Below are 278193 nucleotides of genomic sequence, written 5' to 3'. Positions count from 1 at the left end.
CCTAATGATTATTCAAAAGCAGATTATTTAATTTTCATTTATTTGCATGGTTTTGAAGGTTACTTTTGGAGTTGATATCGTTTTATTCCACTGTGGTCTGAGAGAGAGATTGATATAATTTCAATTTTCTTAAATTTATTGAGGCTTTTTTTTTGGCCTGTCATATGGTCTATCTTGGAGAAAGTTCAATGCACTGTTGAATAGAATGTATGTTGTTGGATGGAATGTTCTGAATATATCTGTTAAGTCCATTTGTTCCAGGGTACAGTTTAAATCCATTGTTTCTTTGACTTTCTGTCTTGATGACCTGTATAGTGCTGTCAGTGGAATATTAAAATCCCCCACTATTATTATGTTGCTGTCTATGTCATTTCTTAGGTCTATTAGTAATTGTTTTATGCATTTAAGAGCTGCAGTGTTAGGTGCATATATGTTTAGGATTATGATAGTTTTCTGTTAGAGAAGGCCTTTTACCTTTATAAAATGTCCCTCTTCATCTTTTTAAAGTGCTGTTGCTTTCAAGTTTTTTTGTATGATATATGAATAGCTACTCCAGCTTGCATTTGCTGTCCATTTGAATGAAATGTCACCCCTTTACCTTAATTTTATGTGAGTATTTGTGTGTTAGGTGAGTCTCTTGAAGGCAGCAGATGGTTGGTGAGTTCTTCATTCTGCAGTTCTGTATCCTTTAAGTAGAGCATTTAGGTCAATTAGATTCAATATTAGTATTGAGATGTGGGGAACCTTTCCATTCATTGTGCTGTTTGTTGCCTACATACTTTTATTTAAATTGTATTTTTTATAGATCATGTGAGATTTATGCTTTAAAGAGGTTCTGTGTTGATGTTTTTCCAGGATTTGTTTCAAGATTTAGAGTTCCTTTTAGCAGATCTTATTTTGGTGGCTTGGTTGTGGCAAATTCTCTCAGCATTTATTTGTCTGAAAAATACTGTATCTTTCCTTCATACATAAAGCTTAGTTTCACTGCATACAAAATTCTTGGATGATAATTTTTTGTTTGAGGAGGCTGAAGATAGGGTCCCAATCCCTTCTAGTTTGTAGGGTTTCTGCTGAGAAATCTGCTGTTAATCTGATAAGTTTTCCTTTATAGGTTACCTGGTGCTTTTGTCTCACAACTCTTAAGATTCTTTTCTTTGTTTTAACTTTATATAACCTGAAGAAAACATGCCTAGGCAATGATCTTTTTGAGGTGAATTTCCCAGATGTTCTTTGTGCTTTTGTATTTGGATGTGTAGGCCCCTAGCAAGGCCTGAAAAGTTTTCCTCAATTATTCCCCCAAATATGTTTTCTGAACTTTTAGATTTCTCTTCTTCCTCAAGAATGTCAATTATTCTTAGGTTTGGTTGTTTAACATAATCCCCACCTCCTTGGAGACTTTGTTTATGTTTTCTAATTTTTTTTTTTTTGTCCTTTTTGGATTGGATTAATTCAAAGACCGTGACTTCAAGCTCTGAATTTCTTTCTTTTACTTGTTCAATTCTACTGCTGAGACTTCCTAGAACATTTTGCATTTCTATAAGTGTGTTCATTGTTTCTTGAAGTTTTTATTATTTTTTATTTGTGCTATTGATTTCATTGGCTATTTATTTCTTCACTTCTTATATCATTTCTTTTTTCCTTATAAGAGCTTGAACTTTCTCTGGATTCATTGCTGGTGAACTAGTGTGATTTTGGGGGCTTGTTACAGAATCTTGTTTTGTAATATTACCAGAGTTGTTTTCTGGTTCCTTCTCATTTAGATAGGCTCTGTCACAGGGAAAGTCTAGGGCTGGAGGCTGGTGTTTAGACTCTTTTGTCCCATGAGGTGTTCCCCTGATGTAGTATTCTCCCTTGATTGTGGCTTCCTGAGAGCCAGGCTGTAGTGATTGTTATCTCTCTTCTAGATCTAGCCACCCAGAAAGCCTACCAGGCTCCAGGCTGGTACTGGGGGTTGTCTGCACAGAGTCCTGTGATGTTCACTGTCTGTGGGTCTCTCAGCCATGGATACCAGCACCTATGCTGGTGGAGATGGCAGGGGGGTGAAATGGACTCTCAGCATTTTACCTTTGGTGGTTCAATGCACTAGATTTGTTTTTTGCTGTTTTTGTTGTTGTTGTTGTTGTTGTTTGTTTGTTTGTTTGTTTTGCTGATTGGCCTCCTGCCAGGAGGTGTTGCTTTCCAGAGAGCATCAGCTGTGGTAGTATGGGGAGAAACAGATGGTGAGTGGGGCCCAAAACTCTCCCAAAAGTATATGCCCTTTGCCTTCAAGTACCAGGGTTTGTAGGAAAGGACCATTGTTTGGGGGCAGGACTAGGCATGTTTTCACTCAGACTCTCCTTGCACAGATCTTGCTGTGGCTGCTGTGGGGGATGGGGATGAGGTTCCCAGGTCAATGAAGTTATGTTCCTAGGAGGATTATGGCTGTCTCTTTTGTGTCATACAGGTTGTCAGGGAAGTGGGGGAAAGCTGGCGATCACAGGCCTCACCCAGCTCCCTCACAATTCAAAGGGTTGTTCTCACTCCCACCAGGCCCCTCTATAACAGTACTGAGTCTGGGGTTTGTGTTTCAGGCAGTGGGTGAGCAGGGCTGAGAACTTGCCCCACGATACCCTCCTCCCGGGTGTGAAAGCAAGTATGGCTTTCTTTTTTTTCCCACCTGTGGAGTCTGCGCACTGATTCGCACCCTCCCCCAAGTTCTGGCCAGGAGACGTCTCAATGAGTCTAAATTGTTACGAAGTCCAGCTGGAGATATCCTTCTCCCTGTGGCCTTCTCCCAGTGCCTCTGGCCGCCCTCCTGAAGAACCCCTGTGAGGCCAGACAGAGATGGTTTGCTAGGGAACCCAGGGAGCTCACAGGACTTTCTCTGCTGCTTCCTCAAAATACAGCTGAGCTGTATTTTGCTCAGCTCTCTAAATTGAGTCAACTCCAGATAAGATTGGAATCTTCCATAATCTAGATCTTCAGTTTCCCCAGTGGGGGTTTGTGTTTGGAAACAGACAATTTCCCTTTCCCACTTTGAATTTGGGCACTCACAGTATTTGCATTGTCTCTCAGGTCCTGCAGGAGCAATCTGATTCTTTTGGAGGGTCTATGGGTCCTCTTGGGCTTCCTGATTTATTCCTATAGTCATCCTGGAGCAAAATTTATGATGTGAGCCTCCACACGCTGCTCTGTCCATTAGAGTCGGCAATGCAATCTAGTCCTGCCTCCTGTCTGCCATGATCTTTTAAAGACATTTTTTAGTTAGGTTCTGTTTTTAGTTATTTGAGGAATAACCATACTGTCTTCCACAATGGCTAAACTAATGTACACTTCCACTCACAGTGTATAAGCATTCCATTTCCTCCACAACCTTGCCAGCATCTGTTATTTTTTAACATTTTGGTAATAGACATTCTTACTGGTTTGAGATGCTATCTCATTGTGTTTTTCATATGCATTTCTCTAATGACCAGTGATGTTGAACATTTTTTGATATAATTGTTGGTTGCATGTATGTCTTGTTTTGAAAAGTGACTGCTCATGTCTTTTGCACATGTTTTAATGGGGTTGTTTTTATTCTTAACAAGCCACTCAGCCATTCTGATTTTTAAAAATCATACCCTTTGACAAAGAGTGACTTACAGGCTCCCTTTTAAAAGAGATATAACTTAAAAATTAGAGACCAGCTAATTCTGCTAAAAAATTAAATGACATATGACAAGTTTCTTCTCCTCTCTGCACTTCGCTTTCCCTGTCTATAAAATGGCATGCTTATTCTCAATCAAGGTGATTATCTTGAAAATAAATAAATAATTTAAAATATACAATGAAATACATGTAGTATTTGATACTTAAATTTTCTTCCAATGTTGACATTCTCTATTTTGCCTTCTGCAAAGCCAATTCTATTTTTCTTTATTAAGTTTAAATTTTATTTATTAATTTTTTAACATATTTTAGGTTCAAGGGTACATGTGCAGGTTTCTTATTCAGGTGAATTACATGTCACAGGGGTTGGTATACAGATTATTTCATCATCCAGGTGATACGTATAGTACCTGATAGGTAGTGTTTAGATCCTCACCCTCCTCCTTTCCTCCACCCTCAACTAGGCCGTCGTGTCTGTTGTTTTCCTCTTTGTGTCCATATGTACTCAATGTTTAGCTCCTACTTATAAGTGAGAACATTTGGTATTTGGGTTTTTGTTCCTGCTAAGGGTAATGGCCTCCATGTCCATTCATGTTGCTGCAAAGCACATGATTTCATTCTATTTCATGGCTGCATAGTAGTCCATGGTGTATATGTACCACACTTCCTTTATTCTTGTCTACTGCTGATGGGCATTTAGGTTGATTCCATGTCTTTGTGATTGTGAAGAGTGCTGCAGTGAACATATATGTGTATGTGTCTTTATGGTAGAATAATTTATATTTCTTTGGATATATACCCAGTAATGGGATTTCTGGGTCAACTGATATTTGTGCTTTGACTTCTTCGAGAAAACACCAAACTGCTTTCCACAATGGTTGAACTAATTTACATTTCCACCAGCACTGTGTTTCCTTTTCCTTTCAATCTCACTAGCATCTGTTTTTTACTTTTTAATAATAACCATTCTGACTAGTGTGACATGGTATCGCATTATGGTTTTGATTTGTATTTCTCTAATGATTAGTGATGTTGAGAATTTTTTTATATGCTTGTTGGCCATATATATTCTTCCTTTGAAAAGTGTCTGTTCATGTCCTTTGCCCACATTTTAATGGGGTTGTTTGCTTTTTCCTTGTTGATTTGTTCAGGTTTTTTATAGATTCTGGATATTAGACCTTTGTTGGTTGTATAGTTTGCAAATACTTTCTCCCATTCTGTAGGTTGTCTGTTTACTCTGTTGATAGTTTCTTTTTCTGTATAGAATCTCTTTAGTTTACTTAGATTCCATTTGTCAATTTTTGTTTTTATTAAAATTGCTTTTGGTGTTTTCATCATGAAATCTTTGCCAGGTCCTATTTCCACAATGGTATTTCATCATTATCTTTCAGGGTTTTTATAGTTGTAGGTTTTACATTTAAGTCTTTAATCCTTTTTGAGTTAATTTTTGTATATGGTGTAAGGAAGGGGTCCAGTTTTAATCTTTTGCATATGACTAGCCAGGTATCTTTGCACCATTTACTGAAGAGGGAATCTTTTCTCTGTTGCTTGTTGTTGTCAACTTTGTCAAAACTCAGATGATTATAGGTGTGTGGTGTTATTTACAGGCTCTCTATGGTGTTCCATTGGTATATGTGTTTGTTTTTGTACTAGTATCATGCATTTTGGTAACCATAGCCTTTTAGTGTAGTTTGAAGTCCAATAATTTGATACCTTTGTTCTTTTTGCTTAAGATTGCCTTGGTTACTCTGGCTCTTTTTCGATTCCATGTGAAACTTTAAAAAGTTTCTTCTGTTTCTGTAAAGAATGTCATTGGTAGTTTGATAGGAATAGCATTGAATCTGTAAATTGCTTTGGGCAGTATGCTGAAAAGTCAATTCTTAAAATTCTTTTTCCATACAGGAATCTTACCAACACATGCAGAGATTCAAAGAAATATGAGTAACATGTAACAGGAATATCTGAGCCTTTGGTGGGATTTAAGCCTTGGCCTGGCTCTCTGTTTTCTACTGTTTGTTTGTTGTTTTAGCATTGGTATCAGTGGTATTTTTCTCCTTTTATTTTTCTGCTCTGCGCCTGATTTTCCAGGTCAGTACACTGTTAGCTATAATTACAATGTAGGGAGTTAAAATTGGATTAGATGATACAAATTGCAACCTAGAATCGTACTCACTCTTGAAAGCCTGTGCATCTTCTCACCTAGCACATAATGCAAATTAAAGGGTCTCTGGGTTGAAAAGCGGCATCAGCTAATTTGAAATGGGTAGAAACAATTGAATGGCTACTTTGCCCATGCCTACTCTAAGGAAAAACACTGAAACAAAGTATCGTATTATTAGCAGTAATTTAAATGCAGTAATGAATTTTAAATGGTATTGTAGGGCATTCCAGGATAAAAACTACTGTATAGTTTTGTTCAGTGTCTCATCAGGCAAATAGCCTTATTCTCAATGCCACAGAATATAAATTAGAATAGTACAATTGCCTTTGTGCCTTGTTTTTACTCTCATAGAAAGCACTTATGCATACATGTGCCAATATTAGCTAACAAGCATTCGGTTTATTCATCCTGTCAATTTAATTATTTAAGGATCTATTAAAGCAAAAATAACTAATGACTAATCATAACACTTTAAATTTGATATTTTATAATTTACAAAACAATTTCATATATGTTCTCTCATTTAATTCTCCAAAAATCTTGAGGATTGCCAATCCTCATTTAGAGACAATATTTGTGTAATTCTCTTTCCTTAAGTGACTTGTCCATGGTTAAATATCTAAAAGGCATCACACCCACGGCAGGAACTCTAGTCTTGTGACTCTAAATCCAGTCTTCTTTATACATGCCCAGAGATTTATGAAATAATTTAGTTTTAAAATACTGGTCAAGCCCTTGCTATTTACCAGGCATGTTGCTAGGTGCTAGAACAGACACAAGAAAAAATAAGAGATCTTGAACTTCTCCATAGTTATAGAGGTCATGGATAGCATGGTTTTTTGAAAATTAAAGGATTAATGTTAGACAGCATGGAAACCTTACCATAGATACTAACAGCAGAATTGACAAATTTGAGTTTAACTCTGTTGCTTCCCACATTTTGCTGAAGGCACAAAGCCAAATAAAGAAAAAAAAATGAGAAATTTCTCCTGAAATAATTAAGATGACTATAAACTTCATTTTATATTTGGAGCTGTTAATTTAACATGATCCCTAAAAATCATTGAAAACAGCAAACCATTTGCATGCACTAATAGGAATACTTCATATTTATCGATACAGTGCCTTTGCAATACACTTTTATATAGGTTATCTAATTTGACATTGTGGAGTAATTAGGCCCACAATTATTATTCCTGTTTTACAGGTGAGAAAATCTGACTTAAGTTCCTAATTTTAAGTCACATCATAAGGAGTAGAGTTGAGACAAGACAAAAGATAATTAATATTAAACCCTATTTTCCGTGCAATATGCTTTATCTCCTTTAAGCCTTCCAACAACCCTAGGAGGTGGGATCTATTGTTATTTCCATTTTACAGATAAGAGAACAGACCTAGTGAGATTAAGTGACTTGATAATCGCATACAAGCTATAAGTCAGAAGCAGAAAATGGAAACTAAACTCGATCACGTCGATATGACTTTCTAGAACCCAGGTCCTCAAATTCGTGCAGATTATATTCTTCTACTTATATCACACCTTATGTTTGTACTAGATGGTATCTCACATGCAATACTAGATTTAGCATATGAACCCAAAATTGTACTATATAGCTGAGAATGGGAAGTCTGATATGATTGATTTTCTATTAATACTTAGTCCTCTGATGAACACTTTGGCGCTCTCTTTTTGCACCAAGCTTCCAGAATCCCTTAATTGAAGTTGACATTGGTGATGCTTAAGCCACTGCACTGTAACTTTAAATTTCTTATGAACAATAATCTCCTAACTAAAATGATAGCCAGTGTTTTGAACAAATGCTGCTGTTTCACATTTCTTCCAAATGATTATTTGTATCACCTTGTGTGTGTATACTTTACCTTAGTTCTTAGATATCAAAATGTCTATTCAATATATTTTCTTCTGTGTTGTTGTTGTGCTTTTTATTATTATTATTATTATTTCATTCCTTTTGGGAAACAGGTGGTGTTTTGTTACATGGATAAATTCTTTAGGTGTGATTTCTGAGATTTGGTGCACCCATCACCCTAGCAGTGTTGACTGCATCCAGTGTGTAGTCTTGTATCCCTCAGCCTCCTCCCATCCTTCCCCCGCAAGTCCATTATGTCATTCGTATGCCTTTGTATACTCATAGCTCAGCTCCAAATGGTAAGTTAGAATATATAATGTTTGAATTTCCATTCCTGAGTTACTTCACTTAGAATAATGGTCTCCAATTCCATCTAGGTTGCTGTGAATGCCATTAATTTATTCCTTTTTATGGCTTAGAAGTATTCCATGATATATATGTACATTCTCTTTATCCACTCTTTGGTTGATGGGCATTTAGGCTGGTTTCATATTTTCACAATTGTAAATTGTGCTGCTATAAACATGCCTGTGCAAGTGTCTTCTTCATATAATAACTTCCTTTGCTCTGGATTGATATCCAGAAGTGGGATTCCTGGATCAAATGGTGGATCTACTTTTAGTTATTTAGGGAATCTCTATACTGTTTTCCATAGTGATTATACTAGTTTACATTCCCAACAGCAGTATAAAAGTGTTTCCTTTTCGCCACATCCATGCCATCATGTATTATTTTTTTATTTTTAATTATGGCCATTCTTGCAGGAGTAAGGTGGTATCACATTGTGGTTCTGATTTTCATTTTTCTGATTATTAGCGATGTTGAGCATTTTTTCTTGTTTGCTGGCCATTTGTATATCTTCTTTTGAGAATTGTGTATTCATGTCCTTAGCCCTCTTTTTGATGAGATTTTTCATTTTATTCATGCTGATCAGTTTGAGTTCCTTGTAGATTCTGGATAGTAGTACTTTGTTGGATGCATAGGTTGCAAAAATTTTCTCCCACTCTGTGGGTTGTCTGTAAACCCTGCTGCTGCTGATGATGATTATTATTAGTGCTGTGAAGAAGGTTTTACTTTAATTAAGTCCCCTCTATTTATCTTTATTTTTGTTGCATTTGCTTTTAGGTTCTTGGTCATGAAGTCTTTGCCTAGATCAATGTTTAGAAGAGTTTTTCCGATGTTACCTTCTAGAATTTTTATGGTGTCAAGTCTTAGATTTTGGTTTTTGATCCACCTTGGGTTGATTTTTAGGTTAGAGATGAAAATCCAGTTTCATGCTTCTACTTTTGAATTGTCAATTATCCCAGCACCATTTTTTGAATAGGGTGTCCTTTCCCCACTTTAGTTTTTGTTTGCTTTGTTAAATATGAGTTGACTGTGAGCATTTGGCTTTATTTTTGGGTTCTCTATTCTGCTGCGTTGGTATATGTGCCTATTTATAAACCAGTGCCACGTTGTTTTGGCAACTACAGCCTTTCAGTGTACTTTGAAGTCAGGTAATGTGATGCCTTCCAATTTGTTCTTTTTGCTTAGTCTTGCTTTGTCTATGTGGGCTCTTTTTTTTTGTTCCATATGAATTTTAGAATTGCTTCTAGCTCTGTGAAGAATGATGATAGCATTTTGATGGGAATTGCATTGAATTTATAGCTTGCTTTTGGCAGTATTCTACCCATCCATGAGTATGGGATGTGTTTCCATTTGTTTGTATCATCTATAGTTTCTTTCATCAGTGCTTTGTAGTTCTTCTTGTCGACATATTTTACCTCTTTGGTTATGTGTATTCCTAAGAATTGTGTTTATATTTTTGTTTTTTTGCAGCTGTTGTAAAAGGGGTTGAGTTGCTGACTTGATTCTCAGCTTGAGTGCTGCTGGTGTATAGCAGTGCTACTTATTTGGGTACATTAATTTTGTATCCTGAAAGATTACTGAATTCAGTTATTGAATCTCTGCGCTTTTCAGATGAGTCTTCAGGGTTTTCAGGTATATGATCATGTCATCGGCAAACAGGAACAGTTTGATTTTCTCATTACCAATGTGGATGCCCTTTGTTTCTTCACTTGTCTGATTCCTCTGGCTAGGACTTCTGGTACTATGTTTAATAGAAGTGGTGAAAGTAGACATCTTTGTCTTGTTTCAATTCTCAGGGGAAATGCTTTAACTTTTCCCCATTCAATATAATGTTGTTTGTGGATTTGTCATAGGTAGCTTCTATTATTTTAAGGTATGTCCCTTTTATGCCAGTTTTGCTGATAATTTTAATCATAAAGGGATGCTACATTTTGTCAAATTATTTTCTGCATCTATTGAGCTGATCATACGATTTTTGCTTTTACTTATGTTTATGTAGTGTATCTCATTTATTGACTTGCATATGTTAAACTAACCCTGCATCCTGGGTATGAAACCCACTTAATCATGGTGTATTATCTTTTTGCTATGCTGTTGAATTCATTTAGCTAGTATTTTGTCAAAAATGTTTACAGCTATGTTCATCAGGGACATTGGTCTGTAGTGTTATTTTTGTCGTTATGTCCTTTCCTGGTTTAGATATTAAGGTGATAATGGCTTCATAAAATGATTTAGGGAGGATTCCCTCTTTCTCTATCCTTTGGAATAGTTATAATAGGATTGATACCAATGCTTCTTTGAAGGCCTGCTAGAATTCAGCTGTGAATGCATCTGGTACTGGACGTTTTTGTTGTTGGAAATTTTTTGTTACTGTTTCAATGTTTAACCTAGGGGGGTTGTATATTTTAAGAAATTTATTCCTCTTCTCTACATTTCTTAATTTTTACACATAAAGTAATTCATAGCAACGTTGAATGGTCCTTTGTATTTCTGTGCTATTGGTTGTAATATCTCCCATTTTGTTTCTAATTGAGCTTATTAGGATCTTTTTCCTTCTTTTCTGGTTAATCTTGCTAATGATCTATCGATTTTGTTTATCTTTAAAAAGAATCATTTTTCTGTTTCATTTATCTTTTGTATTTGTTTCAGTATCACTTAGTTCTGCTCTGATCTTTGTTACTTCTTTTCTTCTGCTGGGTTTGGATTTAACTTGTTCTTGTTTCTCTAGTTCATTGATGTGTGAGCTTAGTTGTCTGCTTGTGTTCTTTTAGACTTTTTAATGTAGGCATTTAATACTATGAACTTTTCTGTTAGCACTGCTTTTGCTATATCCCAGAGGTTTTGACTGCCTATGCCACTATTATTGTCTAGTTCAATTTTTTTTTAATTTACATCTTGATTTCATTGTTGATCCAAGGATTATCCAGAATATTATTTAATTTTTATGTATTTGTGTAATTTTGAGGGTTCCTATTGAAGTTGATTTCTAATTTTATTCCACTGTGGCCTGCAAGAATATTTGATATAATTTTGATTTTCTTAAATTTCTTGAGTCACTTTCTGTGGCCTATCACATAGTGTATCTTGGAGAATGTTCCATGTACTGATGAAAAGAATGTATATTCTGTAGTTGTTGGGTAGAATGTTCTGTATATATCTGTTAAGTCCATTTCTTCTAAAGGTATAGTTTAAGTCAATTGTTTCTTTGTTGGCTTTCTGTCTTCAAGACCTATATAGTGCTGTCAGTGGAGTATTCAAATTTCCCACTATTATGGTCTTGCTATTTGTCACATTTCTTAAGTCTGGTAGTAATTGTTTTATAAATTTGGGAGCTCCAGTGTTGGGTGCATATATATTTAGGATTGTGATATTTTTCCTGTTGGACTAATTCTTTTGTCATAATATAATATCACTCTTTACCTGTTTAGATACTTGGTTGGTGGATTTTTTATCCATTCTGCATCTTTTATATAGAATATTTAGGCCATTTATATTCAACATTAGTATTGAAATGTGAGGTACTATTCTATTCATCATTCTAGTTGTTACCTGAATAGCTTGCTTTTCTTATTGTGTTATTGTTTTATAGGTCCCATGAGATTTATGCTTTAAGGAGATTCTGTTTTGGTGTATTTAAAGGTTCCATTTCAAGATCTAGGATTCCTTTTAGCATTTCTTTTAGTGCTGGCTTGGTGGTGGCAGATTCTCTCAGCATTTGTATGTCTGAGAAGGACTTTATCTCTCCTTCATTTATGAAACTTAGTTTCACTGGATACAAAATTCTTGACTGACAATTTGTTTAAGGAGGTTATTGATAAGACCTAAATCCATTCTGGCTTGCAAAGTTTCTGCTGAGAAATCAGCTGTTATTCTTATAGGTTTTTCTTTATAAATTAGCTGATGCTTTTGACTCATAGTCTTAAGATTCTTTTCTTTGTCTTGACTTTAGATAACCTGATGACTACGTTCCTAGGTGATGATCTTTTTGCAATGAATTTCCTGGGTGTTCTTTGAGTTTCTTGTATTTGGATGTCTATATCTCTAGCAACACCAGGGAAGTTTTTCTCAATTATTCCCTCAAGTAAGTTTTCTAAAGTTTAGGTTTGTCTTTTCCTCAGGAGCAACAACTATTCTTATGTTTGGTCATCTAACATAATCTCAAATTTCTTGGAGGCTTTGTTCATTTATTTATTTATTTTTATTTGCCTTTGTTGGATTGGGTTAATTCAAACACCTTTTTTTCAAGCATGCAAGTTATTTCTTCTACTTGTTTTATTTTATTGTTAAATGTTTCAAGTGTATTTTGCATTTCTCTAAGTGTGTCTTTCATTTCCAGAAGCTGTGATTGTCTTTTCTTTATGATATCTATTACTCTAGAGACTTTTTTGTCCATATTTTGTTATTATTATTATTTTTTAATTTCTTTAAGTTGGTTCTCACCTTTCTCTGGCATCTCCTTGAGTAGATTAATAATCAACCTTCTGGATTCGTTATCTGAAATTCAGAGAGTTCTTTTTGGTTTGGATCCACTACTGGAGAGCTAGTATGATCTTTTGGGGATTTTATAGATCTTTATTTCATCATATTACCAGAATTACTTTTCTGGTTTCTTCTTATTTAGGTAGACTGTTTCAGTGGAAAGTTCTGGAACTCAAGAGCTGCTGTTCAGATTATTTTGTCCCATGGGGTGATTCCTTGATGTGGTGCTCTCCCTCTTCATCTAGGGTTAGGGCTTCCTAAGAGCCTGACTGCACTGATTGTTATTGCCTTCCTTCATCTAGCCACCCAGTTGGGCTACTGGGATTTAGGCTGGTGCTGGGGAATGTCTGCAAAGAGTTTTGGGATGTGATTAGTCTTCAGGTCTCCCAACCATGGATACTAGCACTTGCTCCAGTGGAGGTGGTAGGGGGTGAAGTGGACTCTATGGGAGTCTTTGGTTGTAGTTTTGTTTAGTGCATTGGTTTTCTCAAAGCTGGTTATGCTAGCAGTGAAGTTTTCATGTGGACAGACTCAGGATCTCTGGCTAGCCAGGGTGCTGCAAGTGATAAAATTAGTTGTTGTTTTCTCTTTCTTTGGAGCAGAGTTGTTCTGTTACGAGTTGATGCAATGACTTGAGTTAGTTGGCATCCTGTCACCAGGTGATGCTTTCAAGAGAGCACTAGCTGCAGTAGTAGAAGGCAGATGTAATCTTGTCCTATGTTGGCCAGGATGAGCACTAGGTTGGTTTTTTTTTTTTTTTTTTTTTTTTGGTTATGGGTGGGGCCATAGATCTCCCAATAGCTTATGTCTTTTGTCTTAGGCTACCAAGGAGGGTAGAGAAAAACCAACAAGTAGGGGCAAGGCAAGGCAGGTCTGAGATCAGACTATCCTTGTGTGGGGTTTGCTATGGCCACTTTTTAGTATTGAGGGGGTTCTGAGGTCAATGGAGTTATATTCCCAGGCCAATTATGGTTGCCTTTCCTGTGTCAGACAGGTCACCAGGAAAGTGTGAGGAAAGCCGGGAGTGATAGACCTCACCTAGCTCTCATGAAGCCAGCAAGGCCAGCAAGGCTTGTCTCACTCCCACTGTGCCCCACAAATAGCAGAGTTTATATCCAGGCAGCTGGAGAGCAGAGCTGTGATCTTGTCCCAGGCCACAAGCCTCCCTGCTGAGAAAGCAAGCAGGGATTTCAGGCTTCACCTCCCATCTGCCAGCAACTTCAGCTTTGGCTTCTGCACTCATATCTGCACTTCCTTTTTACCTCTCCCTGATCCTGGATTCTTCTCAGTTAAGTTTGTGCTCAGTCAAAATTATTACAGAATTTCAGCTAGGAGCTTCCTTTACCCTGTGTCCCCTCCCCAGTTCTGCTGGCTGCCTTCCCTTCCCCCGGGACATCTTCGAAATAAGACCAGGAATGGCTTCCCTGAGGTTCAAGCTGAGGACTGGGAGTACATACAAGGCTATACCCACTGATTTTTCTACTTTTATATTTCACTGAGCTCTCTAAATCTGTTTCAGCTCTAGGTAAGGTTAAATCCTTCTATCCTTCTCCCACTATCTGGATTTTCAGGTTCCCCAGTGGGGATGGGTGTTCAGAAGCTGAATTTTTCTCACTCACACTTTGGGAATTCAGTTTTTCAGCTGTCTCACAGTGTTTGTAGTAGCAAGCTACTTCTTCCAAAAGGTCTATGAATTATTTCAGTTTTCCTGATATGATCCTGTGATGGTTCTTGGGACAAGAGTTGGGTATATTTTTAAATGTATATCTCATTTTCTTTCCTATTTACTCTCTTGGCTTTCAAAACTTTAATGCCTGATCCTGTTATTCTGTTTATTTGCTTATTTACAGCTTTATTGAGGCATAATGGAAAAATAAAATTATATATACTCAAAGTGCACATGATGATTTGACATACATATCCAATATGACATGATTACCACAATAAAGCTTATTAATATATTCATCACTGCATATAGTTACCATTTTGTGTAGGTGTGACAAGAACACTTAAGATCTACTTACTTCACAAATTTCAAGTCTACGGTACAGTATTCTTAACTATAGTGAACCACAGGGTACATTAGACCCTCAGAATGTATTCCTTTCTGAACTTAAAGTTTGCACCCTTTGACCAACATGTCTCCAATCCACCTTCTTATGCAGCCTCTGGCAACCAACATTCTATTCTCAGCTTCTATGAGTTTTACTTTTTTGGATTCCACAAATAAGTGATATAATACAGTATTTTTTTTCTGTGTCTGGCTTATTTCATTTAGCATAATATTCTCCAGATTAATCCATTTTTCACAAATGGCAGGGTTTCAAAATTTTAAAAACATTTTTCAAATACATATTGCCAACTTTTTGAAGTTAGTTTACTTGTAAGTACAAAGCCTTTCCTGTAGATCCTAAACAATCCCTGGCAAGATATGTTGGGCAAGACAGGCAGCTCTTGTATAGAAGGGTATACCGGGTGTAAAAATATATTTAAAAAAAAGAGAAACTGTAAAATTTATACATTACAAACTGAGGTTTATGGTTCCTGGCTTATTGCTACTTCTTCCTGCCTACAGACCTTAATTATCAACAAAAGCTATATTTCACCCTGCAAGGAAGTTTTATATCCTGATGGATATGAAAAAAGAAGAAGAAGAAGAAGAAAAAGCAGTATTTCAAAACCAAAGAGAAAGAGAACATAATTTTGCTGAACCCTGCTATAGGCATAATAGTGCAAAGAGTAAGGCAAGAAAGGAATGAAATAGACCATTTGATGATGCTGGTGTGGGGAAGTGGTGGAAGGCAAAATCTAAAGGAAGGGAAATATCATGAATACTGTACAACACTCATCCTCCATGAAGAACTCAGGCTCTCTTGTCTGTAGCTTTCTGGAATGTTACCTGCCAAGGTGCAACTAATTCCTTTCCCCAGAATCGTCCTAGGCTGAGGGATCTGCCCTATTCAACATTATGCAGCCTTTTCTTCAGGTGCAGACTACATCCATTGATATGTCCATGTGAAAATACAAAGACCTGGAGTCCTTGCCTCAATTTGAAACATTTCTGAAGTGCTGTCTCAACCTCAGAACTCCTCATGAAGTTGGATTAGTCCTCTGTTGCAACTTTTCTCTTTTCTTAGTCCTGCTTCTTTTAGTCAGTTTCAGATATTGTTCTCAAGAGAACTCCCCAATAAACTACCTGCACAAACGTGTCTACCACCGAGTCTGTTTCCAGAGGTAACCAGCTTGTAACAGAAAAAGAAATCCAAATGACCCCGCTATCAATGTGTCTGTGTAAACTTGTTGCTTTAAACTGTTTAAAGAAAAAAATCAAAATAAAGTCAGCAATACTGAAGTAGATTAAACTCCTACTTTGCAAATTGCAATATTAAACCTACTTATTAGGGACTTTGATTGAAAAGATTAATTAAATTAGTATTGACTTTGGTTTGTTAAAATGAATTTAGAAGACTGAACTTACATATACCTGCTTGCAAAAGTCTTAACACATATCCCTTGATTATTGCTGAGATGAAATTATTTATATAAGTATAGGAACTATGTATTATATTCCATTTGGCTTCTGTTACAGTATTTCTGCTGATTTTAGGCTTTCTCTTCAGTTGGGGTACCCTACAAGAAAGAATTCAATGTCTCCTATTTGAAACAGAATCAGACTAGGAGGCAAGAAGAAGGATTTGAATTTCTTCTACTTGCTACGTGCAGAAACTTCGTCAAGTTTCTTCTCCCGCCCTGGGCCTCAGGTTCTTCATTCACTGAATGTGGAAAAAGGCCTCCAGGGTTCCACGTAGATCTCATATTTTATTAACTTGTTAAGATATTTGTACAATTGCACGTTTGTGGAAGACTCTTGAGTGGGATACTGAATTTCTGAACAAAGTAATACCTGGGGTGAACTTTGACTTTGGCGCCAGGCCCACAACACATATATTCTTTTTTTAAAATATATATATATACTTTAAAAATTATATATAATTTTATATAAAAATTATATAAAAATATATAATTATATAAATTTATAAAATATATAAATTTATAAAATATATAAATTATATAAAAAATTATATATATAATTATATATATACTTAAAAAATTATATATATATATAATTGCATTTTAGGTTCTGGGGTACATGTGAAGAAAATGCAGGATTGTTTCATAGGTACATACATGGCAATATGATTTAGTGCCTTCATCCCCATCACCTATATCTGGAATTTCTCTCCATGTTAACCCTTTCCAACTCCCTACCCACCGTTGTCCCTCCCCTAGTTCCCCCCCAACAGGCCTCAGTGTGTGATGCTTCCCTTCCTGTATCTATGTGTTCTCATTGTTCAACACTCTCCTATGAGTGAGAACATGCAGTATTTGATTTTCGGTTCTTGGGTCTGCTGAGAATGATGGTTTCCAGGTTCATCCATGTTCCTACAAAGGACACAAACTCATTGTTTTTTATGGCTACATAGTATTCCGTGGTGTAAATGTGCCATGTTTTCCCTGTCCAGTCTATCATCAATGGGCATTTGGGTTGGTTCCAAGTCTTTGCTATTGTTAACAGTGCTGCAATGAACATTCGTGTGCATGTGTCCTTATAATAAAACAATTTATAATCCTTTGGATACATACTGAGTAATAGGATTGCTGTGTCAAATGGAATTTCTATTTCTAGGTCCTTGAGGAAGCACCGTACTGTATTCCACAATGGCTGAAGTAATTTACACTCCTACCAACAATGTAAAAGTGTTCCTATTTCTCCAAATCCTCTTCAGCATCTGTTGTCTCCAGATTTTTTAATGATCGCCATTCTAACTGGTAGGAGATGGTATCACAATGTGGTTTTGATTTGCATATCTCTAATTATCAGTGATGATGAACATTTTTTCATGTGTTTGTTGACCTCATATATGTCTTCTTTTGAAAAGTGTCTGCTCATATCATTCACCCATTTTTTAATGAGTTCATTTGTTTTTTTTTTCTTGTAAATCTGTTTTACTTCTTTGTAGATTCTGGATATAAGTCTTTTGTCACATGGGTAGATTGCAAAAATTTTTTCCCATTCTGTTGGTTGCTAGTTCACTCTAATGATTGTTTCCTTTGCTGTGCAGAAGCTCTGGAGTTGAATTAGATCCCATTTGTCTATTTTGGCTTTTGTTGCCAATGCTTTTGGTGTTTTCTTTATGAAATCCTTGCCTATGCCTATGTCTTGAATGGTTTTGCTAAGGTTTTCTTCTAGGGTTTTTATGGTGTCAGGTCTTCTGGTTAGGTCTTTAATCCATCTGGAGTTAATTTTAGAGTAAGGTGTTAGGAAGGGGTCCATTTTCTGCTTTCAGCACATAGCCAGCCAGTTTTCCCAACGCCATTTATTAAACAGGAAATTCTTTCTGCATTGGTTGTTTTGTCAGGTTTGTCATAGGTCAGATGGTTGTAGATGTGTGGTGTTGCCTCCAAAGCCTGTTCTATTCCATTGGTCTGTATTTCTGTTCTGGTACAAGTACTATGCTGTTTTGATTACAGTAGACTTGTAGTATAGTTTGAAGCCAGGTAGCATGATGCCTCCAGCTTTGTTCTTTTTACTTAGGAATGTCTTGGCTATGTGGGCTCTCTTTTGGTTCCATATGAAGTTTAAGGTAGTTTATTCCAGTTCTGTGAAGAAGGTTCTTGGTAGCTTGATGGGGATAGCATTGAATCTATAAATTACTGTGGACACTAGGGCCATTTTCATGATATTGATTCTTTCAAACTATGACCATGGAATGTTTCTCCATCTGTTTGTTTTCTCTGTTATTTCATTGAGCAGTGATTTGTAGTTCTCTTTGAAGAGGTCCTTTACATACTTTGTTAGTTTTATTCCTAGGTATTTTATTCTCTTTGTAGCAATTGTGAATGGCAGTTCATTCTTGATTTGGCTCTCTGTTAGTCTGTTACTGGTGTATAGGAATGCTTGTGATTTTTGCACATTGATTTTGTATCCCGAGACTTTGCTGCAGTTGCTTATCAGTTTCAGGATATTTGGGGCTGAGACGATGGGGTCTTCTAGATATACTCTCATGTCGTCTGCTAATACAGACAATACGACTTCCTTCTTTCCTATTTGAATACCCTTTATTTCTTTTTCCTGCCTGATTGCTCTGGCTAGAACTTCCAATATCATATGAATATGAGTGATCAGAGAGGGCATCCTTGTCTAGTGCCAGATTTCAAAGGGAATGCTTCCAGTTTTTGCCCATTCAGTATGATATTGGCTGTGGGTTTGTCATAAATAACTTTTATTATTTTGAGATACATTACTTCACTACCTAGTTTATTGAGAGTTTTTAGCATAAAGTGCTCTTGAATTTTGTCAAAGGCCTTCTCTGCATCAATTGAGATAATCATATGGTTTCTGTCTTTGGTTCTGTTTATGTGGTGAATTACGTTTATAGACTTGCATATGTTGAACCAGCCTTGCATCTCCATGATGAAGCCTACTTGTTGGTGATGGGTAAGCTTTTTGATGTGCTGTTGCAATCGTCTTGCCAGTATTTTATTGAAGATTTTTGCATCTATGTTCATCATGGATATTGGCCTGAAGTTTTCTTTTCTTGTTGAGTCTCTGCCAGGTTTTAGTAATCAGGATGATGTTGGTCTCATAAAATGATTTGGTAAGGATTCCCTCTTTTTGTGTTGTTTGGAATAGTTTCAGAAGGAGTGGTACCAGCTCCTCTTTGTATGTCTGATAGAATTCAGCTGTGAACCCATCTGGACTTGGAATTTTTTTGTTGGTAGGCTATTAATTGCTGCCTCAACTTCATCCCATGTTATTGGTATATTCAGGGTTTCAACTTCTTCCTGGTTAATTTTGTAGGGTGCAATTGTCCATGAATTTATTTATTTATTAAAGGTTTACTGGTTTATGTGCATAGAGTTGTTTGTAGTAATCTCTGATGGTAGTTTGTAATTCTGTGGAATCTGTGGTGATATCCCATTTATTGTTTTTTATTGCATCTATTTGTTTATTCTCTATTCTTTTTTATTAATCTGGCTAGTGGTCTATTTTATTCATGTTCACAAAAAAAACCAGTTCCTGGATTTATTGATTTTTTGAAGTGTTTTTTGCATCTCTATCTCCTTCATTTCTGTTCTGATTTTAGTTATTTCTTGTCTTCTGCTAGGTTTTGAGTTTTTTTAATCTTGCTCCTCTAGCTCTTTCAATTTAGATGACAGGATGTCTATTTTAGGGCTTTCTTTGCTTCTCATATGGGCATTTATTGCTATAAATTTCCCTCTATACACTGCTTTAAATGTGTCCCAGATATTCTGGTATGTTGTGTCTTCATTCTCGTTGGTTTCGAAGAAATCTTTATTTCTGCCTTCATTTCATTGTTTATCCAGTCAACATTCAAGAGCCAGTTGTTAGTTTCCATGAAGTTGTGCAGTTCTGAGTTAGTTTCTTAATCCTGAGTTCTTAATGTGATTACACTGTGGTCTGAGAGACTGTTTTTTATGCTTTCCTTTCTTTTGCATTTGCTAAGGAGTGATTTACTTCCAATTATGTGGTCAGTTTTAGAGTAGGGGCGATGTGGTGCTGTGAAGAATGTATATTCTGTGGATTTCAGGTATAGAGTTCTGTAAATATCTATTAAGTTTGCTTGGTCCAGGTCTGAGTTCAAGTCCTGGATATCCTTGTTAATTTTTTTGTCTTGTTGATCTGTCTAATATTGACAGTGTAGTGTTAAAATCTCCCATTATTATTGTGTGGGAGTTTAAGTCTTTTTGTAGATCATTAAGAACTTGCTTTATGTATCTGGGTGCTCTTGTATTGAGCGTGTATATATTTAGGATCATTAACTCTTCTTGTTGCATTGATTCTTTTATCATTATGTAATGCCCTTGTCTCTTTTGATCTTTTTTGGTTTAAAGTCTATTTTATCAGAGACTAGGATTGCAACTCTTGCTTTTTCCTTTTTTTTCTCTCCATTTGCTTGGTAGATCTTCCTTCCTCCCTTTATTTTGAGCCTTTTTCTATCCTTCCATGTGAGATGGGTTTCCTGGATACAGCATACTGATCAGTTTTGACTTTTTATCCAATCTGCCAGTCTGTGTCTTTTGATTGGCATTTAGCCCATATACATTTAAGGTTAATATTATTATGTGTGAATTTGATCCTGCCATTTTGATGCTAGCTCTTTTTTTTGTTTTTTTTTTTTTTGTTTGTTTGTTTGTTTTGCCTGTTAATTGATGCAGTTTCTTCATTGTGACGATGCTTTGTACCATTTGGTACATTTTTGGAGTGGCTACTACTGGTTGTTCCTTTCTATGTTTAGTGCTTCTTTAAAGAGCTCTTGTGAAGCAGACCTGATGATGATGAAATCTCTGAGCAATTGCTAGTTTGTAAAGGATTTTCTTTCTCCTTTGCTTATGAAGCTTAGTTTGGCTGGATATAAAATTCTAGGTTGAAAATTATTTTCTTTAAGGATGTTGAATATTGGCCCCCACTCTCTTCTGGCTTATAGGGTTTCTGCTGAGAGATCTGCTGTGAGTGTGATGGGCTTCCCTTTGTAAGCAACCCAACTTTCTCTCTGGCTGACCTTAGCATTTTGTCCTTCATTTCATCCCTGGTGAATCTGACAATTATGTGCCTTGGGGTTACTTTTCTTGAAGAATGCCTTTGTGGTGTATTTCCTGGACTTGAATATTGGCCTTCTTTGCTAGATTGGGGAAGTTCTCCTGGATAATATCCTGAAGAGTGTTGTCTAGCTTCAAATCATTCTCCTCGTCACATTCAGGTACACCTATCAAATGTGGATTATGTATTTTCACATAATCCCATACTTCTTGGAGGTTTTGCTCATTTCTTTTTACTCTTTTTTCTCTAATCTTGCCTTCTCATTTTATTTCATTGACTTTATCATCAGTCTCTGATATTGTTTCTTCTACTTGGTCAAATAAGCTATTGACACTTGTGTATGCTTCATGAAGTTCTTGTATTGTGTTTTTCAGCTCCATCAATTCATTTGTATTCCTCTCTAAGCTGTTTTTTTCTTGTTAGCATTTCTTCAAACCTTTCTTCAAGGTTCTTAGTTTCTTTGCATTGGGTTAGAAGATGTTCTTTTAGCTCAGATAAGTTTGATATTACCCACCTTTTGAAGCTTGTTCCTGTCAATTCATCAGACTCATTCTCCAACCTGCCTTGTTCCTTTGCTGGTGAGGAGTTGTGATCCTTTGGAGAAGGAGAGGCATTCTGGTTTTGGATATTTGCACCCTTTTTTTGCTGATTTCTTCCCATCTTTGTGGATTTATCTACCTGTGGTCTTTGTAGTTGGTGACTTTCGGATGGGATCTCTGAGTGGACGTCCTGTTTGTTGATGATGAAGTGATTTCTTTCTGTTTCTTAGTTTTCCTTCTAACAGTCAGGCCCCTCTGCTGTAGGACTGCTGGAGTCCACTCCAGACCCTGCTTGCCTGAGAATCACCTGAAGTGATTGCAGAACAGTAAGGGTTGCTGACAGTATCTTCTTCTGCTATCTTTGTCCCAGAAGGATACACACCAGATGTCAGCTGGAACTCTCCTTTATGAGGTGACTCTTTGGATATTGGGGGTGGTGGAGCTGCTTGAGGAGACAATCTGTCCCTTATAGGAGCTCAAGTGCTAAGCTGTGAGCTCCATTGTTCCATTCAAAGCTGCTGGGCAGGTAAGTTTAGGTCTGCTGAAATGGAACTCATAACTGCCTTTTTTTTTTTCCCCAGGTACTATGTCCCAGGAAGGTGGGGTTTTATTTATAAGTACCTGTTGTGCTACTGCCTTTTTTCAGTAATGCCCTGCCCATTGAGAAGGTAGCCTAGTCACAGTCTGACAGCAGAGGCATTGCTGAGCTGCTGTGAGCTCTACCCAGCTGCTGTGTGAACTTCCTTTCAGTTTTGTTTATAGAGGTATAGTTAGAACTGCTTCAGTAATGGTGATTTGCCTCAGTAATGGTGGACTGTCTCTGTGATGGTGAACTGCCTCAGTATTGGTGCACTGCCTAGGTAATGGTGGACTGCCTCTGTAATGGCAGACTGCCTTAGTAGTGGTGGACTGCCTCAGTAGTGGTGGACTCCCTTCCCCCAACAGAACTGGGCCGTCCCTGGTCCAGCTGTGCTTGCTGAGAAACTATCAATCCAGAGCGTTTCAGATTGCTCATCTTTGTAGGGGTGGGACTGGCTGAGCCAGATCACCTGGCTCCCTGTTTCAGTCCCCTTTTTTTCAGTTGAACGGGCAACACTGTCTCCCAGGTGTTCCAGTCACCAGTTGAAACGGTGCCCAGATTTGTGTGAGTATTTTTGTGGAGGCTCACTACTTCAGGTGAAACAGCTGTACTGGAGACTTGTGGTACTTTTCCACTCAGGAATCTCCTGGTGTGTGTGCAGTAAAAATTTGTTTGTAAATATGGTGAATAATCACCCTCTGCGTTTTTGCTGGGAACTGCAATCCAGAGCTTTTCTTATTCAGCCATCTTCTATAGTATCCCACAACACGTATATTCTAAACACTACCCCTACTACCCTCATCCTTTTTCCTTTAATCTCATGCATATTGACACACAAAGTCATGTAACTAAACAGTTGGTAGTATGTGGAGGGGATTGGAAATCGCCAGTTTCTTTATATCTGTTTAGTAGGACCCAATGCCCATGGTCTTTGAGAAGCATTGCCATGGCCCAAATCAAGTGATTTACATGTCAAATACCTAAAGACTTGACTGGATGATGGAGTGTAAAAGGCAATACTGGGCACTGAGGTACACCTGAGCTCATATACATGCCCAAAGTTTGTTTGTGCCCAATTTGCAATGAGAATAAAGAGATGGTAAACCTTCTGTTTCTATTCCCTATTCTCTTATACCAGAAGTGCCTTTATGCTCCTTCTCTCCATTGAAACTGGTTGGTTCATTCATTCATTCAACAAGTATTTATTGAGAACCAACTTTGTGTGAGACACTGTTCTCAGATGTTGCCTAGTGAACAAAAGAGAAATTTATCCTGGCCCTCATGGAGGTTACAGTCAATTGTCAGGGACACAGACAATATACAAAATAAATAAAACATGCATTATATTAAATGATGGCAATCAGGGAAAAGGAATAGAGAGTGATGGCAGAGAGAGGACATTAATTTTAAATGTGGTGGTCAGAAAAGACCCCACTGAAAAGATGCCATAAGAACAAAGACCTGAAAGAGATAAGAATGAAATCTCAGGGGAAAGTATTCCTGGCACAGGGAATAACATGTTCAAAGGTTCTGAGATAAATGTAAGGTTAATATGTTAATGAGTAGAGTGACTAGGATGGAGCTGAGTGATTGAGGAAAAACAGTAATAGCAGATGAGATTATAGAGTAAACTGGGTATGGAGTGTGAAGACTTTCAGGACATTGTGAGAATACAACTTTCTGTGAGATGAGAAGACATTAAATGTTTTTAATCAGAGGAGTAATGATATGGTTTAGGTTTTAACAGAATCACTCTAGCATGTTGGAAGATAGAAAGGGAGACACATCTTGAAGGTAGGCACAAGTGAACAATAGTTAAGAAGCTATTACAATAATCCACAAGAGAGATAATAGTTTCTTGAGCTGGCTGCAGGGGGTGAGAAGTGGTCAGATCTTGATATACTTTAAAGGTAAATCTTTTCAATTTTGCTGGCAGATTGCATTGAGATAAGGAGGGGGAAAAATTAAAGAACAATACCAAGGTTTCTGTTAAAAGCAACAGGAAGATAAAAATTTCTATATACCATAAAAAAGAAAAACTTTCTATTTACTGAGATAGAGAGGACTATGGATAAAGCAGGTTTTAGGGTGAGGTATAGATCAAGAGTTCAATGTAGACATGTTAAATTTGAGATGCCTATTAGATATCTGAGTGGAGATGTTAACTAGGAAGGCACATACAGTATTTGACTCAAGTTTAGGAGGATCAGTCCTTGGAGAACATGTAAATTTGAGGGGAATCAGTGTATAGTTGGTATTTAAATGCATGAGACTGAATGGAATCAAGAGAGTGGATATACAGGAAACAAAAGATTCAAAGAGCTCTGAGGGATTGACTTCTGGAATAATAGCATGAGTAGCTCTGCTAATCCACTTTCCAGAAAAACTGGTCAAAATTATTTAAAAAACAAAACACTTAAAACCTCCAGAAATGGACCTAAGGACAAAGGGCAAGTGAAGAAACATCTGCTCAAATCTGTGGCATATGAATCAAGGCTGCTATCTCTTCCCTTCTCCCAGATCAGCAAGGTAGAGACTTCACTTCAGGCTACAACAGCCAAGAATATAGGATTCCCAATTCCCAACTGGAAGCATTATTCCCAGGAGGAGCAAAACTGCATTTCTCATTCTACCCCAAGCTGCTGGTTGCTGAGGCTAAGTCCTCGGTAATTGTGGTCAAGAGGTAGGAGCTCCCTTCTTATGCCCATTCCCGAATTAGGGTGTGTGTGGGGGGGGGTGTGGTTTTTGGTTTTGTTTTTGTACAGATGGAGTGTATGCTAACCAAGCTGGCTTCAAACTCCTGACCTCAAGCAATCCTTCTACATCAGCCCTCCAAATTGCTGGGATTATAGGCATGAGTCACTACACATGGCCTCAACTAGTGAAATGAAGGCTCTAACTTTAGCATGGCATGCTGAGAATACTTGGGACCCAATAGCCCTTTCCCTGATTTGTGAAGCAGTGGTTCCACATTAGGAGAAGTAAGCTGAGAAAATCTTAAATTACTCCCACCCCTCCTGAGTGTTCTGATCCTAGAGTGAAAGTGTTATTCAGAAGCTTGCCATTGTTCTCACCTCCAGCTACAGAACCTTGCATAGAGATTTTGCCTGAGTGTGGAGAGTGACAGAAAGAAGTAGGCTATAAAACAGTTAGTTCTCAGTCTCTTCACCAAGGAGCTTAATTCATGTGCAACAGAGTATAGAGCCATTTAAACCTAAGAGCCCTCTTGAAAACAGTGAAAGTTGTCTGGAAAAGGAATCGAGAGGATATTCATGTATCTAATGAAAATACAGCCTGGAATATAGGCCAGCAAGTATGCAGGAGAGAACTAGGGAATAAACTGGTGGGAGGAGTCTGTGTGGGTTCAGAATAAGAACTACTTCAGAAACTATTCTAAGAGCCACAACTTGATTAGATTAGTTCATAATTGAATTTGTGCTCCAAGACATTATAAAGAAAGGAGTTAAATGGCTGGATGTGATCAGGGAAAAAGTGGAAGAGAACTATACCAATAGTCATTTGAAGGTAACCTTGGAATACTCAAAACCGTGCCCTCCTAAGGAGCAACATCAGAGACCTAACGCTGTGAGGGATAAGGAGGAGAGAAGGCAGATAGAAGTCACTGAAGTAATTTATTCTACAAAAATGAAGAAGCAAATATAATAACAAGTCAGTACCAAAGATTGCTACAATATGTTCTCAAATGTCCATTTTCCAGTAAAAAAAAAAAAAAAATTTGAGGCATGCAAAAAACAGAAGAGCATGACATATACACTGGGGGAAAAAAAACAGGCAACAGAAGCTGCCTGTGAGAGTGATTAGATATTGAATTTAACAGAAAAAGATTGCAAATTATCCATTATAATATATTCACAGAACAAAAATAAAGCTTGATTAGAGACATAAAGGAGGTATAATGACAGTGTCATATCAAATACAGAATTTCAATAAAGATAATTTTTTTCAAACAACCAAATGAAAATTCTGGGGTTGAAAAGTACAATAACTGTCATGCAAAAAAAGAATCACTATAGGACCTCAACAGTAGATTTGGATTTGCAGAAAAAAAAGAAATAATGGCCTTGGGGAACTGTTGATAGAGATCATGCATGGAGAGAGAAAAAAGAATAAAGAAAAATAGGAGGGAAAGCAAGATGCCTGAATAGAAGCCTCCACTGATCTTTCTCTCCACAAGAACACCAAATTTAACGATACACACACACACGCAAATAACTTCATGAGAACCAGAAATCAAATGACTGAACACAGTACCTTGTTTTAACTTAATATAGCTTAACGTGGTACTGAAAAGGGTAGGAAATATAATCTTGAATTGCTGACTATAGTATTGCTGACCACCCCTCTTCCACCCCCTATCAATGACCACATGGTACAGAGAGAGAATCTGTACATTTGGGAGTGGGAAACTGCAGTGATTGTGGGACTTCATTAAAACTTACTACTGCCCTGTCAGTAGAAAGCAACATGGGGCAGAACTCAGCTGACACTCACAGAGGGAGCATTTACAGACATTCTAGCCAGTGGAGAATCACCCATCTCAGCAGTAAGAATTTGAGTTTCAGCAAGCTTCACCACAGTGGGCTAAAGTGCTCTGGGGTTCTAAATAAACATGAAAAGTAGCCAAGGTCACAAGGACTGCAAGTCTAGGCAAATTCTAGTGAAATGCTGGGCTTGAAGCCAGTAGACTTGGGGGCACATGACTTGACACCAGCCAGGGAAGCTTCAAAAGTGCCTGTGCCACTCCACCCCCAGCAACAGACAGTCTCATGTGAAGCCACAAAGAAGACTACTTCCTTCTGCTTGAGGAGAGGAGAGGGAAGAGCAAAGTGGATTTTGCCTTGCAACTTGGCCCCTAGCTCAGCCACAGCAGGATAGGGCAGCAGACAGAGTCATGAGGAACGAATTCCAAGCCCTAGCTCCTGTGTAACTTTTTGAGACACACCTTGACCCAGAAAGAAGCCCATTTCCTTGAAGGGAAGGACCTGGTCCTGAAAAGATTCATTGCCTGTTGACTAAATAGCCGTTGAACCCCAAATAATCACCAGCAATAGCCAGATAGTACTTGACTTGGACCTTGGGCAAGACTCCAAAAACGTGGCATTTCAGATGTGACCCAGAACATTCCTACATGTGGTAGCTGTGGGGAGAGACTTCTGTTTGAGAATAGCAGAGGAAAGGGTAAAGAGGATTTTTGTCTTGTAGGTTAGGTACCAGCTCAGCTACAGTGGGAAACAACACCAAGTGGGCTCTTACAGTCACTGATTGCAGGCCTTGGCTCTTAGATGGCATTTCTGGACCTGCATTGGGCCAGAGGTAAGCTCACTGCACCAAATGGTGAATTTCAGACCAGGCAGGATTCATCACAAGCTGACTAAAGAGATCTTGGGACTTAAGTGAATATCAGTGGTAGCCTGGCAGTGTTCCCCATGGGCCTATGGGGTGGTGGCCGTGGGAAGAGAATCCTCTGCCTATGGAAATGGGAGAAAAGAGAAGAAAGGAATTTGTCTTGTGGTTAGGGTTCCAGCTTCGGTGCAGTAGGGTAGAGCGTCTGGCAGATTTCTAGGCTTTCTGACTCCAGGTCCTGGCTCCTGGATGTCATCTCTGGGCATACCCGGGGCCCAGGGGAATTTGCCACCTAAAAGGAAAGAACACAAGCCTGGCTGGATTTGTCACCTGCTGATTGTAGAGCCCTAGGGCCTTGAGAATATGTAGGCAGTAGCTAGGTAGTGGTTTCAGTGGGTCTTGGATGAAACTCAATGCTATGCTGACTTCAGTTCTCATCCAGTACAGTTCTAGTGTGATGACCACAGCAGTACTTGTGTCACTCCTCCCCTAGCTCCAGGCAGCTTAGCACAGGAAGACAGAAATCATTTGTTTGGGAGAAAGTAAGGGAAAAAAATAAAAGTCTCTGCCTGGTAAACCAGAAAATTCTTGCAGATCTTGTCCAATACAACAAAGGCAATACTTCTATGTGTCTGCAAGAACCACAGCATTGCTGGACTTGGAGTGCCCTCTGATGCAGATATAGAAGCAGTGACCAAAAACTTAGATCACAACAATTAAGTACCTACAAATACTTGAAAAGCCCTCTCAATAAGGATGGGTACAAACAAGCCCAGATTGCAAAACTACAATAAATACCTAACCACTCAGTGCTCAGAAACTGATGAACATCCACAAGCATCAAGACTATCCAGGAAAACATGACCTCGCCAAATGAATTAAATAAGGTACCAGGCATCAATCCCAGAGAAACATATATATGTGATCTTTCAGAAACAGAATTCAAAATAGCTTTTTTGAAGAAACTCAAAGAAATTCAAGATAATGCGGAGAAAAGAATCAGAATCCTAGCTAACAAATTTAACAAACAGATGGAAATAATTAAAAAGAATCAAGCAGAAATAGTGGTGTTGCAAAAACCAATTGACATTTACTGAAGAATGCATCAGAAGTGATCGATCAGAAGGAAGAATTAGTGAGCTTAAAGGCAGGCTATAGGAAAACACAGGGAAGAGACTCTCTCCCCCAAAAAAGAAAAACAATGAACCATGCCTACGAGATCTAGAAAATAGCCTCAATAGGGCAAATATAAAAGTTATTGTTATTAAACAGGAAGTAGAGAAACAGAAGGGGGTAGAAAGTTTATTCAAAGGGATGATAAGAGAGAACTTTCCAAACCTAGAGAAAGATAACATTTATGTACAAGAAAGTTATAGAACACCAAGCAAATTTCACCCAAAGAATACTACCTTAAGGCATTTAATAGTCAAACTCCCAAAGTCAACAATAAAGAAAGAATTCTAAAAGCTGGAAAATAAAAGAAAGAAACAAACAAAAACCAGACAATGCAGTTCTAATATATCTGTCAGCAGGTTTTCTAGTGGAAACCTTACAAGCCAGGAGAGAGTGGCATAACATGTTTAAAGTGCTGAAAGAAGAAAAATATTTACAGTATACTTTCCCAGACAAATAAAAACTGAAGCATTTCATCAACTCCAGACCTGTGTTATAAGAAATATTATAAGGAATTATTTAATCATAAACAAAACTATGTTAATGAGCAACAAGAAATTATCTGAAGGTACAAAACACTGATAATAGTAAGTGTGGAGAAAAACACATAATATTATAACATTTTATTTTTATTATACAAACTATATCTTAAGTAGAAGGACTAAAAGTTTAACAGATCAAAAAAACAACAAAAACCTTTTAAGATAGATAGTACAATAAGATATAAATAGAAAAAACAAACAAACAAAAAGCAGGGGGATGAAGTTAACATGTAGAATTTATATTAGGTTTTTTCATGGCTTCTTGGTTAATTTTTTATGCAATCAGAATAAATTTGTAATAAGTTCAAAATGATAGGTTATACAATAGTATTTGCAAGCCTCGTGGCACTCTCATATCAAAAAAATGTACAATCAATAGAAAAACATAATAAGCAAGAAATTAAACACACCACCAAAGAAAATCAACTCCACTAAAAGGATCACAGGAAGGAAGGAAAAAAGGAAGAGAAGATCACAAAACAACCAGAAAACAATAAATAAATGGCAAAAGTAAGTCCTTATTTATCAATAATAACATTAAATGTAAATGGACTAAATTCCTCAATCAAAAGATAAAGAATGGATGAATAGATTTAAAAAGCATGAGGCAGTGATATGTTGACTACAAGGGACATATTTCACCTATAAAGACACATGTAGACTGAAAATAAAAGGATGGAAAATGATATTTTATACTAATATAAACCAAAAAATGTACAGGTGTTGTTATATTTTAAAAAAAATAGATTTCAAACAAAAGTTATAAGAAGAGACAAAGAAGGTCACTGTATAATGATAAAGAGATCATTTCAGCAAGAGTATATAACATGGTAAATATATATGCACTCAACACTGGAGCACCCACATATATAAAGCACATATTGTTAGAGCTAAAAAGAGACTCCAAAACTGTGATTGCTAGAGACTTCAACACTCCACTTTCAGCTTTGAACGGATTATCCAGACTGAAAGTTAACAAAGAAATATCAGACTTGATAGTCACCATAGAACAAATGGACCTAATTCATATTTACAGAACATTTCATCCAATGACTGCAGAATACACATTATTTATGTCATATGATAGTACAAATTAAGTGTGGTTTTTCTGTTATTTTTTTAATCTGGAAAATCTGTCTAGTGCTGAAAGTGGGGTGTTGAATTTTCAAGCCATTATTGTACTGGGGTCTGTGTTTTTCTTTAACTCTAATAATAATAGCTTTATATAACTGGGTGCTCCAGTGTTAGGTGCATATATTTACAATTCTTATGTCCTCTTGCTGAATTGGCCCCCATCTGTCTTACATTTTAGTAGGACATACCCTTGTTCATTAAAATACTGTGTCATTGGAAAGAGGAAGAATGCATTGAATTCCAGTGGTATCATTGTTTAATCTTCATGTTTATCTCTCTGTTACTGAAACTACAAAAAAGAACTTTGTTGTCTACATCTAAGAATGATACCATCAAGATCTTTGCATATGTGGAACTAACTTCTGTTTTCACATTTAGCCTAATACAGTATTGAATAATTCACATCTCTTTACCTTCTTATATTTCATACTGCAGAAACTTAAATGCACATGCTGTATCTGTGGCATAAAACCTTGCCTTTCAATTACTTTGTCTTTCAAAGATCCTATGGGCTACTTATTGATCATGAATTAAATTGAACTTTATTCACAGGCAAATGAAATGAGCAGTTAGGCAGAAAATTCAATTAGAAGGCATAAGGCCTATCAAAAACTTGAAGGCCGACCAGAGATCCCAAGATGGCCAAATAAGAGGCAGCTCTGGAAAGTAGCTCCCAGCGAGAGAGATGCAGAAGCTGAGTGGTCTCCACAATTCCAAAAGAGGTACAAGGTTCATTTTGTGGGTCTGGTTGGACAGTGGGTATAAACAAAATAGGGCAAGTTGAGGCAAGGCAGAGCACTGCCCCAGCCAGGAAGAGTACACAACTGACCAGAGGACTAGGGGACTCCCCCTCTGGAACTTCAGTTCAGATACAGTGCTCCACCCAAGCCCTCTACAACCCACAGAACAGGAGATCTTTGCCAAGCAGAAAAGTCTCAGCAATTTGTCTGAACAGGGCAGAACAGCAACTTCGGCTGGTGCCAGGGCTATCAGCATAGATCTACGCAGAAGCACTGGATGACTTGAAAGCCAGAAAGCTGACTGGATGAGGCTACCCACACCCCAGAAAGAAGGGGAACTGAAAGCAGGGAAACAGGCCATATGGCAGGATGGGACCCCACACCTCACAAAACCCAGCAGGCTAAAAAACTCTCACTCCAGAGTTACGCATCCAGAACATCAGTTAGTGACCAGGAACGATTGAGCTCAGCAGGGGGAAGGGCAGCTGCCATTGCAGAAGCTGACCTAATTTTCCTGAGTAAATAAAAGATGCAGCAGCTCCACTGAATCTGTGGAGCCCGACAGCACCTCTTCAGGCAGACAAAGCAAAGGCCGCCTCCCCAAGCAGCTATCTGATATATCAAAGCTATATAAATTCAACAAAATGAGAAGCAAACAGTGCAAGAAGAATGAAACCATCAAAAACCAGAACACCTCTGCCCCACCACGAGACCATAACTCCTCATCAGCAAGAAAACAAAGCTGGATGGAGAGTGAATTTGATGAATTGACAAAAGCAGGCTTCAGGTGGGTAATAAAAAACTTCTCTGAGTTAAAGGAACATGTTCTACCCCAATGCAAAGAAACTAAAAACCTTGAAAAAAGGTTAGATGATATGCTAACTAGAATAATCAGCTTAGAGAAGAACATAAATGACTTGATGGAGCTGAAAACACAGCACAAAAACGTCATGAAGCTTACACAAGTTTCAATAACAGAATAGATCAAACAGAAGAAAGGATATCAAAGATGGAAGATCAGCTTAATGAAATAAAATGAGAAGTCAAGAAAAGAGAACAAAGGGTGAAAAAAATGAACAAAGCCTTCAAGAAATATGGGATTATGGGAAAAGACCTAATCTACACTTGATCAGTGTACTGAAAGATGATAGGGAGAATGAATCCAAGCTGGAAAACACTCTTCAGGATATTCTCCAAGAGAACTTCCCTAACGTAGCAAGGCAGGCCAACATTCAAATACAGGAAATACAGAGAACACCACAACGATACTACTCTAGAAGAGCAACCTTTAGGCACATAATCATCAGCTTCACCAGGGTTGAAATGAAGGAAAAAATGTTAAGGGCAGCCAGAGAGAAAGGTTGGGTCACACTCAAAGGAAAACACATCAGAAGCAGCAGATCTCTCAGCAGAAACTCTACAAGCCAGAAGAGAGTGGGCACCAATATTCAACATGCTAAAAGAAAAGAACTTACAACCCAGAATTTCATATCCAGCAAAACTAAGCTACATAAGTGATGGAGAAATAAAATCCTTTAGGGACAAACAATTGCTGAGAGATTTTGTCACTACCAGACCTTCACTACAAGAGCTCGTGAAGGAAGCACTAAACACAGAAAGGAAAAAAGAGTACCAGCCACTGGAAAAAAGAACCGAATGTTAAAGACCAAAGACACAAGGAAAAAATTATGCCAACCAAATGGCACCATCCAGTAACAAAACGGCAGGATCAAATTCACACATAATTAATAGTTAATTTTTGTATAAGGTGTAAAGAAGGGATCCAGTTTCAGTTTTCTGCATATGGCTAGCCAGTTTTCCCAGGACCAATTATTTAAGAGGGAATCCTTTCCCCATTGTTTGTTTTTGTCAGATTTGTTGAAGATCATTTGGTTGTAGATGTGTGGTCTTATTTCTGAGGTCTCTATTCTGTTCCAATGGTCTATATATGACTGTTTTGATACCAGTGCCATGCTGTTTTGGCTACTGTAGCCTTGTAACATAGTTTGAAGTCAAGTAGTGTGATGGCTTCAGATTTGTTCTTTTTGCTTAGGATTGTCCTGGCTCTATTTGGGCTCTTTATTCGGTTCCATATGAATTTTATAGTAGTTTTTTTTTTTTTCTAATTCTGTAAAGAATGTCAATGGTAGTTTAATGAGAGTATCACTGAAAATATAAATTACTTTGGGCAGTGTGACCATTTTCATAATATTGATTCTACCTATCCATGAGCATGAATGTTTCTCCATTTGTTTGTGCCCTTTCTTTTTTTTTTTTTTTTTTTTTTTTTTTTTTTTGAGACGGAGTTTCGCTCTTGTTACCCAGGCTGGAGTGCAGTGGCGCGATCTCGGCTCACCGCAACCTCCGCCTCCTGGGTTCAGGCAATTCTCCTGCCTCAGCCTCCTGAGTGGCTGGGATTACAGGCACACGCCACCATGCCCAGCTAATTTTTAGTATTTTTTAGTAGAGACGGGGTTTCACCATGTTGACCAGGATGGTCTCGATCTCTTGACCTTGTGATCCACCCGCCTCGGCCTCCCAAAGTGCTGGGATTACAGGCTTGAGCCACCGCGCCCGGCCTGTGCCCTTTCTTATATACTTAAGGAGTGGTTTGTAGTTCTCCTTGAGAAGGTACTTCCCATTCCTTGCTAGCTGTATTCCTTGGTACTTTATTATCTTTGTAGCAACTTTGAATGGGAGTTCATTCATGATTTAGCTGCTGACTTATCTATTTTTGGCATATAGGAATGCTTGTAATTTTTGCAGATCAATTTTGTGTCCTGAGACTTTGCTGAAGTTGCTTATCAGCTTATGGAGTTTTGGGGCTGAGACAATGGGGTTTTCTAGATGTAGAATCATGTCTTCTGCTACAGAGACTATTTGACTTTGACTTCCCCTGTTCCTACTTGAATAACTTTTATTTATTTCTATTCTTTGATTGCCTTGACCAGAACTTCCAATACTATATTGAATAGGAGTGGTGAGAGAGGGCATCCTTGTCTTGTGACAGATTTCAAAGGAAATGCTTGCAGCTTTTGCCAATTCAGTAAGATATTGGATGTGGGTTTGTCAGAGATAACTCTTATTATTTGGAGATGTTTCATTAATACCTAGTTTACTGAGAGTTTTTAACATGAAGGGATGTTAAATTTTATTAAAGGCATTTTCTGCATCTATAGAGATAATCATGTGATTGTCATTGGTTCTATTTATATAATGATTACATTTATTTATTTGCATATGTTGAGCCAGCCTTGCATCTCAGGAATGAAGCTGACTTGATCATGATGGATAAGCTTTTTAATGTCCTGCTGTATTCAGTTTGTCATTATTTTATTGAGGATTTTCACACTGATGTTCACCAGGGATATTTGGCCTGAAGCTTTCTTTTTTGTGTGTGTGTGTCTCTGCCAGGTTTTGGTGTCAGTATAATACTGGCCTCATAAAATTGAGTTAGGGAGGAGTTCCATCTTTTCAATCATTTGGAATAGTTTCAGAAGGAATGGTACCAGCTCCTCTTTGTACCTCTGATAGGATTTGGCTGTAAATCCGTCTGGTCTTGGGCTTTTTTTGTTTGGCAGGTTATTAATTACTGCCTCAATTTCAGAATTTGTTATTGATCTATTTAGGGATTCAGCTTCTTCATGGTTTAATCTTGGGAGGGTGTATGCGTCCAGGAATGTATCCATTTCTTCTAGATTTTCTAGTTGATTTGCACAGAAGTGTGTACAGTATCCTCTGCTGGTTGTATTTCTGCAGAGTCAGTGGTGATATCCCCTTTATCATTTTATATTATGTCAATTTGATTCTTCCCTCTTTTCTTCTCTATTAGTCTAGGTAGCAGTCTATCCATTTTATTATTTTGTTTGTTTGTTTGTTTGTTTGTTTTTCAAAAAACAGCTCCTGGATTCATTAAATTTTTTTAAGGATTTTTTTCATGTTTCGATCTCTTTCAGTTCCACTCTGATCTTAGTTATTTCTTATTTTCTGCTGGCTATTAGATTAGTTTGCTCTTGCCTCTCTAGTTCTTTTAATCTTGATGTCAGGGCATTGATTTGAGTTCTTTCTAGCTTTCTGATGTGGGCATTTAGTGTTATAAATATCCCTCTTAACACTACTTTAGGGGCATCCCAGAGATTCTGGTATGTTGTCTCTTTGTTCTCAGTGGTTTCAAAGAACTTTTTGATTTCTGCCTTGATTTCATTACTTACCCAGGAGTCATTCAGGAGCAAGTTGATCAATTTCCATGTAGTTGTGTGGTTTTGAGTGAGTTTCTTAATCCTGAGCTCTACTCTTATTGCACTGGAGTCTGAGAAATTGTGATGATTGCAGTTCTTTTGCATTTGCCAAGGAATGTTTTACTTCCAATTATGTGGTCAATTTTAGAGTAAGTGCCATGTGACACTAAAAAGAATGAATATTTTGTTTTGGGGGAGTTAGAGAGTTCTGTGGATATCTATTAGGTCCACTTGATCCAGAGCTGAGTTTAAGTCCTGAATATGCTTGTTAATTTTCTATCTCATTGAACTGTCTACTATTGAGAGGGGAGTGTTAAAATCTCCCCCTATTACTGTGTGAGAGTGTAAGTCTATTTGTAAGTCTCTAAGAACTTGTTTCATGAATCTAGGTGCTCCTTTATTGGGTGCATATATATTTAGGATAGTTAGTTAGCTCTTCTTGTTGAATTGATCCCTTTACCATTCTTAATGTCCTTCTTTTTTATCTTGTTGGTTTAAACTGTTTTGTCAGAGACTAGAATTGCAACTTCTGCTTTTCTCTGCTTTCCCTTAGCTTACTAAATTTTCCTCCATTTCTTTATTTTGAGCCTATATGTGTCTTTGTATGTGCAACAGTTCTCTTGAATACAGCAGAGCAATGGGTCTTGACTCTATCCAATTTGCCAGTCTGTCTTTTACTTGGGGCATTTATCCCATTTACATTTAAGGTTTATATGGTTATGTGTGAATTTGATCCTGTCATCATGATGCTAATTGGTTATTTTGCATACTAGTTGATGATGTTTCTTCATAGTGTCATTGGTCTTTATAAGTTTTTGTGTTTTACAGTGGCTGGTACCAGTTTTTCCTTTCATATTAAGTGCTTCCTTCAGGAGCTCTAGCAAAGTAAGCCTAGTGGTGATGAATTCCCTCAGCATTTCCTGGTCTGAAAGGATTTCATTTCTTTTTTCACTTATAAAACTTAGTTTGACTGGATATGAAATTCTGGGTTAAAAATTCTTTCCTTTAAGGATGTTGAATATTGGCCCACACTCTCTTCTGGCTTGTAGGGTTTCTGCTGAGAGATCTTTTATTTGTCTCATGAGTTTCCCTTTGTAGGTAACCTACCCTTTCCCTCTGGGTGCACTTAATATTTTTTCCTTCATTTTAACCTTGGAGAATCTGATTATTATGTGTCTTGGGGTTGGTCTTTTCATGGAGTATTTTAGTGGTGTTCTCTGTGTTTCCTGAATTTGAATGTTGGCGTGTCTTGCTAGGTTTGGAAAGTTCTCCTGAATAAAATCCTGAAGTGTGTTTTCTAACTTGGTTGTATTCTCCACATCTCTTTCAAGTACTCCAATCAGTCATAGGTTTGGTCTTTTTACATAATCCCATATTTCTCTGAGGTTTTCTTTGTTCCTTTTCATTATTTGTTTGCCAGTCTTGTCTGCCTGCCTTATTTCAACAAGATAGTCTTCCATCTCTGATATTCTTTCTTCCACTTGTTCAATTTGGCTATTGATATTTATATGCTTCATGAAGTTCTCTTGCTGCATTTTTCCGTTCAATCAGGTCATGAATGTTCCTTTCTAAACTAGTTATTCTAGTTAGCAGCTCCTCTAACCTTTTATGAAGGTTCTTAGTTTCTTTGCATTGGATTAGAATGTGTGCCTTTACCTCAGTGGAGCTTGCTGTTACCCACATTCCAAGGCCTACTTTTGTCAATTCATCTATCTCATCCTCTCTCCAGTTCTGAGCCCTTACTGGAGAGGTGTTGCAATCATTTGGAGGAGAAGAAGCACTCTGGCCTTTTGGGTTTTCATTTTTTTCGTTGATTCCTTCTCATCTTCATGAGTTTGTCTAGCTTTGATCTTTGAGCCTGCTGACCCTTGGATGAGGTTCCTGTGGGGACTTATTTTGTTGTTGCTTTTGTTGCTTTCTGTTAGTTTGTTTTTCTTTCAATGGTCATGTCCCTATTCTATAGGGCTGCCACAGATTTCTGGGAGTTTGCGTCAGGCCCTATTTATTTGGTTCTCTCCCATGCCTAGAGATGTCACTCGAGAAAGTTGAAGAACAGCAAAGATGGGTGCCTGCTCCTTCCTCTGAGATCTCTGACCTCAAGGGGCACTGACCTGATTCCAATAGGAATGCTTCTATAAAGAATGTCTGACAATTTATGTTAGCAGTGTCTCATTCAGTTGAGTGGCACAGGAAACAGGACCCATTCAACAAGGCACTTTGACTGTCCCTTGGTAGAGTGGGTGTGCTGTGCCGGACGGAAACTCACTCATCTGGGCTGCCCAGATTCCTCAGAGCTAGCAGGAGGAAACATTAAGTCTGCTGGTCTGTGGAGACTGCAGGCTCTCCTCCTCCTAGGGGCTCAGGCCTAGAGAGATCAGAGTTCTGTCCCTAAGCCTTGGCTAAAGTTGGAGCTCCTCAGGGAAGCCCTGCAGCCACAGCGTTTTCTGCCACCCCTCCCCAAAGTGTTACAGGTGCATGCTACCATGTCTGGCTAATTTTCGTATTTTTAGTAGAGTGGGGGTTTCACCATGTTGGCCAGGCTGGTCTCAAACTCCTGGCCTCATGTGATCTGACTGCATCTGCCTCCCAAGTTCTGGGATTACAGGTGTAAGTCACCATGCCCAGCCAAAATTTCAGAAGTTCTCTGTTATTATCCCTTTGAATAAACTTTCTACCCCTATCTCTTTAAGGCCAATAACAGACTTGCCTTTTCAAAAAAAATTTGCCTTTTTGAAGTTATTTTCTAGATCTTGTAGACATGATTTATTCTTTTTTATTCTTTGTTTGTCTCCTCTGAATTTATTTTTCAAGTATTCTGTCTTCAAGCTGAGTAATTTTTTGCTTGATCAATTCTGCTACTAAGGAACCCTGATGCATCCTTCCATATATCAATTGCATTTTTCAACTCCAAAATTTCTTCAAGATTCTTTTTAAGTATTTCAATCTTTTTGAAATTTATCTACTATAATTCTGAATTCCTTCTCTGTGTTTTCTTGAATTTAAGTTTCTTCAAAATAGCTTTTTTATTTTTTTTATTTTTTTATTTTTTTATTGCATTTTAGGTTTTGGGGTACATGTGATGAACATGCAAGATTGTTGCATAGGTACACACATAGCAGTGTGGTTTGCTGCCTTCCGTCCTCTCACCTGTATCTGTCATTTCTCCCCATGCTATCTCTTCCCACCTCCCCACCCCTCCGCCCCTACCCCATTTCCCCCCAACGGACCCCAGTGTGTAGTGCTCCCCTCCATGTGTCCATATGTGCTCATTGTTCAACACTCGCCTATGAGTGAGAATATACGGTGTTTGATTTTCTGCTCTTGTGTCAGTTTGCTGAGAATGATGGTTTCCAGGTTCATCCATGTCCCTACAAAGGATGTGAACTCATCCTTTTTGATGGCTGCGTAATATTCAATGGTGTATATGTACCACATTTTCCCTATCCAGTCTATCATCGTTGGGCATTTGGGTTGGTTCCAGGTCTTTGCTATTGTAAACAGTGCTGCAATGAACATTCGTGTGCATGTGTCCTTGTAGTAGAATGATTTATAATCCTTTGAATATATACCCAGTAATGGGATTGCTGGGTCAAATGGGATTTCTATTTTTAGGTCCTTGAGGAATCGCCACACTGTCTTCCACAATGGTTGAATTAATTTACATTCCCACCAACAGTGTAAAAGTGTTCCTATTTCTCCACATCCTCTCTAGCATCTGTTGTTTCCCGATTTTTTAATGATCGCCATTCTAACTGGTGTGAGATGGTATCTCAATGTGGTTTTGATTTGCATTTCTCTGATGACCAGTGATGATGAGCATTTTTTCATATGTTTGTTGGCCTCCTGTATGTCTTCTTTTGTAAAGTATCTGTTCATATCCTTTGCCCATTTTTGAATGGGCTTGTTTGTTTTTTTCTTGTAGATCTGCCTTAGTTCTTTGTAAATTCTGGATATCAGCCCCTTGTCAGATAGGTAGGCTGCAAAAATTTTTTCCTATTCTGTTGGTTGCCAATTCACTCTACTGACTGTTTCCTTTGCCGTGCAGAAGCTGTGGAGTTTGATTAGGTCCCATTTGTCTATTTTGGCTTTTGTTGCCATTGCTTTTGGCGTTTTGGTCATGAAGTCCTTGCCTACACCTATGTCCTGAATGGTTTTTCCTAGATTTTCTTCTAAGGTTTTTATGGTATTAGGTCTGATGTTTAAGTCTTTAATCCATCTGGAGTTAATTTTGGTGTAAGGTGTCAGGAAGGGGTCCTGTTTCTGCTTTCTGCACATGGCTAGCCAGTTTTCCCAACACCATTTATTAAACAGGGAGTCCTTTCCTCATTGCTTGTTTTTGTCAGGTTTGTCGAAGATCAGCTGGTTGTAGGTATGTTGTATTTCCTCTGAGGCCTCTGTTCTGTTCCATTGGTCTATATCTCTGTTTTGGTACCAGTACCATGCTGTTTTGATTACTGTAGCCTTGTAGTACAGTTTGAAGTCCGGTAGTGTGATGCCTCCTGCTTTGTTCTTTTTGCTTAGAATTGACTTGGCTATGCAGGCTCTCTTTTGGTTCCATATGAAGTTTGAGGTGTTTTTTTCCAGTTCTGTGAAGAAGATCATTGGTAGCTTGATGGGAATAGCGCTGAATCTGTAAATTACTTTGGGCAATATGGCCATTTTCACGATGTTGATTCTTCCTAACCATGAACATGGAATGTTTCTCCATCTGTTTGTATCCTCTCTTATTTCGTTGAGCAATGTCTTGTAGTTCTCCTTGAAGAGGTCCTTTACGTTCCTTGATAGTTGTATTCCTAGGTACTTTATTCTCTTTGTAGCAATTGTGAATGGCAGTTCCCCCTTATTTTGGCTCTCTCGAAGTCTATTACTGGTGTATAGGAATGCTTGTGATTTTTGCACGTTGATTTTGTATCCTGAGACTTTGCTGAAGTTGTTTATCAGTTTCAGGAGATTTTGGGCTGAAATGATGGGGTCTTCCAGATATTCAATCATGTCATCTGCAAATAGAGACAATTTGATTTCCTCCTTTCCAATTTGGATACCCTTTATTTCTTTTTCTTGCCTGATTGCTCTGGCTAGAACTTCCAGTTCTATATTGAATAGGAGTGGTGAGAGAGGGCATCCTTGTCTAGTGCCAGATTTCAAAGGGAATGCTTCCAGTTTTTGCCCATTCAGTATGATATTGGCTGTTGGTTTGTCGTAAATAGCTTTTATTGTTTTCAGATACGTTCCATCAATACCTAGTTCACTGAGGGTTTTTAGCATAAAGGGTTGTTGAATTTTGTCAAAAGCCTTCTCTGCATCAATCGAGATAATCATGTGGTTTTTGTCTTTGGTTCTGTTTATGTGGTGAATTACGTTTATGGACTTGCATACGTTGAACCAGCCTTGCATCCCCGCGACGAATCCTACTTGATCATGGTGGATGAGCTTTTTGATATGCTGTTGCAATCGGTTTGCCAGTATTTTACTGAAGATTTTTGCATCTATGTTCATCATGGATATTGGCCTGAAATTTTCTTTTCTTGTTGAGTCTCTGCCGGGTTTTGGTATCAGGATGATGTTTGTCTCATAAAATGATTTGTGAAGGATTCCCTCTTTTTGGATTGTCTGGAATAGTTTCAGAAGGAATGGTATCAGCTCCTCTTTGTATGTCTGGTAGAATTCAGCTGTGAACCCATCTGGACCTGGGCTTTTTTTGGGTGGTAGGCTCTTTATTGCTGCCTCGACTTCAGACCATGTTATTGGTCTATTCAGGGTTTCGGCTTCTTCCAGGTTTAGTCTTGGGAGGATGCAGGTGTCCAGGAATTTATCCATTTCTTCCAGGTTTACTAGTTTATGTGCATAGAGTTGTTTGTAATAATCTCTGATGATGGTTTGGATTTCTGTGGAATCTCTGGTGATATCCCCGTTATCGTTTTTTATTGCATCAATTTGGTTATTCTCTCTTTTCTTTTTTATTAATCTGGCTAGTGGTCTGTCTATTTTGTTGATCTTTTCAAAAAACCAGCTCCTGGATTTATTGATTTTTTGAAGAGTTTTTTGTGTCACTATTTCCTTCAGTTCTGCTCTGATCTTAGTTATTTCCTGTCTTCTGCTAAGTTTTGAGTTTTTTTGATCTTGTTCCTCTAGCTCCTTCAATTTTGATGATAGGGTGTCAATTAGATCTCTCCTTTCTTCTCATGTGGGAACTCATTGCTATATATTTTCTCTAGAGACTGCTTTAAATGTGTCCCAGAGATTCTGGTATGTTGTGTCTTCATTCTCATTGGTTTCAAAGAACATCTTTATTTCTGCCTTCATTTCATTGTTTATCCAGTCAACATTCAAGAGCAAGTTGTTCACTTTCCATGAAGCTGTGTGGTTCTGAGTTAGTTTCTGCATTCTGAGTTCTAACTCGATTGCACTGTGGTCTGAGAGACTGTTTGTTATGATTTCCGTTCTTTTGCATTTGCTGAGGAGTGATTTATTGCCAATTATGTGGTCAATTTTAGAGTAGCTGTGATGTGGTGCTGAGAAGAATGTATATTCTGTGGATTTGGGGTGGAGAGTTCTGTAAATGTCTATTAGGTTTGCTTGTTCCAGGTCTGTATTCAGGTCCTGGATATCCTTGTTGAATTTCTGTCTGGTTGATCTGTCTAATATTGACAATGGGGTGTTAAAGTCTCCCACTATTATTGTGTGGGAGTCTAAGTCTCTTTGTAAGTCATTAAGAACTTGCCTTATGTATCTGGGTGCTCCTGTATTGGGTGTGTATATATTTAGGATCGTTAGCTCTTCTTGTTGCAGTGATCCTTTTACCATGATGTAATGTCCTTCTTTGTCTCTTTTGATCTTTGTTCCTTTAAAGTCTATTTTATCAGAGATGAGAATTGCAACTCCTGCCTTTTTTTGCTCTCCATTTGCTTGGTAGATCTTCCTCCATCCCTTTATTTTGAGCCTTTGTGTATCCTTGCATGTAAGATGGGTTTGCTGGATACAGCACACTGATGGGTTTTGTCTTTTTATCCAATTTTCCAGTCTGTGTCTTTTGATTGGGGCATTTAGTCCATTGACATTTAGGGATACTATTGTTATGTGTGAATTTGATGCTGTCATTTTGATGCTACCTGGCTGTTTTGTTGGTTAGTTGATGCAGCTTCTTGATTGTGTTGATGCTCTTTTACCATTTGGTGTGTTTTTGAAGTGGCTGATACTGGTTGTTCCTTTATATGTGTAGAGCCTCTTTCAGGAGTTCTTGTAGGGCAGGTTTGGTGGTGATGAAATCTCTGAGTGCTTGCTTGTTCACAAAGGATTTTATTTTTCCTTCACTTACGAAGCTTAGTTTGGCTGGATAGGAGATTCTGGGTTGAAAGTTCTTTTCCTTAAGGGTGTTGAATATTGGCTCCCAATCTCTTCTGGCTTGTAGGGTTTCTGCTGAGAGATCTGCTGTGAGTCTAATGGGCTTCCCTTTGTGGGTAACCCGACCTTTCTCTCTGGCTGCCCTTAGCATTTTCTCTTTCATTTCAACCCTAGTGAATCTGACGATTATGTGCCTTGGGGTTGCTCTTCTTGAGGAATATCTTTGTGGTGTTCTCTGTATTTCCTGGATTTGAATATTGGTCTGCCTTGCTAGGTTGGGGGAGTTTTCCTGGATAATATCCTGAAGAGTATTTTCCAGCTTCGATTCATTCTCTTCATCACATTCAGGTACACCTATCCGATGTAGATTAGGTCTTTTCACATAGTCCCACATTTCTTGAAGATTTTGTTCATTCCTTTTTGCGCTTTTTTCTCTGTTCTTGCCTTCTCTTTTTATTTCATTGAGTTGATCTTCGACCTCTGATATCCTTTCTTCTGCTTGGTCAATTCGGCTGTTGAAGCTTGTGCATGCTTCACGAAGTTCTCGTGTTGCGTTTTTCAGCTCCATCAATTCACTTATACTCCTCTCTATGCTGTCCATTCTCGTCAGCAGTTCGTCCAATCTTTTTTCAAGGTTCCTCTTTTCTTTGCGTTCAGTTAGAACATGTTCTTTTAGCTCACTGTAGTTTCTTACTACCCACCTTCTGAAGTCTGATTCTGTCATTTCATCACCCTCCTTCTCCATCCAGTCTGGTTCCCTTGCTGGTGAGGAGTTGTGATCCCTTTTAGGAGGAGAGGTGTTCTGGTTTCGGGAGTTTTCATCCTTTTTGCGCTGGTTTCTTCCCATTTTTGTGGGTTTATCCACCTGTTGTCTGTCTCTGTCCCAGGGAGTTGGAGCTTTATGAGTTTCCGTTGCACTACTGCCTTTTTTGATTTTTCTTTCAGGTCTGACCCTCCCAGCTAGCAGCACGCCTAGCCACTGCCTGCCCGCAGGGGCTTTGCTGCGCTGCTGTGGGCTCCACCCAGCTGCCCTGAGCTCTTCCCTGTAGTCCTTTTTATATGGGCATAGTTAGAACTGTCTCTGCAATGGTGGCCCCGCCTCTGTTATGGTGGACTCTCTCTGTTGTGGCAGGTTGCCTTGGCAACGGAGGGTTGCCTCGGCAACGGCAGCTTGCCTCCGTTTTGGTGGAGAGTCTCAGTAATGGCAGAAGCCCCTCCCCCGCTGAGCTGGACTGTCCCGGTTCAGCTGTGCTTGGTTTGAAGGGCTCAACCTAGAGGGTTTCCAATTACTGTTTTTGTTTTTGTTGTTGTTGGGGGTGGAGGGGTGGGACCAACCGAACCTGATCACCTGGCTCCCTGACTCAGAGTCTTTTCTTTTAAGTTGAATGACCCCGCTTTCTGGTCGCTTGTTGAAAAGGCACCGGGATCTCCTGTGCTGCGACTCACGGAGTCGGCTCGAACTGCGGCGAGGCTCCTGGCGGATTTTTTGCCTAGGAATCTCCTGGCCTGACTCGCTATTTCAGATGAGTGGGAAACTCTGCCGTCTCAGGGCTCTGCTCGCCAGCTAAGAGGGCTCCCAGACCAGTGGCTTTTGTACGGAGAACCGCAGCATCAGGGAGTGGTCACAGCAGCCGCGCGGGCGGAATCAGCCCCGTGGGGGCCAAAACAGCAGCACCAGCTGGGACTGCGAAGCTGGCGACCCCTCTGCCTGGGTATCTCCTGGTCTGTGGGCAATAAGAGTTCGTCTGGAAATGCGGCGTCCACTCACCCTCTGCACTTTCACTGGGAGCTGAAGTCCTGCGCTGTTCTTAGGCGGCCATCTTCCCAGCATTCTCCCAAAATAGCTTTTTTGAATTCTGTCTGAAATGTCACATATCTCCGTTCCTCCAAAATTGGTCCCGGGTGCATTATCTAGTTTCTTTGGGGAGGCCATATTTTTCTCAGTGGTCTTGATGCTTGTAGATGTTCATCAGTGTCTAGGCATTGAAGAGATAGGCATCTATTTTAGTCTCTGCAATATGTGTTTGTTTTTAACCTGTCCTTATTTGGAAGACTTTCCAGGTATTTGAAAGGACTTGTGTGTTGCAATCTATGCCATATATGCATGAGGGCACCCAACGCCCAGTAATGCTGTGGTTCTTGCAGACTTGCAGAGGTATCACCTTGGTAGTCTTGGATAAGATGTGGATGAATTATCTGGATTACCAACCAGAGACCCTTGTTATCTCTCTTTCCTTTCTCCCAAACAGAGTCTCTGTCTCTCTGTGATGAGCTACCCGGATCTGGCAGAGGAGGTGACACAAGCATCCTGGTGACCACCACCATTGACACTGTGCTCTATCAGACCTAAAGCCAGCATAGCACTGAGTTTCATCCAAGACCTCCTGTAACCACTACCTATCTACTGCCTAGGTTTGCTCAAAGCCCTAAAGCTCTACAGTCAGTGGGTAGCAAAGCAAGCTAGATTGTATCCTTTCCTTCAGTATGGTGAGGTCTCTGAGGACCCAGAAATGCCTTCCAGGAGCCAGCAACTGGATTCAAAACCCTAGAAGTCTACCTGGCATTCCATTGTAATGTGGCTGAGCTGGCACTTAAACAATACAACACAGTCCTTCCAACTCTTCTCTCCCATTTCCACAGGCAGAAAAGTCTCACTCTCTGGTCATCACCACCACAGGTCCATGGGGAGTACTGCCAGGCTACTGCTGATGTTCACTTAAGGCCCAAAGGCTCTTCAGTCAGCTTGAGGTAAATGCTGCCTGGCAAGGGCTCACCATTCAGGGAAGCAGGCTCCACTCTGGCCCAGGGCACATCCAGAAATGCTGTCCAAGAGCCAAGGCTTAGAACTGGGGACTCCAAGAGCCCAATTGGTACTCTACTCTCTTGTAACTGAGCTGGTACCTGCAGTGCAAGACAAAGTCCTCTTTATTTTCCCTCTGTTTTTCTCAACCAAAAGGATTCTTTCTCTGTAGTTACCACAAATGGGAATGTACTGAGTCTCCCCTGCAGCAAGCAAGTTTCAGAGTCTCACCCAAGGCCCACAGTGTACTACTTGAGTATTGCTGCTGGTTATTCAGTGACTAAGGGTTCCTTAGTCAATAGGTGATGAGTCCTGCCAGGACTGGGTCTTTCCCGTCAAAGCAATGTCTTCCCTCCTGTCCCAGAATATATCTTGATATATTTAGGAGCTAAGGCCTCGAACGGGAACCTCATGACTGACTGGTGGCTTATCCTACTTGGATATCTAAGATGCGAGGAGAAGTAATCTTTACTCTTCCTTCGCTCTCAAGTGTAAGATAGTGCTTACAGCAGCCCTCTGCAAACCCTAGGCTGTACAGCTTTTGAAGCCATAAGCTGTACAGCCTGGGGTTTGCAGAGGGCTGGTGTAAGCACTATCTTAGCCCCCTTGGCTTGTGTATTATTAAGTGGCATGCCCTGCATGTCCTTTGGCTATAAGCCTAGTTGAGTACTAGGACTTGCCTAGGAGTTGCAGCCCTTGTGGCATAGACAGCCTTTCAAGTTTATTTAGAGCCCCAAAGCACTTTAGCCCATGGTGGTGAGGTTTGCTGTAACTCAAGTTCTAATCATTGGGATATGTGATTCCCCTCAAGGCAGGGCTGGTCTATATGCTTCCTCTGTGGAAGCTGAGTTCAGCCCTCTTTTTCTTTCTGCTATGATAGGGCAGTACTGGGTTAAAAACAATTTCACAATCACTGCACTCTCCTTCTCCCAAATGCAGAGATTCTCTCTTCATGCCACACAGCTGCTGCTGAGGGGTGGGGTTGGGTGGCACTGGTGATTCGAGACTGTCTTTCCTACACTCTTCAGTTCCTATTTTGGTGATATAAACTTAAAACCAGGTATTGTGTGCTCACCTATCTCTATGTTCTTCATTTTTTCCTTTTTTTAGACAGAGTTTCGCTCTTGTTACCTAGGCTGGAGTGCAATGGCGCGATCTCGGCTCACTGCAACCTCTGCCTCCTGGGTTCAGGCAATTCTCCTGCCTCAGCCTCCTGAGTAGCTGGGATTACAGGCACGTGCCACCATGCCCAGCTAATTTTTTGTGTTTTTAGTAGAGACGGGGTTTCACCATGTTGACCGGGATGGTTTTGATCTCTTGACCTCGGCATCCACCCACCTCGGCCACCCAAAGTGCTGGGATTACAGGCTTGAACCACCGCGCCCAGCCTTATATTCTGCATTTTATCATTTCTTCAGGTTTATCTTCTTGTGCATCATTTTTCTCTATCAAAACTGCTATAAGTTCTAATAAAATTTTAAATATTTCTATTATACAAAAATTTAGTTGTATACAAAGTAAGCAAAATAGTAAAATTGATGCCCGTAAACCTATCACCCAGCTACAGCAACTTTAATACTTCTGTCATTCTTGGTTTATCTATACTGACACCTGCCCCACCCTCCAATTTGATTATTATTTTCGTAGGTATTTTAAAGTAAAACTTATCTGCACTGAATTGCACTAATCTTAATTATATACTTTTGGCAAATGGATATACCATGCAAGTTATACCCCTAGCAAGTTATTTGACATTTTCATATCCTCAGAAATCTACATTATACTACTTTCCAGTCTCTCACAGGCAGCTCTAGAACTCCATATAAAATGGTATAATGCAGTATATCTAGCTTGTTTTACTCAGTACAATGTTTAGGAGATGTACTCATATTGTTTAAATATCAGTAATTCAGTCCCTTCCATAGCTGGGTAGTATTTTATTTTATTTTACCACAATTTTTTATGCAGTTTATGCATTCTCCTGTTAATGAACATTTGATGTGTTTCCAATTTGGAGATATGAATGAAGCTACTGTAAGCAGTCTTCTAAAACTTTTAATGGACATATTTTTTATAGGAATGCACTTGCTGGATCAAAGCAGGTTTATGTACGTCTTTATAAGAAACTGCCAAAATTCATTTCAAAGTTCTTGAACCATCTAACATTCAAATCAGAAATGTGTGAAGGTTTTTTGGTGGCTCCCCCTCCTATCCAGTACTTGGTATTTTTAGTCTTTTCAATTTTAGCCAGTCTAGTGTATATTAATTCATAGCACATTATGGTTTTTCTTTCTTTTTCTCTGAAGACTAATGATTTTGATCACTTTTCCATGTGCTTATTGGGCTTTTGTAAAGTGTCTGTTAAGTTTCTGGTCCATTTATTATTGGAGGGTATTTCCTATTTATTATCTAGTTTTAAGGAATTTTTATATATCCTGGATACAAGTCTTATGTCAGAAACATGTTTTGGATGCTCACTGTATAATGGCCCACTGAATTTTTTACTTTAATTTTAATTATTGCAGTTTTATTTCTAGAAGTTTTTCGGTTTAATTTTGGAAACATCTTGAACATGTTTTGTAGTCCCTAGTTCTTTATTAATATATCAATTGTTTTATTTTTTAAACATGGCAAATATTATCATTTCAAATTCTGTGTTTGATAATTCTAATATCCAAAGTTTTCATGAATCTCAATATGTTGCCTGTATTGTCTGTTTTTATTCATGTTGTCTTGTGCACTTAAATGCTTTGTAACTTTTCATTGTGAATTCATAATTCTTGAAGCTTAATCTGTGTTGATTCTTTAAATCATAGGATAAGTTTGCTACTGCTAACCAAAATTCTCCATTTCCAGTACTTTAAATGATTAAGCATTATAAATTTGGAGGTGGGGCCAGGCGCGGTGGCTCAAGCCTGTAATCCCAGCACTTTGGGAGGCCAAGGCGGGTGGATCATGAGGTCGAGAGATCGAGACCATCCTGGTCAACACGGTGAAACCCCGTCTCTACTAAAAATCTAAAAAATTAGCTGGGCATGGTGGCACGTGCCTGTAATCCCAGCTACTCAGGAAGCTGAGGCAGGAGAAATGCCTGAACCCAGGAGGCGGAGGTTGCGGTGAGCCGAGATCGCGCCATGGCACTCCAGCCTGGGTAACAAGAGCGAAACTCCATCTCAAAAATAAATAAATAAATAAATAAATTTGTAGGTGGTTACTAGCTTCTGCTTAAGAAGTCTTAAAGGAGATTTTTTCTTTGTCACCTTGTGCCAATATTTCAGATAATTTCCTCTGCTCAGTGAGTGGGGAAGGAGGGAGGTGTATTTCTAATTCAGTTCTTGAGGGTATGGACAGTAGAATCTCAAACCTACAATGAGTCACTTCACTTTTTCTCTCATCCCCTCACATCACAACAGATTGCAAAAAAAATGAAGCCTGATTTACTAGAGACACCAAATTCCCTCATTGTAAAAGCTAGATTCAGTATTTTACTTTCCTCTCTTAGTTTCATTCATCACTTTTTATTATTGTTTTATTTTTCTTGAGACAGCATCACTTTGTCACTCAGGCTGGAGTGCAGCAGCATGATCTCGGCTTAAACCTCCACCTCCCAGGTTCAAGCAAGTCTTGTGCCTCAGCCTCCTGAGCAGCTGGGATTACAAACACATGCCACTATGCCAGCTAATTGTGTATTTTTAGTAGAGACACGGTTTTGCCATGTTGGCCAGGCTGGTCTTGAACTCCTGGCCTCAAGTAATCCACCTACCTCGGCCTTCCAAAGTGCTGGGATTACAGGTATAAGCCACTAGGTTGGCCTTTTATTATTATTATTTCTTAATATATTTTAAACTCATTGATGCATCTATCCATTATTATTAGTTTTCAACAGAAAAGTTTGTCAAGATATCTAATCAGCCTTAAACCACTGTATTGCTAGAAACAGGGATGTAACACTTGAGCTTTTCACCAGTAATTTGTCTCAGACTTCTCATTTGTAATCCTCAGTTAATTAAATTTACTCATCATCAAAACATGTATTAAAAACCTATTAAAAACTCAATTACCTGGGTGTGATAGCATGTGCCTGTAGTCCCAGGTACTCAGGAGGCTGAGGCGGGAGAATCCTTGAGCCCAGGAGAGTTCAAATCTGCAGTGAGCTGTGATTGCACCACTGCTCTCCGGCCTGGACAACAGAGTGGGATTCTGTCTCTTTTTTTTTTTTTTTTTTTTTAAAGGTTTTTAATAAAAAATTTCAAAAACTCGTGATCATGGATTAGAAGTATTAACATTGTTAAGCTGGTAATATTCCACAGATTGATCTACAGACTTAATACAGTTATTATCAAAATTCTAACTACCTTTTTTTTTTAATATGGAAAAGCTGATCCTAAAATATACATGGAATTGCAAGTGGCACAGAATAGCCAAAACAATCTTGAAAAAGAACAAAGTTGAAGGACTCGTGCATCCTAATTTTGTTTTTGAATTAGTTTCCATGACTCCAAGGTTAATTTTAAAACTTGATAAAGATGGCCAACTAGACTCTGTCAGGAGGAATATCTACCACCAAGGAACCAGGACATTAGGAAGACTGGTGCACTCCTAGCAGATCTTCAGAGGGAAGGCATTGAAAGTGGGTGGAGGGAAGACACAGATACTGGGCTGAAAGAGAGGAAGCTGAGAACCCTGCACGGGGCTACTGCACAACAGGACTCATTCCTGTTCCCCAGTGACTCCTGGGGAAGGGGTGAGTTGAGCACCATGCCTCCCTGCCATTGATGCTATTGCCATCAGAGTGTCCAAGAGCATGAAAACTCCTAGCCCCCTACCCACCAGCTCCCCACCCCCATATTGACACTGCTGCTTTCTCTCACCATAGTCCTCTGGAATCCTGGCAGCAGGAAACCCCATGACCTTCATGGACACTTGAGCTGGAAGTGAGGGCTGCTTAGAGAAGTGGCAGGGGCAGAACTCTGGCTGGTACAGAGCTTCTGAGGCTTTGGTGAGAGAGCGTCTGTGAGGATCACAGCTAGGGATGCCTGTCCCCCAAACCTTACATTGCTCCCCTGAAAGAATTTAGCCCTAGGGAAACTGTTGAACCTGAACAGTGCCAGATAGTCTTGCCCATGAAATGGTGCCAGCTCAACCTGAGAACCCCTCAGTCTGCTGGCCTCTTCTGGGGCCCCAGCCTGGCCATACCTGTTTGCAATAGGTCCTTAGATATTCAGGTGGAATGACTCTTAGGGGCCCACATCATAGCTCCTGCACTGGCAATGCACATTATCACTGTTGGTGGTGTTAGTATGGGGTTGGCATGCTGGTAGGTATGGGACTGTGAGTGCTCTCTGTGCATGTGTTTACACAGGTGACAGTGCCTACTCAGAGTACGGATGGGTCTGCTGGTCTCCATGCATAGTTTCTCAACAGCAAAAGTGTTTGTGTAGAGCCAAGGTGCTGGCAGGTGCATGACCAGAGGCCTTGAGTACATTCATGCAGGCAGCACTAGCTGCACAGTGCACAGGTGGGGCCACTGGCCTCTGTGCCTAGTTTTGTGCAGGCAGCAGAATCAATATGGGGGTGGGAGGCTGGTGGGTATAGGGCTGGCACTTTTCATGCCATTGGACACTCTGATGGCAATAGCAGCATGGCAGGGGGGCATGATGCACTCATACTGGCAGCAGGGGCATGGCAGGGTGCATGTGTACATGCATGCTGGTGGTGAAGAAGGGGGCAGGTTTCACCCCCCACACACACACAAACCATCTAAGCAATGTAGGAGATGGCAATGGCAAGTGTCTGTAGGCAAAGTATCATGGGGGAGGCTGTGTTGGGGTGATGGCATGGGTGGGCTGGTATGTGCCCATAGGAGCCACTCTGCTGGAGCTTTTAGCCAGTCAGTATTGATTCTGCTGCCTGCACAAAACTAGGCACAGAGGCCAGTGGCCCCTCTGTGCACTGTGCAGCTACTGCTGCCTGCATGAATGTACACAAGGCCTCTGGTCATGCACCTGCCAGCACCTTGGCCCTACACAAACACTTTTGCTGTTGAGAAACTATGCATGGAGACCAGCAGACCCATCCGTACTCTGAGTAGGCACTGTCACCTGTGTAAACACATGCACAGAGAGCACTCACAGTCCCATACCTACCAGCATGCCAACCCCATACTAACACCACCACCAGTGATAATGTGCATACAGACTCCAGTGGGGCCTCCTGACCTCCTACAAAGTGCTGTGACTACCACTCCTGCAAACACCAGCAGGGAGGCCGGCACCACTGAACCCATCAAGACTCTTGCCACAGCTGAGGAACACACACCCTGCTGTGCTGCCTCTGTTGTTGGCATGTGTAAATGATGACAGATCCAGGTGCCACCATTCTACAAAGCCCTTTGGCTGTTGTTGTCACCAGAATTCTGGGAACACTTTGGCCCCTCTAGTTTAGCAGGTTCTAAACTCCAAGGGACCAGAGAAAAAAGCCAGGGGCACAATACATGCTCCCAAGAGTTAAAGCATGCAATTCAAGAGTCCTGAGCTGAGCCTTGGTACCTGAAAAATCTTTCAGAAATGAAGCCATTTGACAGAACACACCTTACACCACAACCAAACTCAAAAAGACATCAAATGGGATAAAAAAAAGACACAACCCAACCAAAGAACATCACAAAGGTAGGAAAGAACCAGGACAAAATCTCTGGCAACTCAAAAAGCCAGAATGTCTTCTTACTTCCAAATGACCATACTACTTTCCCAGAAATAGCTCTTAACGAGGTGGAGATGGTTGAAATTACAAAATAGAATTCAAAGTATGGATAGTAACAAAGATCATTAACATACAGCAGAAAGTCAAAACCCAATCCAAGGAATCTAAGGATTATAATAAAATTATAAAGAAGCTGAAACATTAAATGGCAATTATAAGAAATAACCTAACAGATATGATACAGCTGAAAAACACACTACAAGAATTTCATCATGCAATTGTAATTATTAACAAAAGAATTGACCAAGCTGAGAAAACAATCTCAAGGTTTGAAGACCGGCTTTCTAAAATAACTGAGTCACAGAAAATAAAGAAAAAACAGAGTGGAATGCTGGGAAGATGGCCGCCTAAGAACAGCTCAGGACTTCAGCTCCCAGTGAAAGTGCAGAGAGTGAGTGGATGCCGCATTTCCAGACGAATTTTCATTGCCCACAGACCAGGAGATACCCAGGCAGAGAGGTAGCCAGCGCCGCAGTACTGGCCGGTGCGGCTCTTTTGGCCCCCGCGGGGCTGATTTGGCCTGCCCAGCTGCTTTGACCATGCCCTGTTGCAGCGGTTCTCCGTACAAAAGCCACTGGTCTGGGAGCCCTCTTAGCTGGCGATCGGAGCGCTGAGATGGCAGAGTTGCCCATTCATCTGAAATAGCGAGCCAGACCAGGAGATTCCTAGGCAAAAAATCAACCAGGAGCTGGCCCGCTGTTTGAGCCGACTCAGTGAGTCGCAGCAAGGGAGATCCTGGTGCCTTTTCAACAAGCGACTGGAATGCAGGGTCCTTCAACTTAAAAGAAAAGACTCCGAGTCAGGAAGCCAGGTGATAAGGCTCGGTTGGTCCCACCCCTCCACCTCCAACAACAACGAAAACAAAAACAGTAATTGGAAACCCTCTGGGTTGAGCCCTTCAAACCAAGCACAGCTGAACCTGGACGGTCCGGCTCAGTTGGGGAGGGGCTTCCGCCATTACTGAGACTCTCTACCACTACGGAAGGAGGCCGTCATTCCCGAGGCAACCCGCCATTGCCAAGGCAACCTGCCACAACAGAGAGAGTCCGCCATAACAGAGGTAGGGCCACCGTTGCAGAGATAGTTCTAACTATGCCCTTATAAACAGGACTGCAGGGAAGAGCACAGAAGCAGCAGGGCGGAGCCCACAGCAGCTCAGCAAAGCCTCTGTGGGCAGGCAGTGGCTAGGCAAGCTGTTAGCTGGGCGGGTCAGACCTGAAAGAAAAATCAAAACAGGAAGTAGTTCAACGGAAACTCATAAAGCTCCAACTCCCTGGGACAGAGCACCTGGGAACAAAAAGGGCTTTATGAGTTCAGCTGCAGCAGAGCTAAACTTACCGGCCCAGCAGCTCTGAATGAACAACGGAGCTCACAACTCAGAATTTAAGCCCCAATAAAAGACTGTCTCCTCAAGTAGTTCCCTGACCCCCATAGATCCAAGGACTCACCTCATAAAGGAGAGAACGGACTGACAGTAGACGAGCATCCTTCTGGGACAAAGATAGTGGAAGAGGAAACTGGTAGCAACCCTTACTGTTCTGCAGCTGCTGCAAGTGATCCCCAGGCAAGCAGGACCCGGAGAGGACCTCAGCAGTCCTACAGCACAGGGGCCAGACTGTTAGAAGGAAAGCTTAAAAAAAAAAAAAAAAAAAAAAAAAAAAAAAAAAAAAAAGAAGAAGAAGAAGAAGGAACTTCAGCATCCATGAACTAGAAGCTCACTCAGAGACCCAATCTGAAAGACAGTAATTACAAAGACAACAGGTGGATAAACCCACAAAAATGGAAAGAAACCAGCACAAAAAGGATGAAAATTCCCGAAACCAGAACACCTCTCCTCCTAAAAGGGATCACAACTGGTCACTAGCAAGGGAACCAGACCGGATGGCGAAAGAGGGTGATGAAATGAGAGAATCAGACTTCAGAAGGTGGGTAATAAGAAACTACAGTGAGCTAAAAGAACATGTTCTAATCCAACGCAAAGAAAATATGAACCTTGAAAAAAGATTGGACGAAATGCTAACAAGAATGGACAGCATAGAGAGGCATATAAGTGAATTGATGGAGCTGAAAAACACAACACGAGAACTTTGTGAAGCATGCACAAGTTTCAACAGCCGAATTGACCAAGCAGAAGAAAGGATATCAGAGGTCGAAGATCAACTCAATGAAATAAAAAGAGAAGGCAAGAACAGAGAAAAAAGCACAAAAAGGAATGAACAAAATCTTCAAGAAATGTGGGACTATGTGAAAAGACCCAATCTACGTCTGATAGGTGTACCTGAATGTGATGAAGAGAATGAATCGAAGCTGGAAAATACTCTTCAGGATATTATCCAGGAAAACTTCCCCAACCTAGCAAGGCAGACCAATATTCAAATCCAGGAAATACAGAGAACACCACAAAGATATTCCTCAAGAAGAGCAACCCCAAGGCACATAATTATCAGATTCACCAGGGTTGAAATGAAAGAGAAAATGCTAAGGGCAGGCAGAGAGAAAGGTCGGGTTACCCACAAAGGCAAGCCCATTAGACTCACAGCAGATCTCTCAGCAGAAACCCTACATGCCAGAAGAGATTGGGGGCCAATATTCAACATCCTCAAAGAAAAGAACTTTCAACCCAGAATCTCCTATCCAGCCAAACTAAGCTTCATAAGTGAAGGAAAAATAAAATCCTTTGTGAACAAGCAAGCACTCAGAGATTTCAACACAACTAAACCTGCTCTACAAGAATTCCTGAAAGAGGCTCTACACATATAAAGGAACAACCAGTACCAGCCACTCCAAAAACACACCAAATGGTAAAAGAGCATCAACACAGTCAAGAATCTGCATCAACTAATCAAGAAAACAGCCAGGTAGCATCAAAATGACAGTATCGAATTCAAACATAACAAGACTATCCCTAAATGTCAATGGACTAAATGCCCCAATCAAAAGACACAGACTGGAAAATTGGATAAAAAGACAAAACCCATCAGTGTGCTGTATCCAGGAAACCCATCTTACATGCAGGGATACACAAAGGCTCAATATAAAGGGATGGAGGAAGATCTACCAAGCAAATGGAGAGCAAAAAAAAGCAGGAGTTGCAATTCTCATCTCTGATAAAATAGACGTTAAAGCAACAAAGATCAAAAGAGACAAAGAAGGACATTACATAATGGTAAAAGGATCACTGCAACAAGAAGAGCTAGTGATCCTAAATATATATGCACCCAATACAGGAGCACCCAGATACATAAGGCAAGTTCTTAATGACTTACAAAGAGACTTAGACTCCCACACAATAATAGTGGGAGACTTTAAAACCCCATTGTCAATAATAGACAGACCAACTAGAGAGAAAATCAATAAGGATATCCAGGACCTGAACTCAGACCTGGAGCAAGCAAACCTAATAGACATTCACAGAACTCTCCACCCCAAATCCACAGAATATACATTATTCTCAGCACCACATCACACCTACTCTAAAATCGACCACATGATTGGCAATAAATCACTGCTCAGCAAATGCAAAAGAATGGACATCATAACAAACAGTCTCTCAGACCACAGTGCAATCGAGTTAGAAGTCAGAATGCAGAAGCTAACTCAGAACCGCACAGCTTCATGGAAACTGAATAACTTGCTCTTGAATGTTGACTGGATAAACAATGAAATGAAGGCAGAAATAAAGATGTTCTTCATAACCAACGAGAATGAAGACACAACATACCAGCATCTCTGGGACACATTTAAAGCCGTCTCTAGAGAAAAATATATAGCAATGAGTGTCCACATGAGAAGAAAGGAGAGATCTAAAATTGACACCCTATCATCAAAATTGAAAGAGCTAGAGGAGCAAGATCAAAAAAACTCAAAACCTAGCAGAAGACAGGAAATAGCTAAGATCAGAGCAGAACTGAAGGAAATAGAGACACAAAAAACACTTCAAAAAATCAATGAATCCAGGAGCTGGTTTTTCGAAAAGATCAACAAAATAGACAGACCACTAGCCAGATTAATAAAAAAGAAAAGTGAGAATAACCAAATTGATGCAATAAAAAATGATAAAGGTGATATCACCACAGATTCCACAGAAATCCAAACCATCATCAGAGATTATTACAAACAACTCTATGCACATAAACTAGTAAACCTGGAAGAAATGGATAAATTCCTGGACACCTGCATCCCTCCAAGCCTAAACCCGGAAGAAGCCGAAACCCTGAACAGACCAATAACAAAGTCTGAAGTCGAGGCAGCAATAAAGAACCTACTAGCCAAAAAAAGCCCAGGTCCAGATGGGTTCACAGCCACATTCTACCAGACATACAAAGAGGAGCTGATACCATTCCTTCTGAAACTATTCCAGACAATCCAAAAAGAGGGAATCCTTCACAAATCATTTTATGAGACAAACATCATCCTGATACCAAAACCCGGCAGAGACTCAACAAGAAAAGAAAATTTCAGGCCAATATCCATGATGAACATAGATGCAAAAATCTTCAATAAAATACTGGCAAACCAATTGCAGCAGCATATCAAAAAGCTCATCCACCATGATCAAGTAGGATTCATCCCGGGGATGTAAGGCTGGTTCAACATACGCAAGTCCATAAACGTAATGCACCACATAAACAGAACCAAAGACAAAAACCACATGATTATCTCAATTGATGCAGAGAAGGCTTTTGACAAAATTCAACAGCCCTTTATGCTAAAAACCCTCAACAAACTAGGTATTGACGGAACGTATCTGAAAACAATAAAAGCTATTTACGACAAACCAACAGCTAATATCATACTGAATGGGCAAAAACTGGAAGCATTCCCTTTGAAATCTGGCACTAGACAAGGATGCCCTCTCTCACCACTCCTATTCAATATAGTACTGGAAGTTCTAGCCAGAGCAATCAGGCAAGAAAAAGAAATAAAGGGTATCCAAATTGGAAAGGAGAAAATCAAATTGTCTCTATTTGCAGATGACATGATTGTATATCTAGAAGACCCCATCATCTCAGCCCAAAATCTCCTGAAACTGATAAACAACTTCAGCAAAATCTCAGGATACAAAATCAACGTGCAAAAATCACAAGCATTCCTATACACTAGTAACAGACTTCAAGAGAGCCAAATCAAGAACGAACTGCCATTCACAATTGCTACAAAGAGAATAAAATACCTAGGAATACAACTAACAAGGAACATAAAGGACCTCTTCAAGGAGAACTACAAACCATTGCTCAACGAAATAAGAGAGGACACAAACAGATGGAGAAACATTTCATGTTCATGGTTAGGAAGAATCAACATTGTGAAAATGGCCATACAGCCCAAAGTAATTTACAGATTCAACGCTATTCCCATCAAGCTACCAATGACCTTCTTCACAGAACTGGAAAAAAACACCTTAAACTTCATATGGAACAAAGAGAGAGCCCGCATAGTCAAGTCAATTCTAAGCAAAACGAACAAAGCAGGAGGCATCACACTACCGGACTTCAACCTAGACTACAAGGCTACAGTAATCAAAACATCATGGTACTGGTACCAAAACAGAGATATAGACCAATGGAACAGAACAGAGGCCTCAGAGGAAATACAGCATACCCACAACCATCTGATCTTTGACAAACCTGACAAAAACAAACAATGGGGAAAGGACTCCCTGTTTAATAAATGGTGTTGGGAAAACTGGCTAGCCATGTGCAGAAAGCAGGAACAGGACCCCTTCCTGACACCTTACACCAAAATTAACTCCAGATGGATTAAAGACTTAAACATCAGACCTAACACCATAAAAACCCTAGAAGAAAATCTAGGCAAAACCATTCAGGACATAGACGTAGGCAAGGACCTCATGACCAAAACGCCAAAAGCAAAGGCAACAAAAGCCAAAATAGACAAATGGGACCTAATCAAACTCCACAGCTTCTGCACGGCAAAAGAAACAGTCATTAGAGGGAATCGCCCACCAACAGAATGGGAAATCATTTTTGCAGTCTACCCATCTGACAAGGCGCTGATATCCAGAATTTACAAAGAACTAAAACAGATCTACAAGAAAAAAACAAACAAGCCCATTCAAAAATGGGTGAAGGATATGAACAGATACTTTACAAAAGAAGACATACAGGAGGCCAACAAACATATGAAAAAATGCTCATCATCACTGGTCATCAGAGAAATGCAAATCAAAACCACATTGAGATACCATCTCACACCAGTTAAAATGACGGTCATTAAAAAATCTGGAAACAACAGATGCTGGAGAGGATGTGGACAAATAGGAACACTTTTACACTGTTGGTGGGAATGTAAATTAATTCAACCATTGTGGAAGACAGTGTGGCAATTCCTCAAGGACCTAAAAATAGAAATCTCATTTGACCCAGCAATCCCATTACTGGGTATATATCCAAAGGATTGTAAATCATTCTACTATTAGAACACGTGCACACGAATGTTCATTGCAGCACTGTTTACAATAGCAAAGACCTGGAACCAACCCAAATGCCCAACGATGATAGACTGGATAGGGAAAATGTGGTACATATACACCATGGAATATTACGCAGCCATCAAAAACGATGAGTTCACGTCCTTTGTAGGGACATGGATGAACCTGGAAACCATCATTCTCAGCAAACTGACACAAGAGCAGAAAATCAAACACCGTATATTCTCACTCATAGGTGGGTGTTGAACAACGAGAACCCATGGACACAAGGAGGGAAGCACTTCACACTGGGGTCCGTTGGGGGGAAATGGGGGACGGACTGGGGGGTGGGGAGGTGGGAAGAGATAGCATGGGGAGAAATGACAGATACAGGTGAGGGGACAGAATGCAGCAAACCACACTGCCATGTGTGTACCTATGCAACAATCTTGCATGTTCTTCACTTGTACCCCAAAACCTAAAATGCAATAAAAAAAAGAAAAAAGAAAAGAAAAAGCAATAACAAAGAGTGAACAAAACTTCCAAGTATAATAAAATAATGTAAAGAGGCTGGGCGTAGTTGTGTACGCCTGTAATCCCAGCACTTTGAGAGGCCAAGGCAGGTGGATCACAAGGTCAGGAGTTTGAGACCAGCCTCGTCATCATGGTGAATCCCAGTCTCTACTAAAGATACAAAAAATTAGCCAGGTGTGGTGGCAGGTACCTGTAATCCCAGCTCCTCAGGAGGCCAAGGCAGGAGAATTTCCTGAACCTAGGAGGCAGAGGTTGCAGTGAGCCAAGATCATGCCACTGCAATCCAGCCTCGGCAACAGAGTGAGACGCTGTCTCAAATAATAATAATAATAATATAAAGAGACCCAATCTATGACTCACTGGTATAACTGAAAGAGAGGGAGAGAAACAAAGCAACTTGGAAAGCATATTTCAGAATATCATCCAGCAACCCTACTAGAGAGGGAAAATTCAAATTCAGGAAATGCAGAGAACTGCAAAATACTACACAAGAAGATTATCCTCAAGACATATAGTCATCAGATTCTCAAAGGCCAAAATGAATGAAAAAATGTTAAAAGCAGCTAGAGAAAATGGGCTGGTAACCTACAAAGGGAAGCCCATCAGGCTAACAGCAGACCTGTCAGCAGAGACCCTACAGAGCCAGAAGAGATTGGTGACCTATATTCAGCATTCTTAAAGAAAAGATTTTTGACAAAAAATTCATATCTTGTCAAACTAAGCTTCATAAGTGAAAGAAAAATAAGATTATTTTCAGACAAGCAAAAACTAAGGGAATTTATTACAACCAGTCCTGCCTTAAAAGAGGTCATGAAGGAGTGCTAAATATGGAAACAAAAGGCCATTACCAACAACTACAATAACATACTTAAATACATAGACAAGGAAAAATATAAAGCAACCACACAAACAAGTCTGTATAATAACCAGCTAACAATTTGATGACAGAATCAAATCCACACATATCAATATTAATACTAACCTTGAATGTAAATGTGCTGAATGCACCAACTAAGAGGCACCGAGTGGTAAGTTGAATAATGAAGCAAAACTCAATGGGATGGTGTATTCAAGAGACCCATCTCACATGCAATGATGCCCATACGCTCAAAGTAAAGGGATGAAGAAAAATCTACCAAACAAGAAGAAAGCAGGGGTTTCTATTCTAATTTCAGAGAAAACATATTTTAAACTAATGAAGAACAAAAAAGACAAAGAAATTACATAATGGTTAAGAGTTCGATTCAACAAAATATTTAACTATCCTAAATATATACACACCCAACACAGGGAACACAGATTCATAAAGCGAGTTCTTAGAGACCTACAGGGAGATGTAGATAGTGACACAATAATAGTGGGAGACTTTAGCACCCCATTGATGATGTAAGACATATTATCAAGGCAGAAAACTAACAAAAACATTCAGGACATTAACTCAACACTTGGACAAATAGACCTAACAGACATGTACAGAATTCTCTACTCAAAAACAACAGAATACACATTGTTTTCATCTGCACATGCCACATACTGTAATTGGGAATAAAACAATCCTCAGCAAATTCATTTAAAAAAAACATGAAATCATATCAACCACACTCTTGGACCATAGTGCAATAAAAATATAAATCAGTGCTAAGAAAATCAGTCAACACCAGAAAATTACATGGAAATTAAGCAACCTGTTCCTGAATGACCACTGGGTAAATAACAAAAGTAAGGCAAAAATCAAGAAGTTCTTTGACACTGATGAGAAAATACAACATACCAGAATTTCTGGGTCACAAACAAAGCAGTGTTAAGAAGGAAGGTTATAGCACTAAAAGCCCACTTCAAAAAATCAGAAAGATGTCAAATTAACAACCTAACATCACAACTAGAGGACCTAGAAAAACAAGAGCAAACCAACTTTAAAGCTAGCAGAAAACAAGAAATAGCCAAAATCATATCTAAACTGAAGGAAATTGAGGTGTTTAAAACCATACAAAATATCAATGAATCCAGGAGCTGGTTATTTGAAAGAATTAATACAACAGATAGACTTCTAGCTAGACTAATAATGAAAGGGTGATGGTCCAAGTAAACGCAGTCAGAAATGAGAAAGAGAACATTATCTGACCCCACAGATATACCAAAAATAAACAACAACAGAGAGAGACTATTATGAACACTGCTATGCACAGAAGTAGAAAACCTAAAAGAAATAGATACATTCTTAAACACATAAGCCTCCTAAGATTTAACCAGGAAGTAATTAAAACCCTGAACTGACCAATAATGAGTTTTGGTATTGAATCAATAATAAAAACCCTACAAACCAGAAACAGCTCAAGACCAGGAGAATTCACAGGTAAATTCTACTAGATGTATAAAGAAGAACTGGTACAATTCCAACTGAAACTATTCCAAATAATTGAGGAAGAGGGACTTCTCCTCAACTCATTCTATGAAGCCAGCATCCTTCTCATACCAAAATTTGGCAGAGACACACCAAATTAAAAAAAAAAATTAGACCAATATACTTGATGAACGTAGATGAAAAACATTCTCAAAGAATTACTAGCAAACCGAATCTAGCAGCACATCAAAAAGCTAATCCACCATGATCAGGTAGGCTTTATCTCCATCAGGGTTGGTTCAACATATGCAAATCAATAAATGGGATTCATCACATAAACAGAAGTAAAAACAAACAAAACAAAACATGATCATTTCAATAGATGCAGAAAAGGTTTTTTGATAAAATTCAAAGTACCTTCATGTTAGAAACCCTCAATAAACTAGACATTGAAGGAATATACTTCAAAATAACAAGAGCCATCTGTGACTAACCCATAGCCAGTGCCATACTGAATGAGCGAGCAAATACTGGAAACATTCCCTCTGAAAACCAGAACAAGACAAGAACGCCCTCTCTCATCATTCCTATTCAACTTAGTTCTAGAAGTCCTACCCAGAGCAATCAGGCAAGAGAAAAAAATAAAAGGCATTCAAATAGGAAAAGAGGAAATCAAACTATCCCTGTTTGCAGGTGATATCTTACTATATCTAGAAAAGCTCATAATACCGCCCCCAAAAGCTCCTTGATCTGATATACAACTTCGGCAAAGTTTCATGACACAAAATAAATGTACAAGAAATCAGTAGCATTCCTATACACCAACATCCAATCTGAGAGCCAAATCAAGAATGTAATTCTATTCTCAATAGCCACAAAAAGTATAAAATACCTCAGAATACAGCTAACCAAGGAGGTGAAAGGCCTCTACAACAAGAATTACAAATTACTCCTCAAGGAAATAAGAGAGGGCACACAAAAAAAAAATGAAAAAGCATTCAATGTTCACCGATAGAAAGAATCAAAATTGTCAAGATGGCCAGACTGCCCAAAGTAATTAATAGATTCAAAGCTATTTCTAGCAAACTACCAATGACATTATTTACAGAATCAGAAAGAAACTATTTTTAAATTAATATAGAAACACAAAAGAGCCTTAATAGCCAAGTCAATCCTAAGCAAAAATAACAAAACTGGAAGCATCACATTACCCAACTTCAAACTATTCTGCAAGGTACAGTAACCAACACAGCACGGTACTGGTAATAAAACAGACACATAGACCAATGGAGCAGAATAGAAAGCCTAGAAATAATGCTGTACACCTATAGCAATCTAATCTTTAACAAAATCAACAAAAACAAGCAATGGGAAAAGGAGTCCCTATTCAATAAATGCTGCTAAGATAACTGGCTAGCATATGCAGAAGATTAAAACAGAACCCCTTTCTTAAACCATATACAAAAAAAGATGGATTGAAGTCATAAATGTAAAATGCAAAACTATAAAATCCCTGGAAGACAATCTAGGCAATACCATTCAGGATATAGGCACAAGCTAAGATTTCATAATAAAGACACCAGAAGTAATTGTGTGAAAAGCAAAAATTAACAAATGGAATAGAAGTAAACTAAAGAGCTTCTGCACGGCAGAGGGAAATATCAGCAGAGTAAGCAGACAATCTACAGATGGGATAAAATATTTGCAAACTAAATCCAACAAAGGTCTAATATTTTATTTTATTTTATTATTATTATTATTTTTTTTACAGAGTTTCACTCTTGTTACCCAGGCTGGAGTGCAATGGCGTGATCTCGGCTCACCGCAACCTCCGCCTCCTGGGTTCAGGCAATTCTCCTGCCTCAGCCTCCTCAGTAGCTGGGATTATAGGCACGCGCCACCATGCCCAGCTAATTTTTTTTTTTTTTTTGTATTTTTAGTAGAGACGGGGTTTCACCATGTTGACCAGGTTGGTCTCGATCTCTCAACCTTGTGATCCACCCACCTCGGCCTCCCAAAGTGCTGGGATTACAGGTTTGAGACACCGCGCCCAGCCAAATATTTTAAATCTATAATAAATTCAAACAAATCAACAAGAAAAAAGAGGGAAGATGGCAGACAGTACTAGTTTGCAGCTCCAGCTCAGATGGACAAAGCAGAATGTGGAGATTCATATCATGAACTTTTGCTCCAGAACTACTTCAGGAATATATCAGGAAAGAAGAGAGAATTCACAGATCCTCTGAAAGAAGCAGATTGCTCTTGAAGGATCTGGGAGAAGACCCAAATACTGTGAAGGCCCAAGTTGTGACAGTGGGAAATAGGGATCATCCACCTTCAATACACACCTTCACTAGGGAACCTGAAGCTCTGTATCACAGGAGAATGATTTGAGCTTACCTGGAGCTGAGTCAGTTTAGAGAGCTGATCAAAACACAGGGGTAGAGGTAGCAGTGGGAAAATCCCCATGGGCTCTCTGGGTCCCCAGAAAAGCCATTTCTGACTTGTCTCACAGAGGTTCTTGGGGAGGGCTGCCAGAGGAACTAGGAAAAGACCACAAAGAGAAGGAAACCTTCAGCCAAATTTTGTAACAATTCCAACTGAATGTGAAGTCTCCTGGCCAGAACTCAGGGAAGGGCATGAATATGGTATGCAGACTCAACAGGTGGGGAGGCATGAAATCTCTGTTTGCTTTCTCAGCTGGGAGTCTGGTAGCCTGGGCAAGTTCTCGGCCCTGCTCACCCACTGCCTGGAAACAAACTTGGTGCTGTTGGTGAAAGCATGGTGGGAGTCAGACCAGCCTTTTGGGTCATGTGGGAGCTGAGTGAGGCCTATAACTGTTGGCTTTCCCCCACTTCCTTGATACCCTGGATGATGCAGGGGAGACAGTCATAATTCTCCTGGGAACATAACTCCATTGATTTGGGAACCACACCCCTATCCCCCACAGAAGCCACAACAAGCCCCACCCAAAGAGAGTCTGAGCTCAGTTATGCCTAACCCTAGCCCCTGCCTAATGATCTTTCCCTACCCACCCTGGTAGCTGAAGACAAAGGGCATATTCTCTAGCAAGTTCTAGAGCTCCACTGATCACCTGATCCTCCCTATATTACCATAGCTGATGTTCTCTTGAAAGCCTGCCATGTCCTGGCAGAAGGCCCACCAGCATAAAAATAGTGCATTAAACAACTAAAACTAAGGACCCTCACAGAGTCCATTTCACTCCCCTGTCACCTTCACCAAAGCAGGTGCTGGTATCCATGACTGAGAGACCTGAAGACAGTTCACACCACAGGACTCTGTACAGACAACTTCCAGTACCAACCTGGAGCCTGGGAGCCCTGCTGGGTGGCTAGAGCCAGAAGAAAAATGACAATCACTACAGTTCTCTCAAGAAGCCACATCCCTAGGAAAATGGGAAGAGTACTACATTAAGAGAACTCCCCATGGGACAAAAGAATCTGAAAAACAGCCTTGAGACACAGATCTTCCCTGTGACATAGCCTACCCAAATGAGAAGAAACCAGAAAAACAATTCTGGTAACATAAAAAAAACAAGGTTCTTTAATACCCCAAAATCACACTAGCTCACCAGCAATAGATTCAAACCAAAAGGAAATCCCGGATTTACCTGAAAAAGAATGCAGAAGGTCAACTATCAAGCTAATGAAGGAGGCACTAGAGAAAGGTAAAGTTCAATTTAAGAAAGCAAAAAAATGACACAAGATATGAGGGGAGAAATCTTCAGTGAAATAGATAGCATAAAAGAAAAACAATCACAACTATAGGAAATAAAGGACACATTTAGCAAAATGCAAAATGTACTGGAAAGTCTCAGCAATACAATCAAACAAGCAGAAGAAAGAACTTCAGAGCTCGAAGACAAGGCTTTTAATTTAACCAAATCCAACAAAGACAAAGAGAAAAGAATTTGAAAAAAAATGATCAAAGCCTCCAAGAAGTTTGGGATTATGTTAAACAACCAAATCCAAGAATAATTGGTGTTCCTGAGGAAGCAGAGAAATCTTAAAGTCTGGAAAACATATTTGGGGGAATAATAGAGGAAAACTTCCCTGGCCTTGCTAGAGACCTAGACATTCAAATATGAAAAGCTCAAAGTAGACCTAGGAAATTTATCAGAAAAAATCATTGCCTAGGCATATCATCATCAGGTTATCTAAAGTGAAGACAAAGGAAAGAATCTTAAAAGTTGTAAGGCAAAAGCACCAGGGAACCTATAAAGGAAAACTTATAAGATTAACAGCTGGTTTCTTAGCAGAAACCCTACAAATGAGAAGAGATTGGGTTCCTATTGTTAACCTCCTTAAGCAAATTATCAGCCAAGAATTTTGTATGCAGCAAAACTAAGCATCATAAATGAAGGAGAGATTTTTTTCTTCTTCTTCAGACAAACAAATACTGAAAGAATTTGCCACTACAAAGGCAGCACTAAAAGAAATACTAAAAGGAATCCTATATCTTGATACACAACCTTGAAATACACCAAAAGAGAACTTCCTTAAAGCATAAATCTCACAGGACCTATAAAACAAGGTATTCAGGTAACAACTAGCATAATGAATGAAATAGTACCTCACATATCAATACTAACATTGAATGCAAATAGCCTCAATGTTCTATTTAAAAGATATAGAATTGCAGAATGGATTAAGAATTCACAAACCAAGTACTGCTGTCTTCAAGAGACTCATCCAACACATAAGGACTCACATAAACTGAAAATAAAGGGGTGGAAAAAGATATTCCATGAAAATGGACACCAAAAGCAAGCTGGAGTAGCTATCCTTATATGAGACAAAAAGGACTTTGAAGCAACAGCAGTGAAAAAAGACAGGCTGGGTGCAGTGGCTCATGCCTGTCATCCCAGCACTTTGGGAAGCTGAGGAGGGTGGATCACCTGAGGTCAGGAGTTTGAGACAGGCGTGGCCAACATAACGAAACCCCATCCTGACTAAAATGCAAAAATTAGCTAGGTGTAGTGGCATGCAATTGTAGTCCCAGCTACTCTAGAGACTGAGGCAGGAGAATTACCTGAACCCAGGAGGCAGAGGTTGCAGTGAGATGAGATCACACCACTGTGCCCCAGCCTGAGTGACAGAGTGAGACTCCATCTCAAAGAAAAAAAAAAGGACAAAGAGCAACATTATATAAAAATAAAAGCCCTTGTCCAACAGGAAAATACCACAATCCTAAATATATACACCTAACACTGGAGCTCCCAAATTTATAAAACAATTACTACTAGACCTAAGAAATGAGATAGCAACACAATAATAGTGGGAGACTTCAATACTCCACTGACAGCATTAGACAGGTCATCAAGACAGAAAGTCAACAAAGAAACAATGGATTTAAATTATACCCTGGAACAAATGGACTTAACAGATATTTATAGAACATTTACCAACAATCACAGAATATACAGTCGATTTATCAGCACATGGAACTTTCTCCAAAGTAGAACATATGATAGGCCACAAAACAACTCTTAATAAATTTATAAAAATCATAATTACATCAGGTACTCTCAGCCACAGTGGAATAAAATTGGAAATCAACTCCAAAAGGAACCTTCAAAACTGTGCAAATATATGGAAATTAAATAGCCTGCTCCTGAATGATCATTGAGCCAGCAATGAAATCAAGAAGGAAATTAAAATTTTCCTCGAACTGAATGATAACAGTGACATAGCCTATCAAAACCTCTGGGATACAGCAAAGGTGGTGCTAAGAGAAAAGTTCATAGCCTTAAATGCCTTCATGAAAAAGTCTGAAAGGGCACAAATAAACAATCTAAGGTCACACCTCAAGGAACTAGAGAAACAAGAACAAACCAAACCCAAACCCAGCAGAAGAAAGGAAATAACCAAGATCAGAGAAGAACTAAATAAAATTGAAACAATAATACAACACAAAAATAAATGAAACAAAAAGCTAGTTCATTGAAAAGATAAATAAAATTGATAGATCATTAACAAGATTAGTGAAGAGAAGAAGAGAGAAGATTCAAATAAGCTCAATTAGAAACAAAACAGGAGATATTACAACTGACACCACAGAAATGCAGAAGATCATTGAGACCTGCTATAAACACCCTTATGTACATAAACTAAAAACAAAGCCTAAAAGAGATAGATAAATTCCTGGAAATATGCAACACTCCTAGATTAAACTATGAAGAAATATAAACTTTGAACAGACTAATAACAAGTAGCAAGATTGAAACCATAATTTTAAAAAACTGACAACCAAGAAAAAGTCCAGGGCCAGATGGATTCACAGCTAAATTCTGCCAGACATTCAAACAATTAGTACCAATCCTATTGACACGATTCCACAAGGTTGAGAAAGAGAAAATCCTCCCTAATCATTCTATAAAGCCAGTATCACGCTAATACCAAAAGCAGGACAGGACATAACAACAACAACAAAACTACAGACTAATATCCCTGATGAACATAGATGCAAACATTCTTAACAGAATACTGACTAACTGAACCCAACAGCATATCAAAAAGATAATACACCATGATCAAATGGGTTTCATACCAAGGATGCAGTGGTGGTTCAACATTTGCAAGTCAATAAATGTGACACACCACATAAACAGAATTAAAAACAAAAATCACATGATCATCTCAACAGATGCAGAAAAAGCATTTGACAAAATCCAGCGTCCTTTTATGAATAAAACTCTCAGCAATATTGACATACAAGGAACATATCTCAATGTAATAAAAGACATCAATGACAAACCCACAGCCAACATAATACAGAACAGGAAAAAGTCGAAAGCATTCCCTCTGAGAACTGTAACAAGACAAGGATGCCCACTCTCACCACTTCTATTCAACACAGTAATGGAAGTCCTATCCAGAGCAATAATACAAGAGAAAGAAATAATGGACATCCAAATCAGTAAAAGGAAGTCAAACTGTTGCTTTTTGCTGATCATGTGATTGTATACCTAGAAGACCCTAAAGACTTCTCCAAGAAACTCCTAGAGCTGATAAAAGAATTCAACAAAGTTTCAGTATACAAAAGTAATGTACACAAATCAGTAGCTCTACTATACACTAACAGGAACCAATCTGAAAATCACATCAAGAACTCAATCCCTTTTACAATTGCTGCAAAAAAAAAAAAAAAAGAAAGAAAGAAAGAAAGAAAAGAAAGAAAGAAAGAAAGAAAGAAAAAGAAAATTCTTAGGCATATACCTAACCAAGGAGGCAAAAGACCTCTACCAAAAAAACTACAAAACACTGCTGAAAGAAATCATAGACAACACAAACCGATGGAAACACATCTCACTCTCATGGATGGGTAGAATCAATATTGTGAAAATGACCATACTGCCAAAAGCAATTTACAAATTCATTGCAATTCCCATCAAAATACCACCAGCATTCTTCATAGAAATAGAAGAAACAATCCTAAAATTCATATAAAACCAAAAGAGAGAGCCCACATAGCCAAAGCAAGACTAAGCAAAAAGAACAAACTGGAGTCATCATATTATTTCAAACAATACTATAAGGTTGTAGTCATCAAAACAGCATGGTACTGGTATAAAAATAGGCAAATAGACCAATAGAACAGAAGAGAGAACCCAGAAATAAACTATAATACTTAGAGCCAACTGATCTTCGACAAAGTAAATGAAAACATGAAATGGGGAAGGGACACCCTCTTCAACAAATGATGCTGAGATAATTGGCATGCCACATGTAGAAGAACATCTCTCACCTTATACAAAAAATCAACTCAAGATGGATCAAGACTTTAAATGTAAAACCTGAAACTATAAAAATGCTAGAAGATAACATCAGAAAAACCCTTCTAGACATTGTCTTAGGCAAAGATTTCATGATGAAGAACTCAAAAACAAATGAAACAAAACAAGAATAAATAGAAGGGACTTAATTAAACTGAAGAGTTTTGCATGGTAAAACGAACAGTCAGCAGAATAAACAGACAACCCAGAGAGTTCGAGAAAATCTTCACAATCTATACATCCGACAAGGACTAATATCTAGAATCTGCAAGGAACTGAATCAAATTAACGAGAAAAAACAATCCCATCAAAAAGCGACCTATGGACATAAACAGACAATTCTGAAAAAAGATATACAAATCATTAACAAACATATGAAAAAATGCTCAACATCACTAATGATCAGGGAAATGGAAATCAAAACCACAATACAATAACACCTTACTCCCACAAGAATGGCCATAATTTAAAAATCAAAAAATAATAGATGTTGGTGAGACTACAGTGGAAAGAGAACACTTCTACTGCTGGTGGGAATGTCAACTAATGGGAAACAGTGTGGAGATTCCTTAAAGAACTAAAAGTAGAACTCCCATTTGATCCAGCTATCTTACTCCTGGGTATCTACCCAGAGGAAAAGAAGTCATTATCTGAAAAAGAGACTTGTACATGCATGTTTACAGCAAAATTTACAATTGCAAAAATATGGATCCCATCCAGATGGCCATCAGTCAGAGAGGATAAAGAAACTGTGGTATATATACACCATGGAATACTACTTAGCCATAAAATGGAGTGAATTAATGGCATTTGCAGCAACCCGGATGGTATTGGAGACTATTATTCTAAGTGAAGTAACTCAGGAATAAAAAAACAAACATCATATGTTGTCACTTATAAGCGGGAGCTAAGCTATATGGATGCAAAGGCATAAGAATGATACAATGGACTTTGGGGACTCAGGGAAAAAGGGTGGGAAGGGGGTGAGGGATAAAAGGCCATAAACTAGGCTCAGTGTATACTTCTGGGGCAATGGGTGCACCAAAGTCTTACAAGTCACCACTAAATAACTTACTCATGTAACCAAATACCACCTGTTCCCCAAAAACCTGTGGAAATTTAAAAAATGATAGAAAAGGGCAAAATTTTAAAAATTATCCCCTCCAAAAAGAAAACAAAACATTTAGTGACATTAATCAAAATTATTTTGGGTCCAAAGAGAGTTGGGGTGCTCCATCATTTCAGAACCCTATTTTAAAAACAAATTAAATATTCATTTTGTTTGTAAAACAAGTATTTGATACAAGTTTAATGGGGTGAATAAATCTCAAACATGTACAAATAAGTGGGGAAAGAACAGGGATGAACAGGTCAATGTAGGTGTCAATTTACTACAAGTACTTCTCATTCTCGAAGTAAATCTGAAACTCATTTTAGAAATAGTGCAATGGGGAAGAAACAGAACAGAGACAAACTTAAAACTATATTATGCAGCATACCTAATGAATCAAAAGATTTGTCTTATTTTCTCATCAGCCCATGATACTTACTAATTATTTCATTTATTTCAGAAACAAGCTAAAAAACAAACCAGGAAGCAATGCCTGTAAGCTGATGGAGCTCACAGCTTTTAATTGAAGAGGGCAGTGGGAGGGCAACCTCTCACTGTATTTAATACATAAAACAGAAATCCAAAACTCTTACCAATTGGTACTTGCTTGGGCTGGCTAAGGGAAACAAATGCTGATTTGTCATCAATCCAGGATATCTGAATGTTACCTGCAATCACAAATTAAAAGTAAAGTGAACAATTTGAAAAAAAAAAAAAAAAAAAGCAAAAAACAAAACAAAACCAAAAAAAACCCTATTATAATGTGTAAAAAGAACATGAACAGACACTTTTCAAAAGAAAATATACATGTGGCCAACAAGCATATGAAAAAATGTTCAACATCACAATCATTAGAGAAATGCAAATCAAAATCACAATGACATATCACACCACACCAATCAGAATGGCTATTGCTAAAAATTCAAAAAATAACAGATGCTGGAGAGGTTGTGATGAAAAAGGAATGCTTATGCACTTGCTGTTAGGAATGTAAATTAGTTCAGCCATTGTGGAAAGCAGTTTAGTGATTTCTCAAGGATCTTAAAACAGAGTTACCATTTGACTCAGCTATCCCATCACTGGGTATATACCCAATGGAATATAATTTTTTCTATCATAAAGACACATGCACACATATTTTCATCACAACACTATTCCCAGTAGCAAAGAGGTGCAATCAACTTAAATGCCCATCAATGATAGACTGGAGAAAGAAACTATGGCACATGTACACCATGGAATACCATGAGGCCATAAAAAAGAGTGAGATTATGTCATTTGCTGCAACATGGATGCAGCTGGAGGCCATTATCCTAAGCAAACTGATGCAAGAACAGAAAATGAAATACCATATGATCTCACTTATAAGTAGGTGCTAAATTATGAGAACACATGGACACAAAGAAAAGAACAGACACTTTGGCCTACTTGAGGGTGAAGGGTGGGAAGAGGGTGAGGAGCAAAATACTACTGATCAGGTACTATGCTTATTAGTTGGGTGATGAAATAATCTGTATACCAAACCCCTTCAACGTGCAATTTACCTGTATAAGAAACTTGCACGTGTACCCCAAACATAAAAGTTAGAAAAAATAAAAAATGAAAAATTTGAAACACTTAATTGATGGCTACAGTAATCTAGACAGGAAAGTACTGGCATAAAGATGGACATAAATAAAATAGAGTTGAGGGATCTGAAATAAGTACATTTGTGGTTTTTGATGAGGGTGCCAAAGTCATTCAATGGGGGAAAAATTAGCTTTTCAACAAATTATGCTGGAAAACCACATATCCAGATAAAAATGAACTAATTTGTATTCCCACCTCATACCATGCACAAAAATACACTCAAAATTTATGAGGGATCTAAACCTGAGAGCTAACGCTATAGAATTCTTGAAAAGAAATATGGGTGAAAATCTTTGTGACCTTAGATTAGGCAACAATTTTCTAGATATGGCACCAAAAGAACAGGTTATCACAGAGGAAAAACAGATAAATTGGACTTCATCAAAATTAAAAACTTTTTTGTTTCAAATGACACTATGGAGTAAATGAAAAGACAACCAATAGAATGGGGAAAAATATGTGGAAACCATGTATCTGATAAGGCTCTACTATTCAGAATATATTAAGAACTCCTACAGCTCAACAATAAAATGACAAATAACCCTATTAAAAATAATGAACAAATTTGAATAGACATTTCTCCAAAGAAGACATAAGAGTAAATAACAAGCATATGAAAAGATGCTCAACATCACTAGTCATGAGGGAAATGCAAATCAAAATCACAATGGGATACCAATTCACACCCACTAATATGGCTATAAAAAAAATAATGGCTGTAATCCCAGTACTTTGGGAGGCCGAGGCAGGTGGATCACTTGAAGTCAAGAGATTGAGACCATCCAGGCCAACATGGTGAAACCCCATCTCTACTAAAAATACAAAAATTGGCCAGGCATGGTGGTGGGTATCTGTAATCCCAGCTACTTGGGAGGCTGAGGCAGGAGAATCACTTGAACCCAGGAGGCGGAGGTTGCAATGAGCCGAGATCGCACCACTGCACTCCAGCCTGGTGACAGAACAAGACTCCATCTCAAAAAAAGAAGGACAATAACAAGTGTTGCATAGGATGTAAAGAAATTAGAACCCTCATATATTACTGGTCAAATATAAAATGTTTCAGCCACTGTGAAAAACAGTTCCTAAAAGAAATGAACATAGAATTACCATATGAACAAGCAATTTGACTCATAGGTACATACCCAAAGAAATAAAAAGATGTGTCCATGCAAAAACTTATACATAAATGTTTATATCAATATTATTTGTATTAGTGGGAAAATAGAAACAACTCAAATTCCTATTAGCTGATGAAGATACTGCAAAATTGAATGAAGTACTGTTAAATGCTACAAATAGCTGGACCTTGAAAACCTTGGAAACTTCCTCAAATAACATTTTGCAATCACAATGACTGTTTAAAGGAGAAAAGGCTCTAGGAGAACCCATGGAAATATTAAAATTCAAAATAATCATCAATATCACTGACAACATTTGAAGAGCTTTATTAGTAAGTAGAAATTGTACTGTGGATTATGTGACACTGAAATCAATTGGATGCAACTTGCAGCTGATAAATATTGGACCCTATAGATAGTTGCAGTCATGATATAAGCCAGACACAAATGGCCAAATATTGCATTATTCCATTTGTATAAATTGTCAAGGTTAGGTGAATCCATGGACACAGAAAGTAGATTACTGATTGCCAGGGTGTGTGGGGAACAGGCTGTTGGGACTAACTCCTAACAGGTATGGAGTTTCTTTTTAAGATGATGAAAACATTCTGGAATTAGTTGATGGTGATGGTTGCACAACACAGTGAATATACAAAAAAAAGAAAAGAAAAAAAAAAAAGAAGTGTATATCTTAAAATAGTGAATTCTATGTTACGAGAAGAAAAAATGCTATAAGTAAAAATAAAAAAAAATGCTATAAGAAAAGAAAAACCTAGTGTTCTTCTCCTAGAAAAGCCTCTAGGAGCCCCCATGGAAATATTCAAATTCAAACTCATCATCATCAATATCACTGCCAACATTTGAGGAGCTATATTAGTAAATAGAAATTGTATTGTGGATTATTCCACACTGAAATCACTTGGATGCAACTTGCAGCTGACGAATGTTAGGCCCTTTAGATAGCGACAATCAGGGCATAGTAGCCTTTTATGTTTTAAAACACCAAGTAAAATGAATTAGCATATTGTTACCTTGACTTAAATGGAGAGGTTTTTGTGATGGAAATTTTGCAATCTCATGTATTTTGGCTAAACAACTTTTTAAAATAGTTACTTTACTCCAGATGCCAATTTCTATCTGCCTTTTCTACCAGAACCTCAGTTGCAACATGTTCCATATTCACTACCTCCTTCCATCCTCCTCTTCACCATATATCACAAGATATATCTTTCCCTCCCCTGTTTAAATGCACCACCATTTTCACAATTATCATAATTAGAAATCCCTTCATACCTCCCATTTAAGTAATCAACAAATTCTGTATAATCTACCCCCACAAGGTTAAATCTATCCCCTTTTTATTTCCTCTGCAACCACTTTCTTTCAGTCCCTCATCTCTCACCTGAACTGTTGCCATAGCCTATCAACTACTTTCCTTGTATGTAGTCTCTCTCCCTTCCAATTTATCCTTCCCACTGTTGCCAGTTAGCTTCCTAACACAAGTTGAATAATATTCACTCCTTTCCTCAAATGGCCTTCCAATGCTTACAAAATAAACTCCCAAATCCTTAAGTCTAGAGCCTAATGGTTAAGAGTACAGGCTTGTGAATGAAGTTGGTTTGGATTTGAATCTTTGATGGACCATTTCCTTGTTGTTAAATCTGAGCCTATTTGCCGAGGCTTTCTGAATTTCAATTTCCTTATTCATGAAGTGAGACTAGAAAGAGTACTTACCCCATAGAGATGATGTGTTGGCTAATGAGATCATACTATATGCTTAGTATAACATAAGAGCTCAGGAAATGTTATCTATTATTAATATTATTATTAGACCTCAATAATCTTATCTGCCTTAATTCTACAGCCTCACCTGTCACTGTATTCCAATTACTAAATTTACAAAATTACTATATACTCTCACCCTTCTTGGTTCATTAACCTGGAATGCTCTCTCTCTTCTCTCTCTTGATTTTTCTTCCTACTAGACTCTCTATTCTTCAAAACTTAGTTCACATGCTTTTTATTATGTAACACGTTTTTCTGATCTATTCCCCTTCCCCTAAGTCAAAATTATTTTTCCCCTTTCTCACCAGTACTGTTTTCTTATTCTTGTATTTGGTATTTCTTTTATTCTGTTTACATTAGTTATTTATTTATGTTTCTATGTCCTTTGCTAGACCATGTGTTCTTTAAAGGACAAAGTTGTTATTGTGGCATTCCATTTTTTCACCTATTACAGTGTTTTTATGTCATGATGCCTTGTTACATAAATTTGTTAAGTGAAATAAAGAACACATAACCTACATGAAGGAAAGAGTGAATACTTTGGAGTTCCCTGTTCTTTTCCTGTTTAAACTTGTATACTGTCTCTTGTAATATCAAAATGTTTAGAAATCCATACTTCAATGACACCATCAGCCAGCCTCCAAATGGAATGAGTTGCATATTTCTAGACATCCAAGTCACACAAAAAAAGAGTCAGGTATGAAAGATCAAAAGGAAAAAATAATGAATAACAAGGCAAGCTTCATTGCTGTATTAGCAAATAGGGAAAAAGTGGGGGGCAATATCTAAAATACAGAGAAGGGAGTCTAAAGATAATCACATTAATTTTAACTATCATACATCATGAGTACAAATATATATATATATATATATATATATATATATATATATATATATATGAAGCTTATGCTGGACAAACTGATTGCAAGACTAAACTAGTGTACCAATCACACAATTTTGCTCAGGGCCGTTCCTTTTTTTTAAAAAAAATTTTTAAATTATTATACTTTAAGTTCTGAGATGCAGGTGCAGAATGTGCATGTCCACGACATCGGTAAACACATGCAATTGTGGTCTGCTGCACCCATCAACCTGTCATCTGCATTATATATTTCTCCTAATGCTATCCCTCCCCTAACTCCCTACCCGCCAGTAGGCCCCAGTGTGTGATGTTCCCCTCCCTGTGTACATGTGTTCTAATTGTTCAACTCCCACTTATGAGTGAGAATGTGCAGTGTTTGGTTTTCTGTTCTTGTGTTACTTTGCTGAGAATGATGGTTTCCAGCTTCATCCATGCACCTGCAAAGGACATGAACTCATCCTTTTTTATGGCTGCAGAGCATTCCATGGTGTGTATATGCCACATTTTCTTTATCCAGTCTATCATTGATGGGCATTTGGGTTGGTTTCAAGTCTTTGCTGTTGTGAACAGTGCTGCAATAAACATACGTGTGTATGTCTCTTTACAGTAGAATGATTCACAATTCTTTGGGTATATACCCAGTAATGGGATTGCTGGGTTAAATGGTATTTCTGGTTCTAGATCCTTGAGGAATTGCCACAGTGCCTTTTACAATGGTTGGACTAATTTACATTCCCACCAATAATGTAAAAATGTTCCTATTTCTCCACATCCTCTCCAGCATCTGTTGCTTCCTGACTTTTTAATTGCCATTTGAACTGGCATAAGATGATATCTCATTGTGGTTTTGATTTGCATTTCTCTAACGACCAGTGATGATGAGCTTTCTTTCATATGTTTGTGGGCCACATAAATGTCTTCTTTTGAGAAGTGTCTGTTCATATCTTTTGTCTACTTTTTGACAGGATTGTTCATTTTTTTCTTGTAAATTTTTTCTTGTAAATTAGCCCTTTGTCAGGTGAATAGATTGCAAAAATTTTTTCCCATTCTGTAGGATGCCTGTTGACCCTGATGATAGTTTCTTTTGCTGTGCAGAAGCTCTTTAGTTTAATTAGGTCTCATTTGTCAATTTTGGCTTTTGTTGCCATTGCTTTTAGTGTTTCAGTCATAAAGTCTTTGTCCATGCCTATGTCCTGAATGGTATTGCCTAGATTTTCTTCTAGCATTTTTATGGTTTTAGGTGTTTCTGGTTTTATAGTATTATAAGTCCCATGTCCTAGAAAACTGCTAGATTTTTTCAAACCAGGAGGAATTGTCACCTTAGAACCTCTCTGGCTTTAATATAATTGTTACTGTCAACATGAGTGCTTTGTTGATTTATTAGATTTATGTAGCTCCTTATGACAATAAGAATTAGACAGATCCTCTTTCTAAGCTTATGAAAATAAAATATTGCATAGCAATGTTTGGGAACTATTTTTGAAGTTATAAAATTAAATGCATATGCAAAGTAAAATATAGCATTTAAAAACCATACAAAAATCAATTCACCATATCATTCAATGACTTAGTTAAATATTGCTTGAACCTCTGTTATGGGTCTAATATGATACTTACTTAAAGATAATAAAGAGACATATATGATCCAGGGCCATGAATCATTTGAAAAGCAATTCTGAAGTCATACAATTCATGCTTTACATACAACTTTAGGAGATCCAGTGTGGGGAAAGATTTTTGTAATTCATATAACCAACAGGAAACTTATATCAGAAAATATAAATATGCTTGCAAATAAAAAAGAACATGAAAATGAGCAGGAGGCCTGAACAAGCATTTCACAAAAGAGGATACCCCAATTACTGATACAATTTTTTTACAGTGCTAAATTTCATAGGCAAAGTGCAAATTACAAAAAGAAAATACAAACTGAAAGTGTAGAGATACCATTGCACATAGGCAGAATGCCTAAATGGAAAAGAATGTACAATATCAAGTATTGTTGAAGATACATGACTCGGAGAGTCTACTTCTAAGTCTATTTACAAAAGAAAAGCATGCACATGTACACCCAAGAGACGTATATAAGAATATTTATAGCAACATTATTAATAATTACCCCAATCTGGAAACAACCCAAATGTCCATCAAGAGGCAAGTGGATAAATACATGTAGCATATTCCTGCAATGGAATACTACATGGTAAGAAAAATAAATTATACAGCTATGTGTCACAACACGGATCACACAAACAGAAAGTTGAATAAAAACACCAGATGTAGAAAATAAGTATATGATTCCATTAAATAAAATTTTTAAAAAGGTAAGTCTAACCAAAGTAAGGATGTCTTCAGTTTTCTTTTGTGGGGAAAGGACAGTTTGTTACTGGAGGCACCTGGGAATTTGTTAATGCTCTATTTCTTCACCTGGATGGTAGTTTCTTGGATATGCTCAGATTTTAAATAATTATAGAATTGTTTATTTACCTTTTATACATTTTGATTTAAATTATTCACAAAATGGTAAAAAAAAAAAAAAAGAAAAAGAAAAAGTAATTGAAAAGAAGACCATTTGGTGAGTAGAGGATCTGGTCAGATTAATTTGAATGGTCTTAAGGGATGGGGCCACAAGCTATTATATAGTCTCATGAACCCACCTTCATTATGGAGTTAGCCCCATGGAGGAGGCCATCATACTTTGTCGGACTTTCTCGTCTTCAGAAAGTATTAGAGACAACATGCTCAACACTATCCTTACTGAGTGGAAACTGACATTTTTATTTTTATCTGTTATTACAATATTATTCTTCTCAAATGCAATTTCTTTTCAGAATAGGTTGGTAATTGGTAAATAGGGAGAAGACAGGGGAATTGTTTAAAATATGGAAAGAGGGTTGAAAGACAGGGTTTAAAAATCATGTTAATTTTAATTATCATATACCATGAGTATGAAAGAGGAATAAAATGATAAGAAGCCCCTTATGGACAAAATTATTGTAAGACTAAACTGGAATGACCAACCATTCCATTTTGTCCTAAAATATTAGGGTTTTATTATTGACAGTCCTTCATATTTAAATCCTAAACTTAAAATGTCTTTTATTGGTTACGTGCCAGGTTAATGATTTTTCACCCTGATCTTACTAATAATCTGAATGACCCAGAGAATGAATTATATTTCAGGAATGTTCAATTTTATGTTAAATTTATCATTTAGGCCAGGAGTGGTGGCTCACACCTGTAATCCTAGCATTTTAGGAGGCTGAGGCAGGAGGATCACTTGAGCTCAGGAGTTCGAGTCCACCCTGGGCAACATAGTGATTCTTCATCTCTATTTAAAAAAGAAAAGAAAAAAAATGTATTACCTTAAAAAAAAAACAGAAAACAATATTACAAAATCACTAAATTTTTAAAAATTGACCAATTATCTGTTTTAGCCTTCAATTTTTCCACATATGAATATGCTTTACCTAATACTTTTTGTTAATTTAGCCTTTCCCTGTAGTATTATATTGCAAGCATTTAAACATGTCATTGACATGCCTAAAAATCTTTTCCTGTGTGATTTCATCTGCTGCTTCAAACATTAGAGAATTGTAATCCCTGTGGATTCTTCTTAGTTTCAATTAAATAAAATGTCTCTTCCAGTCCCCAATCTCTTATCCTTTACTTGACCTTTGCTTTAAACATTGCTTGTTATACATAGACCTCAAAGGCAGATCTTACTTTTAATTCTGAAGCACTAATTTATCTCTTACATATAAAAGGATCAGATGAAGGGCAAAGATATTTCTATTTACGAGGGTTTATAAGTAAAGGTTAAACAAATTGGGCTTGTGTAGCTTTGAAACTGGATTAGCTTTTTAAAGTGGGAGAGAATTTAGGAATTTTAAAGAAAATACTTGAAGAAGATGAAAGGATAGGTAGGATTGAGCAACTGTTTTCCATTTCTGTTGAGAATGAAAGGAAATGGACATACTAGGGGAAGAAGGATTTAGTCTTGGAAATATAGAAATGATACCCAGCTATTGTAATTAACATACTGGGAGACAAGAGAGCCAAAAAAAAAAAAAAAAAAGGATTAAGTTAATCTTGCCTTGATTGCAAAGTTATATACTACATAATAACAATTTTAAAAATTTGTACAGCATTTTGAAGTTTACAAAACAATTTCTCTTGATTATTTCATTTGAACCTCACAGCAACCTTGTGAAGGAAATATATTCACTTAAGGATAGTATTATATCTACTTAAATCCACTTACAGATGAGAAAACTGAGTTTGAATTGTCAAACATCAAAGAAGTTGGCAAGTAATACAACTTGACTTTTTAAAAACAGTTTTATTAGATATAATTCATATGCCATATAATTCACCCATAAAGTGTATGATTCAACAGTTTTTAGTGTATTCATAGAGTTTTGCAACCATCACCATGATCAACTTTAGAACATATTTGTATTGCTTCAAAAAGAAACCTCATATACATTAGTAGGTATTCCAATTCCCCAGCCCTAGGCAATCATTAATCTAACATTCTATCTTTATAGATTTGCTTATTCTGGCCATTTCATGTAAGTGGAATCACACAATATATGGTATTTTTTATTTTCTTCACTTAGCATAATGTTTTCAAGGTCCATCCATGTTGGAGCATGTATCAATACTTCATTCCTTTGTATGGAATAATATTTCTGTCTTAGTCTGTTTGTTATGTTATTACAGAGTTTCTAAGACCTGGTAATTTGTAAAGAAAAGAGATTTATTTTTTACAGTTCTGGAGGCTGGGAAGTTCAAAGTTGAGGGCTCTGCATCTGACAAGGGCCTTCTTTCTGCATCACCCTACGGTGGAAGGCAGAAGGTGAAAGGATAAGAAAGCATGCATGTGCATGTGAGAGATCAAATTCACAACTTCAAGGCACTTATTTATTTATGTATTTAGAGATGAAGTCTCGCTCTGTCACCCAGGATGGAGTGCAGTGGGGCAATCTTAGCTCACTGCAACCTCTGGCTCCTGAGTTCCAGAGATTCTCCTGCCTCAGCCTCTTGTGGATCAGGGATTACAAGTATGTGCCACCACGCCCTGCTAATTTTTGTATTTTTAGTAGAGATGGGTTTTCACTACGTTGGCCAGGCTAGTCTCGAAGACCTCAAGTGATATGACGACCTACACCTCCCAAAGTGCTGGGATTACAGGAGTGAACCACTGCACCCAGCCCTCAAGCTCTTTAATAATCAACATTAGTTCATTCATGAGAGTGTAGCCCTCATGACCTAAATATCAACCATCAGGCCTCACCTAATATGAATTAGGCTGCAATGGGATTAAGTTTCCAATACATGCCTTTTAGGGGGCATATTTAAACCATAGTGATTTTATTGTATGGATATACCACACTTTGTTCATCCAGTCACCAGTTGATGAACATTTATGTTGTTTCTACTTTTTGGCTATTCTAAATAATGCTGCTATAAACATTCATATGCAGGTTTTTGTATAGACTTATTTTCATTTAAAACTTGATATTCAACCCAATTTTTTTGTCATAGGCAGAATTCTAAGATAGCCACTATCATTTCCACCCTCTAGTATATATACCCCATACAATCTCCTCCACTTGAGTGTGGGCAGTACTTGTGAATATGATGAGCTATCACTCCCCTGATGTGATTATGTTACATGGCAAAGATGAGGGAATTTGTAGATGTAATTAAGGTACCGAATCAGTTGACTCTAAGTTAATCAAAAAAGAAATTATCTTGGGTGGGTCTTACCTAATCAGGTAAGCCCTTTAAAAGAGGGTTCTGTCCTTTCTCGAAAGAAAGATTCAAAACCAAAGAGATTCTCTTTTAGTCCTTGGAGAAGCAACCAATCATGCTGTTAATTACCTATAAAAGGTGGCAAAGATCTGAGGCAGCCTCTACAGAGAAGTCCTCAGCCAATAGCCAGCAAAATAAACAAGGATTTCAGTCCTATAATTGTAAGGAAGTGAGTTTTTCAGGCAATCAGTGACTTTGAGAGAGGTATCCCAAGTCTCAGATGAGACTGCAGCCCTGGATGACACCTTGATTTTTATCTCAGTAAAACCTTGAGCAAAGAATGTAACTCATCTGTATCTAGATTTCTGACCCAGAGAAATAGTGAGATAATAAATGCATGTTGTTTTTAGCCAGAAAGTTTGTAGTAATTTGTTATGCGGCAACGTGAAATCAGTACAATATCATGCTGATGCTTTTGCATCATACCATTCAGTATTGTCTCCATGTACCTGAGTTTCCTTCCTTCTCTGTAATTATTAATATTGCCATAATTATTGCAGTTACCTGGGTAACAATAGATCTTTTTTTTTTTTTTTTTTTTTTTTTTTTTTTTTTTTTTTTTTTAGACGGAGTTTCGCTCTTGTTAACCCAGGCTGGAGTGCAATGGCACGATCTCGGCTCACCGCAAACTCCGCCTCCTGGGTTCAGGCAATTCTCCTGCCTCAGCCTCCTGAGTAGCTGGGATTACAGGCACACGCCACCATGCCCAGCTAATTTTTTGTATTTTTAGTAGAGACGGGGTTTCACCATGTTGACCAGGCTGGTCTCGATCTCTTGACCTCGTGATCCACCCGCCTCGGCCTCCCAAAGTGCTGGGATTACAGGCTTGAGCCACCGCGCCCAGCCACAATAGATCTTTTAAAAAATCTGATTCTGCCAGAAAGGCTCCCTCAAACATAAAGTAAATAATGATTCAGGTTAGTAAGACATCACATAATTATGAGTTTTTATAGCCAGAGGGATCTTAGTGATACTGCATTAATAGTGAGACATGAACCCTCATCAGGCTTAGCCTATTAAAAAGTGGTATCACACTCAAGCCTATCAACCCATTTGTAACCCACCTCATTAAAATAATTTTCCAGATAACTGTCTAATTTTTATCATTCTCATTCTTTCACCCCACTTCAATGTCTTTTAGGTCATCTGAAATTGCGACTGGAACAGTTTAAGATGAAAACTTTGAAGTGAGCTATGAGAACTTAAAAACATCACACTGAGTTATTAATCTTAAGCTTTATCATGGGTCTACATGCCACAGAAATAAAAAGACATGTTTTCACAGTTCACTGGATCCTTCACACTACAGTAAAAACATGGAGCTTTAAAACAGCGGGCAAGATAGGTCTTCAAGAGACTTGAAATTAGAGTATACCTAGAAATATTTCTAAGGGATACACTTGATGGCTTTTGGAGCAAGGGTATACATAGTCTTCAAAATGAGATGATTCTTATTGTGCCATCTACATGGGGTCCTGCACTCCAACAAAGTTCCCAGAAGATTATTCTTTATTGAAATAAAGCTGGCTCACTGATTTATAATACATAGGATTGCCCACACTATTAGACAGTGAAACAGATTTGGCATGCCCCCTAAATTCTACAGGTGACATTGACACATATAAGAAAAAGCAGAATAGGTTGGCAGCATAGACTGTCGTGTCAGGTTTAGGTTTGAGTTTTGACTCCATTGTTTACTAGGTAAGCAATCTTGGGAAAGTTCTTTAATGTCTGTAAGTCTCAGGTTACATCAGCAGGAAAAAAAAGGCAATTATAATATTACCTACCTCATACAATATTTGAGAGGATTATATAATCAGGTATGTAAAGCAGTAGTAACTACCTGTTACAGATAAAGCACTCAACAATTAATATGTTATTATTATTTATAAGGTTTAATATATTATTTTGCATTATATGCAAATAAACCAGCTTACTTACAATTTTGTAAAAGATTTTTTTCCCTAGAGGTTAAGCATTAAAATTAACTAAAATCTCTAAATACTTATTAAGTTACAAAATAACTAAAACTGTACATTAATTTTTTAAATTTAATTTTTATAAAAACAACTATTATTAAAACCCTCTATGGCATGGTGATAAGGAGCATGGGCTCTAGAATCAGACCTTCTGGATTTTTATATCATCTCTACCATTTCCAAACTACTTGGGCAAGCCCTGAGCTTCCTCTTCCTCATTAGTAAGGTGGGGATTGTAACAGAACCCACTCTTTACATGTGTTGAGTGGATTGAATTCGATGAGACAACCTAAAGCATACAATGCAGTGCAGTGCAGTGCTTAAAATAGAATAAATGCCCAATAAACAGTGCCTGCAAAAAAGGGGAAAAAGTGATAAATATTTTATATATATACACATATATATATGTGTATATATATATGTATATATATATGTGTATATATATGTATATATATGTGTATATATATGTATATATATGTGTATATATGTATATATGTGTATATATATGTATATATATGTGTATATATATGTGTATATATATATGTATATATGTGTATATATATATATGTATATATATATGTGTATATATATATGTATATATATATATGTGTATATATATATGTATATATATATGTGTATATATATATGTATATATATATGTGTATATATATATATAATTGCGTCTTAGGTTTGGGGGTACATGTGAAGAACAAGCAAGATTGTTGCATAGGTACATACATGGCAGATAAATATAACTTTAAATCAACTACTTATTTTATGGAATGTTCTAAAATCTCAATAGTAATAAATATGTATGTGTGTGTGTTTACATATACATATGCATAAATGTATATATATTTGTTTCTGCTTTATTCAACATTATTTCATATATACTTTCACATATACAGTATCAATGCAAATCCATACATATACTTTTCATGTAATGGCTGTTGAGGTATTTCATTGAACTGCTTTTAAAATATTTGGAATTATTTCAAAAGTTCCACTGGTCATGGTGGCTCATGCCGGTAAATCTCAGCTATTAGGGAGGCTGAGGCCAGAGGATCACTTGAGGCTTGGAGTTTGAGACCAGCCTGGGAAACATAGCGAAACCCTATCTTAAATTTTTTTTTTTTTTTTATATGTCAGGCATGGTGGTAGTACCTTAGTCCTAGCTACTTGGGAGGTGGAAGCAGGAGGATTCCTTGAGTCCAGGAGTTTGAGGCTGCAGTAAGCTGTGATTGCAACACTGGACTCCAGCCTGAGTGACAAGAGCGAGACTCTGTCTTTAAAAAATAAATAAACAAAACAACAGAAAAAGTTGCTATTGTGAATAACACTGATAGAAACATGTTTATGAAATTCATCTTATTTTGGGGGAAGGATAATTTTGGGCTGCATTTTTTTAAAGTGTAAATACCAGGTTAAGAGGTATGCAATAGAGACAAGAGGGTTAACTGATAAGATGTAAGAGACACTACCCTACAGACTCTAAACACAGACAAGTTGGATAAAAATAGCAACAAAAAGCCCCATGGTTTCTAAAAAATGCATAGTTGAGCTTGAAAGCAAACAAAGGAAATGTCTAGAGGTTAGTAACAAAGGGGAAAATCACAGCCAGAACAGAGTTGAAGACCAATGACCCATAGATAAATCAGATGTAAGACAAAGTCTGGGGTACTTTTTTTTTCTTTTATAAATTAAGGTAATAAAGTAAAATCACTATTTTAGTATACAGTTCTGCAAGTTTTAAAAATGCATACAGTTGTTTAACAACCATCACAATGAAGATAAAGAACAGTTAAATCATTCTCCCATGCTCCTATGTAGTCAAATCCTTTTTCACTCTCGTGTGGCTTGAGTTTTCATGCCCTACTGAAATGGGTAGTAGGCCACAGATCCAATTTGTAGATAGTGAGCTGGATTTGGGAGTCCTGCAAAAAGAAGTACTAGAAAAACTCTGATCCTTAGCCTGGGAATGTGGTCCTGAAAGCAATAAATCTGTTCTCAGTTGCCGATCCTCCATGAAAAGTCCGCACTGTGCATGGGTGCAGGGTCCACACACATACTACATATATGGCATGGAAAACCAAATCTCAAAAAAATAAAGAGTAAAAACTGGTCTCAAACTGGTAAATTCTGTACGAACACTGTAGAAGCAAACACAAAACTGTCTTGTAGTGGCATTTCTATAACCCAATGTATGTGCAGAATTCTTAGGAAAGAAATTATAACAAAAAACCTCTTAAAGAAGAAATGTATAACAAAAAATTACAAAGTGTACAAGGACTCTGACCACCAAAAGAAACAAAAAGAAGAACAGATTATGTAATGACAGGAAAATGTATTATTTATTTCCATGGAAATTTAATTCAGTAATCTATCACCCTAAAGCTTGATACTCAGCTGAACTATTATGCAAAATGAGGATGAAATAAAGATATCTTTAGGAACTTCAAGATTCCAAGTTACTATGTACAGAACTTCAGTAAAAGAATCACTAAAGGATGCATTCTGTCAAGACAAATTAAAACCAGAAATAAGAGGTATATTGTCATTAAACATGTTGAGCCTACTATTCTAAAAAAGTTTTTCATTTATGCTAATAACCAAGATTGACCTATAATTTTCGTGTATGGTCCTTGTTCATGTATGGTATTAAGTTTATATGAGCCTCATAAAATATGTAGGACATCCAGATAATCACAGTGGATTAATGAAATCTATTTATTACCTTTTCTTTACAGGTTCCACCATAACAGCATAAAATAATGAAACAGAAATAAATCCACAAAGATAAAGAGACTAGGATTAAATAAGGGAAATGCAGGGATCTTCAACTAAGTTATTTTTAAGAGCTAAGGCAAGCCGGGCATGGTGGCTCATGCTTGTAATCCCAGCACTTTGGGAGGTCAAGGTGGGTGGATCACGAGGTCATGAGATTGAGACCATCCTGGCTAACAAGGTGAAGCCCTATCTCTATTAAAAATACAAAACAACTAGTTAGGTGCAGTGGCATACGCCTGTAGTCCCAGCTACTCGGCAGGCTGAGGCAGGAGAATTTCTTGAACCCAAGAGTTGGAGGTTGCAGTGAGCCAAGATCATGCCACTGCACTCTAGCCTGGGTGACAGAGCAAGACTCTGTCTCAAAAAAAAAAAAAAAAAAAAAGGAAAAAGAAAAAAGATCAAAGGCAAATATAGTAAAATATTAAGCTATGACTAAGTTGGGTTATAGGTACATGGTGATTATATTTTTCTTTGTGATTTTCAGTTACGACTAAATATATCCAAATATTAAAAGCACGTGAAAAACAAAGAAGTTAGTTTCAGAAAGTGATAGGTGCTCTAGAAGTGCCTCTGAAACTTGAACATGCATATGAACAACCCGAGGCATTCTAATTAAAATTCAGATTTTGAATCTTTAGATCTGGCATTGGGCCTGAGATTCTGCATTTCTTTTTTTATTGCTGTGTAATAATTGTACATATTGTTGAAGTACATGTGATATTTTGATACATGCATATTATATCATAAACAATATATACAACAAAGTAATAAAGAAACATTTAGCTTTTCTTTATGTTGGGAATGTTCTCTTTCTTCCAAATGTGGTACATATACACAATAAAATATTGTTCAGCCATAAAATAATGACATCCTGTCATTTGCAGCAACATTGATGGAACTGGAGGTCATCATGCTAAGTGAAATAAGCCAAGTGCAAAAAGACAAATACCACACGTTCTCACTCATACATGGGAGCTAAAAAAGTGGATCTCATGGAGGTAGAAGGTAGAATAGTGGTTATCAGAAGGTGAAGGGCAGTAGGGAGGGGGCAAAGAAAAGAGGTTGGTTAATTGGTACAAAAATATAGTCAGAAGGAATAAGATCTAGTGTCCTATAGTACAGTAGGGTAGGTGACTATAGTTAGCAATAATTTATTGTATAGTTCAAAATAGCTAGAAAAGATTTTGCATTTCTAACAACCTCTTAAGTAATGCCAATGCTAGTGGTCCATGGATCACATTCGAATAGCAAGATTTTAAGGGAAATAACATAAGGCAATGTGATACAGAGTGGCAGGGACGGGGGTGGCCTCTTTAGATAAGGTTCTCTTGGAAAACTTCTCTAAGCAGGTGACATTTGTTTTGAGACCTGAATGGCAAACGTCATTTAAAAATCTACAGGAAAGATATTCCAGGTAGAAGGGAAAAGCAAGTGGAAAGGTCCTAAGTTGAGAATAAGTTCTGGCATTTTTTAGAAACAGAAGACCACTGAGGCCTTCTTAAATAGCTCAAGTGTTTCTTCCACATTTCAGGTGTTATTAAGTGAAAAGAGCACTGTGTTTGGAGTCATAAAACTTAGGTTTGGTCTTCATCCCATTAGCTCTGTGGCCTCTGACCTAGTCACAACCTTTCTTAGCTGTGGTTTCCTCATAAATATGGGAATATTAAAAAATAATATCTATCTTCCATGGCTGATGTGCAGACTAAATGAAGTAGGTATGACAAAGCAAATTGTAAATTACAAAATACCATACACATTTAAGTATAATTATTGCCTACATAAAGTGCTATCATGTGATCTGCGGTTGTAGCAGTTTTTTTATAGCAGCTTTTATTGTGTATACCTCTGTCTCTTTAATTTATTTCAGACAGTTATGTGTCAAGTTCTTACAGGCTGAGTTGGCCTTTTTGTTGCTACTCTTCCCCAGCAGTGTGCAACTCTTACTATGCTTCACGTTCTATCTCTGGGTGCCCGGGAAATTTTCTTTGGCTTATTTTGCAAATAAATATTTGCCTCACTCTAGCTCACTGTAGAGTAACTATTTGGGTATTCCAATGTTATTCACATTTTTTGATCAAAAGAGATGGCTTACGATGAGCACTACTTTTGGAAAAAAAAAAAAAAAACTTCGGCTCCATTCAAAGACTTCACAACTGGGTAGTAAGTTTCAGTGGCAATATTCAGGCCTAAAATAAATCTTAGTAGTAGAGTCTAGAGTTTCTCTAATGTATACTGTAGCTAACATAGAATAGATGCTGAATAAATATCTATTTGACAATATAGTCATTAATAAGAGACCATTACTGATCTACTGTCAAAATACAATAATAAGCTAGAAACATCCCATTAGTCACTAAATCTTACCAATTCCATCTCCTAATAGCCCTGTAATCTATCTACTGCCACTGCTACTGCCAGGTTCAGGCCTTTATTTTATGACTGAACTATTGCATTAACTTCATGACTTCAATACGAACTTTGTCCAGTCCAACCTTCTCACTTAAGCCAGAGTGGCTCAATGGATATATAAATCTGATCATGTTACTCTTTTTATTAAAACTCTTCACTGGCTATAGGATAAAGTATTAACTTCTCAGAATGAAATAGAAGGCCCTTTACCATCAGGTCTCTGTTCACTCAGGTTAATCTCCTACTACTTTCCCAAACTCCATAGACTCTTGAACCTGAAAATGTTTTCTTATGCCTTCTTGCTTGTCACATGTCCTCTTCTTTACATGTAATTCCAGTCAACCTCTTCAACTTCAATTCTATTTTTCTTTAAATAACTAGCTCAAGTATCCCCTTTCCTGGACATCTGGGAGTGTAATATGAATCCCAGGCGCTAACTGCATGGGCTATTTATTTCTAGTTTTCTTTATCAGACTTACTTGTCCAAAGTACCTCTTCCTAAGAAGTTCATAATTGTCTCTTTTGTGTGAAAAGTTGAAAGATGCAGTAATGAATATAAAATTCCAACTGCATTATTGTCTCTGGGGTTTCAGGTAACATTTACAACTGGAAATGTAGTTTCCTAGATGGCTGTAAACATATTTTGACATTTTGTTTGATGATAGTGGTGGCAAAATAACATAAACCTGTCTTTAAACATGGACTTCTCTCCATACATTTCACTTTACCACCCTTCAGCCAACCTAGCGATTTTTCAATAATTAGGGACGCTGCAAAAACCAAAGCAAAGGGCTAGAAAGGGTGACAAAATTAGTAAAGATGTCTGTAGTGTGTGTGTGTGTGTGTGTGTGTGTGTCTGTGACTGTTCCAAGAGAAACAGATCAAAGCAAAACCGCCCCAAGGTTTGTGCAACAGAGAACAATCAGCAAAGTAAAAGTGCTTACAGGACGGAAAGAGTAAATTTCACATTGAAACCTCCTCCCAGGGGAAATTAACGTCTGTAGTTTAATCTTTCCTTAATTCAGAGGAGAGTGGAGATAAGAATATGCATAGGGAAAATGGAGAGACGGAAGCGTGGCATTGAGTTGGAGGGGGTAAGAGAATGACAGACAAAGATGAGGTTGACAGATTTAGTAGATACAATATGTGGGGCACACGTAACGAAGAAATGATTCGTTGTTTATGTGAAACTGAAACTTAACTAGGTAGGCATCCTGTATTTCATCTGGCAACTTCCAGGAAAAGAGAAAAAGAGAGTGTTACTCCAATATTCCCGGTTGTGTAAGGAAAACAATCAAAGCTCAGCCTGGGGGTGGGGGGTGAGAGGGAAGAGGCTGCGCGAATACCTACGAATCGTCAAACAGAATCCATTTCCGGTCTGGGGCCCTGGGAAAACGAGAAGAGAGACAATTAAGATAGTCGAATTCAGTCCGCCAGTGTCCCATAATCCTCTTCTCTCGGTTCCTCTTTCCTCGCTCAAGATGGCGCTGCTCGCGATGCATTCTTGGCGTTGGGCGGCCGCGGCGGCTGCTTTCGAAAAGCGCCGACACTCCGCGATTCTGATACGGCCTTTAGTTTCTGTTAGCGGCCCAGGTCTGCAATGGAGGTTACAACTCGGCGCCTTGGTGACTGCTCGAGCCTACCAGGTGAGATGCCATTGACACTGAAAAATAGGGTGAAGGACAAGGGGACCTATAGAGAAAAAGTTGCCCTCGTGACCTCGGGGCAGAGAGAGCACCAAGCAGAAAGTCATGGCTAACACGGAGCAGCAATAAGTGAATGAAATTAACGTCAGTAATTTGAAGAAACGATGAAGAAGAAAACCTTTGGGTTCAGCAAAGGGAAACGGGGCAGGAGGTTCTGGGCAGAGAACACCTGGAGCGCTGGACCCTCTCGTAGTAGTCACGGTTTTTCCCCCACATTAAGAGATGGGGTAGACACCATTCCCAGCCTGCTTATCTTTCTAAATACGAGGAAGACTGGGTTATTTTCACCAATTGGTAATAGAATTTGGGACCCGTTTATCTGTGGTTCAGATTTCACTCAGTTGGAATTAGCAGTTCGGAGAGCACTGTAATGAGAGCAAGCTATCTATAAACAAGTGGTGTCAGTAACTCCCTTGCTGACAGGCGTGCTCCCTGATAGGCCAGAACCATAACTATCTTTCCAAAACATAGACTGCCTTAAATTCGTATATAAATATGATTGTCCTAGATCTGAAAAATACAGTGATGTTCTCTGTGCATAGGTCATTTTGGAAGCCATAGGGATCCTTAACTTATGAATACAGCTATGGTTGTAGTGCCTCTTAATATTTGAGTTCATTATTACCTCTCAGGAACGGTTTTTAAAAAAATTATTGGTACTTAACTGTACTAAAGTATATCTTTTTATTTTCTATGTATTGACAAGAGGTTTGTCATCACTTATTTATCAGTAGCACTTTAAAATATTGTCAGCTTTGTATGAGAAACTACTGCTTACATTTTGATTCTTCATCTACAAATATTTGACGTCTACCTTGTACATAGCCCTGTGCTAGATAATAGGATACTAAGAAAGACATACAGTTGTGCCATCAAGGATTGTACAGTTTAGTTAAGGAGACTGCATCTATGCATTACAAAAATAACTGAAAAACACAATGGTGGGTTAATGAGCAAATGAATAGTATGTGCAGTAAAGGATATAGGCATCCAGAGGAAATAGTGATAATTAAGGACCAGATTATGAGAGTATTTCATGCTGGTGATACAACTGGGAAGACTATTCTGAACAGGGAGAATAGAGAATGACACTAAGCATGTGGAAGCCTGATGGAATGAGATTTATAATTCATTCGGTAGTTATTGAATACCTCTACAGGAACAAACAAAACAAAATATAAGCCCCATCTTTAAAGAACTTAAAATCTAGTCAGAAATATATAAATTAATAGGCAATTAAAATATAGTGGAAATGTCTAATAATGGGGAAGGTACAAGGTATGGGAGAGTACATATGAGGGGCACTAAGTCTAATCTTAAGGTAGGGAAGATTGCCTTGAATAACTGATATCTAAGGCAAGAACTGAAAAATTAGAAGTTTGTCAGTTAAAAAAGGAATAGCATGTGCAAAGGCCCACAGGTCAGAGAGAGCATGGAACTTTTGTAGAACTGCACATAGTTTACACTGTAGTGAGGCATTCAAGATAGGAAATAGCAGAAGATTAGGCTAGAGAAGCAAATCCAGATGATTTTATTAATGTTTTTAAAGTATTTTTGGTTGAAAGTTTGTAACATGTGATCTCTTGGGAATGGTTTTTGTTCTATAGTTCTCCAATAAAGCAGATGAAGTTAAGATAAAATTTGTAGGACTTTCTTAAGCTGGAAGAATGGGGGAAGAGGGAAAAGGAAAAGTTATTAGGAATTTCAGTGGTGGCAATAGCAATACATATTTAGCTTTCTCTCTTTCCAAGAGCATTATGTCCACGACTTCCTTCTTCCACTCTGTCCTTTACATCTTAACCATTTCCTTTGGTTACCATTTCCTCAGTGTGAAAAACAAGGGAAAGATGTTACTTTTGTTTTCTGTTTCTTAAAGGCATGGAACTCTTGCCATCCTTTTTTAAAACGTGAATTTAACAGGGTGAGGAAGGAATGATTATAAAGTTTTCAAAGTAGAAGCTGAGCTAACCTGAGGTACTTGGAAATTCATGACTTGTGATTAAGATTACGAAATAATTATTAAATGTATACTTTAAGGATAATCATTAGTATATAGCATAATAGTAGAGCTGAAAGGAACCTCAGAGCAGTGTTATGAAATAATATTGGTTGGATTAGCACTTTTTAGATGAAATTCAGTAGAATATAAAGAAAATAGCAGTGCTTTTTACATCTTAAGTGTTGTTTTATGCACATTTATGTGTGTGTACACACAAACACATACACACATATATATAATCCCACATGTATGTGATTACTGGAATTCATTGTAAAATGTATTTCTCCCTTGGTATATGCTGGGCTGTGGAATATGGTAGTTCTTTTGGATAGGTACTGTTTTGTTTTCATTTGTTGGTTCTGACCTCATGGACAAAGAATGGGAGCTTTAATTTCTTCCAGTAGCAAATTCCATCTTCCCACTCTTCCACCATTGGCTGCTAATAGTTAAGCAAGTAGATAAAAGTTAAAATACTTTACTCCTGGCTTTCATATTAACTGAAGTAGGAATATAATAATAACACTAGACAAATAATCCTCCTACTCTACTTTTTAGAGGTTCTAGTTTATATTTAAATTTCACAATATAAGATGCATATGAAGAAACTATGGTGATTACTCAACACAATCAAAATGTACTGTAAGAATAAAAAACAGAACTTAGAGGAGAAATAAGGATGTCTTTAAGTGGATTATATCATGGAACTGAAAAGGGTGAGAGGTGATTTAGTGACACTTAAAATACCTTAAGGGGCCTGGCATAGTTGCTCACACCTGTAATCGCAGCACTTTGGGAGGCCGAGGTGGGTAGATCACCTGAGGTCAAGAGTTCGAGACCTGACCAATATCACTATATGTACAAAGTACTGCTATTTTTTTTTTTTTTACACTTAAGATGTAAAAAGCTCTGCTATTTTCTTTTATATTCTACTGAATTTCATCTAAAAAGTGCTAATCCAACCCACTAATATTGTTTCATAACACTGCTTTTAGGTTCCTTTCAGCTTTAATATTACACTATATACTAATGATTATCCTAAGGTGTAAATTCAATAATTATTTTGTAATACCATACTGTCTCCACTAAACATACAAAAAGTAGCTGGGCATGGTGATGTGCACCTGTAATTCCAGCTACTCAGCAGGCTGAGACAGGAGAATTGCTTGAAACCAGGAGGCAGAGGTTGCAGTGAGCTGAGATCATGCCACTGCACTCCAGCCTGGGTAACAAAGTGAGACTCTGTCTCAAAAAATAAAAGTAACTGAAGGGGTTATTTGTAGTTCAGTGATACCTAAACTTACTTGGAACTTTCAGTTATTATATAAAGATGTGGACTTCATTTGCAGGAAGAGGGATTTAATGTGCATATGAGAAATAATTTCTTAAACTAATAGTCTATCTTAGTCTGTTTGGGCTGGTATAACAAAATACCAGAAGCTACATGACTTATAAACAAGAGCAGTTTATTTCTCACAGATTAAGGTGCTGACACATTTAGTGTCTGGTGAGGTCTTGCTCACCAGACAAGCCCTCACTAGACACTTGGTTCATAGGCAGTGGTTTTTAGCTGTGTCCTCACATGGTAGAATAGGCAAGGCAGCTCTTTGGCCTCTCTTATAAGGGGACTGATTCTTTTTATGAGAGCTCAACTCTCCTATCCTAATCACCTCCCAATGGCCACACTTTTTAATACCATCACATTGGTAATTAAATTTCAGTATAGGAATTTTGGGGGGACACAAACCTTAAAAGCATAGTCCTTTTATTAGGAGACCAAGAAAGACTTTTAAAATTTTTAAACCATAATTTACTGTCATTAGAAAAATATTAGCTATTAGGAAGCAGCCAACTTGGTTTTGAGAAGAAAGAGCAAGACATACCAAACCAATTCTTCATGTGAGTGAGTGACAGTCTATCTTGATTTCAATAAGGCTTTTAATTGTCCCCTACATTGTTCTCACCCAGCAAGCTTGGAAGGAATGATATTGAATACTATTAAGAGGGCTTGAGGTAGTAGTAAGCCTTACTGTAAAGAAAATACAGATGACTTAAAGGATTTTTATTTCTAAATGTTAAAAATAATGAATTAACTGTTATACAAAGGGCATAACATGGTATTGTGGAGTGAACACTGGACCAGGACACTTCATCACCTGAGCTCTGTTTGTACTGTTAATTATCTTGGGCAGATAACTTGTTCCTTTGGACATCGTGTTCTGTAAACTAGTAATATTTCACTAGCAGATCTCTAAGGTTTCTTGCAACTCTCTTGTTTCCTCACTGAAATCCTTTAGGACCAACCCTTTGTATATAGTACCTCTACTTTGTGATAGTATTTAGGAGCAACATAGAGTAAGTTTAAGTTCACATGAATTTTTGATGGGACAAATTTGTATTGTTCTTGTCATATTTGTATATCTAAGAGTAGGATTAGAAAAAATGAATTTAATGATGAGTTTAGTATTTGCTAGTGTTGGGAAAATGGAAGTAGTGTGGTAGAAAAAGTAAGATAGGTTCTGAATTCATTTAAGAAGGTAGAAATGGATTCTAAGGGGTGGTGAAGAACAGCAGCAATGCTATAAAAGTTGTAAATAAAGATACACCTTACCTGGGCTGTATATGATAAGGAATGGAAATATAAAGGTCTTTGTCAAAAATGGCACTGGGGCTTGAGAAGAGGAATTCAGGGGATTCCTTATTCAGGGATAGTTGAATAAATAACATTCTCTAAGTCCTTGACACATTGGTTTTAACTAGTTGTTAAGATGATTAGGAAGAGGAGAAAATTTTGTATGTGTTCTAAACTTTCTTTTAGAACGTGAGGCCCTTTGAGAATCTGATAAAAGCCATAGCTTTTCTTCCTAGGAAAATACACATACATATATGCTTCATTTTGCATGCAATTTCAGGGGAATCAGAAACCTATCCCCTCTTGCAGTGAAGAATCCCTGATAAATACAATATTGCTGGCTGGTGGGTTTCGAATGGGGTTTGTGAGTAGCCAGTGGCAAGATAAAGAGCACTTGTCACTGGGCAGGGTGGTAGAAATAGAATGGAAACTTACATCAAAATTTCAGTAAAATGATAAATACAGAATTTAATTATTGTTATACATTTAATATCATTTATTGTTATATTGTTATTGTCAGTGTTATCTTAAAGATTTTGCTTTATCAAAGTATGTTCTTTCCCATATTGTAAAATAAGGTATATAATGAGATAAAATTGCCCATTCTGCATATGATTCTTATGCTTTATATTTTCCCCATTTTAATTATACAAAACCATATCTAATAAAACGTTAAGACAGGTATCTACAGTCTCACATGTTAAATGATTTTTTCTTTTTCCTTTGAATCTCTGTTCTTAAATGTACATAAGTTTTGCATTATTGGGATAATTTTAAATTCTATTTCTTTTTACTTGTGAGCATTTTTTCATTGGTGCTCAATCTTGACCAAAATTAGGTCTTTTAATACTTAGGATTTTAGTAATTTTAACAGGTATACATAGTTACCTGCAAAAGGTGATATTTTTGTTGTTTTGATTTTTTCCTTCCTTTCCTAAAATACATCTCCCTGAAGTCTTCATCTGTGCTCTCTTGACTCCCTTGTAGGATTTGCCACTACTGAATAAAGATACTTTTCAAGTCTTTATTTAATGTCATTTGGTCTTCACAGTAATCCTGTGAGGAAGGTGAACATTTCTTTGTGGTAGCAATGGCCTCTTCTGTCTTTTTCAGTCCCTTAACTTCTGCCCTAGTTTTAGGCCCTTATTACTGTATGCATGGCTTTTCTCTTGGCTTTCAGGTACTTGCCCTTTCATTTCATCCTATACAGCACATCTAGATTATTCTTCCTAAGGCATAACTTTTATCCCATCACTTTCCTGCATAAACTTCAGTGGGCTTTACATCTTAGCCTTAAAAATTTCCACCTAACTACGTTGTTAGCCATATTGTAAACTATTTCTCTACAAATACCTTGTCCCTCCAATTATCCTGTATTGCTCCCTGTTCCTTGGACCATGCGTTTTTTTGTGTCTGTTTTTTCATTTATGCCACATCCTATGCCTGAAATGCCCTCTCTCTAACTCCTGCCTGTTTTTCAAATGTTAGATCAAAGGTCAGTTCATTCCCTTAAACCATTCTTGATAAGCTCATAAGACTTTGTTTTCTCCCTTCTCTGAACTCTTACAACACTATTTCCTACAAGTAGTTATGTATCTTGTGGAGGAGATAAGATTTTATGAGCCTAAAAGGCTAATATATTCTAGACATCTTTTTGTTTTTATCTTCCACAGAGCTAGGCATGATATGTTAAATGTGTAGGCAATCAGAATCTTCTGATTGTGAAATGAATGATTAAACCCTATAACCAAAACAAAAGTGTAACATAATATTTGCTTCACTGCTATACATTTGGAATTGAAAGCTAACTTTCTTCAAGGCAGCCTCATAAGTTTGTCCGTCACATTTCTGTCATTAGGCGTATGGTACCATGATGGAGTAGCATCACTGATTGTTGTCAGTTGTAGTTGAATAACTAAAGTACACCTACTTTTGATCCTAAAATTTTCAAGTTACTTTATTTGTGAGCATCATTTGCTAAGATAAAGTGACTTACAGGATAAAACTCTTTGAGGAATAAGATATAAAAGTTTATTCCTTGTAGAAATTTTAACTGCACACTGTATTTTGACATGTTCATTATTCCTCTGATTAAGTTTTCTTTACAACATCCAGAGAAGAAAGGATATTAGAGTAGGAAAAAACTGCATCCTAAGGGTGTAGTTTCTTAGGTGCTGATGTTTTGGGAGAGCAGCTTTTAAACTTATGCTTTTCAAAGCATATAGAAAAAGAGAAGGTGAGGCTTCAATTTTGGTTTACTTATCAAATTGTTTTTACTGATCTTGAGTAACTTATACTATAAGATCATTGTAATAATATATTCATATTTTTTAGTACATGAATATTTGCTAAGTATGAATTCTTCCTTCAACTACTTTGACTATAGTGACTTAAAAACTCTGCATGTGCACTTGTGCTTGTCTGCTACAGTTGCCATAACACCACAGGTTGGGTGGCTTATACAACAGAAATGTATTTTCTCACAATTCTGGAACCCATGGAGTCCAAAATGAAGATGTTGTTAGAGTTATTTCTTCTGAGGTCTCTCTCCTTATCTTATAGATGGCCATCTTCTACCTCTGTCTTCACATGGTCTTTTCCCCTGTGTGTGTCTGCGTCCTGATATCTTCTTCTTAGAAGTATACTGGTCATATTGGACTAAGGCCCACCCTAATGACCTTGTTGAATTTTAATTACCTCTTTTAAAGGCCCTGTCTCCAAATATAGTCACATTCTGAAGTACTGGAGGTTAGGACTTCAACATATGAATTTGTGGGGGCGGGGAGTACACAATTCAATTTTGCTTAGGATTTCCTTGGCTATTGGGATTCTGTTTTGGTTCCATATGAATTTTAAAATAGTTGTTTCTAGCTCTGTGAACAATGTCAGTGGGAATTTAACAGGAATAGCATTGAATCTATAAATTGCTTTGGGCAGTATGGCCGTTTTGACTATCCTATCCATGACTCTTCTATCCATGAGCATGAAATGTTTTTCCATTTGTTTGTGTTGTCTCTGATTTCTTTGAGCAGTTGTTTGCAATTCTTGCAGAGATCTTTCACCTCCCTAATTAGCTGTATTCCTAGGTATTTTATTTTTTCTGTGGCAATTGTAAATGGGAGTTTGTTCCTGATTGGTGTTTGGCTTGACCATTTTTGGTGTATAGCAATGCTAGTGATTTTTATTTTTATTATTATTTTTTTTGTCTTTTGTTTTGTTTTGTTAGAGCCAGGCTTGCCTCAATGCTAGTGATTTTTGCACACTGATTTTGTGTCCTGAGACTTTGCTGAAGTTGTTTATCAGCTTAAAAAGCTTTTGGGCTGAGACTATGGAGTTTTCTATACAGGATCATGTCATCTGCAAACAGGGATATTTTGACTTCCTCTCCTCCTATTTCAATGCCCTTTATTTCTTTCTCTTGCCTGATTGCCCTGGCCACAACTTCCAATGCTGTGTTGAATAGGATTGGTGAGAGAGGATATCCTTGTCTTGTGCTTGTTGTCAGGGGAATGCTTCCAGCTTTTGCTCATTCAGTATGATGTTGGCTGTGGGTTTGTCACATATGGCTCTTATTATTTTGAGGTATGTTTATTCAATATCTAGTTTATTGAGAGTTTTTAACATGAATAGATGTTGAATTTTATCAAAAGCCTTTTCTGTATCTATTAACATAATCATGTGGTTTTTGTCTTCTGTTTATGTGATGAATCACATTTATTGATTTGTGTATGTTGAACCAACCTTGCGTCCCTGGGATAAAGCCTACTTGATTGTGGTGGATAAGCTTTTTAATATGCTGATGGATTTGGTTTGCCAGTATTTTGTTGAGGACTTTTGCATCATTGTCCATCAAGGATATTGGCCTGAAGGTTTTTTTGGTGTTGTATCTCTGCTAAGTTTTGGTCTGAGGATGATGCTGACCTCATAGAATGAGTTAGGGATGAGTCCCTCCTCCTCAGTTCTTTGGAATAGTTTCAGTAGAAATGGTATTAGCTCTTTGTACATTTGGTAGAATTCAGTGTGAATCTGTCTGGTCATGGGCTTTTTGTGGTTGGTAGGTTATTTATTACTGCCTCAAGTAAAGAACTCATTATTTGTCTGTTCAGGAATTCAATTTCTTTGTAGTTCATGGAGATCCTCCCAAAACCTGAGCAATCACTCCTGCTTGTGAGACATAGAGAGGTAACTGAGATCTGAGATGAACAGCACCCCACCCCAGAGTAAAAAAGTCTTTAATGCATTTATAAAGCTTTCCTGGAAGTATTTCCTGCTTTTTAATGTAACCAGTTTTTAGTTGTTACCTCATTGCAGAATTGGGAGATTCTTTGGACATTGAGTCCCAGTGTTTCCTATTCATTTCAGTGGTTTCTACTCTTTCTATGTAACACACATATTCTGCATATTTGATTCTGCCTATTAAAGAGCTACTTATACTTAGGTTTGTTTTTTCAAAATCAAGTTTTTATATTTAAAAACATTATGATAATAATACAGACTCACTACTGAAAGATTAGAAAATACAGAAAAGCCAAAAAAAGCAGCTATGCTAATAGGTCAGTATAGCCTGTACTTTTAATAATATCAGCTAATATTTTTACAGTGTTTTAGTTTACAAAATGCTTTAAAATTTTACTTTTTCTTAGTTCTACTTATTTATTTAATGGTTTTCACCAGGATCAGAAAAATGATGCCCTGTTGATTAGAGCTCTAATGCCAAATACAGTAGATACTAGCCATATGTAGCTATTTAAATTTCAACTAAAGTCAAATTAAAGATTTAGTAACTTAGTCATACTAGACGTAATTTAAGTGCTCAATAGCCACATGTGGCTAAGTAGCTATTATATTTCACCACACAGAATATTTTTGTCATCACAGAAAGTTCTCTTGGACATAGCCATTCTAGAAAGTAAGTTAAAGTAGGGAGTGACATTATCAAATTTGTTTTAGGACTGTGGTTCTGGGTGCAGTTTGAAGGATAGATTAGAAATAGGCAAGGCTTGGATATAGGGACATCAACTAAGAGAATATTAAAGTAATCTAGGAGAGAAGTGATAAGTGCCTGCACTGCCTGTCATGAGGTAGCGTTGACAAGATTTGTCACCAAGTAGTCTTGTATCATGGAAAGAAGACAGGGTATTGAAGCAGGAGAGTATTACCTTATCTTAGTTATTTTATCTCAGTCTCAGTGCTTTTAGACTATAAAATTGGGTATTTGAATAAAATTTTTCTTACCCATCTGATACGATTTGGCTATGTCCCCACCCAAATCTCATCTTGAATTATAACTTCCACAATTCTCACCTGTTGTGGGAGGTGATTGAATTATGGGGGCAGGTCTTTCTTGTGCTGTTCTCATGATAGTGAATAAGTCTTATGAGATCTGATGGCTTTATAAAGGGGAGTATCCCTGCACAAGCTATCTCTGCCTGCCATCATAAATGTAAGACATGACTTGCTCCTTCTTGTCTTCTGTCATGATTGTGAAGCCTCCTCAGCTATATGGAACTGTAAGTCCATTAAACCTCTTTCTTTTTCCAGTCTCGGGTATGTCTTTATCAGCAGCATTAAAATGGACTAATATGGTCACTTGGAAGTGACTTTGGAACTGGGTACCAGGCAGAGGTTGGAACAGTTTGGAGGGCTCAGAAGAAGACAGGAAAATGTGTGAAAATTTGGAACTCTCTGGAGACTTGTTGAATAACTTTGACCAAAATGCTGATAATGATAATGGACAACGAAATGCAGGTTGAGGTGGTCTCAGATGGAAATGAGGAACTTGTTGGGGACTGGAGCAGAGGCGACACTTCGTATGTTTTAGCAAAGGGACTGGTGGCATTTTGCCCCTGCCCTAGAAACTTGTGGAACTTTGAACTTGAGAGAGATGATTTAGGGTATCTAGTGGAAGAAATTTCTAAGCAGCAAAGCATTCCAGAGGTGACTTGGGTGATATTAAAAGCATTAAGTTTTAATAGGGAAACGGGGTCCTTTGTGCATCTATAATCTTTTGCTTTGATAAATAGCTAGAGTAAATCTGCTTAAACCTATTGTAAAACTCTTTGAAACAAATTCCTAAATGTTACTAGCTTAGAATATTGACATATATGTAAAAACAGTAAAATAAAACTATATTCTGTTTCTAGAGTTTATCACCACCTAATACTCTATATTTACAAAAGGAACATGCTACCAGTCTTTTAACAAACACTTATTGGGCACCTGCCATTTGGCAGACATTCTACTAGGTACTGGGGCTATAGTCATGAATGAGACATAGCCTGACCTCCAGGAAATCACAGTTTAGAGGAGAAAACTGATAGGCAAACCAATAATTTAAGGTGTGGTAAATGCTTTTGTAGAGCGTTGTGCAAGATTTTATGTGAGCCCTGAGGTGAGGAACCACCTTCAGTCCAGGGAGGTGAAGAAAGACTTTGCAGATGAAGAATTTATAGATGAGTATTGAAATCTTGTGGTAGTTGTTGAACGGGTGTACGAATGGGGAAAGGCTAATTTAAAAACACCTTGGGGGGAGATTCTTTGAAAGTATGCAAACATCATAGTTCTTTCTAAATTTTCAGCAGCTAATTTTAGCATGCATCAGTGGATCTTGTCTACAATTATTAGGTGTTTGCCTAATGACAGGTGGCCCTCCATATCCTCCACATCCTTGGATTCAATCAACTGCAGATTAAATTATTTGGAGAAAAAATGATTGTGGCATCTACTAAGTATTTACAGATGTTTATTCCCTTATTCTAAAACAATACAGTCTAACAACTATTTACTTAGCATTTACATTGTATTAGGTACTACAGGTAATCTAGAGATGATTTAAGGTATACAGGAGGATGTTCATAGGTTATATGTAAATACTATGCCATTTTATACAAGGGACTTGAGTATCTGGATTTTGGTATCTACAGGGGTTCCTGGATCCAGTCTCTCACAGATACTGTGGGACAACTGTCTGTTTTTCTGTTTCTCTCATTCTTTCTACATTTGTTAATTTGAATTTTTATGTAGGGAAGAGATATCCCTCCTCTATCATTTAATTGTTTATTTATATAAGGATGGACTCACAGATGTTAGTTATATTCTGTGAGTTAAAATCCAATACATTAATTATGTATTTTGTTGCTCTATTGTTCCATGTTTGGGCCATTGGGAGCTTAGGTTGGACATGCCCTCATCTTTTTTCCAAGCATTTCTTTACTTTTTGACACCACACAATGCTCCAGGTTCATCCTATATTTTCACTGCACTGGTCCTGAAATCAGCCCCTTCTCCAAGAACCCCCCAATAAAAGATACAGATTTTTATTGGAAAATAATATTTAGAAACCAAGATCTGGTTAATAGAGAACTAAATATTTTAAAATATAATGAGTTCTTAAGTTCTGTAAACTACCAATATCCAGTTAAGTGCAATTACTGGCCTTGCGAATGAACTTTGATAAGCTTTACAGTTAACAGTGTTTCACGTAAGACCTATGAGACTGTAATCTAAAAGGAAATGAGAGCATTACCTTTTAAAGTAGTTTTTCATGGAAAAAAATTGGGATTGCTTTATTTGATAAACTCTGTATTTTCAGAAATGTGTGTCTAACTTTTCGTTTGTTACTTCTGATTAAATGACATTGATATAATTTTGTCTGTCATAGATTACTTTTTAAAAATAATTAAGAAATTTACACAATGTAAAATTAACCATTTAAAAATGAACAGCTCAGTGACATTTAGTAAATTCGCAACCTACTGCACCACTACCTCTTATCTAGTTCCAAAATGTTTTCATCATTCCAAAGTAAAACTCCTTATGTGTTGAGCAGATACAAAAGTGACCTTTTCTATCTGGCTTCTTTCACTTAACAGAATGTTTCATAGGTTTATTCACGTTGTAGCATGTATTGATACTTCATTCCTTTTTCTGACTGAATAACACATATATATATATATACCACAGGTTTTTTTTTTTTTTTTTTTTTTTTTTTTTTTTGAGGCGGAGTCATGCTCTGTCACCCAGGCTGGAGTGCACTGGCATGATCTCGGCTCACTGCAACCTCTGCCTCCTGGGTTCAAGCAGTCCTCCCGCCTCAGCCTCCCAAGTAGCTGGGATTACAAGGATGCACTACCACACCTGGCTAATTGTTGTGTTTTCAGTAGAGATGGGGGTTTCACCATGTTGGCCAGGCTGGTCTCGAACTCCTGACTTAAAGCAGTCTGCCCGCCTTGGCCTCCCAAAGTGCTAGGATTACAGGTATGAGCCAGGGTTTCACTATGTTAGCCAGGCTGGTCTCGAACTTCTGGCCTGAAGTGATCTACCTGCCTTGGCCTCCCTAAGTGTTGTGATTACAGGTGTGAGTCACCACATTCAGCCTATACCACAGTTTTTTAACCCGTTCATCTAGTGTGGACACTTGGGCTGTTTTAAACCTTTTGGCTATTTTGGATAGTGCTATTATAAACAAGCATGTTCATGTAGTTTTTTTGAGTGCTTGCTTTTTAATTCTCTTGAGTATATACCTGGGAGCGGAATTGCAGGGTTATATGGTAATTCTTTTTTTCTCTCTTTTCATATTTAGTCCTGCAGGTACATGATGATTCTGTATTTAACTTATTGAGGAGCTGCCAAGTGTTTTCCACAGCAGCTGAACCATTTTGTATCCCTACCAACAATGTATGATGCTTCCAATTTCTCCACATCCCTGACAACACTTTTTTATTTTTTTGAGATGGAGTCTCACTCTGTCACCCATACTGGAGTCCAGTGGCGCAATCTTGGCTCACTGCAAACTCTGCTTACCAGGTTCAAGTGCTTCTCCTGCCTCGGCCTCCTGGGAAGCTGGGATTACAGGCACTCATCACCACGCCCAGCTAATTTAAAAAAAAATTTTTTTTAGTAGAGGTGGGGTTACGCCATGTTGGCCAGGCTGGTCTGAACTCCTGACCTCATGATCTGCCTGCCTCAGCCTCCCAACATGCTGGGATTACAGTCATGGGCCACCACACCCAGTCGTAACACTTCTTATTTTCTGTTTTTTTTTGTTTGTTTGTCATTAGTTTTTAGTATAGCCATCCTAGTGGATGTGAAGTGGTACCTTCTTGTGGTTTTCATTTGCATTTTCCTAATGACAATGATGTTGATAATCGTTTTATATGTTTGGCATTATTAAATTTGAGGTCATGAGGGTTTCCCTCTATGTTTTCATCTGAGAGCTTTATGGTTTTAACTCTATTTAGGTCATTTACCTATTTTGAGTTAATTTTTTAATATGATTTCAGATAGGAGCCCAACTTCATTCTTTTGCACATGGATATCCAGTTGCCCCAGCACCATTTGTTGAAGAGCTTGTGTTTCCTCAGTAGAACGGTCTTGATACCCCTCTAAAAGAATCAATCGACAAGCATATTTCTGGATTCTTCAATTCTATTCTCTTGGTCTAAATATCTGTTGTTGGCTGGATGTGGTGGCTCACGCCTGTAATCCCAGCACTTTGGGAGGCCAAGGCAGGTGGATCACCTGAGGTTGGAAGTTTGAGACCAGCCTGACCAACACAGAGAACTCCTATCTCTACTAAAAATACAAAATTAGCCAGGTGTGGTGGTGCATGCCTGTAATCCCAGCTACTTGGGAGGCTGAGGCAGGATAATCACTTGAACCTGGGAGGCGAAAGTTGCAGTGAGCTGAGATTGTGCCACTGCACTCCAGCCTGGACAACAAGAGTGAGACTCTGTCTCAAAAAATAATAAATAAATAAATATCTGTTGTTATTCAGTAATACACCATTTCAATTATTGTAGCTTTGTGGTAGGCTTTGAAATTGGGAAATGTGAGTCTTCCAATTTTTTTTGCTTTTTCCTCTTTTTTTTCCCCCAAGATCTGCCTCAGAATCTACTTTTTCCTCTTCTTCTTGAATAATTGCTCTGACTGGAACTTCTTTTACAGTACTGAATAGCAGTAATGAAAGCAGTTGTCCATGTCTTCTTCTTGATCTTAAAAGAAACACTTAAGTCTTTCATTATTATGATGTTAGCTGTTGTTTTTACATAAATGCCTTTTATTATTCTAAGGATGTTCTTTAATATTTGTAGTTTCCTAGGGCAAGCATATTTTTGTAAAGGAAAAAGAGGGGAAAAAAGAAAAAAAAATATATATATATATTAGTTTCCTGAGTGTTTTTTGGCACAAAGTGTGTTATGTTTGTCAGGTGCTTTTGCTACATAAATTGAGATAATCATGTATTATTTTTTTCTATCTATTAATGTGAATAATGTGAAATATTATACTGGTTGATTTTCTTATATTAAACCACTCTTGCTTCCTAGAACGAATCCCACTTGGTCATGGTATATAATCCTTTTAATATTACTTCTGGCTTCAGTTTGTTGGCATTTTGTGGAGGATTTTTGCATCTGTATAAGGGATATTGATTTATAGTTTTCTTCTAATGTCTTTATCTGGCTTTGGTATCTGGGTAATGCTAGCCTGATAGACTGAAATGGTAAGTATTCCCTTATTTTCTATTTTTTTGGAAGAGTTCGAGAAGGATTTAATTCATTTCTTCCAATGTTTAGTAGTGAAGCCATCTGTGTTTAGGACTTTTCTTTGGGAATATTTTTTTTTATAGATTCAGTCTCTTGTTCAGATTTTCGATTTCTTCTTGAATTACCATGTAACCCTGCAATTCCACTCCCAAGTATACACCCAATGACTTATATTTTGTAATTTATATTCTAGGAATTCATCCATTTTATCTAGGTTATCTAATTTTGTTGCCATATGGTTATTTATCCTTGTTATTTCCTTTATGGTTGGTAGCAGTGTCCCTACTTTCACTTCTGATTTTAATTATTTGCGTCTTCACTCTTTTTGTCAGTTTCACTGAAGATTTGTCAATTTTGTTGATAGAACAAAAGAACAAACTTTTGGCTTCTTAGATTCTCTCTGTTTTGTTATTCTCTATTTCATTTATCTCACTTGAATCTTAATTATTTTCTTCCCTTTTCCAGTTTGTTGAGATTTTGGGGGTTGGTATTTCTGTTGTTCATTGTATTGTGGTTAAATTTACATAACATGAAATTTACCTCTTTAACTATTTTTAAGTGTACAACTCAGAGACATTAAGTACATTCACATTATTGTGAAACCATCTCCCCAGTCTATGTTCAGAACTTTTCATCTTCCCAAACTGATACTTTGCATTGATTAACTGCTAGCTCCTTATTGTCCCTTTGTCCCAGCCCTTAGCAAACAGAATTCTGCTTTCTGTGTTAATGAATTTTACTATTCCATGTACCTCATATAAGTGGAATATAAATGGTTGGCCTTTTTTGACCAGTGTATTTCACTTAGGTTCCTCCATGTTGTAGCATGTGTCAGAATTTCTTTCCTTTAATAAGGTATGCATTTATACATTTTGTTTATTTATACGTCTGTGAACACTTAGGCTGCCTCCATATTTTGACTTGTGAATAATGCTGCTGTTAACATGGGCATACAAATGTCTGTTGAGTCCTGCTTTCAGTTCTTTTGAATGTATACCCAGAAGTGCAGTGGCTAGATTATATGATAATCTTATCTTTAATTATTCCAGCAACTACCATAGTGTTTTCCACAATCACTGCACCATTTTATATTCTTATAAGCCATACATAGGGGTTCCAATTTTTTCATATCCTTGTTAACTATTGTTATTGTTATTTTCTGGGTTTTTTTTTTTTTTTTTTTTTTTTTGATAATAGCCTTCTTAATGGGCACAAAGTGGTATCTGATTGGGTTTTGGCATAGATTTCTCTAATGGCTTTGAGCATCTATTCATATGCTTATTAACCATTTATATATATTTGGAGATATGTCTATTCAAATCCTTGACCCATTTTTAAATTGAGAAATTTTTTATGTATTTTGCTGTAGGAGTTCTTGATATATTCTGGATATTAATTCATTATCACATATATGATTTTTAAATATTTTCTTCTCTTCCATGGATTATCTTTCTACTTTTTTGACTGTTTCCTTTGATGTGTAGAATATTTTAAGATGGATGTAGTCCCGTTTGTTTACTTTTACCTTTGTTGCCTGTGATTTTGGTATCATATCCAAGAAGTCATTGCCAAATTTAATGTCATGTAGTTTTTCCATATGTTTTCTTCTATAAGTTTTATAGTTTTAGGTCTTACTGTTAGTCTTTCATTCACTTTGAGTTAATTTTTGTATGTAAGGTGAGAGAAGAGTCCATCTTCATTCTTTTGCATGTGGATATCCATTTTTTTCCAGTACAATTAGTTGAAGAGACTTTTCTTTCTCCATTGAGTGATCTAGGCACTCTTGTCAAGATTACTTCAATATATGCACATGGGTTTGTTTCTGGACTCTCTTTTCTGTACCAGTGTTTTGTGTATTTTTCTGCCAGTATCACATCGTTTTGATGATTGTAGCTTTGTTATATTTTGAAATCAGGAAGTGGGAGGCTTTCAACTTTGTTCTTTTTTAAGATTATTGTATTAGTCTGTTTTCACATTGCTATAAATAAATACCTGAGACTGGGTAATTTATAAAGAAAAGATGTTTAATTTGCTTACAATTTAATGGGCTGTATAGAAAGCATGATGTTGGCATGAGCTTGGCTTCTGGAGAGGCCTGAGGAAACTTACAATTATGGTGGAAGGTGAAGGGGGAGCACACATTTCATATGGCTGGAGTAGGCATGAGAGAATGAGGACAGTGGTGCTGCATACATTTGAAGAACCAGATCTTGCAAGAATTCACTCACTATCATGAGAACATCACCAAAAAGATGGTGCTAAACCATTCATGAGAAATTCAACCCCATGATCCAACCACCTTCCACCAGGCCCCACCTCCAACATTAGGGACTACAATTTAACATGAGATTTAGTGGGGATACAGATTCAAACCATATCAATTATTTTGGTTATTTGAGATACCCTGAGATTCCATATGAAATTTAGGATTTTTTTTGTTCTATTTCTACAGAAAGCTTTTGGGATTTTGATAGGGATGACTATGCGTTATATGGATGGTTCAACAATATAAAATGAACACGGGATGTCTTTCTGTTTATTTGTGTCTTCTTCAGTTTCTTTCAGCAGTGTTTTATAGTTTTCACTGTACAAGTTTTTCTCCTCTTTGGTTAAGTTTATTTCTAAGTATTTTTTATGCTATTGTAAATGGGGTTGTTTTCTTTATTTTATAATATTCATTGTTAGTGTATACAAATACAATTGATTTTTGAGCATTGATTTTATATTGTGCAACATTACTGAATTCATTTGTTCTCATAGTTTCTTTGAGGAATCTTTAGGGTTTTCTACATATAGGAATGTGTTACCTGTAGACAGAGATAATTTTACTTCTTTCTGTCCAATTTGAATGTCTTTTATTTTTTTCTTGCCTAATTGCTCTGGCTAGGACAGCCAATACTATATTGAATAGAAGTGGCAAGAGTGGATGTCCCTACCTTATTTCTAATCTTACAGGAAAAGCTTTCAGTCTTTCACTGTTGTATATGATGTTAGCTGTGGGCTTTTCATATATAGCCTTTATTATGTTAAGGTAGTTTCCTTTGCAGTTTTTTGAGCATTTTTATCATGAAAGGTTGTTGAAATTTGTCAGATGCTTTTTTTTTTTTTTTTACAGCAATTGAGATGATCATTTCATTTTTGTCCTTCATTCTGTAAATGTGATTTATTACATTGATTGACTTTTATTTGCTGAACCATCCTTGCTTTCCAGGAATAAGTGTAAGCTTGACTATATGACCCAATGTAATTATTTTGTTTACTCTTCTAAGAACCTATTTAGTTTATTTATAATATTTAAACTCACCTGTATCAGAGCCATCGCTATATCATGGTGTTTTGAATCCTTAACTTTTGTACTTTAATAATTTATGTTATTATGTATGATAGAAAAACTCTGAATAACAAATAGAGCTAATAGTTTTTAGGTTGTTACAGTACTTACTATTATAATATATTTAAATTAATTACAAGGGCTGAAAAGGTGTACAATTATGTAATGTAGTTGTCTTTTAATGTGTTTACTTTCAATTTTGATTTTCTAAAGTTTGAAATTGCATAGGGACTTAATGTAAGAATTTTACTTAAAAAATAGAATTTTAGTGAATAAAATACAAATTTCAGTGATAGTCATATAAGAAGGCCAAATACTGCATTCTCTCCAAATTTCATTTAAATAAACTTACTTTGGATGACGTTTCAAATGGCTTATTAACTAATATTTTACTTGCCAGCAAAAGCAGTTGCTTTTTTTAAGTACATACAGCGATTACACAAGTCATAGATTTACTAGATTTCACTTTAGAAAATAGGGGTATTCAATTCCATTTTACTAATTTTACAATTGAGAAACTGGAAGATCACACGACTTGTAGCAAAACGAGGCAATGAATAAGCCATGTTAGAACCGAGAACTCCTAACTTCTAGAGGAATGTTTGTCCCAGTATATCATTTTAAGATTTTTAAATTTAGTTTACTTCAGCAGACTTTCATTATTTATACTAACCTTTGCTCAACTCTTCCTGGGATTCTGACCTGACGACTACTGAGAAATGGAAATCCAGAGAGAAATTCAGGAATAGGTGAAGCTGTCATTCTCTTTTTTCCTGGGGTTCTCTGTCATTGGGACTTTTGAAACACTGAAAAATTGAGCCAATTTTGAAAAAATTGCCAGTAACAGAAATATCAAGTTACTCAGATTTACTGTTCTTTTAACTGTTTATTGGACAAATACACATGGAAATACTATACTGTGAGTTAGGAAGTAAGGTAGGTTATGGGATCACAGGGGAAATGGACTTGATCCTTCCCTTCTTGGACCAAATGGATGGGGAGATGGGGATTCAGACATTAAATGTGACAAAAAATTAAAATACAGAGTTGTCAAGATGACAAATACTTTACTGAGAGATGTGTGCTTCCATGAGACTTGCTAATATGGAAATTTGACTTTATCAAGAAATTTAGGAAAGGCTTCCCTGAGATAGTCATGCCTGAGCTGAGATCTGAAGGATAAGTAGGAGTTAACTAGGTAAAGAAGAAAAGAGAGTTCCAGGCAGAGGATAACGTATATAAAAGCATGTATAAAAGCTTGTGGTGACTGGGAGTATAGGAGTGCATGTACTGTAAGAGAAGGCCAGAGAGGTAGGTGGAGGCCTAACTATATAGGGCCTTCTGGGTCAAGTTAGGAAGCCAATAATCTTAGTAACCATAGCAACTCATTCTTGGGTTCTTGGTATTGACTACTTCAAAGTGTTTCAGGAAGTAATGTTGCCTAGGGGTAGGAGTTGTGGAAGAATGTATTCTTTAAAATCTCCTCAGTTGATTCACCTAGATGTTATCTAGGCAGATTTCTATATATAAGCTTTTAATCTGTAAGTGTATACTCATACAGGCTAGTACAAAAGTTCTACATATTTTAATACATTGTGAAGATGACTTTAGTTTATAGAAAATATAATATGGGTTAGACTCTCAGAGTATCAACTGTACATGCACATATTAGCAGTAAATTTACATAGAATGTTTAAGACACATATGACCAAAGCTACAAAACTGTACCAAAGTACATAAATGAAAATTTAAATAAATGGACAAAAATACTAGATTATATAATATGCTGATATTGATGCTCCCCAAATTAATAGATTTAATGAAATCCACACTTGATCTTAGCCAAAAGGCCAAGAAGCATATAAATTGCTACAGGATTTTTAAAGGAGATCTTGACAAAACTATTTTAATCTTCTCTGGAGCAATAAACTGGTGAGGCAAGCCAATAAAATTTTGGAGACGAGGAGTAATGTAAGTGTGTTGGGAAGGAAGAACTTATTCTATCAGATATTACATTGTATTGTAAAATAAATGGAGCGTGAAGCTGAGTGTGGTGGTACATGCCTGTAGTTCAACTGCTGAGGATTCTAAGGCAGGAGGATACTTTGAGTTCAGGGGTTTGAGTCCATCCTGGGGACCATAAGCAAAACCCTGTATCTAATAAAGGAAACAGTGTGGTACTAACATACGGATAGGGAAATTAATGAGACCAAATATCGAATATTGAAACAAACCCAAATATAACGTTAATGTTTGACAAATTCTTCAAACTAAAATCAGTAGGGGAAAAAAGAGATCTTTACTTAATACCATATACTAAAATAAGCCATTAATGGGTTAATGATTAAATATGATAAAACTAGACATTAAAACAATGAAAGAAGTGATTTGACAATTTATCTACTCCCAGTATAAGAATGGATTTTCTGAACATAAGAAAAAAGGAATAAAATGAGTAAATTTGATGATGTAAAAGTACATGACTTTGTCAAAGATAACATAAAAAAGATAAACATTCATAACATATGAGGCTAATAAAGAGTTGATATTCTTAATATATGAGGAACATGTACAAATGAATTTTATTAAAATACCAAAAACAATGTTGAAAGATAGACATGAACAGGCCATTAATAGAAAAAGAAGTATTGGATAAATATTCTATAAGTATATGAAAAGATGCTCAACTTCATTTTAAAAATCAAAGAAATGTGAGTTGAAAGCAATGAAATCTTTTTTTCAATCCATTTAATTGATGATAATAAAAATATTAATACACACACTCGGTGTTACTGTAGTGAAATGATTCTTATGCACTGCTACTGAGAATGTAAGTTGGCACAGCTTTTCTGGAGGGCAGTTTGTCAGAATGAATGAAAAACCTTAAAAATATTTCACTCTCTTTGACCCAACAGTTCTACTTCTAAGAAGTTGTCTTAAGGAAACAATCAGAAAAGTGCACAAATAAGTTAATATAAGTTTATAAGTTAATATAAGATACTGTTTACTGTGTTATTTGTAGTGGTCAAAGTTGAAAGCAACTTTTGTATCTGACACTGGGCTTGGTTAAATAAATGTTTAAACTGATGTTGGAACTGATGTTTTTCAAAAATATTTAATGATGGGGAAAATGCATGTGATCTAATATTCAGTGTAAAAAGTGGTCTACAAAATTCAGTAGGCCAAATAATTGCTTGTTTTTTTTTTTTTTTTTGAAGAAAACATATGCAAGAAACAATGACTAAAAAAAAAAAGCACACCCAAATATAAAAACATTGTTTATCTCTGGGTGGTAGGATAATGGGTGACTCTTATGTTCTGTCATCTTCTTATCTTCTCTGTATTTTCCAAATTTTCTGCAATGAACCCAACTTTCATTTTTGTGATGTTGAAATATGTTACAGTAAATATGTAGTTTGAGCCTAGTTATTGTCTCTTCTTTGCTGTGGTCTTTAGGTTTCTCAGCAAAGCAGCTGCCAGAACCTGGGCTGCTTTCTGTCTCTGAGGCTTGGTTTAGAATTAAAAGATGCTGAATTGATATATTTCTCAGAGAAAAATGTAATTTAAAAATGCCAACATGTTGGCAAGAAGTGACATTAGTTCCTCTCTACGTGCTTCACTCTCATCCTGAAAACATGAGAGTTAAGGGTTTTGGTTTTGTTTTTAACCTTGTGAGACTATGTCCTGGTGATAGAACTTCTACTTCATTCCTCAACTCTCATGGGTAAAGTTAAGAAGAATAGGGAGATTTGGTGATAGAAAAGGATGAGATAAATATTTTGGTCTTGGTTTCTATTCTCTTTTAATTTTATTTTTGACTCTGAGTGTCTTTTGATGTCCTTTCCACATCTTGCCTTTAAATTAAAGAAGGCATCAGAACAAGATCAGAAAGTGAAGGTGGGAGGAAACTTTCACTCCCAATCCTGTCCTAGCCTTTTATCCTAGTTATCTATAGAAACAAGAACAGAGACCTTCTAGATGGAAAGGAATTAAATTAAGTCAATGTTCATATGAGCATTTACTCTGAGAAGCATTATGAAGTTTGGCATGGCAGATATAAAGAATGAAAAGACATGCTACCTACCCTTACTGAGTATATAGACTAATTCAATAAAATGTAATATGAGTTTAAACCTAAATAAAGAAGACTTCAAGAGCAGTTCAGAACCATGTAAGAGATTCCAGGATTGACCAGTGAGTTTTGTAAACAGGTACTAGTCTCAGATGAGAGTTACTTCAGGCTTGGAGAAGAGAGTGATGTGGAAAGGATTTAGGAGGGAGGTAAATTTGGAGTGACATCTTGAGAGATGAATTTAGAGAAAGAGGAAGGGAGAAGACATTCTAGGCAAGAGAACTGATGTCAGGAAATGTACAAAGTATGTTTGAAGGTTAGTGAATACATCAGTTTAAATAAAGTGTTCATGAAATAGAGTTGGGAGAAATATGACTGAAAAGGTCAATTGGTGTCAGATCAACAAAGAACTTAAATAACATTCCAAGAGTATTGGAGTTCGTAGGGAATTATTAGAGAATTTTGAGCAGGGGGACTAAGAGTTTGAAGTGTTTTAGGAAGATTAATCTTCAGTAGTGTATAGCAGTGGTTCACGAATGTGAACCTGGGATTAGATGCTGAGCTAACTTTATCAGAATTACCTTAAAGTCTTTAAAAATAGTTTCTGATCCCTGTATCACATCCCTGAAGATTATTCTTCAGCAAGTCTGGGATAATGTTCAATAATCTATATTTTTAAATGTTTCTGGAGGATTCTGGTGTGTACTCAGGCTTGGGAACTACTATTATAAAAGATGTATGAAAAAGGAATACCAGTTAAAAATGAGAATATGTGTCCAGTTACTTGTTAAAAGGTATGAAGTGATATAAAAGGTATTTCTTCATTCCCTCCAGTATTAGTATCTGGTTTGGGAAAATCTTTATGAAGAGCTTTCATTGAGAGTTAATTAAAAAGAAAAAAAAATTAAAGCAGCCCAAACTAAGACAAAACCTGTTAAATATGGATTGAACAATACAGTTGCCAGGCTTGATTTTTTATATGTCTGTATATATTTGTGTGTGTGTACATATGTATATGTATAACTATGCATGTGTGTATACACACATACATGCTTGTGTATCTAATAACTTCAGAATCCTTTTTTTCTTCTGTTGGAACGTGTGTGTGTGTGTGTGTGTGTGTGTGTGTGTGTGTGTATGTCTGAGGGTTGCAGTTTCTCCACATCCTTGTCAACACTTGTTGACATCTATCTTTTTAAATTTTAGTAATACTCGTGGACATGAAGTGATGTTTTATTGTGGTTTTGATTTTCATTCTCCTAATGACTAATGGTTTTGAGCATTCCTTTGTGTAAGCAAACATTTAGAAGATGTTTTTGTGTTTTTCTTTCCAACTTTTAGGTTCAAGGTTTGTTACATAGATAAATTGAATGTCATAGGGGATTATTTTCTGTCACCCAGGTAATCAGCATAATACCTGATATGTAGTTCCATTCTCTCCCTCCTCCCATTTTCCACCCTCAAATAAGCTCTGGTGTCTGTTGTTCTCTTCTGAGTGTCTACGTATACTCCACGTTTAGCTCTCACTTAGCAATGAGAATGTGCAATGTTTGGTTTTCTCTTTCTATGCCAGTTTGCTTAGGATAATGGCCTCTAGCTCCATGCTGCTGCAAAGGCCATGATCTATCTCTCTTTTTTTTTTTTAAATGGCTGTGTGGTATTCCATAGTGTGTATGTACCACATTTTCTTTATTCAGTCCACCGTTGGTGAACATCTAGGTTGATTACATATCTTTGCTATTGTGAATAGTGTTGCCACAAACCTATATAGGCATGTGTCTTTATGGTAGAGGGATTTATATTCCTTTGGGTATATATCTAGTAATGGGATTACTGGGTTGAATGGTAATTCTATTTTAAGTTCTTTCAGAAATCTCCAGAATGCTTTCCGCAATGGCTGAGCTAATTTACATTCCCACCAGTTGTATATAAGTAGTCTTTTTTTCTCCAAAACCTTGCTAACATCTGTTATTCTTTGACTTTTTAATAATAGCCATTCTGACAGGTGTGAGATGGTATCTCATTGTGGTTTTGATTTGCATTTCCCTAATGATTCGTGATATTCAGTATTTTTTAATATGCTTGTTAGCCATGTGTTTGTTTTCATTTGAGAAGTGTCTGTTCATGTCATTTGCCCATTTTTAAATGGGGTTGGTTTTTTTATGCTTGTTGTTTTATGTTCCTTATATATTCTGGATATTAGACCTTTGTCAGACACATAGTTTGCAAGTATCACCCCCTATTCTGTAGGTTGTCTGTTTACACTGTTGATTGTTTCTTTTGCTGTGCGGAAGCTTTTTGGTTTAATTAGGTCCCATTTGTCAATTTTTGTTTTTGTTAAAATTGCTTTTGGTGCCTTCCTCATGAAGTCTTTGTCAGGTCCTTTGTATTTCCTATACTGTCTTCCAGAGTTTTTATAGTTTCTTTTAATTGATGTTGAATTTATTTGTCAATGGTGAAAGATAGGGGCCCATTTTCATCTTCTGCATATGGTTAGCCAGTTATCCCAGCAGCATTTACTGAATAGAAAATCCTTTCCCCGCTGCTTGTTACTGTGGGCTTTATTGAACATCGGAAGACTGTTGCTATGCAGCTTTATTTCTGGGTTCTCTAACCTGTTCCAGTGGTCTGTGTGTCTGTTTTTATACCAGTACCATGCTGCTTTTGTTACTCTAGCCTTGTAATGTAGTTTGAAGTCAGATATTGTGATGCCTCTATGCCTCCCGCTTTGTTTTTTTTGTTGTTGTTGTTTTTTGGTTTTGCTTAAAATTGCTTTGGCTATTTGAGTTCTTTTTGGTTCTGAATGAATTTTAGAATGTCTTTTTTGATTGAATAGCATTGGATCTGTAAATTGTTTTGGGCAGTATGGCCATTTTAACAGTTTTCATTCTTCATATCTGTGAGCATAGTATATTTTTCTGTTTGTTTGTGCCATCTCTGATTTCTTTTAGCAATGTTGTAATCCTCATTGTAGAGACTTTTCACTTCCCTGGTTAGCTGTATTCTTAGGCATTATATTCTTTTTGTTGCTATTGTGAATAGGGTTGTATTCTTGATTTGACCCTCGGCTTGACATCATTGGTGTATATAAATGCTACTGATTTTTGAGCATTGATTTCGTATCCTGAAACTTTGCTGATGTTGTTTATCAGATATAGGACTCTTTGGACAAGGACTATGGAGTTTTCTAGGTGATACCTAGATGATATGATAGCATTATATCATCTGTGAAGAGAGAGAACTTGATTTCCTCTCTTCCTATTTGGATGCCTTTTATTTTTTTGTCTTGCCTGATTGCTCTGGCTAGAACTTCTAGTATTGTGTTGAATAGGACTGGTGAGAATGACATCTTGTTCTAGTTCTCAAGGGGAATGTTCTCAGCTTTCGCCAACTCAGTATGCCGTTGCCTGTGGGTTTGTCTTAGATGGCTCTCATTACTTGCAGGTATTTTCCTTCAATGCCTAGTTAGTTTATGATCTTTTAACATGAAGGGATGTTGAACTCTGTCAAAATTCTTTTGTGTGTTTATTGAGATGTTCATTTGTTCTTTCTTTTTAGTTCTGTTTCTGTTGCTGAATCACATTTATTAATTTTCATATGTTGAACCAAACTTGCATCTCAGGAATAAAGCCTGCTTGGTCATGGTGGATTAGCTTTTTGTTTTGCTACTGAATTTGGTTTGCTAGTATTTCATTGATGATTTTTAAATCTATGTTGGTCGGATATATTGGCCTGAAGTTTTCTTTTTTATTGTTCTCGTATCTCTGCCAGGTTTGGTATCAGAATGATGTTGGCCTTATAGAATGTGTTAGACTGTTTTTTGAATTGTTTGAATGGAATTGGTAACAGCTTTTCCATATACATCTGGTGGAATTTGACTGTGAATCTGTCTCTTCCAGGGCTTTTCCTGGTTGGTAGGCTTTTATTACTGATTCAGTTTTTGAACTCATTTATCTGTTTAGGGCTTCACTTACTGGTTCAGTCTTGAGAGGTTGTATGTTTCTAGGAATTTATCTATTTCTTCTGGGTTTTCTAGTTTGTGTGCATAGAGGTGTCTGTAATAGTCTCTAAATTTATTTTTTATTTTTTTATTTTTTTATTTTTTAATATCTACAGGGTCAATAGTAATGCCCCCTTTGTCATTTCTGATTGTGTTTATTTGGATCTTCTTCCTTTTTTAAAAAATTAGTCTAGATAGTGGTCCATCAGTCTCATTTGTTCTTTTGAAGAACCATCTTTTGTTTTTGTTGATCTTTGGTATGAGTTTTCTTATCTCCATTTTATTCAGTTTACTTATCTTCTCCTAGCTTTAATGTTGGTTTGCTCTTGTTTTTCTGGTTCCTTTAGATATGATGTTAGGTTGTTAACTTGAGATATTTCTAACTTTTTGATGTGGGCATCTAGCACTCTAAGCTTTCCTGATAACACTGCTTTAGTTGTGTCTCAGAGATTCTGGTATGTTCTATCTTTGTTTTCATTAGTTTAGAAGAATTTCTTGATTTCTGCCTTAATTTCATTATTTACCCAGAAGTCATTGAGGGGCAGATTGTTTAATTTTCATGTACTTTTATAGTATTGAGTGATTTTCTTAGCATTGATTTTTATTTTTATTGCTCTGTGGTCTGAGAGTGTGGTTAGTATGATTCCACTTTTTTTTTTTTTAATTTGTTGAGAATTGCTTTATGGTAAAGCATATGGTTAATTTTAGAGTATGTGCCATGTGCAGATGAGAAGAATGTATATTCTATTTTTCTTGTGTGGAGCATTCTGTAGATGGCTGTTTGGCCTATTTGGTCAAGTGCAAAGTAAAGTTCCGAATATCTTTGTTAGTATTCTGCCTCTATAATCTGTCTAATACTGTCTGTCAGTGGGGTGTTGAAGCATCCCACTATTATTGTGTGGTTATCTATGTCTCTGTAAGTCTCTAGAAACCTTTTGTTAATCTTGATGCTCTAGTGTCAGGGGCATATATATCTAGGATGGTTATATCTTGTTGAATTGAACCCTTTATCATTTGGTAATACCCTTCTTTGTCCTTTTTGATTGTTGTTGGTTTAAAGTCAGTTTTGTCTGAAATAAGAATAAACAGGTGCAGTGGCTCACACCTGTAATCCCAGCACTTTGGGAGGCCAAGACTGGTGGATCATGAGGTCAGGAGATCGAGACCATGCTGGCCAACATGGTGAAACTCCAGCTCTACTAAAATATAAAAAACTAGCCAGGCATGGTGGCACTCACTTGTAGTCCCAGCTGCTTGTGAGGCTGAGGCAGGGGAATTGCTTAAACATGGGAGGAGGAGGTTGCAGTGAGCCGAGACTGAGCCATTGCACTCCAGCCTGTCAACAGAACGAAACTCTGTCTAAGAAAAAAAATAAAGTAACAAGCCCTGCCCTTTTTGTTTTCTGCTTGCTTGATCTTTCTCCATGTCTTTACTTTGAGGCTGTGGGTATCCTTGCATGTGACATGGGTCTACTGAAGGTAGCATACAGTTTGGTCTTGCTTTTTTATGCAACTTGCCACTCTATGCCTTTTAAGTGTAGCATTTAACTTACTTATATTTAAGGTGAATATTAATTAAGGTGCAGATTTGATCCTGTCATGTTGTTAGCTGATTTTTATGTAGGCTTGATTGTGTATTTGCTTTATAGTGTCGATGGTCTATGTATTTGAGTGTATTTTGTGGTTTTTGGTAATGGTCTTTTATTTCCATGTTTAGCACTCCCTTAAGGTCCTCTTTTTAAGGCAGGCCTGGTGATAATGAATTCCTTAACATTTGTTTGTCTGAAAAGGATTTTGTTTCTCCTTTGCTTACGAAGTTTAGTTTGGCTGGATATTAAATTCTTGGCTAAAATTTCTTTTCTTTAAAGATGCTGAATATAGTCTCTTCTGGCTTTTAGGGTTTCTGCTGAAAGGTCCATTGTTAGCCTAATTTAGTTTCTTCCCTTTGTGAGTGACCTACCCCTTCTCTCTAGCTGCTTTAATATTTTTTCTTTCATTTCGACCTTGGAGGATCTGATGACTATGTGCCTTGAGGATGGTTATTTTGTACCGTATCTCATACTGACAGGAATTCTTGCAGAATTTCCTGAATTTGTATGTCAACCACTTGAGTGAGGTTGGGGAAATTTTTGTGGACAGTATCCTCAATATATTTTCTAAGTTGCTTTCTGTCCCTGTCTTTCAGGGATGTCAATTAGTAATAGATTTGATCTCCTTACTTAATACCATATTTCTCCCGTATTTTGTTCATTTTTTAAAATTATTTCTTACTTTTGTGTAACAGTTAATTTGAAGAACCTGTTTTTGAGCTCTGAGATTCTTTCCTTCACATGATTCATTCTGCTGTTTACACTCCCCCTTGTGTTATGATATTTTTGTAGAGAATTTTTCAGTTATTTAGCTCATTTTAATTCTTTCTTAACATGGCCATTTCATCTTTCATTCCTTAAATCATTTTATTGTATACCTAGGATTCCTTGGAATGGGTTTCAGTGTTATCTTGAATCTGGATGATCTTCATCATGGTCCAAATTCTGAATTCTACATCTGGAATTTCAGCCATTTTCTTCTGGTTAAGAACCATTGCTACAGAGCTAGTGTGGTAGTTAGGAAGTAAGGAGATCCTCTGGCTTTTACAGTTGCTAGAGTTCTTGTGCTGGTTCTTTCTCACCTGTGTGGGCTGATGTTCCTTTAACTGTGGTATAATTTGAGTATAATCTGTGACTTTGTTTCTGGACATTTTCAAAGGGCGGAGGATTGGTGCAAGGTCTTTATTTGTGGCTGAATTCTTGTTCTTGGTTTCATAGCAGAGTATTTTAGCAAAGTATTTTTGATGTTGAAGTTTGGGCTGTGATCCAGATGATACTTAAAGTGTAATGGCCAGTAGGAAGGCTCTTGCTCAGCCATGCGGCTCCTCTGAATTTCCTTGCATTTACAGCCATGCTCCCTCTCACTGCTTTAAGAGTGTGAACTCCTCTCCCACTCAAGTGCTGGCTGTAGATCTTGATTTGGCACTCCTAAGCTGTGCTCCACAGGTCTGGGGTGAGCTCAGGCTTTGTTCCCTCTTGAGCTGGAGTCAACAGGGTTGGCAACCTTGGCAGTGACAATGGCAGAGAGCCTTTCACTTGTTCCTTGGGGCTCTGCCCCAGACAAACACAGAGCTTCTGTCAGTTAGAATAATCAGCTTAATGTGGGGTGGCTGTGTTTCGGGTCCAAGCCAGAGTGCCCTGCCTGGTGCTGGGCAGGGGAGGTCGGGGGATTACAGGGAAGTCATACTGGCCTCTTCTTCATAGGAGAGCTGTGGCATGCTGGAGGTGTGAGTGAAGCACTCAGGATCTTTCTTTGTTCCTTCCCCAGTCTGAGGACAGCAAGGCTAGTAGCAGGGCAGTGGAAGTGGCCGAGGCTGAGGGACCATCAGTGGCCACTGATAAGCTCCACCCCAGAGAAACACAGAGCCATTGACAATGTGAATGTTCAGCCAAGTTTGGGGAAGCTGTACTGCAGGCCCAAGTTTGGGACCCTGCCTAGTGAAGAGGAGGGATGGGATCCACAGGGAAGAGAAACTGGGGTACTCTCTGTGTGGTGGTTGCAGTGTCATGGAGGTATCAGTGAAGTGACCAGGCTCTTTTTTCCTTCCCTAGGTCAAAGGCAGTAAGGATGGTACTGCTGTAGCTGTAATGGCCGAAGGGATATGGGTTGACTCTGAGATTTCCTCCTCAGATGCAGAGCTGCCCAGGTTGTGTCAGGGTGGTTGTGCTGTGGGCTCAGGTCAGAGGGCCCTACCCAGTGAGGGGTAGTAGGGACAGGGACCTCTGTGGAGATCAGACTAGTTACTTTTACATAAGGCAGCTATGCTGTACTGGAGGCTCCTAAGTCCTTAAGCTCTTTGCTCTCTCCTGACCTTGAGGGCATTGGGGTGGGAGCTGTAACAGCAGCAAAAATGGTGGTTTGTATGTAGTCTCTGGGAGCTCTGTCCCAGAGAAAGGCAGACCTGCTACTGGCTTGAGAGCTCAGATGGCAGTGGTGGAGTTGCTGTACTGGGATCCCAGGCCAGTGGGCTTTGCCTGGCAAAGTGTTGCAGAGGTGAGGCCTGCAGTCTGTCCAGTCTTCAGTACTGTAAATGTGGCCCCTATCATGTTGGTGTGCAGAGAGCCTCGTTTCTCTTTTTGTTAGAGATGGCACTGGGGTGCTCACGGATCTAAGGCCCTTAGAACTCCACGTGTGTCTGAGGGACAGCTCTTTCCAAAGTCTACACAGCTCTCTGTGTCAGTCTGGAGGCCTTACAGGGAGAGGTTCAGGGACATTTCCTGTGCTCAGGGTTGCAAAGGTCTATGGCAGAATTGTGGGTCAGCAGGGGTTCTTGCTCACTCACCATTTTCCTGTGTGGAGAGCCTTGGCTCTGCACCAATCCTAAGTGGGCAGCTGTCCTATCTTGCTCTCTTCCATTCTCCCTGGGTCATGTTACTTCCTTGATGAGTCCCAGTGTATCCTCCTAGACAGCCCAGTTGAAGAGCTAGTGTTTACTGGCCACTCTGTCTCCTCTCCACAAGAATGGTGCACATTAGCTTCTAGTCAGCTATCTTGGCACTCTATCCCCAAGCTTCTTTTCATGGTCTTTTTTTTTTTTTTTTTTTTTTTTGAGACGGAGTTTCGCTCTTGTTACCCAGGCTGGAGTGCAATGGCGCGATCTCGGCTCACCGCAACCTCCGCCTCCTGGGTTCAGGCAATTCTCCTGCCTCAGTCTCCTGAGTAGCTGGGATTACAGGCATGCGCCACCATGCCCAGCTAATTTTTTGTATTTTTAGTAGAGACGGGGTTTCACTATGTTGACCAGGATGGTCTCGATCTCTTGACCTCATGATCCACCCGCCTCGGCCTCCCAAAGTGCTGGGATTACAGGCTTGAGCCACGGCGCCTGGCCCTTTTCATGGTCTTATATGGAGAAGTGTTTATTGGATTTTTTTCTCATTGTTTAATTGGGTTGTGCTTTTATTGTTGTGTTGTAAGTGTTCTTTTTTTTTTTTCTTTTTTTTTATTGCATTTTAGGTTTTGGGGTACATGTGATGAACATGCAAGATTGTTGCATAGGTACACACATGGCAGTGTGCTTTGCTGCTTTCCGTCCCCTCACCTGTATCTGTCATTTCTCCCCATGCTATCTCTTCCCACCTACCCACCCCCCCGCCCCTCCCCTATTTCCCTCCAACGGACCCCAGTGTGTAGCGCTCCCCTCCCTGTGTCCATGTGTTCTCATTGTTCAACACCCACCTATGAGTGAGAATATACAGTGTTTGATTTTCTGCTCTTGTGTCAGTTTGCTGAGAATGATGGTTTCCAGGTTCATCCATGTCCCTACAAAGGACGTGAACTCATCGTTTTTGATGGCTGCATAATATTCCATGGTGTATATGTACCACATTTTCCCTATCCAGTCTATCATCGTTGGGCATTTGGGTTGGTTCCAGGTCTTTGCTATTGTAAACAGTGCTGCAATGAACATTCGTGTGCACGTGTCCTTGTAGTAGAATGATTTATAATCCTTTGGATATATACCCAGTAATGGGATTGCTGGGTCAAATGGGATTTCTATTTTTAGGTCCTTGAGGAATCGCCACACTGTCTTCCACAATGGTTGAATTAATTTACATTCCCACCAACAGTGTAAAAGTGTTCCTATTTCTCCACATCCTCTGCAGCATCTGTTGTTTCCCGATTTTTTAATGATCGCCATTCTAACTGGTGTGAGATGGTATCTCAATGTGGTTTTGATTTGCATTTCTCTGATGACCAGTGATGATGAGCATTTTTTCATATGTTTGTTGGCCTCCTGTATGTCTTCTTTTGTAAAGTATCTGTTCATATTCTTTGCCCATTTTTGAATGGGCTTGTTTGTTTTTTTCTTGTAGATGTGTTTTAGTTCTTTGTAAATTCTGGATATCAGCCCCTTGTCAGATGGGTAGACTGCAAAAATTTTTTCCCATTCTGTTGGTTGCCGATTCACTCTACTGACTGTTTCTTTTGCCGTGCAGAAGCTGTGGAGTTTGATTAGGTCCCATTTGTCTATTTTGGCTTTTGTTGCCATTGCTTTTGGCGTTTTGGTCATGAAATCCTTGCCTACACCTATGTCCTGAATGGTTTTGCCTAGATTTTTTTCTAAGGTTTTTATGGTATTAGGTCTGATGTTTAAGTCTTTAATCCATCTGGAGTTAATTTTGGTGTAAGGTGTCAGGAAGGGGTCCTGTTTCTGCTTTCTGCACATGGCTAGTCAGTTTTCCCAACACCATTTATTAAACAGGGAGTCCTTTCCCCATTGCTTGTTTTTGTCAGGTTTGTCAAAGATCAGATGGTTGTGGGTATGTTGTATTTCCTCTGAGGCCTCTGTTCTGTTCCATTGGTCTATATCTCTGTTTTGGTACCAGTACCATGCTGTTTTGATTACGGTAGCCTTGTAGTATAGTTTGAAGTCCGGTAGTGTAATGCCTCCTGCTTTGTTCTTTTTGCTTAAAATTGACTTGGCTATGCGGGCTCTCTTTTGGTTCCATATGAAGTTTAAGGTGTTTTTTTCCAGTTCTGTGAAGAAGGTCATTGGTAGCTTGATGGGAATAGCGTTGAATCTGTAAATTACTTTGGGCAGTATGGCCATTTTCACGATGTTGATTCTTCCTAACCATGAACATGGAATGTTTCTCCATCTGTTTGTATCCTCTCTTATTTCGTTGAGCAATGGCTTGTAGTTCTCCTTGAAGAGGTCCTTTACATTCCTTGTTAGTTGTATTCCTAGGTACTTTATTCTCTTTGTAGCAATTGTGAATGGCAGTTCCTTCTTGATTTGGCTCTCTTGAAGTCTATTACTGGTGTATAGGAATGCTTGTGATTTTTGCACGTTGATTTTGTATCCTAAGACTTTGCTGTAGTTGTTTATCAGTTTCAGGAGATTTTGGGCTGAGATGATGGGGTCTTCCAGATATACAATCATGTCATCTGCAAATAGAGACAATTTGATTTCCTCCTTTCCAATTTGGATACCCTTTATTTCTTTTTCTTGCCTGATTGCTCTGGCTAGAACTTCCAGTACTATATTGAATAGGAGTGGTGAGAGAGGGCATCCTTGTCTAGTGCCAGATTTCAAAGGGAATGCTTCCAGTTTTTGCCCATTCAGTATGATATTGGCTGTTGGTTTGTCGTAAATAGCTTTTATTGTTTTGAGATACGTTCCGTCAATACCTAGTTTATTGAGGGTTTTTAGCATAAAGGGTTGTTGAATTTTGTCAAAAGCCTTCTCTGCATCAATCGAGATAATCATGTGGTTTTTGTCTTTGGTTCTGTTTATGTGGTGAATTACGTTTATGGACTTGCGTATGTTGAACCAGCCTTGCATCCCCGGGATGAATCCTACTTGATCATAGTGGATGAGCTTTTTGATATGCTGTTGCAATCGGTTTGCCAGTATTTTATTGAAGATTTTTGCATCTATGTTCATCATGGATATTGGCCTGAAATTTTCTTTTCTTGTTGAGTCTCTGCCGGGTTTTGGTATCAGGATGATGTTTGTCTCGTAAAATGATTTGGGAAGGATTCCCTCTTTTTGGATTGTCTGGAATAGTTTCAGAAGGAATGGTATCAGCTCCTCCTTGTATGTCTGGTAGAATTCAGCTGTGAACCCATCTGGACCTGGGCTTTTTTTGGGTGGTAGGCTCTTTATTGCTGCCTCGACTTCAGACCATGTTATTGGTCTATTCAGGGTTTCGGCTTCTTCCAGGTTTAGGCTTGGGAGGATGCAGGTGTCCAGGAATTTATCCATTTCTCCCAGGTTTATTAGTTTATGTGCATAGAGTTGTTTGTAATAATCTCTGATGATGGTTTGGATTTCTGTGGAATCTGTACTGATATCCCCTTTATCGTTTTTTATTGCATCAATTTGGTTATTCTCTCTTTTCTTTTTTATTAATCTGGCTAGTGGTCTGTCTATTTTGTTGATCTTTTCAAAAAACCAGCTCCTGGATTTATTGTTTTTTTGAAGAGTTTTTTGTGTCTCTATTTCCTTCAGTTCTGCTCTGATCATAGTAATTTCCTGTCTTCTGCTAGGTTTTGAGTTTTTTTGATCTTGCTCTTCTAGCTCTTTCAATTTTGATGATAGGGTGTCAATTTTAGATCTCTCCTTTCTTCTCATGTGGGCACTCATTGCTATATATTTTCCTCTAGAGACTGCTTTAAATGTGTCCCGGAGATTGTGGTATGTTGTGTCTTCGTTCTCATTGGTTTCGAAGAACATCTTTATTTCTGCCTTCATTTCATTGTTTATCCAGTCAACATTCAAGAGCAAGTTGTTCAGTTTCCATGAAGCTGTGCGGTTCTGAGTTAGTTTCTGCATTCTGAGTTCTAACTCGATTGCACTGTGGTCTGAGAGACTGTTTGTTATGATTTCTGTTCTTTTGCATTTGCTGAGGAGTGATTTATTGCCAATTATGTGGTCAATTTTAGAGTAGGTGTGATGTGGTGCTGAGAAGAATTTATATTCTGTGGATTTGGGGTGGAGAGTTCTGTAAATGTCTATTAGGTTTGCTTGTTCCAGGTCTGAGTTCAGGTCCTGGATATCCTTGTTGATTTTCTGTCTGGTTGATCTGTCTAATATTGACAATGGGGTGTTAAAGTCTCCCACTATTATTGTGTGGGAGTCTAAGTCTCTTTGTAAGTCATTAAGAACTTGCCTTATGTATCTGGGTGCTCCTGTATTGGGTGCGTATATATTTAGGATCGTTAGCTCTTCTTGTTGCAGTGATCCTTTTACCATGATGTAATGTCCTTCTTTGTCTCTTTTGATCTTTGTTGCTTTAAAGTCTATTTTATCAGAGATGAGAATTGCAACTCCTGCCTTTTTTTGCTCTCCATTTGCTTGGTAGATCTTCCTCCATCCCTTTATTTTGAGCCTTTGTGTATCCTTGCATGTAAGATGGGTTTCCTGGATACAGCACACTGATGGGTTTTGGCTTTTTATCCAATTTTCCAGTCTGTGTCTTTTGATTGGGGCATTTAGTCCATTGACATTTAGGGATAGTATTGTTATGTGTGAATTTGATGCTCTCATTTTGATGCTACCTGGCTGTTTTGTTGGTTAGTTGATGCAGATTCTTGATTGTGTTGATGCTCTTTTACCATTTGGTGTGTTTTTGGAGTGGCTGGTACTGGTTGTTGCTTTATATGTGTAGAGCCTCTTTCAGGAGTTCTTGTAGGGCAGGTTTGGTGCTGATGAAATCTCTGAGTGCTTGCTTGTTCACAAAGGATTTTATTTTTCCTTCACTTATGAAGCTTAGTTTGGCTGGATAGGAGATTCTGGGTTGAAAGTTCTTTTCTTTGAGGATGTTGAATATTGGCCCCCAGTCTCTTCTGGCTTGTAGGGTTTCTGCTGAGAGATCTGCTGTGCGTCTAATGGGCTTCCCTTTGTGGGTAACCCGACCTTTCTCTCTGGCTGCCCTTAGCATTTTCTCTTTCATTTCAACCCTGGTGAATCTGACGATTATGTGCCTTGGGGTTGCTCTTCTTGAGGAATATCTTTGTGGTGTTCTCTGTATTTCCTGGATTTGAATATTGGTCTGCCTTGCTAGGTTGGGGAAGTTTTCCTGGATAATATCCTGAAGAGTATTTTCCAGCTTGGATTCATTCTCTTCATCACATTCAGGTACACCTATCAGACGTAGATTGGGTCTTTTCACATAGTCCCACATTTCTTGAAGATTTTGTTCATTCCTTTTTGTGCTTTTTTCTCTGTTCTTGCCTTCTCTTTTTATTTCATTGAGTTGATCTTCGACCTCTGATAGCCTTTCTTCTGCTTGGTCAATTCGGCTGTTGAAGCTTGTGCATGCTTCACGAAGTTCTCGTGTTGCGTTTTTCAGCTCCATCAATTCACTTATACTCCTCTCTATGCTGTCCATTCTCGTCAGCAGTTCGTCCAATCTTTTTTCAAGGTTCCTCTTTTCTTTGCGTTCAGTTAGAACATGTTCTTTTAGCTCATTGTAGTTTCTTACTACCCACCTTCTGAAGTCTGATTCTGTCATTTCATCACCCTCCTTCTCCATCCAGTCTGGTTCCCTTGCTGGTGAGGAGTTGTGATCCCTTTTAGGAGGAGAGGTGTTCTGGTTTCGGGAGTTTTCATCCTTTTTGCGCTGGTTTCTTCCCATTTTTGTGGGTTTATCCACCTGTTGTCTGTCTCTGTCCCAGGGAGTTGGAGCTTTATGAGTTTCCGTTGCACTACTGCGTTTTTTGATTTTTCTTTCAGGTCTGACCCTCCCAGCTAGCAGCACGCCTAGCCTCTGCCTGCCTGCAGGGGCTTTGCTGAGCTGCTGTGGGCTCTGCCCAGCTGCCCTGAGTTCTTCCCTGTAGTCCTTTTTATATGGGGGTAGTTAGAACTGTCTCTGCAATGGTGGCCCCGCCTGTGTTATGGTGGACTCTCTCTGTTGTGGCAGGTTGCCTCGGCAATGGTGGGTTGCCTCGGCAACGGCAGCCTGCCTCCATAGCGGTGGAGAGTCTCAGTAATGGCGGAAGCCCCTCCCTCGCAGAGGGGGACCGTCCCGGTTCAGCTGTGCTTGGTTTGGAGGGTTCAACCCAGAGGGTTTCCAATTACTGTTTTTGTTTTCCTTGTTGTTGGGGGTGGAGGGGTGGGACCAACGGAGCCTGATCACCTGGCTCCCTGACTCAGAGTCTTTTCTTTTAAGTTGAACGACCTCGTGTTCTGGTCGCTTGTTGAAAAGGCACCGGGATCTCCTGTGCTGCGACTCACGGAGTCGGCTCGAACTGCGGCGCCGGCTCCTGGCGGATTTTTTGCCTAGGAATCTCCTGGCCTGACTCGCTATTTCAGCTGAATGGGCAGCTCTGCCGTCTCAGGGCTCTCTGCTCGCCAGCTAAGAGGGCTCCTAGACCAGTGGCTTTTGTACGGAGAACCGCAGCAACAGGGAGTGGTCACAGCAGCCGCGCGGGCAGAATCAGCCCCGTTGGGGCAATAACAGCCGCACCGGCTGGGGCTGCGACTCTGGCGACCCCCCTGCCTGGGTATCTCCTGTTCTGTGGGCAATAAGAGTTCGTCTGGAAATGCGGCGTCCACTCACCCTCTGCACTTTCACTGGGAGCTGAAGTCCTGATCTGTTCTTAGGTGGCCATCTTCCCAGCATTCTCCGTAAGTGTTCTTTATATATTTTGGATACAGATTTCTTACCAGAGATATCGTTTGCAAATATTTTCTCCTGTTCCAAGTGTCTTTTCAGCTTCTTGATAATGTTCTTTGAAGCACAAAAGTTTTTAATTTTGGTTAAGTCCAATTTATCTGTTGTTTTTTATTGCTAATGCTTTTGGTGTCTTGTTTAAGAAGCTTTTGCTTAATTAAAGCTCATTAAAAATTATCCTATGTCTGTTCTAAATGTTTTATAGTTCTTATTCTTACAGCTTGCTTTGCAGTTCACTTTGAGGGGTATTTGCATGTCCATATCTAGTTGTCACAGGTCCATTTGTTGAAAAGACTTACTTTTCTCCCTTTTTATTTTCTCAGGACCCTTGTCAAAAATCAGTTGACCATAAATGTAACTGTTCATTTCTGGACCCTCTGTTCTATTCCATTGATTTTTATTGCTATCTTGTTGTCAGTACCACCCCATCTTAATTACTGTACTTTTATAGTATGTTTTGAAATAAAAAAGTATACTTTACTTTTCTTTTTCAGGGACGTATATTAGTCATATGTTGGATATTCTCTGGCTGTTTTCAGTTATGTCACTTTCTCTTGAATCTTTTTTTGTATCATTCTTTTTGACTTTTCATATTTTCTTCCTTTTCACCTTCTCCTTTTCTTAAGACATCACTCACTTAGTTTATATGTTTCTTCTGATCAGGGCCTCAATTCTAAAATGTTTTTTTTTCTTATTCTTGAGTTCTTTCATCTTCTGAGTTTATCTAATTTTGATTTATGTTGTTTTTCCTATCTTACACAACATCCTTAATTTTTTAGCTTATTTTGAAATAGTTTACATTTTTATCTGTTTTATAGGCAAGTTTTTCTGTTGTACTTTCCTTGTCTATAGGGCTGTAATTCTCATTATTGTATTTTTTTCATATTAATTTTGTATGGAATTTGACCTTGATATTTTTCTGTTGCTCATTTTTATGTAAAATGCTTTTTCCTGAATCAGAAAGACAGAAACTTGGTTCAAGTGGTTTTTCTAACTTCACAGAGGTCCCCTTTGTGTTGTTTTCAGTTTTTCTCTCTCTTCTTTTCACTTACTTTTGTTTAGAACTTGTTTTTCTTTATTTCTATTTTCCTTATCCTGCCCCGTTTCAATTCCACTTCCAGCAGTTTCTTGTCAGTGTCCTGAAAAGGAGCCTGCACTGGTCAATAGAGTTCATGGTTAATAGACTACTCCAGCTCCTTTAGGCCATATTATTTCAGATCTCTTGCATTCATATCCACTGTTGTAATGGACAAAAGCCCTTCCAGTTTCAGCTACTGTTTCTAAGTTGGCCACTGTGTTTTTCACTGTGTACTTATTGGCTGTTTGGGTTTTCTCCTGGTCTCAGGTCTGCATGTACCTTCTGCTTATTACCATAGAATTGTTGATACCAGGTAGATCATGTGGCTGTTGGTGTTTCTCTCTATGTGTTTGCATTTTGATATTGAAAGGTATTTGTTGTAGCCTAATTTTGTTATAAATGTTGTTCACAGGTGTTGTTTATAGGTTCTGTTGTTGATTATTCTGTTAGTGTGAAAATTTGAGAAAATTAAAAATTTGTGTTTCCACTGCCCTGTCATCTCCCTCATCATATGCTTTTAAAATTGTTTATTAAAGTATACATGCAGAGAAATGCACAGATTATAAGTATACAGCTTGGTGTTTTTTTTTTTTTTAACAAACTAAACAGACCCACGTAAACCTGTGCCAAGAATGCCATCATTTGAAACACAATTAAGTTGGATATAAAACTCTAGGCTCAACATTTGTTCCTTTCAATGCTTTGAAAATCCTCCATTTTCTTTTTGCATCTAGTATTACTGTTAAGAAGTCTGATGTCCATCTGATTCTTTTTACTTTATGTTATTTGTAATTTTTAAATCACTTTTCTATTTTTTTCTATGTGACTCTTAGTTATTTGTGTTTTTTTTTTTGAGATTCATTTAGCATATATTATTTTACTTAGATTTTTTAAATTTTATTGTGAATATGTCCAGGAGGTAGTTTTTTCTTATTCTCTTGGCACTCTATGGACTCTTTCAGTGTGAAATATTTTATATTTAATTTTTGTATAATAAATCTTTATTTTTGTAAATATTTTAATCTCCATTTTGATTTTTTCTTTTCCTTTGCTTTAGTAAATAGATGTTAATATGTATATGTACACTTTTGTGTTGCTTTATTTATATTACTACTATCTTTCTTTCTTTTTTTTTTCGTTTTGTTTTTTAGAGACAGGGTCTCGCTATGTTGCCCAGGCTGGAGTGCAGTGGCTATTCACAGGCAGGATCCCACTACTGGTCAGCACAGCAGTTTTGACCTGCTCTGTTTCTGACCTGGGCCAGTTTACCCCTCCTTAGGCAACCTGGTGGTCCCCCACTCCCGGGAGGTCATCATATTGGTGCTGAACTTAGTGCGGACACCCAATCGGCATAGCGCACTATAGCCGAGAACTCCTGGGCTCAAGCGATCCTCCCACCTCATCCTCCCATCCTCCTGTGTAGCTGGGACTACAGGCACTTGCCACTGCACCTCTTTTCAAGGTACTTAATTCTCCCATCTATCTCTTTCCCCAGGCTCTTTCTTCCTAGGGGTGTTTACTCTTTTTGTTGCTTGTCCATCTGTTATCCCTTGCCCCAGGTTTATATACTTTCAACATAGGACTCCATGGAAAGCTATTCCAGCCCCAAGAGTGTTCTGATAGGTACAAGATAAGCAAGCCCCTGAGCCAGTCCTTCAGAGAGCTGCTAGACAAGTCAACAAGTATAACCAGCTTCTTCTCGGATAAAGCACCAAATGGCGGATGATGCTGGTGCAGTGGGGGAGGGACAGTTAAAAAAAAAAAAAGCATAACCATAATTCTTTGAAAACAAGACGATATTTCCTTCTCTGGTACCAGCAAGCCATACCAAGAATGCAAGCTGCCATCGCCACTGGGGGATGGAAAGATGGTATGTCATAACACTCTCTTCTGATACTTATTTAACAACTTTTTTTTTTTTTTCATTATACACTCCCCTGGTTGTTGTTAGTTTTTCATTAGATTCCAGAGTTCTGGAAAAGTTGATTGAGATCTGACAGTTTTTGCTAGCTTAATTGTTGCCTTAGTGGAGGGATGAATTTTTGGAGCCCCATACTCTGTCATTCTTGGTGATATGACTCCTATATTTTTAACATCAGAATTGCATTGATTCTTGTACGAAAACACAAACAAAATCATGTATGCCTCAATAGCAACAGAAAAGTTAACCTAGACATTTCAAGGTTATCAGTCAGTAATATGACAGTTAGTAAATTCACTAGATTCCATGGCATTGCTAATATCGTTAGTATTGGTAGTGTTAGTAATGGATTATCTCCATTCCACCACTTACAGGATGTATGAACTTGAACAAGTAAACCTCTCTAAGCCTCAGTTTCTAGTCTATAAAAATGGGAAAATAATAGTATTAGCTACCTCGTAGGGTTGAAGAGATAATTAAATGACACAATGTAGTATTGGACATTAGAATAGCGAAATAATAAATGCTCAGTGAGTGATAGCCACTGTGGTTCTTTACTAAAGATGATTATATGATTATAGGATCGCTGTTACTAATTCACATTGTTGTATAATGTAAAAATACTTTAGCAAGCCAAAATCGCAACAAAAATATGAAAAGTGGTAAAATACTAACTACCCTGTCCTTCAGCAAACCCTCTATACTGTTCTGACCTAAGCATCTATAGGGGTAAACTAATAGTGAAGGGGTTTTCTTGCGGGTAGATGATGGTGGAAAGGTAGTCAAAAAACATATATATTTTATTATAAAGTTTTTATATATTATAAAGTTTTATAATATTTTTATTATACTTTAAGTTCTGGGATACATATGCAGAACATGCAGGTTTGTTACATAGGTATACATGTGCCATGGTGGTTTGCTACACCCATCAACCCATCATCTACATTAGATATTTCTCCTAATGCTATCCCTTACCTTGCCCTGCCCCCATTCCCCAAGAGGCCCTGGTGTGTAATGTACCCCTCCCTGGGCCCATATGTTCTCATTGTTCAACTCTCAATTACGAGTGGAACATTCGATGTTTGGTTTTCTGTTCCTGTGTTAGTTTGCTGAGAATGATGTCCATGTCCCTGCAAAGGACACAAACTCATTCTTTTTTTAGGGCTGCATAGTATTCCATGGTGTATATGTGCCACATTTTTTTTATCCAGTCTATCTTTGATGGGCATTTGGGTTGGTTCCAAGTCTTTGCTATTGTGTGCAGTGCTGCAGTAAACATACGTGCACATGTGTCTTGATAGTAGAATGATTTATAATACTTTGGGTATATACCCAGTAATGGGATCGCTGGATCAAATGGTATTTCTGGTTCTAGATCCTTGAGAAATCGCCACACTGTCTTCCACAATGGTTGAACTAATTTACACTCCCACACACAGTGTAAAAGCATTCCTGTTTCTCCTCTCTACCATCTGTTGCTTCTCGACTTTTTAATGATGGCCATTCTAACTGGTATGAGATGGTATCTCAATGTGGTTTTGATTTGCATTTCTCTGGTGACCAGTGATGATGAGCTTTTTTTCATGTTTGTGGGCTGCATAAATGACTTCTTTTGAGAATTGTCTGTTCATATATTTTGCCCACTTTCTGATAGGGTTGTTTTTTTTCTTGTAAATTCATTTAAGTTCCTTGTAGATTGTGGTTATTAGCCCTTTGTCAGATGGATAGATTGCAAAAATTTTCTCCCATTCTGTAGATTGCCTGTTGACTCTGATGATAGTTTCTTTTGCTGTGCAGAAGCTCTTTAGCTTAATTAGATCCCATTTGTCAATTTTGGCTTTTGTTGGAATTGCTTTTGGTGTTTTAGTCATGAAGTCTTTGCCCATGCTTATGTCCTGAATGGTATTGCCTGGGTTTTCTTCTAGAGTTTTTATGGTTTTAGGTCTTATGTTTTAATCTTTAATCCATCTTGAATTAATTTTTGTATAAGGTGTAAGGAAGGGGTCCAGTTTCAGTTTTCTACATATGGCTAGCCAGTTTTCCCAAAACTATTTATTAAATAGGGAATCATTTCCCCAAAGCTTGTTTTTGTCAGGTTTATCAAAGATCAGATGGTTGTAGATGTGTCATGTTATTTCTGAGACCTCTGGTCTATATATCTGTTTTGATATCAGTATCATGCTGTTTTGGTTACTGTAGCTTGTATCATCAGTTGCAGTCAGGTAGTGTGATGCCTCCAGCTTTGTTCTCTTTGCGTAGAATAGTTTTGTCTACACGGGATCTTTTTTGGTTCCATACGAAATTTAAAGTACTTTTTTCTAATTCTGCAAGGAATGGTTCCATATGAAATTTAAAGTAGTTTTTTTCTAATTCTGTGAAGAAAGTCAACAGTAGTTTGATGGGAATAGCATTGAATCTATAAATGACTTTGCTTAGTATGGTCATTTTCACAATATTGATTCTTCCTATCCATGAGCATGGAATGTTTCTCCATTTGTCTGTGTCCTCTCTTATTTCCTTGAGCAGTGGTTTGTAGTCCTCCTTGAAGAGGTCCTTCATATCCCTTGTAAGTTGTATTCCTAGATATTTTATTCTCTTTTTAGCAATTTTGAATGGGAGTTCATTCATGATTTGGCTCTTCGTTTGTCTGTTATTGGTGTATAGGAATGCTTGTGATTTTCACACATGGATTTTATATCCTGACACTTTGCTGAAGTTCCTTAGCATCCAAGGAGTTTTTGGGCTGAGACCATGGGGTTTTCTAAATATACAATCGTGTCATCTGCAAACAGAGACAATTTGACTGCCTCTCTTCCTATTTGAAAACACTTTATTTCTTTATCTTGCCTGATTGCCCTGGCCAGAACTTCCAATACTATGTTGAATAGGAGTAGTAAGAGAGGGCATCCTTGTCTTGTGCTGGTTTTCAAAGGAAATGCTTCTAATTTCTGCCCATTTAGTATGATATTGGCTGTGGATTTGTCATAGATAGCTCCTATTGTTTTGAGATGTGTTTCATCAGTACCTAGTTTATTGAGTGTTTTTAGCATGAAGGAATGCTGAATTTTATCAAAGGCCTTTTCTACATCTATTGAGATAATTATGTGGTTTTTGTCATAGGTTCTGTTTATGTGATGGATTACATTTATTGATTTGCGTATATTGAACCAGCCTTGCATCCCAGGGATGAAGCCTACTTGATTGTGGTGGATAAGGCTTTTAATTTGCTGCTGGATTCAGTTTGCCAATATTTTATTGAGGATTACATCATCAATGTTCATCAGGGATATTGGCCTGAAATTTCTTTTTTGTGTGCGTCTTTGCCAGATTTTGTTTTCAGGATATTGTCAGCCTCATAAGATGAGTTAGGGAGGAGTCCCTCTTTTTCTATTGTTTGGAACAGTTTCAGAAGGAATAGTACCATCTCCTCTTTGTACCTCTGGTAGAATTCAGCTGTGAATCCTCCTGGTGCTGGGTTTTGTTTTTGTTTTTGTTTTGATTAGTAGGCTATTAATTCCTGCCTCAATTTCAGACCTTGTTATTGGTCTATTCAGGGATTCGACTTCTTCCTGGTTTAGTCTTGAGAGGGTGTATGTGTCCATTTCTTCTAGATTTTCTAGTTTATTTGCATAGAGGTGTTTATAGTATTCTCTGATGGTAGTTTGTATTTCTGTGGGATCAATGGTGGTATCTTTTTATTGTGTCTATGTGGTTCTTCTCTCTTTTCTTCTTTATTAGTCTGGCTAGTGATCTATCTGTTTTGTTAATCTTCTCAAAATCCAGCTCCTGGATTCATTGATTTTTTTTTTTTTTTGAACCGCTTTCAGTGTCTCTGTCTTTTTCAGTTCTACTCTGATCTTAGTTATTTCTTGTCCTCTGCTAGCTTTTGAAATTGTTTGCTCTTGCTTCTCTAGTTCTTTTAATTGTGATGTTAGGGTGTCAATTTTAGATCTTTCCTGTTTTCTGATGTGGGCATTTAGTGCTATGAATTTTCCTCTAAACACTACTTAGCTGTGTGCCAGAGATTCTAGTACATTGTATCTTTGTTTTCATTGTTTCAAAGAACTTATTTCAGGCAGTCACAATATTATCTTTCCATAGCATTTATCTTACTGTGACATTTCCACCTGTTTCTGTCAGTTTTAGAGTGTAAACTCCTAGAGCATAAGGATCATGTATTTAAAATTTTGTTGTAAGATAAAACCCTTTTTGTATGGTAGTGAGTGCAATTTGAAAAGGTTGGCTGGATAATTTAAAGTTTATTTACTCTCGAAATATTCTAGAGTGACTTGAAGGATCTAGGTGCTTCTTTTCAAGGCAGCCAGCTTAAAAAAAAATAGCTCTTAAAATGCTTCTAGCAGAGTTGTCAGTTTACTTCTTGGTATTTTGTGTAAAGAAGTGTTCTAGCTATTTTATGAATTTTAGTCACCTTATGGAATGTCTGAAGTGTAGTTTAAAAGAGAAGTGGATACTTTTAGAAAAAACTCTGACAGGTTTTCAGGGCTCAAATAGGCCTGAAGAAAAATGAGAAGGAGCAAAATTAGGCATATTTATATGTGTATGTGTTTTGGGGGGTGTGGGGTAGAGTAGGTTTACAATATATTTTGGAAAAGTCCCTTTTTGTTTTCATTTGCAGAGCTAATTCAGTTGATTTAGACAATAGTGGTATTGTCAGAAATAAACAGTTGGATTCTGTATCATGCATCTGTTTAGTAAGACCATGAGGAGGTAATGGAGTAGAAATTAGAAATCTCAGGCATGAGTGCCCATAGCAGTATTAAACTAACAAATTAAAAATAGAAGAAAAAGAAATCAATGAACACATGAAAAGAGGAGAAAGAAAAAAGGAGTAGCAAGGAGATAAAGAGAAGACATCGACGTTGAGGGGAGCAGTAGATTGCTATTAGAAATTGTCCCAAATGCCTGTGTTTCCCTACCTCTAAAGTAGAAGTTAACTTTCAGCATGCTAGAAAGAGACTAGATATAGATAAGCAAAAAGGAATTTAAAATGTACAAGGCCAAATACTTTTAAAGTACCTTTTCTATCTAGCTTTAAGAAGGAACTTATTAGGTATCATTTGTCAGCCAGAGTTGGGTTTGTATTTATATCAATGTTCTCTTAGCCTACACCTTCTGTTATAAGCAGATTATGTCTGATATAACCTACTAATGGATGGCCTGTAACAGACTTTGCTGGAATGCTTATAAAGAAAACCAATGGGTCTGGGATATGACCTGCATAGTGAACAATATAGAATGATCCAAGTAAATGAAAATGCTATCTTATATGAGCTTAGAATAATTTTCCAAGTAAATTAATCATCAGTGGCAATCTGACGCTATGGAACCGAAAGTTAAAAATGTGCTTGAGGGTTCTCTTCCAAGTCCACATTAGTAAATGTAAGAGCAAGCAATTTTGGTATTAAATTACTGAAAGTTGAAACTGTAAAGTAGCAGAAAATATTCCAATTCTACTTTCTCAACTTCTTTTATTACGTTATCTCAGCACTCCAGCTGTTGTGTGGAATGTCTGATAACTTCTCTATTCTGTCCACAAACACAATAGGATTAGGAATCTTAGAAGTACTAGAAGATTCATACTGATTTTCTAAAGTCCTTGGGTTCTAATAAGCCTCCTCAGTGAAATTATTCACTATTAAATGTGTCTAAAATGTGTTCTTGGTATATTCATTCCTAATATGATAAAGCAATTTCTATTTATACATTTGTCCCCAACTTTCATGTTTTAAAAGGAGTTGGTTCTGAGTTTTTTCTTAACTTTTAATATTCAGCCATTGGTTTTAATTGCCCTGATTTTGGCAAATGCTTTGTAATTCTTTGTTACTGTTATTAGCAAGCAGCTTGGAATGTCGTATCACTTAGCTAAAACTTAAGAAGCAGTATGCAAGTTTCATGATGACAAAAATGCTATGATAAATGAACTATGTGAATGGGAACAAGAAAACTTACTTCATAGGAGTTGCTTAAAAAAACGTAGAAAACTTTTATCAAGACCTTTTTTTCTGTCTTCTAAATAGGCCTTGCTGTTGGTGTTACGCACCCAGAAATGTGAAAATTTGGTAGATATAGGAAAAACTATTTGAGGAAGAGGAGAATCCCATGCATATTTTTTGTTTGTGTGTTGCTTTTTTTGTGATGGTGCTGGTGGAGATTTTTTGGTAGGTGTACTTTCTTTTGTTTTGCTTTGTCATTCTCAAAATCCTTGCAGATTGAGGGATTTTAGAAATGATTTAAAACAGGGGTCAGCAATCTATGGGTTTTGGGCCAAATCCAACATGCCATCTATTTTTGCAAGGGTCCTGTGCTAAGCATATTTGAAAACATTTTTTAATGGTTGGAAAAACAAGAAAAATATTTTGTGATAGATGACAGTTTTGTGAAATTCAAATTTCATTTTTCATAAATAAAGTTTTATTTGAGCACAGTCACACTCGTTCACTTAGTATAATGTATGGGTGCTTTCATTCTGCAATGAGTTGAGTAGTTGTGACAGAAACTATATGCCTGCAAACCCTAAAATATTTACTGTCTGGAAAAAGGAACTCAAGAAACAATCCCACTTACCATAGCATCAAAAAGAATAAAATACTTAGGAATAAATTTAACCAAGGAGGTGAAAAATCTGTACACTCAAAACTATGAAACACTGATGAAAGAAATTGAAGAAGACACAAATAAATGGAAAGATACCCTGTGTTCATGGGTTAGAAGAATTAATATTATAAAAATTTCTATACTACCCAACAGAATCCCTATAAAAAATTCAGTAGCATTTTTCACAGAAATAGAAAAAAGTTATAATATTAACATGGAAAAATAAACCCTGAATAGCCAAGCAATCTTGAGAGAGAGGAACAAAGTTGGAGGCATCACAGTTCCTAATTTCAAGCTACAAAACTATATTAATCAAAACAGTGTGGTACTGGCATAAAAATGGACAGATAGACCAATGGTACAGAATATAGAGCCCAGAGATAAAACCATGCATATGTAGTCAACTAATCTTCCACAAGGGAGCCAAGAGTACAAAATATGGAAAGGATAGTCTTTACAATGAATCATGTTGGAAAAACAGAATATCCAAATGCAAAAGAATGAAATTGGACCATTATCTTATTCATTAAAAACAAAACCCTCAACATGTATAAAAGACTTACACATAAGCCTTGAAATCTTAGAACTCCTAGAAGAAAACAGGGAAAGGCTCCTTGACATTACCCCAGCAATGATTTTTTGGATATGACACCAAAAGCTCAGTCAGTGAAAGCAAAAATAAACAAGTCTAAATCAAACTAAAAAGCTTCTGTGCAGCAAAAGAAACAGTCAATAAAACTGTAAAGCAACACAGGGAGAAAATATTTATAAATTTATAATATTTATATATTTATACACACCAATTTTAAAGTGGGCAAAGGACTTGACGCTTTTCAAAGAAGACATACAAATTGTCAGTGGATATGAAAAGGTGGTCAACATCACTAATCACCAGAGAAATGCAAATCAAAATCACAGTGAAGTATCACCTCATACCTGTTAGGATGGCTGTTGCCAAAAAGATAAGAGATAACAAGTGTTGGTGAGCACGTGGTGAAAGGAAACCCTTGTACACTGTTTGTGTGAATCTAGATTGAGAGAACCATTATGGAAAATTGTAGAGATTCTTTAAAATATTAAAAATAGAAATACTACATGATCCAGCAATTCCTTTTCTATTTATAGGCACAAGGGAAATGAAATCAGCATATCAGAGATATCTGCATGCCCATATTCATTGCAGCATTACTCACAATAGCCAAGATATGCAAACAACTGGATTGTCTGTGGATGGATGAATATATATATATATATATATATATATATATATATATATGATGGAATATTATTTGGCCTTAAGAAAGAAGGAATTCCTGCCATTTGTGACAATGTGGATGAATCTGAAGGATATTATACTAAGCGAAATGAGCCAGACATAGAATGACAAATACCACATTATCTCACTGTTGTGGAATCTAGGAAACTTGAATACCTAGAAACAGAGTAGCACAGTAGTTACCAGGGGGAAGGGAGTTGTCCATGCAACTGTCCATTCAGGATTAATATGTTTAATGTTTAGTGGGTGAATAGTGATGCTCTAAATGAGAGCATACATTATTATGCTTGGAGGTCACAGATTCCTTAACTTTTTGATTCTTCCAGAAGTTTTTTTTTTTTTTTTTAATGGTGAAATAAACATGACCCTACAGTGTAAACATTTTAACTTACCTGCCACCTAAAATGGACTGGCAGATTGTCATTTTTCGGTATACTGAATTATTTTGGTATCTGTGCATATTAGTTATGTCTGTTATCTTCTGTAATATATGGTTTATTGTTGTGTATGTCTTTGGATGAATGATGTTATAAATAAATTCAGATGTTAGATTTATTGAAGAAATAATCTACTTAGCTAAAACTTAGCTTAAGTTTTAAAAAATTCAATTAATAACAGCAGCCTTTTCATTTCATTCCATAAAAATCATGGAATTTCAGAGTTGGAATGGACCTTAGAGGGCATGTAATCCAACCCTCTAATTTTCAAATCAATTAATTTAGTTTTTTCATGTTGCCTTCCTCAGTGTATAAATGGAATATATTTTGCTACAAATCCTTCCCTTGAGGTTTTAAAAGTAGAGTCTCTAATTTACAAATAAATTATGTTTCAGAAATGGTTGTAATTCTGTTATTTAAAACTCTGAACATTTTTCCATAGGAAGGATATTATAAATCCCAGTAGGGTTTCAGGACTAGCCCCCAAAAGGTGTGATCCCATTATGTGACAGATATTTTTACCTTTGCAGTGAAAGATGTTTTAAATAATCAGTGCTGTGTATCTCTGGGTTACAGGAAGGAGATGACATTGTACAGGAATATGTGGAAGACTTTCTTTTTATCTGTTACATCTTAGGTGGGTAGTGAGTACATATGTGTTTATTATATTGTTTTCTGAGCTTATATACCTGAAATATTTAATAATTTTAACAATACTTTTTTAGTACCAGAAGTTCACTTTGAATGTGCACATTAAAAAAATTGTTTACCTTGATCTAGGACATTGCTGGACCCTTGGGAAAAAATAAAGATAAATTTAAATAAATATTTACCTTGAATACTTATGCTTAAGGGAAAAAATGGTTTGATTAGAGATGGATAAAGAGGTAGCTGAAAATTCTGAAGGAGTTTCATGGGTAATTTTAAGGGCTTAAATTTGATGGAAGTTACTTAGTTTGCACAGTATGACTTCAGAATATATGATTTTGCTGTTAATTTAAGGGTACTACCAATATTAATCTTTCACCTAGCAGCCATATATAGGCATGGTTTTGAGAGAGAAGAAAGAAAATAGATAGTCATTTACTTGAGGTAACTAGGCAAGTTGTGAAAGGCAAAGGAGGTTAAATTGTATTTGCATGTGCAAACATAGGCAAGATCTTGCTTTGATGTGCAGTTACTTGAATGAGGAGCTAGTGAAAAACATGAAAATGGGGGAGTAAAGCTGGTAGAACTTCCGAATATGGAGAAGGGCAATGAGGACAACAGTGGAGTTAAGTACCAGAAGGGCATCATTACCAGTGCAAGACTTGGTTACTGTGGTGAAGAGATTTGAGAATCCATAGTGTGGTATGAAAGCTTGGGTTCAGCAAAACAATATGCAAATAGCCATTGGTATTTTTGAAATGGTCGTAGTTAACATATAAGGCATATAGAAATGTATTTTACATTTATAAATATATGTAAGCAGAAAACTACTGTTTATTACATTTTAAAAAACAATTGAGGTGATTTTTTTTTTATGATTTGGTTACTTTTTTTGTGTGTATAGAGATTGGTTTTGGGTTGATATAGTTTTTGGTATTTTGCAGTGTACAACATTGATCGTTTTTTATGTTGACACATTATTCCAGCTGTACAACACACTTATGGCATAGGGAAAGCTTAAGTGTTACTTGCCCTTTTCTTACTGGAAAGGGGTCCTGATCCAGACCTCAAGAAAGGGTTCTTGGATCTCACACAAGAAAGAATTTGGGGCAAGTCCTTAGAGTAAAGTGAAAGCAAGTTTATTAATAAAGTAAAGGAGGCCAGGCGCAGTGGCTCACACATGTAATCCCAGCACTTTGGGAGGCCAAGGTGGATGGATCATGAGTTCAAGAGATCGAGACCATCCTGGCCAACGTGGTGAAACCCCGTCTCTACTAAAAATACAAAAATTAGCTGGGCATGGTGATATGTGCCTATAGTCTGAGCCACTCAGGAGACTGAGGCAGGAGAATCTGTTGAACTGGGGAGACGCAGGTTGCAGTGAGCCAAGATCCCGCCACTGCTCTCCAGCCTGGCGACAGAGTGAGACTCCATTTCAAAAAAAAAAAAAAAAAAGTAAGTAAAGGAATAAAAGAATGGCTATTTCATAGGCAGAGCACCAGCATGAGCTGCTGCTCACCCATTTTTATGGTTATTTCTTGATTATATGCTAAACCAGGGGTGGATTATTCATGCCTCCCCATTTTAGACCATATAGGGTAACTTCCTGATGTTGCCATGGCGTTTGTAAACTGTCATGGCACTGGTAGGTATATAGCAGTGAGGATGACCAGAGGTTACCTTTGTTGCTAACTTGGTTTTAGTAGATTTTAGCTGGCTTCTTTGTTGCAACCTATTTTATCAGCTAGGTCTTTATGACCTATATTTGGTGCCAACCTCCTAGCTCATCCTGTGACTTAGAATGCTTAATGTAGCCCAGCAGGTCTCAGCCTTATTTTACCAAGCTCCTACTCAAGATAGAGTTGCTCTGGTTCAAACGCCTCTGACTTTTTTTCCCCTCCATTTTATAAGAGCACCCTTAATCCTAAGAGTTGAAGAAGGATGAAGATCCATCTTCCATTTCTTCAGGCTGATTTTCCTTTGGGTCACGGATCTCTTTAGTATAGTCCCTTCTGTGGTATCCAGAAAGATACTACTGGACCTCACCACTTACCCAAAGTTAGCCTTTGGGTCGGGGATTTCCTCAATATTGTCTCTTCTTGGGTTGCCACAAAGATGGTATTGGAAAGGGGTCTCAATCCAGAGCCCAAGAGAGGGTTCTTGGATATCATTCAAGAAAAAATTCAGAGCAAGTCTTTAGTGTAAAGTGAAAGCAAGTTTATTAAGAAACTAAAGGAATAAAAGATTGGCTATTCTGTAGGCAAAGCAGATTTTTATGATTGTTTCTTGATTATGTGCTAAGGAAGCACATAATCAAGGTGGATTATTTGTGCCTCCCCATTTTAGTCCATATAGGGTAACTTCCTCATGTTGCCATGGCATTTGTAAACTGTCATGGTGCTGATGGTAGTGTAGTAATGAGGATAACCAGAGATCACTCTTGTTGCCATCTTGATTTTAGTGGGTTTTAGCCGCCATCTTTTCTGCAACCTGTTTTATCAGTGAGGTCTTTATGACCTGTATTTTGTGCTGACGTCCGAGCTAATCCTGTGACTTAGTATGCCTTAACCGTCTGGGAATGGAGCCCAGCACGTCTCAGCCTTATATTACCAAGCCACTACTCAAGATGGAGTTGCTCTGCTTCAAATGCCTCTGATGTTTTGGGAGAGACTTTACTCGAGAAGCAAATTTTTCCTCACTAAATTAATCGTAGATTTCAAAAAGGTGTGTGTCCATTTTGCAGATATATGTGTGGTATTACACATGGAGAGATTCTTTATTCTGCCTTCTTTCAGCTTCACTTTTGAAATGTTACCAAGGAGAAAATGGCTTCAAGGAAACTTTGATTGGAGTTGTAAACTAAAGAGTATCTGAGACAGGTCTCAAGTTACAGATTTATTTTGCTAAGGTTAAGGACCATGGCACATGACACAGCCTTAGGAGGTCCTGATAACACCTGTCCAAGTTGGTTTGGTTACAGATTGTGTTTATACAATGGGGTGGGGGGTGGGATGGGACTTCCAGGTCATAGATTGAAAGAGTTAAGCCCTGCCTGAAGAATTGAATTCAGCATAAAGAAATGGTTGTGGAATCCAAGGTTCTTGTCATGTAGATGAAGCTTCCTGGTGGCAAACTTCAGAGATAAAAGATGGTGAATGTCTCTTATCAGGCCTTAAAAGGTGTCAGACTTCCCAGAAAAGACTTAATAAAGGAAAGAGATTCTCTATAGAATGCAAATTTCACCCACAAGAGACAGATTTGCAGGGCCATTTTAGAATATGTCAAAGAAATATATTTTGGGATAAAATACTTTGATTTCCTTCAGGACCTGTTAAGTGTCATGTGTTACTGTAGCAGTCAAGTTGGAATTTGGCATCTTATTGCCACAGATTCTTCTTTGTCAGTCTTAAGATGGCTGTTTTAATGTTAATGCTGGTCAGTTGTTTCTAAACTCCCAAGGGAAGAGGTTATATTGGGGCATGTCCAATTTTCCCCCTCCCTCCGCCCCCAACCAGCATCATGGCCTGAGATAGATTTCCAGGTTGCTTTGGTGTTCCCTTGGCTAAGTGGAGCAGGGGTGGAATCAATTGGTTGGGGGACTTAGAATTTTACATTTGGCTTACAGAGTCCATCATCTGGTTACATAGAGTTGTTTGTCAAAACTGATCTTGTGACCAGTATATAAATTTAGCATTCAGATTAAGACTAAAGAAGGAACAGAAACAAGATGTAGAGCATAAAAGAAAATGCAATAAAAGTTAGAATAAAAGAGGAGTATTTGAAAAGAGTATAAAAGCCATTTAGTAAAGACATTGCCATTGCTTTTGGTGTTTTAGTCATGAAGTCCTTGCCTATGCCTGTGTCCTGGATAGTTTTGCCTACGTTTTCTTCTAGTGTTTTTATGGTGTTAGGTTTTATGTTTAAATCTTTGATCCATCTGGAGTTAATTTCAGTGTAAGGTGACAGGAAGGGGTCCAGTTTCTGCTTTCTGCACATTGCTAGCCTGTTTTCCCAACATCATTTATTAAACATGAAGTCCTTTCCCCATTGCTTATTTTTGCTGGGTTTGTCAAAGATCAGGTGGTTGTAGATGTGTGGTGTTTCTTCTGGGGTCTCTGTTCTGTTCCATTGGTCTGTGTCTCTGTTTTGGTGCCAGTACCATGCTGTTTCGATTACTGTAGTCTTGTAGTATACTTTGAAGTCTGGCAGTGTGAGGTCTCCGGCTTTGTTCTTTTTGCTTAGGATTGTCTTGGCTATGTGGGGTCTCTTGTGATTCCATATGAAGTTTAAAGTGTTTTTTTCCAGTTCTGTGAAGAAGATCAATGGTAGCTTGATGGGGATAGCACTGAATCTATAGATAACTTTGGGCAGTATGGCCATTTTCACGATATTGATTCTTCCTAACCATGAGCATGGAATATGTCTCCGTTTGTGTCCTCTCTTATTTCGTTGAGCAGTGGTTTGTAGTTCTCCTTGAAGAGGTCCTTTACATCCTTTGTTAGTTGTATTCCTAGGTATTTTATTCTATTTGTAGCAATTGTGAATGGGTTTTCGCTCTTGATTTGGCTCTCTGTCTGTTATTGGCAAATAGGAATGCTTGTGATTTTTGCACGTTGATTTTGTATCCTGAGACTTTGCTGAAGTTGCTTATCAGTTTGAGAAGATTTTGGGCTGAGACGATGGGGTCTTCTAGATATACAATCATGTCATCTGCAAATAGAGACAGTTTGACTTCCTTCTTTCCTAGTTGAATACCCTTTATTTCTTTTTCCTGCCTGATTGCTCTGGCTAGAACTTCCAGTACTATGTTGAATAGGAATGGTGAGAGAGGGCATCCTTGTCTAGTGCCTAATTTCAAAGGGAATTCTTCCAACTTTTGCCCGTTCAGTATGATATTGGCTGTAGGTTTGTCATACAGGTATTGATCGACTTATGACCTATGAAACTTATGACCATTTGACTTTATGACCACAATCACTAGCCACAACTGCTCCGCATCTGGCAGCGCAAACTTGCCCAGCTGGGCGTACGACATAGCGGACCAGCTTCTGGCAGCACTACCATCTCCGCATGCACCATTTCAACTGTACATATAGCCTACTCAACTTATGACCAAATCGTGTTACGACCGTTCCGCTGTTCCGACTGTGGTCGTAAGTCGAGCACTACCTGTATATAGCTTTTATCATTTTATGATATGTTCCATCAATACCTAGTTTACTGAGAGTTGTTTTAGCATGAAGGACTGTTGAATTTTATCGACGGCCTCTGCATCAATTGAGATAATCATGTGGTTTTTGTCTTTGGTTCCGTTTATGTGATGGATTACATTTATGGACTTGCATATGTTGAACCAGCCTTGCATCCCCAGGATGAAGCCTACTTGGTTGTGATGGATAAACTTCTTGATGTGCCGATGAAATCTGTTTGCCAGTATCTTATTGAAGATTTTTGCGTCGATGTTCATCATGGATATTGGCCTGAAGTTTTCTTTTTTAGTTGAGTCTCTGCCTGGTTTTGGTATCAGGATGATGTTGGTCTCATAAAATGAGTTAGGGAGGATTCCCTCCTTTTGTATTGTTTAATACAGTTTCAGATGACAATAAAAGCCAGGTTAGACAAATGATATCTAATTAAACTTCAGAGATTCTGTACAACAAAAGAAACCATCATTAGAGTGAATCAGCAACCAACAGAATGGGAAAAAATTTTTGCAATCTACCCATCTGACAAAGGGCTAATATCCAGAATCTACAAAGAACTAAAACAGATATACAAGAAAAAAACAAACCCATTCAAAAGTGGGTGAAGGATATGAACAGACACTTTTCAAAATAGGACATATATTAGGCTAACAAACATATGAAAAAATGCTAATCATCACTGGTCATTAGAGAAATGCAAATTAAAACCACACTGAGATATCTCCAGTTAGAATGGTGATCATTAAAAAATTGGGAGACAACAGATGCTGGAGAGGATGTGGAGAAATAGGAACACTCTTACACAGTTGGTGGGAGTGTAAATTAGTTCAACCATTGTGGAAGACAGTGTGGTGATTTCTCAAGGATCTAGAAATAGAAATTCCATTTGACCCAACAATCCCACTGTTGGGTATATACCCAAAGAACTATAAATCGTTCTACTATAAAGACACATGCACACGTATGTTCATTGCAGCCCTGTGTACAATAGCAAAGACTTGGAACCAACCCAAATTCCCATCAATGATAGATTGGACAAAGAAAATGTGGTACATATACACCATAGAATACTACGCGGCCATAAAAAACGTTGAGTTCGTGTCCTTTGTAGGGACTTGGATGAATCTGGAAACCATCATTCTCAGCCAACTGACCTAAGAACAGAGAGCCAAGCACCATATGTTCTCACTCATAGGTGGGTGTTGAACAATGAGAACACGTGGACTCAGGGAGAGAAGCATCACACACAGGGGACAGTTTGGAGGGGCTAGGGGAGAGAAAATAGGGGGTGGGGAGGGAGGAGATGGTGGGGAGGGATAACATGGGGAGTAATGCCAGATATAATATGCACCCAAAGTAAAATAAATTATTTTGAAAAAAAGAGAAAGAAAGAAATTGAGTTGAAGACTTTAGGGGATTTAGGAAGCAAAGACCAAAAAAAAAAAAAGAGGCAGACAGAAACCAGAAACAAGGAAGATGAAAAGAAAATTTGACATTTATAATGAGTAATACAATTTACTTCATACCTGGACCACAACTTCTATTGTCTTTTTTTCTTTCTTTCTTTCTTTTTTTTTTTTTTTTTTTGTTTTTGTTTTTGAGACAGAGTCTCACTCTATTGCCAGGCTGGAGTGCAGTGGTGCAATCTTGGCTCACCACAACCTCCGCCTCCTGGGTTCAAGCAATTATCTTGCCTCAGCCTCCAGAGTAGCTGGGACTACAGGTGTGTGCCACCATGCCCAACTAATTTTTGTATTTTTAGTAGAGACAGGGTTTCACCATGTTGGCCAGGATGATCCCAATCTTCTGACCTCATGGTCCGCCCACCTCAGCCTCCCAAAGTGCTGGGATTGGGCATGAGCCACCGTGCCCAGCCTATTTTTTGTCTTTTTAGACATGCCTTGAAAGCATAATTATCTCTCCAATATTGGCTGTGGTTTTAATTTTATGTATGTTTATGAACCAAAGAAATCTTTGAATATTAAGTGTCCACTGAAACTTCCCCCTACTTTTTTTTTTCCTGTCAGCAGAGCCCAGAGTCATTAAAAAGTATCATGTGGCAGAGAGTGGGAAAAGGAAATTCAAGACAGTTCTTAGATGCTGCAAAGGTAAGATTGAGCAAACACATCTACATATAGCTGGGAAAAACCTGTAAGCCCTTGGAGCATTTCCCAGTTTATACTACATACTTTACATCTCCCTTTTCATGTTTTTCTAAATGCTGGCAAGATGAATAAAAAGATATGTTTCTGCTTCAGGAAATGCAGAGAGAAGTATTGATGTTTTCTATCCCTGGAAAAATCTATCTGAATCTCTTGAGATCAGTGCCAACTAGAGTAACATTTTCAAAAAGCTTTTATAAATGTAATAGCAACTTGTTGACACTTAAATTTATTCTGCTAATTTATATCTGATATATGAAATGTTTTATGTTTTTTGATGTTATCGATGTTGAGATAGCAGAAATACCAAGGGATTCTAAGCTTATTAGAGCCCATGAGGTAGGTAATGCTGGATTTACATGTTGATGAGGTTATTTTTCATTGCTTATATAAGTGAAAGACATCTTTTAAAATTCCCAGTGCTTTAAAATAAGACCATAAATCTCCATGATGGAAAAGACTAGAAAATTAGAAGACAGTCTAAATTCTGGGTACTTTGTTCTTTTTGTTTTGTTTTGTTTTTTAAATAATAAAATAACAAGGCATTGTTCTAATTTATGTAGAGGCTGTAGAAATTAATTATATTTTCCATTATTAAAGTGTTAAGGGGACAATGTGGTTAGTCTTCTCATTGTCTATGATACCAGTAAGTTTATTTCTATTTTAATCTTTTATTAAAGCCCTCCCTATTTCATGTGGTAGTCACGAGGCCCCTTGATAAAACTTGTTGCTCGGTCTTTCAGAGGAAAAAAATGGCACAAAGAGATATTGTCAGACTAAGAATTACCTTTTGATATTTTCCTTTTACAAAGTACTTTAAGATTATTGATCCAAAAATCAATAACTTGTTTATGGCAATTACATTTTCTGCCTCAACTGGTGAGAACAAGAAGTCACCTTTTGCTTTTTGTAATTCCATTTTCATAGCTTGGCCTAGAGCTGATATTGTTATGCTATATATGATAGTGATACACATTTGTGTTTGTAAAGAACTGTGCCCTTGTTCATTAATTATTGATTATTATGGCTACTGAAAAATCATCTAATCCAATAGGTATTGAAACTTACTTTACCCATGTTTAAGATACTGTGGTATGTTCCATTGGAGATACAAAGTTAAAAGACATTGTCTCTGATCTTAAGAAATTTATCACGTAATAAGAAAGGCAAAATAACCTATGTAAATGACTACAAGATAGGCATAAGACACACTATGAAATATTAAAAAATACCTTGTTTCTAAATGTGTATGTGAACCAGTACAATAAGCAAAATAATCAGTTGTTTAAAATCAGCTGTATTAACTATAAAACAGAAATGTATACACAAGGAAAGCAAGTGAGATATAATAGCTGTATATTACACCTGCTTGCCAATAATGGAATAAAAGATTATCAGCACTCTAGGAGTGAATGACATTGGGAAAGCCAGTATAAGTCAAGTGGAAGTGTAAAACAAGTTAAATCCTTTAAACATGAGTTTCAAAAGCTATTTAGAGAAAGTGACTTCTGTGAGTTTGTTGTATCTTAAAATTTCTTATGTAAATTTAGCTATAAGTTAATTCTGGAGGTGTTTTGCTTTACTATGCCAGACTAAGTACTATACCTTTGAATTTGTTTTGGAAGCATTCATTAGATTAGACTGTTTAAGCCAGGTTTTGAAATATCTGAAATTCTGTAATAGCTAATAGACTTCTTGGTATCATCTTCAATTAGGTTCTCCAGGTGTGGCCACTGATAGAAAAGAGGACATGTTGGCATGGTCATGCAGGAGGAGGACTCCACACAGACCCAAAAGAAGGGGTAAGAGTCAGTAACAAATAACTGGAAATTCTTGATGATTGTGCTTGCATGGAAGATATATGTGTTTTGGATTATAATATTCTAGAATATTTTGCTTGACTCATCTAACTGCATGTTCTCTAATGAAAAAAATAAATATGTGAATTGACCATAGTTTTATAGATGATATTTTCTCAGACTTAAAACAGAAATTAATGTTTGACTAAAAAAGAAAAGTTATCTATCCACCTAAATGTTATAGTTCTTTAAAATAGCGTTAGTTGAGGTTATTTGTTATGTAATCTAGCTTTATAATAAGTAAGCAAATTATATTTAGCACCTAAAAAACAATTTGTGTGTGTGTGTGTGTGTGTGTGTGTGTGTGTATGTGTGTTCTTCAAGGTTATTGTTTCCCCTTCTATACACTTAGAGAAATCCTAGAATATCCCCTACCTTCCTGGCAAATCCTCTGTCCACCTGATCCACCTAGTTATCCATATTCTTTGTCATTATTATCATCATCATTATGTAGACATGCTAAGCAGTAGGGCTGTTGAAATAAAAAGACTTGCATTCTATATTTTTGATCAGTAAGTCAAAAATGTCATTGGAATACTGTTATACAGTATTACATCTGGCCCTTTTTCTCTGAGCTTGCCTTTATTTTCTTCCTCTGGCTTTACCTAATCAGTATATACATGTTATCTCTAAGTAGAAATGATATTTTTGGTGTTGGTGGTCAAGTGAACAAATTTTATGTAAAATTTCTCTTTAAATTGTAGAGAGAGAAGTAAATGTTAGTTATTTTATTGATAAAAAGTGATTGGCAGGAGTTTTCAGTGCTTTTTTCTATTCTTCTTTGATTCCCAGTACAGCTCTTCTTTCAAGGAACTCAAAACACGTTACATTCATGTTTCTGTCCTATTTTGAACATTATTTTCCATCACAGCTGATTTTTAAAACAACAAAGTATGATAAAATAAAACTTTTAAAGATTAACCCAAATAGTGAGACTTGTTTATCTGTGCATTAGTCTTTGGTATGATATTTGCCAGTTTCCAGGATGATCTGTCACCAAGGCCTCTTAAGGATAGTTGCTAATAATGTTCTAAACACAACCAAAAATATGTTGACTTAATGCAGGAGAAGCAGCTACTTCTTTTAGGTTCAAGCGATATAAACTTCAAGACAATTTCTCTCTGCTCCAGTAAAATAAAGCAAAACTCATTGTAATAATTTGTTTAGTCTTTAGTCCTTTGTTCTTTTTTCCTTGCCATCTTTGTATTAGTTTAGCAGTTTTAGCTAATTAGAATCATAGAAACATATAGCTTGGAGACCATGCCAGAAAAGAAATAGTATGGAGTTGTAGTTAAAGGCTTGAGCTCTGGAGCCAGACTGCCTGGATTTGATTGTGGCTCCATCACTTGCTAGTAGAATGACCTTGTGCAAGTTACTTAATCTCTCTGCCCTTCAGTTTCTTCATCTGTAAAATGGAGATGATAATTTTGAAGGGGATTTAAATGAGTTAACTCCTCATGCCATGTTAAAGCTGTTAAGTAGTGCTTGACACATAGTAAGTACTCAATAAATTTTAGCTGCTGTTGTTATAATGTGAGATTGTAAGGCCTGTCCTCTACCATAATCAATTTATTTATAAAGTATATATTGAATACCTTCTTTGTGCTAAACTCTGTGTTAAGTATTGACAATATGATAATGAACAGGACGAAATTTCTGCTGTGTAGAAACTTAACAGGTTACATGGCAGAACATCTAAATGACCCTGTACAAGTTTTATCACTGTGACAACAGATTTTACCTTATAACCAACGGAAATCTGTAGTGCTTTACTTTCTGTTTGTTCTTTATAGAGAAGAGATCTCGCTATGTTGCCTAAGCTGCTCTCAAACTCCTGGGCTTAAACGACCCTCCCATGTAAGCCTCCCAGAGTATCTGGGACTATAAGTGTACACCATCAAACCCAGCTTTGCTTCACTTCTTACTCATTTACCTGTGTGTCTGTTCTTAACAACTAAGAATCAGTATTAATAATGCTGCTCAGAAGTTATTTAAATCATCCATTATATATTTTATTTATGTATCATAAAGAGTTCATGAAAAAAGGTGGCAAATTTCACTATTTGAAAACTCCTGGTTTTAAAGTAGATGAATTAAGGAATACTTTTATAATAGAATCCCCAGATGTTTAAAGGATTTTGGAGCTTTATTCTTGCATTTAAATTTTTATTCGTATGCTGGTTTGAAGAGGCATCTGCTAGTAAATTTAGTTAGCCATGGCCTCTTAAAAAGGACACAAATAATGAAGAGCTTAATGAAAAGACTCTTAGATTTTTCTTTTTTTCTTTTTTTTTTTTTATTGCATTTTAGGTTTTGGGGTACATGTGAAGAACATGCAAGATTGTTGCATAGGTACACACATGGCAGTGTGGTTTGCTGCCTTCCGTCCCCTCACCTGTATCTGTCATTTCTCCCCATGCTATATCTTCCCACCTCCCCACCCCCCCATCCCTCCCCCATTTCCCCCCAACGGACCCAGTGTGTAGTGCTTCCCTCTCTGTGTCCATGTGTTCTCATTGTTCAACACCCGCCTATGAGTGAGACTATACGGTGCTTGATTTTCTGCTCTTGTGTCAGTTTGCTGAGAATGATGGTTTCCAGGTTCATCCATGTCCCTACAAAGGACGTGAACTCATCGTTTTTGATGGCTGCGTAATATTCCATGGTGTATATGTACCATATTTTCCCTATCCAGTCTATCATCGTTGGGCATTTGGGTTGGTTCCAGGTCTTTGCTATTGTAAACAGTGCTGCAAAGAACATTCGTGTGCACGTGTCCTTGTAGTAGAATGATTTATAATCCTTTCGATATATACCCAGTAATGGGATTGCTGTGTCAAATGGGATTTCTATTTTTAGGTCCTTGAGGAATCGCCACACTGTCTTCCACAATGGTTGAATTAATTTACATTCCCACCAACAGTGTAAAAGTGTTCCTATTTCTCCACATCCTCTGCAGCATCTGTTGTTTCCCGATTTTTTAATGATCGCCATTCTAACTGGTGTGAGATGGTATCTCAATGTGGTTTTGATTTGCATTTCTCTGATGACCAGTGATGATGAGCATTTTTTCATATGTTTGTTGGCCTCCTGTATGTCTTCTTTTGTAAAGTATCTGTTCATATCCTTCACCAATTTTTGAATGGGCTTGTTTTTTTCTTGTAGATCTGCTTTAGTACTTTGTAAATTCTGGATATCAGCCCTTTGTCAGATGGGTAGACTGCAAAAATTTTTTCCCATTCTGTTGGTTGCCAATTCAATCTACTGACTGTTTCTTTTGCCGTGCAGAAGCTGTGGAGTTTGATTAGGTCCCATTTGTCTATTTTGGCTTTTGTTGCCATTGCTTTTGGCGTTTTGGTCCTTGCCTACACCTATGTCCTGAATGGTTTTGCCTAGATTTTCTTCTAGGGTTTTTATGGTGTTAGGTCTGATGTTTAAGTCTTTAATCCATCTGGAGTTAATTTTGGTGTAAGGTGTCAGGAAGGGGTCCTGTTTCTGCTTTCTGCACATGGCTAGCCGGTTTTCCCAACACCATTTATTAAACAGGGAGTCCTTTCCCCATTGTTTGTTTTTGTCAGGTTTGTCAAAGATCAGATGATTGTGGGTATGTTGTATTTCCTCTGAGGCCTCTGTTCTGTTCCATTGGTCTATATCTCTGTTTTGGTACCAGTACCATGCTGTTTTGATTACTGTAGCCTTGTAGTACAGTTTGAAGTCCGGTAGTGTGATGCCTCCTGCTTTGTTCTTTTTGCTTAGAATTGACTTGGCTATGTGGGCTCTCTTTTGGTTCCATATGAAGTTTAAGGTGTTTTTTTCCAGTTCTGTGAAGAAGGTCATTGGTAGCTTGATGGGAATAGCGTTGAATCTGTAAATTACTTTGGGCAGTATGGCCATTTTCACGATGTTGATTCTTCCTAACCATGAACATGGAATGTTTCTCCATCTCTTTGTATCCTCTCTTATTTCGTTAAGCAGTGGCTTGTAGTTCTCCTTGAAGAGGTCCTTTACGTTCCTTGTTAGTTGTATCCCTAGGTATTTTATTCTCTTTGTAGCAATTGTGAATGGCAGTTCGTTCTTGATTTGGCTGTCTTGAAGTCTATTACTGGTGTATAGGAGTGCTTGTGATTTTTGCACGTTGATTTTGTATCCTGAGACTTTGCTGAAGTTGTTTATCAGTTTCAGGAGATTTTGGGCTGAGATGATGGGGTCTTCCAGATATACAATCATCTCATCTGCAAATAGAGACAATTTGATTTCCTCCTTTCCAATTTGGATACCCTTTATTTCTTTTTCTTGCCTGATTGCTCTGGCTAGAACTTCTAGTACTATATTGAATAGGAGTGGTGAGAGAGGGCATCCTTGTCTAGTGCCAGATTTCAAAGGGAATGCTTCCAGTTTTTGCCCATTCAGTATGATATTGGCTGTTGGTTTGTTGTAAATAGCTTTTATTGTTTTGAGATACGTTCCGTCAATACCTAGTTTATTGAGGGTTTTTAGCATAAAGGGTTGTTGAATTTTGTCAAAAGCCCTCTCTGCATCAATCGAGATAATCATGTGGTTTTTGTCTTTGGTTCTGTTTATGTGGTGAATTACGTTTATGGACTTGTGTATGTTGAACCAGCCTTGCATCCCCGAGATGAATCCTACTTGATCATGGTGGATGAGCTTTTTGATATGCTGTTGCAATTGGTTTGCCAGTATTTTATTGAAGATTTTTGCATCTATGTTCATCATGGATATTGGCCTGAAATTTTCTTTTCTTGTTAAGTCTCTGCCAGGTTTTGGTATCAGGATGATGTTTGTTTCGTAAAATGATTTGGGAAGGATTCCCTCTTTTTGGATTGTCTGGAATAGTTTCAGAAGGAATGCTATCAGCTCCTCTTTGTATGTCTGGTAGAATTCAGCTGTGAACCCATCTGGACCTGGGCTTTTTTTGGGTGGTAGACTCTTTATTGCTGCCTCGACTTCAGACCATGTTATTGGTGTATTCAGGGTTTTGGCTGTTTCCAGGTTTAGGCTTGGGAGGATGCAGGTGTCCAGGAATTTATCCCTTTCTTCCAGGTTTACTAGTTTATGTGCATAGAGTTGTTTGTAATAATCTCTGATGATGGTTTGGATTTTCGTGGAATCTGTGGTGATATCCCCTTTATCGTTTTTTATTGCATCAATTTGGTTATTTTCTCTTTTCTTTTTTATTAATCTGGCTAGTGGTCTGTCTATTTTGTTGATCTTTTCAAAAAACCAGCTCCTGGATTTATTGATTTTTTGAAGTGTTTTTTGTGTCTCCAATTCCTTCAGTTCTGCTCTGATCTTAGTTATTTCCTGTCTTCTGCTAGGTTTTGAGTTTTTTTGATCTTGCTCCTGTAGCTCTTTCAAATTTAATGATAGGGTGTCAATTTTAGATCTCTCCTTTCTTCTCATGTGGGCTCTCATTGCTATATATTTTCCTCTAGAGACTGCTTTAAATGTGTTCCAGAGATGCTGGTATGTTGTGTCTTCGTTCTCATTGGTTTCAAAGAACATCTTTATTTCCGCCTTCATTTCATTGTTTATCCAGTCAACATTCAAGAGCAAGTTGTTCAGTTTCCGTGAAGCTGTGCGGTTCTGAGTTAGTTTCTGCATTCTGAGTTATAACTCGATTGCACTGTGGTCTGAGAGACTGTTTGTTATGATTTCTGTTCTTTTGCATTTGCTGAGGAGTGATTTATTGCCAATTATGTGGTCAATTTTAGAGTAGGTGTGATGTGGTGCTGAGAAGAATGTATATTCTGTGGATTTGGGGTGGTGAGTTCTGTAAATATCTATTAGGTTTGCCTGTTCCAGGTCTGAGTTCAGGTCCTGGATATCGTTGTTGATTTTCTGTCTGGTTGATCTGTCTAATATTGACAATGGGGTGTTAGTCTCCCACTATTATTGTGTGGGAGTCTAAGTCTCTTTGTAAGTCATTAAGAACTTGCCTTATGTATCTGGGTGCTCCTGTATTGGGTGCGTATATATTTAGCATCGCTAGCTCTTCTTGTTGCAGTGATCCTTTTACCATTATGTAATGTCCTTCTTTGTCTCTTTTGATCTTTGTTGCTTTAAAGTCTATTTTATCAGAGATGAGAATTGCAACTCCTGCTTTTTTTTGCTCTCCATTTGCTTGGTAGATCTTCCTCCATCCCTTTATTTTGAGCCTTTGTGTATCCTTGCATGTAAGATGGGTTTCCTGGATACAGCACACTGATGTGTTTTGGCTTTTTATCCAATTTTCCAGTCTGTGTCTTTTGATTGGGGCATTTAGTCCATTGACATTTAGGGATAGTATTGTTATATGTGAATTTGATACTGTCATTTTGATGCTACCTGGCTGTTTTGTTGGTTGGTTGATGCAGCTTCTTGATTGTGTTGATGCTCTTTTACCATTTGGTGTGTTTTTGGAGTGGCTGGTACTGGTTGTTCCTTTATAACTGTAAAGCCTCTTACAGGAGTTCTTGTAGAGCAGGTTTGGTGGTGATGAAATCTCTGAGTGCTTGCTTGTTCACAAAGGATTTTATTTTTCCTTCACTTATGAAGCTTAGTTTGGCTGGATAGGAGATTCTGGGTTGAAAGTTCTTTTCTTTGAGGATGTTGAATATTGGCCCCCAATCTCTTCTGACTTGTAGGGTTTCTGCTGAGAGATCTGCTGTGAGTCTAATGGGCTTCCCTTTGTGGGTAACCCGACCTTTCTCTCTGGCTGCCCTTAGCATTTTCTTTCATTTCAACCCTGGTGAATCTGACGATTATGTGCCTTGGGGTTGGTCTTCTTGAGGAATATCTTTGTGGTGTTCTCTGTATTTCTTGGATTTGAATATTGGTCTGCCTTGCTAGGTTGGGGACGTTTTCCTGGATAATATCCTGAAGAGTATTTTCCAGCTTGGATTCATTCTCTTCCCCACATTCAGGTACACCTATCAGACGTAGATTAGGTCTTTTCACATAGTCCCACATTTCTTGAAGATTTTGTTCATTCCTTTTTGCGCTTTTTTCTCTGTTCTTGCCTTCTCTTTTTATTTCATTGAGTTGATCTTCGACCTCTGATAGCCTTTCTTCTGCTTGGTCAATTCGGCTGTTGAAGCTTGTGCATGCTTCACGAAGTTCTCGTGTTGCGTTTTTCAGCTCCGTCAATTCACTTATATTCCTCTCTATGCTGTCCATTCTCGTTAGCATTTTGTCCAATCTTTTTTCAAGGTTCCTATTTTCTTTGCGTTCAGTTAGAACATGTTCTTTTAGCTCACTGTAGTTTCTTACTACCCACCTTCTGAAGTCTGATTCTGTCATTTCATCACCCTCCTTCTCCATCCGGTCTGGTTCCCTTGCTGGTGAGGAGTTGTGTTCCCTTTTAGGAGGAGAGGTGTTCTGGTTTCGGGAGTTTTCATCCTTTTTGCGCTGGTTTCTTCCCATTTTTGTGGGTTTATCCACCTGTTGTCTTTGTAATTACTGTCTTTCAGATTGGGCCTCTGAGTGAACTTCTAGTTCATGGATGCTGAAGTTACTTCTTTTTTTTTTTTTTTTTTAAGCATTCCTTCTAACAGTCTAGCCCCTCTGCTGTAGGACTGCTGAGGTCCTCTCCAGGCCCTGCTTGCCTGGAGATCACCTGCAGCAGCTGCAGAACAGTAAGGGTTGCTGCCAATTTCCTCTTCTGCTATCTTTGTCCCAGAAGGATGCTCGCCTACTGTCAGTCCATCCTGTCCTTTATGAGGTGAGGGTTTGGATCTGTGGGGGTCAGGGAGCTACTTGAGGAGACAGTCTATCTTTTATTGCGGCTTAAGTCCTGAGTTGTGAGCTCCGTTGTTCGTTCAGAGCTGCTGGGCAGGTACGTTTAGGTCTACTGCAGCTGGACTCATAAAGCCCTTTTTGTTCCCAGGTGCTCTGTCCCAGGGAGTTGGAGCTTTATGAGTTTCCGTTGAACTACTGCCTTTTTTGATTTTTCTTTCAGGTCTGACCCGCCCAGCTAGCAGCTTGCCTAGCCACTGCCTGCCCGCAGGGGCTTTGCTGAGCTGCTGTGGGCTCCGCCCACCTGCCCTGAGCTCTTCCTGCTGTCCTGTTTATATGGGCATAGTTAGAACTGTCTCTGCAATGGTGTCCCCGCCTCTGTTATGGCGGACTCTCTCTTGTGGCAGGTTGCCTCGGCAACGGTGGGTTGCCTCGGCAAAGGCAGCCTGCCTCTATAGCGGTGGAGAGTCTCAGTAATGGCGGAAGCCCCTCCGCCACTGAGCTGGACTGTCCTGGTTCAGCTGTGCTTGGTTTGAAGGGCTCAACCTAGAGGGTTTCCAATTACTGTTTTTGTTTTTGTTGTTGTTGGGGGCGGGGGGCTGGGACCAACCGAGCCTGATCACCTGGCTCCCTGACTCAGAGTCTTTTCTTTTAAGTTGAAGGACCCTGCATTCCAGTCGCTTGTTGAAAAGCGCAGGGATCCCCCGTGCTGCGACTCACGGAGTCGGCTCGAACTGCGGCGCCAGCTCCTGGCGGATTTTTTGCCTAGGAATCTCCTGGCCTGGCTCGCTATTTCAGATGAATGGGCAACTCTGCTGTCTCAGGGCTCTGATTGCCAGCTAAGAGGGCTCCCAGACCAGTGGTTTTTTACTGAGAACCGCAGCAACAGGGCGTGGTCACTGCAGCTGTGCGGGCGGAATTGGCCCCGCGGGGGCCAAAACAGCCGCACTGGCTGGGACTGCGATGCTGGGGACCCCTCTGCCTGGGTATTTCCTGGTCTGTGGGCAATAAGAGTTCGTCTGGAAATGCGGCGTCCACTCACCCTCTGCACTTTCACTGGGAGCTGAAGTCCTGAGCTGTTCTTAGGCGGCCATCTTCCCAGCATTCTGCTTATTTCATTAGACCCTTAGATTTTTCTTGACTTATTCCTTTTTATGTTAGAAACACATTCTTATTGATTGGACACAGAAGCTAGTAGTTTTTAAGAGAAATTATCACTTACTAGAGTAATCGGAGTGCTTTATGTAATCAGAAGAAGTAAAACAGTAACTTGGAATATTTTAAAATGGTATTAAAATATGGAGTAACTTGGAGGATTAAAAATTGGAAGATTGGAGAGAGGCTTGTTAAAATGAGTGGACACATCAGACTAGTGGGCAAGCATACCTAGATGACGTGGTGAGGCTGTTATGCAACTCTGATTTCATACATATTCAAGCAGGCTTATGATCTTCATTTGATTTCTACAATTGTCTTCCCTTTGGGATAGAAAATTCATCGTCTGGCCAATTTGAATATCAGTCTGGCTGGTAGTTCTTTTTATTGTAAATTATTAAATGGACTTTCGAATACAAATCCGTCAAATATGTAGCATAATCCATTTAAGGAAAGGATCTAATCACCACTGAATAAGTTCTTCATCAAAGTTTCAGACCAACAAAGCCCAGAAAACAAACTGACATATAATGTAACAAAAATAGTAAAGCCTTTCCTGACAACTAATACATACTTTCTTCTTTCATCCCAAACTCACTATGTGTATATCTCCAACAAGATATGTGTATATCTCTGTTGTTGGCTGTGGGTTTGCCATATATAGCTTTGATTATTTTGAGGCATATTTTTTCTACGTCTAGTTTATTGAAGGTTTTTATCATGAAGGGATGCTGGATTTTATTGAATGCTTTTTCTGCATCTGTTGAGATGATAAGATGGTTTTTGTTTTTAATTCAGTTTATGTAGTAAATCACATTTATTGATTTGCATATATTGCATATACTCTTTCATCCCTGGAATAAAAGCCACTTGATCATGGTATATTATCTTTTTGTTGTGCTGTTGGATTTGGTTTACTGATACTGATACTTCATTGAAAATTTTTACATTTATGTTCATCAGGGATATTGGCCTGTAGGTTTTTTGTTTTGTTTTGTTTTTGTTTTTGGTTGCTTCCTTGCCTGATTTTGGTATTAGGATAATGCTGCCCTTATAGAATGAGTTACGGAGGATTCCCTCTTCCTGAAATGTTTTGGAACAGTTTCAGTAGGATTAGTGCCAGTTCTTTATATGTCTAATGAAATTTGTCTGTGAATCTGCCTGGTTCTGGAGTTTTTTGGTTTGTTTGTTTGTTTCGAGATTTTTTATTACTGATTCAATTTTAAAACTCATATTGGTTTGTTCCTTATTTCTGGTTTTTTCCTCATTGAATCTTGGGAGGTTGTACATTTCCAGAAATTTATCTGTTTCCTCTAGGTTTTCTAATTTGTATGCATAGAGGTGTCCATAGTAGTCTCTGATGATATTTTGTGTTTCTGCGGTATCAGTTGTAATGTCTCCTTTTCCATTTCTCATTGTGTATATTTGAATTTTATATTTTTTTCTTGGTCAATCTAGCGGGCGGTCTTTCAACTTTGTTTATCTTTTCAAAGAATCAATCTTTTATTTTGTCAATAGACACAGGAAGAACATTTGATAGAATTCAATATCTCTTCATAATAAGAATTCTTAGCAAAGTAGGCATAGAAAAACCCAACACAGTAAATGCCCTATATGACTTACCCATGGGTAACAACAACTGAATGGGAAAAAGTTGAAAGCCTTTCCACCAAAAATCTGTAACAAAACAGGGATGCCCATTTCCAGCACTCCCATTCAACATGGTACTAGAAGTCCTAGCCAGAGCAATCAGGCAAGAGAAACAAATAAAAGACATCCAAATTGGGGAAGAAGTCAGATTGTCTCTCTTAGTTGATGACATGATTTTATATCTAGAAGAAACCTATAGAATTCACCAGTGGAACTCTTATATCTGATAAATTAATTTGGTAAAGTTACAGGACACAAAATCAACATATAAAAATCAGTAGCCTTTCTATACACCAATGGTGAAGTCACTACAAAAAAAAATTAAGAAGGCAGTCCCACTTATAATGGCTACCCCAAAAAAATACTCAGGAATAAATCTAACCAAAGAGGTGAAAAATCTCTACAAGGAAAACTATAAGATTATTTTTCATAGAAATAGAAAAAAGAATTCAAAAATATGCATGGAACCGAAAAAAGAGCCCATGCAGCCAAAGCAATCCTGAGCAAAAAGAACAAAGCTGGAGACATCACCCTACCTGACTTGAAAATATATTATAAGGCTATAGTAAGAAAAATGGCATGATATTGGAATAAAAACAGATACATAGACTAATACAGCAGAATAGAAAATCCAAATATAAATCAATGTATTTATAGCCAGCTGATTTTCAACAAAGGCATCAAGAACATACACCAGGAAAAGCACACTTTAATAAATTGTGCTGGCAAAATTGGAGTCTGTATGTAGAAAAATGAAACTGAATCCCTATCTCTTTCACCATGTAAAAAAATCAACTCATGATGGATTAAAGGCTTAAATGTAAGACTTGAATCTATAAAACTACTAGAAGAAAAAGTAGGGACAACACTTTAGGACATTGGTCTATGCAAAGATTTTGTGGTGAAGACCTGAAGAGCAGACAGCAACACCAAAAATAACTGGGACTATATTAAGCTAAAAAACTTCTGCACAACAAAAGGAACAACAGAGTGAAGAGACAGCCTGTTAAATGGGAGAAAATATTTTCAAACTATTCATCCAACAAGAGACTACTATTCAAAATAGACAAGGAACTCAACTCAATAATAAATACTTCAATTAAGAAGACATTTCTAAAAAGAAGACATACAGATGGCCAAAACGTATATGGAAAAATGCTTAACATCGCAAATCATCACGGAAATGCAAATCAAGACTACATGAAATATCCTTTCCCCCCAGTTAGAATGGCTGTGATTAAAAAGACAAAAAATAGCAGTTGTTGGTGAGGATGCAGAGAACGGGAAGCTCTTATACACCATTGGAGGAAATGTAAATTAGTACAATCACTATGAAAAACAGTGTGGAGATTTCTGAAAAAACTAAAACTAGAAATACCATATGATCCAGTGAGCCCACTACTGGGTATTTATCCAAAGGAAAGGTAATTAGTATATCAAAAGGATACTTGCAAGTTGTATGTTGATTGCAGCACTATTCACAGTAGCTAATATGGAAACAACTTAAGTGTCCATCAATGGGAAATTTGATAATATAAATATGGAATACTCTTAGTCCATAAAAAAGAGTGAAATTGTGTCATTTGCAGCAACATGGATGGAACTGGAGGTCAGTATATTAAGTGAAATAAGTCAGGCACAGAAAGACAAATATCACATATTATCACTCTTATGTGGGAGCTAAGAAAGTTGTTCTTATGGAGGTAGAGAATACAGTGATAGATATCAGAGCCTGGTAAGAGTGTGTGGTTAGGAGTCGTGGGTAGAGGGAGATTGGTAAATGGGTAGGTACAAACCTACAGTTAGATAAAAGGTGTAAGTTTTAATGTTTGATAGCAGAGTAGGGTGACTATAGTTAGCAATACTGTATATTTCAAAGTCGCTGGAAGAGAGAACTTGAAATATTCCCATCACATAGAAATGATAAATAGGCAAGGAGATAGATACACCAAATACTCTGATTTGATCATCACACATTCTATACATTCAACAAAATATCATCTGTATCCCATAAGTATGTAAAATATTATCAATCAATCAAAAATGTGCCTCAGCCTCTGAAATGCCTCTTTGGTTTGGTCTCCACTTAAAAAAAGACATTATTTTTCAAACTTTATAGTTTATCAAAACTAATGGAATTCATGTACTTTACAGCCTAATGGACTCATAATGCATGATTACACAACTTCAGAACCCATTTTGTTAAATGAAGTGGTGACATTTTATGCACTATTAAGCCAACTAGAATAATTTTATTGCTCTTAGCCATAACTTCTCTGTGTCCTTACTGAAAAAATTCTGGGATGTGTTATAGAAGGTTTTGATAGGAGAGAATGTTTCTAAAGATATGCGGAAACAGGGCCTTTTTCCATTATTCCATCAAGAAAAATAAGATAGACAAAACTCATGAAATGGGAAAGTGGTTGAAATGCCCTAGTTTGTATTATAATGCTTTGAATTATATTTATCTCAAAATAATTCTGTTGGGAAAGTGAATTTTAAAATTACTGCCTTAAAAGGCCTTACCAGTTATAAGAGCATGTGTATCTGTATGTATAAAATAAAGCATTAAGAAATACACTTTCAGCATTTCATATTTTTGCCATGTATTTAAAGCAGTTCAGGAAGATAATCCTTGTGATTTTACAATATGAACAATTTTATTTCTGTTACTCTTTATGCAATAAACTGCCTAAAAGACTAGAAAAGTAGGTTTCTGTGTCCTAGAAGGATAACCATAATATAAAACTAACCTGTGTTATATAAAGTACTGTCCTGGGCCTTGACAGTCATTATATAATGCAGGTTAGTTTTATATTATATGTTGACAATTTTCCCACATTCCTTGCTTTGCAAAACTGCTTGAAATTGTGTAACTTCCCTCCCCAATCCCTGCTGAATATATGTGAATTATTAAAAGTAGAAGCAAGCCATAAGAAAGGATATAAAAAAGTATCAATGATTCCACCCACTCACGCTACTGTTATTGACCCTTTTGGTGGTCTTGCTTTTCAGATCCGTTTGTATACACATGTAAACTCCTAAATATATGACATTTTTTCTACAAAAAATATTTTTTCACTCTGCTTTTTTCATTTAACACATTCCTCTGTCACCACATATATTTCTGAATGATTGCATTTTGTTGTATGTGTTCATTCTAATTTATTTACACTGTTCTCCAGTATTTATCATTTAGGCTGTTTCCAATTTTGTTTCTATTAAAACAGAATTGGTATAAACAACCTTATAGCTAAATTTTCATTCCTTTATTCAACAAATATTCATTAGGTAGCTACTGTATGTCAGTCACTATATTTGGTTTTAGGTTACAACAGTGAGCACTACTGTTAGAGTGATTACTCGCGTGGAATGTAAATTCTAGCAGGAGAGTAGACATTAATCAAATAATTGTACTGCCATTTTTGTAGTTTATAACTAAAATGGATACTGTGAAAGAAAGCAATACTGTACTGTGAGAGAATACAGTGAAGGACACTGATGGTCTAGGGAAGGCATTATTGAGGAAATGCTGCTTGAGCTGTTGGTCAACTAGTTGAAAGAGGTTGAGCAACAAAAAAGGGGCCACAGGGGAATGGTTTAGAGAGAGAGAGATTATTCCAGACAGAGTGGACATTACTGTTGTAAAGACCCTGTGACAACAGGGATTATGGTTTTAATTTAAGAAATTTTAAAAAAGGCAGTGCAGCCTAAGCACTGAAAGCAGTGGTATTAAACATGACTGGAGAGGTATTCAGAAGCCATACCAAGCAGAGCCTTATAAGCTAAGATTTTAGTTTTTATCCCAAAAATGATAGGATACTGCTTAAGGGTTTTAAACTGGAAGTGAAATCTGATTCCAGGGTGAACTTACTAGATAAGGAACAAAGTAGATGCAGGGAGATCAGTTAGGAGATTGTTGCAGTGATTTATGTGGTACTTGATGATAGCTTATGGTTAGAAATGGAAAGGAATACATTCAAGAGATTTTTAGGAGATAAAATTGATTCAACTTACGCCATATTTTTAAGGGGTTTTTTTTTTTTTTTTTTTGGCATAAATTCCCAGAAGTAGAATTCTTCACACAAAGGGCAAAATTATTTTAAAAGCCTGTAATAGATAACAGATTGCTCTCCAGAAAGATTATTTCAGTGTATTCTCCATTAACAGTGTATTAGAGTGTTCATTTCCATATGCCTTCAGCAGTAATAAGCAGTATCTTTTTTTCTTTAACTTTTCTTTTTATTTTTAGTGTTTTTTGGGTATGTTTTATTCTTTTTAATATCTTTTCAAGAAATCAAGTTAATATTTTAATTTTTCAATGGGGATTGTTTTGCCAACCATAATAATATAGTAGTTTTAGAATATATATGTATTGCTCTCCTTCGTTTGGTTTTAGAAAGCATGGATTTGATTCTTAATATTCTACCTCTAAAGCTGAAAGTAAAGCAAAATGATTTAATGGGAATGTTGCCTCAGGAGCATGGGACAAAGAAAAAATCTGATATGGATTTAGGTCAGATTAAGTATTATTGGAAAATTGCATTTATGTGGAAATTTTTAGTAACCCAACCTTGTTTGATATAGTCAATACCAAGGCCTCTACTTTCCTAAAAAGGAGTACTGCAATTCTGCTGTACCATGAGTTTAGACTTGGGACTCCAAAATATTTTAAATAAAAAACTGACAAATAATCAAAATACATATAAAGTTTTGACTACAAAAAATGGAAATATGGAAATGTCTTTTGAATTTTCTGTAGTGTTTTGTAGCTTAATAAATAAATGTATAATACATGTCCCTTCATCACCACTAAATCACTTTTTTGACAATATGAGAGTGGCTAAAATTGAAAGACATTTAAGAGAAATGAGTAATTTTTTTAAGTAATTGAAATAATTTTTATCCAAAATATTTTGAATTGGAAAGATACTAGCCTTAGATTCAGAATAAAAGTTATATTTGTAATGTTTTCATGTATTTCTCAAATATATAAATTCTACATTATTGAATTATGGTTATATTTGAAATGACATGTTATTCACTGCTTTGTTTTCTCTCTTTCAATAGCTAAAAGATGTTGATACTCGGAAAATCATTAAAGCAATGCTTTCTTATGTGTGGCCCAAAGACAGGCCAGATCTACGAGCTAGAGTTGCCATTTCCCTGGGATTTTTGGGTGGTGCAAAGGTAAGGAATTATGCGTTGTTTGGTTGCTCTGACTAAGAAATACTACATTTTCTAGTCATGAACCCTGGACCTGATATAAATCACTTTTGGGGTAGCATGACCAACTTTTAGGAACCTCATTTAGTTTACGTAATTATTTTATACAGTCATTAGAAATGATATGGTAATGTCCTGTTTATCTCTCAATCAGACTTCTGATAGAGTCAATAGAATCCGCTCCTGAAGCCGTTACAAGACATATGAACATTGATTGTAACAAAGCATAAGGACCTTTATAAAAGGAGCTTTTCAGAGCCTCTTTAGGTCTTAATACGTATTTTTGCTAAGCTTGGTTCCCAGATCCCAGTAAATTGAAAAGAGGATGAAGGTATTTTAGGAACATTGATAGCCATAAGTAGTAAGTAACAGTTTAATATCAGGAGTAAAGCTAAAAAGCAAAACAAAACAAACAAAAAAAACCCAGCCACAAAACCTAACTGTTTTGGTATGTTCAGTATAGGAGCCCTCTGCATTTCAGCAGCCTTTTCAGTTGTACTGTAAAGCAAAGTTATAATAATGACCTTGAGTTTTCAAGAAAATAAAACCTTGTTTCCAATTACTCAGTTATTATTATTATTATTTTATTTTTGGAGACAGAGTCTCACTCTGTCACCCAGGCTGGAGTACAGTAACACAATCTTGGCTCACTGCAATCTCTGCCTCCCAGGTTCAAGCGATTCTCCTACTTCAGCCTCCAGAGTAGCTGGGATTACAGGCAGGTGCGCGCCACCATGGCCAGCTAGTTTTTGTATTTTTAGTGGAGACGGAGTTTCACCATGTTGGCCAGGTTGGTCTCAAACTCCTGACCTCAAGTGATCCACCTGCCTTAGCCTCCCAATGTGCTGGGATTACAGGCATGAGCCACTGCATCCCACCCCCAATTTACTCAGATTTTAAAAGTCAGGGAAGTATACATTTATAGGTATGCTATATTGTCAATATGAAGTCTCTGGAATCAGACTGCTTGGGCTTTGCCACTTAATAACCTTGTAAGCTTAAGCAAGTTGTTTAGGCTCTGTGCCTCAGTTTCCCCATTTGTAAAATAGGATTGTTATAAGGATTAAATAAGTTAACATATAAAAGACATAACAGTGCCTGACAGGTAGTAAAATACAAGTATTAAAAATAAATTTCCAAAAATATGGTTAAAAGTGTTTTTTAAAAATGAGTATAAAGGAGGTTTGGCTTCAATTTGGCTATTTCTCTTGTATATAAGGATTAATATTTTATTTTAAAAAACAGTTCTTACCTCTTATTTTTTTTCCCTATATCATGTATAATCTCCTTTATTTGTTCATTCTTTTCCCTACCCTAAAACTGTTGAGAACTTATACAAACTGCCGTTTTTGGCATGCGGAGTATTCATATATGAACAAAGCAAATTTCTTTCCTCAAACCATATGGGATAAGGCAAGCTTTTTTTTATTGCCATAATAAAAGGTAAGTCATAAATGATTTAAAAAAGTACCATTCAGGTGTTGTGGGATTTCAGAGGAAAGTTTGGAACCACCATCATGGGGGTTTAGGAAAGATTTCACAGAGGAGATGACATCTGACATAGACCTTGACTCCGTCTACCCTAGTGCACAGTATCTCTTGTGTTTTCCTCCATATTACAATTTCTACTACCACTTCAGTACAAATTGCTATTACTTCTTATCTAGACTATTACATGAGTCTTATACTGGTCAGTAAACATTTGCTGAATGAATATGTGAAATAAATGGTATCCCTACTTTAGGTATATTGATTGAGTAGGATTATTACAGGTGTAGGAATAACATGAAAAATGGCCTAGTTGTGAGAGAGCATAGTATGTGTAGAGAAGTGAATAGTCCTCCTTGGCTTCAGTGAGGGGAAGATGCTTCAGAGAATTTGGAAATAAGCTTGGAAAGACAGAGCTCCTAAATGTGAAATATTGTGACTATGAAACAGAAAAATGTAATTATATGGGAAGTAGGAACCTGTCTTTTGAATAGACAAGTAATAAGGTTAGAGCTGTGTTTTAGGAAATTAATCTGGCCATGTGTAAAAGATGAATTCAAGTGATGATAGACCTAAAATAGGGATGCCATTTATTTCACACATTCATTCAGCAAATGTTTACTGACCAGTATAAGGCTCATGTAATAGTCTAGATAAGTAATAGCAATTTGTACTGAATCGGTAGTAGAAATCATAATATGGAGGAAAAAACAAGTGATACTATGCAGTAGGGGAGATAGAGTCAACAATACTTAGCAATGGATCAACTATTCCAAGTTAAAAAAAAAAAAGATAGGATTCAAGGATGAGAGAGTAAGAATGCCTTTAACACCTGGGTGCAGTGACTCATGCCTGTAATCCCAGCACTTTGGAGGCCGAGATGGGTGGATCACTTGAGGTCAGGAGTTCGAGACCAGCCTGGCCAATGTATTGAAACCCCATCTCTACTAAAAATACAAAAAATTGGCTGGCCGTGGTGGTGGGCGCCTGTAGTCTCAGCTACTGGAGAGGCTGAGACAGAAGAATCACTTGAACCCGGGAGGTGGAGGTTGCAGTGAGCAGAGATTGCACCACTGCATTCCAGCCTGGGTTACAGAGCAAGACGCTGTCTCAAAAAAAAAAAAAAAAAAAAAAAAAACCCAAAAAACAAAAGAATGCCTTTAACGGAAGTGGGTATAAGTCAGAAGATCTTGTTTGGGGAAAATGAAGATCTTGGTTTTAGACATGTTACGTTTTGGTTACTAGCAGAACATCCAGTTAGAGATATTTAGCTGGTAATACAAAATGTGAAACAATCTCAGGAAGGAGTCCAAGTCTAAAGAGGTGACAGCTGAAACAATGCAAGTTGGTGAGTACACCAAGGAAAAGAACACAAATAGAAGGAAATAGAAGACAACTAGGGACAGTACCTTTGATTAATATGTTCCTCTAGGAAAGTAAATAGAGGAAGCTGGGAAGGAGTAACTGAAGAGTTAAGAGTAAAGCCAAAATAATTCACAATCAGACTCCATTTTCATGTCTCTTTTCTCATCTGAAATCTCTGTTGAGTACTCTCCCAGTGGATCTTACCCATTCATGGAAGAGTACTTAAGATGCTGAGCAAGAGATCAAGAACCCATTTTTTGTTATATTTGTTTAGGCTGAACAGAGAAAACAATATTACAAATGTAATTTTAGTAGGTATTGTTAAAAAATTTAACTCTTATGTTCATTTTTAGCATAGTACTGATTGCTAAATTGTCTTTTACATACAAATTACCTAAGAATAAAGATGATTCTGAGCTCGTATGCTCCTTTATTAGTTGAATGCAAGTACTTTGCTGACAAGTTAAAGGCAGATTGTTTTCTAGACTTTCTTTTTAATTGAAGAGAACAGATTAGAACATGACTAATTAAGCTAGTCAGAGTTGGGAGCCTTAAGTAATGACATTTGTATTAGAATTCATTTTTAGAGTGAGTTCCAGTCCTTCAAAATACAGATTTCTGTTGTTTAGTGACAGGTCAATATCAGGGTGTGAAATATAGATCTAAACTAACTTTCTTAATGACTAAAATATTTTTAAAAGGTTAATATTTGGTTATTTAATCAACAAATACTGATTGTCCATAAGATGGAAAGTACTGTACTAAGTTCATGTAAACTGATTGCAAACAAACAGAAGTGAATATAGAAAAATCCTCAAAAAGTATGTTTGATTTCTTTTGAATCAGGAGAAGGAAGAAATTGCCAGATGTTATGATGAGTGTCTGCTAGTAGTTTCAAAGCATATAGAACACAATTTTCTTTTTACAAAACAGAAACTAGATCATAGAATAACTTCAGGCATGCAGAACATAGTAGTACCATTTGGCCATTCCAAAAAGCATTTGTACAGCTTTGTGGACTGTCCTGTTTAAAAGTGCTTGCCCTTGCAAATATTTAAAAAGTGATCATTGTTTATTCTTGAGTAGTATTGCAGGTGTGTTTTATAATTGGTGTGCAAAGATGGAGTGTTATCCCCTTTAATCCTTGGCTTCCTCTTTTTCATCAAACCTGAATATATGTTTTACCATATAAACACCTTGGACCAATCTAGGCCTCTTTATACTTTGATCTTTCCTACTTCCTCCACATATTCTGGGATTTTAGTGCAGCATTCAACAATCTTCTTAGCTCTAAATGCTACCCTGCAGTCTGCATGGTTGCAGTGGTATCATAACTGGACATGAAGCATCGTTGAGAAAGAACAAAGAAAGGGTTGTCAAGTAAGAAGAAGAAAATAGGAGGAAGATTTCGTTCCTAATGTATGGGAGCATAGCATACCTTCTGCTTGCTTATTTACTTTTTAATCCTCTTTTGATTCTGAGGGTCTTAAGGCTATCATTGTCTCCAGCAAAAATTTTAAAGATAAACTGTATTATGTAGAGATGCTTTGGAGCCCAGAGTATACTAAGAGAGTGTATTGATATTCCTTCTGGGAGAGTTGCAGCAATTCTATTTTAATGTGTTTGGGTTCTATATAAGATATATTTTAGGGGTTCCACTACCAAGAGAAACAAAAACAAAATGCCATTTGTGTTCATTCCTTAAATTCCTACAAATCGTATGTGATGTATTTTCTTACCATCTATACATATATCATAGAAGTATCATATCTTTATTAATCTGGGGACTTTGAGGCCTTCTAAGGTTTTTTTTTTCCTTTAAATTCGACCTTTCTATTAGTATTTTATGTACAACCATGCCAGGATTTAAGGAAAATATAAAACACATTTATTGAAATCATTTGATTTTATAAAATATGTTACCTTTCATATCACCAAAAACATTTCTTCATCTTCTCCAACCACTGCCATCTAGGAAACCACTTAGTCGACAGAAAAACTGGCAGCAAAGGAAATTCAAGTATCAAGTGCAAAAATAATCTATCTTTACAATTATAATACTTTCAAGGGAGAGTATGGTATACAAAAATAAATACTCTTTTTCTTCAGAAATGTATCCATTATATAAAGTATAGCAGGTTATATATAGAGCAAATATTTATTGAGTGACTAACAAATAATGATTATATATATGCCATAATAGAAACATCCAAAAGGAGAGACAGATGAAGCTCTAGGAGAGTGCCAACACTTAAGCATTTAGGAAAGGATTCATGAAGGATTTAGCATTTTTGAAGACCTATTGTGATATTTGTAACTTCAAAACATTTATATACTTGATTGTGTTTTGAAATTTTTCTGAAAAATATTTTTTAAATGAGACAATGCTACCTGATTGAGAAGTATGAATTTTACCGAGTTTTTTTTTTTTTTTTTTAATTAAAAGGCCTGTTGGTGGGAGTGTAAATTAATTCAACCATTGTGGAAGACAGTGTGGCGATTCCTCAATGATCTAAAAATAGAAATCCCATTTGACCTAGCAATCCCATTACTGGGTATATATCCAAAGGATTATAAATCATTCTACTTTAAGGACACATGCACACGAATGTTCATTGCAGCACTGTTTACAATAGCAAAGACCTGGAACCAACCCAAATGCCCATCGACAATAGACTGGATAGGAAAAATGTGGTACATATACACCATGGAATATTATGCAGCCATCAAAAACAATGAGTTTGCGTTCTTTGTAGGGACATGGATGAACCTGAAAACCATCATTCTCAGCAAACTGACACAAGAGCAGAAAATCAAACACCCCATCTTCTCACTCATAGACGGGTGTTGAACAATGAGAACACATGGACACAGGGAGGGGAGCACTACACACTGGAGTCCGTTGGGGGGAAATGGGGGAGGGACGGGGAGGTGGGGAGGTGGGAAGAGGTAGCATGGGGAGAAATGACAGATACAGGTGAGGGGAGGGAAGGCAGCAAACCACACTGCCATGTGTATACCTATGCAACAATCTTGCATGTTCTTCACATGTACCCCCAAACCTAAAATGCAATAAAAAAAAAAAATTAAAAGGCTATGTCTTTGAGAAATTTTTTAAGTTTACAGAAAGTTGAACAGTAAGTACAGAGTTCTTATATATACCCCTTTTATTCCCACACAATGCAATTTATTCTGTTATTAATGCAACATCTTGCATTAATGTGGTACATTTGCTAAAACTGATGAACTAATTATTTTTAAAAGATACATTATTATTAACCAAGTACATAATTTATATTAGGATTCACTCTTTGTGTTGTACAGTTATATGGTTTTTGGGAAATGTATGTCATGTATTCACCATTATGGTATCATACAGAATAGGTTCCCTGCCCCTCAAATCCCATGTCAGCCACCTACTCATCTGTCCTTCCTTCCTCCAAAATTCCTAACAATCTGTGATCTTTTTACTAACTCTCTAGTAGTTTTGCCTTTTCCAGAATATCATATACTTGGAGCCATATGGCACGTCGCTTTTTCAGACTGGCTTCCTTTACTTAGCAATATTTATTTCAAGCTCTTCATTTTGTGTGTGTGTGTGACCTGATGGTTCTTTTCTTTGTATCACTGAAGAATATTTCATTGTATGGATGTACTATAGTGTGTTTATCCACTCACCTGTTGAAAGACATCTTGGTTTCCTTTAGATTTTGGCCATCATTAATAAAGCTGCAGTAAATATTTGTGTGGCCATAATTTTTCAACTCATTTGGGTAAATACTAAAAGAGCACAATTGCTGAATTGTCTTGTAAGACTATGTTTTGTTTTGTAAGAAACTATCAAATTACCTTTTATAGTTGCTATACCATTCTACATTTCTACAAGCAATGAATAAGAGTTCCTATTGCTCCACATCCTCACTAGCATTTGGTGTTATCAATATTTTAGATTTTAGCCATTCTCATAGGTGTGTAATAGCATCTCACTTTTGTTCCACTTTGCAAATGCCTAATGACATATGATGTTGAGCATCTTTTCATAAGCTTATTTGTTATTTGTATATCTTCTCTGGTGAAGTGTTTGATCAGTTCTTTTGCCCATTTTTAAATTTGATTGTTTATTTTCTTATTGCTGAGATTTAAGGGGATTTTTTTGTTTTGTTTTGTTTTGGTTTGTTATATTTTGAATACAAGTCCTTTACCACATAAGTCTTTGCAAATACTTTCTCCAAGTCTGTGGCTTGTCATCTTATTCTCTTGACAGTGTCTTTTGCAAAGCAGAAGTTTTTACTATTAATGAAGTCCTATTTAGCAGTCTTTCACGGATCATGTTTTTGGTGGTAAGTGATTGCCAAACCCAAGGTTACCTGGATTTAATCTTAAATTATCTTCTAGATGATTTGTAGTTTCATTTTCTATGTTTTGGTCTATGATCTATTTAGAGTTAATTTTTATGAAATAGGTAAGGTCTGTGTCTGGATTCCTTTTTATTTCCTTTGGCATGTCCATTTGTTCCAGCATCATTTATTGAAAAGGGTATCTTTTCCCCATCGGGTTGCCCTTTGCTCCTTTGTCAAAGATGAGTTGACTATATTTATATGAGTCTATTTTTGTGCTGTCTCTTCTATTTCCATTGATCTGTTTGTTTATTTTTTAACCAGTACCACACTGTTGGGATTACTGTAGCTTTATATAGTCTTATAGTCAGGTGGTGTCAGATCTCCAATATTGTTTTCTTCTTTAGTATTGTGTTGGCTATTTTGAGTTTTTTGCCTTTCTATATGAACTTTAGGATTAGTTTGTCCATACCCACAAAATTACTTATTGGGATTTTGATTGGTGTCACATTGAATATATAGATCAAGCTGGAGAAAACTGTCATTTCAACAGTATTGAATCTTCCTATCCATGAACATGGAGTATCTCTCCGTTTATTTAGCTTATTTGATTTTCTTTCATATGAGTTTTGTAGTTTTCCTTATATGCCTTTTGTTCATATCTGTTAGATTTGTACTGAAGTATTTCATTTTTTGGTGTTAATTTAAATGGTGTTGTATTTTTTTATTTCAAATTGCATATTCATTGGTGGTATGTGGAAAAGTAGTTGACTTTTGTGTATGACCTTGTATTCTACAACTTTGCTATAATGCTTATTAGTTCTAGTAGGGTTTTTTGTTGATTTTTTTTTTCAGATTTTCTATATAGACAATTATATTACTTATAAACAAGGACAGTTTGATTTCTTCCTTTCTAAAATAAATACCTTTATTTCCTTTTCATATCTTATTGCATTAGCTGTGACGTACAGTGTTGAATATAATGTGGTAAAAGAAGACATCCTTCCCTTGTTCACAGTTTTAGGTGGGAAAACATCTAGTTTCCCACCATTAAGTATATTGTTCACTTTAGGGATTTTTGTAGGTGTGTATAATCCAGTTGAAGCTTTTTTCTATTCCTAGTTTGCTGGGAGTTTTTGTAATGAATATGTGTTGGATTTTGTTAAATGGTTTTTCTTCACCTACTGCTATCATTTGATTTTTTTCTTCTTTAGCTTGTTGATGTGATGGATTACATTAATTGATTTTCAAATATTGAACCAGCTTACCCAGAATCAATTCCACTTGGTCATGTTGTACAATTATTTTTATATATTTTTGGGTATGATTTGTTAATATTTCATTGAGGATTGTGATTCAGGAGAGAAAGTGGTCTGTCGTTTTTCTGTAATGTCTTTGGTTTTCATATTAGAGTTGTACTGGTTTCATGGAATGAGTTAGGAAGTGTTCCCTCTACCTCTGTTTTCCAGAAGAAATTATAGAGAATTCACATCACTTCTTCTTTAAGTAGTTAGTAAAATTCACCAGTGAAACCATTTGGACCCGTGCTTTCTGTTTGGGAAGGTTATTGATTATTGATTCAATTTCTTTAATAGATATGGTGCTATTCAATTTATCTTGTATAGGAAGGGATCTTTTAAGGAATTTGTCCATTTCATCTAAGTTACCAAGTTTGTTCGACTAGAGTTACTCATATATCCCTGTGTTATCCTTTTAATGTTCATAGAAACAGTACTGAAGACCTGTCTCTCATTTCTGTTGTTAGTAATTTCTCTTCTTTCTTTTTTGCTTGATTACTAGAGACTTAGCAATTTTATTGCTCTTTACCAAGAGCCAGCTCCTCTTTACACCTCTGGTAGAATTCAGCTGTGAACCTGTCTGGTCCTGGACTTTTTTTGGTTGGTAGGCTATTACTTGCTGCCTCAACTTCAGACCTTATTATTGGTCTATTCACGGATTCAGTTTCTTCCTGATTTAGTCTTGGGAGAGTGTAAGTGTCCAGGAATTTATCCATTTCTTCTAGATTTACTGGTTTATTTGCATAGACATATTTGTAGTAATCTCTGATGGTAATTTGCATTTGTCTGGGATCACTTGTGATATCCCCTTTATCACTTTTTATTGCATCTATTTGAATCTTCTCTCTTTTCTTTTTTATTAGTTTGGGTAGCAGTATATATATTTTGTTGATCTTTTCAAAAAACCAGCTCCTGGATTTATTGATTTTTTTTTAAAGGGTTTTTTGTGTCTCTATCTCCTTCAGTTCTGCTTGATCTTAGTTATTTCTTGCCTTCTGCTAGTTTTGAATTTGTTTGATCTTGCTCCTCTAGTTCTTTTAATTGTAATGGTAGGGTGTTGATTTTATATCTTTCCTGACTTCTCATGTGGACATTTAGTGCTATAAATTTTTCTCTAGACACTGCTTTAAATGTGTCCCAGAGATTCTGGTATATTGTATCTTCATTATCATTGGTTTCAAAGGCCATCTTTATTTCTGCTTTCATTTCATTATTTATCCAGTAGTCATTAAAGGCCAGGTTGTTTAGTTTCCATGTAGTTGTGCGGTTTTGAGTGAATTTCTTAATCTTGAGTTCTAATTTGATTGCAGTGTGGTCTGAGAGGCTGTTTGTTATGATTTCCATTCTTTTGCATTTGCTGAGGAGTGATTACTTCCAATTATGTGGTCAATTTTAGAATAAGTGCGATGTGGTGCTGAGAAGAATGCATATTCTGTGGTTATGGGGTGGAGAGTTCTGTAGATATCTATTAGATCTACTTGAGTCAGATCTGAGTTCAAGTCCTGTATATTCTTGTTAATTTTGTCTCATTGATCTGTCTAATATTGACAGTGAAGTTAAAGTCTCCCACTATTATTGTGTGGGAGTCTAAGTCTCTTTGTAAGTCATTAAGAACATGATTTATGTATCTGGGTGCTCCTGTATTGGGTGCATATTTATTTAGGATAGTTAGCTCTTCTTATTGCATGAATCCCTTTATCATTATGTAATACCCTTCTTTGTCTCTTCTGATCTTCGTTGGTTTAAAGTCTGTTTTATCAGAGACTAGGATTGCAACTCTTGTCTTTTTTGCTCTCCATTTGCTTGGCAAATGTTCCTCTATCCCTTTATTTTGAGCCTGTGTGTGTCTTTGCATGTGAAATGGATGTCCTGAATACAGCACACTGATGGGTCTTGACTTTTTATCCATTTTGCCAGTGTTTGTCTTTTGATTGGGGCATTTAGCCCATTTCCATTTAAGGTTAATATTGTTTTGTGTGAATTTGATTCTGCCATTTTGATGCTAGCTGGTTGTTTTGCCCATTAGGTTATGCAGTTTATTCACAGTGTCAATGGTCTCTACAGTTAGGTATGTTTTTCAGTGGCTGATACTGGTTGTTCCTTTCCATGTTTAGTGCTTCCTTCAGGAGCTCCTGTAGGGCAGCCCTGTTGGTGACAAAGTCTCTCAGCAGTTGCTTGTCCATAAAGGATTTTATTTCTCCTTCACTTATGAAGGTTAGTTTGGCTGGATATGAAATTCTGGGTTGAAAATTCTTTTAGAATGTTGAATATTGGTCTCCACTGTCCTCTAGCTTGTAGTGTTTCTGCTGAGAGATCTACTGTGAGTCTGATGGGCTTCCCTTTGTGGGTAATCTGACCTTTTTCTGTGGCTGCCCTTAGCATTTTTTCCTTCATTTTGACCCTGGTGAATCTGACAGTTATGTGGCTTGGGGTTGCCCTTCTCAAGGAATACCTTTGTGGTGTTCTTTGTATTTCTTGTATTTGCATGTTGGCCTGCCTTGCTAGGTTGGGGAATATACTGAAGAGTGTTTTTCAACTTGGTTTGGTTCTCCCCATCACTTTCAGGTACACCAATCAAACGTAGATTTGGTCTTTTCACATAATCCCATATTTCTTGAAGGCTTTGTTCATTTATTTTCACTCATTTTTCTCTAATCTTGCCTTCTTACTTTATTTCATTGAGTTGATCTTCAGTCTCTGATATCCTTTCTTCCATTCGATCGATTTGGCTATTGAAATTTATGTATGCTTCACGTAGTTCTTATGGTGTGTTTTTCGTGCAGCTCCATCAGGTTATTTATGTTCTTCTCCATGCTGGTTATTCTTGTTAGCATTTTGTCTAACCTTTTTTTAGGGCTCTTAGTTTCCTTGCATTGGATTAGAACATGCTCTTTCAGCTTGGAGAACTTTGTTATTTTCCCATTTTCTGAAGTCTCCTTTTGTTAATTTGTCACACTCATTCTCCATCCAGTTTTTCTCCCTTGCTGGTGAGAGGTTGTGATCCCTTGGAGGATAATAGGCATTCTGGCTTTTGGCAATTTCAGCCTGTTTGCACTGGTTCCTTCCCATCTTGGTCGATTTATCTACTTTTGGTCTTTGAAGTTGGTGATTTTTGGAAGGGGTTTCTGAGTGGACATCCTTTCTGTTAATGTTGAAGTTATTTCTTTCTGTTTGTTAGTTTTCCTTCTAATAACAGTCAGACTGCAGGTCTGCTGGCGTTTGCTGGACGTTCACTCCAGACCCTGCTTGCTTGGGAATCACCTGCGGGGGCTTCAGAACAGCAAAGATTGCTGCCTGTTCCTTTCTCTGGTAGCTTTGTCCCAAAAGGGTACCTGCCAGATACGAGACAGAGCTCTGCTGTATGATGTATCTCCCAGTTAGGATACATGGGGGGTCAGGGAGCCACTTGAGGAGGCAGCCTGTCCCTTAATGGAGCTCAAGTCCTGTGGTGGAGGATCCCTTGCTCCCTTCAGGGCTGCCAGGCAGGGATGTTTAAGTCTGCTGAAGCAGAATCCACAGCCCCTTTTCCCAGGTGCTCTGTCCCAGGAAGGTGGGGACTTTGTTAGTTTCTGATGGGCTGCTGTCTTTTTTTCTGAGATGCCCTGCCCAGCAAGAAAGGAATCTACTTGACAGTCTTCCTACAGAGGCCTTGCTGAGTTGCCATGCTAGGCTCTGCCCAGTTGCTATATAAACTTCCTAGTAGATTTGTTTACATAGGCAATGTTGAAACCACCTACTGGAGCCTCAGCAATGGTGGGCCTCTTCCCCCAGCAACCTGGAACAAGCTCAGACTGCTCTGCTGGCTGCGAGAATTTCCAGCCAGTGGATCTTAGCTTGCCAGTCTTCCTTGGGGTGGGACCTGCTGAGCCAGCTTACTTGGCCCCCTCGCTTAAGCCCTGTTTTTCTGGGGAAATGAGCTGTTCTGTCTCACTGGCATTCCAGGTGCCACTTGACTAAAATGGTCACCCATTTTTGTGCTGGAAACCCAGAGCGCTGGCATTGTAGGCGCTGGAGGGAATCTCCTGATCTATGGGTTGAGTAGACTGTGGGAAAAGTGCAGTATCTGAGCCAGAGTACCAGAGTGTCCAGAAAAGTCCCTAATGGCTTCCCTTGGCTGGGAGAGGGAGTTCTCAGGTCCCTTGCACCTCCCAGATGAGGCTGTGCCCCATCCTGCTTTGGCTTGCCCATCTTGGGCTGTTCCCACTGTCTAATCACTTTCAATGAGATCAACCTTGTACCTCAGTTGGAAATACAGAGATTACTACTCGTCTGGTGTGCTCTCACTGGGAACTGCAGATCTTAGCTGTTCCTATTCGGCCATCTTTATGGTTTCCTCTTTATCATTATGTAATGTCTTCTTTTATTTCTGTTAATTTTCCTTGATCTGAAGTGTGCTTTATCTGAAATTAATATAGTTATTCCAGCTTAGCTTTGAATAGTGTTAAGATGGTATATATTTCTTTATCCATTTACATTTAATTCACTTTGTCTTTATATTTAAAGTGGGGTCTCTAGTTGGATTATCTTTCAAAAATCCATTCTGACAGTCTGGTTTTTTTAATGCCATCAGATCCAGCCATGATGACAATCTGTGTTTTAACTGTTATAGACTATTCCCATTTAAAATGATTAACTAATATTGTTGGATTAATATTGACCATAGGTGTAACTGTTTTCTGTTCATTGCCTTCTTTGTTTTTTGTTCATTGCCTTCTTTGTTTTTTGTTTTTTGTTTTTTTTTACTTTTTCTTCAATCTTTTTCTTCCTTCTCTGACTTTAATTAAACATTTTATATGATTTTGTTATTTGCTAATTATTTAACATTACAATTATACATCTTAATTTTTAAGTGGTTGCCGTAGAGTGTGCAATATACATTTATAGGCAGTCTAATTCCACTGCACTGAACATTATACTGCTTCATGGGGGTGGTGCACATAACTGTATTCCCAATTCATTCCTCCTATCACTTACAGGCTGCTGTGATTCATTTAGCCTATTTATAAGCTCTAATTACCCAGTACATTGTTGCTGTTATTTTGAATATATTTGTCTGTTAGATTAAGAGTAAAAATAAGTGATTTTATTTTACTTTTATTCCTTCTCTAACTTTGCTTCCCTTTTAAATATAAATCTGAGGTTTCGACCAATATTATTTTCATTCTCTCTAGAGAACTTTTTTTTTAATAGTTATTGCAAGTCCATGTACTAGCAACTAATTTTCTCAATATTGCTTTTGTAGAGAGGGTATATTTTTCCCTCACTTGTAAAAGACAATTTTACTAGGTGCAGAACTCTAGGTTGGTGGATTGTTTTTTTTCAGAAGTTCAAATATTTCACTTCATTTTGTTCTTACTTGGGTTCACTGTTATTGTTTTTTTTAATTTTTATTTTTTTCGAGATGGAGTCTCACACTGTCACTCAGGCTGGAGCAGTGGCCTTATCTGAGCTCATTGCAACCTCTGCCTCTGGGGTTCAGGAGATTCTCCTGCCTCAGCCTCCTGAGTAGCTGGGATTACAGGCACACATCAGCATGCCTGGCTAATTTTTGTATTTTTAGTGGAGACAGAGCTTCACTACATTGGCCAGACTGGTCTTGAACTCCTAACCTCGTGATCCGCCCACCTCAGCCTCCTAAAGTGCTGGTATTACAGGTGTGAGCCACCGTGCCCAGCCAGCATTCACTGTTATTTTTATTCTTGTTTCTTTATAGGTGATTCCCCTGGTTTCTTTTAAGATTTTTTTTTGTCTTTGATTTTTTTTTTGTAGTTTGGATATGCCAAGGTGTACCTTTTTTAAAATTTTTGCTTTTTTTTTTTTTTTTTTTCTACTTGGTGTTCTCTGAGCTTTCTTGGATCTGTGATTTGGTGTCATTAATTTTAGAAAATTCTTATCCTTTATTATTTCAAATATTTTTTCCATTCCTTTTCTGTTTTCCCATACATAATGGGAATACCATAAGGAAAGGTGTAATGTATGTAGACATAATGGGAATACCTTTTGTAATGTATGTAGACATATTTCTACTATTTCTATGTGTGTCCATATTTCTTGCATATTCTTTTCCATTTTAAATTCTTGTTATTCTTTTCACTTTGTGAAGTTTTCACTGCCATACATCTTCAAGCTCACTGATTCTTTTCTATTTTGTGTCCTGTCTACTGATGAGCCCATCAAAGACATTCTTCATTTCTGTTAGAGTGTTTTTTATTTCTTTTATAACCTTTTGATTCTTTCTTAGAGATTCTCCTGTCTTTGCTTATATTAACCGTCTTTTCTTACATGCTATCTGGTTTTTCCATTAGAGCCTTTAGCATTTTAAATTCCTGATCTGATCATTCTAAAATCTCTGTCTTATCTGAGTCAGGTTCCAATGTTTACTTCATCTTTTCAGACTTTTCTTTGCCTTTTAGCATGCTTTGTAATTTTTTTTGAGAGCTAGGCACAATGCATTAGGTAAAATGTACTGAGGTAAATATGCCTTTAATGTGAGATTTTATGTTTAGCTGGCTGGAGTTGGCTGTCTTTAATGTTCGTTGTAGCTGTAGGTGTAAAAGGCTAGAATTTCCTTTAGAACCTGCTAAACATAGGCCAGACAAATGACATTTTATGATTATCTAGCTAGGAATTGGTTGTCTTTAATATTAGTTTTGGCTGTAGTTTTCAGAGGCTAGAATTTTCTCTAGAACCTTCTAAACGGGGCCAGATAGATTTTAGAGGATAAGGCCATATGAACAAAAAATTTTAATGAATCAGGTTCACATATTTTGTAAGTTCTACTAGTTACATTGAGGTTGTTCATTAAATATCATTGTGATCTACTTTTCCCCTCTAAATGTTTTATCTCCTAGATTTAGGTAAGAGGATTTTTCTCTTATCTAAATTAGATTAAATTAGATTAGTGGAGTTGAGACTGAAAGTCAATTACTCTTCCATATTCTTTAATTTGCTTTCAGTTCTGTGTGCTTCAGCTGTGAAATAAGATAAAACAAGTTTGTTCTATGGGTATTATAACCTCTAGCTTTTAGATGTCTATTGTTTAAAATGGTGATGACATATAGTCCCTTTCTGTGTTGTAGCTTTTTCATGTTTATGTTTTCAAACTATTAGGTAAAAACAACAGATTTCTTAGAAATATCACATTTTGTAACAGTCTTGCATATGGAGTCTTTTTCATGTGTTAGTCACATAGACTAGTCATAACTCTTACTTTACTTTCTCAGAATACATATTCAACTATGTTGCAATGATTTGATTAAATAAGCTGTTTTCTGTTGAAGTTACTCTTTGATGCCCAAAGCAAACTTCATATACAAGCCAGAAGTATTTTGTTTATATGATGGAAATCTTTAGTGGCATTTGCTTTATTAAATAGGCCTAATTTTCATGAATTACTAATGTATATAGTATAAAATAATTTCTATTTGATCAACTTACATAACTGTTTTGTTATGTTTGTCTGATTTTTTTTTTTCTTTAATGAGAATAGAAACTTCAGTTCTGTGAAGGTTCTACCACTACCCTGATAATCTTAACAAATTGTCTGAATACCCTTGATTCAGGCAAACCCCAAAATTGTGGCTCAGCCTGGGAGGGTTCTTGGCTTAGTGAAGGAAAGAATTCAAGAGTCAGCTGAGAGAGCAAAGTGAAAGCAAGTTTCTTAGAGCAGCAGAGTACAGGAAAATAGTTGCTTCATAGACAGAGTAGTAGCAGCAGCCCTCGTGGATTTCTGGCTAGCTATATTTGTTGATTAGTTGTGAAATAAGAGGTGGGTTATTCATGAATTTTCTGGAAAAGGGATGGGGAATTCCTGGAACTGAGGGTTCCTCCTCCTTTTAAGCCATATAAAGCAACTTTCTGGAGTTGTCGTGGCATTTGTAAATTGTCATGGTGCTGATGGGAGTTGGTTTTATCATGATAATGCATTATAATTAGTGTATAATGAGCAATGAGAGCAAATAGAAGTTGTTTTTGTCGCCATCTTGGTTCTAGCTGATTTGGTCTGGTTTCTTTGTTGCATTCTCTTTTGCTCAGATCTTGTTTGTTCAGTGGGGTCTTGTGACCAGTGATTGGAAAATAACTCTTGCAGATCTTCTACCTTACCTTGTCTAGTTTTCTTATATCATTGTTTTGCCTTGCTAATCAAATCTCTCTTTAGTGTTCTTGGTCTTTTTTTTTTTTTTTTTTTTCCTCTTCTGATTCTTTTGTGAATAGAGAAACAATTAAACAAAGGAACGAAATTCTTTTTTACTTGTTTAGATATACTGGGCACTTTTTGGCAGCACTGCTCCTAGAGCCCTTTTAACAGAGGGCACTCTGAAAAAGGTAAATTTATTGAGGAGTTTAGATATTAAAAAGTCTGAAAGAATTGGGTTTCTCAGATGACTAGTCATGATCATAATGGGATAAGTGATAATTAAGTCTGGAACTTGAGGTCCTCAGCAAACTGACTATATTGGTGATTGATTGTGGCACCATGTAGATACAGCATACTTTTGGTAGTCCTTTATGGCAGTTTTACTTTTTACTTAACTCTGTTCTTCAGTTAGTGTCCCAAATTGTACAGTTTTGTGCTAAATATTAAATGAATACCATTTTGTAATGATATACCAGTCTCTGAAAATTCAAGAGCTTAGAAGATTATTTATTTGTTTTAAATTTTTGATCTAAGAAAGAAAAAGGTTATGTAAGAATAAGTTTCCCAGCATTTTGGGAGTCTGAGGCAGGTAGATCACTTGAGGGCCAGGAATACAAGACCAGCCTGGTCAACATAGTGAAACCCCATCTCTACTAAAAATACAGAAATTAGCTCAATGTGGTGGCAGGTACCTGTAGTCCCAGCTACTCGGGAGGCTGAGGCACAAGAATCACTTGAACCTAGAGGCAGTAGTTGCAGTGAGCCGAGATCATGCCACTGCACTCCAGCTTGGATGACAGTGAGACTCCATTTCAAAAAAAAACTTTAAAAGTTCCTTTATTTCTCGTGTACTTAGTGTGCACATTGCAGTCACATTAAATATACCTTTTGCCACAAGATTGTAATGTTGTAAATGTAACCAGTTTCTTAATTTTTAAAAAGTAACATGATATGAAACTTCATATTGGGCTGATTTTTATTGAAATACACTGATTCAGCCTTATTTTTAGACATTTCCTGCCCCCAGGGAGCCAGGTCTCTCGTGTGATACTGCCTTTATTTCTTTTAATTTTAATATACATGCAGTGAAATGCACTCTTTTTAGTATACAATTCCATAATTTTTAGCATACATATATTCATTTAATTACTGCCACAGTCAGGATACAGACAAGTGTTATCACCTCAAAGATCTCCCTTGTGTTTTCTCTTTATAGTCATATCCTCTCCAGACCCCAAACTGCTGGGAAACATTGATTTGTCTGCTATCACTACAGTTTTGTCATTTCAAGTATGCCATATAAATGGAATCATATAGTATGTAACCTTTTGAACTGATTTCTTACACTCTGCATGACGTCTTTGTCATTCATCCATGTTATTGGATATATCAGTTTGTTTCTTTTCATTGCCAAGTAGTATTCTATGGTATGGATATAACGGAATTTGTCCATTCACCCATTCAACAACTTTGGGTTCTTTCCACTTTCTGGTGATTATAACTAGAGCTGCTTTAAATATTCAGGCACAGATTTTTGTGTGAACCCGAGTTTCCATTTCTCTAGAATAAATACCTAAGAGTAAAATGCTAGGTCATGCTAAACACATTTTTAACTTGATAAAAACTGCCAAGCTGTTTTCCAGAGTAGTTCTATTTGTATTCCCACCAGCAGTGCATATGAAAGAGTTCCTGTTGCTTTGCTTCTTTGTCAACTCTTGGTATTGTCAGGTAAATAGTGGTATCTTGTGGTTTTAATTTACATTTCTCTTAAGGCTTGTGATATTAAGCAGTTTTGTGTGCATTTAGTTTCCATTTGTATGTTTTCCTTTTGTGAAGTGTCTGTTTAAGCATTTTGTCTATTTTTTAATTGGGCTATTTGTTTTTCCTCTCAACTTTAGTGAATTCTTTATATATTCTGATATGAAACCTTTATCAGATATATGATTTGTAGATATATTCTCTCAGTCTGTAGCTTGTTTTTTAATCCCCTTAATAGTATTTTATGTAGAACAAATGTTAATTTTCATGAATTTCAGTTTATTATTTTTTTCCTTTATGGATTATGCTTTTGTTATGTCTAAGAACTGTTTGCCTAACCCAAGGTCATTAAGATTTTCTCTTTTGTTTTCTTCTAAATGTTTTACATATTTTTCTCTTTTACATTTAGATCTTTGCCCCATTTTTTTTTTTTTTTAATGTCTGAACTGAACTAAAGTGCTACATTTTGAATGAATTCTTCTATGAGGTTTAGGTAGAAATTAAATTTTTTGTCCAGTTGTTTCAACACCAAGGCTCTCCTTTCCCCATTCAATTTGCTTTGTTTCCTGTTGCTGCTATAAGAGATTATGACAAACACCATAGCTGAAAATGGCACAAATTTATATTCTTACATTTTTGGGGGTCAGAAATCCAAAATTATGTTTCACTGGATGGCAATAAAGGTATTTGGCATGGCTGTGCTCCCTCCAGAAGCTCTTGAGGAAAATCTATTTCCTTGCCTTTTCCTGTCTCTAGAGTTTACCTACATTCCTTAGCTCAGGGCCTCTTATTCTGTCTTCAGTGTCAACAGCATGTTCAATCTCTTTCTGACTCTGACCCATCTGCTTTCCTTCGTCTTATATTCTCTCTTGACTTTGACTCTCCTGCCTCTCTCTTATAAGGACTCCTGTAATTAAATTTGGCCCACTTATGTGATCAAGGATACTCTCCCTGGTTCATGTTCTTTAGCTTAATCACATCTGCAAAGTTCATTTTGCTATATAAAGTATCATCTTTATAGGTTCTAGAAATTGTCACATGGATGTCTTTGGGGAGCCATTATTCTTTCTACCATAGTGATTATATATGGAGTCTTCTTCTGGAATCTATTGTTTCATTGATCTTTGTGTTTCTGCATTCACCAGTAGCACACTATCTTTATATTTTTAGTTTATATGTATCTGTAGTTTTATAGTAAGTTTTAAAGCCAGGTAGGGTGATTCTTCCAACTTTCTTCCCTTCTTTTCAAAATTGTTTTTTACTATTCTAGTTTTTTTGCCTCTGCATATAAATTTTAGAATAAACTTTTCTGTAGCTGTTAAAGGTCTTGTATCAAAGAAACCAGATGATATTTTAAATGAAATTTTATTTTAAAAATGTATATTAATTTGAGGAGAATTGACATCCTTACTAGGTCATGTCTTCCATTGGATGAATATAGTATGTCTCTCCATTTATTTAGCTTTTCTTTGATGTATTTAATCAGCATTAATCGCTTTCAACATACAGACCTGATATATGTTTGATGAGAACAGTGGTTCCAAACTGGGTGTGATTTTGACCCCAAGGGGATTTTAGGCAGTCTGGAGACATTTTTATAGGTCACAACTAGAGGGGGTGGGGTATACTACTGGTATATATTGGGTAGAAGTTAAGGACACTGCTAAACATTGTACAATGTACAGAATAGCTCTTCCAACCATAAAGAATTACGGCACCCAAACTGTCAGTAGAGCTGGATGTTGAGACTCTGGGTTAGATTTATTTTTTTTTATTTGATGGGGGCAATGTAAATAATTTTCTTTTTAAAATTTTGGTTTCTGACTATTCATTGCTAGTATGTTGGTGTATTAGTAATTGATTTCTTTGATCATAATATATTGATAATATTGGTATTGTTTATATATTTGGATTTCAGTCTATTTTATTATGTGTTTTCTGATAAATGTATTTTGTTACTTGGTTTTACCTTTACTGTCACCTTTCATGTTATTTGAACGGGTTTTACTATCCCATTTTAATTTATCCACTGTGTGTTTTAGTTTATCTCTATGTAATTTTGTTGTGGTTACTCTAGAAATTATAATATACATAATTAACTTTTCACAGTCTGCTTAGAATATTTTACTACTTCAAGTGAAGTGTAAAAACTTACTACTCTGTAAATTCTATTACCTTCCCTCTTTATATTTACAGTTGTTTCATATATCTATATATACTATAGACCTCATCAGTCAGTGATTTTTTTTTTCTTAACTCTATGGAATCTTCCTAGACAAATTTAAATTTTGTTTTTAACTATCAAACGTATTTTTAAAGAACTAAAGAATATGTTGTTATATTTACACAGATATTTACCATTTCCATTGCTCTTCCTTCGTTCCTGATTTTCCAGGTTTCCTTCTGCTTTCACTTCTTGTTGAATGAAGAGTTTTCTTGAGCAATTCTTTTAAAGCAGGCCTTCTGGTAATTAATTCTCTTAGCTTTCCTTAATCTGAAAATGTCTTGATATTCCCTTCATTCATAAAGGCTAATTTTGCCCAGTATAGGATACTAGGTTGACAGTTCTTTTCTTTCTCCACTTGAAAAATGTTGTGCCACTTACTGCTGGCCTCCCTGGAAATCTGCTGTCTTAAGATTGTTTTTCCCTTATACGTAACAGATTTTTATCTAGGTCGTTTAAGATTTTTTTTTCTTTGTCTTTAGCTTTTATAAGTTTAATTATGATTTGTCTTGGTGTGAATTTCTTTGGGCTTAGCCATATTTGGGTTACTCAGCTTCTTGAAATTGTAGGTTTATGTCTTTTACCAAATTTTAAGACATTTTCAACCATTATTTTGTTGGTACTTTTTGTGTCCCTACACTCTTATACTATCCTTCTGGGGCTCAATAAAGGATGTTAGGTGTTTTGTTACAGCTCCGTAGGTCCCTGAGACTGTTAACTTTCTTTTTCTTTAGTCTATTTTCTCCCTGTTGTTAAGCTTAGGTAGCATCCCAACATCCGCTGTGTATTTTAATGATATTGACTACTAGAATGCCTGCTTGGTTGCGAAGACTCTTGTGTAACTTACCTTGAAATCTTGATTGGTAAGGTTTACATAGCTTCTATCAGTTGTAGCTAAACTTAACAAAGATGTACAGCATGATAATGGAACATTAGCAAGAGCTGGGATTTTAGTGTTTTAATTAAACCTGATAGAATTGTTTTTACATATTATTAATGTCCATCCATTTAATTTCTTCAGAAAAACTCTGGCAGTGTGACAGACTTCCTGTTCCTCAGTGATAGTTGATGCTTTTCATACTGTAATTGCAGAAAATGTAGAATGTGAATGATTAAACATTTGCCTTGAATATATGAAAGCATTGTACTTCTAATTATTGTTCTGTCTTCAAGTTCACCAATACTTATCTCTGTCTTCTCTGTTTTGCTGTGGAGCCCATCTGTTGAGTTTTTTATATGTCAGTTACTGTATTTTTCAGTTCTGTATTTTTCATTTGGTTCTTTATATCGTTTATTTCCTGAGACTTCTATTTCAAGCATGTTCATAAATATTCCCTGAAGCACTTTTATGATGGCTACTCTGAAATCTTTCAGATAGTTGTAATGTTTGTGTCATTCTGATGTTAGTGTCTATTGATTGTATTGTCTTACTTAAATTGATATTTTATTGGTTCTTGATATGATATTTTAAATTGAAACCTGGAAATGTGGGGTATTAGGGGACTCTGAATCTTATGTAAATCTTCTGTTTAGCAGGCCTCCTGTGATACCACTTCAGTGGAGCAGGGGTGCTGCCTCATTACTGTGGGTGGAGATGAGAATCCAGGTTCCTACTTGGGCTTCTATTGACTCTTGGTAGAAGAGGTTTCTCATTACTGCTGAATGGGGTGAGAGGTTAGACTCCTGAGGAGAATAAAAGTCAATAGACTGGGCAAAAATATTTGCAAACCACATATCCTACAAAGGCCTTATATTTCGAATATATAAAGAATTCTTAAAACTCAACAGCAGAAAATCCAATTATAAAATGTACAAAAGAATGAACAGATATTTCACCAAATAGAAGATATAGATTGCAAAAAAGCAGATTAAAAGGTGTTCAACATCAGTGAGGTATCAATATATATCTATTAGAACAATTTAAAAATTTTTTAAATAATATGATAATAACAGATGTTTGGAGGATACAGAAGAACTGGGTCACTCATACTTCGCTGGTTATTATAAAATGATACAGCTGGCCAGGTATGGTAGCTCACATCAGTAATCTCAGCACTTTGGGAGGCTGATGCAGGCAGGATCACTTGATCCCAGGAGTTTTGAGACCAGTCTGGCCAACATGGTAAAACCCTGTCTCTACCAAAAATACAAAAATTAGCTGAGTATGGTGGCATGCTTTTGTAGTCCCAGCTAATCAGGAGGGGAAGGCAGGAGAATCGCTTGAACCCAGGAGGTGGAGGTTGCACTGAGCTAAGATTGCGCCATTGTACTCTATCCTGGGCAACAGAATGAGACTCTGTCTTAAAAATAAAATGTCTAGGGCTAGTGCCTCACGCCTGTAATCCCAGCACTTTGGGAAGCTGAGGCAGGCGGATCATGAGGTCAGGAGTCTGAGATCAGCCTGACCAACATGGTGAAACCCCTGTCTCTAAGAAAAATAAAAAGTTAGCTGGGCACACACCTGTAATCCTAGCTACTCAGGAGGTTCAGGCAGGAGAATCACTTGAACCTGGGAAATGGAGGTTGCAGTGAGCTGAAATTGCCCCACTGCACTCCAGCCTGGGCCACAGAGCGAGAGTCCGTCTCAGAATTAAATTAAATTAAATTAATTAGCAACTCTAGAAAGAGTATGGCAGTTTCTAAGTAAGGTTAGCATAGAGATACATAAGTTAGCAATTTGACTCTTGGGTCTTTTCCGAGATGAATGGAAACGTATATCCACCTGTATGAGAATGTTGATAACATCTTTATCTGTAGTAACCCAAAGCTGGAGACAACCAAAATGTCCTTCGAGGTGACTGGTTGAATAAATCCTAGTGCGTCAATGGAATAATCCTTTGAAATAGCAAATGATGAGCTATTAATACATGCAACTGTGTGGATAAACTTTGAGGGCATTATGCTGAATGAAACAAAAGCTGATCTTAAAAGGTTATATACTATATGATTCCATTTCTAGAATGTTCTCAACATGAGTAAGCTATAGAGATCAAGAACAAATTGGTGGTTGCCAGGGTACAGGGACTGGAGTGAGGCGGGTAGGATGGGAGGGAATACAAAGTGGTGGTATAATAGATTTCTCTTGTGGTGGCATAATAGATTTCTCCACCATGCCCAGCTAACTTTTTTATTTTTTCTTAGAAGCGGTGATGAAATAGTTTTGTGTCTTGATTGTGGTACCGGTTACAGATCTGAACATGTGATACAATTGCATAGAATCACACAGACAGACACATACGTACTACACACACATACACATGAATACAGGCTAAAAGATGGTAACAACTGAATGAGTTCTCTAGTCCAGTATTTAACAGTAATGTGCCAGTGTTAACTTTCTGGTTTTGATATTTAACTAAAGCTAAATAAAATGTCATTAGGAGATGCTGGTTGAAGGGTACGTGAGTCTCTTTGTACTACTTTTGCAAATTCCTATGAGTCTAATTATTTCAAAATAAAAAAGTTTTTAAAAAAATATTCTTATTTGCCTGTAATGGTTTAAATCTACTTCTGCTAAAGGCAGGATATTGGGGAAAACCACTGTTTGCCACTCCCACCTCCAAAATATCACAAGACAAAACTTACACTATATATTAAAACATCTACATGTAATATCTTTGTTTCTTTGGTGTATTTCTTTCCTTTTTAACATACATGGCATGTTTCTTACCTTTTTAAAATTACTTTTATGGGAAAACTGATGGTATTCAGTTATTATTAGAGGTAGTGCCATATTCTTTGCATGTGCTAACTGCCCTTTTTCTGCCACTACCAGCACAATGCAGATGACACTCACAGGTCCTGAACACTTCCGAGGATGTTCTAAAGTTAGACCAAAACCAAAAACATTTTCAAGAAAGTAAAATTGCATAACTTTATTGGTGATATATTAGTTTTAGGCATCATTCACTACAGCTTTGGAAAAGGTATAATGGGCTATGAGCTATGAGAATTGCATGGTAGCTATAACTATCACTTTTTCTCCTACTGAAGAAAGTGTATTGGATTGCAGGTAAGGGAATGTATCCTTAAATGGAAAACCTGGAATCTGCTCAAATTTATTTAAATTACTTTTGATATACTTAACAACTGTAGTTGGTTTAAACAGTACTGTTGAGAGCATCCATTTTAGGGTGCCAAAGAAGTGAAATATACTGTCTCTGCCTTATAAGCTGCTAATGTGGCTGTGGTATACTAGAAAAAATTTTGACTTCAAGTGTCAAACCTGGATTTTAATCTTAGCTCTGCTGCTTACCAGACAAGTCATTAAACCTCGTTTCCTCAACTATAGAGATAAAATCTATTTTGAAAAATTGTTTCTTTCATTCCTCATGTTTGTGAAAGGTACCTACCTTTCACCATACCTGATTCATCTAGCTGTTGTTCAGTAAATGTTATTTTTGTCACAAAAAGTTTGTATGTTATTTAGGTGATAGATACACTAAAAGCCCAAACCTCACCAATACACAATATATCCATATAACAGAACTGCACGTGTACCCCTTAAATTTATTCAAAAAAGAAGGCAATATATCTATGCATGTATACATACAAAATGAATCAGAAATATATCACAAAAGTGATAAATGTCAAAGTACAAACTATAACAAAAAGATAGAAGATGGAAAATGGAGAGTGCCAAAATGGCTGCAAGTTTCATAGAAGGCATTATGACAGAAATGGGATTCAAAATGGGCTTTGAAGAGTGACGAGGCTAGATAGGGGAGAGGAGACCATTTCAAGAAGAAGAACCAAAGGTTATATGGCTACAAGGGAATCAGAATTGAGAAATTTATGCTATTTGAGACCTGCCATATATTCGATTAGATTTTGGAAGTCAGAAAGTTTAATGTTTAAGCAGTTTATCTCATAAGGTTACATTCTTAAAAGCATCACAACATCTCCTGTGTCTTTCAATGATATTGTTGAATATTAGAATGCCTCCTTGATTGGTAAGACTCTTGTGTATCTTACCTTGGAATCTTGGTAAGATTTGCATAACTTCTATCAGTTATAAGCTAAACTTTGCAAAGATAGATGGCATAATAATGGAGCATAAACAAGATCTGGGATTTCAGTGTTTTTATTAAGGCTTATAGAATTGTTTTTACATGTTATTATGTGCATCAATTTGATTTCTTCAAAGAAACTTTGGGAGTCTGACAAACTTACTGTTCCTAAATGATGGTTGATGTTTTGGATACTGTAACTGCAGAAAATATAGAATGTGAATATGATTAAACATTTGCCTTGAATCTATGAAATCATCATACTGCTAATTTTCTTTTTAAAGTTTTATTTTGATGTATTCTCATAGAGAAATAGGTTCATTATTGAAAGCTTAGTTTTGATAATAATTGGGCTTTGTTTTATATGGTATTGGAACAAAGCAGCTTTCTGTAGGACAAATAGATTTATCAGTGTTTTTTCCAATGGTGAATAAGCCATATATACTTGTAATTTATCTGCTTTTGTGATCCATTTTGCTGTATAATTTAGTTTACCATTATATTGGTGACCAAATTATTTTTAAAATATTTATTGAATGCCTACTGTATAAAAGCATTATATTCAGCATGAGTGGAACAAAAAGTAATATGACATAGACCCTCAAGGATCTAGTAAGAAAGGGAAATATATACACAAATAACTACAATGTAAGACAGTTTGCCATAGTGTCATGAGCATTGTAGAATTTTAGATAATGGAGACAGCATTTTTGAGTGGCAGATCAGGGATGATTTCATGCAGAAGCATTTGACTAATTCACATAGCTTATAAATGAATATTAACATGGCAGTGTGAATTATGAAGCCTGAAATGACAGCTCTCCCAATGCCAAATATTTTGTCTTTATGAATGGGGAAAATCACTCTAATACCAGTAATTGGTAAATATGTAAACATTACCATAAGTACTAATTTAAGATAAATATTTGTACTTTTATAAATAGGTATTTTGTATCTAATGGGTAATTGATGTTTTTATGTTTTTAGGCCATGAATATTGTGGTTCCCTTCATGTTTAAATATGCTGTAGACAGCCTCAACCAGATGTCTGGAAACATGCTGAACCTGAGTGATGCACCAAATACAGTTGCAACCATGGCAACAGCAGTTCTGATTGGTTGTATGTGTGATTCTTTAATCTATCTACAGGTGTTGACTTTCAAGGAGGTTTCATTATATTTGAGCAGATGACCTTTTCACTACAAACACAACTTAGCATTTTTGGATATTTTTTGTTTTATGTCAGTTTTTTTGTATGTGTTTTTAAAAACTGTATGATACACTTTCAAAAAATTCCATGATAATAGTAGCATTTTTACAAGTTCTAGACAACAATAATATGAAATAAGACATTAAATTCATAAGAACCACTTCTAATAGGCTTTTTGTAATGTCCATTTCCACAAAGGTCAGTTATTTTCTTGCTGGTATTGTTAGCTATTAAATAGGAAATAGCTAAATAACATTATATATGTCATTAATACTTTATTAAAATATATTCATTAGTAATGACACATATCTACAATTTGAAAAGAACAGAATATAAATGCTGTATGCCCTGTGCATCAGAAAGAACACTATAAAATTTGGGAGACCTTAGTAAGGGTATGCCTTTAGTCAAGGCACTTGATTTTTTAGGGTCTTGATTTTATCATTTATTATTTAGGGAGGTTAAATTAGATCATCTTAATGGATACTGCACATTTTCCCACAATAATGCCATATGGGCTGTTATTAAAGTATTTTAATTGGAAAAAAAATTTTTTTTTTTTTTTTGAGATGGTGTCTTGCTCTGTCGCCCAGGCTAGAGTGCAGTGGTGTGATTTCGGCTCACTGCAACCTCTGCCTCCCGGGTTTAAGCAGTGCTCTGCCTCAACCTCCCAAGTAAGTTGGAATTACGGGCACATGCCACCATGCCCAGCTAATTTTTATATTTTTAGTAGAGATGGGGTTTCACCATCTTAGCTAGGTTTGTCTTGAACTCCTGACCTTGTGATCCACCTGCCTCAGCCTTCCAAAGTTCTGGGATTACAGGTGTGAACCACCGTGCCCGGCCAGAAAAAATCTTTTAACATCTGAAAGCCTGGTGGGAAATAACACTGAAGGGATTAATAGTGGTAGAAAAGTTAATACTCATTAGGCTAGATTAATTCTAGGTTTGCTTTATTTTAAATATTCTGTGATATATGCATTCACTGAATTATTGTACAAACATTTTCTGAGCCCTTGTCATTTCTATACTCCTATGATTCTAATATTGTTACATCCTGTTTTTTCTTTTGAATGTTTTGTTAGATGGTGTATCAAGAGCCGGAGCTGCTTTTTTTAATGAAGTTCGAAATGCAGTATTTGGCAAGGTAGCCCAAAATTCAATCCGAAGAATAGCCAAAAATGTCTTTCTCCATCTTCACAACTTGGATCTGGGTTTTCACCTGAGCAGACAGACGGGAGCTTTATCTAAAGCTATTGACAGAGGAACAAGGGGTATCAGTTTTGTCCTGAGTGCTTTGGTATTTAATCTTCTTCCCATCATGTTTGAAGTGATGCTTGTCAGTGGTGTTTTGGTAAGTTAAACATTTTTCATAACAAGCTTTTATCTTAAATTCTCATTAGTAGCAATTGAATATTTGAAGCTGTTATACTGTTGCATGCCCATGGGTTTGAAAGCAAAATTCCATGATGCTAGAAACATTATGCAGTTTAATTATTTTGCCACAAGCGTCAATGGACTGCTCGAATTCTTTATCATGTTGTTATTGTAAAGAGCTTTTCAGTTCTCCATGTAGATCCGTCATTAACTAGTACTTAAAAGGTTTTTGGTTAAGCAGAGATTTTTGTGTATGGCATTTGACTAATATGCTCAGAATATCTAGATTTCCCATCACCATTCATAACATTTTAGGCAATTTCACCTTTTATTTACTTGTTTTTCTGTTCAGCTTTTAGATTTGGGGGTACCTGTGCAAGTTTGTTACATGGGTAAATTGTGTGTCACTGGGGTTTGATGTATAAATTATTTAATCACCCAGGTAGTGACCATAGTACCTAATAGGTAGTTTTTTGATCCTCACCCATCTGCCACCCTCCACCCTCAAGTAGGCCCCAGTGTCCAATCCCCTTGTTGTGTCCGTGTATACTCATCGTTTATCTCCCACTTATAAGTGAGAACATGTGGTATTTGGTTTTCTGTTCCTGAGTTAATTCACTTAGGATAATAGTCTCCAGATCATCCATGTTGCTGCAAAGGACATGAATTTGTTTTTCATGGCTGCATAGTATTCCATGGTGTACATGTACCACATTTTCCTTATTTAGTCCACCGTTGGTCAGCATTCATGACTTCGCTATTGTGAATAGTGCTGCAATGAAGATATGTGTTTATGTGTCTTTATGGTGGAATGATGTAGGTTCTTTTGACTATATATACCCAGTAATGGGATTGATGGATCAAATGGTAATTCTGTTTAAAGTTCTTTGAGAAATCTCCCAACTGCTTCTCATAGTGGCTGAACTAATTTCCGTTTTCACCAGCAGCATGTAAGTGTTCCCTTTTCTCCATAATCTTGACAACATCTGTTATTTTTTGACTTGTTAATAATAGCCATTCTGACTGGTCTGAGATGATATCTCATTGTGGTTTTGATTTGCATTTTTCTAATGATTAACAATTTCACCTTTTATAGTTAAAAGTGAATATATATATCCATGTATATGTTTATTCTTCTTTAGGCTTATTGTACTATCTTCCTATTAGTATTTGATGGTACTATTGATGTAGGAAGTGCAGTTCGACTTTCTTCCCTTGTTGCCTAAAGTAGATTTTCTAAAGTATTCAATTTTTTTACCCATCATTCACTTACATAACTTCCCACCACCATATTTTTGTCAAAATCTTTTGAGTGGGATTTACTGTTGTGTGTTATAAACTATTTGGCAAGCACAATAACCGTTTCTCATTTCTTCTTTTGACATCCTTTTCTAGTATTACAAATGTGGTGCCCAGTTTGCTTTGGTAACCCTCGGAACACTTGGTGCATACACAGCATTCACAGTTGCAGTCACACGGTGGAGGTAATTTATTGCCTAGAAGCCACATAAAATTTAGAAATTAGTTATGCTTTGTAACATGTATTTCATGCCTATGCAACTCTTTGTCTTACAGAACTAGATTTAGAATAGAAATGAACAAAGCAGATAATGATGCAGGTAATGCTGCTATAGACTCACTGCTGAATTATGAAACTGTGAAGGTAATATGTTTACTTATACTTTCCTTTGCCTTTCACACTGCACAAAGATTTGTTACCATTTCATTTAATAGGTAGTATAAGTTAGAGCTTCAGGTTAGGATATGACCTCTAGGTGTGATGGAATAAAAACTATTTTATTGTTTTCTTTTGTTTAGAAACTATCCTTTGTTTCCGTCTCAGTTTTTGCTTGGCACTATCAGATTTTTACCTTCTGAATTAACTTATAAGTGATCATAAATACAGTCATGCACTGCATAGTGATGTTTTGGTCAGCAATAAACTGCGTCTGTGATGTTGGTCACATAAGATGATAATGGAACTCAGAAGTTCCTGTCAGCAAGTGACATTGTAGCCATTGTAATGTTGTAGCACAATTCATTACTCTATTACTTACATGTTTGTGGTAATGCTGGTGTAAACAAACCGACTTTACCACCTGTCATATAATATTTGATAATGATAAACTATGTTATCTAGTATACATCTATACTTTTATCATTACTTTAGAGTGTACTTGTCTACTTCTAAAAACGAAGTTAACTGTAAAATAGCCTTAGGTAAGTCCTTCAGGAGATATTGCAGAAGAAGGCATTGTTATCATAGGAGATAACAGCTTCATGCCTGTTATTGCCCCCAAAGACCTTCCAGTGAAACAAGAGGTAGAGGTAGAAGACAGTGATATTTGATCCTGACCCTATGTAGGTCTAGGCTAATGTGTATGATTATGTCTTAGTTTTTAACAAAAAAGTTTAAAAAGTAAATAAATAAATAAATAGAAAAAAGCCTATAGAATAAGGATATGAAGAAAGAAAATATTTTTATACAGCTGTACAATGTGTTTGTGTTTTGAGCTGAGTATTATTAAAAAGAGTAGGCCGGGCGTGGTGGCTCAAGCCTGTAATCCCAGCACTTTGGGAGGCCGAGGCGGGTGGATCACGAGGTCGAGAGATCGAGACCATCCTGGTCAACATGGTGAAACCCCGTCTCTACTAAAAATACAAAAAATTAGCTGGGCATGGTGGCACGTGCCTGTAATCCCAGCTACTCAGGAGGCTGAGGCTGGAGAATTGCCTGAACCCAGGAGGCGGAGGTTGCGGTGAGCCGAGATCGCGCCATTGCACTCCAGCCTGGGTAACAAGAACGAAACTCCGTCTCGAAAAAAAAAAAGAGTAAAAACGTTTTAAAAATTTAAGTTTGTAACGTAAAAAAGTTGCAGTAAGCTAATTTTATTATTGAAGAAAGAAAATATTAAACAAATTTAGTGTAGCCTAAGTGTACAGTGTTTATGAAGTCTACAGTAGTATACAGTAATGCCCTAGGCTTTCATATTCACTCACCACTCACTCACTGACTCACCTAGAACAACTTCCAGTACTGCAAGATCCATTCATGGTAAGCGCTCTATACAGATATACCATTGTAAATCTTCTTTACCATATTTTTACTGTACCTTTTCTGTGTTTAGATACACAAATACCATTGTGTTACAGTTTTCTACAATATTCAATACAGTAATAATGCTGTACAGATTTATAGCCTAGGAGCAATAGGCTATACCGTGTAGTCTAGGTGAGTAGTAGCCTATACCATCTAGGTTTGTGTAAGTACACTCTATGATGATCATACATACATAATTCAAAAATTACCTAAAGTGTGCATTTCTCAGAACATAGCTCCATTGTTAAGTGATACGTGACTGTATACCATTAGCATCTTGATTCAGAATGAACATTAAGCCAATCAAATTGGCATATAAATTCTTGACTCTCTTCTATCCTTCAGAGTGCCTAGCATAGTGCTTCCCATTAATTCTTTCATTTATTTGTTCATTTTTCCATTTAACAAATAGTTACTAAATGCCTCTTGTGTGTTCTAACTGCTTTGATAGGGGAGGGTGATTTAAAAAAAAGGATTACTTTCTAATCCTTGCTCTCCTAGAGTTTTATACTATACTGAGAAAATTAAAGTAAGTATGCAGGTGACTGGATAAGAAGGCATATTGTGATGAGGGCAGTGGGAATTGTCAATTCTCAGGGAAGGCTTTGTGAAGGAAGTATCATTGAAGATTTTGTTTCAATTTTGTTTTAGATCTGGGTTGGAATTAGCTAAGCATTCAGTAAATGTTCGTAGGGTGAATTTTGTGGACTTTTCAAATATAATTCATTGTGGAAAACTGCAGGGATGTTATAGTCCAATATATTGAAAGTCAATGTTTAAAATGAAATCTGCAGTACAAAATTGTATTCATACATGAAATCTGATGACAAGTATACTAATCACTTAAGAGAATAAATTCTAATTATACTTGCCCATAGTTATTTTTATATATTTTTTAGTATTTTAATAATGAAAGATATGAAGCACAGAGATATGATGGATTTTTGAAGACGTACGAGACTGCTTCATTGAAAAGTACCACTACTCTGGCTATGCTGAACTTTGGTCAAAGTGCTATTTTCAGTGTCGGTTTAACAGCTATAATGGTGCTCGCCAGTCAGGGAATTGTGGCAGGTAATGGGTTTGTGGCTATCACATTTATAGGCTGTTCAACTTTTGTAAATAAAGATTAATGAAAGGAATGTGTATGTTTATCTTAATTATAAAGGATGTTAAAGTACTTAAACATTCTTGGAGTACTTTTCTTTTTGTATCAGAATGTATTTTCTTGATTGTTTGATAATGGTTTTTTAACTTCCTTTTGTTTAGCACTGGCTCATTGATTGGGATTACTGTTTGTAGATTGTATGGGTCTGCTACTTGATCTTTTAAGAACAATTTTTTAACATCTAGTTTTTCTAATTTCTCTTGTAGACCTGTAAAGCAGTGTAATTAATTTAGTGTTTAGTTCAAAGGACTAGACTGCAAACAGTCTTTTTGAAGAATTACCAGAAACCTTTTAATCTTTCTACTCCTTTTTTTTATTTGCAAAACACTTCAAAAGTTCATGTCTGAGCCTCCTTTCCATAAACCACCCCCCACTCAGTTAGTATTCATTCATTCACTGTGACCTAAATATGTGGCATACATTTTTTGTTGTTGTTTTGTTTCCTTCAACTTGATGTACGTCAGAATGGTTTATCATCCTTAATTGTGATACCTGTTTTCTCTAATTTTTAATATATACCACTTTTTAAATTTCTATTTTACACTACAAAAAAAAAAAAAAAAAAAAAAAGCATTGCTAGTGTCTTAGGGTAAAAAAGAAAAAATTTTTAGCCTTCCATTTCTATCCTCAAACCATTCTTTTTTTTATATATTATATATAGTATATAGGTGGGCCTTTCCCATTCCACTTAATGTATATTAAGTTACCCATATTACCAAAATCATGGATTAATGCTTTGAAATTGAGCTGATATAAGAGTTGTTGCTGATTAAGTATATTTTGAACTGTATTCCCTAGTAATAGACTATAAATGTCTCTCTTAAATTGGAAAAGTATATGGCATTTATCTAAAATATCCTTTTTTTTTTCTTCTGCCAATTGCATATTAAGGTACACTTACTGTTGGAGATCTAGTAATGGTGAATGGACTGCTTTTTCAGCTTTCATTACCCTTGAACTTTCTGGGAACTGTATATAGAGAGACTAGACAAGCACTCATAGATATGAATACCTTGTTTACTCTGCTCAAGGTAGACACCCGAATTAAAGTAAGTAATCTATATAGTACCTTTTCGAAAGTACGTGAACATCATCCCATTAGTAGGATTAGTCTAGGAATATTCCTGCATCACCCTGTTAGCAAACCAATTTCTTTTACTTGCAGGAATTGGGCCGGGGCAGTGGGGGAAGCTATCACCTGTATTGAGAGGTTGTTACAGCTTTCACTTCTATATTTAAAAACCTTACCATGTTAATGAAGACTATTATACTAGAAAGTAATTTTTTTTAAATTGAATTATTTTTACTTACACTGAATTTCCTTATGCTAATGATGACACAGAATGTATGATTGCCTCTCCTCACATCCTCAACCCCTTTTTTCCCCTGCCCATCATCCATTCTCCCTCCCCACCCGTACCTCACAAAAAGTTGCTCAGAAACCAAAACATTCAAGATTTTTTTTTGCCTTAGCCGTGAAGAGTGAGAAAACAAATCTTTACATGCATGCTTGGAAGTGGTCTAAGTCCACTTATAAACCTCCTTCTTTTCCATTATTTCCTTTTTCTTTCTGCAAATTAGAAAATTGTCTTCATAGCTGTACTCTAGACAGTGTGTAAAGTGGCTTTTTTTTTTTTCTTTTCCCTGGTAGGACAAAGTGATGGCATCACCCCTTCAGATCACACCACAGACAGCTACCGTGGCCTTTGATAATGTGCATTTTGAATACATTGAGGGCCAGAAAGTCCTTAGTGGAATATCCTTTGAAGTGCCTGCAGGAAAGAAAGTGGCCATTGTAGGAGGTAGTGGGTCAGGGTGGGTAATTTAGTTATTTATAAAATTCTGTATTATAGACTGATGATTCCCAATGTAATTTTTTTCTTAATTATGATAAAAATTATTACTGTGGTAATTACTCCAGTAATCATTACTGGACTTTCCTAACATTAATAGGAGCTAAATAACCTTTCTTCATGTTCAATTTCAGGAAAAGCACAATAGTCAGGCTATTGTTTCGCTTCTATGAGCCTCAAAAGGGTAGCATTTATCTTGCTGGTCAAAATATACAAGATGTGAGCCTGGAAAGCCTTCGGAGGGCAGTGGGAGTGGTACCTCAGGTATTTTTTAAAAATGGGGGAGATTTATTGGGTTGATAGACCTGTAACTAGAACAATTTGAATCAAGGGATCAACATATGCTACTGAAGTAGGTAGTATTAGACCCTACCAGTGAAATTCTGTTACCAAAAGGAATTTTTTTAAAAAGGAAAAGAAGAGGCCTGGCACAGTGGCTCACACCTGTAATCCCAGCACTTTGGGAGGTGGAGGTGGGTGGATCATGAGGTCAGGAGGTTGAGACTATCCTGGCCAACATGGTCAAACCCCATCTCTACTAAAAAATACAAAAAGCCGGGCATGGTTGCATGTACCTGTAATCCCAACTACCTGAGAGACTGAGGCAGGGGAATCACTTGAACCTGGTAGGCAGAGGTTGTAGTGAGCCGAGATTGGGCCACTGCACTCCAGCCTGGTGACAGAGCAAGACTCCGTCCCAAAAAAAAAAAAGAAAAAGAAATAACTTGAATGAAAAATCTGCATGGTAGGAAGATATCGAAGCCCTGGAATGATAGCATAATAGAATAGAAAGAGCACAGACCTGAATTCTAACCCCAGCTCTAATCCTCATTAGTTCTGTGGCCTGGGGCCTCCTTTTTCCCATCTGTAAAATAAGGATACCATTTATCTTACAGGATAGAATTATTGTTATGGATTAGAGATAATAAGTATAAAATATGAAGTTCAATGTCTGCCACATAATTTTTCAGTAAATGAAAACTATTGTAATTTGGAACAGTTTTAAACATAATAAATTTGTAATAATTACAAAGTAACTTGGCTACCAGCCTCAACTTTGTATGCCTTGTTAATCACTGTGCCCTCTGTACCAAGCACAGTGCCTAACCCATGTTAAGCTTTAATAAATATTTCCTGTGTGACTTTGGAGGGAAAATAAATTCAAAGTAAGATCTGAGAAGTAAAGAAGTAGATAGCCTTATTGGATCTGAGCTTTTTTGTGATGAAAGCTAGTAGAGAGACCTGGGAATTAGTTGCAGCTAGTATGTATTATAAAGTTGATTTCTGGAGCCAGAATCAGATCCCTGGGAGAATAGATTAAAATGTGGGGAGAAAAAGAACTGTAAGAAAGTGATTGGACAGGGATATGAAGCTTGCAAAAAGTCCCGCAAATGATCCCACACATGACACTCTTCTCTGTCCTCTTTTTCACTGAGAATCCCACGTTAGTCAGCATGAGTCACCCAGAGAAATCATTGGGTAACTATGTGAGATGAGGGATATGGTAATTTGCTTCACTGTAGTCATCATTTTACTATCTATATGTATCTCATAATATCATATTCTATACCTTAAATATATACAATAGCATTTATAAATTTAAAAAAATTAAATAATCCAGATCATTTAAATTGGATTAGTTATGATTTTGGAGGACTGTGGGGGGCCCAGAAACCTGCCTTTTTGAAAATACCTCATAGGTGATTCTGATATAGATGCTTCATAGACCGTATGTTAAGAAACACTAATCTAGGCCACGCACGGTGTCTCACACCTGTAATCCCAGCACTTTGGGAGGCCAAGGCGGGCAGATTGCCTCAGGTTGGTAGTTCGAGACCAGCCTGGCCAGCATGGTGAAACCCCGTCTCTACTAAAAATACAAAAATTAGCCAGGCATAGTGGCAGGCGCCTGTAATCCCAGCTACTTGGGAAGCTGAGGTAGGAGAATCACTTGAACCTGGGAGGCAGAGGTTGCAGTGAACTGAGATTGTGCCATTGCACTGCAGCCTGGGCAACAGAGGGAGATTCCATCTCAAAAACAAAAGAAACACAGATCTAAACTGTTTGTCAAGTGAACTGGATTTTGAGCTGTGACTACTTTAGTATTCAGTAGCCTCATCCATGTAAATATATTCCTGCCATTTTCTTGGGCATTCTAACAATTATCCTCATCCTTTTGAGAAGTAACACATTCACAAAGGGAAAATATACAGGATCAATAAACAAAAGACTCTCATCCTCATTGGAGGCCTTAGCAATATAAATTAAATATGCTACAGGATATGTGTCATTTTTTTACCTGTCAGATTGGCAAGGATTTTGAAATTCCTAATATCCAATTTGGGCAAGGCCATGTAAAATGGACAATCTGTTGTTTTGCTGGTGGCAGCATACAGCTTTCCTGACAAGCAGATTGACAATGTGTATCAAGTGCCTGAAAAATATTCATATCCTTTTTTCTAATAATTCTGCCTCTGGGAAATTTTAGTAAAGAAATAAACAGACATGTGAACAAGTTTTTATATATAAAGATGTTCATTACAGCATTATTTATAGTAGCATCAGTTTGAAACAATGTAAATGTCCAACAGAAAGTGGATGGTTACATTATTATCATATGATTAGAGTCATGCAACCATTCATAAATACTGTGTTTTTAAAGATTATTGTCATAAAAAAATACGCAAATACAAAGTATTAAAAAGGAAGATTCCAAGCAAAATATAATATCCTGATTTTATAATATTAAAAGAATACATTTCAGTAGACAAAAAAGAAAATATACCAAAATATAATGGTAGATATTACTAGATGATGGGAATATGGATTAAATTTTAATTTATTAAATGTTATTTTATATATTTAAGGTATCTAATATGATGGTATGAGATACATATAGATAATTAGCTTACTGTAGAGAAGCAAATTAAGATGTCCATTATCTCACAGTTATCCATGCTTTTGTGGCTAGAGCTGCTAAAATCTCCCCATTTAGCAAAAGTTACACAAAAAAATCTAGTATTTAATTTTATATTAGTTTTTATATTTTCAGATTTTTTAGTTACTATGTTTAACTTTTCCCTCAATGTAAATTATTTTAAAATAAGCAGTTTCTGTTTATACAATGAGCTTACTGAGTTTAGGTATTATCTCCATATGAAGAATTTTACTAATCAGTATATAAATGATTTAAATATTATTTAAAGTAATATATGAAATTCTTGGTCTGATCATGATGTTAAAGAAGATGGGTGTCCTGGTTAATGTGAACTAATGGAATCATTTTATTTCACCTAACTATAGCCTTCCAACCATTTAGAGACTGAAAGAAAAATGGGGGATGGATGCTTACTTTAAGTAAATTAGCTTTGGTGTGCAATGTAAGAATAAGTAGAAATATCAAATGAATGCTTGCAGTGAACTTTCTCTAAAAATATATATAGTACATGAATTATTTGTTTTCTGTTTTAATATCAATGTCAAAGCTTCTTAGAAACATGGGAAAACATATTCAAACCTCATTAGTAATGAGGGAAATGCTACTTTAAACAAAAAGCACATTTCTCCCCTAAGAGAAGCAATAACTAAAAAGTATTAATATCCAGGGTGTCTGATGATATGAGAAACTGGTACCCTCATATACTATTGGTTAGCACTTACTTACACATTATTGGTTGCTGGTAGAGCCATTTTTGGAAGACATTTGGCAATAGTATCAAAAGGATAAAATGTATGCTTAACTTTTAACTCATCAGTCTACTTCTAGGGATCTTCTTACAGAAACACACAGTTGTACAAAGTCATATATGGCAACATTGTAGTAGCAAAAATTTGGAAATTCCATCAATGTCCATCAGGAAGAGAATGTATAAATAAATTATGATGTTTCCATAGTATGGAATACACAGCTCTTAAAAAGAATGAGTTAGTGTTACGTTATTGACATGGACAGTCTCTGGGATACGTTAAGTGAAAAAAGCAATTGCAAAGTAATATGTATAAAATGACCACACTTGTGTTGGGGGAAAAAGCATATGTTTAGGTATATAAATTCACAGGAAGAAGTCTGGACTGATATACACCAAATTGTTTATGGTGACTACATCTGGAAAGGGAATGGGATATCACAGATGAGGGATGATTAAAGGAACCGTCATGGTTTACCCTTTATGCCTTTGTCTCTTTACTATTTGAATTTTTAATCATGAATATGTACGTACACATACATACATATATATTCATTCAGTATATCTGCTTCAGGATGCTGTCCTCTTCCATAATACTATTTATTACAACCTCTTATATGGGAACATCAATGCTTCACCCGAGGAAGTGTATGCAGTGGCAAAATTAGCTGGACTTCATGATGCAATTCTTCGAATGCCACATGGATACGACACCCAAGTAGGGGAACGAGGACTCAAGCTTTCAGGTGATCAGAGATTTTAGACGTGCCCAAACTCTAATTTGTCAGAGCCACTTTTTAGAAAATGTAATGAGAGACTTCAAACCTAGTGCTTACTGAGTCACATTTGATGGGGTTATTAATCTAGCCCCCACTATAACCAATTCAGCATAACTAGTAACTATTCTCAAGTCATGCAAGTCTTCTTTTTTCACTTGCAGCTGCTAATAGTGTAGGTGTTTCATATTAAGTAAGTTATCAAAATATGCTCAGATCATTGCTAACTTGTTATCCACAGTCTTCATGATAAAGGAAAAACAAGATCATTCTTTACCTGGGAAAGTAGTAAGGGTAGGGAGCGGTAATTTGATAGTGAAAAGTGTATATCTCTTATCATAACTTCCTAGATCATTAGAAGATGTTTTCAGTACTTTTGACCTCCTTATATCTGATCCTGTTAACTGCTATACTTTCCTTACAGCCAACTTCACTTTCATGTCCTTGTGTGTTTTGTGGCCAAGGATGTTTTGTGGCTTATACATTTCTTGTTAAATCTTTAATTATGAGATTGCTAGGTTTATAATGAATTACCCTAAAATGACTGATTTTTTTTTTTTTTTGGAGGACACAGAACAATGTTTCTTTACCCCCAGATTATTTGTATTTCAAAAGTATACTGATGTCTAGTTTAGTTTGGGGAAGAAATGTATTGATTATAGATAAAGGTAAGGCAAAAATAGAATGAGAAATACTCTATATGAATTTTAATGAATCATCATTCCTCTTCATTACAAACTGGCTTCATTTATTTACAGTGTTTATTAAATACACACCATGTGCAATCTACTATGCTAAATGATTTGGAAGTTAAAAAAAAAAAAAAAAAAAAGCAGCATAAACAGGCCTGTTAATCCAGAAATTGGCAGTCTGTTAGAAAGTTTTAGGCTAGGTTTAGAAAATCTTAAGCAAAGATTATTTTCGAGTTAAGTTGATTTGGTCATTACCTGGTAGTATAAGATGCCTGTATCAGTTCAGTCCACCTTTACATTTTATTACTGCTTTTAATAGGAGTAATTTCTAACTACCTGGCCCATGCCCAAATTATATGTCCGTTTGGCTAATTCTGGTGATCCCCAATTTATCATGTAACATAAACTAGCCTTCTTAATGCATGACTTTGCCTCAGCCAGCTATGCTGTGTTCCATTTTCTAATCTTATTTTTCCTTTACACATGCCTTTGGGGGTTAGGAATAGCTAAAGAAATTTTATTCTTACCTATTTCCCATTTTCTTACAACTAAACCTCTCAAAATGAGCAGTTTATTACTTAGCATCTATGCTAATAATTATGTTAGAGAATAAACAGACATTTATTCTCCAAGTTCCAGAATACTATTGAATAGAATTACAACGGAGTTCGCTTTCACTTGAAATTTGAGAGGCACTTCAAAACTAGTCCTTCCTCCGAGTATCTACTTCTTTAAGGAGCTTTGTGCTACTGGGTTGATAGATAAGCAGAAAGACAGTTCTTATGGTACCTGCCTTGTTAGGAGAATTTTGATCTTGTGAGGTGGGAAAGAGTATGTCTAGCATGAATATAAACTTACTAATATTTAAAATAAGGATCCCCTTTATAGGTCAAAGATAATTGTAGGACAAGTAAAAATAAAAATATTTAAATGTACCAGATAACAGTTAGAGCTTATTTCCTAAAAAGTTTACTTAAGCTGAAAAATATGTTTTTTTCAGACATTAATAATGTATAATAGACAAGAAGCTAAAAGGGACATATTCAGCAGAGTACCATCTTCTGTACTTCCAACTATAGTTCTATATAAGATTGATGACCTTAGACCTACAGTAGTCCCAGTAATAAAAGAAAGGTTTCTACACATTTCACTACATATTTTCACTATTTATTTAGGAACTACTTTCTAAATATTTATTCTTGTATTTAGGAATAAATGTGGGCTTACACATTGTGATAAGAGCATTGGACTGGAACGAGTATAGTCCAGATTCTTGCTCTGTGACCTTGAGCAAGTCACTTAACTTTTCTGGGCCTGTCTCCTTTCTATTTTAAAAATGTGATATGCTAGAGACCTATAATAAATACCTAAATAAAGGAAGAGATATCTACTATATGCCCTTAACTTTGAAGAATGCTGTAAAAATAATAGCTTTCTATCAAAACAATCCTTGAGAATACCGGCAGAATGCTATTTTTTTATCTTAAGAGAATTCAGTTATTCATAGTTTAATGTCTTCAAGTTTACAGGTTTCAGATATTGGGTTTTTTTTGGCATTGTCAATTCTGTCATTGAAATTTTTCTGAGATTGCTGTTCACTGAGAATTATCTGTAATATAAGTAATATATATAATAAGCATACTCTGGTAGAAAAATAATAGTAGAATCAGAGTTGTTACCATCTTGCCTCATTCTCATTTTTTCCATCTCCTATGCATTCATGTTTCAGGGAATATAACTGTCAAAAGGTATCACATATGAACTTCAACTCTACAACTCAGTAAAATGAACTGTGATCAGGAGAATAGGGAAATGTTCAATGTATTACTTGGTGGTTGTAATCAATGGAAACACTAGAAACATAAAATATTCCTACACTATACTTCTGAAAGTAATATTTTTCTTTACCAGGAGGAGAAAAGCAAAGAGTAGCAATTGCAAGAGCCATTTTGAAGGACCCCCCAGTCATACTCTATGATGAAGCTACTTCATCATTAGATTCGATTACTGAAGAGGTAAGTTATGTTTAAAATAAAGCTCTTCAGTGTTTAACTTTTCTATTTGAAATTTTCAGTAAATGGCTGCATTACTTTGTATTTTGAATAAACTTTAGTAGGAAGTGCTAAAGAGCAAAATGCCTATTCCCTTTTTTCTATATGACAAGTGTTGATGGTAAGAATGCCAGGTTGCATTGAATTAGAAATAGCACAGTGTTAAGTCCATTTGCAAATATGTCTCTTTTTGGAACCGTGTGATACCTTATGCAGTTGTTTTATTGCCCTTGCATCTTGCAAAGCTACAGGAATTACCTAATATACTGACAAAGGAAGAAAGTTTTAGTCTCTCTCCTATTGCCACTTAACACTCATTAAAATAGTAGTGGAAGTGATTGTGACACCTGTGACACAGTACATACCAGAAAGCCTTTTACTTATATTGCAACTTACGAGATGCAAGTCAGGCACACACAACATGCAGTGCTGGTATCAATTTGTATTCGTTTCACTGGAAGTGTTATGAAACACCAAGATGTGACACTGATAGCATGACATTACCCCACAAGTGCATTAGATTTCATAGCAACATCTTTACATTATATACAGAAGTCTCAACAACAATGGTAATTTCAGTATCATATCCCCTTAATCTAGAACTGAAGATAAGCAGATGCATTTGTCAATTGCCTTCATTCAATTACCTTTTAATTCAATACATAGTATAAACCTAGTGTTGAAGGATAGGCCTAATTCAACTTTGCAGGCTATATGACGTAATATTTGCATACGGAGTTAAGTTTCAGTACCCATTGTTTGATCTGCAGCATATTTAAAGCAATTTAATTTTGAAGTGAATTGGTTAGCATGGGGATTTGTTATATTTAAAGTGAACCATAAGCAGGACCAGACACCATTCATAGGAAAACTAGGAACATGCTTATCAGAACATTATACCTAAATATATGTCATACTGCCACAATCTAAAGGACCTACTAACAGTCATTATTTGAGTCACATAGTTTATTATGTCAGAGAGCATAACCCATTAAGAGCTAACAGACAATCCCCCAAGGGAAGGAGTTATTGGAAGATTTGGTAAATTTTAATAGGCCTTTTTAAAAGTTCCACAGTCTTCAGTAGGATGTCAGAGTTTACTTAAAGATAAAAAAGGACTCCTCACAAACATAACAGGCTTTCTTAATATTGGCGCTGTACCTTATTATCAGTCTGCCCTAGCAAAATACAAGATTTTTTTTCCTGGGTAACTATCTGCTCTTGATAATTTTATACCTTTAATAAATAAAATGTTTAGAAATATCCATAGGAAATTTGGTTATATCCCCATCCCCCACACTGCTATTTCTATCTAACTTGCTTAAACCCAGGTTTTTAAGTATTGCTGAATATATATAAAACTCTTATACTTTACAGGGAATAAACAAAAATATGTTTCCAGGATGCATTAGGAAGTCAAAATGCTTTTGAAAAAGAGGTTTCTGCAGTTAAAAATATACAGTTGTCTTTGTTTTCCCTTCTTTCCTCTGAGTTTGAACTAAGGAAAAACAAATGTTCCTATACTCTTTGAGTCTCTCTACCTTTGGATTGTTTTGAATTTCTCTGTGTTCTGTCACTTAAGTCTCTCCTCATTTTAGTTTTGTTCTCATTGGTAAACATCATATATGGCTATGTTCCTGATATCATGAGAGTGGTTGTTTGTTTACTTATATAGAAAATATCTGCTTTCTTCCAGATTTTGTAATTTAGAGAAATATTACCTATCTTAAAGAATTTTTTTCCATGATCATGTGGTCATATTTGCCTTCTCTTTTTGCTTTCTGCTCTTCCTTTTAGCAATTATGAGAGTAAGTCTAATATTTGGTATCACTATAAAGTTTACATAATAAAAGGTTAACTGGCATTTTATATGTTTCTTTAGGAAATATATGATTATTTTAATTTACATTTGCCTAATGAGTAATTCTTTTTTATCTTCTATTCTTCATATTATCAAACTTGCAGACTATTCTTGGTGCCATGAAGGATGTGGTCAAACACAGAACTTCTATTTTCATTGCACACAGATTGTCAACAGTAGTTGATGCAGATGAAATCATTGTCTTGGACCAGGTAAGAGTTTTAACTTTAAAGTTTAGTATTTGAGGAACACTGGAAATTGTTATAGATACAAAAAGCTTAAATATTGTTTCTTACATTATTTGGTTGAGATTGAATCCTGGTAAGATTCTGTTTTTAGGCCCTTTTGATTGGAAATAATGCATGTCACTTCCAAGAAGGAATAAACTATATTAACTCACTCTCTATTAAAGTATTACAAGCAAAAGTTTAATCAGGAAAGCATTAAACCTTCACGATAGAAGCAGGTCTTCAATGGTACATATATAAAATAACTTTTCTGCATTCATTTTTTTCTCTGAATAGACTCTGCTCAGTGTCTTTGCTGTATTGTACATTTTTATTTTTCTAATACCTGCACATAACCTAAGAAAATTACTATAAAGTAAAGTGGTCATTTTCAAACATGGTCATTTTTATTATATGTTTTTCCTTCTCAGGAAAGTAAGAAAAAAGATAGTCTGCTTCATCTCTTCTAAGGGAATTACTATACGAGTATACTATCTAAAAGTCTAAATCAATCAGAGTACCACTATTGTGATGGGCAGATTTGAAAATTGCAGTAATGTTTCTTTTCTCCTTTCTGTAAGGCTCTCTTCTCCCCACATCCCTCTAGTACTTATTTCTGACATTATGCAGTTTTCCACCCTACATTACCCCTTTTCTGTAATTATTTTTCCCTTCTAATAAATATATCTTCAATTCTTTATCATTTTGCTTTTTGTTTTTTCTTTTTGAGGCAGTGTCTTTGTCATCCAGGAGTGCAGTGGCACAATCTTGGCTCACTGCAGCCTCAACCTCCTGGGCTCAAGCAGTCCTCCCATCTCAGACCCCCAAGTAGCTGGGACTACAGGCACGTGCCACCATGCCCGGCTAATTTTTTGTAGAGATAGGGTTTCACCATGTTGCCCAGGTTGGTCTCGAACTCCTGAGCTGAAGCAACCTGCCTGCCTCAGCCTCACAAAGTCCTAGGATTACAGGAGTGAACTACCATGCCCTTTGAAAATCTGTGTACTAAGAGTTTAGAGAGAAGCATTCTCATGTACTGTCTGTATACTGAGCTATTTAGAGGGACTTTTTCACTCCACTAAAATTTCTTATAGGATATTCAGTGTTGTGGTTTGTATACTATTACCTTCATAAGTTGCTTGCGTACTTGTAACCCTAGGCCTTTCTGTTGGTTTGTTCATAAACATTTACATTCATTAGCAAACTGATTTTTCCAGTATGGTCATACCAGAATGTCTTAAATGGGAAATTTTGTAAATATACTTTATTATATCATTGATATTCAAGAATCTTAAATAAAATTTGCTACTTTTTTATAAGCTTTCTGATTCTATGCAGCCATGTAGTGAGAGCCTTGTCTTACAAATAGAAGTTGTTAAAATACATTAGCAGGCATATGATTACCTGCCTCATGCCATGAAATTCACAGTATCTATACACTTATTTTATACCATTGCCACTTAGGTTTTGGGTTATAATTGGACCTAATTTATTAATAATCATGGCACCCGTATCTAAACAAGAATCTCTTTATATTCATAATTTGGTGAGTCTATAGTTGTCTGATTATGAAGATAACGGATTTTCATTTTCTAGTGAAATGACTAGACTAATAGTCTATCACCTTCTGTGTTCTGTCAGCAATCTCTTGTAGTAGTGTTAATGTTAAGATGGCATATCTAGGGAACTTCTAGTTAAACGTGGAAGGTTGGATATATTTGTTTATCTCTTCTCCTAACCATACTAAAATGAAAGTGAAGAAATAAAATAAGTATAATAAGTATAAAGCCATATAGATAAAGATAACAAGAGAGAAAATAGCAGTGGACAAGAGATATCAGCAAATTGGGGAAAACTGGTAAATAGATTAGCAGAACTAAAAAGTTGAATACTGTGTGTCAAAAGAGAGAGACATCAATTAAAAAAAAGCAAGTTGATTCATATTGTAGACCCCTTTTGAAAAGGCTCAGGAATTGGAGGCACCAGATATGATGAAAAATGGTGATAAGCATGAAGTTAAAAGTAACAGAATTAAGTGTAAGTCTACATAAGAAATAATGTTCCCAGGCCCCTTTCTCACTTCCACAGCCTGGTGTTTATACTCCTTCCTAACCTTAGCAAGAGGCTAGAGATTTATCAGGAAATTAGTGCCTTTGGACACAAGCAAACCACCAAGCACATTAACAATGAAGGAAGAGATTAACAAAAAATCATAACATACCAAAGGATAGGACCACAGACTCTCTTGTGCCACTGGCTCCAAGAACTTTGCCAACCAGTTGTTCATTACTACTGTCACTACTCCTTCCCTCATCAGCAGATAATTGGAGGATTCTTCTCTAGAGAAAGAAAAGCAGCTTCAGGCAAAAAAAAAAAAAAAAAAAAAAAAAAAAAAAAAAAAATTGTATTTTGGAACCCCAACAAAATATCCAGATATCTACATAATCATGCTACCATGAATTCCACTGGTTTAGAAGGCATCTTTATGTACACAGAGCTTCCAGTCAGCCTTTTAATGCTCTATTCTTAAATGTCAGTGGATAGACCTCCAAAACAAACAGAAAAAAAAGAACTCAATGGAAAATGTAGACTTTAGTGATCTGCTGAGAGATCATGAAAAATACAGTATTTCTAAAATAAGGACAGAAGAAAAAAAAGTTACCAATAATCCCAGCTACTTGGGAGACTGAGGTGAGAGGATGACTTGATCCCAGGAGGTAGAGATCAGCCTGGACAACATAGCGAGACTCTGTCCCCAAAAATTAAAAACAAAAAAAAGTAAAGGAAACTTATATGGCATGATCTGTAGGATATATTGGTAAGTAAAAAATAAAGTAAGATGCAAAAGAGAATATAGTATAGCATGCTAGCTTTGCAAAGATAGGGAAAAAAAGAATATATGTATATCTGCTTATTTTTGCAAAAAAATTCAAAGGATACATCAGAAACTAACACAGCTGGCTGCCTATGGGATGAGGGTACAAAGGGTTAGAAGAGATACAGAAAAGAGAATGAAGTTTTAATGTTTCTTTTACTTTTGAACCATGCTTAGTATTTTTATACCTTCAAAAATAAAATTAACAAGGACAGGAGAAAGATAAAAATTGAATACAAACAGAAAGAAGTAAAACTAACTACATATCAAATTGCTAACATAACCACAAGGAAGAAAAATAGAATTGAGCCAAGTAACTTTTGAGCATATTACTTTGATTATATACCCTTAGTGGGATATATTATAAAGACAAAAATAACCCAAAAGAAATTTGAACTTAGTTTGTTTTGGTAGTAGTGTGGGGATAACCATTTGCAGACTGTTTTTGTGTATAGTTTAAGACTGAGCTTTTGAGTAAATACATTGATGTTGGGAAACAGATCTCTTGGGAAAAGAAAGATACAAATATGGAATGGCAAAGAAGAGGAGAACTTTGTAATGTTATATTGGAATAGAATTATCAGTTTGAATTTATGACTTAAAAACAATGTCCTAAATCTATTCACTGAAGAGGCCTTGAAGTAGTGAAAACCCAGTAGTATTGAGTATACTTGGCATCCAGATCTTGGGCACTAAATACTGTTCCTCACTTAAAGAAACCAAGATTCTTTAGAGAAATAGCTGATTCCCAATCTAGGGCAGGGAAACTAATGAACACAAGTCATGAGAACACAGTAACCATTTTGAATGAGCGCCTGCTTGTCAACTGGGGAATAAAAAGAATAATGACACTAATTAATTATAATACCTTGAATAAAAAACATCTATGCATCCATGATGCTACTGCTAAAACAAAAATTATCAAGGGGAAAAGGACAATTCCCCTGTCAGAAGAAAGCCAACTAACACATGAAATGTAAGAGGAATTACAAATTTAGAGAATCACATTTTACAGCCACCATTATAATAATTCATTCAGGTAAGGGTCATCACTGGTTGCTGAAACCATATGGTAAAAAGCTATTGGGGCTAGAATATTCGCACATTTTGAAATTACCTTAGATTACTTACTAATTAGAGAAAAAATATGTTGAAAATAGAAAAATATAGAAACTGGTTGATGTCACCTTAACCAAATGATCAACCCTAATATCAATAGTGGAGCAAATTGAACTCATGTACCTCCTGATGTAGTGCACTGAAGATACATCATCTTTTCTTTCTAACCAAAATGCTTAACCTGGGCTGGGTGTGATGGCTTATGCCAGTATTAACAGCACTTTGGGAGGCAGAGGTGGGAGGATTACCTAAGCCCAGAAGTTCGAGACCAGCCTTGGCAACATAGCAAAACCCTATCTCTTAAAAAAAAAAAAAAAAAAAAAAAAAAAAAAAAAAAAATTGCATCTAATAATCAGAAACAACTAGACAAATACAAATTGAAAGGCAATCTTTTAAAAACAGAAGATTTTAAAATTTTGGAAATAATGTCTCACACAGACTAGAACGAAGGTGTTATAAATTCAATGTGTTGATCTTGATTGGATCCTAGATGGGAAAAAAGTATAAAGGACATTATTGGTACAATTGATGAAATTTGAATATGGACAGTATGTTAGATAAGATAGAGATGGGGGTCTCATGGTGTTGCCCAGCCTGATCTCAAACTCCTAGGCTCAAGCAATCCTCTTGTCCCAGCCTTCCAAAGAACTGGGATTACAGGCATAAGGGAACCACCATGGCTGGCGATTGTTAAATTTCCTGAGTGTACTATAGTTGTATTCCTGTCCTGTATGAGAATGTATTTGTATTTAGGAGATGCTTGTTAATGAAATATTTAGGGGTGAAATATAATGATGTCTGTAAATCATTCTCAGATGGTGTAGCAAAAAAATCATATATATAGAGAGAGAAGGTGAGGTGGAGAAAGCAAATGTAGGGGAAAATAACAGTTGCCAAACTAGGAGAATCATGTATAGTTGTTCATTGAGTCACTCTTGAAATATTTTAAACTTTTTAAATAGGTTTTGGTAAATAAATAAATAAAAGAATGACCTAAGAATGAGATTTTCAAGATAGAAATGTCTTTGCTGATATAAAGTCAAGGAAATCTTCAAAAAAGAGAGAATATAGAGAAAAGATGGGAAAACAAGAGAATTCGTCTGAAAAGTTCAACATCTGACTACTGGTAGTTCTAGAGGCCAGAGAAAGGGGAGGAAATTGTCAAATAATAGGTTGGTGCAAAAGTTATCGTGGTTTTTGCCATTGAAAGTAATACCAAAAAAGTGTCTAGAACTTTAGAGGAAGAGTTTCTAGATTGAAAGAGCCTACTGAGTACCCACCACAATGAATGGAAAGGAAAAATAAAGCTATACAAGGGCACATTATCATACAATTTCAGAATTGAGGATATAGAAAACAACCTAAAAGCTCTGAAGGGAATACTTCTGGGTGGTGGGGGGAAATAAACTAATAGATTACCTAATGTAGTTGATTATGAGAAAACTACTGTTTGAAAAGGGTTTCATAATTCTGTAATAAACTTTCAAGAGATTTCCAATGGTGACATACAAAACTAAGCAAATGAAAAACAAGGAGTTACTAAGTCTAGGAGGATTAAAAGACTGTATAAGAAAATACATATAAAATCCTAGTAGCTACTTAGCTCAACGGGGAATACTTACATAGACATAATAAGGTAAACATTAAATCAAAGTTTGTGATGTAACTGATGTTATTAGGAAAATAAATGATGGAATAGCAGGAATGCGGGATAGTATGAGTGTTGAATCTCCATATTCCATAATAGGAAGTCAGTAGATAAAGCCAGAAGTTAATAAATCAAGAAATAGCAGTATAACCTTATATGTAAATACTTAAATGTAGGCGCAGACAAATTTCAGTTATTTTACTTAAGTGTATATTGTAAAAGTCCTGTTACCAGGAATACCTGTAAAAGTAACATAATTCCTTTTGTCTCTCAGCATGTTTAACCATAGCTATCAAGAAACAAATTAATTGTAGATCAGAGTTTGGAATCTACACTAAATCTTTATAGTGTTAAGTTTAATAACCATTGTTAAAAATAGCTACTGGAAGAAGTAAACTTTTCATTTTCATTCAATCTTTGTTATTTCATGAAATCATTTTTATTTCAAAGTACACATAAGAATTTCAGGATATTATTTTTAACTCCTTTAAATCCCTGTATAAATAACAGTGCTTTTGATTTGAATATTTGCTGATTACAGAAAATATCACCTTTTTACATTTTAACCTTCCCTTTCTGCCCTTCAAAATGAAAAATGAAACATTACAACTTTATTTTCTTTAAGTAAAATTGAGTTTATGGTATTAGAAATTTCATAGCCTTTTGTTTGTTCACTGGCACTGGGTAGTTCAACAGGGAAGAAAGCATTCCTACCTGATTTTTTTCACTTATACTGTGTATGAGGAATTGGGAGAGGTATTTTAATGAATGCAAATCTTTCAGTATCCTTAGTTAGAAAGTATTTGGTATTTTTCAATTATTATGCTAGTTAAATGACCTTTCTCTGTGTTTCTCCTGTGTTTGCTTTTTAGGGTAAGGTAGCCGAACGTGGTACCCACCATGGTTTACTTGCAAACCCTCATAGTATCTATTCAGAAATGTGGCATACACAGAGCAGCCGTGTGCAGAACCATGATAACACCAAATGGGAAGCAAAGAAAGAAAATATATCCAAAGAGGAGGAAAGAAAGAAACTACAAGAAGAAATTGTCAATAGTGTGAAAGGCTGTGGAAACTGTTCATGCTAAATCACATAAGACATTTTCTTTTCTTTGTTTTGTTTTGGACTACATATTTGCATTGAAGCAGAATTGTTTTATTAAAAAAATCATACATTCCCATTTTCTATAATCCTTCTTTTAGATTTATTTAAAAGAGGATTTGAGTTTTACATCTTTGACACTCTATTTAATGAGGCATCTGTATTTATCCACAAATTATTTTCTTGTCACTGCCCTGGCTGTGCTCAATGCATTTTTGCTACTTGTTTGATATCACCACATTACCCTCTTAAGGCCTGACATTCATTTGATATCTATAGACAGGTGAATCAGATTGGTTTCCAAATTTTGATAATTTTTAAAACCTCCTTTATACTGGCAATTTAGAGGGAAAGTGTCTGTTTCTTAAAGAAAAAGAGGATAGTGTAGAATCATTGTTTCTTTCCCTCCAATTGAAATTGATGTGAAAATGAATTTATAAACATTTAAAATTATAATGTATCAGGAATAGACATGCATTTATAGTTTGATGTCTTGATAGATACCTATACTTACATTTTTTTTTTTTCTTTTTGAGTCAGAGTCTCACTCAGTCACTCAGGCTGGAGTGCAGTGGCACATCTCGGTGCTCTGCAACCTCTGCCTCCTGGGTTCAAGCAATTCTGGTGCCTCGGCATCCCAAGTACCTGGAATTACAGGCGCATACCACCACACCTGGCTAATTTTTCTATTTTTAGTTAAGACAAGGTGTTGCCATGTTGACCAGGCTGGTTTTGAATCCCTGATCTCACGTGATCCGCCCACCTTGGCCTCCCAAAGTGCTGGGATTATAGGCGCGAGCCACCACGCCCAACCTATACTTAAAATTTTTGAAGTACATTTGCAACTATGTACTTTTTGGAGGAAAAAGCTTCATTCTTATGTTGCTATATAGAATATTCTTCATCTTTAAGCAGCACCATAATTTTGATCTAGTGAATAAATAGAATTTTATTTTTCCACAAAAAAATGAGGCATCATTTTTGTTTTGGACCAAACTTTACACATTTTTCTTTAAAGATTTACAAACCCCTATATAATTTGAGAGTTGCTATACTAGAGGTAATCTGAAAAGCTTAGAAAGTTAATTTCCTCTTCTATTTCCATCTTAAATGTGCTGCTTTTGCTGTTGGAAGGTTACAAAGAAACAAGTAAATGGGATGTTGTTCATTCATGCACATGCTCACACGTGTATAAATCAGTGTCCATTTCAAATTATTAAAGACATTTAGGTAAATAGAAGAGTATTACATATTATACTCTTTAGATGATCAAGACTCTAATCTGTTGACACTTCAGAATTTCTTTGTTATAAGATCTTCCCTTACTTTTCAGTAATGTAATTAGTTTCTTTAAGCCTGACATAACAAGGAAGAGCCCAGACAACATAATCTAGTTTTACCTGGGAGGAAAAAAAGTTTTACTTGCTAGAAAGAATTGATAAAGTATTGGTATGTATTCACTTAGAAAGTTCTTCTCTTTTCCAATATGAACGTGCTTTGTTTGGTAGTAATCATCCAATTTGAAAATGTATGCACATCATGAATGGACACATAACTATGTAATAAGGTTTTATTTCTCAGAAAAGTTCCTAATATTTTATTGGTTTATAGTTTTAAGAAATTTCTCATGCTAATTTGATGTGGGAGAGATTAATTTTTGTATTGTTGACATTGGCGAGTGGATAGCTGAACTTATCTAACTTAGGTGCCCACTTTTGTTATATAAAGGTAATTTGATAAGTAACATGAAGCCAGTATTTCATGGTCTTTGCTACCAGAGTAAGTGATGCAAGATCTTGCTTTTAAAGTTAGAGTTAATACTGAGATGCATAATCAACTGAAAAACGGATTAGGTTTTTTTTTCTTTTTCCTTTTCTACATTTCTTATTCTGAAACCATAGTTGTTACTGCTCTTCTGAGTCAGGGGAAATAAGCACTCCCTTTGAATAAATTAGTTTACTGGAAATGTGGTTAAAGTCTCAATAGAAATTTTGCTTCTCTATTAATTCCTTCTGTACATTTCCAGTGATGCTGGTGGAAAAGATTTTGCTTAGCTGCATGAACAAGCACATTAATTGAAGTAACCATCAGTAGTAATTCATTTTGAGATGTGAATAGTGTTCAAAGTAAGTTATTTTGTGATATGGGGAACCTTTAGTCCAAGAAAGTTAGGAATGTTTTCAGGGTATGGATAATTTTCCCACTAAGAAATATGAAGCTATTCTTTTCATATGATTGCAAGTGGTCCCTAGGCCATGGTGGTCATTAACCATTATTTTCAGCTAATAAAATCTTAAATTACTTGAAAAACAGTTATTGTAGGGTCAATAGCTAAGTCTTAAAGGCATTTCTTTTAACCACTTCATATTAAGGTGGTTCTGTACAGGAAAATAATAGATAAATTAAGATGAAAGAAAAGCTTCCTAGGATGATTCATTCAGAGAAATGCCAAGAAAAAGGGCATTTAATTATAGTGTACTAATTTTACATTATAATATTATATACTCACAACAGTATAGTGTATACATTTCTAAATCAGTGTTGCAACGTAATGTTTTTTAATACATTGTGATGAATAAGGTACAGTTTTAGAATGTGAAATCTGAAATGGAGCAAGATGATAGGGTTTTATTTTTTATATCTCTTTATTTTAAAGATTGAAAATTTTACTTTCTTCCTAACGGACTTCCAGTTTACAAAAATTAAGTTGAAACCAAGGTAATTTGGGATTATAAAAACTGGGCCAGATGCCTTACTGAAGGTTCTTAACATAGAAATATCTTGGTGAGCAGATGGGCTCATTTGGAAATTTTTAACAGCTCAAGTCTGAGGGTCACTTTTGAAAATCAAAAAGAAACTTTAGCATTTGGACATGAACAAGCTCAAGATATGCATTTATTTTTCCTCTACGGAGATTTGCACCTTTTATAAACCTTAAGATAAATATGGTGTCTTTCCTTTAGATGTTGACAAAGTAATTTTTGAAGATGGCTGTTTTTAAAAATATTTTTGCTTTAAAGTCAATGTATTTAAAGATTGTATGATTTTTTATTTCTGGATCTCTTTGTTCATAGTGCCATCTTGCTCTTATCCTTCCTATTTGCTGAATGTGTCAGTGAGTAGCAACTTTTGCTAGTGTATATTCGTAATTACCTTACCTCGTAGCTTTGTTACTGGATAGTCTGTCATGGATAAATATTTGAAAGCATTTAGATATGTTTGCAATTGTAGTTTTCTTAAATTGTAAACAAATCTATTTAAATATGTAGATTTTTAATGTAAATTGTATAGTAAATGACAATACCAAATCAAATAGGCTAAAACTGGTTAGTTAGTTAAGACAAAATAACTCAGTCAGAGAGGCCCTTTGCCTCACTTTTATTGTTTATAGCAATCTGTAGGTAATCACTAAATAAACATTATATTTGTGACTAGAAATAGGTATCCTATTGAAGAAACTCTTCTCTGCAGTGTCCAGGGAAAACTGGTATTTTGTCATTCAAATACTGAGAATAAATACAGATAATTAAGAGACACTAACAGCCTTATGTAGAAGGTAAAAACTTGGAATTGTGTCTAAGAGAAAGTAATTATGAAGCTCATAATGCGGATAAAATGACAGCAAATCATAGTGTGCTTTCAGTTAACATTAAGCTGTCGTATTTTTGATGGCCAATCAGTGAAAGACAAGATTCTGTTGTCCCCAGTTTCTCAGTACTATTGATTAGAAAGGAAACTTTTGGGTATAGAAATATCTTGACTGCAAACTGTGTGATAAACTAGCATTTTTATTAGGTAGAGTTGGAAATGAAATGCATGTTCTAATTAAAAACAGGTTGGAGTATTCTTTGGTTAAAAGAAAAAGGTTAGTGGATTGTTTGCATATTTCCCATTCTTACACAGCTACAGTAGTTTCAGTTTCATAAAGTCATGAGATTTTAAAGTTAGAAGGAGGTCAGAGGTAATTTAATACAATACTTTCATTCTACAAATGAGGAAACTGAGGCCAAGTTTGGATGAAAACCCTGGCTCCTGACACCTAGTCCATTCTTCTTTTTGCCGCACTACATTTTCATTCAAGTTACATTTAAAAATAAATTGGAAGCTTTGCACAGTTGTAGTCTCATAACCAATGAGATTTATTCGAGGTGCAGTTATTGCTAACTGAAAATTTTTCCCAATACCTCACCATGACAACTTGAAATATAGTTGGCATTGGTGAAATAAATAAATTGCAGAGTAGGACTTCCAGAATCACAAAGTAAGGAGCTCAATAGAAACTCTCCCCAGCAAAACAACATTTTTACTGGTAAAATTGTTTTCTTTAAAGCAGTCATTTAAAATTTCTGAAAATTGTCTTAAAGGCATACACAAAATAAACATTCAAGAAAATCTATTGAATCTCATTAAGAACAGCAAGAGTCTGTGGTCTTTGAGGAACAACCTGTTTCATACATCCCCCACCCCTACCCAGGTGTTACCTGAGTGTTCTACCCTGGATGCTCCATGTATAAGATGATGGGGCAGCCAACAAACATGAAAAAAAGCTCATCATCACTGGTCATTAGAGAAATGCAAATCAAAACCACTTTGAGATACTATCTCATGCCAGTTAGAAGGGCAATCATTAAAAAATCTGGAGACATGCTGGAGAGGATATGGAGAAATAGGAATGCTTTTACACTGTTGGTGATAGTGTAAATTAGTTCAACCATTGTGGAAGACAGTGTGGCAATCCCACAAGGATCTAGAAATAGAAATTCCATCTGACCCAGCAATCCCATTACTAGGTATATACTCAAAGGATTATAAATCGTTCTATTATAAAGACACATGCACACGTATGTTCATTGTGGCACTGTTTACAATAGCAGACTTGGAACCAACCCAAATGTCCATCAGTAGTAGACTGGATAAAGAATATGTGGCACATATACACCATGGAATACTATGCAGCCATAAAAAAGGATGAGTTCATGTTCTTTGCAGGGGCATAGATGAATCTGGAAACCATCATTCTCAGCAAACTGACACAAGAACAGAAAACCAAACACTGCATGTTCTCACTCGTAAGTGGGTGTTGAACAATGAGATCACATGGACACAGGGCGGGGAACATCGCACACCAGTCCTGTTGGCGGGTCGGTGGACTAGGGGAGGAATAGCAGAGGGATAACAGGAGAAATATCTAATGTAGATGACAGGAGGATGGATGCAGCAAACCACATGGCATGTGTATACCTATATAATAATCCTGCACAATCTGCACATGTACCCCAGAACTTTAAGTATACATATTTTTTTTTTTTTTTTTTTTGAGACGGAGTTTCGCTCTTGTTACCCAGGCTGGAGTGCAATGGCGCGATATCGGCTCACCGCAACCTCCGCCTCCTGGGTTCAGGCAATTCTCCTGCCTCAGCCTCCTGAGTAGCTGGGATTACAGGCACGCGCCACCATGCCCAGCTAATTTTTTGTATTTTTAGTAGAGACGGGGTTTCACCATGTTGACCAGGATGGTCTCGATCTCTCGACCTCGTGATCCACCCGCCTCGGCCTCCCAAAGTGCTGGGATTACAGGCTTGAGCCACCACGCCCGGCCAAGTATACTTTTTAAGAAAGATGATGGGAGTAGGTGGGGCTCACTCATCTCCCAGCTCACATTCCGGATCTACAGTTTTACCCTGTCAGGGCCAACTTATACATTTATCCCACCCCTCAACTCCATACAAACACACCCTCAAACCTGTGTTACAGAAATTCTATTCCAGGCAGAAGCCAAAAGGACTAGAGATGCCTTCTGCCACAGCCCTCCCCCCCCAACTTAGAGTAGAAATTCTATGCAAAGACTAAGAATAAAGAGGCCCTGATTTTCTCTATCCCAGCTTGCTCATAATATTGGAAGCATCACTCAATGAAGGAAACTGGCAAATACTGGGGACTTCCACCCCATCACCCATGAGTAAAATACTGATTTTATTTCAGGAAAAATGGCCCCCACCCTTAGCTTCATTTCAGTGGTGCAGAGGTTCTGTCCAAAGGGAAAAGTATGCAATAAAGAAAACTCCATTGCTCTGCCTGTGGAAACTGACTTCATTTGGAACAGAATATGGAAAACTTCAACACTAAAGATGTGTCAAAAACAGTGGATGGAGATCTTGGTGGAGATCAGTTAAGGGAAGCTTGTACATACAAAGCAAACAGAAGTTTAACAGAAACATGAAAGAGACAGCCAAGAGCCCTCCCAGGAGCAGTCAACTCTGAGGGTTGAAAAGTTTGTGTGCAGATGCTGGGCTGCACCAACTCACAACAATCAGAGCAGAACATGGGACAGACTCAAAAGCATTTTCCAATGTATGCAGACCCATCAACACAAGCTAAATCTTTACTGGCACAAAGAATTTAAAAACAACCTTTGACCAAACACTGAACAATAAGCTACTTTTACCCAGAAGTGACTCCTAGGAACACAGGATTAAAAATAAAATGGCACTCATCCCTGGCAATCTGAAAGACTCTGTATATGTTGAAGGCTGTGCTTTCTTATGATGCAGCGGGATCCCCCAAGCTTCTAGTCCATGATGAACATGAGTGAAAAGTAAATTTCCTGAACTCTTCTTAGCCGCCAAACAAGCCAAACACGCACACATCCAGTGGTAAAGTGTAAAAATCATTGGTTAATAAGTGCCTTATGTTAACCTGGGGGCAACCCTTAGGTATTAATAGCTGAACTAAAAAACAGAGCTAACGTCAGGCTGTACACTGCAGAGGAAATAAACAACTAAAATTCCCTAGGAAAGGAGGATCAGTATCCAGGATTGCTGTAAGGTACTATCTAACGTCTAATTTATAACAAAAAATTACAAGACATGGAAAAAAACAGGAAAGAGTAACCCATACACATGGGGAATAGAAGGTGATAAACGCTGCCTTAAAAGTGGCCCAGATGACTTTTGTAGCAGACAAAATTTTTGCCAACAAAGAGAAGTGGTGTGTGTGTATCTATAAATGGAAATTCTGGAGTTGAAAAGTGCACTAACTGAAATTCACAAGAGTTTAATAGTGTATTTGAGCTGCAGAAAAAAATCTAAACTTGAAGGAAGTTCAATAGAGATTATGCAGTCTGAAGAACAGAGAAAACAGTGAAGGAAAATAACAAAAGAAATGTGTACCAACATATGCACAACGCGAGCACAAGGAAGTGACGGGGACTAAAATCTGAAATTCACAAGAACATTGAAATTTGATGCAAAACATTACATATCAAAGGAGCTCAACAAATGTCAAGTAGGGTAAATAAGGAGACACATCATAGTCAAATGTTGTAAGCTAAAGATGAGACAATCCCGAAAGCAGTAAGAGGAAAATAGCTCCTCACATACAAGGAAACCCCAATATGGTTAGCAATTGAAGTTTCATCAGAACAGTGAAGGCCAGAAGACATAATGATGACATGTTCAAATTGCTGAAATTAAACAAAACCACCCAATTAAGGATATTATATCTAGTAAAACTGTCATTTAGAAATGAAGGTAAAATAAGATGTTTCCAGACAAGTAAAAAGAAAACTCATTGGTAGTGACTTGCATTATAAGAAATACAAAGGTAGTTTTTCAGGCAAAAAGGAAGTGACACCAGACAGTGATTCAAATTCACATGAAAAAATCAGAAGCACCAGTAATGGCAATCACGTGAGTACTTTAAAAAGACAGTATAATTGCATTTTTTTTCCTTTCTTCTCTTAACTGACGTATAAAGCAACTGCGTACAACAATGTATATTGTTCTTTTATTGGGAATAGAAACAAAGCTATATAAGGTATGATACCAGGTAATATCTTGAATCTAAAGGCACAAATGACAAGAGCCAGAAATGGTATATAAAAAGGCAAATATCATAAACTCTATGCATATATATGTGCCCTTCTCCCAGCTTTTTAGAAAGACATAAGATCATATAAAGATTGTAATAATGTGTTATTGATTTGTAACATACATAGACATAATATGAATAACAATAGCACAAAACTGGGATGGAAAGGATCTATATAGTAGTAAACTTTCTATATTTCACTGCAACTAATCAGTACAAATATGAAGCAAATACTAATAAGAATGTATATTTTCATTCATAGAACAGTCATTAAAAATGTAACTTTTAAAAATATACTTTTTTTCAACATTTATTTTAGAATCAGGGTACATGTGCAGGTTTATTACAAAGGTATATTGTGCAATGCTGAGGTTTGGAGTACAAGTGAATTTGTCACCCAGGTAGTCAGCATAGTACTCAATAAGTAGTCCTTTTTAACCTTCACCCCTTCTCCCTCCCTCCTTTCTCTTTTATTCTCTAATATATTTTCCCACATTTATGACCATATGTACCCCAATGTTTAGCTCCCACTTATGTGAAGATGATATATGGTTTGCAGTTTCTGCATTAGTTCACTTAGTGTAATGGTTTCCAGCTGCATCTGTGTTGCTGTGAAGGACATGATTTTGTGTTTTATGGCTACATATTATTCCATGGTATATATTTACATTTACTTAATCCAGTCCACCATTGATGACCACCTGATAGATTCCATGTTTCTGCCATATGGATAGCACAGCAATAAAGATACAAGTGCATGTGCCTTTTTTGGTATAATTATCTATTTTTCTTTGGGTATACACCCAGTAATGGGATTTCTGAGTCAAATGGTAGTTCTGTTTTAAGTTCAAACTGCTTTCCACAGAACCTGAATTAATTTGCATTCCCACCAGCAGTTTATAAGCATTCCTTTTTCTCTGCAGCCTCACCAGCATCTGTTGTTTATTGACTTCAGTCAAAAAATAGCCATTCTGACTAGTGTAAGATGGTATCTCATTATGGTTTTGATTTGCATTTTTCTGATGATTAGTGATGATGAGCATTTTTTCATGTTTGTTGGCCACTTATATGTCTTCCTTTGAGAAGTGTCTGTTCATGTTCTTTGTCCATTTTTAATGGAGTTATTTGTTTTTTGCTTGTTGAATTTATTATATTCCTTATAGATTATGGATAATAGACCATTTTCAGGTGTGTATTTCGTGAATATTTTCTCCCATTTTGTACATAGCCTTTTTACTTGATAGTTTATCTTGCTGTGCAGAAGCTCTTTAGTTTAATTAGGTCCTACTTCTCACTTTTTGTTTTGTTATAATTTTTTTTGAGGACTTAGCCATAAATTATTGGCCAAGGCTGGTGTTGAGAAGGGCATTTCCTAGGTTTTCTCCTAGGATTTTTGTAGTTTGAGGTCTTAATCCATCTTCAGTTAATTTTTGTATATGATGCTAGGTATGAGTCCAGTTTCAGTCTTCTGCATATGGCTAGCCAGTTATCCCAGCACCATTTATTGAATACAGTGTCCTTTCCCCATTGCTTATTTTTGTCAACCATGTTGAAGATTAGATGATTGTAGGTACATAGTTTTGTTCTAGGTTCTTGATTATATTCCATTTGTCTATGTGTCTTTTTTTTTTCCATGCTATTTTGGTTACTGTAGCCTTGTTGTATAGTTTGAAATCAGGTAATGTGATGCCTCTGGCATTGTTCTTTTTTTATTTTTAATTTTAATTTTCATTTTTGAGAATTGCTTTGGCTATTTGAGCTCATTTTTGGTTCCATATTTATTTTAAGTTTTTTTTTCTGATTTTGTGAAAAATTACATTGGTGGTTTAATAGAAATAGCACTGAATCTGTAAATTCCATTGGGCAGTATGGCCATTTTAATGATGTTGATTTTTCCAATCCATGAGCATGAAATAGCTTTCATTTATTTGTGTCATCTCTGATTTCCTTCAGCAGTGGTTTATAATTATCCTTAAAAAGGTTCTTTACCTCTTTAGTTAGCTGTGTTTCTATGTGTTTTACTCTTTAAAAAAATACTTAGAACATCATTAATGGGATCAAAATGTTACACTGCAAAATGTCCATGTAATACAAAAATGCAATGAAGAAAGGAGAGGAACAACAATGAGGCAGATAGAAAAAATTCAAAATGGAAGATGCATAAATGTATACTCAGCCATATCAATAATAACATTAAATATGAATTCATTAAGCAGTTAAATCAAAAGGAAGAGATTGTCCAATTGGATTTTAAAAAATCAAGATTCATCTATGTACTGTCTATAGGAGATCCACTTTATATTCAAAGATACAAACAGGTCAAAAGTAAAAGGATGAAAATAAAGATATACCATTGCAAACACCAGCTATAAAAGAGTTGGAGTTGTTGTACTAATATTAGACAAAACAAACTTTAAAACAAGTAAAAAATTACTAGAAATAATAGAGACATTTCATAATTATTTTAAGGCCCATCTATCAGGAAGATATAACTGTTTTAAATATATGCAACTAATGACATCAAAATAGATACAGTAAAAACTTACAGTATTAAAAAGAGTAAAAGAAAAATATCAATGGTAGGAAACTTCAAGGCTCCACTTTAAATAATGAATAGAACAACTGGAACATATTAAGAAGGAAATAAAAGACTTGAACAACACTTTGCATCAGCTAGACCTAATATACATCTATAGAATACTCCACCCAAAATCAGAATACATGTTCTTCAGGATAGACTATATCGTGAGCCATAAAACAAGTCTCGATAAATGTAAAGGGATTGAAATGATACAAAGAATGTTCTCTGACCACAATAAGAATGAAATAAAAATTATTAAAGGAGGAAAATTTGGAGACATCATAAATATATAGAAATTTAAAAACATAATTTAAATATAGGATTAGGAAGAAATCACAAAAGAAATTAGAAAATACTCTGAGATGAATTAAAATGAAAACACAAGAAAAACATGGAATCAGCCAAAGTTGTGGCTGGGGGGAAGTTTATAGTCATAAATGCCTATATTTAAAAAAAATATTTCAATTAATAGCCTTTCACATTAAGAAACTAGGGGAAAAAAGAGTGAACTAAATGCAAAGCAAGCAAAAGAAAAGAAATAGCAAATATTAGAGCATAAATCAATGAAATACAGGATAGAAAATCAGTAAATAAAATTAATAACCTATGAATTGGGTTTTTTTGAAACATAACAAAATTCTCAAGTCTTATGCTAACCAGTAACAAAATACTTAAAAGTCAAATAATTAAAATAGTGAAAGAAGAGACATCACTATGAATCCACAGAAGTAAAAAAATATTGTAAAGGAGCACTATATATAAATGCCAACAAATTAGGAAACTTAGATGAATGGACAATTTCATAGGAGGACACAAAGCCAACTTAAGGAATAATCTGAATAGATCTATAACAAGTAAAGAGAATAAATTACTAATAAGAACTACCCACAAAGACAAGCCCAGGCCTAGATGGCTTTCCCTCTGAATTCTACAAAATATTTAAAGAGGCATTGATACCAATACTTAACAAACTTTTCTGAGATATACAAGAGGAGTGAACTTTTCTTAGTTCATTCTATGAGGCTAGTATGTTGATACCATAACAAAAGACATCACAAGAAAACTACAGATCAGTTATCTCTTAGATATATAAATGTGGCAAACCTCAATGAAATACAAGCAAACTGAGTCCAACAACATTTTTGAAAAATCATATGTGAAAGGGATGCAGAACAACATGCCTGAATAGAGGCCTCCCACAATTGTCCCCTTCCCACCCCAACAGGAACACCAAATTGAACTACTATCCCTATGAAAAGCACCTTTGTAAGAACCAAAAGTCATGCGACCAATCACAGTATCTGGTTTTAAAATTATGTTAAGCAAAGAGGCACTGAAGAGGGTAGGAAAGACAGTCTTGAATGGCCAACATCACCTCTCCCCCATCCCTCTTCAGCAGCAGGGGCCACATGCATAGAGGGAGAATCTGTGTGCTGTGAGGAGGGAGAAAAAGAGCAGTGATAGTGGGACGTTGAATTTGAACTCAGTGCTGCACTGTCACAGCAGAAAGCCAATGTTGGACACAATTCAGCCAGCACCCACACAAGGAGCATATAGACCAGTTGTAGCCAGAGGCAAATTGTCCATTCCAGCAGTGAGAACCTGAGTTCTGCCAAGCCCTACCAATGTGGGCTAAAGTACTCTGGGGCTCTAAATAAACTTGAAGCCAGTCTATATAAGGACTGCAATTCCTGGGCAAGTCCTGGTGCTGTGCTGAACTCAAGGTCAGTGGATTTTAACTTGATCTATTGAAGCACCAGCCAGGGCTGTAAAGGGAGTGCTTACATCCCAACTGCCCTGACTCCAGACAGCACAGCTTGCAGCTCTAGGAGAGACTCCTTCCTTCTGCTATCCTATGGATACCAGTTCATACACAATACGATAGGACACCACCTGAGGCCCCCATTTCAGCCCCTGCCTCCCAGATGACATTTCTAGACACACCCTGGACCAGAATGGAACCCGCTGCCTTGAAGAGAAGGACTCGATCCTGGAAAGATTCACACCTTCTGTCAAAAGAGCACTGGGCCAGTGAATAATCAGCAGTAGTAGCAAGGCAGTACTCACCAAAGGCTTGAGTGAGACTCAGAGTTGTGTCAGTGAGTGTGACCCAGCATAATCTCTGTTATAGTGGTTATAGGGAGAGACTCCTTCTGTTTGAGAAAGAAGTGCAAAGAGTAAAGGAGACATTGTCTTATAGCTTGGTTACCAGCTCAGTCACTGAGATAGAGCACTGAGTAAGCTACTATGCTCCACTGACTCCAAGCCTTGGCTCTTGAATGGCATTTCTGGACCTGCCTTGAGCCACAGGGAAGCCCATTGTCCTGAAGTGAAAGACTCAGGCTGGAATCATTCACCACAACCTGACCGAAGAGTGCTTGGGTTTTGAGTGAACATTGGTGGAAGCCTGGCAATACTCCCTGCAGGCCTAGGTTGGGGTTGGCCATAGAGACAATCCTCTGCCTGAGGAAATGGGAGGGAAGAGTAGGAAAGACTGTCTTGTGGCTTCAGTGCCAACTCACCCACATTAGAATAGAGCAACAGATAGATTCCTAAGTTTTGGACTCCAGGACCTGGCTCCTGGCAGGCATTTCTGGACCCAGCTAGGGCTCAGGGGAACTCATTGCCCTGAAGGAAAGGAAAAAGTCTAGCTGGATTTTCTACCTTGTGACTGAAGAACCCTTGGTCCTTGAGTGAACATTAGTGGTAACCAGGCAGTGGTCCCTACGGGCCTTTGGTAAGACCCAATGATGTGCTGCCATCAAATCTGACTTAGTGCAGTCTTAGTAGTAGTGGCCACAGGAATACTGCTGTCACCCACTTCCCAGCTCCAGGCAGTTCAGCACAGGTTGAGAGAGAGAGACTCCATTTGTTTGCAGGAAAAGGAAGAGAATAAGAGCTTCTGTCTGGTAATCCAAAGAATGCTCCCTGATCTTACACAAAACACCAAGATGGTACCTCCACAAGTCTGCAAGAGCCACAGTGTTACTGGACTTGGGGTGCCCCTAATGCAGATGTGGCTGCAGTAACCAAATACTTAGATCACAATATCCAAGACCCTTTGAACACTTAGAAAGTCTTCACAAGATGGATGGACACAAAGAAGCTCAGACTGCAGAGACTAAAATAAGTACCTAAATCATCAATGCCCAGACATGGATGAACATCCACAAGTATCAAGACCATTTAGGAAAACATAACTGCACCAAACAAAATAAATAAGGCACTAGTGACTAACTAATCTCAGAGAGACAGAGATGTGAGACATTCCAGACACAGCATATAAAGCACTTGTTTTGATGGAACTCAATGAAATTCAAGATAACACAGAGATGCAATTTCTTTTTGTTCAAAGAAACAAAAAGCAGAACTTCTGGAAGTGAACATTTTATTTGACATACTGAGAAATACATCAGAGCCTCTTAATAGCAGAATTGCTCAACCAGAAGAAAGAATTAGCTTAAAAACTGGCTATTTGAAAATACACAGTCAGAGGAGACAAAAGGAAAAAATAAAATAAAAATAAAAATGAAAAAGAAGGGAACATGCCTACAAGACCTAGAAAATAGCCTCAAACGGGTAAATCGAAGAGATATTGGCCCTGAAGAGGAAGTAGAGATAGAAATAGGAGAAGAAAGGTTATTCAAAGTAATAATAACAGAGAACTTCCCAAACCTAGAGAAAGATGTCAACATTCAAGTACAAGAAGGTTATAGAAGATAAAGTGGATTTAACCCAAAGACTACCTCAAAGCATTTAATAGTCAAACTATCAAAGGTCAAAGACAAAAAAAGATCCTACAAGCAGCAAGAGGAAAGAAACAACTTATCATGGAGCTTCAATATGTCTGGCAGCACACTTCTCAGTGAAAATCTCACAGGCCAGGGAGAGAGTAATATGCCATATTTAACATACTGAAAGACAAAAACTTTTATCCTAGAATAATATCATTATCAAAAATAACCTTTAGGCATAAAAGAAATAAAGACCTTCCCAAGCAATCAAAAGCTGAGGGATTTCATCAGCATGAGACCTCTCCTACAAGAAACGCTAAAGTGAGTACTTCAATCAGAAATAAAAGGATGTTAGTGAGCAAAAATAAATCATCTGAAGGCACAAAACTCACTGATAATAGTAAATACGCAGAATAACACAGACTACTATAACATTGTAATTGCAGTGTGTAGCTATATCTTAAGTAGAAAGACTAAAGGATGAACCAATAAAAAGAATAACTACAAAAACATTAAAATGTAGAGTTTTTATTACTTTTCTTTTTGTTTGTCTATGAAATCAGTATTAAGTTATCATCAGTTAAAAAAATGTGTTATAGTATTTCCAAGCCTCTTGGTAACCTCAAATCAAAAAACATATAGCACATACACAAAAAAATTAAAAGCAAGAAATTAAAACATATCACCAGACAAAATCGCCTTACTAAGATTAAGACAGGAAAGAAGAAAGAGAAGACCACGAAGCAAATAATATTGAATGTAAATGGATGAAACTATCCAATCAAAAGAAATAGAGTTGACTGAATGGTTCTACCAATAAGACCCAATGTTCATTGCCTGCAAAGAGCACACTTCACCTATAAAGGCACATATAGACTGAAAATAAAGGGATGAATAAAGATATTCCATGCAAATGAAAACCCAAAACAAGAACAGGAGTAACTATACTTATATCAGAAAAAAAATAGATCACAAGACAAAACCTATAAAATAAACAATAAAGATTATTATATAGTGATAAAGGGGTAAATTTAGCAAGAGGATATAACAATATAACAATTAACAATATATTTACAATATAACAATTATAAATATGTATGTAACCAACACTAGAGCACCCAGATATATATAAAAAAAATTATTAGAGCTAAAGAGTGGTAGATCACAATGTAATAATAGCTGGAGATTTCAACACCTTACTTTCAGCATTGGATAGATTATCCACAGAGAAAATCAACAAGGAAACACTGAATTTAATCTGCACTGTTAGATGAATGGACCAAATAGATATTTACAGAATATTTCATCCAGTGGATGCAGATTATACATTTATTTCTTCAGCTTATGAATTATTATCAAGGATAGACCATTTGTTAGCACCCGCCCAACAAAAGTCTTAAAATGTGAAAAGAATAATGTCATCTATCTTCTCTGATCACAATGGAATAAAACTAGAAATCAGTGATGAAAAAATGTGGAAACTATACAAACATATGGGCATTAAACAATATGCTTCTTTATGAGCAGGGGGTCATTAAAGAAATTGGGAAGAAATCTGAAAAAAACATATGAAAATAGAAACAATATACCAAAACCTATTCTATAAGATACCTTAAGAGCAGTACAAAGAATGCAGTTTATAATTGTAAAGTGCCTACATCAAAAAAGTACACAAAATTTAAATAAGGTAAAGATGTAGCTTCAAGAATCAGAAAAGCAAGAGAAAATCCAATCCAGAATTAGTAGAATAAAAAATAATGATCAGAGGAGAAATAAATGAAATTGAAACTAAGAAAACAATACAAAAGATCAATGAAACCAAAAGTTGGTATTTATTTTGAGAAAATAAACAAAATTGACAAATCTTTAGCTACACAAACCAACAAAATGATAGAGAGGACCTAAAGGAAAACAGAGATTAAAAGAAGCCATTACAACCCATATTGCAGAAATTTAAAGAATCATTAGAGACTACTATGAACAACTATATGCCAATAAATTGGAAGATCTAAGAGAAATGGACAAATTCCTAGAAACATACAACCTACCAAGATTAAGCAATGAAGAAATCTAAAACCTGAGCAGGTCAATAACAAGTAACAAGGTCAAAGCCATAATAAAGGGTCTCCAAGCAACGAAAAGCACAGGACTTGATATATTCAGTGCTGAATTCTACTTAACATTTAAAGAAGAACTAATACCATTCCTACTCTAAGTGTTTCAAAAAGTTGAAAGGAATGCTTTGAGACTCATTCTATGAGGCCATTATTACCCTGATATCCAAACCAGATAACATTAAAAAAAAAAACCATTAAAAAAAAAAAAAAAAAAAAAAAAAACTGCAAGCATTAAAAAAAAAAAAAACTGCAAGCCAATATATGTAATAAACAATGATGCAAAAATCCTCAACAAGATACTTCAAAACCAAATTCAACAACACATTAAAAAGATGATTATTCATAATGACTAATTGGAATTTATCACAGCAATGCAAGGATGGACCAACATATGGAAATTAGTCAATGTGATTCATTATATCAACAAAATGAAAGACAAAATCTATATGGTAATTTCAATTGATGCTGAAAAAGCATTTGGTAAGATTAAATAGCATTTATGAGGGACTTGTGCCAAGATGGCTGAATAGAAACATCTTGAGAGCACAGTTCCCAGTGAGAGCAAAGCAGAAGGTGAGTGATCTCCACATTTCCAACTGAGATACCAGGTTCATCTCAATGGGACTCGTTGGACAATGGGTGTAGCCCACGGAGGGCGAACCAAAGCAGGGTGGGGTGCTCATTCACCTGAAAAGTGCAACAGGCTGGAAGACCCCCACACCGGCTGTTGGGGACTTTTCTGGCCACTCAAGCACTCTGGTTCAGATATCACGCTTCTCCCACTGTCTTTAGAACCCACAGACCAGGAGATTTCTGTAGGGCCAACAAGCACCGTGGGCTTCCAGCACAAATCTGGGCAGCTGTTTCAGCTAGCACCAGGGTTTTCCAGTACAAATCTGGGCAGCCATTTTAACTGGCACCTGGAATGCCTGTGAGACAGAATCACCCATTCCCCTGAATAAAAGGGGGCTGTAGGCAGGGAGCCAAGTGATCTGGCTCATTGGGCCCCACCCCCACAAAGACCAGCAAATGAAAACCCACTGGCTTGAGAGTTTTACAGTCAGCACAGCAGTTTGAGCTCGACCTGCAGTTTGAGCTTGATGGGAAGAAGGGCGTCTACCATTACCGAGGCAGTCCGCCAATACTGAGGCAGTCCACCATTACCAAGTCAGTTCTAACCTTATCTGTATAAACAAAATTATAAGGAACTTTACACAGCAGCTGGGTGGAGCCCACAGCAGCTAAAGAATGCCTCTGCAAGCAGACTGTGACTAGACTCCCTCCTTGATGGGCAGGGCATCTCTGATAAAAGGCAGCATCATGTCAGGGACTTATAAATAAAGCCCCACCTTTCCTGGATGGAGCACCTGGGAAAAGTAGCAGTTGTGAGTTCTACTGCTGCAGACTTAAATGTCCCTGCCCAGCAGCTCTGAAGGGAGCAACAAACCTCCCAGCAGAGCACTTCAGTTCTGAAAAGGGACAGACTGCCTCCTCAAGTGACTCCCTGACCCCCAGCTATCCAAAGAGACACGTCATACAGTAGAGCTCTGGCTGACATCTGGTGGGTACCATTCTGGGATGAAGCTACCTGAGGAACAAACAGGCAGCAATCCTTGCTGTTCTGCAGTCCCCATGGGTGATTCCCAGACAAGCAGGGTCTGGAGTGGATCTCCAGCAGTCCTGCAGCAGAGGGGCCTGATTGTTAGAAGGAAAACTAAAAAAAGAGAAAGAAATAGCTTCAACATCAACAGAAAGGGCATCGACTCAGAGACTCCATCTGAAAGTCACCAACTTCAAAGACCAATGATTGATAAATCCACGAAGATGGGAAGAAGCCAGCACAAAAAGGATGAAATCATCAAAAACCAGAATATCCCTTCTCCTCCAAGAAATCACAACTCCTCACCAACAAGTGAGCAAAACTGGATGGAGAATGTGTTTGATGAATTGACAAAAGCAGACTTCAGAAGGTGGGTAATAACAACCTTCTCTGAGCTAAAGGAGCATGTTCTAGCCCAATGCAAATAAACTGCAAACCTTGAAAAAAGGTTATACAAAATGCTAACTGGAATAACCAGCTAAGAGAAAAACATAAACAACTTGACAGAGCTGAAAAACATGGCAAGAGAACTTCACAAAGCATACACAATTTTCAATAGCTAAATCAATCAAGCAGAAGAAAGGATATCAGAGATTGAAGATCAATTCAATGAAATAAAACAAGAAGGCAAGATTAGGGGAAAAAGAGTGAAAAGAAATGAACAAACCCTCCAAGAAATATGGGATTATGTGAAAATACCTAATCTATGTTTGATCAGTGTACCTGAATGTGATGGGGAGAATGAATCCAAGCTGGAAAGCATTCTTCAGGATATTATCCAGGAGAACTTCCACAACCTAGTGAAGCAGGCCAACATTCAAATACAAGAAATACAGAGAACACCACGACGATATTCCTCAGGAGAGCAACCCCAAGGCACATAACCTTCAGGCTCACCAGAGTTGAAATGAAGGGAAAAATGCTAAAGGCAACCACGGAGATAGGTCAGGTTACCCACAAAGGAAAGCCCATCAGACTCACAGCAGATCTCTTGACAGAAACACTAGAAGTCAGAAGAGAGTGAGGGCCAATATTCAACATCCTTAAAGAAAATAACTTTCAACACAGAATTTCATATCCAGCCAAACTAAGCTTCATAAGTGAAGGAGAAATAAAATCCTTTACAGACAAGCAGTTGCTGAGAGATTTTGTCACCACCAGGCCTGCCTTACAAGAGCTCCTGAAGGAAGCACTAAACATGGAAAGGAATAATCAGTACCAGCCACTGCAAAAACACACCAAATGGTAAAGACCATAGACACAATGAAGAAACTGCATCAACTAACAGGCAAAACAAGCAGCTAGCACAGCTAGCATCAAAATGGCAGGATCAAATTCACACATAACAATATTAATCTTAAATGTAAACAGGGTAAATGCCCAATCAAAAGACACAGACTGGCAAATTGAATAAAATGTCAAGACCCATCAGTGTGCTGTATTCAGGAGACCTATCTCAAGTGCAAGGACACATATAGACTCAAAATAAATGGGATGGAGGGAGATTGCCCAAGAAAATTGAGAGCAAAAAAAAGCATGGGTTGCAAACCTAGTCTCTGATAAAACAGACTTTAAGCTAACAAAGATCAAAAGAGACAAAGAAGGGCATATGGTAAAAGGGTCAATGCAACAAGAAGAGCTAATGATCCTAACTACATATGCACCCAATACAAGAGCACCTTGATACATAAAGCAAGTTCTTAACAACCTACAAAGAGACTTAACCTCCCACACAATAATAGTGGGAGACTTTAACACTCCACTGTCAATATTAGACAGACCAACAAGAAAATTAACAAGTATATCCAGGACTTGAACTCAAATCTGGACCAAGCAGACCTAATAGACATCTACAGAACTCTCCACTCCGTATTCACAAAATATACATTTTTCTCAGCACCACATCACACCTACTCTAAAATTGGCACATAATTGGAAGTAAATCACTCTTCAGCAAATGAAAAAGAACAGAAATCATAACAACCAGCCACTCCAAAACATAAGAAATGGTAAAGAGCATCAACACAATGAAGAAACTGCATAAACGAACAAGCAAAACAGCCAGCTAGTATCAAAATGGCAGGATCGAATTCACACATAACAATATTAACCTTAAATGTAAATGGGCTAAATGCCCCAATCAAAAGACACAGACTGGAAAATTGGATAAAAAGCCAAAACCCATAGGCGTGCCGTATATAGAAAACCCATCTCACATGCAAGGACACACAAAGTCTCAAAGTAAAGGGACGGAGGAAGATTTATCAAACAAATGGAGAGAAAAAAAAAAAAAGCAGAAGTCGCAATTCTCATCTCAGATAAAATACACTTTAAACCAACAAAGATCAAAAGAGACAAAGAAGGACATTACATAATGGTAAAAGGATCAATGCAACAAGAAGAGTTAATGATCCTAAACATAGATGCACCCAATACAGTAGCAATCGGATGCATAAAGCAAGTTCTTAATGACTTACAAAGAGACCTAGACTCCCACACAATTATAGTGGGAGATTTTAACACCCCATTGTCAATATTAGACAGAGCAACCAGACAGAAAATTAACAAGGATATCCAGGACTTGAACTCAGATCTAGACCAAGCAAACCTAATAGACATTTACAGAATCCTCCACCCCAAATCCACAGAATATACATTCTTCTTAGCACCACATCACAACTACTCTAAAACTGACCACATAATTGGAAGTAAATCACTCCTCAGCAAATGCAAAAGAACAGAAATCATAACAAACAGTCTCTCAGACCACAGTGCAATCAATTAGAGCTCAGAATTGAGAAACTAACTCAGAACTGCACAGCTTCATGGAAACTGAACAACTGGCAGTTGAATGTTGATTGGCTAAGCAATGAAATGAAGCAGAAATAAAGATGTTCTACGAAACCAACGAGAATGAAGACAACATACCTGAATCTCTGGGACACATTTGAAGTAGTGTCTAGAGGAAAATATATAACAATAAATGCCCACATGAGAAGTGAGGAAAAAACTAAAATCGACACCCTATCATCAAAATTGAAAGAACTAGAGGAGCAAGACCAAAAAAGCTCAAAACCTAGCAGAAGACAAGAAATAACTAAGATCAGAGCAGAACTGAAGGAGATAGAGACACAAAAAAACCCTTCAAAAAATAAATAAATCCAGGAACTGGTTTTTTGAAAAGATCAACAAAATAGACAGACCACTAGCCAGATTAATAAAAAAGAAAAGAGAGAATAATCAAATAGATGCAATAAAAAATGATCAAAGGAATATCACCACAGATTCCACAGAAATACAAGCCATCATCAGAGATTATTACAAGCATCTCTATGCACATAAACTAGTAAACCTGGAAGAAATGGATAAATTCCTGGACACTTGCATCCTCCCAAGCCTAAACCAGGAATAAGCTGAAATGCTGAATAGACCAATAACAAGCTCTGAAGTTGAGACAGCAATTAAGAGCCTACTACTCAAAAAAAAGAACCGATTCAGATGGGCTCACAGCCAAATTCTACCAGACATACAAAGAGCAGTTGGCACAATTTCTTCTGAAACTATTCCAAACAATCCAAAAAGAGGGAACCCTTCCCAAATCGTTTTACGAGACCAACATCATCCTGATACTAAAACCCGGCAGAGACTCAACAAGAAAAGAAAACTTCAGGCCAATATTCATGATGAATATAGATGCAAAAATCTTCAATAAAAGACTGGCAAACTGATTGCAACAGCACAACAAAAAAGCTTATCCAACATGATCAAGTAGGATTCATCCCAGGGATGCAAGGCTGATTCAACATATGCAAGTCCATAAACGTAATTCACCACATAAACAGAACCAAAGACAAAAACCACATGATCATCTCAATTGATGCAGAGAAGGACTTTGAAAAAATTCAACAGCTTTTTATGCTAAAAACCCTCAATAAACTAGGTATTGATGGAACGTATCTCAAAATAATAAAAGCTATTTATGACAAACCCACAGCCAATATCATACTGAATGGGCAAAAACTGGAAGCATTCCCTTTGAAATCTAGCACTAGACAACGATGCCCTCTGTCACTGTTCCTATTCAATATAGTATTGGAAGTTCTAGCCAGATCAATCAGGCCAGAAAAAGAAATAAAGGGTATTCAAATAGGAAAGGTGGAAGTCAAATTGTCTCTATTTGCAGATGATATGATTGTATATCTAGAAGACCCCATCATCTCAGTCCAAAATCTCCTGAAACTGATAAGCAACTGCAGCAAAGTCTCTGGATACAAAATCAATGTACAAATATCACAAGCATTCCTATACACCAATAACAGACTTAAAGAGAGACAAATCAAGAACGAACTGCCATTCACAATTGCTACAAAGCTAATAAAATATCTGGAAATACAACTAGCAAAGGATGTAAAGGACCTCTTCAAGGAGAACTACAAACCATGGCTCAACAAAATAAGAGAGTACACAAACAGATGAAGAAACAGTCCGTGTTCATAGTTAGGAAAAATCAATATTGTGAAAATGGCCATACTGCCCAAAGTAATTTACAGATTCAACACTATCTCCCTCAATCTACCCATGACCTTCTTCACAGAACTGGAAAAAAAACACCTTAAACTTCATATGGAACCAAAAGAGAGCCCACATAGCCAAGTCAATTCTAAACATTAAAAAAAAAAAAAAAAAAAAAAAAAATTGCAGGAGGCATCACACTACCAAACTTCAAACTATACTACAAGGCTACAGTAATCAAAACAGCATGGTACTAGTACCAAAACAGAAATATAGATCAATAGAATAGAACAGAGGCCTAAGAGGCAAAACCACACACCTACAACCATCCGATCTTTGACAAACCTGACAAAAACAAGCAATGGGGAAAGAAGCCTGTTTAATAAATGATGTTGGGAAAACTGGCTAGCCATGTGAAGAAAGCAGAAACTGGACCCCTTCCTGACACCTTACACTAAAATTAACTCCAAATGTATTAAGGACTTAAACATAAGACCTAACACCATAAAAACTCTAGAAGAAAACCTAGGCACAACCATTCAGGACATAGGCGTAGGCAAGGAGTTCATGACCAAAACACCAAAAGCATTGCCAACAAAAGCCAAAATGGACATATAGGACCTAATCAAACTCCACAGCTTCTGCATAGCCAAAGAAACAGTCATTAGAGTGAATCACCAACCAACAGAATGGGAAAAAACTTTTGCAATCTACCCATCTGACAAAGGACTGATATCCAGAATCTACAAAGAACTAAAACAGATTTACAAGAAAAAATCAAAGAAGCCCATTCAAAAGTGGGTGAAGAACGTGAACAGACACTTTACAAAAGAAGACATACATGAGGCCAACAAACATGAAAAAATGCTCATCATCACTGGTCATTAGAGAAATGCAAATCAAAACCACATTGAGATACCACCTCACGCCACTTACAATGGTGATTATTAAAAAGTCTGGAGACAACAGATGCTGGAGAGATTGTGGAGAAATAGGAACACTTTTACACTGTTGGTGGGAGTGTAAATTAGTTCAATGATTGTGGAAGACAGTGTGGCGATTTCTCAAGGACCTAGACATGGAAATTCCATTTGACCCAGCACTCCCATTACTGGGTGTATATCCAAAGGATTATAAATCATTTTACTATAAAGACAACTGCACATGAATGTTCATTGCATCACTGTTTACAATAGCAAAGACCTGGAACCAACCCAAGTGCCCATTGATAATAGACTGGACAGGGAAACTGTGGCACATATACACCATAGAATACTATGCAGCCATGAAAAATGATGAATTTGTGTCCTTTCTAGAGACATGGATGAACCTGGAAACCATTATTCTCACCAAACTGGCACAAGAATAGAAAATCAAACACCACATGTTCTCACTCATAGGTAGGTGTTGAACAGTAAGAACACATGGACACAGGGATGAAGCATCACACACTGGGATCTGTAGGGGGGAAATAGGGGACAGAGAACCAGGGCTGGGGAATTGGGGAGAGATAGCATGGGGAGAAATGTCAGATATAGGTGATGGGGAGGAAGGCAGGAAATCACACTGCCATGTGTGTACCTATGCAACAATCTTGCATGTTTCTTCCTTGTACCTGAAAACCTAAGATGCAATTTAACAAATTGAAAAAAAAAGTAATCCCATTAACTTAACAATAGCTACAAATAAAATTAAATACCTAGAAATCAACCAAAGAAGTGAAATACCTCTAGGATGAAAATTATACAACATTAGTATAAGAAAGTGAAGAGGACACAAAAATGGAAAGATATTCTGTGTTTATGTATTAGCAGAATCAATGTTGTTAAAATGACCATACTACCAAAGAAATCTGCAAATTTAATGCAATCTATATCAAAATACCAATAACATTCTTCACAGAAATAGAAAACATTATAAAATTTATATGAAACCACAAAAGAGCCAGAATATCCAAGGCTATCCTGAACAAAACTGAAAGAATCACACTATCGGACTTCAAATTATACTACAGAGCTATAGTAGCCAAAATAGCATGATAATGGCATAAAAGACACAGAGACCAATGGAAGAGAAAAAAGAACTTAGAAAGAAGGAGAGAGATCCAAGATGGCTGATCACTAGCAGCTCGGGATCGTAGCTCCCACTGAAAGCGCAAAGAAGGAGAGGACGCCACACCTTCACATGAATTCTTGTTGCTCACGCACCAGGAGATTCCCAGCGGAGGAGCCCCACGGGTCGCCAGCGCGACTTTTGTGACCGGCGAGGCGGTTTTGCCGGCGCCTCGGAGCGTCGGTTCTCGGTGCAGAGTCAGAAAAGCACCATCAATCCTAACGCCGCTGATTTAGTCGGTGCAGTGGGTTGCTCAGATTTCGGCGCTGAGAATCAGTAAGTTGGACGTCCACTCAGAAACCCAATTACAAAGACGGTAATTATAAAGACCACAGATGGATAAATCTACAACGAAGGGAGGAAAACGGTCAAAAAAGCCTGAGAATACCCAAGATCAGAACGCCTCTTCCTCAGCTGAGGATCCCAGTTCCTCATCAGCAACGAAACAAGGCTTGATGGAGAACGAGTGGGTTCCAATTACAGAAGCAGGCTTCAAAATGTGGATAATAAGAAACTTCTCTGAATTAAAAGAACTTGTTATAACACAATCTAAAGAAACTAAGAACTTTGAAAAAAGGTTTGACGAAATGTTAACAAGAATACAAAATTTAGAGAGGAAAATAAGTGAATTGATGGAGCTGAAAAACACAATACGAGAACTACGTGAAGTATGCACAAGTTTTAACAGCCGAATTGATCAAGCAGAAGAAAGGATATCAGAGGTCGAAGATCAACTCAATGAAATAAAACAAGAAGACAAGACGAGAGAAAAAAGGATAAAAAGGAACGAGCAAAGTCTCCAAGAAATATGGGACTATGTGAAAAGACCTAATCTACGCTTGATAGGTGTACCTGAATGTGACGAAGAGAATGAATCCAAGCTGGAAAATACGCTTCAGGACATTATTCAGGAAAATTTTCCCAGCCTAGTAAGGCAGGATAATATTCAACTCCAGGTAATACAGAGAACACCACAGAGATATTCCTCAAGAAGAGCAACTCCAAGGCACATAATCGTCAGATTCACCAGGGTTGAAATGAAGGAGAAAATACTAAGGGCAGCCAGAGAGAAAGGTCAGGTTACCCACAAAGGGAAGCCTATCAGACTTACAGCAGATCTCTCAGCAGAAACCCTACAAGCCAGAAGAGAGTGGGGGCCAATATTCAACATCCTTAAAGAAAAGAATTTTCAACCCAGAATTTCACATCCAGCCAAGCTAAGCTTCACATGTGAAGGAAAAATAAAGTTTTTTATGAATAAGCAAGCACTCAGAGATTTCATCACCACCAGGCCTGCTTTGCAAGAGCTTCTGAAAGAACCACTACACATATGAAAGGAACAAACAGTATCAGCCTTTCTAAAAAAATTATCAAAAAGAGCATCAATATAATGAAGAATTTATATCAACTAATGGACAAAATAGCCAGCTAAAGACAGTATTAAACTCACATATATTATTATTAATTCTAAATTTAAATTGACTAAATCCCCCAATCCAAAGACAGGCAATTTGAATAAAAAACCAAAACCCATCAGTATGCTGCATCCAGATCCATCTCACATTCAAGGATACACAAAGACTCTAAACAAGGGATGGAGAAAGATTTACCAACCAAACAGAGAGCTAAAATAAATAAATAAAAAGCAGAAGTTACAATTAAGCAACAAAGATCAAAAGAAGCAAAGAAGGACATTATATAATGATAAAAGGATCAATGCAACAACAAGAAGAGCTAAAGATCCTAAATATATACGCACCCAATACAGGAATACCTAGACATATAGGACTTATAAAGAGACTTAGACTCCCACATAATAATAGTCGGAGACTTCAACATTAATATTAGACAGATCAATGAGACAGAAAATTAACAATGATATTCAGGTCTTGAACTTAGATCTGGAACAAGTAAATGTAATTAACATTTATAGAACTCTCCATTTTAAATACACAAAATATACACTCTTATCAGTACCACATCATATCAATTTAGAAGTTTAAATGAAATCTTGGTTGGCTCCTTGTTTGTTATTCTCTTCCCACATTTTCTTTCATGTCTCCATTATTAAAGACAATTATAGGCATACCCATATTTAGACTGCATTCTAGCCTGGGCAATAAAGCAATACCCCCATCCTCTCTCCCTCTTTATCTTTCTCTTTCTTCCTCTTCTTTAAAAAAAAAAAAAAAAAAAAAAAAAAAAAAAAAAAAAGAACTTAGGAAGAAATACATTTATCTTCAATAACCTCATTTTCAACTAAGGTGCCAAGAACATACATTGGGTAAAGTACCATCTCTTCAATAAACAGTGCTGTGAAAACTGAATATTTATATGCAGAAGAATAAATGTGGACCCCTATCTCTTGCCATATACAAAAATCCAATCAAAATATATTCAAGATTTAATTCTAACACCTCAAACTATGAATCTACTAAAAAGAATTGAAATCTTTTCAGTACATTAGATGGACAATTATTTTTTAAGTAATCCCCACAAGCATAGGCAACAAAAGCAGAAATAAACAAATGGTATCACATCACGTTAAAAAAAAAAAAAAAGACTTCTGCATAGTGAAGAAAACAATCAGCAAAGGGAAAAGAAAACCCATAGAATGGGAGAAAAAAATTGCAAACTATCCCTCTGGCAAGAGATTCATAACCAAAATATACTGTAAGAAGCTCAAACAACTCAATGGTAAGTAACATAATAATGTGATTAAAATTGGGTCAAAGATCTGAATAGACATTTCTCATAAAAAGCCATGCAAATGGCAAATGGGTATAGGAAAAAGTGCTCAGTATTACTGATCATCAAAGAAATACAAATCAAAACTACAATGATATATTATCTCAACCCAGTTAAAATGGTTTTTATCAAAAGACATACAGTAACAAATACTGGTAATGATCTAAAAGTGGTACTACCACATGATCCAGCAATCCCACTGCTAGGTATGTCCTTTAAAGTAAGGAATTCAGTATATTGAAGAGATGTCTGTACTCTCATATTTATCACAGCACTATTCACCATAGCAAGATTAAGAAGCAATCTAAGTGACCATCAAGAGACAAAGAAAATCTGGTACATATACACCATGAAGTACTATTCAGCCATAAAAAAATGAGGTCCTGTCATTTGCAATAACATGGATGGAACTGGAAGTTATTATGTTAAGTGAAATAAGGCAGGCATGGAAAGACAGATATCATGTTCTCACTTAACGTGAAAGCCAAAAATTAAAATAATTGAGCTGTTGGAGAGAGAAAGTAAAATAATGGTTACCAGAGGCTGAGAAAGGTAGTTGGGAGTTGGGGGTTGAAGAAAGTGGTGATGGTTAATGGGTACAAAAGAAAAAGAATGAATAAGATTTAGTATTTGGTGGCACAACAAGGTGACTATAGTCAATAATGATTTAATTGTACTATTAAAAATAACTAAAAGACTATAATTAGATTGTTGGTAATGCAAAGGGCAAATGCTTGAGGTGATAAATATCCCATTTACCCTGATGTATTACACATTGCATGCTTGAATCAAAACATCTCATTTGTTCTCATTGTTCAACACCCGCCTATGAGTGAGAATATACGGTGTTTGATTTTCTGCTCTTGTGTCAGATTGCTGAGAATGAGGGAGGGGAGCACTACACACTGGGGTCTGTTGGGGGGAAATGGGGGAGGGACGAGGGGGTGGGGAGGTGGGAAGAGATAGCATGGGGAGAAATGACAGATACAGGTGAGGGGATGGAAGACAGCAAACCACACTGCCTTGTGTGTACCTATGCAACAACCCTGCATGTTCTTCACATGTACCCCAAAACCTAAAATGCAATTTAAAAAAATAATAATAAAAAAATTTAAAAAAAAATCTCATTTACCCCATAGATATATACACCTACTATGTACCAACAAAAAATATAAAAAGGATTGTACAACATGACCAAGTGGGATTTATTCTATAAATGGAAGCTTAATTTAACATTCAAAAATAAATCAAGGTAATAAACCATATTAATAAGATAAAGGATGTAAAATGTAATTATTTAAATAGATGCAGAAAAGTCATTTAAAAAATGAAAAAAAAAATTTTTCCATGCTGGGAAGATGGCCGCCTAAGAACAGCTCATGACTTCAGCTCCCAGTGAAAGTGCAGAGGGTGAGTGGACGCCGCATTTCCAGACGAACTCTTATTGCCCAGAGACCAGGAGATACCCAGGCAGAGGGGTCGCCAGAATTGCAATCCCAGCTGGTGCAGCTGTTTTGGCCCCCGTGGGGCCGATTCCGCCTGCAGGGCTGCTGTGACCACACCCTGTTGCTGCGGTTCTCCGTACAAAAGCCACTGGTCTGGGAGCCCTCTTAGGTGGCGAGCAGAGCCCTGAGACGACAGAGTTGCCCATTCAGCTGAAATAGTGAGCCGGGCCAGGAGATTCCTAGGCAAAAAATCCGCCAGGAGCCGGCACCGCAGTTCAAGCCGACTCCGTGAGTCACAGCACAGGAGATCCCGGCGCCTTTTCAACAAGCGACCGGAATGCGGGGTCCTTCAACTTAAAAGAAAAGACTCTGAGTCAGGGAGCCAGGTGATCAGGCTCGGTTGGTCCCACCCCTCCACCCCCAACAACAACCAAAACAAAAACAGTAATTGGAAACCCTCTGGGTTGAGCCCTTCAAACCAAGCACAGATGAACCGGGAAGGTCCGGCTCCGTGGGGGAGGGGCTTCTGCCATTACTGAGACTCTCCACCACTATGGAGGCAGGCTGCCATTGCCGAGGCAACCCGCCGTTGCCGAGGCAACCTGCCACAACAGAGAGAGTCCCCCATAACAGAGGTGGGGCCACCATTGCCGAGACAGTTCTAACTACGCCCATATAAACAGGACTGCAGGGAAGAGTTCAGGGCAGCTGGGTGGAGCCCACAGCAGCTCAGCAAAGCCCCTGCAGGCAGGCAGTGGCTAGGCATGCTGCAAGCTGGGCGGGCCAGACCTGAAAGAAAAATCAAAAAAGGCAGTAGTGCAACGGAAACTCATAAAGCTACAACTCCCTGAGACAGAGACAGACAACAGGTGGATAAACCCACAAAAATGGGAAGAAACCAGCGCAAAAAGGATGGAAACTCCCGAAACCAGAACACCTCTCCTCCTAAAAGGGATCACAACTCCTCACCAGCAAGGGAACCAGACCGGATGGAGAAGGAGGGTGATGAAATGACAGAATCAGACTTCAGAAGGTGGGTAGTAAGAAACTACAGTGAACTAAAAGAACATGTTCTAACCAAACGCAAAGAAAATAGGAACCTTGAAAAAAGATTGGACGAACTGCTGACGAGAATGGACAGCATAGAGAGGAGTATAAGTGAATTGATGGAGCTGAAAAACACAACACGAGAACTTTGTGAAGCATGCACAAGCTTCAACAGCCGAATTGACCAGGCAGAAGAAAGGATATCAGAGGTCGAAGATCAACTAAATGAAATAAATAGAGAAGGCAAGAACAGAGAAAAAAGCGCAAAAAGGTGGCTCAAGCCTGTAATCCCAGCACTTTGGGAGGCCGAGGCGGGTGGATCACGAGGTCGAAAGATCGAGACCATTCTGGTCAACATGGTGAAACCCCGTCTCTACTAAAAGTACAAAAAAACTAGCTGGGCGTGGTGGTGCATGCCTGTAATCCCAGCTACTTAGGAGGCTGAGGCAGGAGAATTGCCTGAGCCCAGTAGGCGGAGGTTGCGGTGAGCCGAGATCGCGCCATTGCACTCCAGCCTGGGTAACAAGAGCGAAACTCCATCTCAAAAAAAAAAAAAAAAAAAAAAAAAAAAAAAAAAAAAAAAGCACAAAAAGGAATGAACAAAATCTTCAAGAAATGTGGGACTATGTGAAAAGACCTAATCTACATCTGATAGGTGTACCTGATGTGATGAAGACAATGAATCCAAGCTGGAAAATGCTCTTCAGGATATTATCCAGGAAAACTTCCCCAACCTAGCAAGGCAGACCATTATTCAAATCCAGGAAATACAGAGAACACCACAAAGATATTCCTCAAGAAGAGCAACCCCAAGGCACATAATCGTCAGATTCACCAGGGTTGAAATGAAAGAGAAAATGCTAAGGGCAGCCAGAGAGAAAGGTCGGGTTACCCACAAAGGGAAGCCCATTAGACTCACAGTAGATCTCTCAGCAGAAACCCTACAAGCCAGAAGAGATTGGGGGCCAATATTCAACATCCTCAAAGAAAAGAACTTTCAACCCAGAATCTCCTATCCAGCCAAACTAAGCTTCATAAGTGAAGGAAAAATAAAATCCTTTGTGAACAAGCAAGCACTCAGAGATTTCATCACCACCAAACCTACTCTACAAGAACTCCTGAAAGAGGCTCTACACATATAAAGGAACAACCAGTACCAGCCACTCCAAAAACACACCAAATGGTAAAAGAGCATCAACACAATCAAGAATCTGCATCAACTAACCAACGAAACATCCAGGTAGCATCAAAATGACAGCATCAAATTCACACATAACAATACTATCCCTAAATGTCAATGGACTAAATGCCCCAATCAAAAGACACAGACTGGCAAATTGGATAAAAAGCCAAAACCAATCAGTGTGCTGTATCCAGGAAACCCATCTTACATGCAAGGATACACAAAGACTCAAAATAAAGGGATGGAGGAAGATCTACCAAGCAAATGGAGAGCAAAAAAAAGCAGGAGTTGCAATTCTCATCTCTGATAAAATAGACTTTAAAGCAACAAAGATCAAAAAAGACAAAGAAAGACATTACATAATGGTGAAAGGATCACTGCAACAAGAAGAGCTAACGATCCTAAATATATATGCACCCAATACAGGAGCACCCAGATACATAAGGCAAGTTCTTAATGACTTACAAAGAGACTTAGACTCCCACACAATAATAGTGGGAGCCTTTAACACCCCATTGTCAATATTAGACAGATCAACCAGACAGAAAATCAACAAGGATATCCAGGACCTGAACTCAGACCTGGAACAAGCAAACCTAATAGACATTTACAGAACTCTCCACCCCAAATCCACAGAATATACATTCTTCTCAGCACCACATCACACCTACCCTAAAATTGACCACATAATTGGCAATAAATCACTCCTCAGCAAATGCAAAAGAACGGAAATCATAACAAACAGTCTCTCAGACCACAGTGCAATAGAGTTAGAACTCAGAATGCAGAAACTAACTGAGAACCGCACAGCTTCATGGAAACTGAACAGCTTGCTCTTGAATGTTGACTGGATAAACAATGAAATGAAGGCAGAAATAAAGATGTTCTTCGAAACCAATGAGAACGAAGACACAACATACCAGAATCTCTGGGACACATTTAAAGCAGTCTCTAGAGGAAAATATATAGCAATGAGTGCCCACATGAGAAGAAAGGAGAAATCTAAAATTGACATCCTATCATCAAAATTGAAAGAGCTAGAGGAGCAAGATCAAAAAAAACTCAAAACCTAGCAGAAGACAGGAAATAACTAAGATCAGAGCAGAACTGAAGGAAACAGAGACACAAAAAACTCTTCAAAAAATCAATAAATCCAGGAGCTGGTTTTTTAAAAAGATCAACAAAATAGACAGACCACTAGCCAGATTAATAAAAAAGAAAAGAGAGAATAACCAAATTGCTGCAATAAAAAACGATAAAGGGGATATCACCAGAGATTCCACAGAAATCCAAACCATCATGAGAGATGATTACAAACAACTCTATGCATATAAACTAGTAAACCTGGAAGAAATGGATAAATTCCTGGACACCTGCATCCTCCCAAGCCTAAACCTGGAAGAAACTGAAACCCTGAATAGACCAATAACATGGTCTGAAGTCGAGGCAGCAATAAAGAGCCTACCACCCAAAAAAAGCCCAGGTCCAAGTGGGTTCACAGATGAATTCTACCAGACATACAAGGAGGAGCTGATACCATTCCTTCTGAAACTATTCCAGACAATCCAAAAAGAGGGAATCCTTCCAAAATCATTTTACGAGACAAACATCATCCTGATACCAAAACCCGGCAGAGACTCAACAAGAAAAGAAAATTTCAGGCCAATATCCATGATGAACATAGATGCAAAAATCTTCAATAAAATACTGGCAAACCGATTGCAACAGCATATCAAAAAGCTCATCCACCATGATCAAGTAGGATTCATCCCGGGGATGCAAGGCTGGTTCAACATACGCAAGTCCATAAACGTAATTCACCACATAAACAGAACCAAAGACAAAAACCACATGATTATCTCAATTGATGCAGAGAAGGCTTTTGACAAAATTCAGCAGCCCTTTATGCTAAAAATCCTCAATAAACTAGGTATTGACGGAACGTATCTGAAAACAATAAAAGCTATTTACGACAAACCAACAGCCAATATCATACTGAATGGGCAAAAACTGGAAGCATTCCCTTTGAAATGTGGCACTAGACAAGGATGCCCTCTCTCACCACTCCTCTTCAATATAGTACTGGAAGTTCTAGCCAGAGCAATCAGGCAAGAAAAAGAAATAAAGGGTATCCAAATTGGAAAGGAGGAAATCAAATTGTCTCTATTTGCTGATGACATGATTGTATATCTAGAAGACCCCATCATCTCAGCCCAAAATCTCCTGAAACTGATAAACAACTTCAACAAAGTCTCAGGAGACAAAGTCAATGTGCAAAAATCACAAGCATTCCTATACACCAGTAATAGACTTCAAGAGAGCCAAATCAAGAAGGAACTGCCATTCACAATTGCTACAAAGAGAATAAAATACCTAGGAATACAACTAACAAGGAACGTAAAGGACCTCTTCAAGGAGAACTACAAGCCATTGCTCGACGAAATAAGAGAGGATACAAAGAGATGGAGAAACATTCCATGTTCATGGTTAGGAAGAATCAACATAGTGAAAATGGCCATACTGCCCAAAGTAATTTACAGATTCAACACTATTCCCATCAAGCTACCAATGACCTTCTTCACAGAACTGGAGAAAAACACCTTAAACTTCATATGGAACCAAAAGAGAGCCCGCATAGACAAGTCAATTCTAAGCAAAAAGAACAAAGCAGGAGGCATCACACTACCGGACTTCAAACTATCCTACAAGGCTACAGTAATCAAAACAGCATGGTACTGGTACCAAAAGAGAGATATAGACCAATGGAACAGAACAGAGGCCTCAGAGGAAATACAACATACCCACAACCATCTGATCTTCGACAAACCTGACAAAAACAAGCAATAGGGAAAGGACTCCCTGTTTAATAAATGGTGTTGGGAAAACTGGTTAGCCATGTGCAGAAAGCAGAAACAGGACCCCTTCCTGACACCTTACACCAAAATTAACTCCAGATGGATTGAAGACTTAAACATCAGACCTAACACCATAAAAACCCTAGAAGAAAATCTAGGCAAAACCATTCAGGACATAGGTGTTGGCAAGGACTTCATGACCAAAACGCCAAAAGCAATGGCAACAAAAGCCAGAATAGACAAATGGGACCTAATCAAACTCCACAGCTTCTGCACGGCAAAAGAAACAGTCAGTAGAGTGAATCGGCAACCAACAGAATGGGAAAAAATTTTTGCAGTCTACCCATCTGACAAGGGGCTGATATCCAGAATTTACAAAGAACTAAAACAGATCTACAAGAAAAAGACAAACAAGCCCATTCAAAAATGGGCGAAGGATTTGAACAGACACTTTACAAAAGAAGACATACAGGAGGCCAACAAACATATGAAAAAATGCTCATCATCACTGGTCATCAGAGAAATGCAAATCAAAACCACATTGAGATACCATCTCACACCAGTTAGATTGGTGATTATTAAATAATCAGGAAACAACAAATGCTGGAGAGGATGTGGAGAAATAGGAACACTTTTACACTGTTGGTGGGAATGTAAATTAATTCAACCATTGTGGAAGACAGTGTGGCGATTCCTCAAGGACCTAAAAATAGAAATCCCATTTGACCCAGCAATCCCCTTACTGGGTATATATCCAAAGGATTATAAATCATTCTACTACAAGGACACGTGCACACGAATGTTCATTGCAGCACTGTTTACAATAGCAAAGACCTGGAACCAACCTAAATGCCCAACGATGATAGACTGGATTGGGAAAATGTGGTACATATACACCATGGAATACTACGCAGCCATCAAAAACGATGAGTTCACGTCCTTTGTAGGGACATGGATGAACCTGGAAACCATCATTCTCAGCAAACTGACACAAGAGCAGAAAATCAAACACCGTATATTCTCACTCATAGGCAGGTGTTGAACAATGAGAACACATGGACACAGGGATTGGAGCACTACACACTGGGGTCCGTTGGGGGGAAATGGGGGAGGGGCCGGGTGGTGGGGAGGTGGGAAGAGATAGCATGGAGAGAAATGACAGATACAGGTGAGGGGACGGAAGGCAGCAAAGCACACTGCCATGTGTGTACCTATGCAACAATCTTGCATGTTCATCACATGTACCCCCAAACCTAAAATGCAATAAAAAAAATAAAATTAAAAAAAAAAGAAAAAAAAAAAAGAAAAGAAAAATGCAAAAATATGCACAACTCTTCCGTGATTAAACAACACCGTAGTAAACCTGGAATCTTTCTCAACTTGATGAATGTCATCAATGATAATTCTACAATTAACATCGTACTCGATGGTGAAAGAGTAAATGTTGAATACCTAAGATCGGGAATAAAACAAGAATGTTTGTGCTTACATATCATTTGTATTCAATATTGTACAGAAGTTTCTAATCAGGGCAATAAGGGAGTAAAAAGAAAGTTGAAGGACTCACTTCCCAATTGTAAAACTTACCTCAAAGGTAATCAATATGTTGTGTATTACTATCAAAATGTTGGAAATATACATTAGTGAAATAGAATTGAGAATCCAGGAATAGACTCTTACATTCAAAATGAGTTCATTTCTGACAAACATGCCAAAATTATTCAATAAGGAAAGAACATTCTATTCAACAAAGGGTGCTGGGACAATTACATATCCACATTCAAAAAATGCAGATGATCGCCATCACCACATATATAAGAATTGACTCAAAGTGGATCATAAACCTAAATTGAAGAGATGAAATTACAAAACTTTTACAAGAAATCATAGGAGGAAATCTTTATGACTTTAGATTAAGCAAGGGTTTTCTGGTTCTAACACCAATAGTACAAGCAGAAAAAAGAAAATAGATAAATTAAACATTATGAAAATTAACAATTTTAGTGCTTCCAATGATACCATCAAGAAATTGATTCTCAAAAATATAATTCTCCTTCAGGATGAAAGAACATATTTTGTAAATCATATATCCGATAGGGGACTGTATGCAGAAAATATAAAAATATATAAATATAACCCAATAATAAAAAGCTAATAACCCAATTAAAAGATAAAAACCAGGCACAGTTGCACAAGCCTGTGGTCCCAGCTGCTCAATAGTCTGATGAATTGGCTTGGCTTGATCCCATGGGTTTGAATACAACTTGAGCAACATAGAGATCCTAAGGGAAAAAAAACAAAACAAAACAAAAAAAAAAAAACAGGAAGATATGAATAGAGATTCCTCAAAGAAGATAAACAATTGGCCAATAACCATATGACAAGATGCTCGATATGATTAGCAGTTAGGAAAATGCAAGTCAAAATCATAGTGAGATACCACTTTGCATTCACTAGGATGGCTATAACAAAGACGTAATTAAAATGTTGGCAAGAATGTGGAGAAATTGGACCCCTCATGTATTGCTGGCACAAATGTAAAATGGTGCAATTGCTTTGGAAAACAGTGACTGTTCCTCCAAAAAATTTAACATAGCATTACTATATGACCCAAGTTTCAGTCCTAGATGTTGACATACTCAGGAGAACTGAAAACAAGTCTTCACAAAAACTTATATATGAACATTGATAGTAATACCATTCACAATAGCCAAAAAATGTAAATAATCCATAAGCCTACCAACTGATGAAACTGTGAATAAAATATCATAGCTTCATACCATAGAATATCATTTTACGATAGAAAACAAAGAAGCACTAGTACATGCTACAGCATTGATTAACCTTGTAAACATGCTAGGTCAAAGAAGCAAGTCACAGAAGTCCATGTATTGTATGCTTCCCTTCCATAACATGCAAATCCATAGAGGCAGAAGGTAGACTAATGGTTGAACAGGACTCAGAGTAGGGTTGTAGTGTGTTTTGGCGGAATAGAAATTGTTATTAATCATAAGTATATTGACTATAGCCTGTGTTGTCATGTGATTCATGACACAAAATGTGTTTTGTACATATCCTGACATTGTAGTATGCTGCAAATATTTTACTTCCATATTCCAATAACTCATGCCATTGAAGTAAGAAATTGGGATCCTCAAGCAGTTTTTCTTCTGGCTTTAATTTTAGGAGTGATATGGTTTAGCTCTGTGTCCCACTCAAATCTCACCTTGAATTATCCTTCCATAATTCCCATGTGTTGTGAGATAAACCCAGTAGAAGATAATTGAATCATGGTGGTGGTTTCCTCCACTCTATTCTCATGGTAGTGAATAAGTCTCATGAGATCTGATGGTTTCATAATGGGAAACTCATTTTGCTTGGCTCTCATTCTCTCTTTTTGCCTGCTGCCATCCACGTAAGATGAGACTTGCACTTTCTTGCTTTCCACCATGACTGCGAGGCCTCCCCAACCACGTGGAACTGTAAGTCCAATTAAACTTTTTCCTTTGTAAATTGCCCAGTCTCAGGTATGCCTTTATCAGCAGCCTGAAAATGGACTAATACCAGTACAGTGAGGTGTTGCTGAAAAGATACCCAAAAATGTGAAAGTGACTTTCGAACTGGGTAACAGGCAGAGGTTGGAACAGTTTGGAGGTCTCAGAAGAAGACAGGAAAATGTAGGAGAGTTTCGAACTTTCTAGAGACTCGTTGAATGGCTTTGACCAAAAGCCTGATAGCAATATGAACAATAAGGTCCAGGCTGAGATGGCCTCAGGTGGAGATGAGGAACTTGTTGGAAACTGGAGCAAAGGTGACTCTTGTTATATTTTAGTAAAAAGACTGGTGGCACTTTGTTCCTACTCTAGAGATTGTGGAACTCTGAACTTGAGAAAGATGATTTAGGGTATCTGGTGGAAGAAATTTCTAAGCAGCAAAGCATTCAAGAGGTGACTTGTATATTGTTAATGGCATTCAGTTTTGTAAGGAAGCAGAGCATAAAAGTTTGAAAAAATTGCAGCCTGACAATATGACAGAAAAGAAAAACCCATTTTCTGAGGAAAAATTTAAGCTGGCTGCATAAATTTGTGTAAGTAATGAGTAGCTGAATGGTAATCTCCAAGACAATGGTAAAAATATCTTTGGGATATGTCAGAGGTCTGCATGGCAGTCCCTTTCATCACAGGCCCAGAGGCCTTAGAGAAAATGATTTTGTGGGCCAGGTCCAGGGTCCCTGTACTAGGTGTAGTCTAGAGACTTGGTGCTGTGTCCCAGTCATGCCAGCTGTGGCTAAAAGGAGCCAACATAGAGCTTTGGCCATGGCTTCAGAGGGTGCAAGCCTCAAACCTTGGCAGCTTCCACATGGTGTTGAACCTGTGGATGTGGAGAAGCCAAGAATTGAGATTTAGGAACCTCCACCTAGATTTCAGAGGATGTATGTCAGTGCCTGGATGTCCAGGCAGAAGTTTGCTGCAGGGGTGGGGCTCTCATGGAGAACCTCTGCTAGTGCATTGTGGAAAGGAAATGTGGGGTCAGAGACCCTACACAGAGTCCCTACTGGGATATCACCTAGTGGAGCTGTGAGAAGAGGGCCACTATCCTCCAAGCCCCAGAATGGTAGATCCACCAACAGTTTCCACTGTGTACCTGGAAAAGCTGCAGACACTCAATGCCAGCTTGTGAAAGCAACCAGGAGAGAAACTGTACCCTGAAAAGCCACTGGGTTGCAGCTTCCCAACACCATGGGAACCTATCACTTGCATCAGCATGACCTGGATATAAAACATGGTGTCAAAAAATATCATTTTGGAACTTCAAGATTTAACTGCCCTGCTGGATTTTGGACTTGCATGGGGCCTGTAGCCCCTTTGTTTTGGCCAATTTCTCCCATTTGGAATGGCTGTATTTACACAATACCTGTGCCCCTATTGTATCTAGAAAGTAACTTATTTGCTTTTTATTTTACAGGATCATAGGTGGAAGGGACTTGCCTTGTCTCAGATGAGACTTTGGACTGTGGACTTTCGAATTAATGCTGAAATCAGTTAAGACTTTGAGGGACTGTTGGAAGGCATTATTGGTTTTGAAATGTTAGGACATCAGATTTGGGAGGGGTCAGGATCAGAATAATATGGTATGGCTTTGTGTCTCCACCAAATCTCATCTTGAATTGTACTCCTATAATTCCCATGTGTTGTGGGATGGAAACAATGGGAGATAATTGAATCATGAGGGCAGTTTTCCCCTTACTGTTCTCGTGGTAGTGAATAAGTCTCACAAGATCTGATGGTTTGATAAAGAGAAACTCATTTCACTTGCCTCTCATTCTTTCTCTTTGCCTGCTGCCATTCGCATAAGATGTGACTTTCTCCTCCTTGCCTTCCACCATGATTGTGAGGCCTCACCAGCTATGTGGAACTGTAGCTCCAATTAAACCTCTTTCTTTTGTAAATTAACTGGTCTTTGGTATGTTTTTATAAGCAGCATGAAAAATGAACTAATATAAGGAGTCTCCAAATGCTACTTTCAAAAGTTCATTTACTATGCTTAAAATATTCTTAATAATGATTTAAAACAAAAAACTCAGGCTACATGCAGTGGCTTATGCCAGTAATCCCAGCACTTTGGGAGGCCAAGGGGGGTGGATCACCTGATATCAGGAGTTTGAAACCAGCCTGACCAATATGGTGAAATCCTGTCACTACTAAAAATGCAAAAATTAGCTGGGCATAGTGGTGCACACCTGTTGTCCCAACTATTTGGGTGGCTGAGGCAGGAGAACCACTTGAACCCAAGAGGTGAAGATTGCAGTGAGCCAAAATTATGCCATTGTCCTCCAGCCAGGATAAGAGTGAAACTCCATCTCAAAACAAAGAAACAAAAACTGTACACATGCCGCCCTTAACTTTAGTCATGAAAAATAAAAGCAAACCCTTCTTCCACTAATAATATTAGATGTCAAGCTGTCTGTAAGGAAGAGCCACTGCATAAAATAAAATCTGCAATTTTTTACATAGGATGCAGTTGTAAAGACCATAATCATTTTATAGTTGTCTACAATATCAGAATAGGAAGAAAACTAAGATGATTTAGTCCATGAATTAGCAAACGTTTTTAGTAAAGACCAAATAGTCAATATTGTGGCTTTATTGGTCAAATGATCTTTGTCACAACTACTGGACTCTGCCTTTGCAATGCAAATGCAGCCATAGACAAAATATAAATGAATGAGAGTCACTATGTTCCCCAAAACACTTTATTTATAAAGGCACCATCAGAAGCTGGCCAGATTTTACCAACCTCCAATTTATTCCAATCCCCTTATTTCTCTGTTTAAGGAATTGAGGAAATAGAGGGAATGTGTCTACCTCAGCCAAGTTAAGTAAGTAGTTCAATGGCAGAACTAGGACTAGAATTCAATTCAGCTCTCTTTTTCACTGTGCCATGTCTAAGCAGTGAGGTTAAAGGAGACTGCTTTGTCACCAGTAATCTGATCGTATTTTCCCTGATTTGAATTTATCAACTAATTGGAATACATAATTAACTTTTTTGTTTATATTCTACTGGGTCTTAGAAATTGATGTATATTAAAATCAGTGTCACAAGCATTCCTACACACCAACAACAGACAAGCAGAGAGCCAAATCATGAATAAACTCCTATTTACAATTGCTACAAAGAGAATAAAAAACCTAGGAATACAGTTAACAAGGGAGGTGAAGGTCGTCTTTAAGAAGAATTACAAATTACTGTTCAAGGATATCAGAGAGGACACAAAAAAAATAGAAAAACATTCCATGTTCATGGATAGGAAAAACCAATATTATGAAAATGGCCATACAGCCTAAAGTAATTTATGGATTCAGTGCTATTCCTATCAAGTTATCATGGACTTTCTTTGCATAATTAGAAAAAAAACTACTTTAAAATTCACATAGAACAAAAAAAGAGCCTGTAGAGCCAATACAGTCCTATGCAAAAAGAACAAAGCAGGAGGCATCATGCTACCTGACTTCAAACTATACTACAAGTCTACACTAACCAAAACAGCATGGTACTGGTACCAAAGTAGATATATAGACCAATGGAACAGAACAGAGATCTCAGTAATAATATGACACATCTACAACTATCTAATCTTTGACAAACCTGACAAAAATAAGCAATGGGGAAAGTATTTTCTATGTAATAAATGGTGCTGGAAAAAACTGGTTAGCCATCTGCAGAAAATTGAAACTGGACTTCTTTACACTTTATAAAAAATTTAACACAAGATGAATTAAAGATGTAAATATAAAACCCAAAACTATAAAAAACCCTAGAAGAAAATTTAGGCAATACTGTTTAGGATATAGGCACAGGCAAAGATTTTATGACAAAACAACCAAAAGAAATTACAACAAAAGCAAAAGTTTACAGAGATCTAATTAAACTAAAGAGCTTCTGCATAACAAAATAAACCATAATCAGAGTGAACAGGCAAGTTGCAGATTGAGAGAAAACTTTTGCAATTAATCCATCTGACAAAGATCTAATATCCAGGATCTACAAGGAACTTAAAAATTTTTACAAGAAAAAAATTAATAACCCCATCAAAAAGTGGGCAAAGGACATCAACAGACACTTCTCAAAGGAAGACATTTATGCAACTCACAAACATGAAGAAAAGCTTATTATCATTGATCATTAGAGGAATGCAAATCAAAACCACAATGAGATTCCATCTCACTCCAGTCAGATTGGCAATTATTAAAATGTCAGGAAACAACAGATGCTAACAAGATTGCAGAGAAATAGGAATGATTTTACACTGTTAGTGGGAATGTAAATTAGGTCAACCATTGTGGAAGACGGTGTGGCAATTCCTCAAAGATCTAGAAACAGAAATACCATTTGACCCAGGAATCCCATTACTGGGTATATACCCAAAATAATATAAATCATTCTATTACAAAGATACATACATGCATATGTTTATTGCAGCACTATTTACAATAGCAAAGACATGGAATCAATCCAAATGCCCATCAATGACAGACTGGATAAAGAAAATGTGGCACATATATCCCATGGTGTACTATGCAGCTGTGAAAAGAAATAAGATTATATCCTTTGCACAGACATGGATGAAACTGGAAGCCATTCTGCTCAGCAAACAAATGCAGGGACAAAAAACCAAGCACTGCATGTTCTTGCTCATAAATGGGAGTTGAATAATGAGAACACATGGACAGAGGGAGGGGAACATTGCACACTGTGGCCTGTTGAGGGGGGGTGGGCAGAAGAAGAGGGAGAGCATTAGCACAAATATCTAATGCATGCAGGGCTTAAAACCTAGAAGATAGGTTGACAAGTGTCACAAACCACCATGCACACATTTACATATGTAAAGATCCTGCACATCTTGCACAAGTACTCCAGACCTTAATAAAAATTAAAATAAAAATGAAAAAAATTGATGCATATTGAGTTAATATTATTAGTAGTATTAGAGAATATAGTATTATATTTTAGGGTTTTAGGGCACATATTTAAGGAATAAATATAGGATTCATCTCTCAGGGAATATAGCACAATAGAGAGTGTAAAATAGTACATTATGCTATATTCTTTTCTCAGGGAATATAGTACAATAGGGAGTGTTACATAAACTATAAAGTGTTTTTTAAAGCCAGAATGGAACAAGTCCAGACAACCAGCACATGCATAAAAAAGTAAATGGCTTTGTAATTCAAAGATGTATCTTAGAACACTAGCTCATCCACTGGAATTTTCAGAGAATTCTGCTGAGGTCTAAATGAGATTAGTGAATGGGATTATTATTTGCATGTGGTGATGTGCTATGCATATGTAAGTACTAATTGTCTCATAGCCAAAGAGGAAACAGAGGTCTAATTTTCTTCTGTCTCTACCTTACCTCATAGTTTTAAGAGCTAGGCAGAGGTATATGGTTACAGATACTTTTCTGAGTTAACACCAATTAATGGAACTACTAAGAGAAGAAGTGTTCAGTTTGAGTTTAATTATGGAATTAATAATGGACAAATGTGTCAGAAACTGGAAAATACACAAAATATAGGTGCTGTAGATTTAGGGGCTAATAGTAGCAACTAGTTTAGGAAGGATGTTAAATCTTTCAGCCAAAGTGAAGCCATCTGACACGTCCTAGATGATATTTTTGAAAGTCTAAAATTCTTCTGAGTATGGCAACTACAATCTTCAGGAGTTGAGATCTATGGGATATAATTATTTCTGACTTTATCGTATCCAAAAGAAGATTTAGAAGAAAACACATTGTGCTTTTGTAATAAAAGAAAAAATGATGTATTCCTGCCGTCCTGTTATATATTGAATCTTGTCAGAGCTTAGTAAAGTAGCAGCCTCCACTGCAGTCACTGCTAACGTTAAACCCTTTAAAAAGTAGAGTTCTCATTGTTCAACACCCGCCTATGAGCGAGAATATACGGTGTTTGATTTTCTGCTCTTGTGTCAGTTTGCTGAGAATGGTGGGAAGAGATAGCATGGGGAGAAATGACAGATACAGGTGAGGGGACGGAAGGCAGCAAAGCACACTGCCATGTGTGTACCTATGCAACAATCTTGCATGTTCATCACATGTACCCCAAAACCTAAAATGCAATAAAAAAAAGAAAAAAAAAAAAAAAAAAAAGTAGAGTTATGTAAGGTATTCCCAGATATCACTTAATTGACATCAAATTAATACAACTTAAACAGCTGATTTGTATTCACCTATTTGTTGTAAATGTACCTGTTATAGTACCACTAAATGTTGCTTATACACAACAATGAAGATCTTACAAATACCTAAGAAGGCTAATGTTCCCCAGCTTTTTCTCTATTGAACTTAGTCTCCGAAGGTATAATAGTTTTCTGGTCTTCCTCTAACTCTTTATTCTCAGAACATATCAGTTGAAATGGGTAATCTGTCTTCCTTTGGGCTTTATTACATTTAATATTTTGAGACAACCACTAGTCTGTACGATTTACGTGTCCTAAGAGAGTAGAGCTAAAAACAATTAAAACAAAAACCCTGGCCTTTCAGTTACTAGTTTAAATCTGTTTTCATGACTTGTCTTACTAAGGTCATATGGGAACTTCTTTATATCTCACCTCATAGGGTCTTAATGCCAAGTCCAAGAATTACAACAGAGATTCATCACACTGTGTATTTGTGGAGGATAAGAAATTTATAGAAGACTTATATTCCTAATTAGCCTAACTAATTCTAATTGATTTCTTCTATGTTTAGGTTTGAATATGACTTTGCTAACCTAGCTTGTGGGGCTTGCTTCTGCAACTTAGGGGAGAGGTTCCCCAGCAGTGCTTAGCAAATCAGGAGTCAGAGAAACAAAATTAAATTATGCCAATAAAAGTACAATATATTTGCTTTCGTCAATCTCCTGAGTCAGAAATAACAGATTTTCAAAGACTTTACATTTCTAATCTTTCCTTTTGACCTATGGTCTACTTATGGATTGACAACAATACTTCTAAGAGGCTTTTTATTTGTTGAAAAAACATTGGAGGTATTAATGAATATTTGTTATATGTCTCATGGCTCTGCATTGATTAGAAAAAACTGATTTCTATTGAAAAGTCATTTGGCTAACACACACACACACACACACACACACACACCTGAAGAAGAACAATAAAAATCCCAATATATAAACAAATTAAGAAACATTAAAGGAAGTAACAAAAATGCTATTGCATTTTTGCAATTTTGAAAAACTTACTAACTATATACCTTCTTACCCATAGGAGAAAACACTAATAGTCAATATTAAAGGAAGTAACAAAAATGCTATTGCATGAAACAGTAATGTAATTTTGAAAAACTTACTAACTATATACTTTCTTACCCATAGGAGAAAATAGTAATAGTCATTCTTATAAAGGTCAACATGTGGCAGTGTCTGAATATCAATGAATGGAGGGCAGAGCAAGATAGTGGAATAGAAAGCTCCACCAATCATCCTCCCCTGCAAGGATGGCAAGTTTGCAACTATATACACAGACAAAAACACTTTTATGAAAACCAATAAAAAGGTACCAGCATGATCACAGAAAAGTAGAGAACCAAGCAGGCTCCTGGGGTCCCCAATTTCTGGACTTGACTCTTGAATGGCATTTCTGGAACTGCCCTTGGCCTGAGAAAAGCACAATGCCCTGAAGTGTGAGTTCCAGGTCATGTGGCCTGGGGTGGTGACTACAGGGTAGGGCTCCTCTGCCTTTGGAAATGGGAGGAAGAGAAAGCCGGGAAGATGGCCGCCTAAGAACAGCTCAGGACTTCAGCTCCCAGTGAAAGTGCAGAGAGTGAGTGGACGCCGCATTTCCAGATGAATTTTTATTACCCACAGACCAGGAGATACCCAGGCGGAGGGGTTGTCAGCATCACAGTCCCGGCTGGTGCGGCTGTTTTGGCCTCCGTGGGGCTGATTCAGCCCACGAGGCTGCTTTGACCACGCCCGCTTGCGGCAGTTCTCCTTACAAAAGCCACTGGTCTGGGAGCCCTCTTAGCTGGCGATTGGAGCCCTGAGACGGCAGAGTTGCCCTTTCATCTGAAATAGCGAGCCAGGCCAGGAGATTCCTAGGCAAAAAATCTGCCAGAAGCCGGCGCCACTGTTTGAGCCAACTCAGTGAGTCGCAGCGCGGGAGATCCCGGCGCGTTTTCAACAAGCTACTGGAACGCAGGGTCGTTCAACTTAAAAGAAAAGACTCGGAGTCAGGGAACCAGGTGATCAGGCTCGGTTGGTCGCAGCCACCCACCCCCAACAACAACAAAAACAAAAACAGTAATTGGAAAACCTCTGGGTTGAGCCTTTCAAACCAAGCACAGATGAACCCGGGAAGGTCCGGCTCAGTGGCGGTGGGGTGTGTGCCATTACTAAGACTCTCCACCACTAAGGAGGTGGGCCGCTGTCGCCGAGGCAAGCAGCCATTGCCGAGGCAACATGCCACAACAGAGAGAGTCTGCCATAACAGAGGCAGGGCCACCGTTGCCGAGACAGTTCTAACTACACCATTATAAACAGGACTGCAGGGAAGAGCACAGGGCAACTGGGCGGAGCCCACAGCAGCTCAGCAAAGCCTCTGCAGGCAGGCAGTGGCTAGGCGTGCTGCTATCTGGGCGGGTCAGACCTGAAAGAAAAATCGAAAAAAGGCAGCAATTCAACAGAAACTCATAAAGCCCCAACTCCCCGGGACAGAGCACCTGGGAACAAAAAGGGCTTTATGAATCCAGCTGCAGCAGACCTAAATGCACCTGCCCAGCAGCTCTGAATGAACAATGAAGCTCACAGCTCAGGACTAAAGCCCCAATAAAAGATAGACTGTCTCCACGAGTAGCTCCCTGACCCCCATAGATCCAAAGACTCGCCTCATAAAGGAGAGAATGGACTGACAGTAGGCGAGCATCCATCTGGGACAAAGATAGTGGAAGAGGAAACTGGCAGCAACTCTTACTGTTCTGCAGCTGCTGCAGGTGATCCCCAGGCAAGCAGGGCCCAGAGAGGACCTCAGCAGTCCTACAGCACAGGGGCCAGACTGTTAGAAGGAAAGCTTAAAAAAAAAAAAAAAAAAAAAGAGAGAGAGAAGTAACTTCAGCATCCATGAACTAGAAGCTCACTCAGAGACCCAATCTGAAAGACAGCAACTACAAAGACAACAGGTGGATAAACCCAAAAAAATGGGAAGCAACCAGCACAAAAAGGATGAAAACTCCCAAAACCAGAACACCTCTCCTTCTAAAAGGGATCACAACTCCTCACCAGCAAGGGACCCAGACCAGATGGAGAAGGAGGGTGATGAAATGACAGAATCAGACTTCAGAAGGTGGGTAGTAAGAAACTACAGTGAGCTAAAAGAATTTGTTCTAACCAAGCAAAGAAACCAGGAACCTTGAAAAAAGATTGGATGAAATGCTAACAAGAATGGATAGCATAGAGAAGAATATAAGTGAATTGATGGAGCTGAAAAACACAACACGAGAACTTCATGAAGCATGCACAAGCTTCAACAGCTGAATTGACCAAGCAGAAGAAAGGATATCAGAGGTTGAAGATCAACTCAATGAAATAAAAAGAGAAGGCAAGAACAGAGAAAAAAGCACAAAAAGGAATGAACAAAATCTTCAAGAAATATGGGACTATGTGAAAAGACCTAATCTACGTTTGATAGGTGTACCTGAATGTGATGAAGAGAATGAATCCAAGCTGGAAAATACTCGTCAGGACATTATCCAGAAAAACTTCCTCAACCTAGCAAGGCAGACCAATATTCAAATCCAGGAAATACAGAGAACACCACAAAGATATTCCTCAAGAAGAGCAACCCCAAGGCACATAATCATCAGATTCACCAGGGTTGAAATGAAAGAGAAAATGCTAAGGGCAGCCAGAGAGAAAGGTCGGGTTACCCACAAAGGGAAACCCATTAGACTCACAGCAGATCTCTCAGCAGAAACCCTACAAGCCAGAAGAGATTGGGGGCCAATATTCAACATCCTTAAAGAAAAGAACTTTCAACCCAGAATCTCCTATCCAGCTAAACTAAGCTTCATAAGTGAAGGAAAAATAAAATCTTTTGTGAACAAGCAAGCACTCAGAGATTTCATCACCATCAAACCTGCTCTACAAGAACTCCTGAAAGAGACTCTACACATATAAAGAAACAACCAGTACCAGCCACTCCAAAAACACACCAAATGGTAAAAGAGCATCAACACAGTCAAGAATCTGCATCAACTAACCAACAAAACAGCCAGGTAGCATCAAAATGACAGCATCAAATTCACACATAACAATACTATCCCTAAATGTAAATGGACTGAATGCCCCAATCAAAAGACACAGACTGGAAAATTGGATAAAAAGCCAAAACCCATCAGTGTGCTGTATCCAGGAAACCCATCTTACATGCAAGGATACACAAAGGCTCAAAATAAAGGGATGGAGGAATATCTACCAAGCAAATAGAGAGCAAAAAAAAAAAAAAGCAGGAGTTGCAATTCTCATCTCTGATAAAATAGACTTTAAAGCAACAAAGATCAAAAGAGACAAAGAAGGACATTACATAATGGTAAAAGAATCACTGCAACAAGAAGAGCTAACGATCTTAAATTTATATGCACCCAATAAAGGAGCACCCAGATACATAAGGCAAGTTCTTAATGACTTACAAAGAGACTTAGACTCCCACACAATAATAGTGGGAGACTTTAACAGCCCATTGTCAATATTAGACAGATCAACCAGACAGAAAATCAACAACGATATCCAGGACCTGAACTCAGACCTGGAACAAGCAAACCTAATAGACATTTACAGAACTCTCCACCCCAAATCCACAGAATATACATTCTTCTCAGCACCACATCACACCTACTCTAAAATTGACCACATAATTGGCAATAAATCACTCCTCAGCAAATGCAAAGGAACGGAAATCATAACAAACAGTCTCTCAGACCACAGTGCAATCGAGCTAGAACTCAGAATGCAGAAACTAACTCAGAACCGCACAGCTTCATGGAAACTGACCAACTTGCTCTTGAATGTTGACTGGATAAACAATGAAATGAAGGCAGAAATAAAGATGTTCTTTGAAACCAATGAGAACGAAGAAACAACATACCAGAATCTCTGGGACACATTTAAAGCAGTCGCTAGAGGAAAATATATAGCAATGAGTGCCCACATGAGAAGAAAGGAGAGATCGAAAATTGACACCCTATCATCAAAATTGAAAGAGCTAGAGAAGCAAGATCAAAAAAAGTCAAAACCTCGCAGAGACAGGAAATAACTAAGATCAGAGCAGAAGTGAAGGAGATAGAGATACAAAAAACTCTTCAAAAAATCAATAAACCCAGGAGACGGACCACTAGCCAGATTAGTTAAAAAGAAAAGAGAGAATAGGGGGGGACTTTCAAGATGGCCGCCTAAGAACAGCTCAGGGCTTCAGCTCCCAGTGAAAGTGCAGAGGGTGAGTGGACGCCGCATTTCCAGACGAACTCTTATTGCCCACAGACCAGGAGATACCCAGGCAGAGAGGTCGCCAGCGTCGCAGTCCCAGCCGGTGCGGCTGTTTTGGCCCCCGCGGGGCTGATTCCGCCTGCGCGGCTGCTGTGACCACTCCCTGTTGCTGCGGTTCTCCTTACAAAAGCCACTGGTCTGGGAGCCCTCTTAGCTGGCGAGCAGAGCCCTGAGACGGCAGAATAGCCCATTCATCTGAAATAGCGAGCCAGGCCAGGAGATTCCTAGGCAAAAAATCCGCCAGGAGCCGGCGCCGCGGTTCGAGCCGACTCCGTGAGTCGCAGCACGGGAGATCCCGGCGCCTTTTCAACAAGCGACCGGAACGCGGGGTCGTTCAACTTAAAAGAAAAGACTCTGAGTCAGGGAGCCAGGTGATCAGGCTCGGTTGGTCCCACCCCTCCACCCCCAACAACAACGAAAACAAAAACAGTAATTGGAAACCCTCTGGGTTGAGCCCTTCAAACCAAGCACAGCTGAACCGGGACGGTCCCGCTCGGTGTGGGAGGGGCTTCCGCCATTACTAAGACTCTCCACCGCTATGAGGCAGGCTGCCGTTGCCGAGGCAACCTGCCACAACAGAGAGAGTCCGCCATAACAGAGGCGGGGCCACCATTGCCCAGACAGTTCTAACTACGCCCATATAAAAAGGACTACAGGGAAGAGCTCAGGGCAGCTGGGCGGAGCCCACAGCAGCTCAGCAAAGCCCCTGCGGGCAGGCAGAGGCTAGGCGTGCTGCTAGCTGGGCGGGTCTGACCTGAAAAAAAAAAAAAAAAAAAATCAAAAAAGGCAGTAGTGCAAGGGAAACTCATAAAGCTCCAACTCCCTGGGACAGAGACAGACAACAGGTGGATAAACCCACAAAAATGGGTAGAAACCAGCGTAAAAAGGATGAAAACTCCCGAAACCAGAACACCTCTCCTCCTAAAAGTGATCACAACTGCTCACCAGCAAGGGAACCAGACCGGATGGAGAAGGAGGGTGATGAAATGACAGAATCAGACTTCAGAAGATGGGTAGTAAGAAACTACAATGAGCTAAAAGAACATGTTCTAACCCATCGCAAAGAAAATAGGAACCTTGAAAAAAGATTGGACGAACTGCTGACGAGAATGGACAGCATAGAGAGGAGAATAAGTGAATTGATGGAGCTGAAAAACGCAACACGAGAACTTCGTGAAGCATGCACAAGCTTCAACAGCCGAATTGACCAAGCAGAAGAAAGGATATCAGAGGTCGAAGACCAACTCAATGAAATAAAAAGAGAAGGCAAGAACAGAGAAAAAAGCGCAAAAAGGAATGAACAAAATCTTCAAGAAATGTGGGACTATGTGAAAAGACATAATCTACGTCTGATAGGTGTACCTGAATGTGATGAAGAGAATGAATCCAAGCTGGAAAATACTCTTCAGGATATTATCCAGGAAAACTTCCCCAACCTACCAAGGCAGACCAATATTCAAATCCAGGAAATACAGAGAACACCACAGAGATATTCCTCAAGAAGAGCAACCCCAAGGCACATAATCGTCAGATTCACCAGGGTTGAAATGAAAGAGAAAATGCTAAGGGCAGCCAGAGAGAAAGGTCGGGTTACCCACAAAGGGAAGCCCATTAGACTCACAGCAGATCTCTCAGCAGAAACCCTACAAGCCAGAAGAGACTGGGGGCCAATATTCAACATCCTTAAAGAAAAGAACTTTCAACCCAGGATCTCCTATCCAGCCAAACTCAGCTTCATAAGTGAAGGAAAAATAAAATCCTTTGTGAACAAGCAAGCACTCAGAGATTTCATCACCACCAAACCTGCTCTACAAGAACTCCTGAAAGAGGCTCTACACATATAAAGGAACAACCAGTACCAGCCACTCCAAAAACACACCAAATGGTAAAAAAGCAGCAACACAATCAAGAATCTGCATCAACTAACCAACAAAACAGCCAGGTAGCATCAAAATGACAGCATCAAATTCACACATAACAATACTATCCCTAAATGTCAACGGACTAAATGCCCCAATCAAAAGACACAGACTGGCAAATTGGATAAAAAGCCAAAACCCATCAGTGTGCTGTATCCAGGAAACCCATCTTACATGCAAGGATACACAAAGGCTCAAAATAAAGGGATGGAGGAAGATCTACCAAGCAAATGGAGAGCAAAAAAAGGCAGGAGTTGCAATTCTCATCTCTGATAAAATAGACTTTAAAGCAACAAAGATCAAAAGAGACAAAGAAGGACATTACATAATGGTAAAAGGATCACTGCAACAAGAAGAGCTAACGATCCTAAATATATATGCACCCAATACAGGAGCACCCAGATACATAAGGCAAGTTCTTAATGACTTACAAAGAGACTTAGACTCCCACACAATAATAGTGGGAGACTTTAACACCCCATTGTCAATATTAGACAGATCAACCAGACAGAAAATCAACAAGGATATCCAGGACCTGAACACAGACCTGGAACGAGCAAACCTAATAGACATTTACAGAACTCTCCACCCCAAATCCACAGAATATACATTCTTCTCAGCACCACATCACACCTACTCTAAAATTGACCACATAATTGGCAATAAATCACTCCTCAGCAAATGCAAAAGAACAGAAATCATAACAAACAGTCTCTCAGACCACAGTGCAATCGAGTTAGAACTCAGAATGCAGAAACTAACTCAGAACCGCACAGCTTCATGGAAACTGAACAACTTGCTCTTGAATGTTGACTGGATAAACAATGAAATGAAGGCAGAAATAAAGATGTTCTTCGAAACCAATGAGAACGAAGACACAACATACCAGAATCTCTGGGACACATTTAAAGCAGTCTCTAGAGGAAAATATATAGCAATGAGTGCCCACATGAGAAGAAAGGAGAGATCTAAAATTGACACCCTATCATCAAAATTGAAAGAGCTAGAGGAGCAAGATCAAAAAAACTCAAAACCTAGCAGAAGACAGGAAATAACTAAGATCAGAGCAGAACTGAAGGAAATAGAGACACAAAAAACTCTTCAAAAAATCAATAAATCCAGGAGCTGGTTTTTTGAAAAGATCAACAAAATAGACAGACCACTAGCCAGATTAATAAAAAAGAAAAGAGAGAATAACCAAATTGATGCAATAAAAAATGATAAAGGGGATATCACCACAGATTCCACAGAAATCCAAACCATCATCAGAGATTATTACAAACAACTCTATGCACATAAACTAGTAAACCTGGAAGAAATGGATAAATTCCTGGACACCTGCAACCTCCCAAGCCTAAACCTGGAAGAAGCCGAAACCCTGAATAGACCAATAACATGGTCTGAAGTTGAGGCAGCAATAAAGAGCCTAGCACCCAAAAAAAGCCCAGGTCCAGATGGGTTCACAGCTGAATTCTACCAGACATACAAGGAGGAGCTGATACCATTCCTTCTGAAACTATTCCAGACAATCCAAAAAGAGGGAATCCTTCCCAAATCATTTTACGAGTCAAACATCATCCTGATACCAAAACCCGGCAGAGACTCAACAAGAAAAGAAAATTTCAGGCCAATATCCATGATGAACATAGATGCAAAAATCTTCAATAAAATACTGGCAAACCGATTGCAACAGCATATCAAAAAGCTCATCCACCATGATCAAGTAGGATTCATCCCGGGGATGCAAGGCTGGTTCAACATACGCAAGTCAATAAACGTAATTCACCACATAAACAGAACCAAAGACAAAAACCACATGATTATCTCGATTGATGCAGAGAAGGCTTTTGACAAAATTCAACAACCCTTTATGCTAAAAACCCTCAATAAACTAGGTATTGACGGAACGTATCTCAAAACAATAAAAGCTATTTACGACAAACCAACAGCCAATATCATACTGAATGGGCAAAAACTGGAAGCATTCCCTTTGAAATCTGGCACTAGACAAGGATGCCCTCTCTCACCACTCCTATTCAATATAGTACTGGAAGTTCTAGCCAGAGCAATCAGGCAAGAAAAAGAAATAAAGGGTATCCAAATTGGAAAGGAGGAAATCAAATTGTCTCTATTTGCAGACGACATGATTGTATATCTGGAAGACCCCATCATCTCAGCCCAAAATCTCCTAAAACTGATAAACAACTTCAGCAAAGTCTCAGGATACAAAATCAACGTGCAAAAATCACAAGCATTCCTATACACCAGTAATAGACTTCAAGAGAGCCAAATCAAGAACGAACTGCCATTCACAATTGCTACAAAGAGAATAAAGTACCTAGGAATACAACTAACAAGGAACGTAAAGGACCTCTTCAAGGAGAACTACAAGCCATTGCTCAACGAAATAAGAGAGGATACAAACAGATGGAGAAACATTCCATGTTCATGGTTAGGAAGAATCAACATCGTGAAAATGGCCATACTGCCCAAAGTAATTTACAGATTCAACGCTATTCCCATCAAGCTACCAATGACCTTCTTCACAGAACTGGAAAAAAACACCTTAAACTTCATATGGAACCAAAAGAGAGCCCGCATAGCCAAGTCAATTCTAAGCAAAAAGAACAAAGCGGGAGGCATCACACTACCGGACTTCAAACTATACTACAAGTCTACAGTAATCAAAACAGCATGGTACTGGTACCAAAACAGAGATATAGACCAATGGAACAGAACAGAGGCCTCACAGGAAATACAACATACCCACAACCATCTGATCTTCGACAAACCTGACAAAAACAAGCAATGGGGAAACGACTCCCTGTTTAATAAATGGTGTTGGGAAAACTGGCTAGCCATGTGCAGAAAGCAGAAACAGGACCCCTTCCTGACACCTTACACCAAAATTAACTCCAGATGGATTAAAGACTTAAACATCAGACCTAATACCATAAAAACCTTAAAAGTAAATCTAGGCAAAACCATTCAGGACATAGGTGTAGGCAAGGACTTCATGACCAAAACGCCAAAAGCAATGGCAACAAAAGCCAAAATAGACAAATGGGACCTAATCAAACTCCACAGCTTCTGCACGGCAAAAGAAACAGTCAGTAGAGTGAATCGGCAACCAACAGAATGGGAAAAAATTTTTGCAGTCTACCCATCTGACAAGGGGCTGATATCCAGAATTTACAAAGAACTAAAGCAGATCTACAAGAAAAAAACAAACAAGCCCATTCAAAAATGGGCAAAGGATATGAACAGATACTTTACAAAAGAAGACATACAGGAGGCCAACAAACATATGAAAAAATGCTCATCATCACTGGTCATCAGAGAAATGCAAATCAAAACCACATTGAGATACCATCTCACACCAGTTAGAATGGCGATCATTAAAAAATCGGGAAACAACAGATGCTGGAGAGGATGTGGAGAAATAGGAACACTTTTACACTGTTGGTGGGAATGTAAATTAATTCAACCATTGTGGAAGACAGTGTGGCGATTCCTCAAGGACTTAAAAATAGAAATCCCATTTGACCCAGCAATCCCATTACTGGGTATATATCCAAAGGATTATAAATCATTCTACTACAAGGACACGTGCACACGAATGTTCATTGCAGCACTGTTTACAATAGCAAAGACCTGGAACCAACCCAAATGCCCAACGATGATAGACTGGATAGGGAAAATGTGGTACATATACACCATGGAATATTATGCAGCCATCAAAAACGATGAGTTCACGTCCTTTATAGGGACATGGATGAACCTGGAAACCATCATTCTCAGCAAACTGACACAAGAGCAGAAAATCAAACACCGTATATTCTCGCTCATAGGCGGGTGTTGAACAATGAGAACACATGGACACAGGGAGGGGAGCACTACACACTGGGGTCTGTTGGGGGGAAATGGGGGAGGGGCGGGGGGTGGGGAGGTGGGAAGAGATAGCATGGGGAGAAATGACAGATACAGGTGAGGGGACGGAAGGCAGCAAAGCACACTGCCATGTGTGTACCTATGCAACAATCTTGCATGTTCATCACATGTACCCCAAAACCTAAAATGCAATAAAAAGAAAAAAAAAAAGAGAAGAGAGAATAACCAAATTGAAGCAATAAAAAATGATAAAGGGGATATCATTACAAATTCCACAGAAATCCAAACCATCATCAGAGGTTATTACAAACAACTCTCTGCACATAAACTAGTAAACCTGGAAGGAATGGATAAATTCCTGGACACCTGCATTCTCCTAACCCAAAACCCCGAAGAAGCCGAAACCCTGAATAGACCAATAACAAGGTCTGAAGTCGAGGCAGCAATAAAGAGCCTACCACCCAAAAAAAGCCCAGGTCCAACTGGGTTCACAGCCGAATTCTACCAGACATACAAAGAGGAGCTGATACCATTCCTTCTGAAACCATTCCAGACAATCCAAAAAGAGGGAATCCTTCCCAAATCATTTTATGAGACAAACATCATCCTGATACCAAAACCGGCAGAGACTCAACAAGAAAAAAAAATTTCAGGCCAATATCCATGATGAACATAGATGCAAAAATCTTCAATAAAATACTGGCAAACCGATTGCAACAGCATATCAAAAAGCTCATCCACCATGATCAAGTAGGATTCATTGTTGGTATGCAAGGCTGGTTCAACATACACAAGTCCATAAACGTAATTCACCACGTAAACAGAACCAAAGACAAAAACCACATGATTATCTCAATTGATGCAGAGAAGGCCTTTGAAAAAATTCAACAACCCTTTATGCTAAAAATCCTCAATAAACTAGGTACTGATGGAACGTATCTCAAAACAATAAAAGCTATTTACAACAAACCAACAGCCAATATCATACTGAATGGGTAAAAACTGGAAGCATTCCCTTTGAAATCTGGCACTAGAGAAGGATGCCCTCTCTCACCACTCCTATTCAATATAGTACTGGAAGTTCTAGCCAGAGCAATCAGGCAAGAAAAAGAAATAAAGGGTATCCAAATTGGAAAGGAGGAAATCAAATTGTCTCTATTTGCAGATGACATGATTGTATATCTAGAAGACCCCTTCATCTCAGCCTAAAATCTCCTGAAACTGATAAACAACTTCAGCAAAGTCTCAGGATACAAAATCAATGTGCAAAAATCACAAGCATTCCTATACACCCATAACAGACTTAAAGAGAGTCAAATCAAGAATGAACTAACATTCACAATTGCTATAAAGAGAATAAAATACCTAGGATTACAACTAACAAGGAACGTAAAGGACCTCTTCAAGGAGAACTACAAGCCATTGCTCAATGAAATAAGAGAGGACACAAACAGATGGAGAAACATTCCATGTTCATGGTTAGGAAGAATCAACGTAGTGAAAATGGCCATACTACCCAAAGTAATTTACAGATTCAACGCTATTCCCATCAAGCTACCAATGACCTTCTTCACAGAACTGGAAAAAAACACCTTAAACTTCATATGGAACCAAAAGAGAGCCTGCATAGCCAAGTCAATTCTAAGCAAAACGAACAAAGCAGGAGGCATCACACTACCGGACTTCAACCTAGACTACAAGGCTACAGTAATCAAAACAGCATGGTACTGGTACCAAAACAGAGATATAGACCAATGGAACAGAACAGAGGCCTCAGAGGAAATACAACATACCCACAATCATCTGATCTTCGACAAACCTGACAAAAACAAGCAATGGGGAAACGATTCCCTGTTTAATAAATGGTGTTGGGAAAACTGGCTAGCCATGTGCAGAAAGCAGAAACAGGACCCCTTCCTGACACCTTACACCAAAATTAACTCCAGATGGATTAAAGACTTAAACATCAGACCTAACACCATAAAAACCCTAGAAGAAAATCTAGGCAAAACCATTCAGGACATAGGCGTAGGCAAGGACTTCATGACCAAAACGCCAAAAGCAATGGCAACGAAAGCCAAAATAGACAAATGGGACCTAATCAAACTCCACAGCTTCTGCACGGCAAAAGATATAGTCAGTAGAGTGAATCGGCCACCAACAGAATAGGAAAAAATTTTTGCAGTCTACCTATCTGACAAGGGGCTGATATCCAGAATCTACAATGAGCTAAAACAGATCTACAAGAAAAAAACAAACAAGCCCATTCAAAAATGGACAAAGGATATGAACAGATACTTTACAAAAGAAGACATACGGGAGGCCAACAAACATATGAAAAAATGCTCATCATCACTGGTCATGAGAGAAATGCAAATCAAAACCACATTGAGATACCATCTCACACCAGTTAGAATGGCGATCATTAAAAAATCGGGAAACATCAGATGCTGGAGAGGATGTGGAGAAATAGGAACACTTTTACACTGTTGGTGGGAATGTAAATTAATTCAACCATTGTTGAAGACAGTGTGGCGATTCCTCAATGACCTAAAAATAGAAATCCCATTTGACCCAGCAATCCCATTACTGGGTATATATCCAAACAATTATAAATCCTTCTAATATAAGGATACATGCACACGAATGTTCATAGCGCACTGTTTACAATAGCAAAGACCTGGAACCAACACAAATGCCCAACCATGATAGACTGGATAGGGAAAATGTGGTACATATACACCATGGAATATTACGCAGCCATCAAAAACGATGAGTTCACGTCCTTTGTAGGGACATGGATGAACCTGGAGACCATCATTCTCAGCAAACTGACACAAGAGCAGAAAATCAAACACTGCATGTTCTCACTCATAGGCGGGTGTTGAACAATGAGAACACATGGACACAGGGAGGGGAGCACTACACACTGGGGTCCATTGCGGGGAAATGGAGGAGGGACAGTGGCTGGGGGCCTGGGAAGAGATAACATGGGGAGAAATGACAGATACAGGCTAGGGGACGGAAGGCAGAAAATCACATTGCCATGTGTGTACCTATGCAACAATCTTGCATGTTCTTCACATGTACCCCAAAACCTAAAATGCAATAAAAAGATAATAATAATAAAAAAAAAATGGAAATGGGAGGAAGAGTGGGAAGGGCTGTGTCCTATGGTTTGCAGGGCAGCTCAGCTGCAATACAATAGAACAGGTAGACATATAAGGCTTTTTACTCTACTCCCTGACTCCCAGACAACACTTTTGGACCTGCCTGGGGCTTGTTGGGGACCTTGACACACTGAAGTAAACGACACATGCCTGGCTGGTTTTGACACCTGCAGATTGTAGAAGCCAATGGCCTTGAGAGAACCCAGGCAGTAGTCAGGGAGTAGTTGCAGTAGGCCTTTGGGCAATACCCAGCTCAGTGTTGGCTTCAGGTCTGACCCAATGCATCAACTGTCATGGTGGGCAAAATATCACTACATGTCTAGTTTTAAGTGGCTCAGAATAAAGGAAGAGAGACTATAAAGTTGGAATTAAAAAAGGAAAAAGAACAGAAGTTTCTGACTGGTAATCCAAAAAATTCTTCTGGTTGTTGTCCAAGACCATCTATAAGTTTGCAATAACCACAGTGTAACAGGACTTAGAGTGCCTTCTAAAAAATGTATAGCTTAGATCACAACACCCAAGTCTATTCAAATATCTGAAAAAGTCTTTTCAAGAATAGCTACATATTAGACCAGACAGTGAAGACTACAATAAATACCTAACCCTTCAAAACCCAGACACCAAAGAACATCTACTAGTATCAACACCATCCAGAAAAACATGACCCCAAGAAACGAACTAAATAAGCCATCGGGGCCAATCCTGGAGAAACAGACATGTGACCTTTCAGACAGAGTATGGAAAATAGCTGTATTTAAAAAAATAAATATAAAACCTCAAAGAAATTCAAGATAACACAGAACAAAGATTCAGAATCTTATCAGATAAATTTAACAAATAGATTAAAATAATTAAAAAAGAATCAGCTGAAGAATGCATCAGAGTCCTTTAACAGCAGAATTGATTGAGCAGAAGAAAGATTTATTGAGCTAGAAGACAGTCTATGTGAAAGTACACGGAGGAGACAAAAGAGAAAAAATAAGTAACAATAAAGTATGCCTATAGGATCTAGAAAATAGCTTAAAAGGGCAAATTTAAGAGTAATTGGCCTTAAAAAGAACATAGAGAAAGAGATAGGTGTAGAAAGCTAATGCAAATGGATGACAGAGAACTCTCCAAACCTAGAGAAAGATATTAATATCCAAGTACAAGAAAGTTATAGAATACCAAGCACACTTAATGCAAAATAGACTACCTCAAAACATTTAATAAATCAAACTCCTGAAGTTCAAGGATAAAGAAAGGATTCTAAAAGCATCAAGAGAAAAGAAAGATAACATACAGTGAAACTCCAGTATGTCTGGTAGCAGAATCTTCAGTTGAAACTGTACAGTTCGGGAGAGAGTGGCATGACATATTTGAAGTGCTGAAGGAAAAAGAAATGTTTGCCCTAGAATAGTATATATAGTGAAAATATCCTTCAAACATGAAGAAGCAATAAAGACTTTCCCAGACAAAGAAAAGCTGAGAAATGTCATCAATACCAGGCCTATCTTGCAAAAAATGACAAAGGGAGTACTTCTATCAGAAAGAAAATAAAATTAATGAGAAATAAATAGTCACCTGAGGGGTAAAAAAGCTCACTGGCGATAGTAAGTACACAGAAAAACAGAATATTATATCACTAACTATGGTGTGTAAACTACTCATACTAAGGAGAAAGACCAAATTATAGACCAATAAAAAATAATAACCACAATAACTTTTTTTATAATGTTCTTTGTTAATGCACTATTTTTTTTTTTTTTTTTTTTTTTTTTTGGCAGGGTCTTGCCCTGTTACTCAGGCTGGAGTGGTATGACCATGACTCACTGTAGTCTTTTTTTTTTTTTTCTTTTTTTTAGAAAGAGAAAAAGAATAATAAGAAAAAGAATAAAGAAGAGGAAGAAAGAGAAAGAAGAAGAGGGAGAGAGAATAGGGGTATTGCTTTGTTGCCCGGGCTAGAATGCAGTCCAAATATGGATATGCCTATAATTATCCTTAATAATGGAGACATGAAAGAAAATGAGGGAAGAGAGTAACAAACAAGGAGCCAACCAACATTTCGTTTAAACTTCTAAGTTAATATGATGTGGTACTGATAAGAGTGTATATTTTGTGTAATGTGGAGAGTTCTATAAATGTTAATTACGTTTACTTGTTCCAGATCTGAGTTCAAGTCCTGGATATCGTTGTTAATTTTCTGTCTCATTGATCTGTCTAATATTAATGTTGAAGTCTCCCACTATTATTGTGTGGGAGTCTAAGTCTCTTTATAAGTCTTGTATGTCTGGGTATTCCTGTATTGGGTGCATATATATTTAGGACCTTTAACTCTTCTTGTTGTTGCATTGATTCTTTTATCATTGTATAATGTCCTTCTTTGCTTCTTTTGATCTTTGTTTCTTTAAATACTATTTTATCAGAGGCAAAATTTGTAACTTCTGCTTTTTATTTATTTATTTTTGCTCTCTGGTTAGTTGGTAAGCCTCTCTCCATCATTTGTTTTGAGTCTTTGTGTATCCTTGAATGTGAGATGGGTCTGGATGCAGCATACAGTTTTAGTTTTTTGTCCAAATTGGCTGTCTGTCTTTGAATTGGGGAATTTAGTCAATTTAAATTTAGAATTAATAATAATATATGTGAGTTTAATACTGCCATTTGCCCATTAGTTGATATAAATTCTTCATTATATTGATGTTCTTTACTTTTTGGTATTTTTTAGAAAGGCTGATATTGTTTGTTCCTTTTTTTTATTGCATTTTAGGTTTTGGGGCACATGTGATAAACATGCAAGATTGTTGCATAGGTACACACATGGCAGTGTGCTTTGCTGCCTTCCGTCCCCTCACCTGTATCTGTCATTTCTCCCCATGCTATCTCTTCCCACCTCCCCACCACCCGGCCCCTCCCCCATTTCCCCCCAACGGACCCCAGTGTGTAGTGCTCCCCTCCCTGTGTCCATGTGTTCTCATTGTTCAACACCTGCCTATGAGTGAGAATATACGGTGTTTGATTTTCTGCTCTTGTGTCAGTTTGCTGAGAATGATGGTTTCCAGGTTCATCCATGTCCCTACAAAGGACGTGAACTCATCGTTTTTGATGGCTGCATAATATTCCATGGTGTATATGTACCACATTTTCCCTATCCAGTCTATCATCGTTGGGCATTTGGGTTGGTTCCAGGTCTTTGCTATTGTAAACAGTGCTGCAATGAACATTCGTGTGCACGTGTCCTTGTAGTAGAATGATTTATAATCCTTTGGATATATACCCAGTAATGGGATTGCTGGGTCAAATGGGATTTCTATTTTTAGGTCCTTGAGGAATCGCCACACTGTCTTCCACAATGGTTGAATTAATTTACATTCCCACCAACAGTGTAAAAGTGTTCCTATTTCTCCACATCCTCTCCAGCATCTGATGTTTCCCGATTTTTTAATGATCGCCATTCTAACTGGTGTGAGATGGTATCTCAATGTGGTTTTGATTTGCATTTCTCTCATGACCAGTGATGATGAGCATTTTTTCATGTTTGTTGGCGTCCCGTATGTCTTCTTTTGTAAAGTATCTGTTCATATCCTTTGTCCATTTTTGAATGGGCTTGTTTGTTTTTTTCTTGTAGATCTGCTTTAGTTCTTTGTAAATTCTGGATATCAGTCCCTTGTCAGATGGGTAGACTGCAAAAATTTTTTCCCATTCTGTTGGTTGCCGATTCACTCTACTGACTGTTTCTTTTGCCGTGCAGAAGCTGTGGAGTTTGATTAGGTCCCATTTGTCTATTTTGGCTTTTGTTGCCATTGCTTTTGGCGTTTTGGTCATGAAGTCCTTGCCTACACCTATGTCCTGAATGGTTTTGCCTAGATTTACTTCTAAGGTTTTTATGGTATTAGGTCTGATGTTTAAGTCTTTAATCCATCTGGAGTTAATTTTGGTGTAAGGTGTCAGGAAGGGGTCCTGTTTCTCCTTTCTGCACATGGCTAGCCAGTTTTCCCAACACCATTTATTAAACAGGGAGTCCTTTCCCCATTGCTTCTTTTTGTCAAGTTTGTCGAAGATCAGATGGTTGTGGGTATGTTGTATTTCCTCTGAGGCCTCTGTTCTGTTCCATTGGTCTATATCTCTGTTTTGGTACCAGTACCATGTTGTTTTGATTACGGTAGCCTTGTAGTATAGTTTGAAGTCCAGTAGTATGGTGCCTCCTGCTTTGTTCTTTTTGCTTAGAATTGACTTGGCCATGAGGGCTCTCTTTTGGTTCCATATGAAGTTTAAGGTGTTTTTTTCCAGTTCTGTGAAGAAGGTCATTGGTAGCTTGATGGGAATAGCGTTGAATCTGTAAGTTACTTTGGGCAATATGGCCATTTTCACAATGTTGATTCTTCCTAGCCATGAACATGGAATGTTTCTTCATCTGTTTGTATCCTCTCTTATTTCGTTGAGCAATGGCTTGTAGTTCTCCTTGAAGAGGTCCTTTACGTTCCTTGTTAGTTGTATTCCTAGGTACTTTATTATCTTTGTAGCAATTGTGAATGGCAGTTCGTTCTTAATTTGGCTGTCTTGAAGTCTATTACTGGTGTATAGGAATGCTTGTGATTTTTGCACCTTGATTTTGTATCCTGAGACTTTGCTGA

The 278193-nt window shown here is 37.4% G+C and overlaps 1 protein-coding gene and 1 pseudogene across 4 annotated transcripts; both read left to right on the top strand.

Annotated features, from left to right (window-relative positions):
• Positions 1–90372: 90372 nt before the first annotated feature.
• ABCB7 (ATP binding cassette subfamily B member 7) lies at positions 90373–219611 on the top strand. 4 transcript variants are annotated; one of them, XM_010347367.3, is made up of 16 exons: positions 90373–90571; positions 147631–147708; positions 149478–149564; positions 165231–165350; positions 191990–192122; positions 193298–193566; positions 194985–195073; positions 195165–195252; positions 197589–197763; positions 198749–198906; positions 199509–199672; positions 199845–199974; positions 203971–204142; positions 206776–206879; positions 208881–208988; positions 215518–219611. In XM_010347367.3, exons 1-16 carry the CDS (start codon positions 90407–90409, stop codon positions 215731–215733), a joined length of 2256 nt encoding a protein of 751 aa, XP_010345669.1. In that variant the 5' UTR covers positions 90373–90406; the 3' UTR covers positions 215734–219611. The 4 variants fall into 4 exon arrangements, with proteins under 4 accessions (XP_010345669.1, XP_003936909.1, XP_010345670.1 ...); XM_003936860.3 differs by having other exon boundaries at positions 147628–147708; XM_074391824.1 differs by lacking the exon at positions 90373–90571 and adding an exon at positions 140349–140385.
• Positions 219612–219850: 239 nt separating this feature from the next.
• On the top strand, positions 219851–219981 carry LOC120366639 (U4 spliceosomal RNA; annotated as a pseudogene).
• Positions 219982–278193: the final 58212 nt, after the last annotated feature.

This window comes from Saimiri boliviensis, chromosome X, assembly GCF_048565385.1.
Source record: "Saimiri boliviensis isolate mSaiBol1 chromosome X, mSaiBol1.pri, whole genome shotgun sequence".
In the NCBI taxonomy this organism is placed as follows: Eukaryota; Metazoa; Chordata; class Mammalia; order Primates; family Cebidae; genus Saimiri; species Saimiri boliviensis.
Note: the sequence above shows the minus strand (reverse complement) of the source record. Positions and strands in the feature narration are given on the sequence as shown.

Coding starts and splice junctions, on each gene's coding strand:
- ABCB7 (XM_003936860.3), top strand. CDS start 90,407: ATGGCGCTGCTCGCGATGCATTCTTGGCGTTGGGCGGCCGCGGCGGCT. Junction 147,709..149,477: donor AGTTCTTAGATGCTGCAAAG/GTAAGATTGAGC, acceptor ATCTTCAATTAG/GTTCTCCAGGTGTGGCCACT. Junction 192,123..193,297: donor AACAGCAGTTCTGATTGGTT/GTATGTGTGATT, acceptor ATGTTTTGTTAG/ATGGTGTATCAAGAGCCGGA.